The sequence below is a fragment of the Hyaena hyaena genome, unplaced genomic scaffold, assembly GCF_003009895.1.
Source record: "Hyaena hyaena isolate Hyena2069 unplaced genomic scaffold, ASM300989v1 scaffold_101, whole genome shotgun sequence".
Taxonomy (NCBI): domain Eukaryota; kingdom Metazoa; phylum Chordata; class Mammalia; order Carnivora; family Hyaenidae; genus Hyaena; species Hyaena hyaena.
Genome location: NW_024080733.1, coordinates 1,482,074 through 1,697,337, shown reverse-complemented (window position 1 = coordinate 1,697,337; position 215,264 = coordinate 1,482,074). Strand labels below are relative to the sequence as shown.

The 215,264-nt window shown below is 41.4% G+C and overlaps 2 protein-coding genes and 1 long non-coding RNA gene across 4 annotated transcripts; 2 read left to right on the top strand and 1 right to left on the bottom strand.

Moving 5' to 3' along the window:
* Positions 1-16,558: 16,558 nt before the first annotated feature.
* On the bottom strand, positions 16,559-127,905 carry LOC120234048 (zona pellucida binding protein). Of its 2 annotated transcripts, XR_005528970.1 has the most exons (9): positions 127,767-127,893; positions 125,978-126,058; positions 115,152-115,277; positions 109,180-109,329; positions 95,199-95,417; positions 78,680-78,756; positions 53,401-53,578; positions 31,601-31,715; positions 16,651-16,732 (listed from the first exon to the last, which is right to left on the bottom strand). XR_005528970.1 is itself a non-coding variant. In XM_039235668.1 (8 exons), the coding sequence occupies exons 1-8, from the start codon at positions 127,891-127,893 to the stop codon at positions 16,638-16,640; spliced, it is 1,053 nt and encodes a 350-aa protein (XP_039091599.1). In that variant the 5' UTR covers positions 127,894-127,905; the 3' UTR covers positions 16,559-16,637. The 2 variants fall into 2 exon arrangements, 1 of the variants encoding a protein (XP_039091599.1); XM_039235668.1 differs by lacking the exon at positions 31,601-31,715 and having other exon boundaries at positions 16,559-16,732; positions 127,767-127,905.
* Positions 74,557-80,034, top strand: LOC120234049. The gene is made up of 2 exons (XR_005528971.1): positions 74,557-74,637; positions 79,811-80,034. It is a non-coding gene; the product is annotated as an uncharacterized LOC120234049 (long non-coding RNA).
* Positions 127,906-130,755: 2,850 nt separating the features above from the next.
* Positions 130,756-182,624, top strand: SPATA48 (spermatogenesis associated 48). Its single transcript, XM_039235667.1, has 9 exons — positions 130,756-131,369; positions 140,101-140,198; positions 157,669-157,745; positions 162,297-162,435; positions 164,472-164,539; positions 165,963-166,004; positions 167,350-167,457; positions 177,013-177,120; positions 182,390-182,624. Exons 1-9 carry the CDS (start codon positions 130,820-130,822, stop codon positions 182,511-182,513), a joined length of 1,314 nt encoding a protein of 437 aa, XP_039091598.1. The 5' UTR covers positions 130,756-130,819; the 3' UTR covers positions 182,514-182,624.
* Positions 182,625-215,264: the final 32,640 nt, after the last annotated feature.

Genomic DNA, 215,264 nt, shown 5'->3' with positions numbered 1-215,264 from the left:
TCCAGTTGAAAGCTTTCCTTCTATATATGCATGCATTTATACAGATGGATAAAATTACCTTCTGAATTCACCAAGATCTAAAATATAAATATAAGGAGGGTATGTTGGGAATAAAATGAACAAAAGATGAAAGAAGCAATGCATCACTGGCTAGACATTCCTTTTAAGTCAGATATCAAAGAAAGCTGGGTATAAGCAGTAACAGGGGCACCAGAGTAGATGGAGAAAGGCTCTCTTCAGCCGATTTTGTCATTCTAATTTTTCTATGTAGACACAGCTTCATGAAGCCTGTAACTATCTGTACATAGCTATAAATATAAGCACGTGTATATACATATATGTATTTAATAGCGTTATTTACTACTTATAGTTTGAATTTATTTTTTTGAGGAATTTTGAATACTTATTCCATGGCACCAGTATTTGAAAGTGAAAAAAACTAAGACCTTAAAGGGCATCATTTACAAATATATGTGATGCCTCACAAGGTACCAGATATATATGAGATCGTATCTTTGTGTTTTCTGTTTAACAGGCTGTTGTAGGAAAACATATACTAAAACATTACATTTATGAATAACAGACAGTTTTGTATAGACTGAGAACAATGATATATTTTTATAAGTTCTTTCTTGAAAGTGAGTGTGTCAGTAAGTGTTCACGCCCTGGGTATAATGATACCAATTTTATGTGCCAAGTGTACCCATGGAGGGCTCTTCGACCACCGTGTTTTCTGCTTATTGGACATGTCGACGCTATTATGCTCAGTTTGAAAATACCAAGAGGAATTCCGAGTGGGGAAGAAGAGAAGACGTTGATCCAGAGGGCACGCTGCTCTCATGATGCTTTAGGGGACAAAGGCTAGTGTATGCAGGTTGGAGGGGATGGCTCTGCCACCTGCAGCCAATGACAAGAGTTAGAAGGCATATGCAAGTGGTTCCCATCGCTGGGAGGGGCCTTACTCCACGTGTGTAGAATCGCAATGGCTAGAGACCAAGGCCAATACATCCTTTTAACATTTATGTCATAAATATCCTCAATAAAAATATAAATAAATATTTACAATCTCTTTGTTTTATGTGACTTAGCAGTAAAGAGTTTGGCCATTCGATGTCTGATTCTAAGCCCAGCCCTACCACTTACTGACTGTTGATCAGGTACCTGATACCTACCTCTGTACTTCAAATCGCTCTTTAGTGAAGTGAGGATGGTAGTGCCAACCCCTGAGGTCACTAAAGGAGTTAATTACATTTGCAAAACACACAGGCTAGAATAGATACTATTGATCAAGCACAAGTTCTATATGAAAGTGTTTATTACTTAATACACTGGAAATAAGAAAATATTGAAATTAAAACATTTTGAAGATTCTAAATCAGTGCGAGTGAACGTCTCGATTTATGACTCACTTTTTCCTGTGTTTAAATTTAAAACATATAATTTATATGCTATTGTAGCTTTTATCTCATTTATATATAATATGTGCCAGAAAATGTTTTGTAATACCTTAATATTTTGTGGAACTGAACTTAATGATCAGGCCCGATCTGTATATGTTGTTGCATGAGTGTGTATGGTGAACTGGTTTATAAAATATTTATTAAACTGGGTTTTGCACTTGTAGATAGAGTCACATGTAAGAGAATACCTTTGAAATATTTCGGCCTTTAAACTAGATTAAACAAGAATAAAAAGTGTATCGTTAAAATACTCAAAATTTGACATTTATTTTGAGTTATTTAAATATAATCCTTGAAGGTTATTCAAATATATATTCTGACTTCCACTCCTGTTATTTAAGTGAAGGATGGATGCTGCTTTATACTGAAGTAATATCTATCATAGAACTGTGTCCCACAGCATAGCTGTGATGATTTTTAAAATTTTTATTTTGTCATTTCTAAATTTTTTTAATGTTTTATTTATTTATGAGAGAGAGATAGAGACACTGTGAGCAGGGGAGGTTCAGAGAGAGAGAGGGAGATACACCATCCGAAGACAGGCTCCAGCCTCTGAGCTAACTGTCAGCACAGGGCCCGACATGGGGCTTGAACCCATGAACTGTGAGATCATGACCTGAGCTGAAGCCGGATACTTAACTGACTGAGCCACCCAGGCACCCCTATTTTGTTATTTCTAAAAGTAAGTGCAATGCTCCTTAAATTAAATAACTAGAAATATAGACTAACAGTAAATAAATATCTTGACTTCAAGTTCTTCTTAGTTTCCTTTGCTATGGCATGAAGAGAGGCTTCTTTAAAAATAAAAACAAAAAACAAACAAAAAGTCCTTTTAAAGCTAAGAAGTTCACTCACATTCTTGAATTGGAAGATTAGGTAATTTAGAAAAATCTTCCTGCCAAAGTCAATAAAACAAATTGGACAGAAAATGTAATCCCTTTTGAAGTACTTGGTGACCTAAAGACCTAGGAAAAACTATCCGACCAAGAGCTAGAAAAGCCTAAATGCACAGTATAGGCTGGCATTCTGAGCACATTTGCTGAGCAGAACTCCTATTTAGGATAGTGTACTGAGACACTGAGGAGCAATTTTGACATCTGACGGGGTGACTACTTAGGGTAAAATTTGGGGTCTGGTGCACCAAAGATGGGGCTTTGGTAACCTCCCCACACTTTTGTTTGTGATCCCAGTGGGCTGCCTGCAAGGTGCACAGGTGATCTGAGGGTGCTGCTATCTTAACTGCAGCCCACCTCTGAATCATCCGATTACTCCAGAAAGTCACAACTGCTGAAACTGGGCCAAAGTGATCCTAGGTGGCTGCTATCTCTGGTTCCTCTTTGGAAGTATATAACCCTCTGACTCTAAATTATGATTACACATATTTTCAAACACAAAGCATATTGTCAAAGCTAAAGAGGCACACGGGGCTGAGACAACATTAACACAGGGGAGCGGAAATTAAGAACAACAGGTGCAGAATCGCAGGTTCTGCCATGATGCAATGATCAGATCCAGAATATAGAGTAAACGTGCTGCACGCAAGCAGGTACAGGACAAAATTAAAACCTTCAGGAGAGGAGTAAAAACCTAAACTGACCGAGCAAAATTGAAAAAGAAAAGTAAGAATTTTGGAACTGAAAATTGTAAGGATTCAGTTGAATAGGTTTCACAGCATATTAGACACAGTATAAGAGAGCATAATGAACTGGAAGACAGAACAAAAGAAAAGAAGCACAGGTAGGAAACGCATAAGGAAGTATAAGAGAGTGATGGATGCAGTGACTATTTAAAGCTATGGACGGGGAAAGAGAAAAGGATAGAAACACCTATTGTTATGATTGCTTCAATTTTGCTTATTTTAAATTTACTAAGTCTTTACTATCATTTTTAAAGCAGTCACTATTCATTCAGCTATATTGCCATATTTGCCATTTCAGTGGGTTTTATTCCTTCCTTCATCTTTCATTGCAAATACTTTTTCTTCTGTCTGAAAAATACTATTTGGTATTTCTTTTAGTGAATTTCTACTGGTGATAATTTTTTCCAGTTTTCATTTGATTGAAACTGTCTTTATGGCAACTGCATTCTTAAAGGATAAACATATAAAATGGTAAGAGGACCATATAAATATTAGAGCTTGATAAGGATATATAGTATAATCCACAGGGTAATATTGTTATATGTAACTGGTGGAATAAACAGGAGACATAAAAGATACAGAAGACCTGAACAGCAAAATTAATAAAACAGATGTACTAGACATGCACATGATTCTTCCTAAAACATCTGCACAATGCATGTTTTTAAAAATACAAGCAGAAAATTTATACACGATGACTTTAAACTGAGCCATAAAGTCTCAACTTATTGTAATCTGACATCATGCAGATTATAAATCTTGACAACAGTTTAATTAAACTGTAAACCAATAAGAAAAATTAAAACAAAAGCTCTCCATATGTTGTAAATCAAGAAACAGAATTCCAAATATCCCACAGGACAAAGGAGATGTCACAATAGAAATGATAAATCCGATGTGACTGAGCAAAAAGAAAAAGAAGGCATAAATAACCTATTTCAGGAATGGAAAAGGCAAAATCATGACAGATCCTGAGGATACTAAGATAGTGAAATCACATTACAGGAGACGTGTGGTCCTGCCAAAATAAAGCAACCCCATTCCTCCAAGATTCTCCTTCTTACTCCTAAAGTCCTCAACATAACAAGCTTAAGAAACCTCGGAAAGTTGGAAAGGAGGAGGGGGCTGCCTAAAAACTGCATCCCAAGTTTCCTTCCTGCCTCCCACACATTCCAGGACCACCAATAAACACGGAAGGTTGCTCCAGGAAAAGCAAGAGGTTAGGAAAATGACCTAACACCAGAAGACCTTTCCGGCTGTGAATGCACCCTACTCCAGGCAACACAAGAGAACCTGTACCTCCACCCCCAGTTTTGGTGGTCCCATTGGGACTGTCATCTCATCCACTTCCACCCCGCAGAAGAAGATGGCACTCCTGTGCCCCTGCTGGGTGGTGTTGGGCCCACTGCTGCACCTCCTACATCGTGAGGTGGTCCGGACCTTGGCTGGATACTCTTCTGTGCAGGATTCCAAGCCTGGGGGTCAGGGCTTCTGTCAGCCTGGGCAGTGGTGCTGTATATAGAGTGGGTAGATACACATCCTTGCAAGCATGAGCCACTGGGAAGAGCTGGCTGTCACCAGTTTGCTACTACATGGATGGCTGGTGTCCTTGAGGAATAGTGCCCTATTGGTGACTCACTATTGGTCTCTGTTTGGGATAGATTTGACATTCAGAGGTGACATTAGCTAGAAGATCTGGGGAAGTGGGAGTCCATGCTCTCAGGTCCATATATAGCCCCATCACTCTATTCTGGCCATTCCATTTGTGTGTCCATATTGAGTGCTAGTGCAGCTGTTGATGAAATCTGGCAAACATCACCTGGCTGAGACATTTTATCACTTGGTCAATCATTCAGTACCTCTTTTAAAGGGTCACATGCTTTTTGTTGGATGTTAATATGTGTTTAAGAGTCTTCACACCTTGGGGCACCTGGGTGGCTCAGCTGGTTAAATGTCTGACTCTTGATTTCAGCTCAGGTCACCACCTCACAGTGTGAGACTGAGCCTTGTGTTGGGCTCCATGCTGAACATGCAGCCTGCTTAAGATTCTCTCTCTGCCTCTCCTGATCTCTCTCAAAAAAGTCTTCTCCCTTTGTACCTATGTCTGTATGTCCATTCATAGTACTCTGTCCCAGATCTCCTTCTCTCCAATCTTCAGTCTTTTTCTTCTAGGACCCTGATTATAGCCAGACTATTTCCACTGACTAAGAATAGTCTATCGTTTACCCTCTCCAGTCTTGCAGGGGCACCTCTGAAATGGGATAACCACTCTCAAATTCTCGCTTGTAACCACTGAGAGCCAATCCACTCACAAATCAAGCTTGGGATTTCCTTATCCTTGGGATTTTTCCTTATCCTTCAGCTGGCTGAATTGATGTCAGCTTAGAGCAGAGCAACGGTACACTTGCTGTTGGTGATGTGGGGGTCTGGATTATCAGCTAATACAGCTTCCTTGGCCCATCTGGTCTTACCTGGACTCAGTTCTCAATGGACTATTTCCATCCAACGATGGATTGCTGCTGGGTCAGTCCAGACCCAACATAACCATCATAATGGACAGCTGTGGGCTCACAGTCACTTGGTGCCCCACATCCAGGCATTCCTTAAGACTTTATTACTTGTATTTCTGTGACTACTCTCCTCCGACTACAGGAAACCCACCAATGCTCAGACCAGCACATCCCAGATGGCCCCATGAATGGTGTGTCCTTGAACTCTCTTGTGGACCATAATACTGTTGGTTTCTTTTAGCCTCACACAATTTATCAATTCCAGCATTCTTTCCTCTGCCATCTTCTGGGGAAGCTCAGGCATTGCTGCTTTGCTCAGTGTGGTCCACCACTTTTTCCAGACATCTAATAACCCTCCTCACAGTAAGTTTCCCCATGACCGGGGTACTTTGCCAGAGGGCTAAATATCACATCCCTTGAAGTGTCCTTGTCAGTGAATTCTTTCACAGTTGTACATTCCAGTTCCTTTGATCAAACACCCTCAAACTCCAACCCCCTGGTTCCTGCCAGTACAAGTAATAGGGTCTTTCTGTATGCTACCAAAGAGGCCTTTGGCTTTCACACATGGTCTTATACTGCTTGTTAAGGGCCCTCCGTTTCACATTATTTCTTCCCAAAGCATCAATCTGCTAACCTGTTGGCATCACTGTCCCCTTATCTTTCAAGGACCTAAGTCATCACAGCCTGCAAGGATACGCCATTCAGCGGAGCACTCCCTCTGTCCACTGGGTTACCAGCAAACAATTCCTGAAGCCCCATCTCCCTGCCTATATTCTCAGACCAGCTTCTGGCATTACTTGGGTTCATTTGGATCTTCTGGGAAACAGTCACAAAAATAGGAGTAGTTATGTAAGAGATTAATTTGAGAAAAGTGTCTACGAGAGAAAAAGGAGAAGAAGAGAGAAGAGGCAGAGAGAGCCTTCATGTAATGAGGCAGGTAGGATCCCATGAGGAGAGCGGATAGGCAGGTCTTAGGCAGAGTTGTAGACTGTAGTACAGTCTTAAGAAGGAACTGGCTGGGCTGGTGAGCAGGCCTCTACCTCCAGCTGCCCATCAGGAGATTCCCCCAGACCTAGATAATGGGTCTGCGTCATGACCCACTGCTTAATCACTGGTGGCAGCAGTCTGTGGGAATCATGGCATCATGCAAGCAGGGGTGGATTCAGAAGGGCAGCAGTGTGGCCATTGGTTGGTTGTTCCATCCAGTAGAAGACTCACAGCTTTCACACTTGTACCACCACCAGCCCCACCTAGACTTTTACCACAGGACCAGGGAGTACTCAGACATGTGACGGAGAATCTCGCATTCCTTCCTGCTCTATTGTGTTATGGCAACTCAATTCCCCCTTCATGGCTAGGTCAACCCATCCAAACCAGTACCATCACCAACTTTTTACCAGTTGGTTCAAGAGCATGAGGTGGAAGTTCCAGCTCACAATTTAATAGAAGCACTCTTCCCTTAGTAAATGATACCTCTACACTAGCAGAATCCAAAATAGCAGAGACAAGAAGCAAGTGTTTTCGCAGTGGATAGATGGAAGATCCTGAGAAGCCATTCCCATCATCTACCCCAAAACACACACAATTCTGAGCCCCAGGAGTCTTAACTATAGAATGACAGCATGGTATATTAGTGTCATAGGTAGTGACAGTTCTAGGGCCTCCCACCATGCCCATCTTACAATAATCACTGTGACTCCACAGGCACAAAATCAGTGAGGGCAATGTGGCTACTTGCTAGCAGTTGGTGATTGGGAGCATAAATCATCACACCCAGGAAGACATTACTCAAGCCCCAGTGAGTGATGTCACTCGGCTGCCACCATAAAAGTCTTCAGCCTTAGTCCAGATGGCTTCAAGGTGATGGGGAACACAGTAAGGCCAGTGAATTACATGAGCATGAGCTCATGGCCACATTTAAGTTCCTACAAAATGAGTTCCCTGGTAGCAGCAATGCTGTGAGGAATATAATGACAGCAATAAAGGCATTTGGTAAATCCACAGATGGTGGTTTTGGCGGAGATATGGTATGGAGGGAAGGCAAATCTCTACCAGCTCCAGTGTGAGCTAAGGGCTGCACCTTTCATAATGCCCTTGGTCCAATGTAATCAACCTGCTCTTTCGGTGGCTGGCCGTCTCTCAGGGGCCACACTGGGGGCTCATTGTTGGACTCAGGTGCTGGAGGACTAGGCACTCAGAAGTGGCTGTAGCCAGACTGGGCCTTGGTAGCTGGCAGATCCTCTGTCTTGGTCACTGTGGCCACTTTGTTCATGAGCCTCTTGGCAAGGAAGGGAGAAGCTGACCATCCAGTGGGTCATGATGCCCATTGCAGTATTAAGGTTCTCCTCTGCTAAGTTTCTCTCTAGTGTTCATTCCTTCAGCTCTGTGCTCATTTGGAGAGATCATACACGTTGTTTAAACCCTTTGTCTCCAAATTTCCAATCTTGTTCCAAGTCTTTGATCAGTGAGCCAAACTGCTGACCTACTACTGCTTAAAACCTATGTAGACTTGTACCTCTAGTCATCTCTCATTCCCGAGCCCGTGGAAAAATAGGTGCACTGCTCAAAGTTCTACCTACGGAGAAGATTCCCCTTTCCCACTCCCCTTCAGGGCCACCCCTGTGAGTATAATTGGTACACAACTACTTAGGACCCAACCTCTTCTCCCCCAGCAAGTTTGTCATGGAGAATACCACACGGAGGTGACAGGTGGGGGATGAAGTGAGGACGCAGCACTAGGAACCATGAGAGTCTGAGCCAGTCCTTGTGCTCTCAGGGCCTGCCCGAGTCCAGCTCACACACACCTGCACTCCCGTCCCCCTGGCCGGCAGTGCTGCTCTGCATGCCCAACTTCACGGCTCCATGCGTTAGAGTACAACAATTTGCTGGCAGCTCTAGAGCACAGAACCAATCCAGAAGCTGTTTCTCAAAAGGAGAACGGCTAATCTGGAGAGGACAGCCTGGCTCTCTCACAATCCAGATGTTCACACGGTGAGTTACCTCACCTCCACAAACCTCCACAAGATGCCACACTATACCCCACCTGCTGTGACGTTTCCTGTGTGTTTGGATTGCCTGGGTCACCTTGCCCACATGGGGAGCAGCTTGGGCAGTGGCTCCAGTGGATGGAGGGAGATCTCTTGCTCTGAGCCTCAGTCAAAACTGGTGGCCTTTCACGCTGCTTAGTAAATGAGCAGAAACGATGCACTCAGCTGAAATAAATGCGGACTTCAAAACCAAGAGAACTCTCCTCTTAGGCAATGCACATCTTTATCTGTTGAAGAATTAAAATAAATTCGTTCATGATCATGGAAGGATAATGACATACCCCAGATCACAGGATCCCTAGAATTTTTACCAAGGTGGCAGGCTCCTGAATTTTTGTGGGGCTTGTATCCATCTCTCAGACATGCAGAATCTGATAATTCCTGTGTGCCTGAAGCAATCATAGTGGTGCCTTTAATGTAGCAGATGAGCATGGCGCACCACAAAATGGAAAAATGGGCAAATTGCCTGAAGACAAGATTATGACAGAAACTAGAATACAACACAGCCCTGCAGTAGGACAGTGAATTGGGCTTCTGGCTGGCCCGCTGAAAACAAACCGCTTCCGGTGGTCTCTACCTACAAGAATAGAAAGTATTCACCAGGTCCTCAGCTGCATTCCATAAACTGGGGACTATTCTAATTTATTTTAGTAAACAAAATCTGTGAAAGAAGCTGTCACTGGACCCCACCTGATCAGGCTGGATGGTCATTCTCCGAGATCCATCTATCTCCTGCAGAGGCCAAAGGGACAAGATGTATGATGACGTGGAAGGAATCACTCTCTCCATCATTCTGGCTTTTGGAAATGGCATTAATCTCTGCAATCCCTCCAAAAATGCAGTATTGCTTTGGCTTATTGTTGTGCTAGGTAGGGACAGTTCTAGGGGCTTCCACCAGGCCTTTCTTATAATCACAGTTAACACCATAGTTCATGGAACCAGAAAGCGGAAGATGTCCAACTGCTCTTCCAACTATGTATTCTGGAACTTGCAGCGGGCCCGGAGACTCATCTAGCCCACTATGAGATGAGTGTAACCCTAAACTCCTTCATTAGTCTGTACCTGAGCATAGAGGCATTTTGGTTCCCAGGAGGAGCATCAGGTGAGAGGAAAAGGCTAGTAATCTCTAAAATATTTGCTGGTTTTCATGACCCTTTTAGGAAGCCCCCCTATCCAGTGGCCATGGGTCTCTTTAGGGAAGGCCAGAAAGACTTGCAGCATAGATATTTGGCAGAGTAGTGGGTCCTTCCTCAAGAGTCACTGTGGGCTGCCTCTGCCCCACTCTGTCCAAGGTGTAAACACCTCTGGGTCTGAGATTCAGTTCTGACAATGAGCTATGAAGTCATCGCTCAGCTGTTGTGACTCAAGTCAGTCTTCTTTGAAACAGACCTGGAGCTCTGACAAATAAACCTAGATTCTCATACAATGGTGGTCTGAATCGCCATCCATCTCTTTCAGCCTTAGGACACCGTGAACATCAGACCCAGGCCGAAGATCCCAGTGGAACAAATCACTCTTATCACTGCTCCAGCCCTGATGCCCACCTGTCTGCGACCTCCTATTGGCACAGCGACAAGATGCCATCTGTCCGTCATCCTCATTTGTGGAGTCCATTTCAGTGACAGCACTCCAGCTCTCGTTACTGGACCACAGAGAGCCTCCATTACAGAGATGTCAAGAAAGCCAACACTCCATCCACCAACACCTCCTCTAAGCTCTGGTGAAAGGAGTGTCCTCTAGACCTATCAGGGGCTGGAAGTAAGGAAGCGGGTACGCAGATGTTATCCACAAAAAATCCACTTCAGCATTCCAGTCTTCCCAGCCTTCAGACCCCCTTCTTAGCATACCAGGTACTCCCAGTCTCGTCAACTGCATTCAGCATCACCCGCCACTGGGTGCAGGTTGATTCACGGACTCCCAAGTCAGTCAGATGAGCAAACGTTTAGTGCTGTTCTCGGCTGCTCAAGCAATACATTGAATCCAGAATCTCTGATAATTCTATCCATCTCAATAAATTCAGTCCAATCCAACACTCCTTCCATCCTGTGTAAGCTTGGGATCCACTCCCGTATGTATCAGTTATGAGTCGTCTATCGCTGTGTAACAAATTACCACAAAATGTGTGACCTGAAACAACACCCATTTATCATCTCCGTTTCTGTGGCTGGGGGTGAGGGGATCTGAGCATGGCTCGGCTGGGCCCTCTGTGCAGGACTCAGCTTTAGCTAAGGGGTTAGCTGGGCTGGGCTCTTCTGGAGTATGGAGTCCTCCTCTTAGCTCTCGTGGCTGTTGGCAGAGTTGAATCCCTTGTAGGTGTACAGTTGAGGCCCTGATATGTGCTAGCTGACAGCTGGGATCGCTCTTGGTGTCCACGGCCCCCAGCAGGTGCTTGCCTGTTGGCTCTCTCACAGGCCATCAGGATGTAGCAGCTCACTTCTCCAGGGCTGTCTGGAGAATCGCTTGCTCCATTTGGATGATACAAAGTCTCACGTAACATAAGGTAATCATATGAGTGACCATCCCACCTTTGACATCTTCTATCATCTAAAATCAAGTCATGGGTACTTCCCACACTCAACACAGGATTATACAAGATGTAACTCATTGGGGGTAGGGCCCCCAAAGGGTGTGTCTGTCATAGCAACTGTATATCCCAGATCTCTCCAGATAGTAACACTTGATACCAATGGTCTGGGCACTGTCAGGATTCAAGTTTAGGTATAGGTTCTGAAGCAATGAAAAATGATAATGGTTTTGGGAAGGAGGCCAGACAACTATTTTAGGAGAGACAATAGGTTCTTCAGACAAGGGGAAGACTAACCTCCTCTTCGGCAGAAGCAGCCCAGGACAAAGTTGGGTTTAACATGCCCAGCTTCAGTGGGATCTTCCATACCCCCTCATCTCAGTTCTGAAGGTCCTCCTCTCTTTCCCAATCAATGTCTTATCTCTAACATGAGAAACCTTATTAGGTTGTGATTTCAAGATCCCTGGTCATTGAGCCCACCATCTGATTAGAACTTATCAGAAATCTGTGTGGCCGCAGTAAAAAGGGCTATTTTCATGGCAGTTGTACAGGATTTCTGGTTCTCCAAAGCCCTGAACTCATCATTTTCCTTCATCTGGTCTTTATACTTCATGGTCTTCATTAAAAAGTATTATTTCATCCGCTGCTTGGATGCCGAAGCCTTGTCTTCTCCAGGCACTTGACCCTGGGTAGAACAGATGTTACTTTACAGGATACTTGGCTACTGAAAACCATGAGTTACCACGAGTAATAGAGACAATATTATCTCTACATCTGCAAGAAGACAGGTCTGTGGAAAGTGAGGCATCTGGGAAGGTTCCTCCTGCGAACAGCACCGGGCGGCATGCTGAGGTCACCGGGGGCCTGTGGAACAGAGTCCCAAGGCGAGACATGTGCAGAGTGGGGACCAGCTGAGCCACTGAGGCATCTTTGCATCTTCTGTCATTACGCTGGAAAGCGAAGACCCAACCCAACAGAACTCAACACAACGGCCCCTTGGATATCAGAATCTGACCGACGTCAGCCTGTGTGTTCTGGGCCCCTGACTTCTGGGAGACAGTGAACTGAAATCAGAAAGTGGAATGTAATGGAGAGGTTAGAAACAGAATCTAATCAAAAACCTTGTACCAGTTTGATGGTGGGAGGATCTATCTTGTCCACTTGCATGAGTGACTGGGAGGTGTTTCTCTTTTCTCTCTTTTCTGAATGGATATTTTAAAGTAACTACTCACTTCTCTCCCACCCACATTATATTGGGTAGCTTGGAGGCAAACGGTCGACCTAGACCACAGGGGCCCTGGACCTGATGGAAGCTTCTGTGCATCTCCCATAAGTCTGAACGTCCACTTGGATATGGTGACTGGATGAGAGTCTGAGGCTGTACCTCTCGGGGGAAGGCATGAGCATTTCCAGTGCGGAACCATCCCCTGAAGGGAGGGTCCCGATGCAGACTGAAGGGGAGCTCTGTATGACTCACTGACACCCATGCCAAGTACATGCCTTTCATTCCTTTTTCTCTATTACTGAGAATAAAATATGAATGGATCCATTTTCCACTCTTATAGTGTCAGGGCCTTGTGACATTACCTCATTCAATATAACATAGACGTCTGTAGAGGGTTTTCACTTTCCTCTTTCGTGTCTGAACTCAATGCCTAGAAGCATGACTGTGAGGGCAAAACTGCACTAGGGCAGGAGGAGCAAAGAAAAAAAAAAACAAGAGGGCTGAGGGGAGGAGGTGACCGCGGAGCCACTGCACCAGCTCTAAACTGACTTTGTTGGACGTGAGACAGAAAGGAAGCCACCAGACCACGGCTCTGGAACTCACAACAGAAGCAAAAGGAAACTGGCACACATCCTCACACCCACCCGCCGCGTGAACGGGAGAATTATGAACCTGCTGTGACTCCTTTTTCTCATCGATAAAATGAGAAAAATAAGGCACAGAGTTGGGCAAATTAAATGTGAACATCTACATGAAGGAATTCAAACAAAACCTCTTACGTGGTAAGTAGTCGGTAAATAAGCATCGTTAGCAAGAGCAGCGGCCCTGCGAGACGAGAAAAGTACTCACCGGTACTCAGAAAAACCTAGAATATGGGAAACTATTCCATATATCAAAACAATTTAAAAAGTGATGTCAGAGAGGGCGCGGTGAAGTAGGTACTCAGATAGATTACTGGTGGGACTGTAAAATGGCATCTTTCCTTAGGAAAGAAATTGGCAAAAATGGCCCAGAGGCTTAGACAACCCCAGACCCAGTATTCTACTTTCCGGGAATCCTACTCAGCTTAGAGAAGCCTTCAAAATACCACAGAGCAGTAAGAAAGAAGACGTTAGCTGTAACGCTCTATAGAACAGTGAAACTTTGGAAAGCAACAGAAATGTCCACAAAGTATAAATACAGTCACCACAGTAATTTCGCTAAAATTAGTATCGAATATCCTAGTAATTAAAATTACAACAATGAGGGGAATAAAATACTACGGAAAATATACCATGATAGTAAGGGAAATATTGGCATGTACAGAATGAAGAAAAAACTCACACAGAAGTAAGAGATTTGCCACAATGTTAACCACAGTGCCCATAGCTGGGTTATGAAAGCGTAAGTGGTATTTCTCCCCTCCTGTAATGAATACTCTGTCAGTTTGGGTATTTTCAGCTGCAAGGTAACACAAAATCTAACTGGCTTCAACACAAGGCACTTTCTTCTCTCACACAACCGGGCAAGTCCAGGACAGGCTGGGATTCAGAGCCAAAGGCAGTGAGTCAACATGATCATGGACACATCCACCCTCTCCTCAGAGTGGGCTTCATCCTCAGGCTGAAGCAGGGTGTTTTCAACACAGCAGGTGCCAGAAAGAAGCCGTGTGCTGACTGGTTCAAATCAGGATTGTTCCCTGGGCCAAACACACGTGGTGGTGCTCCACTGCAAAGAAGGGCAGAAGTGAAGTGATACCGGAGAAGTGAGCAATAAAGTCTTCTTCCAACTGCTACTACTTCAACTTTTCCAAGTATGTTTACTGCTTCCCAGATTTTGAAAGTAATCTCTCATTGTAGAAAATTTGGAAAACAGAGGACATCTAAAACACCTGTTCACATGATTCCATTACATAAGACAATTTGTAACATTTGGGTTCATTTGTTTGAAAATTCAAAACAATGCAACAGAACATTCTATCCTATGGAACTAGCATAATTTATTCAACCACTTCCCTTGTGTTCACTTATGTTAATTTTATTTTCATTTATATACAGAATGTGGATATTAACACCATTGGGCATAATGTTCCATCTGATTTCTGATTTACTTTCTTAAAATAGTTTCCTTTAACAGTAAAATTACTGGACCCAAGTTGTTAAGGCTCCTTTCACATATTGCCAAACGAATACACAATCACACATTTATAGTAAGAAAAAAATCTGATGAATCAGACACAAAATGGGGATCCCGTTTTCCCTAACGTCACAGGTCGGTGTAAACGTCAGATTGCGTTAATATTAAACAATGTTTTGTTCCAACTGAGGCATGATACAAATGGAAGACATTATTCTGATGTAAACCAAAATAATGAACGCCTGAAATTGCCATAGGACAATCATCTGTCTCAGGGTCTACTTCCTAATTTTTATCGTACACGTTGTCATCACTTAAAACAACTTTCAACCCTCTGATGTTTGTTAATAGATGCAATTGTTTCTGTTAACTACTGACGTATTTATTCTCATAGGATGATTCTGGGACTCATACTCCCTACTCACCTACTGTCTACTTTTGCCCCAGATCACCTTCTCCCCCTGCCTGGATTCTGACTTCCAATAACAAGCACCAGCACTGTAATTATTACTCTGCTCTGCTCCCCCAGGCTGACTAGCTACTGAGCTGGCATCGTTCATCCCCAGGAGAATGTGTCAGAAGTTAAATCCCTCAGCGTTTTTAAATCCTAGGGGGAAAAAATAACCCAGACTTAGGGAGTACAAAAGAAAATGTATTTCAGTTCATCTCACGACACAACTAAAATCTGGAAAGCTTTAGGAGGCTGCGCTGATTTTAGAGACAGGGATTTAGCAGGTCTTTTACAGAGGTACAGAGAACAGGTACTAAAAGATCCATGATGTCCCTCAATAGTATAATGGCAACTATGTGACTTACTATAGGAAAGAAGGCTTAAAAAAAAAAAAAAGAAAACCTCTAAAAACCATATGAAAACAATTATGTCATGATTATGAAAGTTATAAGGAAGTTTTTAAAAAATATCACCATGGCTAAGAAAGAAATGTCACGTGACTACACTTCCCTTTGTACTTCTGTGAGAATTGCAGGGTACTGATTTGTCCAGAGGATGACCGAGCGAGGGAATAACTGATTAACTGGTCAGTTTTACACGGTTAGGGAGAGCCCAGGTGTGAGGGAACTTTTCCCTGTTGATGCGCTGCCTGGCTGTGCCTGGATCGAACCTGTGTGTGTTTGCCATTTATAAGACACACCTCTTGAGAAAGGAGGGATGTCCAAGAGCAAAGAAAGTTTTACAAATATACACGGAACAATAATTTAAGCATTAAAGTATTAATTTCGTACATTACTCATGTAACGTACCGGTACTTCAATCTTTAAATTTTGGGTAATTTTCCAAATTCAAACACAGCACCCCAGAGTGAGAGAGGGTATGTGGGGGTGAGGAGAAGTATCTGTGAAGTCATAACTGTAATAATAAAGGAAACTGAATAATGGTGATGACTGCTTGATACCTTGGCCCGGAAGTGTCCTCAGGGCGGGAACCTAGAGGCTCTTTCCACACTGTGAAAGTTCAAAGGTTAATGTAGGTGTGCATACAATGATGATTTATTCCAATCTAAAATGTCAAAAAGGTAATTTAAAGACGCCTTTATCCTGAGAAGCTGAAGATCACCACACTGAACTATATTAAAAACTCATGGTGTCCTTGGGACCTGGCCTTATGCTGAAGTGGTTAAAGCTTGCAATAATAAGGTGCACAGGCTTTTTAAAAAATGACCTTGAACTATGAAAGATCAAACTAGAAGCAACAACATCTCACAAAATTAAGTCCAAGGAACGAAACAAGCTGGAATCAAATGATTATGGAAGAATATGGAGGCCTGAGATTAGTCAACATACGGTAAGTGCAGAATGGGAGATTTCAAAATAATTCTGCAATAATCTCTTGGGCTAACACCAATAGAGTATATTAGGACTATTTTTAAAAAGCAGTGATCCAAGAAATACTCCGAAGTCGTATGCAGGTCCAGCGTTGAAGAGTAAAGACCAGTGGGCGCCCCATTCATACAGCATTTGATGTACATGTTTCAATTAAAATGACGCCATAATTTTGTAAAATATATTTAATTTTGGCATAATAGTGATTTATTATGTATTAATATTTCAAAAATATACTTTTGTGTTTAATAAGCCACCAAAGAGCTCAGAAGGGTGGCCTACAAGCACACTTTAGCTCCGTACACCAGGCTGCTGTTGCACTGAAGGCAGTGGGTTCCATCGCGGGGATTATAGGATCCAGGGCTGCAGATCACTGTGAATAAAGAATAACTTAGTAGGTAACACTTTCCTCAAATGCCACACAAATTAATTTTACATGGAGGATACATTTTCAAAAAAGATTCTTTTTCCCTTTCTATAATTTTTGTTTCTTTTAAATTGTGGTCAAATGGACATGAGTGACATAAAATCCACCATATTCACCGTTCTTAGGTGTCCACTTCAACAGCATGAATTCTATTCACATTGTTGTACAACTAATTTCCAGAACTGTTTCATCTGGGAAAAACCGCAGGTCTGTATCCCTTAAATACCTTGCCATTCCCCTCCCCACTGATAATCTCCAATAGCAACCATCGACCAGCTGTTTCTATTTAGGCCACTCTAAATAACTGTGATCCTGGCTTAGACCAAGACTACAAGCTCACACAGTCTTACTCATCACATAACGCTGAGTTCAGAAAGCCAACGGGGTTACCCTGTGTATGCTGCACCAGAAGCCAGGAGGCGAAGACGGCCATACTAGTTAACTACACCTTCGATGTGTAAGGATGGCCCTAAACACGGGAAGGATTTGCAGCTTATTTCTAATAATCCCATGACTTCAAGTCCTATTTCTGTCACTTGCTAAATGTTCAATCTGGGAAAAGTTACTAACTTAACACGGTTTGATCACCCCTGACGTAAGGATAACTGTATATAATGAATATGATACCACAGCTGTCTCAGTGCGACAGAAAGTAGAGATGGGCAGAAAGAACCTAGGGGCCTAGACACTCTCTGTCATGGACTGACTTTGGGATTCTGGGTATGCAACCGATTCTTAGTTCTTGTTTCTTCACTTGTAAAACAGGTACAGTGACAACCAAGTCTGTACCATGACGCAAGGACTGAAATCGGAGACTTAGATGAAAAAGCATCCAGAGCACCACAAGCCTTCAATAAATGTTCTGCCTTTTGTGGGGCCGATGCTTCTCCCCACCCTTCCATTTGGGGCAGGGGCGGGAAGGTCATGTGATGTCAAGCCCTCTAGTTGGGCTGGGGTCTTTGACTATACTGTTCCTCCTTCTCTGATTGCAAATGTAGTCAGCCAAGTATTCACATAGATGTTAACTGTACATCTAAGGTGGGCACCTGAGTGGCTCAGTTGGTTGAACGTCTGACTTCTGGCTCAGCTTATGATATCGTGCTTCATGGGTTCAAGCCCCGTGTTGGGCTCTGTGCTGGCAGCTCAGAGCCTGGAGCCTGCTTTGGATTCTGTGTCTCCCCCTCTCTCTCTCTGCCCCCCCCCCATGCTCTGTCTCTCTCCTTCAAAAATAAATAGGGGCGCCTGGGTGGCTTGGTCGGTTGGGCGTCCGACTTTCGCTTGGGTCATGATCTCGCGGTTTGTGGGTTCGAGCCCCGTGTCGGGCTCTGTGCTGGCTGCCAGCTCAGAGCCTGGAGCCTATTTCAGAGTCTGTGTCTCCCTCTCTCTCTGACCCTCCCCTGTTCACGCTGTCTCTCTCTCTCTCCTAGATATAAATAAAAATATTTAGAAAAAAAAAAACAAAAATAAACAAACATTAGAAAAAATTTTTTAAAATTCCATATCGAAGGCATGGCTATTATGGCCATTAGAAAAAGAAGGCTCTTTTTCTAACACCATGATTCAGTAATGCAGGTCACTGTTTTGATATGGGTTATATTATGTTATTTAATTTCCTATCTTTCTTTCAAATAATATTCTTTCAAACTGGGAAATATATTAACGGTTACTCAAAGAAAGTATTTTTCCTTCTAGATTCAACAGATTTCCTCAAGTTTGAATAGATCTTTTATGTGAAAAATACTGGTTAGACCACATGAAATAGATTTTTGCTGTGGTCATAACAACAGTGTTTAAAGTGGTTATGTACAGGGTAAAAGTGTAACGATGTGATGTTTTCCAAAGATGTGTGATCGCAGTACACCTTCTTTCAAAATGCATTATTAACATTTCTTGACGCACAAGTATGGACAGGCTGAGAAAAGGTATCAGTGTTAAGTCATTATACAGGGAGCAGAGAAATGGGAAACTGTGGGAAGCCTTTACACATACACTTTATACACAGGTTCACCAGCAGAGCGGACACTGGGCTGAAACTGTCTAAACCCCAGATTAAATGAATACGATCTTCTAATGAATGTTCTTAGAATGAACAAATCTTCCTAACACAGTATGTGCAATACCTCAGAAAACTTATCCATAGCCTTCTCTCCTACAACATATCCTAAAATATCATGTTCTCTTTTATTTATTTAAAAAAATTTTAATGTTTAATTTTTGAGAGACAAAGAGAGACAGAGCATGAGCAGTGAAGGGGCAGAGAGAGAGGGAGGCACAGCATCCGAAGCAGGTCCCAGGCTCTGAGCTGTCAGCACAGAGCCCGACGTGGGGTTCGAACCCACAGACTGTGAGATCATGACCTGAGCCAAAGTCGGACGCTTAACCGACTGAGCCCCCCAGGCGCCCCTGTCATGGTCTCTTTTATGTGGAATTGAGGAAAACTGCTACAAGGTTACATTTAAAGTAGAAGATTAGTAAAATTATCTTCTACCTTTTAGTCTCACTGAGCAGAGTATTTCTGAGCTATGGGTAGGAGAGTGACCTGATTAAATCCTGAGTATGGCAATAAGAGGAGACAGAAGCATCGGTGACCAGTCAGTACTAACGTACAAAGAAGTGAGAAGTGGAGGAAAACATCCTCACGAATTTTGGACAGGAAATACTTCCAACCACAGGGAAGTAATGAACCCTAATCTAAAATGTATGGCACATGTGGTATTAAAATTAAGAACTTAATTTAATAAATCATAGAAGTAGTGAGTCAAGTAGCAAAACTGGGGCACAGATGTAGAAAAATAACCGATAGAATACTATTCAGAATATACAAATGGGAAAAGGACAGAAAACCAATTTAAAAATAGGAACAAAAGAGGAAATACAAATGTCCGACTAATGTCATTTTTACTGAGCCACCAAAAAAAAAAAAAGCAACTTGGGAAATGTGGGGTGCCTGCCTGGCTCAGTCAGTAGAGCATCGACTCTTGATCTCAGGGTTCTGAGTTCGAGTCCCGTGTTGGGCGTGGAGCCTACTTCAAACAAAAGAAAGAATTTGGGAAATGCAAATAAGCATCAAGCTAACAGACTGAGAGTGGCTCAGGCAGGATGGCAGCCCCAGGCCCCCAGGCTCGCATGGAAATATAAATAAACCACTAGGGAGAGACTGGTGAAAACAACCTTGTAGGTGATCTGGAAAGTGGTCAAAGATCAACAGCAACCAAATGAACGTCCAGTCAAGAAGTCATGCTCAAAATGGTGTCAACTCTGTGGCACTTTGTGCGCCCTTGCCCCAGCTCCTGAGAACCACAAGGTGACTACAGACCCCCAGACACCTGGGGAAAGAGACAGGCGACTGAGGACTGCAGAGAGAACACCCAAGGACCACAGGAGGAGCGGGGTGCAGACTCCAGGGAAATGAAGATGTTTAAGAACAGACGAGTGTAACACAAAATAAAAAAAAATAAAAACAGCTAAGTACACAGAAGAATCAGAAGAAAGCACATAGGACCAAACATACGAAAAAGTGCTCAACCTTTTCAGTAATGATTGGAGAAATGCCAGTCAAAACAACAATATGCTAAAACTTCACATCCATCAGAATGGACACTGTCAAAAAAAAAAAAAGAAAAACAGGGAGGAGGAGGAGGAAGAGAGGGAGGAGAGGGAGGAGGGGAGGAGGAAGAGGAGAGGGAGGAGGCGAAGATGTGAAGAAACCAGAGCCCGTGTACCCTGTCGGTGGGAATGTAAGACGGTGCAGCTGTGAAGGGAAGGGACATTCTATGCCTTTGTTCACTGCAGTATTTACCAGAGCCAAGAGGTGAAAACAATCTAAGTGTCCCTCAGCGGACAGATGGCTAAAGAAAATGAGGCATTTACACACACCAGATTATTATTCAGCTTAAAAGAAAGAAACCTTGCAACGTGCTGCAATATGGATGGACCTTGAAAATATTATGTTAGGTAAGATTAAGCCCGTCACAAAAAGACAGTGCATGATTCCACGTACAAGAAGTATTTTTTTAAGTTTATTTATTTTGAGAGAGAGAAAGAGAGCACAAGCAGGGGAGGGGCCCAGAGAGGGACAGACAGAATCCCCAGCAGGCTCCATGCTGGGAGCACAGAGCCCGACGTGGGGCTCGAACTCACGAACTGTGAGATCATGCCCTGAGCCGAGCTCAAGAGCCACTTAGCCAACTGAGCCACCTAGGTGCTCCAATAAGTATTTGAACAAATCAAACTCCTAGAAACAAAAAGAGCTGTGGTTTCCAGGAGCTGAAGGGAGGAAGAAATGGAAGTTGTTGTTGAAAAGGTATGCACTTTCAGTTGATGGAAACATCCTAGATATCTGTTGCACAATGATGGAAAGTTAAGCCAACTGAACTTAAAAATGGTTCAAGTAGTTGATTTTACGTTATGTGCTTTTTAACCAGAATTGGAAACAAAAAATTACAGTAAAACATAAGAAAACAAAAATCTCCAAACAAATTAGAGGCCCCTCCAATCCCCATGTCTTCACAGGTGAATTCTCCCAAATTCTAACAAAACAAAACAACACAAAACAACAGAATATTAACCTCAATCCTTCTCAAACTCCTCCATAAAACTGAAGAGGAGGGACACCTAGACTGAATCTGTAAGGCCAGAACTGCCCTCTCACTAAAGCCAAAGACAGTACACGAAAACAAATGAAAGGCTACTATGCCTTATGAGTATTGATGGAAAAGTCCTCAACAAAATAACCGAATTTAACAGCATATGAAGAGGATTATATTATATATCATGGTCACTTAGGACTTACTTCTAAAATGTAAAGAGTTCAATATATGGAAACCAATGCAATATATCACACTAACAGACTGAGGGGTGTGGGGGGACTCCATACAGTCATCTCAACTGAGGCACACAAAGCATGTGGCAAAATCCACCATCCTGCTCGGGTGAGAACTCTGCTCTAAGCAAATCTCAGTTAGGTAAGGGAGTGTTATCCCCCATAGTTACTGTGTTATACGTTAGATCCTTAGACTTTATCCATCTTCTAGCTGAAAGTTTGCACCCTAAGAAAGTAGGACTTAAATGTTCTCACCAAAAGTAAATAATAAAATAAAATAAAATAAAATAAAATAAAATAAAATAAAATAAAATAAAATAAAATAAAAATACGACTATGTGAGGTGATGAGGGAAATCCTCTCAAAGGCACACATACAACAGCCCACCACAGAGCACACTGTGAGTATCTGACAAGTTTGTCGACTACACCTCAACAGGTGCCACGGGAACAGACATTAAGGAGCCCAAGGCAAAGCAGCCACACAAACAGGAGTTCCACAGGGAGTCAAATTTGGTTCCAAATTCTCATTTTTCACTTAATATCTTTATGAATGCATGCAAGTGCCCTAAGATTGCCAGCATTCAAGCTGCGTGATTACGAAGTTAGGATACCTCCTACATCAAAGGGATATATGATGCTTAACATTGGCCAAACTTTCAGCAAAGCTTCAGTTATTATCATAAAGAAAGCAGTGAAATGTGTATTTCTGTGACTGGGCCTGAAACACTTGATATAAAGTGGACAGAAGTCAGTCTTGTGCTCTTCTCATCCCTGAGCACTGAGGGCAAACCTGTATCATCCATCTGGCCCTTGTCAGATGGGCAGTCATTGTCACTTATACTTTCGTATGTTCAGATTTATATCCAACTAGATGATATATTCCTTAAAAGCCAAAACTGTGTTGTGTTCTTGATAATTCCCTCTCTTATCATTTAAAACCATGTTTGGTGGTGGATAGTACAATAGATACTTATTTAATGTTAAAAAAAAAAAAGGAATAAAATGGATTTTCTTCAGTCTGATAAAGGGCCTTCATGAAAATCCACAGCCAGTATCATAATTATAAAAGACTGTGAGCTTTTCCTCTAAAATCAGGAAAAGGATAAGAACGACTACTATCTCTGCTTCTTTTAATACAATATTGGAAGTCTTATCCAGAGCAATAAGGCAAAAAACAAAAGTAAATTCAAATTGGAAAGGAGAAGTAATGCTAGCCTGTCCACAAACAGTATGATCTCACATGCAAAAACCCTAAAGAATCCACCAAAAAATCCCCTCATTTACCTAGTAAACAAAATTCAGCCAAGTTATAAGATACAAAATTGACATGTAAAAATCAGTTGTGTTTCTATACACTAACAATGAACAATACAAAAAGGAAATAAAACAGTTCTGTTTGCAATCAAATAAAAAATATAACATTTAGGAATAAACTGAACTGACAAATCATAATGCTTCTACATAGTAAAAATTACTGAAAGAAATCAAAGACGACACAAATAAATGACAAGACATCCCGTGTTCATGGGTTGGAACACTGACCATTGTTAAGCTCTCAATACTACTGCAAACCATTCATGGATTCTATGCAAATTCTATTGAAATCTCAGTGACAATGTTTTCAGGAAAAGAAAAATCCATCCAAAAATTCACTGAAACCTCAAAAGACCAAGAGAAGCCAAAACAATTTTGAAAAAAGAACAAAGTTGGAAATCTCACACTTGCTGATTTTAGTTCTACAATAATAAAAATGGTGTGGTCCTGGCATAAAGATAGAGCGAGAGACAAACAATAAAATAGAGAGCCGAGAAACAAACTTGGACAAGGGTACTGAGATCATTCAAATGAGGAAAGACAGTCATTTCAACAAAGGGCAGCAGGTAAGGCGGATATCCCCATGCAAATGAAGAAGGCTAAACTCTGACATTACATGTTATGTAAAAGTTAGCTCAAAAAGATTAAAGATCTAAACAGAAGAGCTAAAACTGTAAAACTCTTGGAACAAAATGTAGGAAAAAAGCATCATGACATTACATTTTTCAATGATTTGTTTATATAATACCAAAAGCATATGGACAAAAGAAAAACAGATAAATTATTTGGGGCAAAGTATATATCAGACAAGGAGGTTAATATCCCATATAATAATAAAAACGAAGAACTCCTATAACTCAACCACAAAAATTAACCCAATTAAAAAATGGGCGAAAGCTTTGAGTAGCCATCTGTCTGAAACAAGACCTACAAATAACTAATGAACACATGAAGAGATGCTCAACATCACTGACCAGCAAGGAAATGCAAGTTACCAACACAATGACTCGCCACTTCACATATATTAGGAGGGCAAGCTGTTAGGAAAAACAAAAAGGTAAAATAACAAATGTTGGCGGAGATGTAGGGAAACTGTAAGCCTTGTGCTTTGTTGGTGGGAACGTGAAACGGTGCAGTCTCTGTGTAAAACAGGGCAGTTCCTCCAAAAATTAAAAACCAGTGAAGATCCAGTGATTCCACTTCTGGGTGGAGGTATATGGACTGAAGGTGTGTGGTTCTCTGAAATGTATATGTTGAGGTCCCACTCGCAGTGTGGCTGTTTAGAGATGAGGCCTCTGAGGAGGTGATTCAGGTTAAATGAGGTCATGAGCATGGGACCCTGATCTGACAGTGTTGGGGTCCTTACAAGAAGAGCAGCAGAGTGCTTGCTCTCATTCTCCTTCACACGTGAACAGAGACCATCTGAGGATTCAGTGAGAAGGGGGCACGTTATGTCATCTGCAAGCCAGGGAGAAAGCACACGCCAGAAATGGAATCGGCCGAAAGCTAGAAGTCTTGGACTTCTAGGCTCCAGAACTGTGGGGAAAAATATTGCACTGTTTGAGCCATCCAGTCTACAGGATTTCATTATGGAAGCCCAAACTAATACAGTACTCATCCAAAAGACCTCAAAGCAGGATCTCAGAGTTATTTGTATGTCCATGGTTCACTGTAGCATCATTCACAAGAGCCTAGAGGTTGAAACAACCCAAATTTCCATCGACAGAGGAACGGATAAAGGAAATGTGGTTACATACATATGGCTAGAGGTGTGGTATATTTCACGGGAATAAAAGGCAGAGCTGGGAAATACAGTCAATGATACTGGGATGGCTTTGTGAGGGGACAGAGGGCGGCCACACTCGTGGTGAGCACAGCATAATGCATCAACTTGCCAAATCACTATGCTGTACACCTGAAACTAAAGTCACCCTGTGTGTCAACTATACTGAAATTAAAAAATATATATATATAAAAAAAAAAAAAAGAAGAAGATGTGGTACCTAAGTGTTAGGTGAACTAACGTGAACTAATGTGGGAATGTGAAACCATGAAAAGTAACATGGGGGGGGGGAATGGGGCTGTGTTCTGGTCGCCTGTCACACATTTTAGGGGATGGGAATGTGGCCCATCGTACCATGGAATATTGGTCAGTCTTGAAAGGAAAGGAAATTCCGACATACGCTACAACACAGATGCTAAGTGAAATATGCCAGTCACAAAAGGACACATACTTGTATAATTCCATTTATATGAGGGACCCACTGGAGGCAAATTTAGAGACAGAAAGTGGAATGGTGACTGTCAGGGACTAAAGGAAGAAGGGAATGGGAACTTATTTAATAGGTACAGAATTTCAGGTGAAGAAGATTTAAAAAGTTGGAAAGACGGATGGTGCTGATGGTCATACAACAATGTAAATGTGTTTAGTGCCACTGAATTGTACATTTAAATATGCTTAGAATGTTAAATTACCTTATGTAAATTGTACCACACTTTAAAAAATGTGATGTGTGACAGAGGGTCATCAGATCTCAAATATTTAAAATCTGATTATGCCAAGAACTGCACACAGGATTTATCCTGCACTGCTGTTGTGAAAGTGTTAGTTAACACACCAAATTTGGAAAAGACACAGATATATTTTAATGAATTACGTATCTTATTGATCCAGCATTAGGTAAAGACTTTGAAGAATCTTGGATAATAGGATATAGACACAAAGATATTCATAACAGCATTGTTCTTCATGGTAGAAAACCCCAGAAGTATGAACTCATTTTAAACAATAAAAGAGATATACACACCTTTATATATACATATAATAGAATATTATATGGAAATAAAAAAATTTTAAGTGGTATTATAGTCACAAAGTATGAATGAATCTCACAAATACAGTCTACAAAATGTGAATCAGTTAAGATTCTCAGGCTGGATTTTTAAAAATCCAACTTTATGCTATTAAAGCAAAAATGTAAATGTTAACTGAATTAATATATACCAGCAATAACCTAAAAATCTCAACCACAATTTTATTTTACGTAACTTGACAATTTAAAACTGGCAACGTTTAAAAAAAATAAATAAGGTGGCTAGTCCTCTACAAACATCAAGGTGTTTAATAAAGGTTTAGGAATCACTGCAGATCAGTAAAACCGGAGAGAATTCCTTAAAAGACATGTATAAGGCATGTACCCTTATTTTTAGATCTGAGGGCAAAGAAAAAAAATTGACATTAATGAAATAAATTATTAGAAAAAAATTTTATCATGACCGTGACGCAGATAAGACTCTTCTATAAAGAAATCAAGAAAATAAGCAGTAGGACTCATACTACATTAAACAAACAAAAAACAGGTACCAAAAACAATGTCCACAATGTTACAAAACAAGTGGTTACAATTCTAATTCTAGATTGTACTATATTAGCCCATCTGCAGTAAGAGTGATGAAATCTGGAAAAAACAGCACACACTATTTGGCAGCACTGGAGAGGTAGCGAAGATGGGCAGATACTGAAGGCATGCGAACTCCAGAAAGAAGGGAACTGTACTGTGTAAAATTGTTCCCTATTTCCGCAGTGGGCACTCACCAGTCCATGTGGCCCCCGGGTAGATAAATCTGAAGCAGAAGTTCAGTCTTACTGGTTACAAAAAGTAAAAGGACAGACTTTCAGGCCACCAGAAGATATGGAAAGTGATGGGAGAAATTCAGTGAATGGCGTCAGGGGCTCTAAGATCTGTATGTAAACTCCACCCAGATAGTTGGCTACTTTGCAAGCTTAGCAAAAAGCAAGAGTTGGAAGATCTGAACAAACTCCAAAGATGATGCCCATAGAGGGGGAGAGAGTTTAGATTTTGAATCTGACATATAATTTAAACACAAAGCAACAATCTTCAGAAGAAAAATCATGGGGCACCTGGGTGGCTCAGTCGGTTGGGCGTCCGACTTTGGCTCAGGTCATGATCTTTAGGTTCATGAGTTCGAGCCCCACGGTGGCTCTGTGCTGACAGCTCAGAGCCTGGAGCCTGCTTTGGATTCTGTGTCTCCCTCTCTCTCTGCCCCTCCCCCGCTCATGCTCTGTCTCTCATAAATAAATGTTAAAAGGTTTTTTAAAAAAGAAGAAGAAAAATAAATCACAAGACTCTTTACAGCACTATCCATAAAGTTTAGTACATCATATACATTATTAGATTTTTCAAAGACCTGGAAAGCTATGACGCATAGTCAAGTGGAAAAAAATCAACAGAAGCACATCCAAAATGACACAGATGTAGTAATCAGATATAAAGTCTTCAAGGCAGCTAGCACTGCTATTATGTATTATGTATAATATTATGTATTATGTATTCAAGGACATAAAGGAATACATTATCATAATAAGTGAGCAGATTGGAAAACTGCATCAGAGAAATGGAAGCCTTAAAGCATATAAAAGAAAATTCTAGATCCCCAAACTGAAACACTAAAAAAACAAAACAGAAAACTTGGATATGTTTAATAGAAAAAATAATGACAAAAGTAGAATATGTCAGTAAATATGAAGATATACCAACAGGAATTGCCCATTCTATAGAATAATGAGACATGAAAGTTTCAAAAAATGAATACCGTGACGTCAATAAAAACATTGACAGTTCCAAAAGGCTGTCCCAACCAAAAAGACCTGAAAACAAACAAACAAACAAAAACTCTCAGAGTTAACTTTGAAAGAAGTCTGGAAAACAGTCAACATACTGTAAATAGTAATATATATGACAGAACTAAATCTTTCCCTATCAGCAATTACTTTTAATGTAAATGGATTAAATTCTACTATCAGAAGACTGAGATTGACAGAATACATAAATAATACATGATGTAACTATATGCAATCTGGAGAAGACTCACTTTAGATCAAAAGAAACAAATAGGTTGAAGGTAAAAGAATGGAAAAAGATATTCCATGAAAATAGTAACAAGAGAGTGATGGGTGGCTATGCTAGTATCACACTAAATAAAGGAAAAGACATAAAAGGGTCAATTCACCAAGATATAACAATTATAAAAATATATATGGGTATACAGAGCATAACAAAATCATAAGATCTCATTAGCGAATTAAAGAGTCACATGATCCAGGTCAGAATTTATAAATCCACTGCGCCCGCTCTCCGCCTGTGGCCACCACTGAGGGGGCCTCCTTAGCCTCCCTTCCAACTGCCATCGTGTCTACAGCAGAGTCTAAGAGACCAAAGAAAGGGCCGTGAAGCTCATCATTGGAGGTTTGATCCTTGAACCAGCGAAGGGAGTCTGAGGGGCTCCCGAGAGGCCGGGGCACGTTCCTGGATGGTGCGGTGACAAAAGTTCAGACACCAAGTGCTGCAGAGGGATTGTGTGTCATGTCGGCCACCGTGGAGGAGGTGGGTGCAGCCACGAAGGCAAGGCCACACAAGGTTGATGGGAGGTGTGGAGCCCAAGAGGGCTGTCTCAAGATAAGATTCTCAAAGGTCTGGGGCCCACTTAACCGTGAGCAAGAGTTTCGCTGGTGGCATTAGAGAGGACACTGCAGCACACCCTCTGAGAATATTTGGCACAGTAGGGAAAACTGAAGTGACTGAAATCCTGACTGAGGCAGTGGCAAAAAAAGAGGCTTTGCTTTTGTTAACGTCTGATGGCCGTGACTTCAGGAAGACCAGGTGTGGGGCACCTGGGGGGCTCAGTCGGCTCAGGGCATGATCTCGCGGTTCATGAGATCATTCAGCGTGAGTGGCCACAGCTGTGAAGGAAAGTCCCGGCTAAGTACAAGACGCCAGGTCACTGTGGCTCTGGAGCCTTCGGTGGTGGTCACGGAGGAGACCGCGGTAAGCGTGGTGGTGGTCGTGGTGGTGGTGGACATGGAAGCAGTGGCGATGGCTCGGTTGGAGCTGGTGGTGATGACGCGATTCTGAAGGTGAGGGAAGCTATAATGGTCTGTCGGCTACCACACTCCATCTTCTAAATGTGGACCCAGGAAATGAGGGGGTTCGGGAGGCAGAGGCCCTGGGCACTACGGGGGGCAGAGGCCAATATCTGCTGTGGTGGCTGCAGCAGGAACTGCAGCTGTGACAGCGACAGAAGATTTTAGTTTATGTCAGGAAACGAAGCTGAGCAGGAGAGGAGGGCCCGAGAAGTGACAGGGAAGTCACAGGTCACAAGGGATCTGTGGACTCAGCCAGGCGCGGTGATGGCAGGGCCCCGCTGCTACAAGGAAGACAGGTTTGAGACAACAGTCACGTGCCCGGACAAACATCTCGAGGACTGTCACTGCAACTAACTATGCAACAGGTTATTTTAGTTTCTTCAAGAAATTTTTTAAACTTTTATTTATTTATTTTTTTGAGAGTGAGAGAAAGAGAGAGAGAGCATGAGTGGGACAGGGAGACACAGAACCCAAAGCCGGTTCCACACCCTGAGCTGTGAGCACAGAGCCCGATGTGGGGCTTGGACCCAGGAACCATGAAATTGTGACCTGAGCCGAAGTCGGACGCTTAACCGACTGAGCCACCCAGGTGCTCCAATAGTTTCTATTCTATGGAAAGTGCAAAGCATTCCAACAGAGGGTTTTAGTGTAGATTTTTTTTTTGGACCCATGTTGTTTATTGGTCATTGTAACAGTCCGATCACAATGCTGAAGGAATGTGTCTGTTTAAAAATGTGCCGTATAGGGGCGCCTGGGTGGCTTAGTCGGTTAAGCGTCCGACTTTCGCTTAGGTCATGATCTCGCGGTTCGTGGGTTTGAGCCCCGCGTCGGGCTCTGTGCTGACAGCTCAGAGCCTGGAGCCTGTTTCAGTCTGTGACTCCCTCTCTCTGTGACCCTCCCCTGCTCATGCTGTCTCTCCCTCTCCTAGAAATAAATAAAACATTAAAAAAAAAAAAAAAACAACTAAAAATGTGCCGTATAAACGTAGCCTACTCTGAAGCCATTTTGGTAAACTACCCCAACAATGTGCAGTTAGAATCCCTTCAAGGTCATTCCAGGTTGTCTCCCAAATTTATTCCCGACCTGCTTAGGCACAGGAGCCACGGCCTGCAGAACCTCTGGTCCAGTAGAGCTGACGGTCGCTGAGCCTGCAGTGTACTATTAGAAGGATCGCCCGAGTACAGTCATAGAATTCACTTGGCTGTTTCTGGCATACCCTGTGTAATATATCTGAGCTGAATTATGGTATCAGATAAAATTACAAATGGGAATAAAGCTTGTGCATCATATATCACGTGTAATCAATAAATGGCTTAATCTCCTCTTCAAAAAAAATCAACTGCACTCTTATATGCTAACTGGAAAATAAGTCAGTAGAGCAAGAAAACCCCTCAGCATCCTTAAGAATAAATCTAAGAAAAAAACCTGAAAACTGCAAAACATCCTTGAGACAAATTGAAAGGAATTTACACAGATGGAGAATAACCGTGTTTGCTGTCAGGAAGACTGAATATGTTTGAGATGATAATTATTATCAGTTTTGTCTCTAGAATAAATACGATCTATTCAAACTACAGCAGGCTTGTTTGCAGAAATTGGCATGCTAATTCTAAAAGGTACATAGTAATTCAAAACACAGAATAATCAAAGAAATGCTTAAAATGTAGTTTAATAGTTACTACGAAGCTACAGCCATCGACACCTCGGTATTGATGGACTAACAGACATGTGAATGGGCGGGGCGAAATTGAGCCTCTACAAGCATAGTCCACTGAATTCTGACTGAGGTACCAAGGACATTTTAGGACATTTTAATGGAGGAAGACACGTTTTCCACAAATGGTGCTGGATCACCAGGATGGGGTTAATGATCATCAACCCTTCCCTCATACTATATGAACACAAAAATTAACTCAAAATGGACCCCAGGCCTGCACGTACAACCCAGAGTACAAAACAAAAAGCACAGGAGAAAATCTTTGTGGTCTTAGAATACGAAAAGATTTACCAGGACACATGAACCACGCAATAAAAATTAGTAAGCTGGACGTCAACATTTTTCTTTGAGGACGAAAATGGGGGCCAGTCTGGGAGAATTCATTCAGGGCCCATATGAGTTCCCCTGCATCTGAAAGCAGGCCATCCCTATGGAACATTCTGGAATGCTATAAATGATGTCAAGCCAAGAAGCGACTACCACTTCAGAGAATGGAAATCCTCTCTATTTTCTTCAGTTACTGAAAGCAGTTTCTAAGGTAGGTCGTTAATAAAAGCCAAGTGGTGTAAAGTGAAGTCTCAGATAGTGGGGAAAACCTGTATGTTGGAAAATGACTTTGTTCTATGCTGCATTAAGAACTCTTACAACTCAGTAAGACAAAGAACCAGCCTAAAGATGGGAAAGAGCAGACACTGTGCAAACAAAATGCCAATATCCAAAGGGAACTTGAAAATATCTTTTTAAAAGGAATCTGAAAATTAAAACCACAATGAGATACCACTACCACACACACACACACACACACACACACACTCAGACACACACGCGCGCATGCACATGCACACACAATGGAACTGCTAAAATTAAAAGCAGTGGCCATCCATACTCTGCTTTGAAAGGATGTAGAATAACTGGAACTCCCCAACCTTGCTGGCAGAACCTGAAATTGCACAGCCACTTAAGCAAATAATTTGGCTTTTTTTTTTTTTTTTTATAAAGTGAAACATACACTTACCGTATGACCCAGCAATCGCAGTCATAGGTATTTTCCCAGGAGAACTGAAAACATATGTCCACACAAAGACTTGTACAGGAAGGCTCATAGCGGCTTTATTTGTAATGGCCTAAAACTGGAAACAACCCAAATGTCCATCGTCAGGTGAATGGATAAACAAATGTGGTATATCCATACAATGGAATAGTACTCAGAAATAAAGAACAAACCATTAACACGTGCAATAATATTGATGAATCTCAAAATCATTATGCTGAATGAAAGTATTCAGACAAACATTATATACCGCATGACTCCACTTATAGGAAGTTACCCAAAAAATGCAGGCTAATACACAGTGACACAAGGGATATCGGTGTTTGTTTCGGAATGAACGCTAAAGTGGCATCAATTACAAAAAGGCAGAAGCAAAATTCACAGGATTATGGTGAAAACCCTTTTCCTGACTGTAGTGATAGCTTCATGGATGTTTGCATGTCTAAGTTATTACACTGTATGATTTCAAAATGAGAAGTTAATTGTAAGTCAATGTTGAGCCCAAACAAAACAAGTTATAGAGGTTCAGCTAAGTCAATGTGTATTTAGTGAGTATATCATGAAAACCAATAATATCTATCATTATTGACTGCCTCAGTCAATAAAGTGAAAAGTAAAACATCCTGAATTGGGATAAAAAATGCCAAATTCTGGTAACAGATGTATCTAAGCAGAAAGGAAAGACAACGGACTGTGGAGGCCTCGTTTACAGGAGGATTCAGCTGTTTCTTTTTAAAACTGCTTCAAATCTTAGAATAAGCGACAATATAAAACCTGTCCTGAATAGAGACACTTGTTTACTTGTTGCAACGATACATGTGCGTGCTTGCTTACAATATCATTTTATAGGTTTCTAGATGTTTGAAATACACCATTATACCGTTACATATACATAAAAGATCTGTTTCCAAACAGCCATAATAAATCTCTGTCACACCCACACACACCTGCCCCCCAAAAGCAAACCAAATAAGCAAAAATAAACCTCTGGGTACAGATGGCTTCAATGAAGAATTAAACATTTGAAGGGGAAATTATATAAATTTTACAAACTATTTAGACAAAGCAAGAAGAGGGAATGACTGCAACTCATTTTTAAAACCTGCAGTGCCCCTGGGCGCCTGGGTGGCTCAGTTGGCTAAGCACCCGACTTCGGCTCAGGTCATGATCTCATGGCCTAGGAGTTGGAGCCCCGCGTCAGGCTCTGTGCTGACAGCTCAGGACAGTTCAGGTTCTGTGTCTCCCTCTGTCTTTGCCCCTCCCCATCTCACATTCTGCCTCCCTCTCTCAAAAATAAATAAACGTTAAAAAATTAAAAAAAAAAACCCTGCAGTGCCATAATACTAAACTTTTACAAATATTTACAAAACTAGAGATCAAAGTCCCTCATGAATATAGATGCAAATATCTTTAACTGTAAGCATATAAAACCCAGTGATATACAGAAATTATAAATCATACATGATGATCATGGGTAGTTTATATTAGGTAAGCTCATGCAAGGTCAGTTCAACATCTGTGTATCCATGAATCCATCACAAAATATGGCAACAGGTTAAAAACCACGGGATTATCTTGATAGTGTGTAAAAATCATGACAAAATTCAATCACAGTCATCATCAAAAGTCGAAATAAACAGGGAATGGAAGAGAATTCCCTTCGCCCAGCAATGGCACCTCTGAAAAGCCTCTAGCTGGGATCCCACCTAACTGGGAGAGCCTGTGGGCCGTGCCGAGAGGAACAGGAAGAAGACGCCCACTCTCCCCACTTCCGTTAGGCGTTTTTCCGAACACGCCAGCTGGACTAATGGGACAAAATAAACCAAGGGGGTGGGAACTGTGAATAAAAAGTCAAAGTGTCTTTATTCCCGTGTGACACGATCAGGTATGGAAAAAAAAATCCTAAAAATCAAAACTAAACTCTTAGCACAGTAACGGTGTGCAGCAAAGTCAATACTTCTACAAGAAAATAGGAAAAACTCTTCAGGAATCTGGGGTAAGCAGAGATTCCTTGGATGAACACAATTATCCTTGGGCCATCAACAAAAATATTGAGAAAGTTCATTGTGCCAAAATTAAAACTTCTGATGTTTGAAGGACACCACCAAAAAAGTCCAAAGAGAAAACACGTGGACTTTTATTTCCAGAGTATATAAATAAACCTTCATAAGTCAATGTTCAGTAGACAAATAACTTGATAAAAGGACAGAGGAAAATATATGAACGACAATTCACAAAAGAATACGTATGAGTGCTCAAAGAGAACGTAAGACCACAGCTGGTATCGGTGTATGGTAACCGCATATTTGTACTACAAACAGAGAGTATTATACGCTAGTTGAGATGGTTAAGTTTTTAAAAACGGTCCATATCAGGACAGTCAGAATGTGAAACAAGCAGAAATCTCATACATTGCTGGTGGGTGTGAAAATCGTCCAACCAATACCCTTTAAACTTTGGGAGTTTATTAACAGGTTAAACACACCTTACCATATTCCCCTACACTTTAACTCTCACGTAGTCACCCAAGAGAAATGAGAATGTAGCTCCACGCAAAAACTCACGCAGAGGTTTTTTGGCTATTCACAATAGCCAAAACTAGAAACAACCCAAATGCCTGTGAAGAGGTGAATGGATAAATAGTTGTCTTTAATAAGTAGGTGTGAGGGATTACAAAGTGGCATAAGGGAACGATTTGGGGCAGCAGAAATTTCTATATATCTTCAGAGTGGTACTTGCTAAATGGATGAAAACACTGTCAGAAATCACTGAACTGTATGAATAAAATGTTTGCATTTAAAATGAAAATGTGTGCATTTATGACACCTTCATAAAAGTTGATTAAAAAATATTTTCCCACAAATAAAGCTCCTGGCCAAATGGTTTCACTGGTGAATTCTATAAAATATTTAAGGAAAAAATACAATTACTACATATACACACATGAACATATGTGTCATACACATATACATATACGATTTTTCATAATACAGAAGACGAAAGAATATTGTCAACTTGTTTTTTCATGGCTCAAATGTTCATGATGCTAAAACTGAAAAAGAAATTATAATAAAATGCATAATAGAAGTAACACAATTCCTTAAAATATTAGCACCTTAAATACAACAATCTGTAATGGGGATGTGAAGTCTGTCCAAGAAATGTAAGGCTCAATAAATATTTTTAAAGATAAGGTATAATTTTGTTTTATTTTCATAAATGCAGAAAAGCAGTTGACAAAATCCAACTCTCATTCATAATAAAACAGCTCACGAACTAAGAATAAATAGGAATTTCTTGCTCTGATAAAGGATGTATAAAAAACAAATACAGCTAGCATTATACTTCAAGGTGATATGTGGCATGTTTTCCTCCTAAGATTAGCAACAAGATAAGCATGTTCTCATAATTTAAATATTTACTTAAGGCCCCTGCAACAGAGAAGAAGAAATGGGGGCACAAAGATTGAAAGGAATAAGTCATACTTTATTTGCTAACCCATATGATTATTTACATAACGAACCAGAAGGGTCTACAAATTATCTCCTCTAACTAAGTTTCAGAGGTCATGGGAAATAAATCCCACATGTAAACTAAATTAATATTTGTATTTTAACAATCAGCAATGTGAAAAATCAATAAAAAATCCAATTGAAAATAGAGTAAAACATGTGTAAGACACTCTCACTGAAAATGACAGAAGAATACTGATGAGAACACTTCCAGAAGCCTTAAAGAAAGACGGGTACCTCTATACTGGTTTCCATAACAGCTACAGCAGTCTGCATTCCCACCAACAGTGTACAAGCGTTCTCTTTCCTCCACATCCTTCGCCAACACTTGTTCTCTAAGGTCTCTTTGTCTTATTGACAACAACATGATGATATCTCATTGTGGTTTTGATTTTCACATCCTTGGTGATTAGTGATTTTGAGTACCTTTTCATATACCTGTTGGCCATTTGTACGTCTTCTTCTGAGAAATATCAATTCAGGTCATTTGCCTGGTTTTTAACTGGATTATTTGTTTTTACGCTTTTGAGTTGTAGGAGTTCCTTATAGATTTTGGATATTGACCCCTCATCAGATACATGGTTTACAAACAGTCAAAATATGGAAACACCCTAACTGCCCATCGACAAATAAAAGAATAAAGAAAATGTGATTTATATATACAATGGAATATTATTCAGCCTTAAAAAAGAAGGAGATTCTGCCACTTGTGTCAACGTGGATGAACCTGGGAGACATTATGGTACATGAAGTAAACCAGACACAGGAAGACAAATACCGCATGGTTTCTCTCACATGGCAAATCTAAAACAGTCAAACTCAAAGGAGCAGAGAGTCAAATAGAGAGTTGCCAGGGGCTGGTAGGAGGGAGAAATGAGGGGATATTATAGTTTCAGTTATGCAGGATGAATTAAGTTCTAGAGCTCAAAATATAGCACTGTAACTATAATTAATAATATCATATGACATACTTGAAATTTACTAAAGGGGTAGATATTAAGTGATCTCACCACGCACATACACACAAATGGTACCTATATGAGGTATGGGAGGTGATGGATTATCATTGGGAGGTATGGGAGGTTATTTAGCTTAATTGTGGTTATTGTCTCATAATGTGAGCATGTATCAAAACATAAGCTGTACATCTCATACAGAATATTGACATTTATAGCACAACACTGATGAAAAAACTAAAATAGTTCATGAGTACAAAGCCAACATTCTGTCTCAACCATAATTCTATCTGGAACTGACCAGCTGATTCTAAAATGTACATGGAAATACAAAGGACTTTTGCAGGGATAACTAACACAGTATGTCCCGTCCTACACAGTCTTCAATTGTGACTCTGTTGAGCAGTAGTGTCTGTGTTACCTCCTTATGAACATGTGTAGACCTTTGTGAGTATGGCAAAAGTGACACAAGGTGACTTCTGAGGCTAGTCACAAAATACCTAGCTTTTCATTGTTTTCTTAGGACATGAGCTTTTAGATTCTATTGCCATACTATAGTGGAATAGTTCCCAGTGCTCATACTGGGTGGCTTTAGTGCATATTACCATCTTCAGTTAGTATGGAAACCCTCAAGAATGACAGGCATACAGCCTCAGTGTACAGGAAACTCCTGCAATCATAGGGAATAATCAGCCGAGACTGAACTCTGGTTCAGCCTAATAAACCTTAAAAGCAAGATCAGAAATGGTCAAACTGTTTCCCAACAACTTACCTGTGTCAGGACAAAACTCACTAATATAAGAACACAGAAGTACAAAAGCATTCAACAACAAACAACAAAACATGCATAATGTAGAGCAGTCAGTAAAAAATTAACTGGTATGAGAGGCAAGGAAGTATGATTTATAATGAAAAGAAAATAAATGAACTGCAAGCTACTCTGAACACACATGCAAGAACTAGTGAAAGACGTCACTTAAACCATTAATAAAACAATATTCCATAAGTTCAAACCTTGAATCATGGAAGATATAAAAAGTGTTTAAGTTATCTGGAGGTCAAAACCTAAGAATGTGTGAGATGAGGGGCGCCTGGGTGGCTTAGTCGGTTAAGCGTCCGACTTTTGCTCAGGTCATGATCTTGCGGTTCGTGGGTTCGAGCCCCGCGTCAGGCTCTGTGCTGACTGCCAGCTGGGAGCCTGGAGCCTGTTTCGGTCTGTGACTCCCTCTGTCTCTGACCCTCCCCTGCTCACACTGTCTCTCTCCTAGAAATAAATAAAACATTAAAAAAAAAAAAAAAAGAATGTGTGAGATGAAACAATACACGGGGTAGGCTTCACGGTAGATTGGATGTCGCAAAAGAAATAATCAGTAAAATGTGAAGATGAAACAATAGAAACTCCAAAATAAACACACAAAAAGCTGTGAGAAAATGTTAGTTAGGCTCACATGCTTTTAAACGGATTCTCTAAAGGAGAAGGGGTTAAAGTTATTTAAATAAATAAAGCAGAACAATTTTCTGAATTCGAAGAGCACAGTGTCCACAGATCCAATAAACTCAAAGTCCAAGGGCAAGAACCACGCAGAAAAAAACTGCATCGAGGTGAATCACATGTATGTTTTTTACAATCAGTGATAAAGAGAAACTCTTTGAAGGATCCCTGGAAAGAGACACACCTACTATATGAGGGACAAAGACAGAGGTGACAGTGGACTTCCCACTAGAAGCAATTCAAGTTAGAAAACAAGGGGCCACACTGGAAAAGTGGATAAAGAACAGAAAAACCGTCAACCTAGATTTCTATATCCGGTAAACAAAGTAGCTCAAAAATGAAGAAAAAGAGACGTATTTTTCAGAAATTAGAAAGATGAAGTATTTCCAACAGCAGAGTCACACAAGAATAAATAAATAAAATCCTTCAGGCCATTGGAAAACAACTGCGGATGGATGTGAGTCTCCATGAAGCATGAACACTACTGGAAATGGTACTTACATGGGTAAATATGTGAGAAATGCTTATTATTTATGTCCTGCTAAAAGATAATCAGCTAATAAAAATAATAACAAGGTAGTGTGAGATTTGTGATATATACAAAGCTAAAATGGATGCCAAGAATAGCATAAAGGTCAAGAGAGGAGAAATGGAAATATACTATGTGAGGTACTTAGTGCTTATGTGAATGAACAGAATACTACTTAAAGGCAGACTTCAATAAATTAATGATATACACCATAGGCCTAAAGCAACCAGGAAAGTAAAAATACACAGATTTGTACTTAATAAACAGCAAGATTAACAGAATCAGTTATATTCAACTGATTTAGTCAATGTGGAAAAATACATAAAAATGGAACAAAAAAATAAGAGGGAAATAGAAAACAGTGAGATGATACTCTTAAACCTAACAATATGAATTGTCACATTACAATGGGTTTAAAGGTCCCAACTAAAAAGTAGATATTTCCAGATTAGCTTTTTTTTGAAAGCAGAGTCAAATTATACATTGCCAAAATACGTACATCTTAAATTAAAAAAAAAAAAAATTAAAGTAAGGAAATAGTAAACGATGCAGCATAGCATGTGTACTGGTTAGTTTTATGTGTCAGCCTGGCTAAGCACTATTGGCTGGTTACTTGGCCAAGCGCTGAGCTGGGAAGGCATGGCTGCGAAGGCACTGTGTGGATGTGGCTAACACTTACAATCAATGGACTCTATGAAAGGAGAGAATACCCTGGTGGGACTGATGTACTCAGTTACAAGGCCTAAGAGCAGAACTGAGGCTCCCGTGAGTCAGAAGAAATTCTGCCTGTGAACTTCAGCTGTGGCGTGTGGCCATGAGCATTTTGCTAATTTCCCTGAGGTCCTGCCCTATGGACTTTTAAATCAATTAACTAGCTATTAGAATCACCTAAGCCAATTTCTCACAATACATCTCTAAATATCCATATACTTTAATGACTCTATTTCTCTGGTGGAATCCTGACTGATAAACCATATTAACATTAATAAAGAGAAATCTTTGTTACTTATTAGGCAAAGGACAAGCCAGAGGAAAGACAAGGGATAAAGGACCCTTCATAACGACAAGGGTGTTACCATAAACAGAAGGATATGATAACCTTAACCATTTATACAAAAATAGCAGAAGTTCAAAAGAAATGAAAAAAAAACAACACTCATGGAACTAAAAACAGACAACTCAATCACTTTAGTAAGAAAGGTAAATAAACACCTCTAAATCACAGAATAAAATTCAGACAGAAAATCAGGGAAGATGTAGGAGATTCAAACAATATGAACAACCAAACTGACCTGTTTGATATTTACAGAAGAACACTGTACCCAGTGATGGAAAAATACATACTATCTTGAAGTATGAGCGGAACATTTACCAAGATATACCATTTGCTGGGCCATAAAACATTTCGATAGAGTGTTCAAGTTGTGTAAAGTATGTTCTCTGACAAAAACGGAATTAAACTAGGTCTCAATGAAAGAAACATATCTGGAAATCCCCTTAACATTTAAAAATTAAATGCCACACTTCTAAATAACTGACACCTCAAAGGAGAATCAAAAGAGACATGGGCATTGTGAAGTGAATGAAAAGGAAATACAACATGTAAAAATCTGGTAAGCACCATTAGAGCAACGCTAGGGTACTGAAGGATACACATTATCAAAACATTGCCAAGAGAAGAAAATAACCTGAAGAGTCATATGTATTTTAAAAACTGAACCTTTAGCAAAAACCAAAGGACAAAACAAAACAAAAAAAGTTCCCAACAAAGAAAACAAAATAAAAGGTGTACTCTGGCTCTGCCTTGCTGCTCATAGTAAAACGCAGGAGGAAAGAGAGAGATAGAGGACTGCACTGTTAGGCAGAAAGAACCAGATTGTGATCATGAGAAAGGTTCTTGGCCTACTCACATTGCAAGAGATACTGGAATTGGGATATTTGCTAGCTTAAAAGCAAGCTCTGCAGACAATGGTGTGGCCGGATAAACTGTTGCTACTGAAATTAGGTATGTGACTCATAGATCCACTCAACTGTCCTAGAAACCTGGAATTGACAGTTATTCAGGAAAGATCTGTGCCTCCACAGGATTTCTGATTAACGGTGTGAGTATCTAGGGCATACACCAAAAACCTGCAAGGTTTTGTGACTGTTTTATGGCAGAAACACTGCCACCCTGGACTAAAGGGGACAGACAGGATGAAATTAAAGAGTTCCAAATTAGTTCCAGATTTTTACAAGCAGGGAATGGGCCAGTATTCTTACCTGCAAACATGTGCTCTCCTTCGAGGAAAGGGAGGAATGATGGGCAGGAAAGCATCCCCAGGCCCAGTGGCCGACCAAGCCAGAGCCACGGGCCTAGAGCCAATGCACTGGCTCTGTGGACCCAGAAGCCAGTGCCTCTGTGGGTCCCACGGGAAAAGGCCTGAGAGGCAAAGGTCTATTCTGAAGCCCTGATATTTAAAGGACTTTTCCCTCCTGAGTTCCAAACTGGCTGACTCCTTTCTTTCTGCCCATTTCGTATGCGTATCCCGCCATTTTATTCTGGAAGTAGATTAACTTGTTTCCTAAGTTCAAATGTCCATAGACTGAGAGGAGTTTTGCCCCAAGATGGATCACCTGTGGATTCACAACCATACACAGTGTGGAGGACTTTAATAATGGGGATGTGGAACTTCTGAATCTGCATTTAGGTGAGATCTCAGACTTAGAGCTCAAGTTGTGATGGAATGAAATTTTAGAGGATGCTGGGACAGGGAATGTAGTTTGAAAGCGGCACAGTCAAGAATTTTGAGGGGGGCTAAAGGTAGATTTGTAGTATGTTGAATTATGTCCCTCAAAAAGATAGATCAAAGCCTTAACTCCTCTTACCTTTGAAACTAATCAAAACACTATACTTAAATGAGTAAGAGAGCATACTACAGTATCCTTAAATATAAACCATATGTTAAATATAAATGGATTAAAAATCCAATTAAAAGACATCATCAAAATGGAGGAAAACTTGGAAGGTTCAGCTATAATGCTGCTCATAAGAGACACACATTAATTACTTTTAAAAAATGAAAAGGTTAGAAAATATCACGCAAGTAAAAATCTGGAGTGGTTTTGTTAATTTGAAAATTAATTTTAAAAACAATCATATTTGAGAATTTTGACCATTTTTTCTTGGTAAGTGACAAAACCGAACAGAACAAAGAGCCATAGAAGTAGATCAAAAATCCCATTTGAATATAGGATATACTAAACAAACATGCATTATGAAGCACATGAACAAAACTGAGATTTATAGACCAATACACTCAACAACTACAGGATATACACTGTTTCCAATAAAATGACTAAAAACATATGGATTAAATGAACACAGTATTTTCATTCACCACAGTAGATTAAATCACAACTCAATACCAAATTATATTTTGAAAATCACCAAATATTCAAGATGCATTTTTTTCTGAGGAGGAAAAAAATTTTGAAAACAAGGGAAGAGCATCAGCTGGCAGTTTGGTAGTGATGTGGAAAAGGAACAAAGGGGTAAAAATTCAGATCTTTAAAAAAATAAAGAACTACAGCAACAGCTGTCCTTCCTGGGTGACTCTGTCTTCTGAGCGCCTCCCGCACGCCCCGCCTCAACTCTGCCTGCCCCTTTGCGGAGCACCCCAGAACTCCTGGCTCACACCCCACCAGGGCACCCCCTGCACAGAACGCCCCAGGACAGTCACTTTGGTCTCAGCTATCCTCCAGGGTGCCCTTTGTACAGACAGCCCTGCGACCCACTGGCTTCCAAACACTTCAGCTGTCCTCACACGGTACTCTCTCCTTTGAGCACTGGGACCACCTGGTCCACACCAACTTCAACTCTGGTCATCCCACCAAAGCACCCCCTAGCCGTGCTGGCCTCAGCTACAGCCAGCCAGCCAAAGTCACCAGGCACACACTGTCTACAGAGGGAAGGATCATACACAAGACCATTCCTTCAGGTTTACGAGAAGCTATCCAACCCACCTAATTCCCGGAAACACATAAAGTCAATCAAAATGAGACGGGAATATACTTCAAAAAGAAAGAAAAATATAAAACCTCAGAAAAAGAACCAAATGAAACAGAGATAAGCAGTATGCCTGAGAAAAAAAATTTCAAATGATGATTGTAAAGATGCTCACTGAGCTAGAGAGAAGATATGAACTCAACGAAAACTTCAAGAAAGGGAGAGAATATATAATAAAGAACTTGTCAGAACTGACGAATACAACAACTGAAATGGGGGACAGAGGAGAATGAAGCTCTTGATCCTGGTGTCACCTGGGTGTAGAGACAGAGACAGAGACAGAGAGAGAGGGAGAGTGAGAGAAATTAAAAAAAAGAAAAATGAAAAATATACCAGAGGGAATCAACAGATCAGCAGATGCAGACAGATCAGCAATCTGGAAAACAGGGTAGCTGGAAAGCACCCAAGCTGAGCAAGAAAAAAACAAAAAAATTTTAAATGAAGTTAGGCTAAAAGATCAAGCAGACAAAACATTTGCATTATAGAGGTCCCAGGTTGAGAAGATGAAGAGATAAGGGAGAAAAATTATTTGAAGAAAAAAGAGATGAAAACTCCCCTAACCCAGGAAGGACTTAACAAATCCAAGTAGGATAAACTCAGAGACGCACAACAATGCACATTAAAACCTAACTGTTGAAAGGCAACAGTATAGGAAAATATTGAAAGAAGCAAGACATAAGCGATTCATCACATACATGAGATCCTAGGTCAGACTATCACCCAATTTCTCAGCAGAAATCTTCTAGGCCAGAAAGAAGCGGCACTGTATACCTAAACTACTGAAAGAATAAAAGGGTCACCTGAAAATTCTATATCTAGCAATAATGCCCGCCCTCCGAAAACAAGGGAGAAATTAAGGTATTCCCAGATAAAGAAAAGTTGAGGGAGTTCATTACCAAACCACCTGCCCTACAAGAAAAGCTAAAGGGAGTTGTTAAAGAATGCTAGACAGTAACTCAAAGCCAGGTGACTATATAAAGATCTCTGGTAAAAGTAAATGCATGAGGAGTATAAATGTGGGTATTACTATTATTTTAATTTTTAACCACTTTTTTTTATTTTCAAAAGGATTTTCAGACAAACCCATAAAAATAATTATACATCTCGGTTTTGGAGCACACAATATTAAAGATACAATTTAGGACACAAACAAAGGGGGTGTAGAGCTTTTATATTTGAATGAATTAAAGTTGGTATCAGTTAAAATTAGACTATTATAAAGTCAGGTTATTATATGCCATCCCCACTGTATAGCTCTGCTATAAATATAAAGGAAATAAGAAGAGAATCAAAAAGCATCACTATAAAAAAAATCAACTAAACAGAAAAGGACATCAATGGGAGAACTCAGGAACAAAAAAGTTTTAAGAAATACAGAAAAAAATATAAAAAGAAAACCTGAAGCCCCTTCTTTAAGCAATAACTTTAAATGTAAGTGGATGAACTTCTTTAATCAAGGGACAGATACTGGCAGAGCGTATAATAAAAAATGATGCAATTACATGTTATCCAGAAGAGACCCAAACGGGCCTGAGATGCAAACAGGCTATAAGTGGAAAAACAGAAAAACCTTATTTATTACATGAAAATAATAACCAAAGAAAGCTGGAGTGGTATCCTAATATAGACAAAACAGACTTTCAGAGAAAAACTGTTATAAAATAAAAAGATGGATAGTACATACTGATGAGGGACAATTCAGTTCATCATGAAGACACAACAATTATAAACATATATGTGCGCACCTAACAATAGAGTCCTAAAATATATAAAGCAAACTGACAGAACTGAGGGAAAAAGAGTTACACAAAATAGTGACTTGAATACTCCACTTTTAATAATAACAACCAGACAAAAGATCAATACAGGGCTCAAACAAAACTATAAGCCAACAGAACTTAAGAGACATACACAGAAGCCGACATCACATTTTTATCAAGTGCACGTGGGACATTCACCAGGACGGACCATGTGTTGGGTCACAAAAAAAAGAAGTCTTAATCAATTTTAAAAGATTGAAATCAATGAAGTATCCTTTGTGATCCCAACAGAATGAAACTAGAAGTCAGTATAGTAAGAATACTGGAAAATCAACAAATACTTGGAAATCAAACAATATAAACAACCAATGAATCAGGTAATAAACACAAAGAAAATAAATAACATGAGACAAATAAAAATGAGAACGCAATATATCAAAACTTAAGGGATGCAGCAAAACAAATGTTAAGAGTATTATTTATAACTCTAAATACATATGTCAAAAAAGAAGGAAGATCTGACATGAACTTAGCTTAAGGAACTAGGAAAGGTGAAATAAACTCCACACAAAGCCAGCCGAATGAAGGAAGTAATAAAGATTAAGGATGAGGTTAATATGTATATATTTATATACTACATATAATAAATACAATAGAGAAAATCAACAAAGCCCAAATAAAAAAATTGACCATTTCAGCTAGATTAAGTAAGATTAAGAACATTACTGATTTTACACAAACAAAAACATAGGAACATTATTACTGATTTTAAGAATATAAAACTATATAATAATTGTACACCAACCAAACTGAATAACCTAGGTGAAATGGAAAAATTTCTAGAAACACATAATCTATTAAAAACGACCCATAAGGAAGTAAAAAATCCAAATGGGCCTGTAACTGATAAAATAATGAATCAGTAATCAAAAACCTCCCCATAAGGAACAGCCCAGGATTACATGACTTCACGGATGAATTTTACCAAAATTTAAACGAAAGTATCACAAATTCTTTTCTCAAATTCATCCAAAAATTTCCAAATGAGGTAAAACCTCCTAATTCTATTAGGATTTCCCTGATATCAAAGCCAGACAAAGACACTATGAGAAAAATACAGTCCCTTATAAATACTGATGCGAATTCCTCAATAAAATACAAAGAAACCAAATTTAGCAATCAAGTGAGTTTTTATTCCCAAAATGCAAGGATGGTTCATCATATGAAAATTTGATTGATGTAATATACCAGATTAACAGAATAAAGGGAGAGAAATCCAACACATCCTCATCTCAATGAATGCAGGAAAACCATTTTCCCAATGTCAATATTCACTCATGATAAAAATAAACTATGAGTGGAAGAAAACTTTCTAAACATGGTAAAGGCCATATATGAAACACTCATAGCAACAATAAAAGACTAAAGCTTTCCCCCCAAATTAAAATTAACACAGATGTCCACATTTGGCATTTATAGTCATCACAGTGGAAGTTCTAGACAGAGTAATTTGGTAAGAGAAAGAAATAAAAGGAATCCAACCGTAAGTGAAGAAGAAAATTCTTTCTGCTCATGGATGACATGATCTTATGATTTAAGAAAAGCACCCCTATGAATCTAATAAACAAATTCAGTGAAGTTGCACCATATCAAATCAATACACTAAAATAGCTGCATTTCTATAAATTAGCAATGAACAATTCAAGAGAAAAATTTAAAAATTATTCACAATAGCATCAAAAAGAATAAAATTTTTAGAAATAAATTTAAGTGAGGAGGTAGAAGTCCTGTACACTGACAACTACAGCTTTCAACATTGCTGAAAAAAAATAAAGAAGACATAAATAATTGGAAAGACATCTATATTTATGGATTGGAAGGCTTAATATTATTAAGATGAGAACATTAATGCCACACAAGGCAATCTACAGATTCAGTGCAATGCTTATCAAAATCCCAACTGTGTGTGTGTGTGTTTTCAGAAATAAAAAAAGCCACCTTAAAATCCATATGTAAACTCATGTATCTACAAGTAACTAGAAAATCTTAAAAAAGAAAGACGAAATTGGAGGAATCACACTTTCTGATGGAAACAGTGTGGCATGAACACAAACACCCAGACCAGTGGATCAGAACAGAATCCCGGAAACAAACCCTCCCCTACAGGATCCACTGATATCCGACAAGAAAGCCAAGACCATCCCAGGTATGATGGATGGGCTTTTAAACAAAAGATTCTGGAAAACTGAATAGTAAAGTAAATATGCAAGTAAATAACACCGGACCCTGACTTTCCCCCATACACAAAAAACCAATTCCCAAAAGACCCGTCCCCCCCAATACCACGATACTGGGACTTAAAACATATCTCCCTGTACCTATACAGATACTTCAACTGAGCATTTAGTAGAACGTGAACTTTTCAACACACGGGTCTGAGAAACTGGACGCTCAAATTGAAATAAATCACCCTGCAACTTGACATGACAGAAAACCATTTAACTGAGATCTCAGTTATACCACACACTCCCACTTAAAACTTAAGAGCCACACCTTATTCCTCCCGTCCTCCTCATGCTTTCACAATCCACGAATGGTTTTTCTTGCCTGTGCCCCTTCAACGTATGAAATCCATCCACTCTCACTATTGCCATGGCCAGGAATCAGTTACTAAGTACGCCACGCTCAGTCTTACTTTTGTGTTTTTTCTCTCTGCCAGGAAAACTCTGTTCACAGATCTCTGCAGGTCATGCTTCTTCTCATCACACACGGCGCAACTCAGGAGTCACTTTTTGGGTGAAGTCTTCCTCAAAATCCAATTAACGTAGCCCTCCATCCAAACCCTACTTGCTCTCTCTGATGGTCAGTCTCCATTTAAACCACAGCCTGGTGTATTCCCCCCCCCCCTTCTGTGCCCTGTTCTATGCCTCTTGGAGCCAACACTGATAGACTCCTTATCACCCAGGGTCCCTCCCCTTGTGTCTGGCCAGGGGGAGGCTCCCTGAGAGGTCTGCTGGACACGGCATTCCTTTCCCCTGGCCCCCTGCCGGGCATCCGGTGTGACCGCCTCACCACATGCCCACAGCCTGCACCAGCCATCCCGTCTCCCCAGCTCCAGCCTGTCGCCGTCCTCCTTCAAGCCTGCGGATGCTAGATGCTTCAAGGTGCTGTGGTTCTAGATGCTTCAATACACCTTACTGGCCATTCGCCCCGCCCAAACCTCTAACAACGGTACTTTTATGACATGCTACTGAAAATACTAGTGAGCAGGCCTCTGTTTCCTGTTTGAACCCGACTGATACACTAGAGTATATCACATCACCTTGTTTCACGTGTTTTATTGCGCCCTTCACCACGTGCAATCATTTTGTTCACTCCCCTGTTTAAGAGTTGATAAATTTAAACACCAGAGAAGCAACTTTTTCAGGTCGTTCATCAATGTATCCGTAGGGTCTGACGCTGCGAGATAAGCACTGTATTTATCTCTGAATTCTAACAGATGCTTGGATGAATAAAATATAAAACAATGCCACTACGGTGCTCAGGGTATTTATGAGTGGCTGAAAGATAACGAGGAACTGGCTCATAGCGGGTATAGCAAGTTATGCCACGAAGCCAAGGTTTTATTACTGAAGGTTTTAAAGTAAGAAAAAAAAAATGAAGGGATTACATTTGGAATTTAGGGGTGTAAGTGGAAGCTATGCGAGATACGGGCTGAACAGGAGAACTACGGGACACCAGTTAGGAAGGGAATGTGATCATTCCACACGCGTGTACACGCGCGCGCGCACACACACACACACACACGGAACTCAGATTAGATGACTAATAGGGACAGAGAGGAGAAGATAAATTTGGGAGAAAGACCTGAAGGAGAATTTAACTGCAGGTGTGCAGTGAGGGAGAAAGATGGTGCGGAAGAGTTAAGAGGAGGTGACGGGACGCTGTCCAGGGAACAGGCCTTGCGTGACAAGTGTGACATATCTGTAGACTTCAGGGAATTACCCATGCAGCCTGCAGTGAGGGGAGCGACGCGGCCTCACTTTAAATGGCTGTAAAAGTCGGCTTTTTTACTTTTGGAAAAGTGACGCTCACAGTCCATCGAAAGACGTTCCAGAATGTCTATGATTCCACCTCTCTTGTGAGAGGGGTGAAGGCGGTGTGAACGTTTAAAATCGTAATGGAAGAGCAAACCAGAAAATATCCAAAGTGAAAATGCTCATTTTTTAAAATCAATACATTTCTGGAAATGTATACAAGGCAGTAACTCAAAAAATAAAAGCTGATTAAGTGTAATTGTGAATCACCTTTAACATAGTGGTGACAACAGGAAATAATCTACAGTTTAACAGAAAATGCTTAAACATTGCTGGCTGTTGTCGGCTAGCCATTTTAAATAAATAAAACCTGTTTGAGAACAGCAGAGTCATACAGAACGATGCTTCTAACTTAATGGTTAACAGGAAGTCAGTCATAATGACTTCATTATTCCCACTGGGCCATTACTAATAGCTGCTAGGACTGTAAATTTATGAAGACAAAAATCAAGTGAAAACATACAACAGTAAGTTTGAATTATAAGAGGAAAACACCCTTGTAAATTTTTTCTTCACAGCGCCTTTAACAACGGTGGTGAAGCTTTAGGGGAAAATTTAATATTTTTACATCTTATGAAGTATAACACATGAAGAGAAGAAAAAGACATACATGTACAATGTAATGAGCGTTTGCGCAGAACCCTGTCTGGAAACAGTATAGGCTGTAACACAGCATAGTGCCATCACCCTCAAATTTCTCCTGTGCCCCCTCCAATCACTGCCCATTCTGTCCCTCCAGAGGTCAACGCTCTTCTGTTTTGTGGTAGTGATGTCCCTGGGTCGCATGACAGCTTTGGCATTCAGGAATACCTCTCTATACAAGAGTTGAGCTATGCCTACGTTACGTGGATTCTGTGGCATTTAGCCTCTTTCCTGTAAGCGCTGCTAATAAAATGCATCCATGAGTGTGATCCCCACTCATTCACTGTCATTCCTGTCAAGCGCTCCATTGTCTGAACAGATCACCAGTTACTCATACGCTCTACCATCAGTGGACACTTGGGTTGCCTCTAGTTTGGAACTATTAGCAAATACGCTGTGATGAAACTTCCCTGAGCCAAACGCAGGTCACAGAACGTGTGCACCGCACCTTTACTACACCACCGAGCTGTTTTCCAAAGCAGCGTGATCTCCGCTCACTCCAGCAGAGTGTGGCTGCGCCTGGGCCTCCACCCCTTTTTGACACCTACTATGCTCTGTTTACTTCCTGCCAATCTCACAGTTGGGTAGTAAGATCTCATTCTGCCTTTAATGTATCATTTCCTTAATAACAGAACGTTTGAACATATTTTCACGTGCCCATTGATCATCTGGAATTATTCTTGCATTGTACATTTGTTCAAATCGTTTCCCACTTTTGAAAACTGTTTTTTGTCTTTTTGAAAAAGTTTTCTTATAAGTTCTTTAATATGCTCTGGGTACTGGTCCTTTGTCGGTTATATCCACTACAAATAATTTTCCCATCCTGTGAATTACCTTTTCTCTCTGCAGTGTCCTGATAAACAGAAGTACTTAATTTAGCAGAAAAAATTATCAGTCATTTTTTAAAATTAAAGTTGGTGATTTTTGTGTCTTTTTTGGGAATTCATTTTCTGATGCTACTGACATGATGATATTTCTCTACATTGTATTCTAACATATTTACAATTTTTGTTTACACATTTATGTCTATAACATGTCTGGGGGAGATTGTGAGTTTTTTAACTGCGTCCAATTTCATTTCCTTTCTATATGGCTTGGATTCCAGTATTGCTTCTCTGACAATTTTTGTTTTACATACTTAAAACCATGCTATTTATTATGTACTCACAAATTTAACAATATTACATTATTACATCTTCCTGGCAGATTTATTCTTTTATCGTCGTGTGATGCCCCTCTGTGTATCTGGATAGAGATCTTGCGAATTCTGTTTTGTCACTATCAGCTTTTTTTATTATGATTTTTCTTGGTTCTTTGATTTAAAATTAAAACAAAGGTTCAGGGTTGCATATCTGAGCAAGAACAATGTCAGAGTCTAAAAGACCTTATTAAAAGCAACTCTCTTAAATCATTCACTTTTGCTGCATAATTAAAGTACAAAGGCACAGAAGGTAGACTTTATTAATAAAATCATCTCAAGGTATTTAAATACTGTACCTATAACCTAATTATTTCTAACCACTCACTGACACGATATCACTAGCAAAGAGTTCCTTGCTTGAATTTCCCTGGGAGTCCCCAAAGCTTTGAATGAACAGCAGTGAATCTCATGTTCAGAGAAGGCAACAGAAATGAACAATATTACATAAACTATTACTGAGCTATACATTCAATCTGCAACAGTGAAAAATAGTCTGTTTCCCCAGTAGAAGGAAAGTTATCTTATCTGGGTACTGCCTTATCAATGCTACTATTCAAGCATTTAAAAAAGGTATTGCCCCACCAATGCTAATACTCAGGAATCTCAAACTTCCATGTGTATCAGAATCACCTTATCTCAGAAGAAGATGTCTGCTTTCCATACTTGATACATTTTTGAGAAAATCTTTAGGCAATTTTGATACACACCAGTTTGAAAACCGCTGCCATAGTTTAAAGAGGAAGAAAAAGAAGGTGAAGTGGGAAATTATGTCGAAAAATGTTATTTGACATATAGGTGTTTTTTTTTGAGGCAATTAAATAAGAATAAAATGGAGAAAGATAAAAACAAGATACACAGAGTTTTACAGAAATAATATAAACTACAGAAATCATCCAGGAAATCAAATTTCAGAATCTGTGTTTTAAAGAAATTATATTAGGAAACAATAGGATATTCTAGCTGGTCTTTCATTGTTTTACCTTTATAATTTATGAAAATATGTGACATCTAGATTTCACAAATGAAATTAGAATCTTCTCTCTTCAGCATCAAAATAATTGACAAAATCATGACAAAATTAAGCAATGCTAACTGTGAAATGAGGGGAGGGTTTTACAGTGAAAAGTAATTTAAAATGCTAAACAAATTAGAAGTGAGCAAGATAACATAGGTAGAAATGTTAGGTCTGCACCAGTATATAAGTAAGCCATCTTTATCTGTCATCTAGAGGTAAAAGTCGCAGCAGTGAAGTACAGCATCCAAAAAAAGAAGAAAACATCCAGTGTTCCCTTAACCAACTGCTGAGAAAGTAAACACATTTCTCTCACATTCTTGTCCCAATCAATCTTCTTTGTTTAAACATAAACTTGCTGTCTCTTCATTCTGGAAATAAGTTGTTTTACAAAGTACCTCATATGTTTTCATTTGCTTCTCTCTAGCATTCCATTTTATACTCGAATGGATTTAAGTTCATTTAGTATGTTAATTTTTCCTTGTAACCAGTGGTATATTTTATACTGCTTTCCAATTCAAAGAATGATCAAATGTTTTTTGGGCAGCATTTGCTCTCTAAAAATTCTGGAGGGATGGCCTCGTGTAATACAGACAAAAACTACTGTATGTGATGGTCACATTATACTTAATGAGCTCTGTTTTAAAAAGACAGCTCAGTCTTGCTTCACTCGTGTAACAGAAAAGATAACAGCACAAAGGTAATTCTAAATGGAAATATTTATTTACCATATGATGGCATAAAACGAAATTTAGCAAATCACTATAATAAGTATACTGAGCAATGATAAGGATCCCGTAAAACTGGAAAAATAAATTTCATTTCTCTCCTCCAGTCAAAGGTAGGACTCCTGCTGCCACATGAAAGTTGAACCCTTCCACTCTGCTCTCTCCAAGCCCTGCTAAGCCCAGAGCTTTCTTGATAGCAGCCCTCTAGCCCTAGTTATGCAACACACCCCAGCCCTCCAAAACCTGATGCTCCTTCAGGCCCCTTGCCTGGATAGTAACCGTGACCCCTGCATCTTCAAAGTCCTACCTCAAGTCTCACATCAGCCAGAAAACCAACCGTGTCTCAGTCACATCCTCTGAGACCCAGCCTATCTGTAACTCAGTTTCCTTTATATTTCCTTTTCATTCTCTTCCCTAACTGTTCTACGAATGCATTTCCTGTGTCTCTGAACTCTGTGGGCACAGACCACATGTCTGGGAGAACAAAACAATGTTTTAGAGGCGGGAAACATTTCTGAGGCTTGTAAGCTTCATTACATACTTCCCATGGGGTCTGCTGCCAGGAGTAAAGATGCATAACAAACTGTTTTAATTACACGGTAAAGTGAGAGAATCTGACAATTGTAGTATTATCCAAAATTTTACAAGTGCAAAAAAATTTGATGTGCCTCTCAGAGATTCAACCCTATTATTTCACTAGAAAAAGCTATGCTTAACTATTTCAAAATTCTTGAAATTAATGACATGCAAATATTTAAACTTTTTAGTTTATCTTAGGTCTTTACAGAGTGAAAATACACAAGGTTGCTAAACTACCAGGTTCTGGTTTAACTGTTTGGGATTTCCAGGCTTTCTTCACCATTGTCTGTGTTCCAAAGTGATGTACATAATCACAGATTATCCAAATAGTTACAAAGTTGGCACGTGTTTTATTTGTTAAATCTGTGTCATATTTCCTAAAATAATTTTTCAGGTATATTTTGTCAAATTTCATATCCTTAACTAAAAACTAACTCAGGGGGAAAAAAATGAAAAGTAATTTCTAGCCAATTAAATAAAGCAAAGCAAAAAGAAAATTAAGTGCTCTGTTATATGAAAAGGATCTGATTTAACTTAAGATAGAGAGTAGAAAAGAACAATCAGAGAAGACTGAATGAAAATGGTACTAATTTATTGATGTTGATATTAGAAAGCCTTTTAAAACTGAAGATTAATTGCCTCGTTCAACTTTTGAAAACAAAAATTCAAAGACTCTGACTCCATGAATTAACTCATTCTAAACAGCTTGTATAAAACTCTCTTCTTTAATAAGGAGAAGACAGATGAAAGCCAGATAGCTCAGATCCCTCAGAGCTCAGATCAAAAGTCAGAAAAACAACTGGTAAGAAAACAATTCATATACTTATTGCAAAAAAAGAGAAGGTAAAAATACAGCTAGTCTAGACTGTACAAATGTAAGCTCATCAATAACCGATTCTAAAAATACATCATTTGGCTCTTTTTAGAGTAAGTAAATGACTCACCCCTATTATTCGTGAGTCCTCCCAGACAACTGCCTAAGGCCCAGAACCCCTCTTTTCTAGAATGTTAATACGAGGCCCAAGTTAAGCCAGAATTTTTTCTTTTGTATCTTCAAGTTCATGTAGTCTTTTCAAACACACTGCTTAAAAGCAACTAAAGAAATATCTAAAGGATAGTAAAAAGAAATACTAGGCATTCACTTAGGCATCAGGAAAAGAAGGGAGTTTTCGTAAATATAAACCATGAAATTATAGTTCATTACATACCACAGCATTCAGGACATTTTGGATGTTTCAGGGTATTCATTCCATACCCTGGAAAGCAGCGATTAATCCATACCATTTGAAGAGTACCTTCAATATAGTATATCTCAGGCAATGGCTCTGCGCGTCTGCCTAGAACTTCTACTTGCTGATTAAAAAATCTCTCTATAAGATTTTTAGCCTAAAATTGAAATACAATATGAGAAAATTATTATCAGAAATAAGTGGAATTTTTGTACAAATAAGGCTGCTTACGTATTTAGAAGCAGTGAAAACAAATTCTTGAGGTCCTTATTTATTCTCGCATTCATAGGACATAAATAACATATAAAAATTCGAAAATGTCCCCTATAAACATCGAATTTCCAAATAGACTTCAAGTACAGCTGCAAAGAAACCATTTGAATATATAACCAGCATTTTGGTCCCTTTGGATTTCGAATAATATATGGATGGGTATGAGCACAATCAAAACAGCTCTTTGGAATTAAACATACTCTCAGAAATGTAGTCCAACAATTAATGTGCTTAAAAATGTACTTTAAGAATCTTTAAAAAGCATATCCTTTAAAAAGGAATACCCTCCACTCTTTCCACAAAGAAAAATCAAGAGGAAATACGGTAAATATTAAAATTTCCACCTCTGTGCTCCCAAAATTAAATTAACAAAGTAATTAAGACATCATTCTGATCAATAATTAATTACCTTTTTGTCTGTAATAGTTATTCTGGAGTGACTCTTAAAAATAAGAGGCTTTTCGGGGCGCCTGGATGGCTTAGTCGGTTAAGCGTCCGACTTTCGCTTAGGTCATGATCTCGCGGTTCGTGGGTTCGGGCCCCGCGTCGGGCTCTGTGCTGACTGCCAGCTCAGAGCCTGGAGCCTGTTTCAGCCTGTGACTCCCTCTCTCTCTGACCCTCCCCTACTCACGCTGTCTCTCTCTCTCTCCTAAAAATAAATAAAACATTAAAAAAAATTTTTTTTAAAAAAAATAAGAGGCTTTTGTGCTTTCCAGTGTTAAAGCATGAGGTAGGGCCATGAGTTCAAACCCTCTACGAGCCAGTTAGTTCTACTCAATTTTATGCTCTAACTTGTAACATCTAATCTGGTCAGGAGTAAGAATTAAAGGACTCATGCTGATCTCTAACCACTGAAGGTGTACCTTACTGATTTCTTCACATTTCTTGCAAATTGCATTCCTTGCACGAAAATTTATTTTAAATAAATATACCAATGTTTGCAACATTCTGCATTTTAGGCAAATACTCTTATTCTATTAGTCAATTACTTACCAGCTTTCTATAGTTTAAATGGTTTGCTTTTGATTAAGCTTTGGTAAATTTTGTTGGTGACACATATTTGTTTGGTTTATTTGGTGAAACAGAAATTTTGGGTAAGGGAAGTACTTAAGAATTAATTAGATATAAATCTGGTATCTAATTAGCCATATTTAAATGCTAGACCATAATTAAAAGTTACAGGAGCATAGTCATAATCACTCAGCTTCCTAATACCACTTCAAAAAAAAATATCAATGCAACTAAACATGGGAAAATCTGATAGGGACCAAAATGATCAGATAAATTAGATTCCTATTTCCTATTTTCCATCTAAGAAGAATAAGGATAGATCTCTTATTTGATAAAAAATAAAAAGGCAAAAAATGTCTTGAATTATTAATTAAATTTTTTATACTAAGTATGCTGATGGCTGATGTGGGGTTAATTATTTGTATCAAAGGGTGAAACTGACAAATTCTCTGAGTGGGTAAGGATGATGGATTTTAACGTTAAAACTTTTTGGATCAGTGTGGATGATATAAGAAGAAATCATAGTTATAGAAACTCTCTCTAAGTTAATCATCTGGTCTAAGATATAAAGAATTCATCTGACTGAATAAACATCAGACTTCCCAGTCCCTGCTACTCCCCCTTCACCACCCTCAAAGAAACTTTAAAGAATGATTAAGCATATATGGGAGGACCATGTTCTACAATGACTGGTCATTGATTCCAGGAAGGGCTGGACCGAAAGGCCATTACTATCTCAACAATGAGCAGCTTGTAAAGTGTATGAACTTTTACAGAGAGAAGTTGAACAGCTTGTATTAAATACCACAGTTTGCTCACTGACCATGCCAACCAAGTTAGGTTCCTGGAAGGGCTTTAATATTTGCTTCCTACATTAAGCATTACATTAGCCCAGCAAGCCTAGAAGGCAATAACTAGTTAATATCATAGGAGATCTATAATAGGTAACGCATATCATATGTTATACAGGACCAGGGTCCAATTGGAGGTCCAATATCTACTAGGGGAGAACTGACATCTATCAGGTATTAAGATATTACACCTGTAAGTTAAAGTCCTCCCCAAACCCTTGGTTAACACCTATATTTGGAAATCTCTGTGGAAAAACAACTATGGTCATCAGTTGGGGATGGAATTAAGAAACAAACAAGAAGACAGAGCTTAAAGGTATCTTGGATGAAATGGACAGAACTGTGAATTTGCACAAAAAAGATCAGAGATACTGGCGCTGAGGGAGCAGGTGAAAGGATATCCCATCTCCTAAGAGAAGGTCCCAATGGAGAGCTATAAACAATGATTAAACAGAAACACAAAGTCGTCCTCACGGCGGGAACACTGTAACATGGATACCGTGTACACATCAGTGAGTCGGGCACAGAACTTGGCGGGTAAAGCTCAGCCTCAAAGCAAGAGCAAAAGCAAGAGGAGGAAAGTAAAAGGCCATACAACAGTTTGAGATCCATGGACGTTGGAATCCATTCCTGAGAGGCACACTGGATCCCAGCACTTCAGAACAGAGAAGGTTAACTCTGCAAGGTGGAGAGACTTTAACCTTGCTTGCCAAAGACCAAAGAACCTACTCTCCACTCTGCAATGTCACCGAAGTGCTGGCTGTTTGTTCCAAAGGGATTCAACTTGCACCAGAAAACCAGGCTCTTAAGAAGAAAGATTAAAGGCAAACTGAGAATTTAATCAGAGATTTGAATGGTCATATTAAGAATTTTTGAAGTAGTATATTTCTAATTGACATAAGCAAGTTACAGGCGGTGGGAGTACAGAAATGACGTTTCAAGATATAAGAAACTAGGGCACCTGGGTGGTTCAGTGGACTGGGTGTCTGACTTCGGCTCAGGTCATGATCTCATGGTTCCTTAGCTCCCTGCTGTCACACTGTCAGCACAGAGCCCCCTTCAGAACCTTTGTCTCCTCCTCTCTGCCCCTCCCCCACCTGCACTCTCCCCTCCCCCTCCCAAGAGCTACAAGAAACAATTTGCATTTTCAACTATATGGCATACTAGATATCTTGAAAAATCCTCCTGCTAAAAATCACCTAACTGAACATATTTCAACAACGAGAGAAAATTTAAAAAGCAAAGGAAAAGGACAGGAAGAGACAGAGAAGAGGCCAAAAAATGAGGAAAAAAACTACAAACGTAATAGTAGCTAAATTCCTGACTCATTTCATGCCAGTCTGAGTACTCCAAAGCATTTAATTTACCAGCCTAAAGAGATAGGGGGAAAAGCCTTTTAAACCTGTTAAAAACAGAAAAACTCTGTAAAAAAAAAGAGCCAAGAAAAACATTCAATCACAAAAGGGAAATAAGAGGAAAGCTTCTCTCTATCACAGCTGAGGGGGGGAAGGGGACAGGAAGAGGGCTATGGAGGGGAGGGAATGGGGGGGGGGGACAAAAAGTCCCCTGGGAATTCCTACGTAAGGGTTTGCTTTCAAGGGGGTTGGGTTTTTATTGCATTTCCTGTGTGGGCTAAGATCCTGGCGCTAGAAGTTAACATAAAATGTGGCTTTTATTTTTGAGAACACCCCTGGAGAGAGAGGCAGAAGTAACCCCAGAAGTCCTGTAGAAGCTTACCCACCACTTAAACAAAGGGACTGTCTGCTGTAAAGGCTGATAAACACGACTTCATCGACCGGAACTATAAGGAAAAGGATGAAATGAGAAGCAAAGGAAGAAACAGCGAACCACCAAATTAGATCATCAAGAAATTCACGCAACAGAATTTCAGTTACCTAAGACACAAAAGTGATATGCAATATGTTTAAAATAAAGACACAAAAGTGATATGGAAATATGAAAAAGGAAATGTATACCATAAAGAAAGGTAAAGTACATTTGTGAAATGACCTCCTTAAACTACAAATGATAAATGGCTTGCAAAATGGAGTGAAATTAAAAACTCAAAGGGCAGACTGAACATCAGATTAGGCCCGGGGGAGGCAAAATAATGTAATACAATAAATATCTGAGATTACTTAGAATATAGAACATAAAAAAGAAAAAGGTAAGACAGTAGCAGAAATATGGAGAAATCAATGAAATCATCTAAAACATATTAAAAATAGAAGTTCTGGAGAAACAAATGGGGCAAAGGGTAATTTTCAAAGTTAATCCAGCAGAAACCTTTCCAGAACTGATGATGGTAATGAATACTCAGATCTCAGTGGGACAATAAACTCTGGAAGAAAAAAAAATGACATGAGAAGGATGGACTGAGATACAAGGAGGAAAAGTATAGAAATGGATAAAACTGTTGGTATATATAAACAGACATTGCAATTATGAAACAGTATTAATAATAAATGGAAAAAACTTTTAAAACAACTAAAATACTGTTTAAAAAAACATAAAAAATGATCAGGTCATCAGAGGTATAGGTCTTTATGTCTCTTGTACTGTTTTGAAAATAAAATAAAATAAGTAACTTTTGGTTCTGCTATCAAGAATACATTTTAAAATTTGAAGCAAACCCACAAAAAGAGTAAGAAAAGAATAACATCCAAATAACCAAGGAAAGATACAGTTAAAAAAGAAAGTTTAATCAACTCAAAACATATATATAGGGAAGGAAGAAAACCTGAAGAATAGAAAACCAGTGTAAATGATATGTAGTGGAATGACAGAAACCAATCTACATAAAGCAGTAGTTTTATTTGAAAACAATAAAGCAATGGATAAGGCAAATATGAAATAGAATTTTTTTTACAAGACATAAAGCACAGTCAACCAAAAGAAACCGGAATAAAAGGGAAAAGGTTACAAAGAACAGATGGAACACCCCCCCCCCCATCCAAACAGAAGGGTGTTGTATTTAAACCCAAACATAATTAAATTAAATATAGCTGATCTAAATATTCCAATTAAAAGGCAGATATTGTTATCTGGACTTAAAAGATTGTTAACTAGATTGTTAATTTGGACCCCAAAAGAAAGACATCAATAAGATGGCAGAACAGAAGGTCTCAGTTTTCACCCTACACAGAAACACTGTTGGACAGTCACCATGGATGAAAACACTTGGTAAGAATTCTTCAATATAGCAGAAATGTTCCAGCATCCCCAGGGACCACAAAACCCAAGATCAGATACACTGAATATGGTTGGAAGAACAGTCTCACTTTGACTACATTACTGCTCCCCTGGGCCAGCAAAACTCAAAACCCAGAAAGATCCCTCTGGCCCACAACTTACCCCATGGGGGGAGACAGTGCATGTGAAGGTCTGGCTTCCCAGACTGATGGGGCACTGCCCATGAGGCCTTCTCCTGGAGGTCTACTTCTCTGTCTGTACTCAGAACTCAGAGGAAATCAGCAAGGCTGGATCATCAAGGGAAAGCTAAGAATAAGGAAAAGGGATGGAGTTCGTTGGAATGAGCCAAGACACAAAGAACTCCAACAGATGGTACACAGAGCTAAGCAACCAGTGTGAAATTCAGTAACAAGTGTCACTCTGCAAAATTTGGAGAAGGTATACAAACCAGAAATTCTCTTCAGGAAAGAAGGAGACAAATGGCGCTTGTACTCATTGGCCAAGAATGTAAGTGGACTGCCTTAGGGAAAAGAGAAAGGTGACCCTTTGGGCAGTTGGCATGCCTTCACAGGCTACACAGGAGCAAAAAAAAAAAAAAAAAAAAAAAAAAAAAAAAAAAAAAAAAAAAAAAATCTTTAAATATTTTCTTTAGTAGGGTGGGAGAGAAATGGTAACGGTACAAGGCCCTGGCATTTCAGGGCATCACCAGAGGGAAAAGGACTGAGTTGCCCCCAAACACCTGATGTAGTTCTCAGCACCCAGCATGGCTCTGTGGGATTGAGAGAAGGAATACAATTCTAATACATTTCCCGAGAGAGAGAGAGAGAGAGAGAGCGCAAGCGAGCTAGGGGAATTCAGCAGGTGCGTCCACTGAAAGCGTTTGAGAGACTCCCCTCCGCCCTCCCCCCGCAAGATATTTTGTCAGGTCATTCCCTCTCTAAAGCAAGACCATAAAGATTGGAGGAAGTGGCAATTTGTTTAAATGGGCAGACACCAACCAAGGCTACCAAGGCCACAAATCATCAGGGAAACAGGACACCATAAAGGAAGGGCAACAACAACAAATAAAGCTCCAATAGTTGACTGCAAAGATGAAGATCTGTGAACTGCCTCACAGAGTATTCAAAGTACATTTAAAGCAGCTCAGTAAGCTACAAGAAAACACTGAGAGATAACAAGCAAAATCAGGAAAACAAGACATAAACAAATAAAAAGTTCAACAAAGGGACAGAAACCATAAAAAAAAACAAACAAACAGAAACTGGTATGAAGAATATAATGATTGAACTGAAAAATTCAATAGAGAGCTTCAAAGGCAGACTTGATGAAACAGAAGAAACAAACAAACAAAATCAGCAAACTCACAGACAGATCATTTGAAATTATCCAGCCTGAGAAGACAAAAGGAAAACAAAGTGAAGAAAACCCACAAGACTCATTTGACATCATCAACTAAACCAATAAATGCATCATGAAGGTCTCATAAGAGAAACACAAAGAAATTAGAAAGCTAATTTAAAGATATAATACCAAAGAACTTACTAAATCTGGGGATAGAAACAGACATCCAGATTCATGAAGCTTAAAGAATTTCATATGGGTTGTACTCATCAGTACTACTGCAGACACCAAGAAACATTACAACTAAACTGTCAAAGTTCACAAAGACTGAACTATGAAACCAGGCAGAGAAGAGCAACCAGTGAAATAAAGGGTACTCCCCCCCTCAAACACCTAAAGATACCATCAGTGGATTTCTCAACAGAAACCTTACAGGCCAGAAAAGTGCGTAATAATATATGCAAGTGTAGGAAAAAAAAGAAACCGCCAACCAAGAATACCATACCCACCAAAACTGCCCTTTAATAATGAAGGAGAGAGGAGAACATTCAAACAAACTGAAGGACTTCGACACCACCAGAAGCCCCAGCATCTGAGCGAGAGCCTTGCCTTGCAAGAGGTGTTAAAGGGAGTTCATCAAGATGAAGTAAGAGGATGCTAGATCGCAACATAAAAAGAATGAAAAGTGTAAATCTCACTGGTAAATGTAAATACATATGCAAATACAGAATAATGTAATACTGTAAGGGTGACACACAGATCATATTTAAAGCCAGTAAAAAAGTTAAAGACATAAGTATTAACAATAAGTGTAACTACAAAAATTTGTTCATGGATGTACGATACCAAAGATGTAAATTGTGATACTAGCAACAGTGTCTGGGGGGCAATAAAATCATAGAGTTCTCATATGCAATTAAGTTAAAACAGACTGTTATAAATATAAAATTTATATATAAGCTTCATGATAACCACAAAGGAAGTATCTAAATAAAAGAGTCAAAGCATATCAATACAAAAAAAAATTCACCAAATAACAAAGGAAGACAACAACAGAGGAAGACAGTAACGACTACATAGCAGACCAAAAACAATTAACAAACTGGAAATAGTAAACCCTTACCTAACAATAATTACTTTAAATATAAACAGATTAAACCCTCTCATTAAAAAACACAGAGTGGCTTTGTGGATAAAACAAGATCCCACTCTAGGTTGTGTACAAGAAAGTGACTTTATATTTAAGGGAATTCATAGGCTGAAAGTGGAGGATGAAAAGAGATCTGCAGATGAAAACCAGACAGCAAGGATGCTGTACTTAACATCTGGGGAAAAATCCCCTTCGCATAATAAAAAACTATCATAAAAGACAAAGAAGGTCATTATATAATGATTAAAGAGTCAATTCAATGGGAAGATATAATAATTATAAATATATATGCATCAAACACATATGTTTATATAAACATATAAAGCAAATATTGACAGAACTGAAAAAAAAACCATGACATCAATATATAATATTAGAAAACTTCAATACTCATATGTTTGCACCTATAGGAGGATTAGGAGGAACTTGACGGAGGAACAAGGGTGAGAAGAAGGTGGGAAATGGTGGGGGAAAGGGAGAGAGGCAAACCATGAGAGACTCTTGAATGCTGACAAAAACTGAAGACTGATGGATGTGGGGGGGAGGAGGGATGGGCATGGAGGAGGGCACTTGTGGGGATGAGCACTGAGTGTTATGTGGAAACTAATTTGACAATAAACTATTTGTAAAAAAAAAAGAAAACTTCAATACTCAATTTCAATAATGGATAAAATATTTAGACATGCAATCAATAAGGAATCATCAGACTTGAATAACACTATACACCAAGCGTATATATTTAACAGATATATATAAAACATCCTATAAACAATCATGTTTTCAGACACATTATTCACAGAAGCCAAAAAGTGAAAGTAATCTATATGTCTATCAGTGGATGAATGGATAAAATTTGTCATAAACTTAAAATGGAATGTTATTTGGCCTTTAAAAGCAAGAAAATTCTAAGACATAGTAAAATACAGATAAATCCTAAGAACATTATGTTAAGTGAAATAAGCCAATTACAAAAATTACTATACTACTGAACTTATATGCAGTATGTAGAAGATTTAAACTCAAAGGAACAGAAAGTTGAATGGTGGCTGCCAGGACCTGGAGAAGGGGAAATGGGGAGTTAACGCACCCGACCACCAACTAGTGGAAATACTGCACAGAAAACCAGCAAGACTCTAAAAAGACATAAACAGTGTTATCACCCAATATGATATAATCATCATACAAAAGAAGCCACCCAACAAGAACAATACACTCAAAACATAGATCATGTTTTGAACCGTCTAACAAAGCTCAACAAATTTAAAAGAAATTAAATCAGTGACATCCTTTGAGTAAATAACCAGTAGTGCGACTGCTGGATCATAAGGTAGTTCTATTTTTAACTTTTTGAGGAACCTCCACACTGTTTTCCAGAGTCACTGAACAGTTTGCATTCCCACCAACATTGCAAGAGGATTCCCCTTTCTCCACAGTCTTGCCAATATCTGTTGTTTCTTTGTCCATTTTAGCCATTCTGACAGGTATGAGGTGGTATCTCACTGAGTTTTGATTTACATTTCCCTGATGATGAGTGATACTGAGCATCTTTTCAAGTGTCTGTTGGCCATCTGGATGTCTTCTTTGGAAAAATTCTGTTCATGACTTCTACCCATTTTTAATTGGATTATTTGTTGTTTGAGTGTTGAGCTTGATAAGTTCTTTATATATTTTGGATACCAACTCTTTATCAGATATGTCATTTGCAAATATTCTCCCGTTCTGTGGGTTGCCTTTTAGTTTTGTTGATTGCTTCACTGTGCAGTAGCTTTTTATTTTGATGTAGTTCCCAGAGTTTATCTTTGCTCTTGTTTCCCTTGCCTCGGGAGACATAGCTAGTAATAAGCTGCTACAGCCAATGTCAGAGAAGTTACTGATTGTGTTCTCTTTAAGAACTATTATGGCTTCAGGTCTCACATTTAGGTCTTTCATCCATTTGGAATTTACTTTTGTGTATGGTGTAAGAAAGTGATCCAAGTTCATTCTTTTGCATGAGGCTGTCTAGTTTTCCCAATGCCATTTGTTGAAGAGACTGTCTTTTTCCCACTAGATATTCTTTCCTGCTTTGTCAAAGATTAACTGACCATGTAGTTGTGGGTCCATTTCTGTGTTTTCTATTATGTTCCATTGATCTATGTATCTATTTTTGTGACAGTACCATATTGTTTTGATCACTACAGCTTCATAATGTAACCTGAAGCCTGCAATTGTGAAGCCTCCAGCTTTGGTTTTCTTTTTCATGGTTGCTTTTGCTATTCAGGCTCTCTGTGGTTCCAAATTTCAGAATTATTTGCTCTAGCTCTGAGAAAAGTACTTCTGGTATTTTGATAGGGATTGCATTAAATGTGTAGATTGCTTTGGGTAGTATGGACATTTTAACAATGCTTGTTCTTCCAATCCATGAGCATGGAATGTTTTTCCATTTCTTTGTGTCTTCTTGAATTTCTTTCATTGGTGTTTTATAGTTTTCCGACTACAGATCTTTTACCTCTTTGGTTAAGTTTATTTCTAGATACCTTATAGGTTTTTGGTACAATTATAAATGAACTGATTCCTTGACTTCTGTTTCTACTGCTTCGTTATTGGTGTATAAAAATGTAACATATTTTTGGACGTTGATTGTGTACCCAGAAACTTTACTGAATTCGTGTAATCAGTTCTAGCAATTTTGTGGAGGAGTCTTTTGGGTTTCCTATATAGAGCATCGTGCCATCTGCAAATAGTGAAAGGATACAAAAACACTGACTTGAAGGGATACATGCATTCCAATGTTTATAGCACCATTATCTACAATAGCCAAATTATAGGAAGAGGCCAAATGTTCATCAACTGATGAATGGATAAAGACGACGTGGGTATCTATATAGAATGGAATATTACTCAGGCATAAAAAAGAATGAAATATTCCTATTTCCAGTGATGTGGATGGAGCCAGAAAGTATTATGCTAAGCAAAATCAGTTAGAAAGACAAATACCATATGATTTCACTCACTTGCAAGTTTTAAGAACCCAAATGAACATAAGGGGGAAAAACAGAAAGAAAGACAAAGCAGGAAACAGACTATTAACCCTATTAACCACGGAGAATAGGCTCCTGGTCACCAAAGGGGAGGGGGCAGGGAAATGGGGGGAACAGGGCATAGAGATTAAGGAGGGCACTTGTGATGGGCATTGGGTGTTGTACAGAAGTGATGAATCACTGAATTCTACACCTGAAACTGATATCACACTGTATGATAGTTGGAATGTAAATAAAAACCTGGAAAAGTAAAATGCAATCAATGACATATCAAAGTACGTGAGACAGAGCTAAAGCCAAGCTGAGATGGAAATCTACAGCATGAACCTTTCTATGAGACAAGACAGAAGAATATAAGTAACCTGTCTCAAGAAGCCACAAGAATACTAAGACAAGGAAGGAAGGAAACAGAGAAAAGGAAATAATAAGTTGGAAGTCAAATTTAATGAAATTGAAAACAGGGAAACAATAAAGTCAATGACACAAAAAGCTGATTCTTCATAAATATCAATAAAATTAATAAAGGTCTAGCTAGAGTGACAAAAATAATAGAAGACCCAATAGAAATATCATCAATGAAGTGGAGAGTATCACTAAGAGGCATTAAAGGTCACTAACAGAAGAAAATTCCACACAACTCTATGCTCAAGCAAAGGACAACTTAGAAAAGGATTAATCTTCAAACACCAAACTATAAAAATTCAACTATAATAAAAACAATTATCTGAATAGCTCTATAACTATTAAAGAAACTAAACATATAAGACAAAGCTCCCTAAATATTAATATCCAGGTTTCACAAAATGCCATCAAACATTTCAAAAATTAATGCCGAATTTAAATAATTTCTTTCAGAAAATGGAAGGAAAAACTTCTGACTTTATTTTATGAAGCTAGTATTGCCTACATACCAAAACCAGACAGAGCCTGTATTAAAGAAAAACTATGGGGGCGCCTGGGTGGCTCAGATGGTTAAGCATCTGACTTTGGCTCAGGTTATGATCTCACAGTTTGTGAGTTCTAGCCCTGGGTCAGGCTCTATGCTGACAGCTCGGAGCCTGGAGCCTGCTTTTGATTCTGTCTCTCACTCCCTCTCTGCCCTTTCCCCACTGGCAGTCTGACATTCTCTCTCTCTCAAAAATAAATGTTAAAAAATAAATTAAAGAAAAACAAGGGACTAATATGTCTCTCATGAATTTATATGCAAAAATTCTCAATATAATATTAACAAACTAAATCCGTGTATAAAACATATACAGCATGACCGTGTGTGATTGATTTCAGATATACAAGGTTGCCTCAATATTCTAAAACCAATCAATGTAATCCACATATCCACAAGTAAAAGAAGAAAAATCATGTGATCGTAACAATTAACTCAGAAAAGTCTTAGACAACCTCCAATACTTATTGTTAATAAAAATTTTACCAGATTAGGATTACAGGGGAACAGTCTCAAAATCATTTACAAAAAGCATCTACAGATCACCTACAAGAAACATCAAACTTCATCCCGAAAGGATGAATCCCTTTCTCCATAAGCTCAAGAAAAGGAAAGGATGTCTACTCTCACCACTCACATTAAACTCCTAAACCACTCAACACTTTAGCTATGTCAAGAAGTTAAAAATATCAATAAAGAGGCAAACATCCAGCAGGAAAGGAAAAAAATAAAACTGGAGATGATATGATTATCACCAAAGGAAATCTCAAAGAATGCAAAACAGTCCACAATACAAAAGACCTCCTAGAACTAATATGTAAGTTCAACAAGTACCTCAGAAACAAGGCCGACACACTGATAAAATGCATTACTAGGTACGAACAGTGAACATAAAGAAACCAAAATTAAAATGCAGTATTTCTTTTTTTTAAGTTTATTTATTTTGAGAGAGAGAGACAGCAGTCATGTGTGTGCTTGTGCACGGGAGAGGGACAGAGAGAGAGAGGAGAGAGAGCATCCAAAGCAGGCTCTATGCTGCCAGCACAGAGCCTGATGTGGGGCTCAATCCCAAGAACCATGAGATCATGACCTGAGTCAAAATCAAAAGTCAGACACTCGGGGTGCCTGGGTGGCTCAGTCAGTTAAGCATCTGACTTCGGTTCAGGTCATGATCTCATGGTTTGAGCCCCGCGTCGTTCTCTGTGCTGACAGCTCAGATTTTGTGTCTCCCTCTCTCTCTGACCCTCCCCTACTCATGCTGTCGCTCTCTCTCAAAAATAAATAAAAAAAACATAAAAAAAAAAAAAAAGCCTGTCACTCCCCCAGGTGCCCCAAAACACAGGTCATGCTAGCAGGTTACGTTTGCTAAAAATTACAGAAAGACAATTTAAAAAATAACCAAAGACTTAAAAAGATGTTGAGACATACCACATTCATGGATTGGAAGAATGAGCATAGTAAAAGTGCAAGTTATTCCCAAGCTTATACAAAGGCATATCTTGCAGAAAGCGTGGGTTTGGCTCCACGACCACTACAATAAAGTGGGAATCACAATAAAATGAGTCAAATGAAGTTTTTGTTTTTCCTGGGCATACAAAAATTATATTTACACAATATTGTAGTCTATTAAGTATGCAATAGCTTTATGTCTGAAAAACCAATGTACATATCTTAATTAAAAACAACTCTATTGCTAAGAAATGTTAGCCTTCATCTGAGCTATCAGAAGTTGTACTTTCTGCTGGAGGAGGGTCCTGCCTCAATGCTGGCGGCTGCTGACTGATCAGGGTGGCGGCGGGAGGATGGGGTGACCATGGCAATGTCTTAAAATCAGACAACGCACTTTGCTACATCGACTGACTCTTGCTTTCATGAATGGTTTCTCTGCCGTTTGACAGCATGTTACCCACATAATTTCCTTCAAAATTGGAATCAATCCGCTCAAACGCAGCCACTGATGCTTTACCCGCCAAGCTGATGGAATGTTCTAAATCCTTCATTGTCATTCCCACAGTCTTCACAGGAGTGAATTCACCACGAGTAGATTCCATTGCAAGAAACTGCTTTTTTGCTCCTCCCTAAGAAGCAACTCCTTGTCCGTTCAAGGTGTATCACAAGACACGGCCATTCAGTCTTCAGGCTCCGCTTCTGATTCCAGTCCTGGCTGTTTCTACAGTGGCTTCTTCCCTTGAAGTCTGGAACCATCAATTTCTAAAAACATGCAATATCCGTGAAGCGCAATAAAGCAAAACACAATACAACGAGGTGTGCCTGTGCAGGACTGATGAACAGAATTCCTACAAAAATCCCAAAGGTTTTTGTACACATACACAAACATATTCTAAAAAGTACTGAGTGGTGCACAGATACTAATACAGTGAAGACACTCTTGAAGAGTCAGGAATACAAGGTGATGAGTGACTGCCCATCATTAAGGCGACAGTATTGGAGACAGTGAGATTTTGAGGGAGGCATAAACACAAAGAAAGGAAAATAATAAAGAACTCAGAAGCAGAGCCACACAAATATTCTCAACTAGGATTTAACAAAGGTGTACTAAAGTTATTCAGTGGAGAAAAGACAGCATTTTTAACAAATGGTGGAGAAATGTGACACCCAGAGGCAACAACAAAAATAGCTTTCCCCTAAATATCATGCATAAAGCAAAAACTAACTGGAAATGATCACAGATACCAATGGACAATGCAAAATACATTTTAAAAAGGGAGAAAACTCTTCAGAATGTAGGACTATGCAGAGCTCTTATATTTGACCCCAAAAAAAGTACAACTCATAAAAGGAAAAACTGATACACTTGAGCTTATAAAAACAATGCACTTTTTTCCTTAAAAACCCATGTGAAGAAGAGAAGCTAAAATGTAGGAGAAAATATTTACAAACAACATCGGAAAAAGACTGTATCTAGAACAAACGAAGAACCCTCTTCCCTCAACAGTAGAAAAGTAAACAGGTTAGAAAAGGAGCAGCAGATATTTCATCAAGAAGGACATGCACATGGCGAATAAGCATGACAAAAAATGATCAATGTCATTAGCAACTGGAGAAATGCAAATGAGAACCATCATGGGATATTGCTAAATCACTTTCCGGGTGGGGGGAGGGGGGGAGAAAGGAAACCACAGTTATCCACCACCACCTGCGGATCGGACGGAACACGGAGACGCCGGACCGCTCACGCACGGTTGACGGGAACATGAAATTAACTATGTCACCCAGAATTAGTCCTCCAAAACGGTTGATTATTTTCCCATGTAACTTTGTACACAAAGTTTATAAAAGCGTTAATTTTAGCAGTCAAAACATGGGGTCAGTCCAGATGTCCTACAGGAGATTAAAAGCTAAACAAGCTGTGGTCTACGCACCGTGGATTTGCTAACTCAGCAAAATAAAGAACAAGCTACTGACAGATGAACCGCCCTGGATGGAAATGTAGGAACTTCTGCAGACTGAAAAACACCCAACCCCTAAAGGTTACAGTCTCTGTGATTCCTTTGTTGTTGTAACATTTTTAAAATGACGAAACTGTGACACTGTTCTCCACTGGTGTGTTTGCAAGACGCCACCATGGGGAGACACTTGGCAAAGCGAGCAAAGAAATTTTCTCGGTAATATTCTTACAACTCTCTCTTACTTCAAGCTCTCCATATTTTCAAGTAAAATAAAAAGCTGAAGGAGTTCCTCACCGCCAGACTGGCCTTATGAGAAATGAGGAAGGGAGTTCCTTAGGCTAAAACGAAAGCATGCCAATTAGGAAAAGGAAAACATGTGAAAGTGTAAATTTAAAGGAGAAGGCGAAATCCACAGTGGAATTCTGAATAATCTAGTGTTAACAGGTTAATCGCTTATAAATACAGTCTGAGGAACAAAAGCAAAAAGTGGTAAAAAAAAAAAATAACTATAATCATAATAAGTATAGGAATTAGTTAATGCATACACAAGGTAAGGAGATTTAAATAGAGGGGCGCCTGGATGGCTCAGTCGGTTGAGCCTATGACTCTTGATTTCAGCTCAGGTCATGATCTCACAGTTCATGAGTTCAAGCCCCATGACGGGCTCTGCGCTGGTAGTGCGGAGCCTGCTTGAGATTCTCTCTCTCCTTCTCTCTCTCTGCCCCTCTCCTGAGCCCTCCCTATTTCAAAAATAAGTAAACATTAAAAAAAATATTCATTAAGGGGAGTAAAAAATATAGAACTTCAGAATGTACATGGACTTTTTTCAAGTTAAAAAATTTTTTAAGTTTATTTTGAAAGAGACAGAGCATAAGCAGGGCAGGAGCACAGAGAGAGAACAGACAGAATCTCAAGCAAGCTCCGTGCTGTGAGCCCAGAGCCCAATGTGGGGCTCAAGCTCAGAACCACAAGATCACGACCTGAGCCAAAATCAAGAGTCAGATGCTTGGGGCGCCTGGGTGGCTTAGTCGGTTAAGCGTCCGACTTTCGCTTAGGTCATGATCTCACGGTTTGTGGGTTCGAGCCCCGCGTCGGGCTCTATGCTGACTGCCAGCTCAGAGCCTGGAGCCTGTTTCAGTCTGTCACTCCCTCTCTCTCTCTGACCCTCCCCTGCTCACGCTGTCTCTCTCTCTCCTAGAAATAAATAAAAAAGAAACATTAAAAAAAAAAAAAAAAAAAAGAGTCAGATGCTTAACAAACTGAGCCACCCCGGGGACCTCAAAATGCATGTGAACTTAAGTTGTTATCAGCTTAAAACAAGATGTTATAAGATGTTTTATGTAATCATCTGTAAAAACCAAGCAAAAACCTACAGTAAGTACACACAAGAGAAAGAAACCTCCATATACCATTACAGGGGCACCTGGTGGCTCAGTCAGTCTGACTCTTGATTCGGCTCAGATCATGATCTCACTGGTGAGACTGAGTCCTGGGTCAGGATCTGTGCTGGGAATGGAGCTTGCTAAAGATTCTTTTTCTCCCGGTCTCACTGTCCCTCCCCTACTAACGCTCTCACAGTAAATAAATTAATAAACATAACTTTATAGAAAATGTTCAAATCACAAGGAAAGTGAGCAAGAGAAAAAGAAAGGAAAAAAGGAATTACAAAAATCAATAAGGAAACAGACATACTAGACCAGAAAAACTTGACAGATAAAATACATTCCACCAAGTAGCTGCAGAATAATACACTTTCTTCTCAAGTGAACATGACTCATTCTCCAGAACACATCATATGTTAGGTCACAAAAGAAATCTGCATAAATTGAAAAAGACTGAAATCTTACGAGTACTATAATCCTCTTTTCCAACCACGAGGGAATGAACAGGATGCCTATCACAAGAAGAAATCCTGAAAACTAACAAATACAGGAACATTAAACAACATGATACTAAGCAACCAACAGGTCAGAGAAGAAATCAAAAGAAAAATTAAAAACAATCTTAAGCCAAATGGAAATTGAAATATAACATACTAAAACAAGAATGCAGCAAAAGCTGCTCTATGAGGGAAGTTTATAGCGATAAATGCCTAGTGTCAGATATAAGAACTATCTCAAACCAGCTAACTTTATACCTCAAGGAATAGAAAAGAACAAATGAAGCCCAAAGGAAGGAAGAAAGTAGCAGAAAATAATAAAGATCAGAGCAAAATAAATGAAAGACTCCAAAAAGACAATAAAAAAGTGAACAAAGAGCAGTTTAAAACATAAAATAAACAATATGGGCTTTTACCTACACTCATGAAGAAGAGAGCAGATTCCAACATAAAAAATCAGAAATGAAAATGGAGATATTACATATGATACCACAGAAATGCAAAATATCATGAACAATTATACACCAACAAATTGGACAACCCAAAAGAAATGGATAAATATTTAGAGACATACAACCTACCAAGAATGAATCACGAATAAAGAGAAAATATGGACATATCAATTACTCATAAGGGAACTGAATCAACAATCAAAAAACCTCAACAACAAAGTCCAGGGCCAGATGGCTTCACTGGTGAGTTTTACCCAAAATTTAAAGAAAAAAATTAATACCAATTTTTTTTTCAAAGTCTTTAAAAATACATACAAAAGGAGGGAACAAGTTCGAATCCATCTTACGAGGCCAGCATTACCCGCTACCAAAACCAGACAGGGACACTACCAGAAATGAAAACTGAAGCCAATATCCTGGATGAACCAGCAGACAAAGATCCTCTACAAAACATGAGCAAACCAAACTCAACAGTACATTAAAATGATCACACATCATGATCAGGTGACATTTACCCTAAGGCTACAAGGAGGCCTCAACATAAACAAACCCATCAGTATGATACACTGGATTAAGAAAATGAAGAATAGGGGCGCCTGGGTGGCTCTGTCTGTTAAGCGTCCGACTTCGGGTCGGGTCATGATCTCACGATTCGTGGGTTCGAGCCCTGAGTCGGGCTCTGGGCTGACAGCTCGGAGCCTGGAGCCTGCTTCAGATTCTGTGTCTCCCTCTCTCTCTACCCCTATCCTGCTCACACTCTGTCTCTGTCTCTAAAAAATATATAAATGTTAAAAAAATAAAAAATGTTTAAAAAAAGAACATGAAGGATAAACACCATATGACCATCCCAGTAAGTGGTTAAAACTCATCTGACAAGGGGCGCCTGGGTGGCTCAGTCGGTTAAGCATCCGGCTTCGGCTCAGGTCATGATCTCACGATTCGTGGGTTCGAGCCCCAAGTCGGGCTCTGTACTGACAGCTCAGAGCCTGGAGCCTGTTTCAGATTCGGTGTCTCCCCCTCTCTCTGACCCTCCCCTGCTCATGCAGTCTCTCTCTCTTTCTCTCAGAAATAAATAAAACATTAAAAAAAATCATCTGACAAAACTCAGCATTCATTCATGATAAAAATTTTCAATGAAGTGGATTTTGAGGAAATGTACTTCAACATAACAACCCCCCAGCTGACACAGTCAGCAGTGAAACTCTGAAAGTCTTCCTCTGAGATGGGAAAAATAGGAGGACGCCCACTCTCGCCAGCTTGATTCAACACAGAACTGGAAGCACCAGTCAGAGCAAGGAAGAGGTACAACAAAGTCACAGGCATCAAAGGAGCAAAAGGCATTTGAATTGCAAAGGAAGAAGGACTCTATTCGCAAATGGATAATATTATACATAACAACCCTAAAGACTCCAGCAAAATAAAACAAAACAAAATAAAACAAAACCCAAATGAATGCAGAAGAGGTGCAGGTTATAAAATCAACATACAAAATTAGCTTCATTTCTATACTTTAAAAATAAAATATCAGAAAGATAAACTAAAAACAATCCCATACGCAATTACAAATCAGAAAGAATAAAATACCTAAAAATAAATTTAACCAAGGAGGTGAAAAACCTACGTCCTGCCAACTACATGACAGTAATGAAAGAAAGTGAAGAAGCCACAAATAAATGGGAGGACAGTCCATGCTCATGGGTTGGAAGAATTAATATTGTCAAAATGTCCATACTACCCAAAGCAGTCCGCTTATTAAACGTAATCCCTATCAAAATCCCCATGGCATTTTCCATAGAAATAGATCGAATGATCCCAAAATTTGTATGAAACTGCAGAAGACCCCGAATAGGCAAAGCAATCTTGAAAGAAAGACATAAGCTGGATATAGCACACTTCTAGATTTCAAACTATATTACCAATTCATAGTAAATACCAAAAATGTATGGTATCGACAGAAAAACATACACATAGATCAATGGAACCGAATGCACAGACCAGAAATGAACCCACACGTGTACGTTTAATTAATTTACAACAAAAAAGCCAACAGCATACGATGGGGAAAGGAAAGTCTCCTCAATAAATGGTGCTTGACAACAGGCAGCCACATGCAAAACAATGAAACTGTACCCCTCTCTTACGCTGCACACAAAATCAACTGAAAATGGATGAAAGACTTGAATGTAAGACTTGAAGCCATAAAACTCCTGGGAGAAAAGATAGGGGGTAAGTTCCCTGAGATCGGTTCTGACAATGACTGTTTTGGACTTGATACCAAACACCAAAATAAACGAGTGGATCTGCAGCAAACCTAAACGTTTCTGCAGAGCAAAGAAAACCAGCAATAAAAAGGCAACTATGGAATGGAAGGAAACACTTTCAAATCATATATCTGTAAAGGGGTTAATATCCAAAATATATATGTAAGAACTCAGACAAGTCAATAAAAACAATGACAAAAAACACAACATGGGCAGATGTTCTGAACAGACATTTTTCCCAAAAGAGAACTTACAAATGGCCAACCCATACATGAAAAGGTCCTCAGTGTCAGTAATGGTAAGAGAAAGCAAATCAAAACGACGATGAAATATCGCCTCACACCTGTTTAAAAAAAAAAGGCTATTATCAAAAAGACAAGAAATAACAAGCACTGGCAATGACGATGAGAAAAACGAAAACCTTGTGGCTGTTGGTGGGAATGGAAATTGTACAGGGACTACAGAAAAACAATAGAAAAGTTCCTCAAAAAATTGAAAACAGAACTATCAGATAATCCAGCAATTTTACCTCCAGGTATATATCCAGGAAGTCACTATCTCAGAAAGATATGTGCACCCCTATGTCCACTACAGCATTTATTTATATACCCAAGACATGGAAACAACCTAAGTGTCCATCGAAGGAGAAACAGGTAAAGAAAATATGGTGTGTGTGTGCATTTACACACACATATGTATTTATAAACACACACACACTGTGTATATATGTATGTGTATGTGTATATACATCTATGCAACTATAAGTAAACACACACACATACACACATGTAAAATAAAAGGAAATCCTACCATCTGCAACAACATGGATGGCTCTTTGGGACACTGTGCTAAGTAAAATAAGATAGAGAAAGAAATATTGTATGACCTCCTTTATCTGTGCAATCTTAAAATAATGAAACTTGGGCAGCGTATGGGATGTGTCAATAGGTGATAAAATGGCACAAAGCTCCAGTTACACGAGTCCACCCTTACCAGGGAGGGTACATTTCAAGATCCCCAGTGGATGCCTGAACTGTGGATATTACTCAACCCTGCACGTACCATGTTCTGTGCTATACATATATTCCTACGGTAGAGCTGAGTTTATAAATTATATCACTTACTGTGATTAACAACAACTATAAAATAGAACAATTATAATAATGTGCTATTACACAAGTTATGTGAAAGTAGTCTCTTTATCGGTCTCTTACAATATCTTACTGCACTGTCCTTGCCCTCTTCTTTTTCTTGGGATGATGTGAGATGATATAAAAGCCTACGTGAGGAGATGCAGTGAGGTGAACAATGCAGGCACTGTGACACAGCACTGGACCACAACTGACCTACTGACAAGCATGAGAGGGAAGATCATGTTTTGGGGCCATAGTTGACCACCGGTAACTGAAGCCATGGACAGTGAAACCGCAGACATGGTAAGACAACTGTATAAAATAAGTAAGGGGTTACTCTGGTCACAACACCACACCGTAGAGTTGAAAGTTGCTAAGACAGTACATCTTAAAATTCTCATCACACATACACACAAAATTAGCAGCTCTGTGTGGTTATAGGTGTTAATTTAGTGTCATAACAATACTGCAATATACACATACATCAAATAACTTTGTTGCGTACCTAAAACTAACAGCGGTATGGTGTTATATGTCAATTATATCTCAATATAAATAAATAGATAAAATGAAACTCTGAAAATATACTCAACGAATGAAAAAGAAAAAGGGGAATGAAATTACAGAAGTAAGGGGAAATAAGGAAACAATAGTAAAATAATAGGCATAGATCCAACATACATTGGATCAATAATTACATTAAATTTTTCTGGAATCAATTATTCCAATTAAAGATTATTTTATTGAGAAGAAAGGGGTCAATTACATGTTGTCTACAAGACCCATACATTTTAAATATAAAGACAGATAATTGAAAGTAAATGGTTAGAAACATATATCCCTTACAAACAGGAAGCATAAGAAGACTGAATTAATAATGTTAATCTTAGATAAAATTTGACAGCAAGGGTGAAAGGGGAATTTTATAAGGATAAAAGAACAAACTGCAGTTTTTAGTTTAAAGGTGTTGCGTGTCTTCTGCTAAATCTATAATGAAGATATGTGGGTTTTTTCAGTAAAGGCAGAATTAGTATTTAACACAATTGAACTAGAAATGGAAAAGGAGCCTCCTTGATCTGGTAAATGGCATCTATGAAAATTTGGAGCTAACAGCTTAATTAATTAGTGAAAGACTAAATGCTTTCCCCCTGACATCAGGAAAAATAAAAGGATATCTACTCTTACCACAACTACCCAACCTCATACTGCAAATTCCAGCCATTCAAACAGGATCAGTAAAGAAACAAAAGGCATAAAAGTCAGGAAATAGCAAAACAAAACAAAACAAAACAAAACAAAGCAGTCTCCATTTGCATATGACACAGTGGTTTACATAGAAAATCCTAAGTAATCTTTAAAGTAACTACTATAGCATATGAATTTAACAAGGTGGCAAATATGATACGCAAATACAGGACATGCAAACATCTACTGAAAACTGAAACTGACTAATGAGTTTTTTAAATAATCCATTTAAGACAGTACCAAAAAACCCCCTGCACAATACTCAGGAATAAATTTAGCAGAAAACATGCAAGGCATTTAAACCAGAAACTGCCAAAAAAAAAAAAAAAAGTGAATTTTTAAAACCTAAATAAATTAACATGATGAGATATTGGAAAACTTCTTATTATTAAAATTTCACTTCTCACCAACTGACCAGCAGATACATGGCAACTCCAATCAGAATCTGGGGCCTTTTTCACTTGTTTTTAGAAATTTGACTCGTTGATTTAAATTTTTTAGAAATAGGGATGCCTGAGTGGCTCAGCCAGCTGAGCATCCAACTATGGCTCCAGTCATGATCTTGGGGTTTCTGAGCTGGAGCCCCGCATCAGCTCACTGCTGTCAGCGCCGAGCTGCTTCGGATCCTCTGTCCCCCTTTCTCTACATCCTCCCCCCACGGGTGCTGTATCTCGATTGAGTGTCCAACTTTCGCTCAGGTCGTGATCTCACAGACCGTGGGTTCGAGTCCTGCATCGGGCTCTGTGCTAACAGCTAGTTCAGAGCCTGGAACCTGCTTCGGATTCTGTGTCTCCCTCTCTCTCTGACCCTCCCCTGCTCATGCTGTCTCTCTCTCTCTCTCTCTCTCTCTCTCAGAAATAAATAAAACATTAAAAAATTTTTTTAGATAAATAAATAAATAAAACATTAAAAAATAAAATTTTGGGAAATACAAAAGACCTAGAAAATACAGAATGATGTTGAAGAGGAACCAAGATAAAATACTTATACTATCTGACATCAGATTTGCTGTAACAGTACAGTAATGAAGAAAGTAAGGCACTGACCCAGGATTAACAAACACATCAATACAAGAGAACAGTGGAAAAACATAGTGCATCTAAGAAGAAACAGAACATATTTGGATCAAATCTTCAAAGAACTACATAGATAGATAGATCTTCACTGCAGCAAATAGGACCAGATAAGTCTGAATTTACCATAGTCTGGGGAAAATTTCAAGTTACTTAGATCTTGCTAAGTTCAAAGAAGTGTATTTAGTAATAAATTAAGAAGCTAATACAAAATGAAAAGGCCCTAAAATTGAAAACTGAATGAAATGAACACTAAAGCAGATAACATTAAATAATTTTTTAGATCTGTAAACGAAAGGCCCCAGAATGCCTCTTTGGAAATACTCTGGCCTGGAAATTCTGAATTCTTCTTTTTTCTTTTAAGTTTATTTATTTAATTTTTGAGAGAGAAAGAGAGAGAGACAGCATTAGATGGGGAGGGGCAGAGAGAGGGAGATACAGAATTCAAAGCAGACTCCATGCTCCGAGCTTCAGCACAGCACAGCAGGGCTCAAACTCATGGACCATGAGATCATTACCTGAGCTGAAGTTGGACCCTCAATGGACTGAGCCACCAGGTGCCACTGAATTCTTTTTATTACTATGCTGACCATTATAGTGTTACTACACTACCATCAAGCCAGAAAAGCACCAGTCTTCATTCTGACATAATAAGCAAAAGGAGGCATTTTTACATCCAGAAAAGAAAAAAAAGAAGGGCAACAGCAAGGAGGACAGAAGACAAAAAAGGAAGCAAAGAGACAGATGAATAGCAAAAAAAAAAAAAAAAAAGGTATCCAAATGAAAGGAAAAGTCACAGGGCAGAATGTTCCAGGGGCACCTTATTCAACCAAGTAACATTCTAAAGGCACAAAAAGAGTTAATAGGATTGCAGACCTTTCTTACAAGCTTCATGGATTGCAGAATTTGATTTCTTCTGTTTCCATTTAAAAAGTAGAAATAAAATTGACTCAATGTTAAATGACATAAGTAAACTACAAATGGGCACCGCCATGAGGTCACCCTGAAGAAAAATAATAAAATGTGTCCGTTTCCTTCCCTACTCCTAATGTCCAGGCTTGAACACACATTCCCACTCCATCACCAAAGAAATGAAGGTCTATGAGACTATAAAAGTTTGAAGACTGGTAGAAGTCTAAAAGATGTGTTAAAAACTTAATACTCGTTAGCACAGCGCTCATGGTTAAGAAATAAGATTCCAAAAATAAGACTGACTGCTCCCTGTTCCTGGTGCCCATAATTTAACACCTATTTTCAAAAGTAAAGTTAAAAAAAATTTTCCCCTAGGTGAAAGATAACCTCTAAGGAAAAATTTTAAATGGAAACACTTGAAAACGTATAGATCGATGACGTAGCTCTATTATTTCAGGAGGCTTACTGTAGGCACAAATTAAGAAATCATCAATCAATTTCACTGGGCAAAAGTAACAGATATTGACCTGAATATGCAATACCTGTACCTTGAACAGGACATTTTTACAACCATCCTAATGTAAATAATTTTATATCCTAAGTATTCAAAAATATCACCTTTTTACAAAGTGCTTATGATCACTGCAGAGGTAGCCACAGGAAAACACTTTTGTACGTTATTGAGCACGGAGTATGATGTGAAAGAGAAAATACCTGCCTGGAGTTTCAGCATAATTTTTATCCTGAGCACTGAGAGAATTCTACTTGATTAGTAACTATAATTACATACACATACTAATATACATATAAACAGTATATATAACATACTAACATACATATATAGACATATGTACTAATTACATGAACAACAAATAAGGCCAAATAAATGGAAAAATAATCTTTCGTAATATATTCGTAAGATGCTAAATCTTATGCATTTCATAAAAATTATAACTCTATTAAGTTCTTGGCATTTATTATTTGAAGTTTTACTTTTATTGTTGAATTTCCCAAGTGTGAGGTTGGATTTGATATGTTGTATCAACAGCTAAAAGTCTTACTTACACACTGAGCATGTTCATTGTTTTCTCTGTCTCCAGCCTCACATAACATACCTTAGACAGTCTTTTGGAAGATTCACAATTACGATCTGCACATGGCTTAGGTCCTTTTTCAGTGTCTAGAGATGAAACTGAGAAAATATATTATATTTTATCATGGGCCCAAAATACTATCTCACAATATTAAAATTGGCTTTTGAAATATAAAGCATTATTTATCTAATACTTCTCTTCCACTAGTAATTAAGCAATTTTCCTAATGTTAAACTACTCCTTTCAGCTACAAACCTAAGCCAAAGAGTTGTTTAATATAAATCAGGAAAACCTCACTATTATACTGATCCTAAAAATTAATAATAATGATAGTAACAATAATAACCATGCCTTATCATCACAATAAAGATTAGAGCAGAAATGTATGAAATAAAGGACAGAAAAAGCCTCACCCAACTAAGAGTTGCTCCTTTGAAAAGTAAACAAAACTGACAACCCTTTAGGAAAACTAACCAAGGAAAAAAGGAATGTCCCAAACCAACAAAATTATAAATAAAAAAGGAGGCACTATCACCGATAATATGGAAATTTAAAGGATCATTGAGAGACTATGAGTAACTATATATTATTTGACTGTATAACAGGGAAGATATAAAAACTTGCAGACATAAAAGCCAAAGGAGGAATAAGACAAAGAGGCCTTAAAAGGGTTCCTTAAATAATCTTTCTAAATTATCTCATTAACCTAATTACCAGGGTTCTAAAATCCTCAATCACTTTACTATTGACCAAGATACACAAAGTCTGATTTCTACCCCTAGGTCTATCACTAACAAACACAGGCATATTATTTAATGCCTCCTTGAGACTTCTGCTCTCTGCTCTGTAAAACAACAGGCTAATTATGATTTTGCCATTCTTCCTAGTTGTAAAAGTATGATTTAAAATATAAATATGTCAATCTTAATAATCTAAGCTCTTCTGTAAATGAAGCGATCATGACTACTGTACTTTCTTCAAATTATCACATGCTACCCATTAGCCATTCTAGAATGTTTCCCAAATATACTCTGTGTTGTGTATATACATGACTTTACGTTGCTATATTATATGGAATTCTTTCAACACACCAATAGTTTTTCATGGACCTCCTTAACTGTTTATCTCCTAATGACATCTCTACTTTCACAGCAGCCACAGAACACCTGGAATTTCTGCCAGAGTATTTGCTGCACTACTGTTACGTGAACATCATCCTTTAAGTAGAATCTGACCTTCCTGAAGAAAGATCCCTGCTCAATATGACTGACTTTGCCTGATACGTTATGTAAAATATGTTGGATGGATAAGTAGCGATATGAAGATAATAAAATTGACCACAGAAGTATTAATAAATGCAGAATACACTAGTAGAATACTGGGAAATCATTATTTCAGTATTTTTTTAATTTTTATTTTTTTAAGTTTATTTAGTTTAATCATTACAATTAAGAGAGAGCACGCATGCACAGCAGAGGGGTGGAGAGAGAGAATCCCAAGCAGCCTCCATGTTGTCAGGGCTGAGCCCAACGCAGTGCTAGATCTCACAAACTGCAAGATCATGACCTGAGCTGAAATCAAGAGTTAAATATTTATCCGAATGAGCCACCCAGGCATCCCTTCAGTATTCTTTTTTAATATCTCCCCAAACCAGTACACATTATGAACTTTTTCTGTTGCCATCTGAATTAGTATCATAAAGTATTATCAAATATCATAAAAAAGACAAAGCATATCAGCGTGATTGTATAAAATCAAGCAGAATAAGATGTTTAAACTGAAGCAGACCTCCAAACAGGGCTGTAGATTTGGAGGGAAAAAAAAGTATTTTTATGGACTATTTTTACCTTAAATCCTTTTAAAATGACACCATCCTAAAATTGGACCCAGAAAATGTAAAATTTCTAAATTTATATATCAAAAATACACAATGAAATTAAAGAAAGCATTTTCGAAAATATTTAAAATATTATTCACCCAAGGCAATGCTTTTGAAACTACAGCTCATGGAGTAATTCAGAAGATGATAGACCTGAATCTACCAATTTATCATATGATTATGAGATCAGATCATCATGAAGATATATAATTTTATTTTTCTTTATTTAATGTTTATTTATTTTTGAGAGAGAGAGTGAGAGAGAGCGTGTCTGAAGGCTCCAGGCTCTGAGCTGAGCAGTCAGCACAGAGCCCAATGTGGGGCTTGAACTCACAAACTGTGAGATCTTGACCTGAGCCAAAGTCAGATGCTTAACTGACTAAGCCACCCAGGTGCCCCCCACAATTTTATTTTTAATTTAAATCCTGATAAAAGTTTCAGGCAAATTTAAAAAATCCATTAAAATCTATTTATCAAGCTAAAGCAAAATTGTTGGAAATAGTAACACAGAATCAACAGAAATTATCCAGTCTTCAGCATCAGTCAGTACAGACAGTGATTAATCAAGTCACTAACATCTAGAACATTTAAGTTAAAATCCATTACTAAAGATAGTAAGGGCTAACAGGCAGTAGAGTCCCCTCCACCATGTCAGATAAACCATATAACACTCACATTCTCTAGATCAGTTCACTTCATTAATTCTCTGGATCTGAGAGAGCACAATTTCTTCCTGAACTCCTGCCTCCTATGATACACTGCTTTACTTAGGCTGGATGGCTAGCCTCTTGATGTATGAAACTATGCACCCTGTTTTGTTTTTTTAGATTAAACTTTCTATAAAATGAAAAAATGATAAAGACATAAATGGTATCAGTAATATGGTGAATTAGGATACTTCAAGCCATGTCCCACCACAGAAATGCTGACAAAAATAACCCAAAATAGAGTCAAGGTTTCCTGAAACTCTGGAAAATAGCTGCATTTTGACAATGGAAAGAATTCAAATGGTTCTCTGGTTTTTTAATCAATGGTCTCTGAATCACTGATTCAAAAAAGCCCGAATTAACGGAAGCTGACTTAAGCACAGCACTGAAGGAATCTCTCATGAGAACACAAGCTAACATCAAGCTAAATACAGGAGACAAGAGAGACCACACACAACAATGAATACAGTCTTTAGAGAAGTGATTTTAGAGAAGTCACTAAACCAGCAACCACCCCCCACACGAACAATGACAACAGGCACAAAAAGAGGTGGAAGAAGCTGGTTTCATGAGAACTACCTGTAAGAATATTAAAAAGGTACAGTTTTCAAAATAAAAAATTACAAGGAATGAAAGAAAGAGGAGAGTATGAACCATTCAGCAAAACAAACTATCCCTGAGGAAGCACAGACATTTTAATTGCTAGACAGAGACTCTGTAACAACTGGCTTACATCTACTGTAAAAGCTAAAGGAAATAATGAACGACAACAAAAAGGAAAATGATTTCTCAACAAATATATCATATTAATAAAGTAAAAGGTTATATAAAAAGAAACCAAACAGAAATTCTGGAACAATTATAACCAAAATGAAGAACTCATACAGGTTTTCAATTGATCTTGTGAAAGAAAGAACTTGTGAATTTGAGGACTGGTAAACTGAAATTATCCAGTTAGAAAAGCAGGAAGAAGCAGGAAAAGAATAAAGGACTAAGAGACCTGTTGGACATCAGGTATACCAACATAAGCATAATGGGGGCCATGACTGAGGAAAAGAAAAGAAAAGAAAAAGACTGGAAGAACATTTGAAAAAATAATAGCCAAAAATGTCCCAATCTGATAAAAGATATGAATCAACATAGTCAAAAAGATCATGGAATTATTGTAGGATATGTGCAAGAAATTCAACAATGAAAGAGATTATAACCAAACTGTCAAAAATCAAAGAGATAATCTTGAAAGCAGAAGAAAGAGAGAGAGGAAAATAAAAGGAAAAACAAGCAACTTGTCACTTCCTTCAAGTCCATAAAAAGATTAACAGCAGGTTTCTTGTAGAAAACCATGGAGGTCAAAAGGCAGTGAGATAACATATTTAAAGTATTAAAAGAAAAAAAGCTTTCAACCCAGAATCCTGTGTCTCAAAAATGAGCATTCAGAAATGAAAAAGAGTAAAATTTTCCAAACACAGTGTTTGAGACGTTAGATAGTAGCAGGACAACACAGAACAATTTGATGCTATACAAAGAAATAAATAACAGTTGTAAAGTTAACTACCCAGGTAAAAGGCAATATTGCTGTATTTTTATTTTTTAACTCCACTTTTTCCATGTATATGATTAAAAAGAAAATACAGAAGATAATAATCATAAACCTATGTCAATGGAAAACAACATATATAAAAATGCAATCACTGAGAATACCATAGAGAGGAAGGAACAAACTATTCTGGAGTAAAGTTTTGGTACGCTGTTCACACTAGGCTAACATTAATCCAAACTATATAGTTACATATTCAAGATGTTAATTGCAAACCTCAGGGTGGCTACCAAGAAAATAACTAGAATATATTCAGAAAAGGAAATGAGAATAAAATCAAAATGATATAGTCAATTAAACAGAAGACAAATCATTAACAGAAGCACTAAGAAACAAAAAGATCTGAGAGAACTTCTGGTTTACAGTCCACCATGAAAGAAACGTGGATGCTGTCACTCCCATCCTCTTAAGAGGTAAACAAACTGAAACTCACAAACTCTTCTTTGATTCATCAAATCAGTAAGGTCTCTGGGAAGACCGCTCTCCACAAAACTAGAGAAAACAGGGTGGATACAGAGAATGACTGCTTACCCGGAGAAGTCCCCAAGCCAGAGGCTGCCACGGGAGCTAGTACCAGTAAGAAAACTGTAATTTAGAATCTGTTGAAGGCTCACAGTGAGCAAACTCAAGTCTTAGAAACTTTAGGGTAATTCCATCTTACAGAGACCTCCACACGTTCACAATTTTAGCCCTCCATTCATCCCAAGAGGTTCTCGTGTAAAACGTCTTCCTCTTGAAGATGAGGAAAAAAATCAGAGTAGATGTGGATAAAGTAAAAATTCTGTATAAACAAATGGAAATATTGTTGAAGAGACAGGAAACTAAAAAGCAGTTGTGGAGCTGATAAGTGTGAGAACTGAAGTGTATAACTAATTTGAAGGCAGATTTGATCAGGCAAAAGAAACAAATTAGCCAACCTAAAAACAAAACATTAGAAATTATCAAATCTGAGGAAAAGAATAAAACTTAGGGACAGTGATCAGAACCCAAGATAACTTCTGAACAATATCAAATGGACCAAAATGTACACCGTGGGCATCCCAGAAGGAAAAGAAAGTGACAGAGAAATCATTTTAATAAACAGTGGCTTAAAACTTGCCAAATTTGGTGAATCATGAATATAAAATCTAAGAAGTTCAACAAATACCAAGTAAGGTAAACTCAAAAAGACTTACAGATGACACATTATAATGAAGCCTCTCAAAGACAAAGAATCATGAAAGCAGGAAGAGAGAAGCAACCTGTCACATACAAAGGATCATCAATAAGGTGATGAGCAGATTTCCCATAAAAAATGTTAAAGGTCACGGGCTGATGTAATCAAAGTGCTAAAAACTGTTTTTTTAAAATGTCAACCAAGAATCCTACAACACACAAAACTGCCTTTCAAGAGTAAGGAAGGAATTAAGACCTTCCCAGATAAACAAAAGCTGAGGGACTCTGTTACCACTAGTTCTGCCCTCCAGGAAATGCTCAAGAGAGTCCTGCAAGGTGAAAGGGAAGGACATGAGATAGTCATTCAAAGCCATATGAATTAAGATCTCAATAAAGGAAAATATATGAATCATGGTAAAAGCTGCTATTATTGTAAGACTACAGTAACATTTACATGATGTAAGAAGATATTTAAAAACAGCCTAAAGGTAGTATGACTGTAACTTTGGTTTGTAACTTCATATTTACTTTCTATACAATTTGAGAGACTAAATTCACTTAAAGTAATTATTATTAATAGTTTACATTTTGGCTCAATTTATAAAGTCGTAATTTTATGACATCAACAACTGAAAGGGTTGGGAACAGAACTGCTAAAGGAGAGTTTCCAGACGTTACTGAAGTTATGCTGGTATAAATTCAAGTGAGCATTTTGACACTCGGATATTAAACGTTAGCCCCTGTTTTGACAACAAAGAAAATACCTATAGAACATACACAAAAGAAAATAAAGAACGCTTTAAACATTTAAGTACAAAAAGTCAACTACACACAAAAGAAGACTATAATTGGGGCACCTGGGTGGCTCAGTTGGTTGAGCATCTGATTCTTGATCATGGCTCAGGTCATGATCTCTTGGTTTGTGAGACTGAGCCCTGCTTCAGGCTCTGTGCTGACAGCGTGGGATTTTCTCCCTCTCTCTCTGCCCCTACCACACTTGTGCATGTGCTCTCTCTCTCTCTCAAAATAAATAAACTTAAAAAAAATAAAAGACTGTCATGAAGGAAAGGAGGAACAAAACCACTAGAGAGCAAATAGAAAATGAGTAGCAACATGGTAGAAGTAAAGCCTGTACTATTGGTAATCACTTTAAACGTAAATGAATTAAACTCTTAACTCAAAAAACAGGGATTGACGGAATGAATTAAAAAAGCCATAATCCAATTATGTGCTGTCTACAAAAGACTCACTTTAGATACAAAAACACAAGTGCACTGAAAGTGGAAGGACAGAAAATGATATCCCATGCAAACAGTAACAAAAAGAGAGCAGGTGACTATACAAATATGAGACAAAATAAGCTTGAAATAAAAAAGAGCATAAAATAACATGAAATATTATTCAGTCTGAAAAGGGAGGGAAATTCTGACATATGTTACAATGTGAATCAACTGTGAGGACTTCATACCAAATGAAATAAGCCAGTAACAAAAAGGAAATGACTGTATGATTCCACTTATGTGGGATAATTAAAATCACTAGAAAGCAGAATGATGGATGCCTGGGGCTGCGAAGAGAATAGGGGACTTTATTTAATGAGGATAAAGAATCTGTTTTCAATGATGAAAAGGGTTTTGGAGATGGATGGTGACGACTATGACACAAAACCATGAAAGTATTTAATTAATACCACTTACCTGTGTATTTGAAATAGTTAAGGTAAATTCTATGTTATGTGTATTTGGTCACAATAAAAAACAGAAACTACTTGTAAAAAGTATTAAACCAACCTTGCCTTCAGGAACCATGCAAACAAGAGGATAGAGTGAGTAAATCTAAGTACTGAACGAAAAACTGCCACCAAATGAAAAGGCTGAATCCATGCAATTATCCTTCAAAACTGAAGGAGAAAAAAAGACTTTCTCAGATAAACCAAACTTGAGAAAATCTGTCACTAGAAACGCTGCCTTGCAAGAAATGTTAAAAGATGTTCTTCACAGAGAAGGAGAACAACATATGTCCCAAACTTGCATCTAAATACATATCATTAGAAGAAGTAAAATGAAGGTAACCTTCAATCTATTTTTCATTTTCAGTTGATCTAACAGACAATAGCTTGTTCCAAATAATATGAGCACGGTATACTGGATTAAAGCTTAGGGATAATAAGGTACACAACAGTGTTGTTGTAAGGGAAGAGAGAACAAATTTGGGAATTCTGTGATAAAAAAAAAACCTGAATCATCCATATGCTCAATTAAAAGCAGAGAATGCAGGAAAAGTAAACACAAGAAAAGAAACAAAGACAAGGGGACAAAGGGCAGCAAACCCAAAACAGTAAAAAATGTGGTAGATCTCAATCCAACCCCAGCAAAGCCGATTCTAAGAGTCAACAGTCTAAATATACCAATTAAGAGACAGACTGTTGGAATGAATTTCCAAAAAAAAAAAAAACAAAAAAACACACAAAAAACCTAATTATGTCTCAACTTCAAGAAACCCACTTTAAACACAAAGACACTGGGAGATTAAGATTAAAGGGTTAGGGGAAGACATACACACAAACACAAATCAAAAGAAAGCTGGGACAGTAATATTAATTTTCACTGTAAACAAACCAGACATCAGGAAAGGAAAAATGATCAAAAGTAAGGTGATTATATATGATAGATGTATCAATTTTCCAAGAAGGCACACAATCCTTAAGGAGTACAAGCCTAGTAACATAGTGTGTAGATATGTGAGGCCAAACTTAATGAAACCACAAGGTCAATGGAGCAATCCTTTGACGGATGGCCACTTCAAAAATGAAGATGGGCACTTCAACAACTCTCGATCAGTCTCTGACAAATCCAGAAGGTAAAATACCAGTAACAACACAGTGGACCTGAAGAGCAACATCAATCAAATGGATCCAACTGACAATTACAAGGCACCTCATCCGACAGGGGAATGCAAATTCTTCTTGAGCTCACACGGACCATTCACCATGACAGACCGCATTCCGGACCACTGAACACATTTTGAAAAATGTTTTGAAAGAGGAACGACACAATGCACGCTCTCAGGCTGCAACGGAATTAAACGAGAAATACGTGATAGAAAGAGAGCTGGTAGATTCCTGCACATTAAACCACAGACCAATATATACCACATGAATAAACGAAGTCCCAAGATAAATTTTAAAATATCCTCAACCAAATGAAAGTAAATAGACAGACAACTTATCAAAATTTGTAGGATACAGTAAAAGCAATACTTAGAGAAAAATTTATAGTACTAAACTCAAACACCAGAAAAGAGGAACAATTTAAATTAAATAATTAAAGTTTCCATCTTAAGGACACCAAAAAAAGTACAAATTCAATCAGAAGAACAGAAATATAAAAATTGGAATCTGCACTTGTGATGAATACCAGGTGTTGCATGGAATTGTTGAATCACTATATTGTACAACTGAAACTAATACTACACATCATATGTTAACTAACTGGAATTTAAATAAAAACATTTAAAAAATGAAAATTAGAAAAAAATTTTTAAAACACTGAGTCACTGGTATCTATAATAACATTCAGGGGAAATAAAAAAGCAAAAAAAAAAAAAACAAAAAACCCAAAAACCAGAAACCAATAAAATTAAAAACAGAAAACCAGCAGAGAACATCTGTAATCAAAAATAGCAGAAAGAAGGAAACAATACAAAATAGAACAGGTATCAACAAAATAGAGAACAGAAAAACAATAAAATCAAGGAAAATAAAAAAAGTGAGTTCCTTGCAAAGATCTACAATACTCATGAACACCTAAGCAAAGACAAAAAAATTAAAGAAGGGACATTACTACCTATCTACCTTTCATAAATAAAAAGGATAAGAGAGTATTATGTATAACTCTATGCAAAAATATGATAACCTAGACAAAACAAATAGAAATATAAACCACCTAAACCGAGTCACAAAGAAATATAAAATATAAATAAGCATATAATAACAAGAAAACATCAAATGAGTGATTAACAACCTCCCAATAAAGAAAAACCTAGGAATCAATGGCTTCAGTGTGTTTTCTATCAAGCGTAATTAAAAAAAATTCTCAATCTCTCCTGAAAGAATAGAAAAGGGACACTTCCTACTTAATTTCATGAAGCCAACATTACCCTGATACCAAAGCCAGAAAAGGACATCACAAGAAAACTCTGGGCAAATTTATGAATGCGAACATTCTCCACAATATAGTAATGAACAAATCCTAGTAGCATACTAAAGGAATATATACCCTGACCAAGTGGGATGTATCCCAGGAATGCAAAAAGATAGTTCACTATATGGAAATCAAAAATTATAATACATGCATTCATGAAGGGGTTTAAAAAAAAGGATCATCTCATTTGAGAAAGAAGAAACATTTGACAAAATTCGACATGGCTTCATGATAAATACACTCAATAAACTAGGAATTGAAAGGAACTGCTTCAACTTGATGAACTTTCACGAAGAGCCCACGGCTAATATTATACTCAATAGTGTCAGATGTAACCTTTCCCCCCGGGATTACAAGCAATTCAAGGATGTTCACGTGTGCCACATCTAATAAGCAGTGTACTGGATAGTCTAGCAACATCAATTTGGCAAGAAAAAGAGATAAAAGTTGTACAAATTGAAAACCAAGGAGCAAAGGTATTGTTACCCTCATGTAACGTTATCTTCTATACAGAAAAAGCTAAAAATTCCAAGCATAGACAGACACACACACACACACACACACACACACACACACACACACACACACACCAGTTGCTTAGCTAACAAATTAATTCAACCAGGACGCAGGAAACCCACAAAAATTAGTGAATTTCTACATACTAGCAATGAACAATGTAAAAAAAAAGTACAAAATGCACTCACAGTGGCATCAAAAAGAATAAATAAATACATAGTGATAAATCCATCAAGAGGTGCAATACTGGAAATACTGAAGAGTACAAAACACTGCTGAAAGAAATGAAAGAAATCTGCTATGATCTCAATATGTGTATTTTATCCCCCAAGTTCGTATCTTGAAATCCAAATGCCCAATGTGAAGACATTAGGAGGTGGGGGTCTTTGGGAGGTGCTTAGGCCATGAGAGTAGTGCCTTCACGTATGGAGTCACTAGTACTCTTGCAGAAGTCACTCCAGAGAGATCCCGGGCTCCTCCTGCTATATGAGAACAGAATGAGAAGTCTGCAAACCTGAAAAGCTTCCTCCCTGAACACGCTGGCACCCTGATCTCAGAATTCCAGTTTCCAAAAATGTGAGAAATAAATTTCCATTGTTTATAAGCTACCCAGTCCGTGGTACTTTGTTACAGCAGCTCAAGGGTCTAACACAAAGTCCTAAATAAATGGAAAGCTATCCTGTTTTCACAGAATGGAAGACTTAATACTGTTAAGGTGTTAATACTATCTAAAGCTACCTACAGGTTCAGTGCATTCCCTGTCAAAACCCTAATGGCCTTATCTGGCAAAAATGGAAAGCTAGACGCTAAAAGCCATGGAACTGCAACTGACTTCAACTAGACAAAGCAATGTTGAAAGAAGAACGAAAGTGGAGGACTCTCATTTCCAAATTTCAAATCTCACTACAAAGTGCCATCAAAGCCTTGTATCAGAACGGTGTGGGGCCGGGGGCGGGGGGGGCGCCTGGGTGGCTCAGTCAGTTGAACATCCGACTTCGGCTCAGGTCACAATCTCACAGTGCATGAGTTCAAGCCCTGCGTCAGGCTCGCTGCTGTCAGCGCACAGCCCACTTTCGATCCTCTGTCCCCATTCTCTGCCCCTACCACGGTCACTCTCTCTCTCTCAAAAGTAAACATTAAAAACAAAACAAAACAAAAACAGTCTGGTTCCGGTAAAGGACAGACGTACACAACAATGATGTGGAAGAGTCCAGGAGTAAACCCATGTATCTGTGGCTGGCTGGCTTTCAACAAGGGTGCCATAGCAATGCGATGGGGGAGACCAGAGTCTCTTCAAAAAATGGCGCCGGGACAACTGAACATCCACACTTAAGTGAAGACTGGACCCATATTTCACAGTATATAAAAAATATTTACTGAATATGTATCTTCTGCATTTAGCAAAAGGTAAAATTTCAAAATTCTTGAAAGCAAACAAAGGAGTATACATCAACAAAAAGATCAACCAGCAACATAACATTATACTTCAAGGAACAAGAAAAAATGAAAGTAAAAACCTTGTCCTCACGTTAGAAGAAAGGAAATAATAAAAATTAAAAGAGATATCTTCTTTGGAGTAATGTCTAGTCATCCCTTCTGCCCATCTTTTGGATTGAATTATTTTGTTTTGGGTGTTGAATTTTACAAGTTCTTTACAAATTTTGGATACTAACACCTTATCAGATATATCAGATATCAGATGTCATATATCATATATATGGCAAATATATTCTCCCATTCTGTAGGTTGCCTTTTAGTTTTCTGTTGATTGTTTCTTTCACTGAGCAGAAAGTTTATATTTTGATGTAGTCTCAATGGTTCATTTTTGCTTTTGTTTCCCTCGCCTCAGCAGACACATTTTGAAAGAAGTTATTACGATAGTCAATGTCAATAAAGTTACTGCCTATGTTCTCTTTTAGGATTTCTATGGTTTAAGGTCTCACTATTAGGTATTTAATCCATTTTGAATTTATTTTTGTGTATACTGTAAGAAAGTGGTCCTGTTTCATTCTTTTGCCTGTAGCTGTCCAATTTTCCCAACACCATTTGTTGAAGAGACTTTTTCCCATTGGATATTCTTTCCCTCTATATTGACGATTAATTGACCATATTTCCAGATTTTCTATTCTGTCCTAGTGATCTATGTATCTATTTTTGTGCCGATACCAAACTGTTTTGATCCCTAGTGCTTTGTAATGTAACTTGAAGTCTGGAATTGTGATGCCTCCAGCTTTGCCTTTCTTTTTCAAGATTGCTTTGGCTACTCGGGGTCTTTTGTGGTTCCACACAAATTTAAGGATTATATGTTCCAGTTCTATGAAAAATGCTGTTGATATTTTGATAGGGATTGTATTAAAAGTGTAGACTGTTTTGAACAGTATAGACATTTTAATAATATTTGTTCTTCCAATCCAGAGGGGAAGTGGGTGGGGGGATGGGTTAAATAGGTGACTGGGATTAAGGAGTGCGCTTGTCATGATGAGCAGTGGGTGATACACGGAAGTGTTGAATTACTAGATTGTATACCTGAAATTAATATAACACTGTGCGTTAACTACCTGGAATTGAAATAAAAGCTTAAAAGAAATTAAAGCTGAAATAAATGGAATAGGGAACAGGAAAAATAAAACTAGTTATTAACAAAAAAAAGAGCTGGTTCTCTGAATTTTTTTTCATGTGTACTTACTTTTGAGAGAGAGAGAGCGCATGATCAGGGGAGGGACAGAGAGAGAGAGAGGGAGACACAATCCAAAGCAGGCTCCAAGCTCTGTGCTGTCAGCACAGAGCCCAACGTGGGGCTCAAACTCGCAAGCAGTGAGATCATGACCTGAGCCAAAGTCAGACACTTAACTGACTGAGCCACCCAGGTGCCCGAGGTTCTTTGAAAAAATAAAGAAAATGGATAACCTTTAGCTAGATAAGCAAGAAAAAAGACAAGACCCAAATAAATAAAATTATGAATGAGGAGACATTACAACTGATACCAAAGAAATACAAAGATCATTAAAGGTGGCTATGAATAACTATATACCACAAACTGGACAACCTAGAATAAATGGATCCATTCTTAAAAACATATAGCCCACCAGGACTGAATCATGAGGAAACAGCAAATCTGAACAGATCAATAGCAAGTAGAGACTGAATCTGTCACCAAAACGTCCCCAAATAGAGAAATATCAGGACCAGATAGCTTCACTGGTAAATTCTGCCCACTGTTTTTAAAAACCAATGTCAATCCTTCTCAAACTCTTAAAAAACTGAAGAAAAGGTAACATGCCAAACCTCATTTTACATGGCCATTGTTATCCCTGATACCAAAGCCAGATGAAGACACTACAAGAAAAAAAACGATTGACCAATATCCCTGATGAATACAGAAGGAGAGATGCTCAAGAAAACACTGGCAGACCAACTTCAATAGCACATTAAAAACTTCATACCCCATGATCAAGCAGGGGTCATCCCTGGGATGCAAGGATGGTTCAACATATGCAAATTAACAAGTATGATGCATCACATTAATAGAATGAGAAATAAAATCCTATGATTATCCCAACAGATGCAAAAGTATCTGACAAACTTCAATAGCCATTCACAATAAAAACTCCTAACAATTCAGGTATGGAAGGAAAGTGCTCCAACATAGTAAAAGCCTACAGCTAACATCATACTCAATGGTAAAAGGTTGAAAAGTTTTTCTCTAGGATCAGGAACAAGACAAGGATGCCTACGCTCACCCTTCCCACATATAATAACAGTATTACAAGTCCTAACCCAAACAATCAGGCAAGAAAAGGCATCTGAGAAACAAAAGGCATCTGAATCAAAAGGAATGAGTAAAACTGTCTCAGTCTGCAGGTAATGTGATCTTACATATATAAAATGCAAAAGACTCCACCAAAAAAATTGTTAGACCTAATAAATGAATTCAGAAATGCTGCAAAACACAAAATCGACATACAAATATCAGCTGCATTTCTATACAGTAACAACAAATTTCTTTAAAAGAAATAAAGAAAACAATGCCACTCATAATATCAAAGACAACAAGATACTTAGGAGTAAATTTAAACAGTAAGGTAAACAGATCTGTATACTGAAAACAGTAAGATATTGATAAGGAAACTGAGGACTCACAAATAAGTAGAAAGATATCCCAGGTTCAGAATTTAAAAAGAATCTACCTTGTTAAAATGTCCATACAACCCACAGCCATCTATGGGGTCAATACAATCTCTATCAAGGTTCCATGAGCATTTTTCACAGAAATATAAAAATAAATCCTAAATTCTTTTGGGACCACAAAAAAATCCTGAGTAGCTAATGTGTTTCTGAGAAAGAAACAAACTGGAGGCATTACACTTTCTAACTTCAATGTATATTACAAAGGTATAGTAATCAAAAGAGTATGGTACTGACATAAAACCAGACACAGATCTGTGGGACAGAAAATAAACTCATGCATATACAGTCAGAGGAGCCAAGAATACTCAATGGAGAACAGGCACTTTCTACAATAAACTGTACCAGGAAAACCAAACAGTCACACACGAGAGAATTAAACTGGACTCTCACACCAATCACAACAATTAAATTGAACTGGATTAAAGATCGAAATGTAAGACTTAAAGTATAAAATCCCTAGGAGAGAACATACAAAAAAGCTTCTTGACCTTGAACATGCCAGTGACTTTATGAATGTGACAGCCACAGCACAGCAATGAAAACAAACACAAAACGTGTGGACTTACATTAAAAATCGAAAACTTCTTCACAGTAAAGGAAACTATTGTGTGTGTCTAAGTACATATCTACACAGACACGATGGAATAGCATTTATCCATGAAAATGAAAGTAATTCTACCATCTGCAATGAAATGGATGGACCTTGAGGGCACTGTGCTGAGTGAAATTAAGTCAGACGGAGAACGACAAATAACCTTCGTCTCACTTACACGTGAAATCCACAAAAACCACTCATGGGAACAGAGAACTGATTGGTGGTGGATGCTAGGTGAGAGGATAGGGCCTGAAGGACATGGATGAAGGCAGACAAAAGTCACAAACTCCTAGTTAGGAGATGAATAAGCACATGGATAGAATACAGGGCATGGCTGAGTGTAGTTAACAATAATGTACATTGAAAATTGCTAAAAGAGTAGATTTTAAAAGTTCTCACCACAAAAAAAAAAATACCATAAAATAAATCATAACCATGTGAGATGACAGTAATGATTACGATGATTACGATGGTAATCATTTTGTAATGTATGTGTATATCAAGTCCTTATGCTCTACTCCCTAAACTTACATAATGTTATATGTCAATTTATTTCAGTAAAGCTGAAAAGAAAAAAATTGGACGAAGGACTTGAATAAACTTTTCTCCAGAAAAGAATACACACAAATGACCAGCAAGCACATGAAAAGGGGTTCAACATCATTAGTCCTTAGAGAAATGCCTATCCAGCCCACAGGGCCTTGTTTCTATTACCATCTTTTTTCTTTTATGGGTTCAACTACACTCCCAAGGCTTTCTAAAGACTATTAAATGCCTAATAATAGCGCTTATCAAATACCCTGGCTCAAAGACCTCATGACTCATGAATGCTAACAGCAGGTCCTTGAAGAGCTGAAGAAAGCGTCTAATCGTGATACTTTGTCTCAGCAGCTGCAGAGAAACTCTCGCAGTTTCTGGAGGAGAAAAGCAGTGAAGAAGAGACAAGACAGCGACAATGGGGTTGACCTTCTCTTGTTCTTTTCCTGTAAAGCGTCACACCTCTCAACTGTGTCTAAAACTTTAATCCTAGACGTCTGAGAGAGAGAGACAGAGAGAGAGAGAGAGAAAATAAAATGGAGAAATAAATGGGTGTGTACAAACACCGGCAGGAGAGGAATCAAGATCAAGGGCAGAGCAAGGAAGAAAGAAAGGAAAACGACAAGCAGTATCATCTAAGATGGAAAGGGGACGGGGCCCTACTGCCGTGGGGACCCAATAAAATACATGGACACTTATTCCAAAGGGCCCATTCATAAAGAGGACCTTTATAAATATACATGTAGGTATAAAACAATTCCGTTTTCCAGAAAATACCGGGCCTCCACTCTGTGTTACTAGGAAAAGCACTGTAAGCTGTTAGAACCGCCCCTCTGGTCTATAATGTTAACTCATCTTATTGCCTTTAGCTGCTTTTTACAAATTAAATCTTTGTAGTTAAATATCAAGACAGACATTTCCTTATACTAAATTCCATTCCCTAATAAATTACCATAGTGAGGTTTAGTTATCTGAGAGTGCAAAACTTTGAAGTATGTGAATCAGTAGAATTTTATTTGGGGGCCTATCAGAACTCAGTCAAAGTAGAGAACACAAAAAGTATTCAGATCTATATATAACGTTTACATTCTAAAAATGCTGCTGGTAATTCACCTGTCTTTAAAATTTGCTATTCGTTTTCTTTAAAGCACTAGGTTTACTTACCTGAAAATGTAAAGAACAATTCATTTTGCAAACCAGCTCTTTGCATTTTAACACGATGGCATTCAGACTTCAGTAAAGAAACTTCACATGAAAGGTCAAGGACCAGTTTGCTTAAAATCTGAAGAAGTTTCTTCTCAAAAGAAATATTATAGATACTATTGCAGGGGGCTGCATGGTATCGAGCCGTGAACTGGTAATAATAATGAGGCTCACGATAAGCTGTAAAAAATGAAACAGAATAACGTGAAAGTGGTTATTTAAACAATTCAAATGTATTGCAACTACTCAAGAGAAATCATTACTTGGAATAAGTTCATAGTATTTTTATATCCACCCTGGGGAAACTGAGGGATTCAGGGGTTATATGTCACATGCCCAGTGCCTATGGTCTCAAAACTGAGATTCTAACCAAGAAGCTTACCTCAGACCCCACTATATTATTCATCCTCAAACTTAGGAATGAAATTTCTCTTAATATTCATCTTAGAATAAACTATAGTTGTATAATTACCAGCTATGTGCAAAAATTAGTATGTTTCTCATAAATCTACCAGTTTTACTGAGTTCTATTACAGTATCCGAAACTGGGAACATTTTTCCTGTCCATTTCAATATATAACTGAAATGATACAAGAATATAAAGGTGAGAAGAAATCCATAGTAATATATATATTCTGTATCCACATCCTCTGACACACTGAACTCAAAATCAAAATCAACAATTAAAATCCATCAAACACAGCTCGGAGCCTGGGGCCTGCTTTGGATTTTGTGTCTCCCTTTCTCTCTGCCCTTCCCCTGCTCACGCTCTGTCTCTCCCTCTCTCTCAAAAATAAATAAACATTAAAAAAAATTGGGGGGGGGGACGCCTGGGTGGCTCAGTTGGTTGGGCATCCGACTTCGGCTTAGGTCATGATCTCACAGTTCATGGGTTCGAGAGTCACGTCGGGCTCTGTGCTGACAGCATGGAGCCTAGAGCCTGCTTCAGATTCTGTGTCTCCCTCTCTCTGTGCCCCTCCCCCTCTCATTCTCTCTGTCTCTCTCTCAAAAATAAACACTGAAAATTTTTTAAAAATATATTTTTAAATAAAATAAAATCCATCAAACGTCTGAAAACAAAATACTACTAAATAACCGATGGTACAACCATTAAAATTATTATGAAAACAATTATAGAGGGAGGACATGACAGCTGGAGAAACGGTATAAGACTAGGTCCCAGTGAAAAATAATGTAAATTATTTTTAAAACAAAACCATTTATAATCTCTGCAAATGGTCCTAATGCAAGCAGAAAGAGATATGGGCTCCCGGAGAAAGACAGACAGACAAAGCTTCCGGGACGCGTGAAAAGTCCTTCTAGGCCCTGTGGGTTAGGAGAGATCTAACAGCCACCTCCAGGCCGGGACACAGCCTACTGACTGCTGAGGGAGCATCGGGAAAGGGGACACCCGGCAAACACCCCCCACCCGACAAGGTGAGAAATGTGCGACTTTCCTGGGGCGCCCTTGGCTGCCCAAGGACAAAGGAAAGGGAAACACCAATTTAACTGATAACAGACCAGTTATGCAGGACAGGAGTCTCCATCAGTTTACAAATATCTTAGTAAATGACAAGAAAAAAGGCAATCTTATCAGTAGCCCAACTTTCAGAAACCCACAGACTCTGGTTCCTGGGGCCCTGACGTCACCCTCCGCTCCACAGTGATGTGGGAACAAAGACTAGAAGGAAATGCTAAATAAAATTAACTTCTTCATGACCCATTGCCAACTATTTTATATTTGGCAAATGTTATATATATTTGTCAACAGTACAGCCCATTGCCAAATATCTGAGATGGGCAGAGGAAAACATTCCTCCAACCAGCTCCTGAGTATCTTGTCCTAACATTACCGCCTTTCCAGAGGGAAACAGCCTTAGCGCTGGGACAGCGAGGCCTCGGGGATGCTGTGAGCCCTCACATCCCCTCGTCAGCACATCAAGGTCCTTCTGGAGGCCTCCCTCTGCCTTTACCTCCCCCGACTCCACAGTGTACATCCAGTCCCTCCTCCCAAGCCCAGTGCGGCTCTCTCTGCCCGCGGGTCCTGTCCCCGGGCTCTCATAAAATCGCCTTTTTGCACCAAAGACGTCTTCAAGAACTCTTCTCGGCCGTCAGCTCCGAACCCCCATAACTCCAAAACCGCATCAATATCAGGGACAAGAAATCAGTGATAAAACTCCTGGTGCTAGAAAGGTCTGTCAACTATCTCAATTAATTATGAGCGGATGGCACTTGAGCCGCATTTATTCCATCACCACCTTTTAAAAGCATCTGTGCTAAAACGTCAAAGCTGAAAAATAGCTAAGAGATCGAGTCCAAAGCCATTCATTTTGTGGGCCTGTACGCTATTGCGCAGGGAATGCCAAGTGAGTTAAACACACTTTTGGGTGAGAGTAGGGGAGATGAGGCACACCAAAGAGGTGAAATGACATTTGCCTGCCATCACAATCCTAGACCAACCGACGGGCTGGCGGCCGAGGCACAGGCTGGGGAGGAAGAAGCGTGTGTACAAACCAGGTCAGGCTAAGTATTTTGTGGTTCGAAACAGAGTCGGAAAATATTCATAAACTATTATCTACTATTCTTTTCTGATGACAGAAATACTGTTTGTGGAAAGACAAACAAAAAGTTTGTACACAAACCAAAATAAACCCATGAGAACTCCCAGTGTGGACTCAGAAGCGAATTCCGATCTGCTGCACATGCTGGAGCTACCTTTACAGGATCGAAAGGCCCCCAAACTCTCAGATTCTGGACCCACCAGAGCCAGAGAACTGAAGAGGCCGCTGGCCCCAGTGACTTATCCCTTCGCAGGGACTCTGTCACCTTAAGATGACCTCCACCTCGTCCCAAGCTGCGCTCCCATTGTGCAAGCTCTTGGTGACATGTCCTTGCCCTGAGCTCACAGCTTCCCTGGTTCTGGGAGACTCTGCTTAGGGAAAGATCCCCAGTGTTCTCCTTATTGTTGCTGGTAAACTCCTTCCTTTTCCTATTCCTGACTCAGTTGTGCCTTTGGGCTCAACACCCGCCAAGAGGGGAACCGAGTTTTGGGTGACATTAGGGCAAGGAGAAAAGTGAAAAGACATTTATTCCAAACCATCTACTAACAGTCAGTAAGAACAAGGAGAGACGAGGGTGGCAAACCCCGACCTTCTCCCTCCCTCCCCTCTGGGCCCTCGCTGCCCTTGACTGCCCTGGGCCAGTTCACAGTGTGAGGGGGCCACAGCTGGAGCGGCAAACCAAGGGGTCCGGGGCAGGACCGCGAAGCTCCTAGAGCAGGGAGGCACTCACGTGTCCCCACCCCAGCTCCAGACTGCAGGTCGATGTGAGGATTTGCAGGGGGGTGGGGGCGAGGAGCAGGCTGGAGAGCAGAGAGCTCAGAATCTCCTCTCCAAGGAACAGGCATCACCGGAGATGAAGCGCTGGGAAGCTCAGACCTCAGGTAGTCTCAAAACCCCAGGAGGTCTGGAGAAAGATGGTGGGGAGGCGACTCACAGATTCCCCTGAGTGACAGGTGAACTGCAGACTTCCTCGGCCGTTAGGGAGCAGCTCTGGAAAGGTCAGCTGCGAGGCGCAATGCTCAGGTCAGAAAACAATCCCCAAAACTGACCAGGGGAATATCCCCTCAAAGGAAGGCATATATAACTGGATCGGCCTTCAGGGGAATCTATGCCCAGGGCACTGCTGAAAACCAACTGCTGCGCTTCCTAAAACAAACCAGGGGCTGGGGTGAGGGGCTTCACATGATGGTGGGTGAGTGAGGAGCGAATGTCATGGAAATGATCTAGGCACCTGCTACACAAATAAGCATGAACTAATTACCACAAGCCTGGGGAGGGAGAGGTGTGGGTCAGTGTCTAGAGTTCCAAGCTATCTAAAAAGTCCAGGTTCTGAAAAAAATTTCAGTCAAGCAAGGAAACAGGAAAGTATGACTCATGTACTGGAAGAAAGTAGTAAATTGTAACCACTTGTGAGAATGATCAGATGTGGGATTTAAAAGATAAAGATTTCGGAGCATCCATTATGAATATGAAAATAACGAAAGGAAATTATGATTAAAGAAGGAAGCTATAATGAGAATCTCACATCAAATAAAGAATACCTGTAAAGTCTGAAATTATACAAAATGAGCCAAGTGCACATTCTGCAGTTGAAAAATGGAAACACTGAAAGGAAAAATGGACTCAGGGGCTCAAGAGTAGATTGTGATCAGGCAGAAGAAGGAATCCGCTAAAAGCAGTTCTTCAGACTGAAAGAACACGACCATGGTCAGTAACCTGAATCCACACCAAAAACAAAATGCTCTGGTAAAAGTCACTATGTCATTACGAAGACGGCTTACGTGCATATTTCTTCTCCTTTTTTTCCCTTTTACTGACAGAAAAAGCAATTGTGTAAAGGATGTGCATCTATGTCCCACTGGCCCCTATACTGGGACATAGAAATGACCACAGGTGGTAACCTAAATACATGGGAACAAATGAAGAGAACCACAAATGATCAACAAAAAGGCTAATAAGCTATAAACCTACAAACACATACTTGCTCTCCTTTCTATTTTTAGCTTCTCAGAAAAACATAAAACTATACAAAATAATTACTATAGTTAGCTGTATAACATTTATAGATATAACATGTATATATTAGTACCACAAAAAGCAGAGAAAATGAATGTGTGTATGTGTACATATGTAAGAGTAACTTCTCTGCATCTCACTGGAATTTAGTATAAATGTCAAGCTAACTATGATAGGTTAAGATGTATGTGGTGATCCACAGAACAGTCAATAAGGAAATAACTCACAAATATAAAGTGAAAAATTGGTAATTAAATTTCTACATTCAAAATTATTCTCTTAATTCAAAAGAACGTGAAATACCGGAACACACATGAAGCAAAAAATAAAACAGCAGAGTATATCTAGTGATATAAAAATGGCATTAAATGTGAAGGAATGATACTATCTAGTCTTTGGGACACCTGAGGGCTCAGTAGGTTAAGCATCGGACTTCGGCTCAGGTCCACGAGTTCGAGCCCCGCATCAGGCTCTGTGCTGACAGCTCAGAGCCTGGAGCTTGCTTCAGATTCTGTGTCTCCCCCTCTCTCTGTGCTCCTCCCCCACTCATGTTCTGTCTCTCTCAAAAATAAATAAAAACATTGAAAATATTAAAAAAAATAAACGATACTATCTAGTCTCTTCACAGAGACTGTGAAACTGGATTGAATAAGCAGTATCAACTATCTGGTGGCTACATGAGACACATTTTACATAAAAAAAATACAAACAGATTGAAAGTAGTAACGTGAAAGATGATATACCACGCATACAGCAAACACAAGAAAGCAGAAGTGGCTATACAATTATCAGGTAAGAGAGACTTTAAAAGAAACAAACAAAAAAGGAACACTTTACTAAAAGGGACCATCTCTCAGTAAGACAGAACCATGATAAACATAGACACACCTAAGAACAAAGCACCAACATGAAACAAAAACTGACCAAGGAAAAAAAGAAATAGACAACAATTTAGTTGGGGACTTCAACACCCCACTTACAATAATAGATAAAACAACTAGACAGGAGATCAACAAAGAAATGGAAGGCCTGGGTAGTGTCATGAACAAACAGACCTAACAAGTGTCTGCAGATTCCACCCAAAACAGCAGAATACACAATCTTCTCCAGTGCTCATGGCACACACTCAAATACGCAAAGATGTTGCAGATTCTACGCTACACATCTCAATAAACTTAGAAGGACTGAAATATCAAGTATTTTCTCTGACTAAAATGGAATAAAATTAGAATAACAGAGAAAAATTTGAGAAACTTACAACGATACGGAAATTAAACAATAGCATCCTAAACAACCAATATGTCAAATAAGGAAATCAAAAGAGCAATTAGAAAATACTGATATAAATTAAAATAAAGACAAAACCTATGGGATGCAATTAAAGCAGTACTTAGCAGTGTGTGTGTATGTGTGTGTGTTTGTGTGTATACATATAATGTGCCTTTAACACAAAAGAAAGATCTCAAACCAATAATCTAACCTTTAACCTTATGGCACTGGGAAAAAAAGAGAAAACTAAACCTAAAAAAAGCAGAAGGAAGAAAATAATTATTATTAAAATAATAAAATTTATAGCAGAGAAAAATGATATGGCAAATAGAAAAACAATAGAAACAATGAAACAAAATCTAGTTTCTTGAAATCAACAAAACTGATAAACCTTTAGCTACAGTAATCAAGAAAAATAAAGATTTAAATTCTCAAAATCAGAAATGAAAAAATCAGCATTATTGCAGAATTATTCTGACCTTACAAAATAAAAAAGAATTAAAAAAGGGACACTATGAACAACTGTATGCCAATAATTAGCTTAGTCAAAATAGGAAAATCCTAGAAAGACACAAACTATTAAAACTGACTCAATAAAAACACAGAATATCTAAACAGAACTACAAAAAGGGAATTAGTAATCAATATATATACATATACATACATACATACATGAACATACATATATAAAGAAAAACCAAAGTCCAGGTGTCTTTACTCAAGAATTCTAGAAGGTATTTAAAAGAAATGTTAACAATTTTTAATAGACTCCTCCAAAATCAGAAGAGGAAGAAAAACTTCCCAACTCAAACTATGAGGCTACTATTACCATGATAGCAAAACCACACAAAAGAGATATCGCAAGAAAACTACAGACCAATGTCTTATGAATATAAATGCCAAGAACTTTTAACAAAACACTAGCAAACTGAATCCTGCAGCCTAGTGAAAGAATTATACATCATGACCAAGTGGGATTTATCTATCCCAGAAATGCAAGGTTGGTTTAACATTTGAAAAACAATTAACATACTATATCAATAACACACAAAATACAAACCACATAATTATCAGTTAATGCAGAAAAAAAGCATTTGACAAAATCCAACACCCTCTCACACACACTTGCACACATAATCAGCAAACTTGAAATGGAAGGAAACTTCCTCAACTTAATCAAGGGCACCTACATAAAAACCACAGCTAACATCACATGTACAAGCAAGGCAATGATGTCTGCTTTCACTAGTCTTATTCAGCAAAATGTTAGAAGGCCTAGTCACCCCAATAAGAAAAATAAGACATACAAATTGGGAAAAAGAAAAGAAAAGAAAAGAAAAGAAATAAAACTATCCTTGTGTGCTTATGACATGACTGTCTCACAAAGAATCTACAAAATAAAAAGATTCTAGAACTATTAAGTAACCTTAAGTTAAAATGGCAGGTTATTAGATTAAGACACAAGTAATAAATCACATGCTATAAATTAACAATAAACATTTGGAATCCAATACCATTTATAATTGCTCCAAAAGAAATAATATACTTAGGTATGTACTTACACATACATAAAAAATAAAAATAGATAAATAACAGATAAAAGAAATAAAGAATGACTTAAGTAAATGGAGATATACCATGTTCATGGACTGAAATACTCACTATAGCAGAAGCGGCAATTTTCCCCCAAATTTATCTATAGTGTACATGTAATTCCCATAGAAATTCTAGCAAGACGCTTTATAGATACATTCAAGATTATTCTAAAATTTATATGGAAAGGGGCAGGCCCCCAAAACACAAAAACAATCTTCATAAAAATGAATAATGGGAGGCATTAGAATTACTCTACTTTGTGTTGCATATATACTATATATATTTCTATATACTTATATTAATTAATAATGTGGTACTGGCAGAGGGATAGACCTATTGATCAATGGAAGATATTAGAGAACCCAGAAATGGAGTCTCACAAATATTCTCAACTGGTTTTTGACAAAGGTACAAAAACATTTCATAAAAGGAAGAACAGTCTTTGCAAGAAATGAAGCTGGCATAAGTAGCTATCCATCTATAAAAAAAATTAAACCTCATACCTTACACAAAAATCAACTGAACATGCATAACATTAAAAGTGAAACTGTCAGACTTTAGAAACAAATAGGAGGGTATCTCTGCAAAGATAGACAGGCAAAGAATTCTTAGACTTGATACCAAAAGCATGATTAATAACCAAGTCTGATAAACAAGACTTCATGAAATTGAAATGCTTTAGCTCTGCAAAAATACTGCAAATTACAAGCCATGAACAAACTGAAGATGACAAATAAATGGGAATATATTCCATGTACATGGGATTATAATAATTAATATTGCTAAAATGTTCATACTAACCAAATCAATGTGATTCATTAAAATCCCTATCAGAATTACAGTGGTACTTCTTACAGAAAGAGAACAACAATCCTAAAATTTGTATGGAACCACAAAAGACCCCATATAGCCAAAACAATCTCAAGAAAGAAGAACAAAGATGGAGGCATCATTCTCCTTGATTTCAAACTCTATTACAAAGCTACAGTAATGTAAAAAGTACGGTATAGAGATACAGACAATGGAACAGACTAGAGAGTCCGGAAACAAATCCACATATATAGTCAATTAATTTATAAGAAAGGAGCTGAGAATATACAATGATGCAAAGGTTGGTCTCTCAATTAAGAGTGCTAGAAAACTGGACATGCACATAGAAAATGAAGCTGGATCACTATCTTATACTACATGTAATAATTAACTCAAAATGGATTAAAGAACTGAAGGTAAGACCTAAAACCATAAAACTCCTAGAAAAAAAAATAGGTGATAAGTTCCTTTGCCATTTTTCTAATCTGATACCAAAAGCAAAGGTAACAAAAGCAAAAATAAACAAGTGAAACTATATTATACCAGAGAGCTTCTGTAAAGCAAAGGAAATACTCAATAAAATAAAAAAGACAACCTACTGAGTACAAGAAGACTTTTGCAAATCATGTATCAGGTAAGCAGTTACTATCCAAAATCTATAAAGACCTTATATCAATCTACAGCAAAAACACAAACAATCCAATTTAAAATAGGCAAATGATCTAAATAGACATTTTTCCAAAGAAATACAGATGACCAACAGGTACATGAAAAAGTGCTCAACATCATGATCAGGGAAATGGTAACAGAATGACTATGCACTACTTACAATAGCTGAGGTATGGAAACTGTGTCCCAACTGATTGAGTGGCTAAAGAAATTGTAGGCTGTGTATGTGCATGTGTGTGTGCACGTGTGTATGTGTGCATGTGTGTGCATGCACACACATGTGGCAACATATATGGACTTTGAGGGCTTTATGCTAAGTCAAGTAAGTCAGAGAAAGATAATTACTGTATGATTTCTCTTCTAAGTACAATCTAAAAAAGAAAACCTCACAGATATAGAGAACAGATTGGTGGTTACCACAGGCAGGTAGTGAAGAGTAAAGACATGGCTGAGGGGGAGGTACCTGGGTTGATCAGTTGGTTGAGGGCCTGACTTCAGCTCACGTCATGATCTCATGGTTCATGAGTTCAAGTTCCATGTCGGGCTCTGTGCTGACACCTTAGAGGCTGGAGATTCTGTGTCTCCCTCTCCCTCTCCCCCTCCCCACTTGCACTCTGTCTCTCAAAAATAAACATTAAAAATTTAAGAAAAAAAAAAGGACATGAAAACTAAAGGAATGATCCTTGGTATGCGACACCCTTGGTTTTGCCAAGCCAAAGCAGGCTCCAGGCTCTGAGCTGTCAGCACAGAGCCCAACGTGGGGGCTCGAACCCACAAACTGTGAGATCATGACCTGAGCCCAAGTCGGGCTCTGTGCTGACAGCTCAGAGCCTGAGCCTGCTTCACATTCTGAGTCTCCCTCTCTCTCTGCCCTCCCCGTCTTGCATTCTGTCTTTCTCTCTCTCAAAAGTAAATAAATATTAAAAACTTAAAAAAAATTTTTTTAATGTTTTTATTTATTTGTAGGAGAGAGAGAGAGACAGCGTGAGCAGGGAGGGTCAGAGAGAGAGGGAGTCACAGACTCTGAAACAGGCTCCAGGCTCTGAGCTGGCAGTCAGCACAGAGCCCGACGCGGGGCTCGAAGCCACGCACCGTGAGATCATGACCTAAGCAAAAGTCGGACGCTTAACCAACTAAGCCACCCAGGCGCCCCTAAAAACTTTTTAAAAATAAAATTAGAAATTTAAGGAAATTTATATGCCAAATGCATATACCAAGGAACTTTACATACAAAAAGACCAAAAGGGCTCTGATGGGCTTTTGTGCCTGTATAAATTTATTTTAACATTTGGTAAAGTCCACCAAAACGACCAAACTCTATAGACTTAGTAAGAAGGCTCAAAATATGGTTTTACCTGGGGAACCAACTAAACTTAAATATGGTACTGTCTGTAATATAAGAATAATTGCCGGAGGCCCGCCAGAGCCAGGTCTAGGGGTCCCTGATGGATGGACGGTGTCGGCGAGAAAGAGTGAGAGAGCCCCGAGACTCTTTCTGGTCACCAGGCAGGCCTCTCTGCACTGTCTGAGACTCAACTTTATTTTATGATTTAGTGTTTGGGGACGGCACAGAAGTGGCATTCTAATGATAAATTCTTTGATCAGTAAAAACTTTCCAGAACACTGATATGCATAGGTGTATGGGGAACAGCCCAGAAGTGGCATTCTGATGATAAATCCTTTGATCAGTAAAGATTCTCCAGAACACTGACATGCAAAAGATGGGAAACAGCCCAGAGGTGGCATTAGCATAGTAAAGGCAAAAGTCAGTTCTCTGTGAGCAGGGGCCAATAGCCTGTTTATCGCTTAATGGGAGGCATTAAGAAAAACAGGTCTTTCAGGAACGCAATGTTGCTCCCATAACCACAAAAGAAGTTCCTACAGTAAGTTCCTTCGCAAAGTGGACCCAGCATATCAAGGCCAGAATGAGTGACTCCTAATACCGATCAACAAGGTAACTTGGGGGTTGGTGCTCAAGCAGGAACAACTGGGTGGGCATGGATATCGGTTGCCATCTGACAGTAAGAGTCCATGCAACTTACCTTAACCTCACAAGTAGTTCTTTCTCAACTTATGAGTTCACAAACAGCTCCGAACAAATAATAAATATAAAATAGAGAAAAGTAAGTATGGCTCACTTAAATTGTAGCCTTGCCTAAATTTTCTATAGTTCTGGTATTAATACTGTAAGCGTCACTGCCTTAATATTTTACTGCCTTAATATTTTAAGCGTCATATTGAGGAGATGCTCTTAATGGAAGAAAATTAAATTAAATCCTTAGCATTTGTAATTGACTTGATAAAATTGGATCTCATTAACTCTAGGGTAATAATTATATGGACCAATATGTATATATCAGACCATAGTAATACAGTCTAAGGTAAGTTAAAACAGGTCTTCTAGGATTACAACTTATTCTATCAAACCTAATTAATAAAGAGGTGATTATCCCCAGTGTTTCTCCATTTGATAACCTAATTTTGCCTGTTTTTAAATTTGGAAAACATAAAGTGTGCCTCATGGGGGAATGGTACGAATACATACGTACATACGTAAATACACACGTACATGCACACATGCGTACATACATACATGAATACATATGTGCGTGCATGCATGCATGCATACGTAAAATGTGTGGGTTGTGTGTTTACACACAAATAGATGAGAGACAGACAAAAAGACACGCACGCGTGTGTGCGCACGCACACACACACACACAAATCCCGTGGGCAGTAGGGAGAGAGATTTATTTAAATTTTCCGTAATAGGACTGCCTGAAGGAGGGAAATGTGATACAAACCCCATGGCCACCAACTGAGAAGTGCTCAAATCTGGAATACCATGTGGCCATTAGAAAGGTTAAAGTGGATCGTTTTTTTTTTTTTTAAATATAATTTATAGTCAAGTTAGCTAACATACAGTGTGTACAGTGTGCTCCTGGTTTGGGGAGTGGATTCCCATGATCCATCATTTACATACAACATGCAGTGCTCCTCCCAACAAGTGCCCTCCTCCATGCCCATCACCCATTTTCCACTCTCCCCCACCCCCATCAGCCCTCGGTTTGTTCTCTGTATTTAAGAGTCTCTTACGGTTGCCTCCCTCTCTGTTTGTAACTATATTTCCCCTTCCCCTCCCCCATGGTCTTCTGTTAAGTTTCTCAAGTTCCACCTATAAGTGAAAACATGTGATATCTATCTTTCTCTGACTGATTTATTTCACTCAGCATAATACCCTCCAGTTCCATCCCCATTGCTGCAAATGGTGGGATGTCACTCTTTCACATTTCCAAGCAGTATTCCATTGTACATACAAACAACATCTTCTTTATTCATTCATCAGTTGATGGACATTTGGGCTCTTTCCATGATTGAAATGGAACGAACTACATGATTTTGTTTTAAGCACGAAAATAGCAGGTCTACAAAATCAGGGTTTATTAAATGAGGCCTCAGCCTGTGGGCTCTGGGGAACCAACTCCAGAATGAGAATTCCTAGGTTAGAATCTGGACCTCCACCCCATTCGCACTGTGAGGCTCTGAGCAGGTCACTTCACCACCCTGTGCCTTGGTGTGTCTGCACAGGACAGGACACAGCAGTACCCACTGCACAGCTCTGTTGTAGGCTTGAGTGAGTCAAATGCAAACACAGCTCTTTAAGCAATGCCTCGCATACGCACTCTATGTGTTTTCTATTGTTATAATCCCATGGAAACCCGGCACTGCGTGGCACAGAATATAGTAAGTATTAGCTACGCCCATCATTACTACATACTAGCATTCATTTTAGGCACTGTTACACTTGTCAGCCTATGTGAATGTACCCTTATAAGAGACTTCAAAGTAAATTTCTTTTAAACAAGTGAAATAACAAGATGGAAAAAACCACGTAACAAGAAGGAAGAATGACAGATTCAAAAGGTAAACAAATTTTTTTGCCTAAGGAAGTTAATAGAATTTCTCATAAAAAAATTAGGTCTTTCTTTGGATATACGGGATAGTGTTTCATCAGTGACCACAAATTATCGGGAAACCACTAATAATTCTGCTACGCTGTGCAACCCAGCTGTGACAAGGATGGTGCATTAGTTTCCCGCTGCTACTGTGACAAATCATCACAGATGCAGTGGCTTCAAATATTATCAAATATTATCATCTTGCAGTTCTGGAGATGAGAAGTTCCAGTGAATCTTATAAGGTGCCTTCCTTCTGGAAGCTCCAGGCCTCTGCCACCTCCGGCTTCTAGAGGCCTCCTGCTCTCCCCGGCTGTGGCCCCTCCTCCCTCCTCAGGGGAAGCCACCGCGGCCTGTCCTTCCGCCACCACGCCTCCATTATGTGCCGCTGGCCCTGGCACCTCCTGTTCCGAGGACCCTGGCACTGGGCCTGCTCAGCGACTTCAAGATAACCTCCTCTGCTCACAACGGTTAGCTAATCGCTATCTGCAAAGCGCCTTTGGCCACGGGAAGGCAGCATGGGTCCAGGTCCTGGGGATCAGACAGGTGTACCCGGAGGACCCCTACTCTGTCCGCCACCCACAGGTCCCCTGGTGAGAGGGGATGTACGAGCAACCTCTGCCCAGCTGTTCTCCCGGCCACTCAATTATCAAGCCAGCTCTCCCCATCTCAGACTCGCACAGCTCACACTGCTTCTAGGGAAGGATTTACGGTGGCATTTCCTGCCCCCATCCAGGGGATGGTAAGGTGCCACCCAGCGTGAAACTCTGAATTTAACAGCAGTACAGACTATAGTATTATAATAATTTGAAAACATAATTTCCATCCTCCCCCCGCCCCCCATTTTCACACAGTGGCTTAAATTTATCTGTGTTCATGTCAACATTCCCCGGAAGAAAACAAGGTCTGCCCTCACCACTAACACTTACGGAGCACTCTATAAAATAGCAGCAAGCCGTAGTTTTTCTTTAACTAAAAGACGAGAAAATAACAAAGTCCCTTTAAGATATTGAAATATTTGAAAACATTAATTAATGTTAAAATACAACTCAAGGTACCTCTTACCATATATGACATATTTTAGTTGAAGATTTTTCACAATTTCCTCCACGGTAGGTTTATACTCGAGGAAACATGTATAAACTCCACTCATCCCCTCCTCAAAGTTCTGGAATATGAGGCTTCCGGTGGATGTTACCTGTGCAGTGCTGTTTTCTGATAAAGGAACAACATGTGGTAATAAATCACATGACATGGAGACAAACAAAGTATTTTCTAAACAGAGCAAAGCCATCAAAAGTTACCTACAGAATCACCGACATTTGCTGGGGGCATACCTAACTCGTGACTGCTGCTGGTGTGTGCTGACAGCCAACGCCAGGAGGGCCTTCTGAGTGTGTGAGCTGTACTAACCAGGGGTCACCAGGTGTGTGGTCAGAGACTAACAGTTCCAGGAACTTAATGCACTCCTGATCTTCTCCTTGCACTGAATTGGGCTCCATCAGATATTCGCAGATGTATAAAAACAGCACGTATTTACGTACACTATGAAGTAATTATATACACACACATACATGTATACTTATTAATAAGTTATGCCCTCTGTAAGCTTACAAACTATATGTGAAAGGGAGGAAACAATGTACCCAGAACAAAGACTAGTCCAAGATACTAAAAACTAGGTACTTCTAGGTTTTTTTTGTTTTTTGTTTTTTTTATTTCTGAGAGATAGAGACAGCGTGAGCAGGGGAAGGTCACAGACAGAGGGAGATAAAGAATCTGAAACAGGCTCCAGGCTCTAACCATGAACCGTGAGATCATGACCTGAGCCCAAGTTGGACGCTAAACCGACTGAGCCACCCAGGGGCCCACAACTAGGTACTTCTAGTCATTACACAGGATACCGGGCAAAGGCTGAGTGACAACCTGCGGGGTGCAGAAGAAAGGAAATAAGAGACTGGGTCACCTGATCTGCCCAAAATCACACAATCGCACAGCTGCAGTGTTGAGAGTTAGGATTGGATGTGAGAGCCCTTTGTACTTTCATGTGCTTCGTCACTTAAGTATCACATTGGGAGAAAGCTGTGCTGTGTGATGGGAAAGAGGTGTGATGTAGAGGCTTGAGCCATGGGTTTAGGTCTCCCTTTCTTTCTCATAAACTGTGTAACCTCGGGGGTAATCGCTTAATCCCCTTAAGTCCAGCTCCTTCACTTGTAAAACAAAGAATCAAAATATATGATAGCATATCTCACAGGTTTGTTTTCCTGCAACGAATACAAACTTACAGTACTCAAAAGAGCTATCAGTCTTTAAGTAATTCAAGCTGTTATTCTGAAAGTACATAACCGGTTTTGCATCTGATAATTGTTATATTAAAACTCACTCAATAATTTAATATGCCATTCATTAAAATGGAAAGTATTATCCAAGCAAAGAATTATCTCTTTTCTACTTTAAGTAAATAATGTTTGCTTATAAAACTTCAGGTTGAAATTTATCTTAACTAAAATAAATGTATTTCCTTAAAGTATGACAAAACATGAATGTTCTTAGTGATGAAATTTTCACCATTAATTTGCTCAATAAAAATCTGTTCCATTTCAGGGTGCCTGGTTAGCTCAGTTGGTTGAGCGTCCGTCCGACTCTAAATAGATTGCTAAAATAGATTAACGAGTTTTCAAGTGTTTGCTATATATTTCAGGATAAACAAATACTTTATAGTAAATATGATAAAAGCTGACTGTGTAAGTCAATCTGAGAAAAGAGAAACACCACATGATTTCACTCATGTGGAATTTAAGAAACAAAACAAATGAGCATGGGGGGTGGGGAGAGAGAGAGAGAGAGAGAGAGAGAGAGAGGCAAACCAAGAAACATACTCTTTAACAACACAGAACAAACTGACGGCTGTCAGAGAGGAGGTGGGTGGCGGCATGGGTGAACAGTGACCAGGGATGAAGGAGGACATTTGTCGTGACGAGCACCGGGGGGTGTATGGAATCATTACATCGTACGGCTGAAACTAACACTGCACTGCATGTTAACTGAAATTTAAATAAAAACTTAAAATTTTTTTAAAAAATAAAGAAGGGTTAATACCTATTCTTCTCAAATCATAAAATAAAATGCCCACAAATTTTAAATACCAGAAATATCATGTTGTCAATGGGCTATGCAGGCTTGGCAATAATTTGAAATGAAATTTTCCTAAACCAGAAGTATCAACTAATAACTGCATTTATACATACCTGAATGCCTGCTACAATGTTAAGTACTGTGACGGCCAGAAAGTCAAGTAGGGTATATGATCCATAATAAAGCACCCTCTCATCTTCTAATTTTTAAAAAAATTTAAGTGGGAGCGCCTGGGAGGCTCAGTCAGTTAAATGTCCAAATCTTGATTTCAGCTCAGGTCATGATCTCACAGTCCTGAGACTGAACCCCGTGTTGGGGCTGAGCTGAGCATGGGGCCTGTTTGATATTCTCTCTCTCTCTCCCTCTCTCCTTCCCTCACTCATGTACTCCTCCTCCAAATAAATAAATAAATAAATAAATAAATAAATAAAATTAAAGGTAGGACATTTTGAAAAAAATAGAGGACTTTATAGCAGATAGAAATGGTCATGCTATACCACCACTTAACAACTGACTTTTAGGGAACTGTGTTTAAGTGGGAATTTCATGCTGCCCAAGGACATCACTCTAACAACTCATACAATAGCATACAGTCAGGGAATAACGGAACCAAAGTCAATACTTCTTTCTCTACACCTTAACTGGATCGTCTAAAAATTTAGAAGTCCATGACTTACAACTCTAAAAATCACACGGCAAAATTAACGCATGTTTTCATTACGACTTATTATTTTAAAAAAATAAGTTGACGCTTTTGGTTTCTGCTCAGATATGGAAACTGACCGTAAGAATATCGACCCCACTATCACAATAAGGAGAAAGACAAACTGTCAGTTAACAATTTATCTTGAACCCATCAAAAAATTCAGGTGGGAAGATAACCAGTAAACCTGAAATCTGGGAGGGACAGTGACGTATGGATGGAACCAGGGCCTAAGCATTTAAGAAGACTCAGCGACGAGTTTTCAGTGCGTGACCAGAAGCCAAGTGTCAACCAGTGTGGGCAGGTGAGACTTCTGAGCACCACGGATATTGGTCCAGATATTCAGGGGGGTGAGTCGGGGGCATTACACCCTCTTACAGGCTCTACCTTCAGGAACACCTCTGAGTGACCAAACAGGAGGTCCGACTCCCCCTGGACTCTGGCTGGAGGAGGACCCAGCAGCCGGCCGACGTCTGCCCACACCCATTCCCCTACTTCCGGTATGGAGCAACGCTTTAACTCCTGGGAGAGAAGGAGAAGAAGCAGTCACCCAGGTCCCCGTGGGAACTTGTCGCCACTGAGGAAGGAAATGTGAAGGACAAAAAAAAAAGCGTGTCATCCTTGAGGAAGAGTCTGCAAGAAGTACCAGGGCAACACTACAGCCGGAGAAGGAGTTGGGGTGCCTGTGACGGCGGCCCTGCCCCCCCCAGACCCAGGGCACCATTCCTGCCAGAGGCCAGGCTTAACCAAACATCAAAGACAGTCCCTCTCTCCCAATGACCCGTCAGTAAGAGTCGAAATGCAGTGTAATCAAACTGGAAGAGCTGCAAGAAAGAGATTCCAGAGAATTTAACAAGAAAAAAAAAAAGGGGGGAGAAACAAAAGCCAAAGGAGGAAATGACTTCTCCAAAGACACTGGAGAACAAAGCTTCTCATGAACAAGCCAACACCTAAAACGTCTTTAATTTTATCTCAAGCTTTCAATAACCACAGCAACAACCAATATTAAACCAAGATAAATTCTTGACTAGATTAACACAAATTTCTAATACTAAACACAACGCTATTTTTTAAAAGGTAAATGTTTACCTCAAAGCATAAAAATACTTATTACCTACAGTCTTATTTTATTCAAGATGACCAACTCTAATAAAAAACTAGAAGACATACAGAAAAGTGAGACATGACATATTTACAAAATCCCAGGCAATGTATACAGCCAGGCACCTAATGACCTATATGGCAAAAATATCAGACAGGTAATTTAAAATTATAATGACAAATGTATTAAAATACTGAATAGAAAACATACATAATACGCAAGGCCAGATAGGAGATTTTAGCAGAGAGACTAAAACTATAAGAAATGATCAAATGAAAATGCTAGAACTAAAACCAAAACAAAATGAACAGAAACAAAAACAAAAAAGACAGTAATATAGATGATGTATTCCTTCAATGGACTCATGAAAAAAGCGACATGGCTAAGGAATCAATGAGCTTCAATACAGGTCAAAAGAAACAAGTCAATCTGAATCTCAAAGAGAAAAAATAAACCACCACAACCAGGAAGAAAAAAATCCAAGAGCCGTGTAACAATACCAAAGAGTGTTACCCACGTGTGATAGAAATCTCAGAAGGAGAGGGGGATAGCATGGGACAGAATAAATATTTGAAGACATAATGGCAGAGAATTTTCAAAAATTAACGGCAAACACCAAACTACGGGTCCAAGAAGCTGAGAGAACACCAAGCAGAATAAAACAAAAACAAATACAAAAATGAGATATGTAAAATTCAAATCATGGAAAGCCAAAGGTAAAGAAAAAATCTTGAATTCAGTCAGAAAAAGTGGCACACTTTCTACAGAAGGACAGGGATAAGATAATAGCAGACTACTCATTAGGAACTATGCAAGCAAAAAGAATACAGAGGACCATCTTTAGACTGTTGAAAGAAAAAGAAGGCATCAATCCAGAATTCTACAACCAGCAAAAAAGATAAGCAAACTTAACCCAAAGCAAACAGAAGGAAGGAAATAATAAAAATAAAATCAGAAATCAGTGAAAGTTAAAATAAAAAAATAATAGAGAAAAATAAATCAAACCAAAAGCTGGTCCCTTGAGAAGACTGATAAAAACATTTTTTTTAGTGTTTATTTATTGTTGAGAGAGAGAGAGTGCGAGCAGGGGAGGGCCAGCAGGAGAGGGAGACACAGGATCTGAAGCAGCTCCAGGCTCTAAGCTGTCAGCACAGAGCCCGACGCGGGGCTTGAACCCATGAACTGTGAGATCATGACCTGAGCTGTCATCAGACACTTAACCGACTGAACCACCCAGGAGCCCCAGGACTGGTAAAATTTTTAAACCTGGGTACAGAGAGACCAAAATGAAAGAGGAAAGACACAGAGCCAATTATCAGGCATAATGAGGCACATTATACAGATCCTGAATATATTAAAAATATAGTAAGAGGGGCGCCCGGGTGGCTCAGTTTGTTAAGCGTCCAACTTTGGCTCAGGTCATGAACTCACGGTTCGTGCGTTTGAGCCCTGTGTTGGGCTCTGTGCTGACAGCTCAGAGCCTGGAGCCTGCTTCGGATTCTGTGTCTCCCTCGCTCTCTGCCCCTCCCCCACTCACACTCTCTGTCTCAAAAATAAACGTTAAAAAATTTAAAAACAAACAAACAAATATAATCCACATTGGTATGGATTTTAGAAAGAAATGTAAGATCAAAAAAAGTAAAACTCTAACTACTGATAAAGTCTCGAGCTGACCCTACGGGGTGCTATTTAAGACAAAACCATGTTTATAAATCTGTAGCTCAAAGGGTTCATTTGTATTTTCAATAAAAAACAGAATTATATCTGCTTCTTCATACACACTTGACTAACAAAAGTCTGAATGAAGAAACCAAAATGGCTTTAAGAACTTTTAAAAGTTTTAAAACAGTAACATTTTTGTGGAATACAGGTGCTGAGAGAACTCTCCAAGCAGTTCAATCACCAAGTATCTCTCTCTCTCAGATTAAGATCTGTGAAAAATGGTTCTCCCACCTATACTGTTAGACTCTAACTCTGAAGGGAAATCACAGGAAAAACAAGTGAGGAAACAGATACATAAACATGAGATACAACCATTCTGTGTTCCGAGTGTATTCCAGATATATCAACTTAGTTATAACTGAAACAAAAGCTTACCTGAAATAATTTTTCCTCTTGGTCCATGCCACTGGAATGATGGATCTATCATTTCCGAGTTTCGCAGTCTCTGGGTTACACATAACACGTGTGGACTCTTTTGATGAAGCATAACATATACTTTCACTGAAAATACAAAATTAAAATGTTCCAGTAATATTTTGTATCCTTTTATGCTCTAGGATGCCTCACATTTTTGTAGTCTGAGTTGCACGCTTTCATAACTTTTCTTTGGGTTACGGCAATTACTTGGTAAGAGCTAAATTTCACTGCATTATATTATTATATAATAATCCTCAAACATATACACGCGTATTGTATTTGGGGTGCGTATGTGTTTCTCGATCTGAAAATAATGCCCTGGTCTTTTACGCAGAGTTCATTATACTAACTTATTCTATTCTCAGGATATCAGTTTAATCACAAAATATTAAAACAATTCTATACGAGACTTTATCTGTCTTGCAAAGACACCAAACCTGAAAGGAACCAATAAATCTGTTTATATTAGAGGAATAACTATGCACATTGATGTGACACAAAGTAGTGAATTTTAAAGTTATGATGTGATTAAAAAGTCAATAAATACATGCTTTGATTTTAAGTATTAAGCAGTTTTCCCACTTTGCTTTAAGATTCAAAGAATCCTGATCATTAAAAAAGCAAAAAAATATATTCTTTCGGAGACACAAAAGGAACGTGGTAAAGATTCAATTATCTTGAATGTACTAAGTAAGCTTTTAGACAAGGGTTTGACAACTCCTCACGAATTGCATGCCAACATTTTCACTGGCTCACCAAATACAAAGCTTATTGTGATCCAGTAAGATAAAACATTGTATCTGAGAGTCAAAATTCTTCCTAACTTTAAAGAGGCCGTCTCCCAAGTTTCACCATATGGCATGATGGTTAGCTTTCACTCATTCATTCTTTCGTTCACTCATTGATTTTTTAAGTAGGCTTCACAATCACAACCCTTAGATAAAGACCTGAACTGAAATCAAGAGTCCAACCCTTAACCAATGGAACCACTCAGTCACCCCTAAATATAGCTTTTAGACAGATATTCTTCCAGAGGTTAAGAAAGTTCCCCTATATTCTTATTTGTTTTTTGTCATTAATTGCTGTTGAATTTTAAGAAATTTTTCTCTGTATTGAAATGATCATCTTTTTCTTCTTAAATATTTTAATGGAATGTTTGATAATACTATTGCTTTCCTAGAATTGATTTCCTGGAATAATTCTGATTGATCATGCTTTTACTTAAATACTGTTGGATTCCATCGGCACATGTTATTCCTCCAACACTTGTACCTATATTCAGAAATATAACTGTGTATTACTTTCATACTATCCTTTGTCTTTTTTCAATTTCAGTATCAAAATTACTTTGAATTTAGTATTATTAGGGAAGATATATAAAGTTGTACTAGCCACATAAAATGAATTTGGCAGATTTTCTTCTATAAATTTTCTCTAAAATAATATAGAAAATGTTGTTTGTCCTTGGAAAACTATACAGCCTGGGATTTATTTTTTATTTTTTATTTTGGCAACAGGGAAAAGTAGGAAAACAAATTTTTGATTACCAATCAGGAAGAGAATTTAATTGATTATTGGTCTACTACATAACCTAATCAAGTCTGCTTTAGAAATTTATATTTTACTAGAGTTATTTAAAATTAGCATGAACTTCTTCAGAGTATTAAGTTATAATGTTAAATTTCAGCTGATCTTTATTTACCCATAACATTTTCTGTACTTTCCTTACTCTCTCATGAAACGTTTATCAAAAGCTCATCTACTAATTGTTCCAAAGACAGCTTTTGGTTCCCTTCAACTTATTCTTCTTCTCTGGTCTCTTTCATGAATTTCTCCTTTTCTTTCCCACTTGGTCTCAGTTAAACTTCACTTCTTTCTTCTAACTTCTTGGATAAGTGCTCACTGTGTACAACTGTCACTCTTCAGCAATGACTCACTGGCTCTTCTCTGCATGACCTTTTTCTTCAAATTTTTTTTTTTTCTGAGAGAGAGAGACAGCGTGAACAGGGGAGGGTCAGAGAGAGAGGGAGACACAGAATCTGAAACAGGCTCCAGGCTCTGAGCTGTCAGCACAGAGCCCGACGCGGGGCCCGAACCCACGAACCGTGAGATCATGACCCGAGCTGAAGTCGGACGCTTAACTGACTGAGCCACCCAGGCATCCCTTCTCTGCATGACCTTTGACAGTTCATGTTTATTTCTTTATTGAAATATACTTGATAATGTCACATCAGTTTCAGGTGCAGAGCATAGTGATTCGACCGGTCTACACATCACACTGGGCTCACCACAAGTATAGCTCCCGTCCGACACCATACGGCGCTATTACACCACCACTGACCATATTCCCTAAGCTGTACTGTCCTAATATCCGTGTGACTGATTCATTCCATAACTGGAAGCCTGTATCTGTCACTCCCCTTCGCCCATTGTGTGCATCCCCCCTCCCTCCTCTCTGGCACCAGTCAGTTTGTTCTCTGTACATGGGTCTGTTTTCTTTTTGTTGGTTTGTTGTTTTTCTTGTTGGTTTGTTTAGTCATTTGTTCTGTTTGTTAAATTCCATATGTAAGTAAAATTGTATGGGATTTGTCTTTCTCTTTTCTCTGACTTAGCTCACTTAGCATAATACCCTCTAGGTCCATCCATGTTGTCAAAAATAGCAAGACCTCATTCTTTTTTTTTTTTTTTTCTTGGCTGAGTGATATTCCATTGTGTCTACATACCACTTCTTTATCCAATCATCTCTCAGTGAACATTTGGGTTGTTTCAGTATGCTGGCTATTGTAAACAATGCTGTAATAAACATAAGAACATATACATCTTCCTGAATTAGTGTTCTCATTTTCTTTGGGTAAACACTCAGAAGTGGAATTACTGAATCATATGGTATTTCTACTTTTCATTTGGGAAGATATTCCATACTGTTTTCCACAGTGACCGCACCATTTACACTCCCACTAACAGTGAGCAAGGGTTCATTTTTCTCCACATCCTCACCAACACCTGTTACTTCTTGTCTTTTTTATTCTACTCACTCTGACAGGTGTGTTGCGGCTGTGATTTACATTTCCATGAAAAAAGGAAACAATGCTTTGCATTTCTTCTTTAAAAGAACTTTTAAAGACACTCTTGAAAATGAGGTTAGAGGGGTGCCTGGGTGGCTCAGTCGGTTGAGCATCCGACTTCGGCTCAGGTCATGATCTCACAGTTCGTGGGTTCGAGCCCTGCATCGGGCTCTGTGCTGACAGCTCAAAGCCTTGAGCCTGCTTCAGATTCTGTGTCTCCCTCTCTCTCTGACCCTCCCCTGCTCATGCTGTCTCTCTCTCTCTCAGAAATAAATAAAACATTAAAAAAAAAAAAAAAGAAAAGAAAATGAGGTTAGAAAATTAAAGGCTTATGAAAAGCTCAAAATTCCATAAAAGAAAAGCAAAGAGGAGAGACCAGCATTATATACGTTATCAAGATAAATTACAAAGCCACACTGATATATACAAAGACCAACTAAACAAAAAGAATAAGTACAAACTGAACAAATTAAAAAAGATCATGTAAGAGAAAACTGGCTGACATAGATAGATGCCAGGACCTTACAGGATAGAAAAAAAATGAAAAAATTCTAGGCAAGAAAAATGAGGCAGTCAGCATTTTCTGTAGGCACAAGTAGGGGCACTTGTGTGGCTCAGTAGGTTAAGCATCCAACTTCGGCTGAGGTCACGATCTCATGGTTCATGAGTTCCAGTCCCCTGCCAAGCTCTGTGCTGATAGCTTGGAGCCTGGAGCCTGCTTCAGACTCTGTGTGTCTCCTTCTCTCTCTGCCCCTCCCCTGTTCACACTCCATCTCTCTCTCTCTCTCTCAAAATCAAATAAACATTAAAAAAAATATAAGAACAAGTAGTAAAATATTGTAGAACAATCTACTATAAGAAATCCACGCTGAACTGAAATGTCAATCTATTTTTATAACAAATTTAATCAAACCCAATTTCAAAAGCAATAAAAAAGAAATCAGTGATACATAAATATTTCATAATTTAAGTTCGGAAATTTTAGTTTTTAAAACAAAAGTTGTGATATAAGTTGTGATATCCGTGAAAACGGCAGAGGAAGGAACTCTATAAAAATGATCGCCTTCATAAAGGCAATACAAAAACAGGAAGAAACTCTCTGGATCAACATTTTCAGGGCTCTGCAAATTCCTCAAAGACTTGAAGCAAGTCATGAAAAGTTTATTCAAGAGAAACAACTGGATCCTCTGCATGATGGGTTGAATGGTGCCTCTCCCCAGCCTCAGATGTTTAGACCCCAATCTCCAGTATCTCAGAACGTGAACTTATTTGGACATAGTGTCTTCAGAAAAGTAATCAAGTTAACAGGAGGTCATTGGGGTGATCCTCATCCAATGACTGGTGTCTTATAAAAGGGGAAATCTGGACACACGTATAAATACGGAGGGAACATGATGGGAGGAGGCGCAGGAAGAAGATGGCCACGCACAACCATGGAAGGAGAACTGGTACAGGTCCCCTCGCAGCCCTCAAGCAGAGCCAACCCTGCCTCCGTGACTGAGCTTCTCCCCTCCAGAACTGGGAGACAGTAACACTAGGTTGTGTGATCGACCCAGTCTGTGGTGACTTGCTGCAGGAGCCTGGTGCGCTGGTAGCACTGTAAGGTTCCTTATACCCATCTCTCAGTCCCCGGCTCACCCTTAGCTCTGCCAACCACCAAACCAATCACCGTGAGAACTAGCACCCTGGTAGCCACCCAAAGGGCAGATGGGGCTGGAGAGACTTCCATGCCTCCTTCCCAGAGAACGGTCATGACTGGACTTCTCTGGTGGTTTCCTGGAAGATTCCACCCATGAGGCTGTCTTCACTGGATCCAATGCAGAGCACAACCACTGTAAAAAGCCTTTTCCCAAAAGGAAGTTTTAAAAAGGTAACCAGACAGTTTCATTTAACTTTCTAATTGCCTGATGGCAGTGGGTAACCACTGGGTTAAACAGCAGGCCAACCCAAAACTGGACATGACATGTCCACAGGAGCCTGAAAAGTTCTAACATACTCCTAGGAAAACAGGAGACCACATGCATGCATGGGGTGGGGCTCATGCCCAAGTCTGGGCATGCTCAGTCAAGAATGAGAACTTACGTTCCTAACGTCAGGCTGACATTGATGCCCAGGCTAGCTCACATTCAGGGTGGGCCCCAACAAGCATCCTAAGGCTCTTTGCAAAGACTAGGAGACTCACTGGCTCCAGTGTTCATAAAATCTCCATCCAGTGATCAGCGTAAGCTAACTGAGCACAGATGTCAGGGCCTACACATGATGAACAACATAGAATGTAAGGAATGAGTTCAGGCAAGTCGTGAAACCTACAAACAGCTATAGCAAACACTAACAACATCAATATTGGACTTCCAGGCTGCCACATTAAATTACTTAAAAAGCCCAGTTTTCAACCAAAAATAGGAAACATGAAACAAACAAACAAACAAAAACAAACAAACAGGGAAATATAAGCAGGGAAAAAAGAAACCAACTAAAATAATTGTCCCTGAGGAAGCCCAAATTTTGGATGTACTAAACAGTTATTTTAAGCATGATTGAAGAACATTATTTCTGAAGTCCTAAGAAAAGAATGAAAATGACTTCTCTCCAAAGAATATCAATAAAGATATATCTATATTAAGAAGAAGAAGAACCCAAAAGAAATTCTGAATTAAAAAGTATAATGACTAAATTGAAAAATTCACTAATAGAATCAAAAGCAGATATCGGCAGGCAGAATAGCAAGTCGGTAAACCTCAATATAGATTGATTTGAGAGTATACTAGACTGGATTACTTACTGAACAGTAAGCAGAGACCTGTGGGAAATCATCAAGCAGACCAGTATATACATAATAAAAGTCCCGTGGAAGAGTGGAGAGCAAAAGCACACAAAGATATTTGAAGAAATAACGGCAAAATGTCCCCAAACTGATGAAAAACGCGAATCTACACATCTAAGCTCAATGAACTCAAACTAGGATAGATTATAAGAGACCCACACCCAGACACATAATCATCTGTCAAAGTCCCAAAAGAGAGACTCTTGAAAACAGCAAGAGAAGAAACTTGTTATGTACATGTAGTCCTCAAATTAGCTGATTTCTCATCAGAAACCATAAAGAAAAACAAAGTCTGAATAGACCAAACGCAAGGAAAGTGAATGAATTAGTAACCAAAACTCTTCCAACAAAGAAAAGCCCAGCAGTGGATGAGTTCACTGGTGAATTTCACCAAACAAGTAAAGTCGAACTAACAACAATACCTCACACTCTTCCAAAAACTAGAAGAAGGAAACATATCCCAACTCATTCTATAAAGCCATTATTACCCTAAAACCAAAGTCTGACAAGGAAAACTATAGAACTATTTCCCTCATGAATATAGGCATAGAAGGGTCAGATTAAGAGTAGCCACCAATCCCGCAGCATGAAAAAGGACGATGCATCATAATAAACCAGGATTTATCCCAAGAATGCATGGCTAACTCAAAATACAAAAACCAATCAGTGTAAAACCACAGCATATCAATAGAATAAAGGACAAAAACACATGGTCATCTCAATGTACGCAGGCAAAGCGTTTAACGAAAAGCAATACCCTTTCACACTCAATAAACTAGGAACGGAAGGAACTTTCTCAATCTGATAAAAAATAAAAATCTACTAAAAAGTCACAGTTAACATCACACTTCATAGTGAAAGTCTGAAACCTTTCCCTCTCCCTAAGATCAAGACTAAGACACGCATATCTGTTATCATCAATTTGGAACTGAAGGTTCTTGCTGGAGCAACTGGAAAGAAATTAAAAGGCACCCAGATTGGAACGGAAAAAAATAAAACTATCTCTATTTGCAAATCCTAAGAAATGACTTCCCTACCAACGAAAAAAATCGAACTAATAAATGATTCAGCAAGGTGACAGGACACGACATCGATTTGAAAAACTGAATTATATTTCTACATAATAGCAATGAGCAATCCAAAACCTAAATACTGAAAATCATTCCATTTACAACATCAAAAAGAATAAAATATTTAGGAATGAATTTAGGAGAAGTACAAGACTTGTACACTGAAAGCTAGAAGACATCACTGGGGAAACTGAAGCATTTCTAAGTAAATGGAAAGACGCCATATGTTCATGAACTGAAAGAGTTAATGCAACTGTTGGTAGTGCTACCAAAATTGATCTACACTTTGAGTGCAATTCCTACTAAAATCCCAATGGGCTTTTCTACAGAAATGGACAATGCTGATTCTAGCATTAATATGTAATTGCAAGAGACCCAGAATAGCCAAAACAATCTTGAAAAAGACCAAATTTGGAGGGCTCACACTTAATAATTTCAAAATTCACCATAAAGCAACAGTAATCCAGACAGCATAATACTGGCATAAGGACAGACACAGAGATTAGTGACATAGAATTTAGAGTCCAGAAAACATCCGTACATCTATGGCCAACTTCTACTCAACAAGGCATCAAGAAAATGCAACAGGGAAAGAAAAGTCTCTTGAACAAATGGTATTGAAACAACTGGCTGTCCATGTGCAGAAGAATGAAGTTTGACCCCGAGCTCGTATCATATGCAAACATTCATTCAAAACGGATCAAAGACCCAAACCTAAGATCCAAAACTATGAAATTCTTATAAGGAAATACAGGAATAAAATTTTATGACTGTTGATTAGGCAACTGTTTCTGAGATACAACACCAAAAACACTGGTACTAAAGGAAAAAAAAATTAAAAACTAGACTCTATCAGAGTTTAAGATGTGTTCTTTGAAGAACACTATTAAATAAGCGAAAACACGTCTGTTCATTTTTGTTTTTTACATTCCACACACAAGTGAAATCATATGGTATTTGTCTCACTCTGACTGACTTCTCTCACTTGGCATCATTTTCTCTATCTCCATCCACATTGTTGCAAACGGCAAGGTATCACTCTGTTTTATGGCTGAGTAATATTCCGTTGTGTGTCTCCTTTACCTAGTTGTTGCCGGGTGCAACAAGAAAGCAAAGCACATGCTGCCCACTTGCTTCGGAAGTTCCTGGTCCCCAAGGTCAAGGAGCTTGAAGAGCTGCTGACGTGCAACTAATCTTATGTGCAGAGACTGCTCCCAATGTCTCTTCTGAGAACGGCAAAGCCATTGTGGAACGAGCAGCCCAGCTGGCCATCAGAGTCGCCAATCCCAAGGCCAGGCTGCGCAGTGAAGAAGACAAATAGACACACAACTTGTGTGCACTCCATGTTTGTATTAATAAAACCTTAAAACTACACAAAAGAGAGAGAGACAAACCAAAAACAGACTCTTAACTGTAGAGAACGAACTGATGGTCCCCAGAGGGAGGTGACTTGGGGGGATGTGTGAAATAGGTGATAGGGATTAAGGATACACTTATCCTGATAGATTATGAATAATTTATAGAGTTGTTGAATTACTATATTGTACACCTGAAATTAATATAACACTATATGTTAACTATACTGGAATTAAAATTTTAAAACTTAAAAAAATTTTTTTAAGTGAAAACACAATCTACTCACTGGTGCAGCCCCTCTGGAAAACAGTGTGGAGGTTCCTCAAAAAATTAACACTAGAACTCCCCTATGACCCAGCAATAGCACTGCTAGGAATTTATTCAAAGGATACAGGAGTGCTGATGCACAGGGGCACATGTACCCCAATGTGCATAGCAGCACTCTCAACAACAGCCAACACATGGAAAGAGCCTAAGTGTCCATCAACGGACGAATGGATCAAGAAGATGTGGTTTATCTATACAATGGAATACTCGATGGCAATGAGAAAGAGTGAAATCTGGCCACGTGTAGCAACATGGCTGGACCTTGAGGGTATTACGCTGAATGAAATAAGTCAGAGAAACACAGATGCCGTATGTTTTCACTCATATGTGGATCTTGAGAAACTTAACAAAGACCATGGGGGAGGAGAAAGGGGAAAAATAGTTACAGAGAGAGATCCAAACCATAAGAAACTGGTGAATACAGAGAACAAACTGAGGCTTGATGGGGGGTGGGGGTTTGGCAGGGGAAAATGGGTGATGGGCACTTGTTGCGATGAGCACTGGGTGTTGTATGTAAGCAATGAATCACGGGAATCTACACCCAAAACCAGAGTGCACACTGTACACACTGGATGTTAGCTAACTTGACGATAAAATATACTAAAATAAATGAAAACGTACTACTAGGCAAAAAAAATACAATCCATAGAATTGGAGAAAATATTGGTAAATCAAATATCTAATAAGGATTTAGTATCTAGAAGGTAGGAAAAAAAAAACCCTCTTCCAACTCGATAAGAAAGAAAACCATTCAATTAAAAATGGGCAAAGAACTTGGACATTGATGCCAAGCAGAGACCCAAACGTCCATCAAACAGATGAAAAGATCTTAAACGTCATTAGACATTAGGGAAATACAACTCAAAACCACGTGAAAATCCACTTCACACACACCAGGTCAGCTATAATCGAAAAAGATGAACAATAACAAATACTGGCAAGGATGCTATAAAATCTGAATCCTCATACACTGCTGATGCGCAAGTAAAATAATGAAGACTCTGAAAAACAGATTGGTGGTTCTTCAAAGAAACAGGGTTACCGTACGTTCCAGATGTATACTGAGAATTGAAAACATGTGACCACACAGAAACTTCAGGAATGTCTGTAACAGCGTGATTCATAATAATCCAAAAGTGGAAACAATGTAAAAATCCACTATTGATGGATACACAGAAAATGGGAGGTCCAGGGGCACCTGGGTGGCTCGGCTGGTCAAGTGCCCGACTTTAGCTCAAGTCATGATCTTACAGTTCGAGGGTTCGAGCCCCACATCAGACTCTGTGCTCACAGCTCAGAGCCTGGAGCCTGCTTCGGATTCTGTGTCTCCCTCTTTCTCTGCCCCTCCCCCGCTTGTACTCTGTCTCTGTTTCAAAAATAAATACACAGAAAAACATTTTTTTAAAAAAGAAAAGAAAGGAAAATGGTAGGTCCATAAGATAGAATGTTATTCAGCCACAAAGACGAATGAGGTGCGGATACATTCCATAATACGAACGGGCCTCAAAAACATTACAATAAGCGAAAGAAGCCAGATGCAAAGGACCACAGGGTGTATGATTCCACTTATACAAAAGGTTCTGAACAGGCAAATTAATAGGACATTAGTGGCTTCCAGGAGCTAGAGAGTGACTGCTTAATGGGCACAGCATTTCTTTCTGGAGCTATCAAGATATTGTGAAATTACATACCGCTGATGGTTACACAACCTTGTCAATATACCAAAAGCTACTGGAGTGTCCACTTCCAAGGAGGAATTTTAAGGCATGTAAATTTATCTCAGAAAAAAAAAAAAAGTTTTAGTTGCTATAGCAACTACCTCTCATTTTGCATATTTGAACTGCCTACATTTAATGTCATGGCTAATAATTAAACAATAACAAGCAGAAACACTACAGGCAACTTTAATTACATAACTTCTAGAAAGAACTATTTTTTACCCACTTACGCAATTACAGCAAACAGAATCAGGCCTGAATGAATAAAACTATATGGAAACAATTCAAATCCATTTACATTGAAGGATAAGGATCTTAGGAGACGAGGATGTCTGGGGAACAGTAGCCTTTTGGATGAGACTGATAAAACATAAGCAAATGCTAAGTATTTTATTAAAATTACTGGACATCTATTGGTAAATACCTGGAAAATTTGATGATCCCACTATTTTCACGGAATCCTGGGTCAAGCGAAAACCTCTTGGTAATCGAATCAAATATCCAACTATCAAGAACAAAAAGAAGCGATCAGCAATCTGCCTCATTAGAAATTCCAAGATATCCAATGTAGAGTATATTCGATCCCAGTTGAAGAGGTACCAGCAAAATTAACCTACTCACTGCTTCCCCCAACTATATCTCATCCCTGGTTTTCTCTACATCCACTTAGAATCTTTTTTAAAAGTCTCACTGCCTCGCACCTCAAAACCCAAATCCTTCTTCCTTCAAACCTTCTGTCTGTCCTGATCACTTCTTACTGTCCCTTGCTTCAACACCAGCACCTCTTCAATGACATGCACTGTACACTGTATTATAGTTCTTGATGTATGTATGTAATTTTTCCTGTTAGATTATAGACTCCATTAATAGTAGGATCTCTGTTTATGCCAACCTATCAAGAACCAGTACCAAGCATCTTGCACCTGGTACAAATTAAATAATAATAGTTACATATGATATATTCTGATATTCTTCGGTCATCGTTGAATGAACACAGGGACATAAGTGTGCACTGACCAAGTGGTAGGAGTACTATAATAAAATGCAGTAAGGCATATGCCCCAAGAACATTTAACAGAGAGGGAGCAGAGTGCGAAGAAGCAAGTATGGTATTCAAAGTCAGAAAACCCCTCACTGGTCTTAGGGAAGTCACTTTAAACTCTAGGATCTTCAGTTTTCCCATCTGTGAAATGGGACTGAACTGCAGATTTACAGAGTTACTGTCGGGACTGAACGGGAACCTCGTGCAAACTATCAGATGCTATGTAAACATCAGCCTTTAGCATTCAGAGCTTACGTATTATACACATTGCCTGCTTTCTTCTATTTATTCTACCCTCAGGTCTGATCTCATAGGATCAACAGATAGCACACTGATAGTGTAAGACCAGGGTCAAGGTCAAGAAGCTTCCTTCTCCCACAGGGTAATTAACGGTTATCAGCTCTTCCTTACCTATCCTAGACCCTTAAGAGCCCTGACGCCTCCACTTTGGGGATCTCAAAAGGCCCATTCACTCCATTTCTTTCCTTTCTCCTCCCCAGTCCATGCCTTCCTCCACAGTCCCTCTACAATCACATTCTACAACTTCCTGCATTTTAAACAACTCTCTTTTGTGCTTTTTATGATTCGATTCTGGGAGAGACTTTTTTTTTTTTTTTTGAAGTCTAACGTTTGAGCGCTAAACAACGCAGCCACCACCTTTCCAGTTACAGGACACCGGCCCAAACGCCCGCTTCCGTGGTGCGTTGGCCAATAACCGAAATACATTTTGAAAACAGGATGGAACTTCTTGGGACACAGAGAGGGACACAAAGGGCGGCGGGAACATGTCCAGGCTTTGAACATCCCAGTCTTTGCCGCGTTTAACGACTACCACCAGCAGGGGGCGCCCCAGGACCGCGGACGATCACAAAGCTCGGCGACCGCGGGTGGCGCCCAGGGTGGCCGCCGGGGCCGATCGGGGAGCTCGTTCACAGCCCATCTGCCTGCGAACCGGGGAGCCCTGCAGCCGGGACCGTCTGAACCTCCCGAGTCACCGGCGGCCCCGCGCAAGCGCGCGTTCCCCCGCGGGTTTCCACGAAAATAGACTCCCCGACCGCAGCCGGTACCGGCGCTTCTCCGGTTCGGCGGGCGCACGTGACCCGGGGGCGGGGAGCCGGGGGCGCCCCCCGACGGCCCCGCGGATCCCGCCGCCCGGGCGCCGACGCCCCACCTGGCGAGGACGCCCGCGCCACGAAGGCGGAGAGCAGAAGGACGACCGCGGCCCGGGAGAGCGGGGCGCCCGCGGCCCGGGCCCGCCGCCAGCCCCGCCGCGCCCGGCCGGGGGCCGAGGCCTCCATCCACTCGCCGCCGCCGCCGACCGTCGGCGCAGAAGGTCGTTAGGAGGCGCGCGCCCACCGCCCGGACCGGAAGGAAGGCGGGGGCGCCACGTTCCCTGGGGCGCGGGCGGGGCGCGGCCGGTGGGAGCGCTACTTCCCTCGGGGCGGGGCCTGGGCGGGGCCGGGGGGGTGGGGGGTGCCACTTCCCCCTGGGCGGGGCGGGGGCGGGGTCTGGGCGTGGCCGGGGAGCGCCACGTCCCCCGGGGCGGGGCGGGGGCGGGGCCGCGGGATGCCACGTCCCCCGGGGCGGGGCGGGGGCGGGGCCTGGGCGGGGCGGAGCAGGGGGCGGGGCGGCCGGCCGCATGGGCAGTCGCCCTCGACGCCAGCCGCGGGGGCGCGGTGTCGCCAGCCGTGCCAGCCCCGCCTGGGCCCCGGGACCTCGGCGCCGCCCCGGGTGCCCTGCGGAGCGGGAGCGACCTGCGGAAGGTTCTGGAGCGGGAGGCCCAGCCACCGCGCCCTTCCCTTCGAGTGCACGTCGATGGGCCTCGGGAGGCCGTTTCAGGAGGCTCAGCGCCCGGGCCCACGCTGAGCAGTAGGCGGTGGGAAGTGGGTCAGCTGGACTCAGCCCGCCTGCCGGGGACAGCCTGGGGTCTAATGCCAGCCGCCAGGTGCTCTGGGGACGGATGGCATGGATAGGGCGGGAAACGCACGCGCCAGACGCCCGACCACTCAGCCTGGTCGGTAGTGTTCCACCGCCCCAGTTCAGGGGAGCGTGTGGGGCCACCGGGCAGCGTCCACGGCCGCCGCGCGTCTCAGAGCATCGCGCGTCGGCTCTGCTGCGGCCGGAAGGCCTCCCTCCGCGGGAGCAGAGCCACGGCAGAAGGACGGCCTAGGCGGGCGATGCAAACCCGTGCAAGAGGGAAGGTTAAGCCGCTGAAGGCCATGTGGAACAGGGTGCACGGTGTTCCCTTCATAGGAAGGGATGCCTGCTCCCCGGGGGGCTGAAGACAGTCCCTGGATGCGCTGGGTTCCATCGGGGGGGATTTAACATCTCAAAGACGGGATTAATGCCTTGCCGAGTGTTCTGATCGCAGGTATCACCGTCCCCCGCTGAGTTACTGCTGGCCTGATTTACACAAAGTTAGGATTTTGGCTGTTTTGCCACCATGTTAGCTTCGCTCCTAGAATACAGTAGGAATTCAAATAGGTATAAATTAAAAAAAAAAAAAAAAAAAAAGGAGGCGGAGGAGGCAGAAGTGCGGGGAGAAAAAAGCAGAAAGGAAGAAAGTCTGTTTCTGGAGCAGGGCCAGGATGTTCCTTGAGTTTTCTGGCTGTTTTTATGCATGTGTTCATTGTTTGGTAAACCGTACAGTTTATTTCACTGAGTGGATTTACACTTAGAAGCCTTCTCATCTATATCAAGTTTTCAATTAAGTTTACTGTGCGCAGGCATGTTTTAGTATGATTTGGTGCCAGCCAGCGTTTTGGTCAAGATCTTGCAGTTCGAATGAATACGTATCTTAATAGTGCCCCATCACTATGTCTGGGTATAGACCCTGTTAAAACTCTTAATTTTTATAAGCAGGTAAACCTGAACGATATGATTTTTACCAAGTGGACTTGTGACTGCCATTGACTTTCGTTTTCTGCCATTGAGAATTTGTTTCAGGCCGTCATTCCCTCCTCCTTTGCTCTACTGTGTAAATTCCTAATATTCAACCTGAGAGTAGGAGGCAATATTGGAGGTTGTAGTTAGTGTGTCATGTGATTATGAAGATGGAAAGCTGATTGCAAGAAATATGAAAATAGCTTTCTTATTCATATTTGCATATTTTAAATTTTATTCCGGCAGGGATGGTGTGAGGCCCTGAGCCCAAACTGCAATATTTGGAATTCCTATGGTAACAGTTTTCATGCAAGACCAAATTATCTCATTGAAATGAGCTTTTACATGACCAATTTGTTAATGGTGTCCTTTTTCAAATGTGAGCTAATAACTGGTATCTTACTGTAGTTTTCGGAGATGATTTGACAAATTCCATTGGTCCTATTCTGTACACTGGTAGCAAAAAGGTAAAATCATCTAGAGCATTTTAGAGATGAACTGTGGGGCCTCTTGGTGGCTCAGTCAGTTGAGCGGTCGACTTCGGCTCAGGTCATGATCTCGCGGTCGTGAGTTTGAGCCCCGCCTTGTGCTCACTACTGTCAGCCTGGGAGCACAGAGCCTGCTTCAGAATCTCTGTTCCTCTCTCTCTGCCCCTCCCCCACTGGGACTCTCCCAAAAAATAAATATTTTAAAGGTGAACTTGTGCTTTGACTATTAATGACTTATTTTTCTTAAACATTAGGTGCACTGAGTTACTTGTGGCATAATATATGTTCATTGTTGGCACTGCATTTACATTTACATTTGTTTAGGCAGTGAGCTTTATAATTTATTAGATCCATAAGGTAAAATTTTAGTCCGATATATACTTCAAAAATATATTGTCAGTTGATTAGCTGCTTTAAACTCTTTATTGAATATCATTTACCCATAAAATACCAACTTACGGAAAAATTTTAAAATAAGTAACAAATGAGCGCCATTTTCCTGAGCAATGGGGAGGAAACTATCATGAAAATGTTACTAACAAGGCTATGTTTGTCTTTCCTAAGAATTAAATTATGACGTATACACTAACTGGCCCCATGTGTTACAGTTCTAGCTGTTGCCAAGCAACAGGGACTCTCTTTTGTTCTATTATTTTCTGTCCCCATCCCTTACTTCTTTGGGAGAAAAGATATCTACAAAAAAAGCAACCCACTCTATCAATATTTAGAAAACCAAATCAACAACTTTATGTTAGATCAACCAATCCTCAATTATTGGAAATAGTAAGTTTTATAGTTAAATAGAAAGGAGCACTTCATTTACAGACATCCAAAATTCTGAAGAGTGTTGGCTATGGATTCACAGTGCACACCGGGAAAGATAAGTATCTCTGAAAGGTCCATCCTTTCAGGAACAAAGGCCGTTGAGAACATAGATTACCCACACTACTGTAATCTCTTACGAAAAATGAACATGCCTTTTGTGAAAGGAGTTGAGGACAGACATGACTATGGCAGAATTGAAAAGAAATGCAATTCTACTTTTCTGAAGTTTCACCCTTATCCGCCTTCAATCCTGCCAGATTATCATCTACACTATCCTTATCCCCCACCGTATGGGCAAGATTATCCATTATTTCCACTTCGGGATGACGTGCCCTTGGGCGATCCCTGTTCAGGGTTTTTGAGTCCTGGAGGTGATGCTGATTTAAAACCTGGCATTGGCAGAACTATGCCAAGCCTGGTGGATTTCAGTGATGTGAAACCACAACATCGAGTTCCCAGGCCAGACACAGGATTCCAAACAACACTGAAAAGGAAAAAACTTTTATTAGAACTGAAACAAGACAGGAGATGGAATTCCAGGGCAACACCAGATGTTTCCATCAGAGCAAGACTCGGAGGTAAATAAAGTGACATGGGCTTTATAATTTTTTTAATGTTTATTTATTTATTTTGAGAGGCACTACAGGGGAGGGGCAGAGAGAGAGAGAGAGAGAGAGAGAGACGCTCAAGCAAGCTCCCCTGACGTGGGGCTTGAAACCACAAACCAAGAGATCATGACCTGAGCTTAAATCAAGACTTGGATGCTTAACCCACTGAGCCAACCCAGGCATCCCTGGACTTTATAATTTTTAAATACTGAAACAAGAGAAAAGAGGATGGATATAAGATTCAGTATTTTAAACTTAACATAAAATTGTAAAGAGTAAATTCTTACTTTTAAAAATTATACCTGGTAAGAGAAAAGTAGTGAGAATGATAAGCCTTTTATAAACCTATTTGTTAAAAAATGTTTTTTTAATGTTTATTTATATATTTTTGAAAGTGAGCGCACGCATGGGAAGAGAAGAAGCAGAGAGAGGGAGAGAGAATCCCAAGCAGGCTCCATGCAGTTAGCGTGGAGCCTGACACGGGGCTTGATCACACAAACTGTGAGATCATGACCTAAGCTGAAATCAAGAGTTGGATGCTTAACTGACAACGTCACCCAGGTGCCCCTAACAAAATGGTTTTTAGGGGGCACCTAGGTGGCTCATCCTGTTAAGCCTCTGACTTCAGCTCAGGTCATGATCTCATGGTTTGTGAGTTCAAGCCCCACGTCGGGCTCTGTGCTGACAGCTCAGAGCCTGGAGCCTGCTTCAGATTCTGTGTCTCCCTCTCTCTCTGCCCCTCCCCTGTTCATGCTCTGTCTCTGTCTCTCTCAAAAATAAATAAACATTTAAAAAAACGGTTTTTAAAAGTGCCTTAATTAGGATAAGTGGCCAACACAAAGTGTGTAACAGACAATTTATTCTAGACATGTAGATAACCTAATTTTTCCACAAGGGAATGTATGTTTAGTTTGGATAATTGTATAGCATACCTCCTTATCTGTCTCTCTCCCTTGGAAAACATCTGCTGATGGTTATGAAAGAGGTCCCAAGAGCTGAAATGATATGGGAAGGTAGTTGGAAGTAGATTTGGGGGTCTGGTAAGAAACGACCCTTCTGTAGCCCTGGACATAGAATTGACCCGTTACTGATGGCTATACCTTATGATTTTTATGTAAGAACTCCCAGAGGGTATCACAGGCCTGGTGCAGAAATGGTGAGAAACACTTCCAAAGCGAAGGCGTGCGGAGTAAGAGCAACTTGGAGAGATTCAACCATATGCTAAGAGTTAGGCTTTTCACGTGTCCTTCAGCTGTGGATTTGGCAGGTTGGCTTGGGGGAATTCCCTAGTGTGGAATATCCACGTAAAGAATATGAATGAAAAAATAAAGAATGTGAATGGGATTCGACAATCTATTTTAAGAATTCAGTATTTTGGGGCGCCTGGGTGGCTTAGTCGGTTAAGCGTCCGGCTTTCTCTTGGGTCATGATCTCGTGGTTCGTGGGTTCGAGCCCCGCGTTGGGCTCTGTGCTGACTGCCGGCTCAGAGCCTGGAGCCTGTTTCAGTCTGTGACTCCCTCTCTCTCTGACCCTCCCCTGCTCACTCTCTCTCTCTCTCTCTCTCTCTCTCTCCTAGAAATAAATAAAACTTAAAAAAAATTAAAAAAAAAAAAAAAGAATTCAGTATTTTATAATCCACTTGAAATGCCATCTAGACCGAAAGCTCATGTAATTCGCCTTGAACCATTGATGAGTTTGGGTCTGTCTTGCAGACTCAGAACATCTCACTGATTCAGAACCAGGGACTATTTTTCGGCTCTCTCAAGGAAAGAGCTTGATTGAGCTCAATCTTTTGCTACTGCTCCAATGTAAAATAATAGTCACTGTTAAGAAATATGTTTAAAGGAATTGAAGTTGTTGTTTATAATAGTCCTATTTTAGACAAGTATACCACTTTGCTTGTAAGCAGGAAACCCCAGCCTAGTGTAATTTTCAAGAACAATTATTTTTGGTTTGTTTCATAAGTTTTTCTAAGATTGGACTCTCAGAACATTATTCCAACAAATGACAGGTTGAGAAAATAATTTATTAAAGCTAACTGAAAGCTAAAAAAGGGTTAGCCAACTTTGTATCAACAATTCAGAACCAAGTATAGAACTCACCACCCGAATCAGTACAACAGAATTCAGTAGACTGTCTGGGCTTGAATCCTAAGAGAAAGCTTACGTGCACTGTGATCTAGGAAGAGTTGCTAATCTCTTAGTGCCTGTGTATATACTTGTAAATTTACATACTGTAAAATTTCATAAGGTAATAATGAGGGCTATTTAATATAATTCACATGAAGATATCTGACTTGAAGGAATTGGCCAATAAATGTCAGCTATTATAAAGTCCAGAATTTTCAATTCCTTGCAATAAAAGGAGGATTGTTCTCTTCTAAAATGGTTAGGATTAAATGAACTAAGACATGTAAAGCAAGTAACAAAGTTCCTGGAACCTGGTTAAGGCATTCAGTTAATAGTAGCTGTTAATCCTGGCCGTTACAGTTTCAAGGAGTAATACTGGCCATTCGTGATTGGGCTCAGTATAATTTGTCCAAGTTTTCAATGATTTCGTAGATCTCGGAAATAATCATTAATTATAAATAATAAGTACTTTCTGTTTTTAGCAATATACATAAATATACATAATTTCAAGTACATTCTGATAAAGGACATATTTGTAAAATTCATTATATCACACACCAGTATGCTTTTCAGTGGGCGTTCATAAATACCAGAACAATGCCATTAAAGATTATATTACCAATTTCTTGCCCTGTTCCGACTTTGTCGAGACATTTAACTGGGTTCAGTAGTTTTTTGTTCTTAGTTGGCTTTCTTTCTCATACACCAATCAAGGATTCCCAACTTATCCTAATTCTATTCATACCTTCATTGGTCTTTTTGCCTCTATTTCAATACAGCAGATGACACATCTTCCTAATCACAGAGAAAACAGAGGTTGCCTGTTATCACACCCTTGACTGTCCCACATTCAGCTTCCTAATATCACTACTTACAACTCTTGTATGTTTTATTACCTTTTTTCCTTTTTAGCCACTGTCTTATCTCAGTTACTAAAACAAAATACCATAGGATATGTGGCTTAAGCAAGAGGCATTTACTTCTCACAGTGCTGAGGGCTGGGAAGTCCAGGATAGAGGTAGCAGCTAATTTGGTTCGTGGTTAGAACCCTTTTTCTGGCTTGCATAGGACTTGTTTCTTCCTGTCTTCTCGCTTGGCAGACAGAGAGAGAGACAACTCTGGTCTCTCTTCCTCTTTTTATAAGGAGAGTAATCCTTATCATGAGAACCGTACCCTCAAGACCTTGTCTAAACCTGATTACCTCCCAAAGACCCAACCTTCAAATACCATCACACTGGGGGGTAAAATGTCAACCTATGAATTTGGGGCATACGCACACCTTTCCTCTATAACAATCAACCATTTTTAAGTGCATGGCGTATTGGCATTAAGTAGTGAAACCTTCACCACTATTCATCTCCTTTAACACTTTTCTTCTTAAAGATCAGAAACTCTGTACCCATTAAATATTAACTTCTTATCTCCTCTCCTCCTCTCAGCCCCCTGGCAGTCACCATTTTTCTTTCTGTCTCAGAATTTGGCCACTCCAGAAACTCACATAAGTGAAATCATAAAGTATTTGTCTTTTTGTGATGGATTTATTTCACTTAGTATAATGTCCTCATGGACAATGTCCGTGTTGTAGCATGTATCAGAATTTCTCTGCTTTCTAAGTTTGAATGATTTTCCATTTTATGTATATACCACATTTTATTTATCCATCGATGGACACTTGGGTTGCTTCACCTTGATGGCTACTGTGAATAACACTGCTATGAACATGGGAATACAAATATCTTTTCGAAGACCCTGCTTTCAGTTCTTTGGGGCACATACCCAAAAGTGGGATTGTTCCATCACATGGTAATTCCATGTTTAACGTTCTGAGAAACCACCATACTGGTTTCCATAGTGACTGCTCCATTTTACATTGCAAAAACAGTGCCCAAATACAGTTCCTTGCGTTCGAAGAATAAACCCCACTTGGTCATGGTGTATAATACTTTCAATGTGCTCTTAAATTCTGTTTTCTAGTATTTTGAAGATTTTTGCGTCAATATTTATGAGGGACATTGGTCTGTGGTTTTCTTGTAGTGTGTGTGGCTTTGGTATCAAGGTCATGATGCCCTCACAGAATGAGTTTGGAAACAGACTCTTCAAGGTTTCTGGAAGAATTGGGAAGGATTGGTATTAATTCTTTAAGTGTTTTGTAGAACTCACCACTGAAGCCATCTGGTCCTGAGCTTTTCTTTGTTGGAAAGTTTTGGATTATTGATTTAATCTTCTTCTTAGTTAGAGATATGTTCATATTTTCTGTTTCTTCATAATTTGGTCTTGGTAGGTTGTGTGTTTCTAGAAATTTGTCTATTTCATCTAGGTGATATAATTAGTTGGTACACAATTGTTCACTGTGCATTTTTATCCTTTTTATTTCTGCAAAGTTGTTCATTTGTAACCTCAAGAGTTCTCTGGGTGAAAACAATCTTTTTTAATTCAAAAAATTTTTAAAAATAGTTCTTTGGGTGCAATCCAAAACTGGCTTTCTATGTTTGGTAGGAAGAGACCAGAAAAAGGGGCAGGACACTCCAAGAGAACATACATACAAGGCTTGTCTTAAATGGCTACCTGGGTGCTAGAATCCTAAAGGTTTGTGTAAAGACCTTAAAAGGGTTTAGTCATGTTTCCCATCCAGATGGTCTCAACAACACCTTACTTTGGGCTCCGTTCTTGAAATAGCTCTTACCGTGGGAACAGTGGGTAGAAGGTATATGCCAAGGACACGGGGGAAGGTAAAAACCCTCCCATGCCCGAGTTCAGTTCAGAGGTCATCCTCTCGATGACCTCCAACAAAAATCAGTTGTAATGTCCCCTCTCATTTGCGATTTTAGTTTATTTGAGTCTTCACTCATGTTTTTCTGAACCAGTCTAGCTAAGTGTCAATTTTTTTTCTGTTTTCAAAAAACCAACTATCGCTTTCATTGATTCTGTTGTTTGTTTTTTCTCTATCTTGTGTATCTCTATTCTGGTCTTTATTATTTCCCTCTTTCTGCTAGCTTTGGGTTTAGTCTCTTTTTAGTTCCTTAAGTTATAAATGTACATTGTTGACTTGAAATCATTTTTCAGTAGTATAAGTATTTGTATCTATAAACTTTCCCCTTAGCTCTATTTTTGTTGAATCCCCTAACTTTTGAGGTATTGTGTTTTTGTTTTCGTTTTTGTCTCAAGATAATGTCTATTTTTCCATGTGATTTCTTCTTTGGTTGTTTAGGGGTGTGGTGTTTAATTTTCATATATGGATTTCATTCCATTTTATCAATTTCTACTTTGATCCATTGTGATCAGAAAATATACTTTGTATGATTTAAGTCTTTTAAAATTTATGAAGACTTGTTTTGTGGACTGTAATATAATCTGTTGTATAGAATGTTATGTGTACACTTGAGAAAAATGTATGTTCTGCTTGGGTATTCTGTTGCAGGTTTCTATATGTCTTTTGGGTCAAATTGTTATTGTCTGCGTGATCTATTTCCTTATTGATCATTGCTTAGTTGTTCTATCCATTGTTGAAAGTTGAATATTGGAGCTTCCTTCAATTCTGTCAATATTTGCACCATATACGTGGAAGTTCTCATGTGTGATCCATATAAATAAAATGAAGTATAAAGTAGAAAACATAAGACCAGGAAAAATCAACTAAACCTTAAATTGGTTCTTTGAAAATAACAAAACTGATCTACCTTTAGCTATGTTGAGAAAGAAAATTCAGAGAAGACCACTAACAAGGGTATTTTAGATGTTGACGAAACACATCTCTCACCATTAGAGGAGGGGAAGCACATGAGTCAGAAAATACAGAGGGACACCTGGGGGCTCAGTCAGTTGAGTGTCTGACTCTTGGTTTCAGCTCAAATCATGATCTCTCGGTCATGAAATAGAGCCCCACGTTGGACTCCATCCTGAGCATGGAGCCTGCTTGGGATTCTCTCTATTTCTCTCTCTCTCCCCCACTCCCCCTACCACTGGCACACTCTGTCTCTATCTCTCTCTCTCAAAATAACTAAATCAACATTTCCAAAAAAAGAAAAAAAAAGAAAGAAAGATAGATAGAAAATATACATAAAGTAGTCCTTAAATCTTTCTTTCAAGGTTTTCTTTCTTGGGGCACCTGAGTATGTTCAGTCGGTTAAGTAAATGTCCAACTTTGGCTCAGGTCATGATCTCACAGTTTGTGAGTTCAAGCCCCACGTCAAGCTCTGTGCTCACAGCTCAGAGCCTGGAGCCTGCTTTGGATTCTGTGACTCCCTCTCTCTCTGCCCCTTCCCTGCTCATGCTCATGCTCTGTCTCCCAAAATTAAGTAAATATTTTTAAAAATTAAGGTTTTATTTCTTTAAAAGCATCACATTGTAGAAGTATTTTATAATAAAAATAATAGGTCCTATGGAAAAAATGGCATGCATGGTGGACCCCACCAAACTCATACAATTTCATGTATTACACCAAAACGAACTCTCAATCAAAATATCACAGTTGCAAACATGTCACATCTCCAGTAAGTGAAGAAATAGTACAGTATTTTCCTTGACAAAGGACTTGATATTTGTTTGGTGGCATAGAAGTGATGAAATGAGACTGTGCATTATGAAGAAGAGGTGTGTGATCCCTGGTCCTGAAAGTGGCCATTGGCAACTCACCCCTTCTTGTGTGTGCCGCTCCTCCCCCCACCACGACGTGAGGTCTGTTTCCTGCCCACTTCGCCTTTGGGTTCTAGCCTATAAGAAGATATTATTAGCAATCATAATGCAAGTAGAACCTCGTTTCAGGACTTGCACATTGGGATTCGTCCTCTTGGGATTCTTCCTCTGGATTCTCAGTAACCGTTTTGTGAAAAATCCAACCTGGGCCCATAGGGAAAACAAACAAATAAACAAGGCACTGGTCGGTAGGCCTAGCAGAGCTCCCACTTGCCAGCCATGTGAGGGAGATGATTTGGGACCTGGTGAGCTCTCCCAAGCTAGGCCACATGACATACAACACCCTGCCTGGCCTCAGAGTCCTGGGAGATGGTCAATGGTTGTTTTAAGATACTAGGTTTGGGGGTGGTTTCTTTTGCAGCAGTAGAGTGTGACACAAGGTAACAGCAATGCCATTGTCATACTGAGATGTGAGTCTAGTAACCGTGATGTGGGTAGCAGTGATTCATGGTCCTGTTTCCTCTCTCCTACTGTGGCTTAAATATCTAATTTTAGGTTTTGTTGTTTTCCTACTTTCCCCTTTGGTCCAAGTCGCTGCCTCAATGACAGCAAATCAGAAAGACACCACAGAGCGCCATCCTGCTGCTGTGGGCACTACGGTCATCGGAGGGCTTCTTTTGGCCAGTGGTGTCACCTCCAGAAGTATCTTTGTTCTCAAAACAGAAATAGCCGTGGGCTTCAGCACAACCTTTCTCACTTGACCTCTCCTCTATACTTTGTCTTGCTGCGGTCACAAAATGTCACAAACTTCGTGCCTGACACGAAACCCATTTATTTCCTCCCAGTTTTGTGAGAAGTCTGAGCAGGCTCAACTGGGTTTTCTTTCTTTTTAATTTTTCAGTTTATTTATTTTTTTAATGTTTATTTATTTTTGAGACAGAGAGAGACAGCATGAGCGGTGTAGGGGCAAAGAGAGAGGGAGACACAGAATCCGGAGCAGGCTCCAGGCTCTGAGATGCCAGGACAAGCCCAACGTGGGGCTTGAACTCACGAACCACGAGATCATGACCTGAGCTAAAGTCAGATACACAACTGACTGAGCCATCCAGACGCTGCTCAACTGGATTTTCTAACTGCCAAAGCCCACAGTGTCTGGGGAAAATCAACTTCAGGCTCATTCAGTTTGTGCAGAATCCGGGTCCTTGCAATAGAGCCGTCACAGTCAGGGACACTCTATTCCCACGGGCCACCCGTGCTCCTCTGTCTTCCAAGTCAACAGTGGTATGTCCAGGCCCTCTCAGACTCTAATCTTTCTGACTTCCCCTTTGTCAAGGCTAGATCAAAAGCTGTCTTCAGGGAGATAGTCTTAACTCCCCACAGTCTGCCTGGGCCAGTATTCTTCCTCCACACGCCCGCAGGGCTCAGATCTCAACTATCATTACAGTTGCTACATGACACTGCCGTTATCTACTTCCATGACTCTTGTTTACCTGTGTTCATGAGCACCTCAACCACCAGGTACCCTCTCTTCCATCTTTGCATATACATCTACTTCCATTGACAGCGCCGTAAATACTTATTGAAGTCTCTGTGTGTGTTTGCTAGTGTCTTAGCACTTCTGTCATTAGATAAGTCACCTACATGGCAACCAGACTCCTTTGTGTGGTCACCATCCCCAGTACAGCTGCATGCTCATCCACGGGCTCATGGTACCCAACAGGTCTCTTCTAATAATGAGTGATACATGCCAAATAATTCTGCATTATTATAATTATCCTAACAGGGAAATTCAGTTCTCACTGCTAAGAAAAGTTGTTAGATACTCCACTGAAATGTCCATTAACATCATTCAGTTTAGCTCTCGAATGGGAAATATTTCTGGCGGAAGAAAAAATTTCTGTGACATCTTTAACCCAAAGCGCATACATTTTTGTTTTCAGGTTGGACAAGCCCGCTGAAAGTTACTCCTTCACAACCTCGCCACGAAGCGTGCTCGATAAATCACACATATTCATTTAACGAAGAGGCAACATGTGCAGTAAGGTTTTCTTATGGGATGGGATTATACACTGTTTCCAATTGATTTCATCATCTGTGTATTTGATGTTTTGTGCCCTGTTAAAAAATGGCTACCTTTTATAAAGTACTTCTTACATGCCGGGCACCGTGCAGCCCTTCACGATGATCGTGTATCATGTGCTATTTTGTGCCATCCTACAGCAATATCATGGGGGAGGAGTGAGCAGTAAATGCTGACAACGCCCAACCCAGACTCCCTTTCCTGGCAAGGACATCCCCCACCGGTAGTCATGAGTGGTGACCACCAAATGGCTGATGGTCACCAGCCTGGAAGACCGCACCCTCCCACACGGTCCTCTCAGACTTTGGCCAATAGCTGACTGACTTCCTTGAGGAAACACACATGAAACTAAGCTGGGTCGCCATGCTCACTAGCCTCTTGTCCCCTAGAGTGCTCCGACAGTGTGTTACTTGAGCGAAAATCCTGCTTCAGTCTCTGCTTCTGGACAAGGCTATATTGTTTTCCCCGCTCTCCTAGAGAAAGCTAATGCCCAGTGATGTTAAGTAATTGACTTTTTAATTTATTCAAGTTCATTAATATACAGTACAGTCTTGGCTTCAGGAGTAGAACCGAATGATTTCATCTCTTACATATGACACCCAGTGCTCATCCTGAAAAGTGCCCTCCTTTTAATGCCTGTCACCCATTTAAGCCACCCCCCCCACCTCCCCTCCAGCAAACCTCAGTTTGTTGTCTGTATTGAAGAGTCTCTTATTTTAACTGCACACTAAATATGAAACCAAAGTTTAAACCTAGGTATCCTTCTGAAATTAACAATCAACAATCATGTTTTTAATCATTTTTCTCTGTGGATTTTAGAGGCTCTAAACTCTTGCTATTTATATGACTGGAAGACTATCCAAGCAATATACAGATAGCTCAAGGTTTTTTTCTTTTTTAAAAAAATAGCTCGAGGCATCGGGGTGGCTTAGACGGTTAAGCATCCAACGACGGCTCAGGTTGTGATCTTGCAGTTCTTGAGTTTGAACCCCTGTCAGTCTCTGTGCTAACAGCTCAGAGCCTGGAGCCTGTTTCAGATTCTGTGTCTCCCTCTCTCTCTGCCCCTCCCCTGCTCACATTCTGTCGCTGTCTCTGCCTCTCTCAAAAATAAATATTAAGAAAAAACCCAGCTCTATTGAGACATATTTCACACGCCACAAAAGTCATCCATTTAAATTGTTCAGTTTTTAAAAAATTTTTAAATTCAGTTTATTTATTTTGGGGGGAGCGAGAGAAAGTGTGAGTTGAGGAAGCGCAGAGAGAAACGGAAAGAGAAAGAATCCCAAGCAGGCTCTACACTGTCAGCACAGAGCCTGATGTGGGCTCGAACCCTGGAACCATGAGATCATGACCTGAGCTGAACTTCAACATTTAACCGACTGAGCCATCCAGGTGCCCTCAAGCAATCAATGTATTTTTATTTATTTATTTTTTTTTTAAATTTTTTTTTTAATGTTTTATTTATTTCTAGGAGAGAGACAGCATGAGCAGGGGAGGGTCAGAGAGAGAGGGAGTCACAGACTCTGAAACAGGCTCCAGGCTCTGAGCTGGCAGTCAGCACAGANGATGTGGGCTCGAACCCTGGAACCATGAGATCATGACCTGAGCTGAACTTCAACATTTAACCGACTGAGCCATCCAGGTGCCCTCAAGCAATCAATGTATTTTTATTTATTTATTTTTTTTTTAAATTTTTTTTTTAATGTTTTATTTATTTCTAGGAGAGAGACAGCATGAGCAGGGGAGGGTCAGAGAGAGAGGGAGTCACAGACTCTGAAACAGGCTCCAGGCTCTGAGCTGGCAGTCAGCACAGAGCCCGAAGCGGGGCTCGAACCCACGAACCGCGAGATCATGACCTAAGTGAAAGTCGGAAGCTTAACAATCAATGTATTTTTAAAGGTGCTCACGAAATTGAGCAATGTCACCACAATCTAATTCTAGAACATTTTCATCACCCCAGAAAGAACCCCCATAGCCATTGGTAGTAAAATTGTGAATTCTTTGAAGGAATCAGAGGAATCCATGACTCCCATGTGTATTCCTTCCCAGAATCAATCTGCCTGTGGACTGATCTGCATTTGTCACGTGTTAGATTTAGTGCTACTTTTCCCACCTCTTCCTTCATGATTGCACATTTTAGCACAGAAGGGATTGGGCCATACATCCCACAACCATTAGCTGTACTAAGACACAAAAAGCGTCCTTCAAAATCCATGTCATCAATGCCTCCTTTATCTAGATGCCATCCAGCTATGTTGAACTTCCTGCTTTTCCTGGTCTATAGAGTTTTCTTGATAAGAAAATCTTGCCTGTAGAAATGGGAGTAATTTGGCCTGTTTTGAGCCATTCTAAATTCAGATAAAATGCCGAATGTGATTGAAAGGGTAAAGAAAACTTGTACTTACTAGTTTCACTTATTCCATCTCCAGGCTTTTCAAAGAATCCATTGCTCCTGTAGGCAAGTCCTTTGAGAGCAAATCAAAGTCAACATTTAAAGAAATTAAAGGCATTGGTGCCTTTTGTTTTTTCATTGAAGCTGGAAATTCATGGCAAGTCTCTATGCTTTATCTAGTTATCTATTTTAGAGTTAGACTATTGACGTAGGTACTTGTCATGTAAAGGCTTATTAGCATCTTTATTTAAATTCAAAATAAGTTTAGACTTCTTTTCACAGAAAATAAATCTGGATATTTTTTTTCTTGGAAAACAATAGGATTAATATTTCGTTTTTATTAAAATATCAAAAAACTAATAAGGTAGAGAGAAGCGATTGGGTCAGTGAAAGGATAAAAACTCTAAAATTTAAGCCTAGCACTCAGGGCCACTTTGGCCACACAGGAATTTGCCATTCTAGAAGGGAAAGCTAAAACTCTGAGCTGGATCTTTGGTAGTGTCAGAGGTATACACCATCAAAAGCTGGAACTTATCTCTGAAAACAATTCAGTGCTTTGGCGGAATACCCAGAGACTTGCTTCGTAGAACAAAGGATAGATCGATAGTAAAAAGCTCTGAACCAGACTAAAGCCTGGTTTAGTAAGTAAATGAGAAAACTCTAAGTCTTTTTTTAAAAATGTTTTTGTTCATTTGTTTTGTTTTATTTATTTCTGAGAGAGAGAGAGAGAGAGAGAGAGAGACAGCATGAGCAGGGGAGGGTCAGAGAGAGAGAGGGAGACACAGAATCCGAAACGGACTCCAGGCTCTGAGCTGGCTGTCAGCACAGAGCCCGATGCAGGGCTTGAACCCACGAACCGTGAAATCATGACCTGAGCCGAAGTCAGACGCTTAACTGACTGAGCCACCCAGGCACCCCAAGAAAACTCCAAGTCTTGAACTCGTGTTAAGGTGATGTTAGATCATTATCATTCCCAGGATGCAGGCAGACACAAACTGTTATGCCCAGATCGCAATCTCCCCCAAATCCCAAGACCACCAAGGAGTCCGAGTCACATATGCAAAAGCAAAGGGTGTTTATTCGGGCTTAAGCTCAGGCTCCCAGACCTCGCTAACGCAGTGGATCCGTGCTGAGAGCCCTGAGCCAAGGCAGAGTAGGGTTTTTATGGGGTTTGTGACAGGGGAGTTACAGAAGTTGTGGCAGGGGAACAGTGATCCAATCATAATTATTCAACATCATTGACAGCGGGTTTGACCATACACATTGTCTAGAGTATTCGTTACTTTTGGCGGGATCCAATTACAACATTTAGAGTACCTTTAAATTCAACCAATTACAGAGTGACCCTAGAGTCTCGTTCGGTGACTAACAGGTTAACTTTAACATTAGGTAACAGGGTCCTATCTATAGTTTCTATCTCCAGGCCTCTCCCTTAGTAATGTGGAGGGTGGTCGCTGGCCTTTCCTGATTGGGTGTTGCAAGGGTGGTTTCTCCTGCCTTGGGCAATGTGTAACTGCCTGATAGTTTTGGGGAAGCTGGAACTTAGGCCTTCTAGTTTAGAGGAGAAACTTAAAGCCTGTCATGGAGTCAGTTTGGTTTAGACGTTTAGACTTGTGACCTTATAAAACAAAACTTTTTTGGAGAAAGATAGTACATTACTAAGTCTTAAATTATTTCCATTGATAACGTTTAAAACATAATGCCCAGCACACAATCAACAGTAACTAAACATGTAAAGAGAAAGGGCACTGTGAATTAGAGTCAGCAGGAATAAAAGGAAACAGAAAGAAACACACTGATTCTAGACATCGAAAATAGGCAAGGAGAGAAAAGGTGAGTTCAGAATTTTTGTAAAGAATTACCAAATGTAAAATCAGGAAATGGAGGTGCAAGTAGGTCCAGAACTGAAAAATATAATAAACAAAGAACATGTTGGGCCAAGTGGACACAGGAGCTGATCTGATGCAGTTAGAGAGAACTGGAGAACTAACTAATAGGTAAGTGAGGAGAAACCATTTATGCTAAAGCACAAATGCACACACAAAATGGAAAATACGAAGTGAGAGAAGAAACATATAGGAAACAGTGAAAACGAAGAACATGTATTTATTTGAAATCTCAGATGCATAGAAGAACGGGACAGAAGCAATATGTGAATGTGCAGTTACCATATTCACCATGTGCTCCTTTCTGGGGGTTCCTGGAGGGTGTCCTCACATTCCCTGCTGTCCATTGAGAGTTAAGGCCCCACCCGAGCACCAGATCCCACAGCAACAGGTGTCAGTGTTCATCCCAGCACCAAGGCTAATGGCAGCCTGATTTTCAAGAGAGAGAAAGAGCCCAATCATGGAAGACACAAGAATGGAAAGAAATCGGGAATTCCTGAAAATTTGTTCGCATTGTTTATGGTAATTGCATTGCTTGGAGTCTGGACATCAGCAGTCATCTTTTGTTAGCTCTTGTGAAATTTGAAGAAATTCTAGGAAGTTGAAGCACTTATGATGTTGATGGTGATGAAAGACTTTAATGTAAATGAGCGATGCTAAAATATTAGGACATAAAGGAAGATCTCCTTCAATGTCTTGTCATAGAACCTAAAAAACATCTAGCGTTCGTAGAGAAGTTGCCATTGACTCCAAGAATGCTAAAGATGAAGTCAAATAGCAAACTTAGTCCCTTCCTTATGAAATAGGATGCACAAAACATGCAGAGAACAGAGATAGAAAGGAGATACACCAGCAAGAGAATAGCTTTTATAAAGATTCACTTGCGAAAAACCATGTAAACAATAAACTTGAGGATCTGGAAACATGTCATAAGGAAATTAAGGATACATAACATATAGAAATGGCAGCTTATCAGACTAATCAGAGAGTAGAAAAGACAGTGTTTTAGAGAAAAATCCAGATTCCAGTGAAAGACAGTATCATGGTATCAATAATATACCAAAATGATGATGAGTAATAAGACGAACCACCAGAAAATGAGAGACCATAAATTTCAGGTGCTGCGAGGGAAGATTTAGTCGTCTCCCTGATGAGGAACAGTAAGAGTACACAGATATCAAAATCTCTGCGTCTTCAAGGTAAGGACCAATCTCACCCACACATTACTCACCAACCTTATCAGTACGTTACCCACAGGACACAGGTGATTGTGACAGACCTTGTGACTTGCTGGGAAGTTCACAATAAAAGATATTTTAAATGAACCGTGGCCAGTTCTAATTTAGTATACTTCTTAGAAATGAAAAATCGATGTGATTTTGCATTCCTACATGCCTTCTTTTTGACAGTAGATACATTGTTTTTCTTCGCTTGTTTGTTCTGTCTGTAACACAGCTCTTATTTTTACCAAGGTTTACATATGATTTTCAGGAAAGGTATAGAAATTACATCAATGATAGAGCAATAGTTGATGGGCAAAGATTCAATACATATTAGTAAACAACATTAACAATGTTAGGTTGATTTGGGTGACCTCTATGTTAAACATAGATTTTTTTTAAATCTGTAAAGACACTGAAATATCTGTTTGTGACTCTTGCTGATAGGAGTCATTATGAATTGTGTGGAAATTAATAGGAAAACAGGATATTGGAGGATTTAGTACAGACAAACTGCATATAGTAGAATAAGACAGCACAATTAACAAGCTGACCTAATAGATGCACACAAGTATACCTTCTTGCAAGGACCATTCATAAAATTACCATGGACTGTGCCATAAAACAATCTGGAAATTTTCAAATATTTAATTTTTAAATTTTCTGGCTTAGATGTTTACTTTCTTATCTTAATTTCAATATTGTTAACATACAGGGTTGTATTAGTTCAGGTATACAATATAGTGATTCAATAATTCTTTACATGACTCAAATACTTTATTTTATTTTAGTTTTTAAGGTTTATTTATATTTTGTGAGAAAGAGGAGACAGCACGAGAGAGGCAAAGCGAGAGGGAGGCACAGAATCCGAAGCAGGCTCCCGGCTCCCAGCTGTCAGCACAGAGCCCAACACAGGGCTCAAACTCATGAACTGCGAGATCCTGACCTGAGCCTAAGTCAGATGCTTAATCGACTGAGCCACCCAGGTTCCCTTCAAATATTTTAAATCATATAGAAGGTGTTCTTTGAACGTAAGACAATTATAACAGGTCAAAAACCCTAGAAAATCATGTGTTTGGAAATGTAAACAATGTGGTTATGAATGTTACACAAGAGCCAAAGAAAATAACATAAGGAAACTAGAAAATATCTTGAAGTGGATGATAATGGTGATATCATAGGAAAATGTGCAGGAATAAACTCTAATAATGCCTAGAGGAAAATATATCATCTTTGATGGTTATGTTATAACAGAAGAAAACCTGAAAATTCATGAACTAAACAAGCTAGTAAAACATGGCAAAATCCATTTTTTTAAAGCTGAAGGAAGGAAATAATAAAGATAAAATAATAAATTAAGGAGGTGGAAAACAGACATCTTTTAAAAATCATCAATGCCAGAAGTTTGTTGAAAGAAAAATGAATTTCTGCCAATGTTGATCAAGAAGAACAAAAATGTAGCAGTTAAGGAGCCAAATACAGGGGTGCCTGGGGGGCTCAGTTGGTTAAGCGTCCGACTTCGGCTCAGGTCATGATCTCACAGTTGGTGAGTTCAACCCCTGCATCAGGCTCAGCGTTTGGCCCAGGGCCTGCTTGTGTTTCTCTCTCCCCTCTTCTCTATGCCCCTGCCCCGCTCATGCTCTCTCTTTCTCTCAAAAATAAATTTTAAAAACTTAAAAAGAGGAGCCAAATATAATGGCAACTTCATCAAACTACATGCACCCCCATGTAGCCTCGAAAGCAATGCAGAAGGAGAGAAATGTTAGCATACAAAAACCACACCTTCAACATGTCTAGAAGACAGAGAAATACTAAATCTCGAATTACTGCAAGTTAAAAAAGAAAACATAAAATCCTAAGAAGTCATGCTCTTAACAGAAACCTTTTTTCAGTAAATAAGGACAATCTTGAAAAACCCATGGTAGAGAGAAGCCAGCCTCCGATGATCTAACAACAACTGCTAGAAAGGTAAAGCGGATTCATTCTGCAGAGAATGAATTAAAAAGCATACAGGATTTGAGATGGCAGTCTTTGAAAGGCATTCATTGTTTAAAAGAAAAGAGAGTCACCCTTTGGAAGTTGAGTGATGAAAAGAAAACAAAGGAAGGGAAAGAGGGAAGGTTAATATTCTGAAAGACAAAGAATGAATTGAGTGGAGGTTACACAACCCCTTTGGTAACAATCGCCTTCCATAAGGAAACAAATGTATTAGAAAAAGTGCTGTACTTTGCCACACTGACAGAAGAGGGCAGCATTGAGCTAAGAATATCGCGAACCACACCAACTCCATCAAGTGAATGGAAGAAAATAGGATAGATCTATTGGAAGAAACTGTAACAAAATAAGAATCAGAATAAGAACCAAAATACCTTCATAGGAATACAAAATACCAAACCAACTATAAAACAGAGGAAAACAGTGTTGTAACCCTCCAAACTGAGTTACATGTTTCAAACAAGCTTTCGAGGATATGAAAATCTGTCTTCATACAGATATTTAAAATTTAAATACAAATAAAATTGACAGTGAGAAAAAAGAAAGAAATGGAAAGTTCATTCAGAAATTAAGGTTCACACTGTGCCCAAAGGAAAAGATATTCAAATAAAAATTTAAGAAGGGACACTGAGGAAAGGCAGGGAATCACCCAAGAGAAAAGAGGAGATGAAAAATCAGTTTAAAATACCTGACTGAGGGGCGCCTGGGTGGCTCAGTGGTTAAGCGCCCGACTCTTGATTGCAGCTCAGGTTATGGTCTCCCGGTGCATGCGTTCGAGCCCCATGTTGGGGTCTCTGCTGACAGCACAGAGCCTGCTTGAGATTCTCTCTCTCCCCCTCTCTTTGCTCCTCCTCACTCATGTGCACTCTTCTCCCTCGAAATAAATAAATAAGCATCAAAAAAAAGAGAAAACCTTTTCTCCAAAGTTAGAAAATGAACAGCTATGTAAACCAAAAGAAAGCACAAGACATTTTAAAAAATAAAATGAAGTGCAGAGGAAATGGAATATCAGCTGCTCCTTTTACTTTTCTGCCTTAAACATATAGAAAATCAGACACATATGAGAAATAATAGTTTCCAGACATTAGAAAAAAGGCAGTGCAATGTCTAAGGAAGGGAAAATAAGTGAACGCTCCTATGTTACCAGGTTACTCCCTGGAGCCAGCTTCTGAGCGACAGTCATGGGAAGGGAAATCCATACATACCTTTAGATGCTTGCTGAGTCGGGGAGACAGAGATTGGAGCTCTGGGAGACCAAGGTGTCCAAAGTTTGCAAACCAGGGCACGGAGAGGAGGAAGCCGCAGGACAGTGCCCCGGGGAGCTGAGGAAGACAGCATGAAGGTCTCTGAGTACTGATCTGTGCGCTGGCAACAGGAAAGTGCTGGAACTTGGGAAAGACTGCATGATCGTTGTCTGAAGCCTACACAGGGCAGGGGACGCTCCAAGTGCCCACAAAACTGGGATGAAGATACCTCGGAGAACACAGAGCATCGGGCGGGCGCCCCAGAAGGCGATCTTTTGTAGTCAGGCTTCCGTGGCCCTACTCCGAAGGTTCCTGTGGACTTGCCCTGACAGGTTAAATGGCAACCTCCCAACACTCCGCTGATTTCCACTACTTAACTTTGTGCTGGAACATATTCTAGCACTACTTACGAATAAAACAAGTTATGCGACGCCTGGGTGGCTCAGTCGGTTAAGCGTCCAAGTTCAGCTCAGGTCATGATCTCATGGTTCGTGGGTTCGAGCCCCGCGTCAGGTTCTGTGCTGACAGCTCAGAGCCTGGAGCCTGCTTCGGATTCTGCATCTCCTCCTCTCTCTCTCTGCCCCTTCTCCGCTTGTGTATGCTTGCTCTCTCTCTCTCTCTTAAAAATTAAAAAATAAACATTAAAAAAAAGAATAAAACAAGTTTTAACAACCAACAGGCCAAAGTTGAAAATAGATTCTCAAAAGAAATTAATTTTCACGCAAAGAGGTGGGGAAATACTTCCCATAGTCGAGAGGAACGGTAAATCAAGAATACCGGAGCTGGAAGCAGTAGCCAGGAAGGAGCAAGCAGACAAGGCTATGTGCAAACAGAGCTATTACACATACGTCCCATAAATTCAGATGGTAAAGGAAACCACAGCCACAGAGGTGAGGAAAGTGCGTGGTGTAAACAGGACTCAAGAGAACATTTAGACATAAAAACACAATAAAATGACAGATAAATGGACATGGGTTTCAAGGCAGATCAGACACTGCAGGCTGAAAGATCAGTGAAGTTGAAAATACAGCCACAGAAACTATCCAAAGTGAATTAGAAAATGAATAAGTAAAACATCCGTTAAATTTGGGACGATATCAGGCTGTGTAACATGCAGGTAACTGAAGTTGCAGAAAAAATGGAAAGTGGGAAAAATATTTGGGCAAACGATGGCCAGTGTTGTTCCTAATGATTTAAATCTACAGACCCAAGAAACTGAACTAAGTGCCAAGCTGTATAAAGATAAAGGAAACTGCACATAAGTATTTCCATCACTGGAAAGACAGTGATGAAAAGGACATCTGAAACAGCTAGAGGAAAAAAATACATTATACACAGAGGAACACAGGTAAGAATGACTGCAGGCTCTTGTCCGAATCTGGGAAAGCTAGAAGAAAATGGAGACATATTTTTAATATCCAAAAACAAAAGTTAATAAGAGTACATTCATCAGCAACAACAAATTTCAACACGGAAGGCAGAGTAGATATTTTCAGAAAAATAAACCTGAGGGATATACTTCCAACAGACCTGAAAGAATTTCTTCAGACAAAAGAATATAGTGTATGTGGAAATTTGAGTTTGCTCAGTGGAATGCAATTGAGAGGAAGAGAGATGGTATGGGGTGCCTAGGTGGCTCAGTCGGTTGAACGTCCAACTTCGGCTCAGGTCATGATCTCACAGTTGGTGGGTTCGAGCCCCACGTCAGGCTCTGTGCTGACAGCTCAGAGCCTGGAGCCTGCTTCTGATTCTGTGTGTGTCTCTCTCTCTGACCCTCCCCTGTTCATGTTCTCTCTCTCTCTCTCTCAGAAATAAATAAAACATTAAAAAAAGTTGGTAAATGTGTGGGTAAATAGAAAACACTATTTTTCATTTTGAAATACTACAAAATATCACTGAATGGTTTTTTTTTTAAGTTTATTTATTTTGAGAGAGAGAACAAGCAAGGGAGGGGCAGAGGCAGAGGAAGAGAGACAGAATCCCAAGCAGGCTCCGTGCTATCAGCGCAGAGCCCGACGCTGGGCTCAAAGTCACGAACTATGAGATAATGACCTGAGCCAAAACCAAGAGTCGGACACTTAACCAACTGAACCACCCAGGCTCCTTGAAAATATCCTTGAATGTTTAAAGTAGAACAGTAGCAGTGTATTTGGGGCGTACAGCGCATGTAGAAGTCCATTGTATAACAGTAGCAAAGGGAAGTCAGGATGAAAAAGGCAAGTGCCATTGTAACTTTTTACACTGTTCATGAAATGGTGTAATATTATACTTTATATCTTAGAATTAAAGATGTATAGGTCTTAGAGTGACCGTAATAACAGAAGTCAATCAATCAATCATAGGCAGTAAGCTTATAGGGGGAGACAAAATGAAATTTTAAAAAGGAAAAAAACGGGCGCCTGGGTGGCTTAGTCGGTTGAGCGTCCGACTTTCGCTTAGGTCATGATCTTGCAGTTCGTGGGTTCGAGCCCCGCGTCGGGCTCTGTGCTGACTGCCAGCTCAGAGCCTGGAGCCTGTTTCAGTCTGTGACTCCCTCTCTCTCTGACCCTCCCCTGCTCACGCTGTCTCTCTCTCTCTCTCTCCTAGAAATAAATAAAAACCTTAAAAAAAATTAAAAGAAAAAAGAAAAAAAAACCACCACAAATATTACAGAGGAAAGTAACAAAAGGAAAAAGAACAAATGAAACCAACAGTAAATAAAGCTATATTTAAACCAAATTATGTCAAATGTTGTATTAGATATTAGATATAATTTAATATAAGGAAATAGAAAGCCAGACATTTTTATGTTGGATAAAAAAGAAATCAATACCCAACTATAGGCTGACTACAAGAAAACCATGGTAAATAGAAATAGGAGCTTAGGAGGCGAAAATATTTACCATGCGTATTTTCTTACTAAGTTGTTCGTGATTTCAGTGCTATCCAAATCAATATCTTAGCTGTATTCATGTGGAGTTTGCGAAGTGCTGAATAAAATGGGCACAGAAAAGCAAAGGATCAGAAATGACCGAGACCATTATTAACAAAAGGGAAAAAATCAAAACTCATTCATGATCAAAACTCTCAGCAAATTAGACTTGGAAGGTAACTTCCTAAACCTGCTATAAAGCATCTGTGAAAAACCTGAGGCTAAAATAATAATGATGTCAGACCAAATGCTTTTCCCTTAATATCAGGAATAAGACAAAAGTGTGTGCTCTTACCACCATCATTTTCCATTCAGTGGAAGAGAGAGCTATTGCAGAAAAGCAAGAAATAAATAGAAATCATAACTATTCGAAAGGAAGAAGTAAATCCATCTCTGGGTATGACCTGATGGTATTTATAAAAAATATCCTCAGAAATCTTCAAAGGACTGCTGGACGTAATACTTAATTGTATTGGAGGCATAGGCTTATGGTTAATATACAAAAATCAACTGTAATGTTATACATCAGAAGCAAACAACTGGAAAATGAACGTTTAAAAGGTTCCACTGACAATAGTACCAAAAACCACATAGGATTTAATAAAACACGTGCATTTTTTTTCACTGAAAACTACAGTATATTACTGGGTGAAATAAATTAACAAAGACACAAATAAATGGAAAGTAATACAGGTTCATTGGCTGGAAGATTTGTTAATTTATTAAAACTTCCCCAATTGATCTGTAGATTCAATGCAAACTCTATAAAAATCCTAAGAAGATGTTTTGTGGAAATTTATAAATGGATCATAAAATTTCTATGACATGAAAATCCTAAAATAGCTAACATTTTTGAATAAGAATAAAGTTGGAGGATTTGAACTCTCTGATATTAAGTCTGACTGTAAAATTACAATAATCAGCACCGATTGGCAAAGTGATTGACAAACTCATCAATGGAAAATAGCGTCCAGAAACAGAGCCATCTACTACATTGTCATTTGATTTTTAAAGAATGTACTGATGGGTATGAGGGGGAGAGGGAGGGAGTGATGGGCATGGAGGAGGGCACTTGTGGGGATGAGCACTGAGTGTTATATGGAAACCAACTTGACAATAAACTATTTTTTAAAAAAAGGAATGTACCAAAGGAGTGCCTGGGTGGTTCAGTCAGTTAAGCATCTCACTCTTAATCTCAGCTCAGGTCTTAATCTCAGGGCTGTGAATTCAAGCCCCGTATTGGGCTCCACGCTGCGGGGGAAGCCCACTTAAAGAAAATGGTAATATACTAAACATTTCAACTGAAAGGCAGAGATGATCAGAATGGATACAAAAGCAAGACACAACTATATGCTATTTATAAGAGGTCCACTTTCAATTTAAAGATACAGATCAGCTGAAAGTAAATAAATAGAGAGCATATTAGATGCATGTGATATGTTCACCATAATCACATGCTGGAGCATAAAACAAGTCTTTGTATATTTAAATGTATTGAAATAATTCTACTTATGTTCTCAAACCACCATAAGCTGTTGAGGGAAACAGCAAATGCTTTTAAATTAAAAATCACAATTCTAAACTGTCCATGGGTCAAAGAAAAAAATCACAAGAAAAATTGGAAATGTTTTAAACTGAACAATTATGAAAATATACCCTATCACATCTTGCATGATGCAGGAAAAACTCTGCTGAAAAGAAAAAAAATTAGCCTTTTATCCTTATATTGGAAAACAAGGAGGTTCTGAAAATTAGTGATGAATAGTAAAGAAATTAGAGGAATTGTTAAATTAAACAAAAAGAAAGAAGGGTGCTCGGGTGTTTCGGTTGGCTGAATGTCTGACTTCAGCTCAGGTCATTGTCTCGCAGTTTGTGAATTGGAGCCCTGCATTGGGCTCTGTGCTGACAGCTTGGAGCCTGGAGCCTGCTTTGGATTCTGTGTCTCCCTCTCCCTCTGACCCAACCCCACTTGCTCTCTCTCTCTCTCTCTCTCAAAAATAAACATTTTAAAAAATGTGTTTTTTTTTTAAAAGAAAGAGGATTAAAAAGATAAAAGTGGAAATCATTGGAAAAGAGAAAAGCTACAGGAGAGAAAACTTAAAGCCAAAAGCCATTTCTTTAAAGAGATCAAAGAAAGTGATAGACATTTTATTAGTATGATTAAGAAAAAGAGAGAGAACACATCTTACCAACATGGGAAATTAAAATGTGTATTACTACTGATTCTGAAAACACACTAAGAAAATATAAACTATAGTAGTCTGCCAGTCTGTTTAGCATCTTAGATTAAATGAACAAATTTCTTTAAAAATACAACTTACCAAAACTGATATTAAGGAAAATGGGACACACGAATGCCCTCTATTTATCAGAGGAGTTTAATTTTTCTGATCAAAAATCTTCCCACAGTGAAAACCCTAGGATCAGATGATTTCACTGCTGAATTTTGTCAAACATCCTGGGAAGAAATCACATCAGTCTAATAGAAGGTATTTCAGAAAGTAGAAGGGACACTTTCTAACTAGTTTTAGAGGTCCAACTTAACTGATATTCCTGAACCATACAAAGACATTACAAAAATAAAAGAGGAAATTATGGACTTACATTCTTTATGTACAAAGACACAAAAATTATGACAAAGTATTAGCAAATCAAAACCAGTGATGTCTAAGAAGGCCAAATATTATGACATATATTGATCTATTGAGTGAGGTTTATCTCGGGAGTGAAAATACTTCCTTAACGTTCAAACCTCAAACAATATAATTCATCCTACTGGTAACCATCTGTGTATTCTGTGCAGTTACGAGTCTGTTTCTTGGTTTGTCTCTTTTTCCCCCCTTGTTGCTAATTTTTTTTGTTTGTTTCTTAAATTCCACGTATAAGTGAAATCGTGTGGTTGATATCTGGAAGATCTGGGGGATCATGGAAGGGCTATTGTAACTTCACTAGGAGACAGCAGTGTTCACCGAACAGCTTTTAGAACAATTTGATGAAACACCATGGCGGTGTCTTCCAGAGAGCAAGTGGCGGAAAACTCTAGCGAAAACAATGAAGAGCAGCCAAACTCCATCCAGGGAATACATTAGTTGAAGATGGAAGAACTGGCCTTTCTTCTCTGGTGTAAGAATATAGGAGGCTGCCCCCTCCATCCTGGGTATCATCTCCAACGGGCCAATTAGCTTCCCCCAAATCCCTGCCTGTGGATGATTACACAGCCTCCTACCCTGTTCAAGAACAACTACACGGAGACTGTTTTGTGGTACCTGAAGGAGCAAATATGATGGATCGTAAGCGCACTGTGTTTCCAAACTACCTTCCTCATCACAGGCCTGCAGCTGGTACTTTGGGAATGGTGGGAGCTGGTTTGGGGTTTGCCACTGTAGCCTCTAGAGTGGCTGAGATAGAAGCCCAGGGCAGCGCGTCTTCTGCGGAAGGGGACAGTGCATTTTGGTCTTCTGCATGCAGATGGAAACCGTCTGCAGGTGCCACTTGCCCATTGTGCTTTTGGTGGTGATTAGCAGTGGGATTCATCAAAGTTTCGAAGCAGATCCTTGGAACGAAATGTTCAAATTTGGAGACACTACTGGAGTGGCCTCTCCAGTCTGTCTTCTGCCAAACTCACATTATAAGCAGATTATAGCTGTGTTTTTTGGAGGCAACGAGTATCTTGTATAAACACCAGAAGAACTCCAAAAATCAAGCCAGAGCTTGGCAGACACCCCTAAGCCCTCTTTTATCAATGTCACGACTAAGCCGTGAGCCACACAGAAGGCCCAGGATTCTCACTGGCCAACCCACTGTAATGCATAAATAAAGATGCCAGAGAGTGGTCTTGAGGACTTTTCTCTTTCTTCTAAGATGGAATTATATTTTCCACAGCAAAATTGCTAAAATATTAAAATAAATACCATTTAGGGGCGCCTGGGTGGCTCAGTGGGTTAAGCATCCGACTTTGGCTCAGGTCACGATCTTGCGATGTGGGTTCGAGGCCCGCGTTGGGCTCTGTGCTGACAGCTCAGAGCCTGGAGCCTGCTTCAGATTCTGTGTCTCCCTCTCTCTCTGCCCCTTTCCCGCTCCTGCTCTCTCTCTCTCTCTCAAAAATGGATAAACGTTAAAAAAAATTTTTTTAAATAACATTTATAAATGAGACAAAAATGTATAATTCATCTTAGCAACAGAACGATTATGTGATTTCACTAGATGTAGCTTTAATGACATTTTTAAAATATATAACAGGTTTAAACAGAGACTAGAAACAGGGGAAGGAAGAAGCGTTCTGAACAAGAAAGTGGATAGTGGTAGAATGGAAGGTAAAGATGGCAGACAGAATGAGAAAGTCTATTATTTGTCCAATGGGAACTCCAGAAGAAGAGGATAAAGAGAACCTATTGACAATAAAGAAATAATAATGGAGATTTGTCCAAATTGGTGGAAGTTATGCATTCTGAGATTAAAGAATATAACAGGTCTTTAGCCAGATGAAAAAATATACCTTCCTCTAAACAAATGTTCACTGTAGGAAATCAAGACAGGTACCCTGAATGTTACCCGAGGGTGGGGACACGGACACAGAACACCTGCAGACAGTTACACCATGTGTACTTCCAAAGTAATAATAACCATCCAGAAGTCAATGAGATGTATGCGGTTTATCAAAGAATCATCACCATTAAATGAGAATTCCATATTCATCTGGAACAGTATTAAAAAGTGAGGATGAGTGAGTTAAAAAACCGAGTTAGAGGGGCACCTGGGTGGCTCAGTCAGTTACGCGTCCGACTTCAGCTCAGGTCATGATCTCACGGTCTGTGAGTCTGAGCCCCACATCAGCACAGAGCCTGGAGCCTGCTTCGAATTCTGTGTCTCCCCCTCTCTCTTCTCTTCTGCTTATATTCTCTCTCTCTACCAAAAAGAAACAAACATTAAAAAAATTTTTAAAAAATTAAAACACACACACACACAAACAAAAACAGAGCTAGAAGAAGTTTGTATCCTTGAAAGAATTACTGAGAATTGAACTCCAGCCAAAGAGAGTGGAAGCAGGAAAACTGAGCAGAAGAAACAGATCCCAAAAGTAGAAGTGGACAAAGAACCACTGGTAAAATACTGCGGATAATTTAAATAAATAGTAACACTTAAAGGTATTAATGACAATGGTTCTAATAATAATCAAAGAATTTCAACGAAATAAGATGAAAGATAGGAAAGGGGAAATATATCAGAGCTAATGTCCTATTGTTAAAAGACAAGACACAAAAGACTTAAAAAACTTTTTTAGGGTTTATTTTTGAGAGAGAGAGAGATAGCTTAAGTGAGGGGTGTGCAGGGAGAGGGGGGGACAGAATCTGAAGCAGGCTCCTGATTCTGAGCTGTCAGCAGGGCTCGAACTCATGAACTGTGAGATCGTGACCTGAGCTGAAGTCAGATACTGACCTGTGTCAGACAGAGATACCCAGGCGCCCCTAGACATTTTATTTATGTGGTGCTAAAAACATCATTTGCCAGCACTTAAAATTCAAGAGCTTTCTCATAAAATGTGACTTTCCATTAATTTGCATACACATTTTGTAAAATTTAACTTAATCACTAGGAGACCATACACAGAAAGAAAGTTTCTAAGACAATCGAGGAAAGTAGAAAAGCCTTAAGCCTGGTCCATGGAAGGGGTGTTATGAAAGGAGAAAAATGGAGAACAAGAAGAAAAGAAAGCATGGTAATAGAATTAGCAATTCCCATGTGTATCTGATCTCTTTTAACTTGTTATTCACACTTTCTAGGAGGATGGAGAACCGCTTTTACAGCCAAACAGGAACTATAACGCAAAGAACTCATTTTACAAGTCCTCGACACAAAAGTAAGCATTTTTCCCAATAGAATTTTGATTTTGAAATGTATTTCTTTTGGGGCACCTGGGTGGCTCAGTCGGTTGAGCATCCGACTCAATTTTGGCTCAGGTCATCATCCTAGGGTTGTAGGATTGAGTCCGGTGTCGGGCTCTGCACTCAGCACAGAGCCTGCTTGGGATTCTCTTTCTCTTTCTCTCCCTGTGTGCCCCCCCATTCTCTCTCTCTAAAATAAAAAAATTAAAATTAAAAATAATATATTTCTTCCATCCTTTGTGACACATCCCCTTTGTGTCCACAACGTCCTAGATTCTATGAGTAATTCAGAAAACATCAGACAAAGATATTTACTCACTCACATTGATGACTGAAATGAAACAGGTCAAGGGGGAGTCTTAAAGAAAATGTATGTGTAATAGAAGCATAAAACCAAAACATAAAGGAAATGGCCAGAGAGAGGAGGAGATAAGAATACAGGAAAACAAGATCCGAGAAAGCCTTAAGGGGTTTATTTACCCAGTCAGAAACCATATTCACCTCTTGCAATGTGTCTGTGCCTTAGGCTATGAGGTTTGTCAGGGAATAAGGCAGACAAAGGTCTCTGTTCTCAAAGAGCTCTCATTCTAAAGGGAGATGGACAATGAGCACAAAGATAGCACAAAAAGAGCTTGTATCCTAGAAGGCGATGAGTCTGTGGAAACATAGAAGAGAAAAGGTAGAATGGAAAGAGAGCATCTGGAGGGCCCTGTGTATGGGGGGTAGGCTTCTGTAGTGAATGGGATATGGGGGTGGGGGAGCACTCCTTAAGTGATGGGGTTTGAGAGGAGCTCGGAAGGCATAAGGGAGTGACTTGCAGATGTCTGGAATGAGCATTTTCCAGGCAGAGGGAATATACAGCAGTTTGGATAGCCTGTGTCGGAATTATACACAGGGTCAGGGAAGAAGAGAGGGCTAGGGTACCCGGAGCAGAGTAAGGGAGACATCAGGAAGAGAAGATGAGAAAATGCAGCAAGTGCCCAGAAGCAGATGTCCAGGGGCATTTTAATCAACTGTAAATGCCAAGGCTTTTTCTCTGAGGGAGGTGAAGATGTAGCAGGGAAGTGAAGATGTAGCAGAGAAGTAGCAAGATCAGCCTTGCACATGGTGGCCGCTGTGTCCCCAGCCAACTGGGTCAGGGAGAATTGGGAGGCTTCTATAGAGGTCAGGTCAGGGTGGCTTATTGGAAAGGTGGTAGGAAGGTGTCAGCTGTGGTTGGCTCTTGGATATATTTTAAGAGTAGAGCCGACACAGTTTCCACATTGGAGGTCATGAGGGTCAAGGAAATAGGAGTCAAGAACAATTCTAAGGCTTCAGGTAAAGCAGCCAGATGGACTGAGATCGCCCGTTACTTCAACACAGAGCAAGCATGGGAGCGAGTTTGGAGGGAAAGGTCAGAAGTCCATTTTAGACATGATGAGTATAAAGATGTTCATTAGACAGCCAAGTGGCTATGTCAAGTCGGCGATGGGGCATGTGGGACTGGGGTTTGGGAAAGAGGTCCGAGCTAGAGAAATAATGTTGGGTGGTCACAGCTTAGAGACAGGTATGAACTGGCAGGCACGCAAAGGGTGTTGGGGAGGAGGGAGCGAAACTGTGCAAAAGGTCAAGTATGATGAGCCCCGGGAAGGGGTGATTGTAATTGCCCAGTAGGCTCTGAAGTCAGCAGAGCAATAGAGAGTGGAAAAGCAGATAACGATGTGTGCACTTGGCAAAGCTCTCCATTCCCCCCACCTCGAAGTCCCTCCCTCCCTCCCCTGTGCTGAACAGGGCTGAGGGCTGCAGATTTCGGCTTCATGGTTTTCTTTCCTACTGACGGTACACCCATCACCAAACAGTTTCATGAAATATACACATGATCAGATATTTCCCCAGATGCCTCATACAAATATAAAGAATATGTAAGAGACGTGTGATTAAAATCAGAATTGTGCTTTTTCTCGCTCTCTTTCTCTGCAATTCTTTCTGAAGAAAGCAGCATCTGGGTATCGGCTGGTGAAAATGATGCCACTTTGTCAATGAAAATGTCCCCTGGTAGCCCTTTCTCTTCTGTGTTTTGTGCATAAGAAACGTTCTGGGAGATAATCCGGCCATCGTGCAAGCTCGGGTTTCGATCACCTTTACTTAGTTCGCATCAAGTTGGAAATGAAGGGTTTGTACAGAATTTCACTTCAAGCCCGTTTTGCTGCTGAGCTGGGAGAAAGGGGCAGTTCAATTTGAACATACACTTGCAAATTCAAAGGCAAAATCATACTTCTCTTTTTTTTCCTGTGAGCAGTGCCAATTTTTAATTAGGCATGATTTTAGTTCTAACCCATATTTCAGTCTTGCACCGATAATGAGCCAGCGGCATCACGTTGTCAGGCTGACGGTGCCGTGTGGTCGGAAGTTAGCGCCCCTCGGCCTGAATCGCTTGTGTTGACCACCGGTGTTGCTACAAGTCTGTAGGGCAAGTTTGCAACAAGGTGGTGGGCATTGTCTCCGCATTGTGAAATGACTCCAAAAAGTACGGGAACAGTCTTTTCCACACAGTTCTTTTCATTGGTGTGTTGGCCACAGTTTCCTGTTTTCCTTACGAAGCACGTGGCTCCTATATGAGCCTTCGACAACTCCAAGTGGTGGAAATCTTGATCCTGTTAGAATAGGTTGAATCTGGGGCGCCTGGGTGGCTTAGTCGGTTAAGCGTCCGACTTTCGCTTAGGTCATGATCTCGCGGTTCGTGGGTTCGAGCCCCGCGTCGGGCTCTGTGCTGACTGCCAGCTCAGAGCCTGGAGCCTGTTTCAGTCTGTGTCTCCCTCTCTCTCTGACCCTCCCCTGCTCATGCTGTCTCTCTCTCTCTCTCCTAGAAATAAATAAAACATAAAAAAAAAAAATTTAAAAAAGAATAGGTTGAATCTTTTTAGCAACTCAGGAAGAAACAAATGACTGTGCTAATGAAGGGGACTGCGCTAATTTACACGGTTTAAGAGAGCTACTTAAAAAGCCAGATAAACTTCATTTATGTGGGGAAAAAAGAAGAAATACATAATATGGAGCTGGATGTCAGAATCCTGCAGCAAGTTGAGAAAAGAGCTCTGGCAGAGGCATCCACAGCCTGGGGACCTGCGGTGAGACCCCTGATTCTAACCACCCGCTGCGGGCCTTTGGCACCCTCCAGTCTTTTGAGCCCTCAATTTACTTATCTTAAAAATGAAGGATTATAACTAAATGGCCCCTGGTTTCCTCTCTGGCTTTTGATTTCATCCCCTGTTGTATTCTTTTTTTAAAAATTTCTTTAATGTTTATTTTGGAGAGAGAGAGAGACAGAGACAGAGACAGAGCATACTTGGAGGAGGAGCAAAGAGAGAGGCAGACACAGAATCTGAAGCAGGCTCCGGCCTCTGAGCTGTCAGCACTGAGCCCAGCGCAGGACTCAAACCCATGAACTGTGAGACATGACCTGAGCGGAAGTCAGACGCTCCACTGACTGAGCCACCCAGACACCCCAGATGTTGTTTCTTATCCACTCTTTGATCCCAAGCACCTAGCACAGTGCCTGAAGGATAGAAATCTCTGAGGAAATATTTGCTTGGAGTCTATTTCACTGGCTCTGTCATGTATGTCTGTCAAAAAGAGCAGAACTTTCAAAACTTGAAATACCAGGTGGTACCTTTAGATCCAAATGCTATGTACGTAATCCTTGCACTTACTAAGATGACTAGATTCCTTGAACCATTGGTGTGGGACAGTGGGAATCTGGCTTTGTCTTCAGAGGCCAATAATCTGGATTTGCATCCTGGCTTCGACCATCAGTAGCTATGACCTTAAGTAAACAAATTCCATTCTCTAAGCCATAGTTTGTTTATTTGTGAATCAATGATCTTCCTGTCCTGCCTCGAAGGTCAAATGGTTTTTTTCTTTTTTTTTTTGGTCAACTGTAAGATGTATATAAATACGTGCATTGGTTTTCCACTGCTGTGTCACAGATCACCACACATTCATCAGCTTTAAACCACAGGACCATGGTCAGAATGCAAGTGGGCCCCAACTGGGTTCAAGACTCAGGGTTTCTCAGGGTAGAATCGAAGACAGCTGGGGCCGGATCCTTGTTTTCCAGGAGCATTGAGGTTGTTGGCAGAATTCAGTTCATTCAAGCTGCTGGGCTCACCAGATGTTTCTTTAAGGACAGCTGACCAGTGTCTGCTGTGTTCTTGTCTCTTTTGGGGGCTCACCTGTTTAGGTCGGACCTACTTTGGAACACCCACCTTTTGAATCACTCAAATTCACCCAGTTAGGGGCCTTGATCACATGGGCACAATCCCTTTGCCGTATAAAGTTGCCACACAAAGTATCGCAGGAATGACCCCTTGTCATACTCTCTTGATCTGCCCACACCAGACCGGACGCAGTTACCTATGACAGGTACTCCAGGGGGCAGGAATCTTGGGAACATGAGAATTACCTACCTGCCACAGCGTATGACAGCTCTGTGGCTCCTACCAACTGAATATGCGTTTTTCATAAAATATCAATATTTAATTTCATAGAGCTTACGAAGTTGTTCCTTGGGACAAGATGCTACCACCGAAACTCGATCCCGAAGAAACCACGGTAGAAAAAGCTGCTGACCCGATTTCACAGTGCTTTACCCTGAAAAGATATGAAGGGGCACCGGCAATAACCCAGGTCAGTGATCAGGGGCCTTAAGTGCACGTGTATCATTGCTTTTCCCCATATACAAGGTTTGCATTTTTGCAACCATGCATTTGTTTCTAAACTGAAGTCCAAAACTTTAATACTCATTTTATTCAAGAAATAATGCAACAAATGCATAAATATATACACTTATGGAACTGAGTTCTAGATTTTAATATTTTAATATTATCTATATTGGACTTTTCTTTTTTAAGTTTGTTTATTTTGAGAAAGAGAAAGAACGCATGTCTACAAGCAGGGGAGGGGCAGCGAGAGTGGGGGAGGGGGGAGAGAGAGAATCCCAGGAAGGCTCCTCGACAGTGCGGAGCCCAACACGGGGCTCGATCTCACAAACCGTGAGATCATGACCTAAGCCAATATCAAGGACTTGGATGCTCAACCAACTGAGCCAACCCACCACTTGTTATAAAGTGAAAGCCACGCTCCTTGACAGGCCATGTGTCCAGTTCTGTTATTTGCCCCCACTCAGCCTCACTCCCACCCCCACATGGTGTTCTTCTTGCTCCTTAAGCCTCACCTCCACACCAGGCTCTACAGTGTCACTTTCTACACTGAACCTCTGTGAAATCCCCAAGAGCCTTGCTATTCCTCAACACGCCATGTTTTTTGCAAATAAGGTTCCATTGCCTTCAGTATTCCATTTTTTCCAGGCTAAATCCCATGAATCTTTCAGGTCTTATCTTGGACCTCACTTTCACCCTCCCAACCCCGGACTAGATGTCCCTGTTCTGTACCCCGGATTAGAAGCACCTCCTCCTTCCGTTGATTTCTCCTCCTTTGCTTCTGTTCCTCGCCCCACAGAAGTCTGACAAGCACTGGGGTCCCCTCTCATAACAAAGCTCTTTACTGCATAAAATAAATAGCATGAAAGAGGAAAATAATTCTATTGAAATACTGTTCTAACCATGGGCTCCTAAGAGGTTCATGAACCCCAGGGTGGGAAACCCACATTATCTTGAAAAATTTTTTTGACTTTTATAGAGAAAAATGGCAGTGACAGAGGAAAAACATGGCTACAATAATGTAAAATCTCAGCATAGAATTCACACATCGAAATTAAACTCAGTCAAAGGACAAAAAATTGTGCCTGGATTCTTATAGCTGTTTTTTTTTTTCTTCAATTTTTTAAACATTTATTCATTTTAGAGGGGGAGAGCAGCGAGAGGCAGAGAAGGAGGGAGAGACAGAATGTGAGGCAGGCTCCAGGCCCTGAGCTGTCAACACAGAACCTGACGCGATGCTCGAACCTACGAGCGGTGAGATCATGACCTGAGCTGAAGTCAGACGTCAAACTGACAGAGCCACCCAGGCGCCCCTCTTATAGCTGTTTTTAAGGCTCTCTCAACTACTTTAAAATACTTTTACGTCTTTTGAAAACTGGTCACCATTTCCTTCCCAGCAAGGTGAGGTTCAAAGCTCAGGGTCTGGCAGGGTTGTAAAGCCTGAGGCTGCAGAGGGTGGACCGAGGTAGATCCAAGCAAAACATAATTTCTGGATGAAAATGAAAATGAGACCTTTCTGGGGTGCTGGGTGACTCTGTCGGTTTGACGCCTGACTTCAGCTCAGGTCATGATCTCACCACTCGTAGGTTTGAGCGCCGCATCAGGCTCTGTGCTGACAGCTTGGAGGCTGGAGCCTGCTTCAGATTCTGTCTCCCTCTTTCTCTCTCTCTTTCCTCCATTCATGCTCTCTCTCTTTCAAAATAAATAAAAATGTCAAAAAAAGAGACCTTTGTCAGGACTTCAGTCCAAAGGAGTTGGATGATGAGGCAGATTCCGGCTATGGGAAAACAAACCAGGAAACTGGGTCTGAGAACAAAGCAGAGACTAGGAGGGCCTGGGGGCGTCAAGCCCCCGACATGCTAAGGATGCTTGCAGAGTGCTTTCTGTTGGGAGCCTGGGGCTTACCATTGATGCGGTGAGGACAGTTATAAGCTGGAGCTTATATACGAGAAATTACAGTAACTTGTTCATTAAATACGTCATTCATTTTGATGCTGATTTTAGATGGTTGGTGGACTCTGGGACAGATTTCAAACAAGATCTTTCTTGGCACCCATCAAGCCAGTTACTTTGTAAGTTTTATCTCCTCATGTGCTCATCGCTCAATTTTTCACTTTGTCATTAATGTGTCTGGTGCTCCAGCCCATGGGTGAGAGAGGGGCTGAGGGGCGTATCCTCTGGAGAACATTCCAGAGACCTCAGACTTCCATCCCTGGGATGGGAAGGAGAACCCACATCTGCCTCAGTTACTCAGCGATGCCTGCCTTGTCTTAAACCTGTTTAACATTTAGACAATGAAATATACCACAACCGTTTAAAAAGAAATTGTCCTTTAAAAATGAATTTTTATATAAAGCAAAAAAAAAGATGAAATGAAAATGTGCCAAATTATAATCAAGTTGAACTGCTGCATCTAGTGTTACAAATAGTGACAATCTTGAAAAAACGTTGTCTTCTCAGCAAACTTAGATTTTACTGAGGCATATTCTAAAAATAACATGTACATTTTTTGATAAGGATTATTTAAAAGATGTTTTGCCAATGTGGAAAACATCCCAATATAAAAAAATAGATTCCAGTGTATAAATTGGACCGTAATCATTTTTTTTTCAAAAAGCTTTCAACACTCAAAAAATTTAAGACTCTCATAAACACAACAAGCTGATGTTGCTGGTGATTGCATCCAAATATCTTTTAAAGAATAAAGATGGAAGCCGTTGGTGCCAACCCTTACATTATGTGAGCACCAACGAAAACACCTTATTAGCATCTTATCTATACATCATGTGGTGAAATGGCAGATAACACACCCAGATGATACAATTTTCATTCCAGCTTATATGAATCACTGCATTTTTAAAATAAGAAATCAGCCAATGAATGAAAAGCTTTCTGTCTCAGTCAGTAGACTATAGCTCTGAACTTTTCAGAGTACCTCTCATCCTGCAACCTTCCTCTAATGCAAGGGCTGCCCCGAGATCCCGCCTGGATGGGAGTGTTTATGCTGCTGTACTCACAATGCCGAAACCTAGAAACAATGAAGGTATCTTTCAACAGGCCAGTGGAAAAGTATACGCTGGATAACCTACTGGAGAATACCCACGGGTAATGCACGGGAATACAACCAATGTTTTAGTGTTTATTTATTCTTGAGAGAGAGAAATTCATGAGCCAGAGTGTGAGCAGGGGAAGGGCAGAGAGAGAGGCAGACACAGAATCCGAAGCAGGCTCCAGGCTCTGAGCTGTAAGCACAGAGCCTGACGTGGGGCTCGAATTCACACCGTGTGATCATGACCTGAGCCGAAATCCAGAGTCAGATGCTTGACCGACTGAGCCACCCAGGGGCCCCTACATGACAAACTTTTAGAGGTTAATTCCCGTGAGGTATCTCCAAAGACTTTGTTATTCTTTTAATAGGAGAAATACTGTAATCATTGGGTGCTTATTAAGTTAACATCAATAAACTCCATTGTGTGCATTTTCTCTTTCTCTAAGTGTGAGTCCAAGTACCAGAAGCAAATACATCCCTCTTTATACGTAAGTAATAGTGTTTCATAATGTGTTAAAAATTACTAAATTTACATCTAAATTGTAATTGCCTTCAGCTCACTCATGTCTGTAATTCATTGTTTGAGACAACTTACACTTTCGAACCGAGTTCTAATGTTTTGCCAGCCCAGAGCCCACTTAATGTCAGGTCTTTCATCACAGGTTCGTTAAAGAAAGAAAGGGGGAGCGGTATTTTTTTCTGTTTCCCCAAATTGGCTATTTTATGAAGTAAAATGCCCTGGATGCTCCTAATATTGCATGTTGTCAACCGGAAAGACTTTTACACTCGATGAGGAAGATACGACGTGCTCACTAACACTAAAGTGAGGAAATAAAGTACAGGAACATGTATCCCCTTACTTTCCTGAGTTTGGAGCTGGCTCTCCATGGTCAGCAAAGATCTGCCAAAACGTGGGGTCTTCTCTCCTCTGTATCGAAGAGTCGCCTTGTGTTTTCATCTGTGCCAAACAAACAGCCATCTTTTTCTCACAGTTCTGGGGCCTGGAAGCCCGAGATCTGGGTGCCCGCGTAGTGGGCGAGGGCTCCCTTCTGAGTCACAAGACTTCCCACTCTGTCCTCATAGGGTGAAAGGACTGGATGGGCCCCCTAGTCCCTCTCCTGACAGCATCACCCCCATGACCTGAGCTCCTCACGTCTCCTGCTACCATCACCTTTGGGCATTAGGACTTCAACACAGGAATGCGGGAGGAGTGTAAACATTCAGGTCACGGACCTTGGAACGAAGCAGACCTAAGAAAATGGAGGCTTTGGCTGCCGCCATTAGTTACCTCTTCTGCCCTACGGTGGAGGTGACCGGGCTTTCTAAGCAGTGGCCCCAGAAATGCCTCAAGGACGCTCCGCTCTCTGGCTGACAGCACGTTAGCCTTGTCTCAGGGCCCTGAAGGCACACGGCTGGGCCCCCCAGATTCCCGGGCACCTGCCCAGATTCCCATCTCCAACAGGAGCCCGGTCGGCTCTGGCGATGCCAGCCCCTGCCTTGCGCCCCGGGCCAGCCTCGGGTGAACCAGCCTCCCTGGGCTGCACAAACAGCCCCTTTCTCTGCACAGAAACACAACCCACCTGTTTCTCTTCCCTGGCCCAAACTTCAGATCACGAGAGCCCGGCAGCTGTTGCTCTGTAAACGGGGAAATCTCTCGTCTTCGTGTTTTAAGGCAAACTGTTCCATCGTCATGGTTACTACTATTATTGTTGTTTCAATATTTTCATCGATTTCAGCAAATAAGATTGTCTTTGGATATTAGGACACTGTTTATCTCTTCTTCCATCTTTCTTATGTGGAAACACACGTTTTCTTTTCTTGTCACGCAAACAGGGGTTGTGTGCAGGCCACAAGCGCCGATGACGTTGACAACCCCTTTGCAGATGTCATGTCCCTCGCCAAGCCTCGGGCCTCCAGCATTCTTTCTACAAACACAAGTGGGTGAGTTCCACTCGTAATTACTCCCCTTCCAGCGCCGTTCAGGGTGAAACACAGTGATGGGCTTTATCATAAAGAGGGAATAAAAGGTGGCCCATCAGCGAATGGGCTTTAAGAAGAAAGACACCTGCTGCCCCAAAAGAAACGTAGCTCCCTACAAACAGATCATAATTCTCTGTGCTGACTGACCCGGGCGCCTTGATGCACAATAATGTGATGTATCTTATAGTCCATGTTTTACATGCATGTATGAAATACATTCACACAAACTGTAAAGACATTTTATTATATATTATAAAATACATAAGATTGTGTAATATATAAGATTATACAATATATAATATTGTACAATATTATATATTGTGTAAGTATGTTATATATCACATATATTTTATAATAAAGAAATAATAGATACAATAATATATTACATTTTTATATGATATATAATGTATGACGTATAATATATTGTATAGGAAAATATAATATGATATATAATTTTAAAGTGATAACATATAGGGGCATCTGGGTGGCTCAGTCATTAAGCATCTGTCTTGGTTCAGGTCACGATCTCACGGTTCGTGAGTTCGACCTCCACATCAGGCGGTGTGCTGACAGCTCAGAACTTGAAGCCTGCTTCAGATTCTGTGTCTCTTTCTCTCTCTGTTTCTCCCCTGCTCACGGTCTTTCTCTCTCAGGAATAAGTAAACATTAAAAAATTTTTAAAAAGTGATAATATGTAGCTTATAATTTATAATATATATAAGGATATAACATAAAGTTATAATATAAACTTATAATTTATAATATATCATATATAATATATGAAATATATAAGGTTACATATAATTTTATATATAAAATATATAACAAGGGTGCCTGGGTGGTTCAGCATTTAAGCATTTGACTTCGGCTCAGGTCATGATCTCATGGTTCGTGAGTTCAAGCTCCATACTGTGCTTTGTGCTGACGGCATAGAGCCTGGAGCCTGCTTCAGATTCTGTGTCTCCATCTCTCTTTGCCCCTCCTCTGCTCATACTCTGTCTCTCTCTCAAAAATAAATAAACATTAAAAAATTAAAAAATATATAACATATTACATAGTATATTATACATAATGTATCTCTTATATAAAATAAATACAAAATATATTTAATATATAATATGTAAGCTACATTTAACGTATAATATTTTAAGGTACATACATATATAAGTATGTTTATGTATAATATGTAGCTGTTTGCTCTCACCAATGGGAATACTAGGGCTCAGAGGTCGCTTCCCTGGGACTCCCCAACACAGTGGAAGTTGAAATCCTGTACTCTCTTCCTGATGCCCCTGAGTTGCTGAATGTCACGAGTATTATCCCAGCAGTTTCTGCAGGGCCTGACAAAGGCAAATTTCATGCAAAGCCCAAGTGTGAACTATGACAGTATTTTCAATGTTAATTGATTCCTTTTTTTTTTTTTTTTTTTTAACATCAGCTGTGCTCCAGAGCCGAACAAGCTGCATTTCTCATGGGCTATTCTTCGGGGCGTATTCTGTTGCAGGTTAAATTTAAGCAAATCCTGCATCCTGACAATGGTTGTAAATTTCCGTTACCTTTTCTGACTATGTAAATTTTTTGGCCACTTGGCCAAATTACAAAGTGTGCTGCGAATCTAACTTTGGGGTTAAAATATAGTTGTGTGACGTATCTCACTTAAATCTCGAGATAACGCACCCAAAGGAAATGACAAAAGAGCCTGTAAAATGCTAAGAAAGGCGGTAACAAAGATGAGACAGAGACTTGGCCCTCACGTAGCTTAAGAATCTGAAAGGCAGATAAACGCTAAACACAAATAATTACGGTACAAAGCAGTATAAAATAAGTCCCCCCAAAAGTTAGCTTGGTGTTTTCGAAGCTCAGTTGCACGGAGAGGTCGCTTTCTCTCATGAGACACTAAGGATGCTTGTGACATCTGAGCTGAGTCTTGGGAAAGGATCCGTTGGTGTGTTTCTTCCATAAAATCTGAGAGGGAAATACTGCTATTAAACACAGTAATTCTAAAGATATTAAAAGAAGGATATAAGGATGAAGCCAATTTAAAAATATCCTACAGGTCTAAAAATTTAATATGGTTTTTTTCTTTTGAAATATGCCTTTAAATTTTGAAGCATTTTATGAGACATTCTTGCCAAAGAATCCAAACACATTCTTTTGGGTCATTCCTCAAAGAGAATGAAGAGGGGTCTGGCCAGCATTTTAAGAATTTGATGTAAAACATCCCATTTAGCCTGAATAACTCCGGGAGCATACCGCCCTACCTCGGCTTGCTTTAGATTTCTGTTTCTAAGGAAGTGAAAATGTAGGAGTGGCTCCCGGAAAAGAAATTGAAGACGTTGGTTGCACTTGACCGATTTGGCCACTAGAGGGCTACCAAGCTCGCGAAGTTTCTTTTGAATCCGGTTTCCACGTTTAAGGTCCTCTTAACCTTTTAGCACAAAGAAATGTTTTTCGCTTTATTATGGAATATTAATAGATACATAAATATTTAGTGTCATATGTAACATATAAAATGAAATACCAAATAAAGGCCTGTGTGTTCCTGCCTTGCTAAAGAAATAGTATTTTACTAATAATATCTTCTAAGCCACTTGTGGGTGCCTCTCCACCTCATCACCTAGATCCCCTTTCCCAACCCGGAAGCCCTCAATCTTTGTGCTTTTCCTTCACTTACTTTGCTATGTACTTTTACTACATACATGTAGATGTCTAAACAAAATACATATTCTTAAGTTTTATCTATTTATTTTGAGATAGAGAGAAAGAGGGTGCAAGTGAGGGAGGGGCAGAAAGAGGGAGAGAGAGGGAACCCCAAGCAGGCTCTGCTGTGTCAGCACAGATCCCGACGCAGGGCTCAAACTCACGCGAACCCCGAGATCATGACCCGAGCTAAGACCAAGAGTCAGATGCTTAACTGACTGAGCCACCCAGGCGCCCCATAAAATATTTTGTTGTTTTTGCAATACTGCATTGGGCTGAAAGGCAATTCAACATGATGCCTTTTGCATACAATCCAAAACCCAGAAACACGTATACTTACTAACTTCGTGCTAAGCAGAGAATAGAGGAGCGTCGTCCTATTGAGAAGCAAGTATGACTCTTCCTTTGCTTTCTCATCGTAAACTTTCTTAAAGAAAAATGTCCTCCTGATATTATTTTTAAGATTCTCCTTATATCTCATGATACTTAATCATGGTGGAAATAGGAAGCCACACTTCAGACAGTCAAGGTCACTGACTCGTAGTTCAGGTGGCTCCATTGCTGGAATTTCTCTCACTAATTGATTTGGATTTCTGGTTGCCAAGCCATCTGACATCGTTTTAAAAAAAAAAAAAAAAGGCTTAAAATATTATTGTGGAATTGGATCTGATCATTGTAGGAAAAGAAATACAGAAAAGTTAGTAATGATAAAAGACTGGACCATGCAAAAACATAACCGAAGCACGTAGCTGTGGGGCTGATATGGAAAAGCCTGTCTGTACGATGTCAGGATCCAAAATCGTGAAATCCTGCCCTTTCCTGAGGAAATGGAGAGAGTGGCTGGCCCAGCTGTCGGAGCTACGCGGGGTGCTCACATCCCTGGTCTGGCTCCTGTCTTACCAACAAGGAAACTGAGGCACGCGCCCAGGCGGGAGAGCCCACTGAAGACCAGCTGGCCAGGAACCCGTGCCTCCCGTCCCCACACCTGGTGCTTTCTCAACACCCTGGCCTGTTTTCCCAAACCAGCCAGACACGCCCCCCCCCCCCCCCCCCCCCCCCCCCCCCCCCCCCCCCCCCCCCCCCCCAAGCCCGCACTGGGCTGCCCTCCAGCAGGCTGTGGTCCTTCATTTCAGAACTTTACACAGTTTCACATCTACTGTGCCTTCACCTCCGCCATCCCTGAGACGAAGCGTTTGCCAGTCATGAGCACCTGCCCAAAAGGGATCCTCAGGCAGGCGCCGGCCAAGGTCTGAGATGGAAGAGGGCGGGGGGGGGGGGGGGGGGGGGCACGGGGGGGGGGGGGGGGGGGCTTCCTGCCAGTCGCCATGGCGTGTCGCCCCTTTAACAAACAAAAAACCCCAAACAGCCTTACCACAATCCAGGTTAAAGAAGGGGGCTATGAATAGTAGTTCCTTACATTAGCCGACACTTCTGCCTTTTCAGAGAGCTTTCACATCTACTCTCTCATTTGCTTTTCAAACTAGTGTGAGGAGGCCAGAGGTGTGCCGACGGGTTCTCTCCCCATTTTGCAGATGAGGAGGCTGAGGCTGGAATGCATGATGTAAAGATCAGTCATCTGGGGGTGGCCCAGAGCAGCCTCCTCACCCCCAGGGCCAGCTCCAGGCACCTACCCACGTGGACATGCCCTTTGCCTCCGGCAAGGAAGTGGCTCCTGGGGCTCCAGCCCTCTGACAAACAGAGCCTTGGGGCCATTTCTGTGTCCACTTCCATTTGGAGAGATTCTAAGACCAGAGGAAGAACAAGTATAAACACTTGATGAGGATAATAATAAAACTGTAATTCCTGAGCAGATCTCAGGGCCTGAGAAACACGGCCCAATGATCATGATGCTTCTGGTCCCGCGGCCGCCTTCCCTCGGCCCTCCCTGAGCGCCCAGCCTTGTCCCTGCCCAGCCCCTCCTCCCCCTGCACGGTGCCCCGCCTTACAGGGGAGCTACAGGCCTCTGACCACAGCGCCGTGTGGCTCAGAGAGCTTCAGTTCAGTTGTCCAAGGTCACGTGGCTGGTAGGGGCGGCCCCGAGGTTCAGTGCCAGCCTCTCTGACCTCCGACCCCGTGCTTCCTTCTGTCTCCCTCTCACCCGCCCCCCCCCCCCCGCCCCCTTACTTTTCATCGGTGGCCTTTGCCCCAATTCTTCAAACCTTGTTGATGCAAAAGCTGTCAGGAATGGGCCTGGATGAGTTTTCTGCCTGATGCACAATGGCTCTCAACTCAAGATCGTCGGACCGACTTGAACTTGAACCTGCACCCACACCCTGGATAAATGCCGAGGCTCGGAGGTAGCGGAGCTCTCCTGCCTGGGCTGGGGCCTGGGGTGTGAGGGCACAGGGACATCTTCTGCAAATCCGTCTGGGGCTCCTGGGTCCAGCTTGTTCTGCTACCTGCTAAAACACATGACTTTGACTTTCTCTAAAACTTCACTTTCTGCATCCGTACGACAGGCGTGATCTTAGGATTTACAACACAGGGTTCTGCGAGAATTAAGTCTATTCGTCCAAGCGTTTAAAACAGTGGCTGCGACACCATGCACGCTCAGGGGACATTAGTCCTGTCCAGGGAACGGCGCAGAAGCTGTCTGTACACCGAAATCCTGACCCACGTACACGCTACCAGTATTCCACATACAGCATGCTTTCCCCGCATTTTCTTTATTTCCTATTTAGCTTTTAATTACACACCATCTGTGCTTCCTTTTCCAAGAGGCTCACTAAATCCTTTATGTTCTAAAATTATTTAGTTTCTATTTTATTATGCTAGGTTGAGCAAACCAGTTAGTTGCAGACTTAGGCAATAATGTCTTCACGTGTGCCTGCTAATGGACAAAATCCAGGCTTATTCCGGGAATCAGGACACAGAAGAAGGTGTTCACAGGACCAGAAGCTATGGAGAAAGACAAAAAAATGAAGACTTCTCTTATTTTTCTTCTTTTTAAGTTTTTTAATGTTTATTTTTGAGAGACAGAGGGAGACAGAGCACGAGTGGGGGAGGGGAAGAGAGAGAGGGAGACACAGAATCCGAAACAGGCTCCAGGCTCCAAGCTGTCAGCACAGAGCCCGACACGGGGCTCGAACTCATGAACCACGAGATGATGACCTGAGCCGAAGTCAGATGCTTAACGACCTAGCCCCCCGGGGCACCCCTCTACTTCTCTTATTTTTAAATGGGTTCCTGCTTTTCTCTGCTTTCCCTAAGTGGCCGAAGGGGGTCTTTGAACGTGGAACCAATCTGGAAGCCCATTTCAAAGCCTGTTCATGGTAGCACCTTGAATAGATGTCTCCTTCCTCTAGAAATCGTGTCACCTCTCAGCAGCAGGGCTGTGTCCCCCAGAGACTACTCTCTTCTTGACAGAAGGTCAATATGCAACATGCACTTAAGGTGAAAAAAAAGTCCCCTTGTGATGTCCCTGCAAAGAGGTCAGTGGAACAGATTTAGAAGCCGTGTGGGTGAGGGCTTTCATTTTCAAATATTTGCCAGTGTATTACGCAACCGAATTCATTTCTTAAGCCTAAGCAGCTTTAATTTAGCTTACTGGTTCATGGTTTGTTATTATTGGATGTGATGTAATGTAACATAATGTCGTTATTATAATGCAATGTATAACACCACTTAGCATCAATAACCTGTGCGCCGCAAGGCACGTATGGCCCGATGTTTTCTATCAAGCTCTTCTCCCGATCAACAAATCGTTCGCTTCCACCTTTGACTTCTTAACTGCTCTAATGGAAGGCTATGGCTTGAGAGCCATTTTAATTCTGCAGGTGTTTTTAGGGGCAGTGGAAAAAAACATCTCACACAGAGGAAGGGGATTTCCTCTGCAACATGAATGGAAGCTTTAAAGAATGTTTGGGGGAAAGATGTACCCATGAATAATTCTGCCTCGCTTTTTGTTACCTCTCTCTGACATACGGCAACGCTTGAAGAAAATTCCAGGAAATCCTAATGGGCGCCTCCTAGAATTTGGCAACACTGGTGTGATCACCCAGGTCCCCCAACAAGCCTGAAAACGTAGCTCTCAAATAGGGATTTCCAAACCCCCGTGCACAGCTTCTCTAGAATTATCTAGGCAGAGTTCGAAGACCCTGATTCCCAAGTCACCCCCCTCACTCAGAGCGTCTGGGGGCTGGCAGTCAGGCATGGGTACCTTTGAAAAATCCCCTTGAGTTTCCAGCATGTGGGGATGTTCAGAAACCACTGTCTGAACATCAACACACGTGCGTCTGCTAGATAAACTTCACAGTCTCCACTTCCCTGGCTCCTGTTTTACACATTTCTCATTACTTTAAAATCTTGTATGTCAGCTGAAACAACTTGAGCCCCACTATGTGCTGAAGGTTCTCTGGTTGCTTTCAGATCCATGGAATCCCTTGAATCCTGGAGGAGGAGCCTTAAAGAGGTGAATGGTGTCACCTCCCTGCTGCAGGTGGCTGGGCTGAGGCCCAGAGGGCTTCCTCTCACTGGAGGAGACACAGCTGGTTAAGGGGCACGTCAGCCTTGGAAGGGAGCCCTGGGTCCCCATGCCGTGGGCTCCCCTGCTCTTCCATCGTCGCATTTCCCTAGTTTCCTAAGATCCAGCAACATGTGCGATCTCTTCTGCTATTGCCACTAATGCAATACCATCTGCTATTGCCACTAATGCCCCTTCTTCACTCAGTTAGTGTCAGGTGTCCCTACTGTGTAAGCCAGCACATCGTCACCTCTGGTCATAGCTCCATAGACTTGCAGGACACAGATGAGGTTAATAAGTGCAACTCTTGCTTGACACTTCTTTCTCTGCCATTCTAATACCAACACATAGCCATGTGTGGAGGGACACTGAGGGGCTGCGCCACGGGCCATGGGCCACGCACAGGGAGCGAGAGATACCAAGGGGCCACACCATGCCCCACAGCCGGGGGTGTGGGGGACACCGAGGGGCTGCACTGGGATCCACCACCTTCTCCCCACCAAACACGTCCACAGCTGGAGTCATCAACCCCTTTCGTGGCTGAGGCAGTAAGGCTCCCAGAGATCACGTCTGCCATCCAGACCTGCGAGCTGATGAGCCGAGTCCTAGGATTAGAGTCTGAGCCCTGACCCTTGGGCACCACCCGCATCACCGACCCCCTCTCTGCCGTCTGCCCTCTCCCCTGCCAGAATAAGAAACGACATCCCTGAAGCCCCATGTCTTGAAAATTTCTCCCTAGGCAAATGGTTCCTGGACATTTTCTTTGGCTTATTGGGTGTGTGGGAAGGTCCCAGCTGTAAGCAATATGCACAGAGGGACTGTTCCTTTGCCCTGGACAGAGGCTTGGCTACTTCTGCTGCTGCTACATTGCAGTTGATGTGTCCATCCATCCAGAATGAGGGGCCGCGCTGAAGAAATGTCACACTCTCAAAGGAAAGGCCTGGGGATGGGAAAGGTCAGGCGCTGGGGGAGCAGAGTGGGCAGCCTATCGTCTGGCCCTTTCGTGGCTCCCAGCACATCTGCAGTGATGATCTTCCTCCCTCCCTTTCAGCCCTGAAAGGATGCTTGGAGCTCGAGTCCACAAAGATCATGTCCTGTTTGAGGGAGCCCTGCGATTTGCACGCAGTGCGGTCTTGCTCCTTGAAATACAGTTTATGCATTTATTTTTCAAGTTGTTTTATTTATTTTTGAGAGAGAGAATGCAAGTGAAGGAGGGGCAGAGAGAGGAACAGAGGACCTACATAGGCTCTGTGCTGACAGCAGAGAGCCTGACTCTGGGCTCAAACTCATGAACCATGAGACCATGACCTGAGCTGAAGTTGGATGTTTAACCCACTGAGCCACGCAGGTGCCCCCCCTGAAACACAGTTTAAATTCCCTCTTGTCCCTGGATCCTGAGGCCAAGGCCACAGGTCTGAAGCAGCACTGGGTACTAAACCCACGTAGCCCCGGCCTGGCCTCACCTCTCCACCAGCACATAATTTATTTAAAAACACCTGTGTGCTAGGGGCACCTGGGTGGCTCAGCTGGTTAAGCGTCAGACTTCGGCTCAGGTCATGAAGTCAGGATTCATGATTTTAAGCCCCACATCAGGCTCTGTGCTGACAGTGTGGAGCCCACTTGGGATTCTCTCTCTCCCTCTCTCTGCCCCTCCCCTGCTCATTCTCTCTCTCTCTCAAAATAAATAAGTTAATTAATTAAAAAAAAGAAACGACATGAAATTAGGAATGCAGTACAATAATAGTGACAAGAAAATGTTATTTTAAAATCACGATCAGGGGCGCCTGGGTGGCTCAGTCCATTAAGCATCGACTTTGGCTCAGGTCATGATCTCATGGTTCATGAGTTTGAGCTCCACATTGGGCTCTGTGCTGACAGCTCAGAGCCCGGAGCCTGCTTCAAATTCTGTGTCTCCCTCTCTCTCTCTGCCCCTCCCCTGCTCATGCTCTCTCTCTCTCAAAAATAAATAAACACTAAAAAATTTAAAAAATAAATAAAAATGGCCATGTGTCCACTAGTGCTGAGTCAGCATGACAGAGTCACGTGCGGAACACAGGTCTGCTGTCCTGTAAAAAACCCGCCTCTGCCTTCATCAGGAAACAGCTTGGCAGCGAATCACGTATGTAAAACACATGCAAATTCAAAGACTAGGAAAACTCGGGCTGGAAAGAAGTCTCTTCAATCCTAGCGTCGGGCTGCTATCTGTGCATCTCTGAGTCAGCATTTCCTGTTTGCCGGCCTGATTTCCAGCACCTTCCTTTGCATCTTCATACGTGGGCGCTGGTGACCAGGGCTAGTTCACAAGTGCCTATTTTCATGTCCTCTCTCCCCTCTCTCTTCACTCTTTCCTCCAGCTCCGCCAATATCCCGGGATACACCGGTAAGGTTCATTTCACTGCCAGACACCCAGCAAATTCTGATATTCCATCAACGGTCCCATCGCCAGACTCAGGAGTACACTGGTGAGCATGAGTGCCTATTACTAAGAGTGTTCAGATACCTGGGGGCGGGCGGTGGGTGGGGGTGGAGGGGATCCTCATTATGGTTATTCCATTAAAGAACGATTAACTTCAAAGAGTATATTTACATCACTTAAAAAATGGGGTGTTGAGTCCAGAAGAGCTCATTTTCCCACTGTGGTTGCGAGAAGGAGCCTTGTGTGAAGACACAGAAGCCGCTTTTGGTAAACAGCTTGTCCGCCTCTTGCACCCACAGCTTTGCACACACACGTCCCCACTGCATCAGCACCAGAACACACCTGGATGCCTGAAACACACTCCGTGAGACACATATTCACTTCCTGCGAATCGCCGCCTCCTTTTTTCAGAAGAGACAACATTCTGTTGAAAGTCGATATGGAGTTTTAAACACCATTTCACAAATTGAAAGCAGGAGACGTTAGATGGAAGGTTACCGCAGACTCCGTTATTTGGAGCTGCAGGAGAGGAGCCGCGCGCTATTGCTCATTACAGCTCAAATTTGCAAACATTTGATGGAAGATCCTGGCCTTGCAAATAAGAGGACAGAGTCTTGAAAAATGCGAATTCAGAGGTCTTAACCAGGTGCAGTCGCTGGCTCCTGCAAAGAACTGAACTATCCCAGGGGGTCGCTGTGCGTCTTGGAGGGGGAGGGAGGCGACTCCCTCTCCCCCCCTCCCCCAGAGGGTGCTTTTTCTCCTTTTAGGAGAGAATCTGTTCATTTAGCTAACATTTATTGGGCATCCACTCTGGGCCAGGCACTGTTCAAGGCACTGAGCGCACGGGCTGAACAGACACGAGGCGGGCTCTCGGGACCTTACATTCTGGTGTGACCGGCGGAGAGCATGGATGCACACAAGTAATGGAGGAAATAAGAGGGTTTCAGAGGGGGGCATGAAGAAGAAAAGGCAGGGAGATGTGGTAGCCAGTGCCTGGACGGGGTGCTGATTTAGCTCGGCAGTCAGAGAGGGCTTTCTGAGGAGGTGACCTTCAGGTGGGACTCAGAGTGCCCTATCGGATTTCTTTCTTGTTCTGAAAGGCAGCAAGAGTAGAGGGAACTCTCAGGCCATGGTGGGCAATTGGGATGGCTATATGTCAGTGGGACCCTAGGAATTCACAAGAATTAGACCCACTCTGCACGGAGCACACGGTCTAGCAGTGAGCGAGAAACACACCGCTAGAGCAGAGGATGACACACCACAATCACGTCACTGACGTAGGTGAGTGCTTCCTCTGCACCGGGCTACCCAAGGGCTTTGTGCTTACCAACCCATCTCCCCAACCCAGAAAGCCTGTGAGGAAGACGCTCTTGTTTTCCCATTTTACAGATGAGGAAAGGGAGGCAGATGCAAGATTCTAGGGGATGCTCCAAGGGCCACTTCATGGAGGAAGGGGTTCCCTTGGACGAGGGCTCTTGGTCTCATAGATATTTGGGGGCCACACTGAGAGTGGCACCGTTGGGCTGTTCCCAGGATCCCACACACGAAGCCCCCCGCCACATAACGGTGAAACCACAGGAAGGCCTTGTGTGGCCCTGTGTCCGAGGCACCCAGATCACTCCACACCCTGTGAGCATGACCTGGTTCTTTAGGCTGTCACCAAGGGGGCCGGGGACGTGCCTGCTGCCAGAGGGCTTCCTCACCGATCTAAACTCTGAGTGTGCGGATTGCTTAGGCTCATCGGATGAGACACATTTTAAAGGAGGACATCGGCTTTCTAGGCCAGCGTTTGGCATTCAGTCAGTTGTCTCTGGAGACGCGTTTTCAAATGTCACAGGTCCATCCCATTTGCAAAGGCGACGCTGACAGAAATGGAGACAATTAATGTAATTTGGGTTCATTGAAGGACCTAAAGAAGCAATGGCAGAATTAAATGCATCCTGAGGTCTGTCATAAAGACGTAGCATCCAGAAAGCTGGGCCACCACAGGGTGTCTGCGCGGTTACTGACGGAGGACAGACCCGTGACGCCTCCCCGGGCGAACGTCAACATTCCCGATCTCTTGGCTTTTCCCTTCGGGAACCATCTTCTCTCCCCACGTGTCTCCGACCTCATCCCTGACAGCTGCTGACAGCGTGTTCCCGCAGCCACGTGACCTAGCTGCCCAGTGTTCCACTGTATTCCAAAGTAGCCTGTATTTCTGAGTGGAGAACGATCCTCCACTGTTAAGCACGTTACCAGTGCTGCTCTCACTGTTACTAGTGTTACTGCTGCCTCTCCTGGTGTTAGTAGTGTTACCTCGGCTGTTACTCCTGTTACTACTGCTGTTACTCATATTGCTACTGCTGTTGCTACTTAAGAAAAGAACTCGAGCCTTTTGGCCACACCCTCAGGCCCAGATTTAGGCCCCTCGCTGACCCCTGGGGAGCCCCCACACTCACCCCCCCATATACGGCACACACCTCTGACTTCCTGGTGTCTCAGAGTAGGGACTGAGAGCCCTCCGACGCAGCTTCTCTGAGGTTCTTATTCTCGGGGTGCACAGAGGCTCTAGAAAACACTGGCAGCCCCCAAGGGTCCCCCACGAGGAAGTGACCAGCCCCTGTTGGGCCAGGTGCCCAGATCCTGCGCCCAACCCTAACGGCCGCACCTGACAGGCCCTGGGGCTTGGCAGCGAGAAAACACGGTCGGGCATCCCGCTTTTAAAAAGCACTCTCTGGGGTCGCCTGGGTGGCTTAGTCGGTTAAGCGTCCGACTTTCGCTTAGGTCATGATCTCGCGGTTCGTGGGTTCGAGCCCCGCGTCGGGCTCTGTGCTGACTGCCGGCTCAGAGCCTGGAGCCTGTTTCAGTCTGTGACTCCCTCTCTCTCTCTGACCCTCCCCTGCTCACGCTGTCTCTCTCTCTCTCCTAGAAATAAATAAAAAATAAAAAAAATAAAAAAAAAAGCACTCTCTGGGGTTCCTGGGCGGCTCAGTGGGTTAAGCGTCCGACTCTTGATCTCTGCTCAGGTCATGATCTCAGGGTTCATGAGATCGATCCCCGTGTCAGGCTCTCTGCTGACAGTGTGGAGCCGGCTTGCGATTCTCTCTCTCTCTCTCTCTCTCTTACCCCCCCTCAAAATAAATAAGCATTTAAAAAATATAAATAAATAAATCAAAATAAAAAGTATTCTCTAACATGAGGAGGCACTGTGATCAGAGAAAATTGGGCCTTAGACGTTCTCTGTCGTGAAATGCCGCCTCGCAGCTTCTGTGACGCTCTATGTCATGTAACTTTGCTAAAACTTTCTTGTGGAAGTGCGAGTCCAGGTCTCTGATGAGTATCTTGAGAACTGAGTGAGCTAACTTCCTCCTGATGGTGTCTGCCTGATCTGCTGTGTTTTTCCTGTTGCTTCTGAGAGGCTGTGTGCGCACGGGCATGCCCTGGGCACTCCTGACCCCGGGCTCTGGCGTGCACCCTCACGGCTGGTCCAGAACCCACTCTGCTTCTGCCCCGAGGGGAGCATGCACGCAGGCGCCTGCAGCCCATCCCCAGGCGGCCGGTGCCCTGTCCTCTCCCCTGCCCCCACACCGGAATCTTCTCTCCCACCGGGGCCTCTGTTTCCTCCCCACCAAGACAAGTTCTTTCTTCTAAAAGCTCCGTCCTTCCCTCTGAGCACTGGGTCCTCTCTGACCCTGCTCCCCGACTCCTGCTTAGGAAGAAACCCAGACACCCCCCAATCTTATCCCCTCCCCCACCCCAACTACCTCCCCTCCCCCGCATTCCCTCCCCCCACCCCACCCTAGCCACCTCCTTGCTGTAGAAATCAAAAATGTCCCCTCTGAGCAGCCATCCCTTTCTCTGCCCTCCTACCTCTCACTTCTAACCTTCTTTCAGAGGGAAACACCCAGCCTCCCTTTCCTGTCTGCCTCCCCCGCCCTCCCCCGCCCTCTCTGTCAGCCTCCCACAGATATCACCAGTTGAGGGACTGTAGGCTGGTAAGGCCACGGCAGAGGAGGGGCCATGGAGCCCTCGTGGTGCAGCGTTTGCCGTGGATCTCTGTGCCTGGGAGGCTGCAGTGCTGGTTTGGGATTCAGCAAGCTAGGCCTTGAATGTCAATGCCAAGGGGCCGAGGTCCATGTGGTGGGGACTGAAGTGAGGGCAAGGGTGCAGGGGTAGGTGACACGGATGCTGCGACTCCCATTTCAAGAGCAAGGAACGCATGCAGGCCCTCCCCACCTCCGACTGCTTCTTCCATGATGGCCTGCCGTCCCCTGTGGGTTCCCTCTGCCGCAATGCCACCTTCACAGAAGCTGGAGTTTGCACGCCAACAGCCGTTTGCCACGACACAGGAAAACATAACCACGATAATCACAGCGTGTTTAAAAAAGTCACTTTAGGTTGAGTTGCTGTGCGCTCCGTGACTTCTGCCACATAGGAACACCACACTGTGTGTGTGTGTGTGTGTGTGTGTGTGTGTGTGTGTGATTCAAATAGCAGCAAACTCACAGCAAAAGTGCCACCTGACGTAAGCAGTCATTCGAGAGAGTTGCTGCAGCCTGTGCCTACTCTGAGAAGACCACCTCTGGCCATGAACAGGGGTTGGGAAAGCATTATTTGCACAGCGTTCTACATATTTAGTTATTTTCTTTTAATTCTTACAACATAGAGAGTGTTACTCCTGCTGGATAATGAGCCAAAAAAGACCCATGTGAGGTTAATGTCCTGTGAGAGCAGTCAGCCTAACCCTGCTGCCGGGGGAAATTCAGTCTCAGCCCTGCGTGTGGCCTGTCCCACCCCTGCCCTGAGTCTCTCCCCACATCCCCTGTGCCCTCCCACCTGGCTCTCCCTGCACCCCTCCTTCGTCAACCAGCCTGCTTTCATCACGACCCACTTAACTCCTCCCTGACATAGACTCTGGGGGAGGAGGACTTCCTTCCCCAGCCCAGGGAGGTGACTCTACCTCTCTGCTCCGTTGTCCTGGGCTCACCTGCACAGAAGCTTCATGTTGTAACCTTTGAGTACTTCCTTTTGACCACATTTTCTATATTCTTAGCACCTACTGCAATTCTAGGCACAGAGTAGATTTTCAGCCGGTGAAACCGATTGCAATATTACACATGTAATGCAATAAGTGAAACTGAATGCAAATAAAGGAAATAAGTAAAACGATGCACACAGGATTAATCATTCCCAGTTTCCCCTTATGTGCTCTCCCGATCATTCTCCATCCTGAACATGTGTCCCATTAATTGGAAAATAAATGAGGTTATATGGTTTTATGTTTATTGCATGGGTCATTTTTCTTTCTTTTTTTTCCTCTCCGCCTCTCATAGCATCTTACGGAAAGAAATGGCAGTTGACCTCTTCCGTCACCAGGCACCGCTGTCTCGAATGGTCACGACCGTAAAACCCTGCAATCCCTTCAATAAGAAGGAAATGGAAAGTGTAGGCTACTGACAAAGGCCTGCCTTCTGAGCAAGACTTATAATGTTCAGCCTTGGGGAGGAACCATGCACGGTGCGATGGGGAAATAAAAGACCCAGGCGTGTTCCGGGTGTGTCCACAGAGGTCCAGCAAAGTCTGGTGTTCTTGTCTACCTGAGGAGTGTCCTGGACCCCTGTCTCTGTCACTCACCTGACCGGGCCTTTGAAAGCCCACCAATCCATGATAGTAGCCAAGATTTTCTGGAAGCCATCAGAAGCAATGATTCTATTTCTAGAAGATTCCTCTTTAGAGTTGGAATGCCCGGCCTACCTAGAGGCTTCATGTCTTGACCAAGATAATGCAGTGATGGTAACTGTAGAGCATAGATGGTAAATTTTGTGCCCACAGACTACCCAATCAAACTCCCGTATGTTCTGAATGGGAAAACTGAGTGGCTGAGAGAGAACATGGGGATGTTCATTCCACACATGGCTTCACACAGGGCAACATCTATGATAAAGGACAAAGTCATCCCTTGCCTGGCTGTAGTATTTCTCTTTCAGAAAACAAAGCATCCCCTCCCCCCACCCCTCAGGCTCCCTCCATGAGGCCCAGTGACCAGTCACATCCGCTTTAGGGTCAGTGTGCGGACCTTGGCCAGAGAGAGCTCCAGCTTCAGAATCACTCAAGAGTGAATGTGGGCTGTGTGGGATGCCTCTCGCCTCCCAAATGTAGTTTTACTTGTAAACATGTGAAGTTTATTTACACCTGCCTTCGCATGTCCAGATTCTGTCAAGAGTTTGTAAAGTGTTTTCACAAATCTCAGCTCATTTGATCGTCATTTTACAAAGAAGGGAAGTCTTTCTCTCAGGCCACACAATTAATAACGAGGAGGGTTAGAACTAGAACCCGGCTTTTCGAAATCAGAGACTGTGCATCCATTTCTTGGCAGATTGGATAATCCTCATTGAGCTGTTCAGGAACAAAACAAACCAAAACAGAAATAAAAAAGGGGGTATTCTCCCTACGTTCCTAGGCTTTTCAGGGTTTCTTCCTGCTTTCTTCTTCCAAGAGGTTCCAAGAGACAAGGATCCCACCGAACTTCAAGCAAACGTGTGTAAGCTCTGCTTATCCCTTTGAAAAAGGGCAAAATTGGCTGTTTTGGTTTGGGGGCGGGGTGTTGCCTCAGTCGACCTCAGTCGTCCAGAAGATCTGGACATCGGCTCGCCGGACCCTCTGTGTGAGCTGCCTTTCTTCCAGGACAAGAGGAAGGCACGTGTCCATTCCTCCCAGGATGCTGACTTGCCTTCATGGAAAAGGAATGACTTCAACTGAACCCAATCTTGTGGCCTAATTATTCTCCGAACAAGCAATTCTGTTTAAAAAAAATCAGACCAAAACAGAAATCTTCATCTCTGGGAGATTCTCACCCAAACACAAATGGGAAGGATTAGCCCTGTCCAGGAAGTAGATTGATGCAGGTACCAGAGATTACATTTTGTGGTAAACAGCCCTGGAAGGCCACTTTGTCAGGAGGCGTTATCACTCAAAATCTGAGGCACCTGTTGGTTCTTCTGGGCCTTTCTGTGACATTGCAGCAGTGGGACAGATCATGGCATTCTTCGGGCTAAGATACTCATTTCCATCCTCATTTCCATTTTTCCTATCAGAGCACCTTCCAAGCTGCTTCTAGAATGATGTTGGCTTTGTCTACAGCATCCTCAGGCTGCATCCAGCAGATGACACGTGGGAGCTCTTCTGTTTGCATAGACATGAGCTCAGACTGCTTACCATGAAGAGGATTAAAATCCTGTTCACCACAGGTCTAGAACTTCAGGCCAACAGAGAAATACCAGCCCCTACAAACTCCTGGCCTTTGCTTGTGAGGGTAAGTTGTATTATTTGGGTTTCCCTGGTCAGAGTTCAATGGAAACTCATAAAAATCAAGGGAGATAGACTCAGGGTATGCATCTGCTCTTCAAGATCAGAACTCTGGTCTTGGATTATTCTGATGCACTTGGAGCCAACACATCTACACCTCCTGAGATGAGCCACTTGCCTTTGGCTTCTCTGCCCACAGCATAGGATGCCTTACGTTACTCTCTCGGCTTTTCTTTATCCCCAGGGATGGACCCAACACAGGGAACCTTGAAGTTTCCATAAAGCTTAGGTGGAAGATAGTGTTCAAAAATTTTAAAGAGTTCACCCATAACAGAAAATGCATACTAATAAGCTTATTCCAGAAGAAAAGTATATGACAATATAATATTATAAATACATTACTCAAGCTCAATAATATGAAAAGTATGATACTCATGACAGAGAAGAGGAAATCTACAAGCAAATGGATAAAGAAATTACATTAAGCCCTTGAGTACAGGATAGATTTGTTTCAATAGATGATATTGAGACAACTATGTGGAAACAAAACAGAAAAATAGATCAATCCAGGTCTCACCCATAAATCAAAAGTAAGTTGTTCCCAGAATAGAGCTTTAAATGGGAAATTTATAGCCTTCGATTACCTGGAATTTCAGGAGAATTGGTTTATTAGGTGGAGGAAAACTTCTCCAGAGGTCACTGATGCCAGAAATTATGAAGATAAAGAATAACTTAAAAAACAGATCACTAAAATCTTTTTAAGACAAATTTGTTGGCAAAATATGTCAGACAAAAAGTCATATCCTCACTATAAAAACAGTCCATGTTGGGGAAAAAAAAAGAAAAGACGATACCAATAGAAATAAGGCAAAGGATATTAACAAATACATTAAAAACATAAGAACTATAAACGGCAGGGTGCCTGGGACGGGTGGTCAGTCAGTTAAGCATCAGACTCTCAATTTCACCTCAGGTCATGATCTTGTGGTCGACGTCAGGCTCTGTGCTGATAGCTCAGAGCCTGGCACCTGCTTTAGAGTCTGTCTGTCTGTCTGTCTGTCTCTCTCTGCCCCTCCCCCACTCAGGCACTTTCTCTCTCTCAAAAATAAGTAAACATTAGAAAATCATTTTAAAAACAGATTTACAACAATATATAATTATCTCATTTTCATTTTAAATGGCTATACAGAATAATGTGGAGAGATGTAAAACACGTTAGTGGTAATTCTGTATTTTTATACTGTTATAATGACATGTTTTTTTAAAACTGGAAAATTTGAAAAGTTATAAGACTCTATCCCTAAAACTCTTCAAAACTCCTTATAACAGAAACTATCAGAATTTTTCTTTTATGAATTCACCACCAGGAACATATTTGTCCCTCCTAAAGAGCTGGTGTCCGAGTAGGAGAATTATGTAAGCCACCGACCTCAACCTTTTCTACAGTTTGGTGGTTTGTCATCTAGGTAGGTGTGAAATTACATAGTTGCCCTAAATGGAAAATGCTAAAATGGAAAGTGCTTCCATTTTCCCATGTCTGCCAGGAAGCTCAAGGCTGAATTCAATCAGTAGATTAACTCAGAGCTGCTGACAAACTTGAGTCAGGGCTCCACCTTCAAAACTGAGAGCCGAAGGAGCCCCTTGAGTCATTTTGGAACACGCTGTAGCCTGAGAACCATTGACTCTGTACCTGCTTTTTCCCCTTTCCTCAGAGTTTCAGATTTTTCTGTTCCGATTGTAAGATCCTCTTGGTATTAGGAGATGCCTGCCTCTTGAGAGAGATCAATAGGTCACAAATCACATTAGGCATGGTTAATGTGTTTCTCGTTAGTGTTTCCTGCACCAGGTGGAGCGCTGACCCATGGAAGGAAAACCCAAACCTGGGCAGCGTGGTGAAAACTACCCCACTGCCTTCGTGGTCTGTCACCCTTCTGCCCTGATACTGCCAGGAAGAGGTGGTCACCAGGACAGACGCCAGTGACCTGGTCGAGGCATAACCTGACCACCCAGGATTCTGTCCTCATAAATGAAAATTTTCTTTTTAAAAAATTTTTTTAAGTTTATTTATTTATTTTGAGCGAGACAGAGACAGTGCAAGTGGGGAGGGGCAGAGAGAGAGGGAGAGAGAATCCCAAGCAGGCTCCAGGCTGTCAGCACAGAGGAGCCCGATGTGGGGCTCAAACCCACAAAACCAGGAGATCATGACCGGAGCCGAAACCAAGAGTCGGACATGTAACCGACTGAGCCACCCAGGTGACCCTATACAAACATTTTCTAAATGAGATCTACTTGTTCCATTTAGCCTAGGGCAGACTGAATTATTCTCATCTCTGGAAATCACAGAATTCTGCATTATAATCTATACACCGTTAAAGAAGAAAAATGCTAAATAGTTACAATTAACTGGAGCTCCTCGGTGGTGTAGTCGGTTTTAAGCATCAGACTTCAGCTCAGGTCATGATCTCGCAGTTCATGAGGTCTAGCCCCACATCGGGCTCGGAGATGGGAGCCTGGAACCTGCTTTGGATTCTATGTCTCTCTCTCTCCCTCTGCCCCTCTGCCACTCACACTCTTTCTCTCTCTCAATATAAATAGTAAAAAAAAAATTTTTTTTTAAATAGTTACAGTTAACTAAGGGACCAGTATGTTTCTCTGCAAAACATATTTTCAATTTTAATTTTAATTCATTTGTGTTTTAAAGTTTATTTATTTTGAGACAGTGTGTGCGGAAAGGGCAGAGGGGGTGGGGGAAGAAATAGAGGATCCCAAGCAGGCTCTGAGCTGTCAGCACAGAGTCCGAATTGAGACTGGAACTCACGAACCGTGAGATCATGACCTGAGCTGAAATCAAGAGTTGGAAGCTTAATCGACTGAGCCACCCAGGCTCCCCGGGATCAATTTTTTTAATATCTGCTTCGAAGGTGGTGGTTTCTCATTTCCAGTCTCAACAAAAAAGGGTTTCAGAATCAGCCTGACTGAGCTCCAAGTCTTGGCTCCCGTGCTCTCCAGGTGAACTCCTTCCCTGCTCTGAGACACAGCTTCTGAGAAGAAGAGACCAGCGGCCCGGAGGAACTATGGAAATAATGCTGTGATTATAATTATAAACACAGATAATAATGGTAGCCCTGAGAACGCTGAGAATCTCATGACCTGACATAACGGGGGAAGCTGACCCGCACTTTGCGGGCATGCACTCAGTCCTTGAATGACAGCCCTGAGACATAGCAGTGTGTGCGGTGCCTGCGGGGCCCTCGCCAATATTCTGGGGTCCGTATCGGCAAGCCAACACGAGCAGTGGATAAAGTCTTTAAACTCTGATCATGCTAAGGACGCTGCAGAGAATAGCGACATACGTCATCTCTCAGACAAATACACAAATTAAACCCTTAGTGTAGTCAATGGAGCGATTTTTCTTCAAAAAATAATGCTGCACTAAAAACACACACTACATTTTTAGAAATGAAAATATTACCAAGAGAGGTGCACTCCTGTGTACACATATACACACATACATTTACACATATACACACATACATTTACACATACGCATACATGTACACATACACATACATTTACACATACACACACACATTTATGTTCAATGGAACTCACTCTATATCTTTACCATAAAAGACTTTGGTTTAGGGGCACCCGGGTGGCTCAGTCAGTTAAGCGTCTGACTCTTGATTTCAGTTCAGGTTATGATCTCACGGTTGGTGAGTTTGAGCTCTGCTCGGGCTCTGTGCTGACAATAAGGAGACTGCTTGGGATTCCTTATTGTGCAGAGAGAGAGAGAGAGAGAGAGAGAGAGAGAGAGAGAGAGAGAAAGATATCTGCACAATAAGTTCTTGATAAACCTGCATAAAAAGATAAGTGTTCTGATCCAGGGCCCCATGTTTTCAGTGTTTTTTTTTTCCTGACTTTGCATCATGGTAGATCCTTGTGCTTTCCATCCAGATGCTCTACTGCAGTTTTCTTCAAGCACTGCTATGTTTTCATTCTGGCTGGTTTTGAACGTGCTCACAAGTCCTGTCTCCAGAGCACCTCCCATCTCTTAAAGCTAGTTCCTCACGCTTGGGTGAAAACTGACACTGAAAGGTCACACCGCCCTGTTCACCGGACCTGCTGGTCATGATGAACAGGAAGAGGCAGGTTTCCTGTGTGCCGCCCACCCAGAGTGGGTCTCCAGGGCAAACCCCACAGCTTCTACTTTGTAAACTGTACATGAAAACAGCTTTACCTCCTCGCTTTCACACTTGGGACATAAAAGACATAAAGTGTCAGTATAAATCCATTTTTCCAGTGTTGGCAGACCGTTTTCATGTGTCTTTTGTGGCTGGTGTTATGAGATACAACACAGAGGAGGATTGTCAATGTGCTGGGGGGTGCAGAAAAGGCAGGCGCGGGGTCCCCGGGGTCATAGGGTCCTTGGCAGGGAGAGTCCAGAGGATCTGAGGGGAGGATCTCTGCTGGGGGACGTGGTCCAATTCCAAGTGAGCTCTAGGCCTCCAGGTGGGATTGAGAGCTTTCAGGAAGGTCAAAGCAAGGCCAGGGAAAACCCAGTCAGATGGACTGGAAAGATGGGGTCTTGGAACCATGTGGTGTAATTTCTGCAGATCAGGGAGTCCAGATCCAGACTGACATGTTGGGTAAATACCCCCAGCATTTAATGGTTTAGGGCCACTCGAATACACACGATTACTTAAGATGGCAAAGGCAATGGAAATCTTCCCTGAGAGGGTTGCTAAGTGACTGCAGTTTGAGCCAGGTGTCTTGTGGGTCCTTCCTGAAATGGCTGTGAGGCTGCTGTGAGCCATGGCAGATGCCACATTCAGACATTAGAGCAAGACCAAGATGGCAAGATCACAGCTGCTTTAGATGCCAGAGGGGGAGGATGCAAACTGGCTTCTAAGGGAATAATGGACCTTCTGTCCTCTCTGTTCACTATTATTCTGAGTGGTGGGGCCTCCACAAAGGCTCAGCTCTTACAGCCTCTGTCTATATTACACTGGACTCTGTACACAATGTGAACCTGGTGGAAGAAAATGCTGGCACTCAGCGACTTGAGAGATTCACAGTTCCAAAAATCAATCCAGGTTTCAGGAGCAGACTTGGACCTATGAGGGACTGGCCACCATGACCAGCACCAGTGCAAATGGAGGGCATTCAGCCTCATAGCCAGTGACACACTCAGGGCTAGCATGCTCCATGGCAATACAGCTGCCCAGCACTCTGACAGATGGCTTTCTGCTTTCACCTTTATTGTCATCTAGATACACATTAAGTGTATAATCCTTTTAAAAACTCAAGTAAATTACCTAAGGTATAATATAGAACTTAAAGGTATTTAGAGTGCTACAGCATATCAGAATATGGATCCATGTCTGAAAAAATAGGAGTCTATTTATCTATCTATCCAACCATCCATCTGTTTATCTGTCTGTCCATCCATCCGTCCATCCATCCATAAGTGCATCGTCTATCTATGTATCTATATATCTATGTATCTATGTATGTATCTATGTATCTATGTATCTATGTATCTATCTATCTATCTATCTATCTATCTATCTATCTATCTATCTATCCAGCCATCGAGCCATCCATCTGTTTATCTGTCTGTCCATCCATCTGTCCATAAGTGCATCCATCTGCCTATCTATCCATCTATCTGTCTATGTATGCATGTATGTATGTATGTATGTATGTATCTATCTATCTATCTACTGGCTATCTAATCTATCTATCACCTACCCATATATCCATCCCATCCATATATCTATAATCTTTCTACTTGAATTTTACAGGTCCCCTTGACTTTCTCTTTCCTTTAGGAAAAGACTGATCTCTCCTAATTTGCTCATCAAACTAGGGTCAGTGATATGTATTTTAGGTTATTGGTTTTCTGGGTTTTGCTATTTAAAAGGATATGTCTCAACTGCCATCTAGTAAAGGTCATGGAAATATTAATATACTTCTAAAACAAGAGGACCAAAAGGCTCAGCTTTCAACACAAGTTAAAGTGTGGTGTTGCAAATTGCAGAAAACCAGTGGCCTGTATCTCTCCACGAATTATTTCATAATGAATTTACCAGTTGAAAAATAAAAGGACCTCTCTGGAGTCAATCTTATACATGTAGCAGTGAAATACACACAAGAACTGTAGACTTTCAAGGAGCCTTCTGAGAACAAGGGGACAGGTGACTGATGTCCACACACCCTGGGGGGTAAGGGGTGGCCCCAAATGATCTGGATCTTACTCACAACCCAGGGGACACAGCAAACTCATTTCCTGAAGGAGCGTGTGAGAAGGAAGAGCCTGCGGGGTGCATGGTGGGATAGCAGGTGTGGGGTGTGGCCTGCTGCCTATGGTCCTGAGGGGAAGTCTTGTGAAAACACCCCCCACATGTGATTCCTGTCAGCAGACACAGATGGGGCTCCATGTCACCCAGGGAGGTCTGGCTGCTGCCTGTTTGGGTGACTCTGATCTTTAGTGCAGTGAAGTCACCTCATGGCTCTACAGAACTGTGGAGGGGCTCTACAGAACTGTGGAGGAACCCTCCAGCCCCTTCAACTGGAGCCTGGGGTCTATGAAAAGTGTGGGAGGCTCTGCCATGCCCAAGAATGCCAGGATGTCCCTGGAGAAGGCTTCAAGAGTTCAGGAGTAGAGATCATCATATCACAGAGGTGAGAGCTCCCGGTATTTCTCCAAAGCACAGGGATCTTTGCAAAACCCTATGCCTCTTCTGCTTAAAAGTTGACTTCAACTAAGGTGGGGAGTGATGCTGTTCCTGTTGACTGTGGTTTGACCATAGTTCCTTTGAATTCTTTATGGTTTGCTCTTGAGGGTGCCTGGACAGAAAAGAAAGATGGTTCTACTCTTCAGAGAAAACTTCCGCCCCCTTCCTTCCTCACAGGCCTTCCAGAGAGGTGGCCTTTCCGTCAGAAGCACCTCTTGGGAGGAAGTTGCTCCCTTTAACTTCCTGCCTGAGGAGAAAGCAGTGGGTAATGAAGTGAAGGGTTACAGGGCGAGGCAGGACAAGGACTTCACAGGGGTCAACAAAAGAAGCCATTCGTGTGTGGAGGGACCCTGAATTCCCACCACTGCCCTTCCTGGGGTCTGGCCGCTGAATGAGGGACAAGGGTATTTGATTACTCTTGGTCAAAGCTCTCTCCTGATTTGGAATTTTTGTCTTCCCAATTCTCTAACTTTCTAAAGTCACCTGGACGTCCCATGAAGACAATGATCTCTTCCCTTAGAAAGGGGTTGTGTGTTTAGGCCCTACTCTTGCAGCCAACTCATGGGCCCCTGTTGAAGTCAGGGTCCCCTCAAGTACAGGCTGGGAGGTGCACAGGCTCCCGCACTCACTTGGATTTATGGCAAGACATTTATATCCTTGTTGCTCACATTTCATATTAGAAAAATGCTGGGTTGTTGAGGACGTTCAAGGAGAGAACATGCATCGGTACCAGGTGCATTGGAAACATTGAATACATAATAACATCATTATTATTAAAAATAGCTTTCCTCTGAACCAGGTCATGGCTCCCCTTCTGCTCTATATGCTGTCCATGTAATAAGCACCTGTGCTCCATGTTCTATTGTCCCTGACCCTGTTCAGTCACATCATGTGTTCAGTCACAATCAGTGACATCATGACTCACCCATGTGACAAGGCGAGAAGCTGAGAGTCATCCTACTTCCACTTTGGACTCTACTTTGTCTCTCTATGAATATAGCTGTCAAATAGGTCCCCTTATCTCTGTGATTCCTGATATTGCCTTAGTTTGTTTTTTAATGTAAAATAGTATAGCAATTATCTTTTTGTGATGAAAAGATCCATTTATATATTTTCTTTCCTGTTCCTTAAAGTCTAGAACCAATGTTTTATTTATCTTGGTATCAGCCAGGGTTCTGTAAATACCTAAGCACCTATTAGGTGCTACTTAAAAATATCTGTATAATAAACGAATGGAAGGATGGATGATGAATGGATGGATGGATAGGTAGGTAGATAGACAGACAGACACTGGATGGATGGATGGATGGATGGATGGATGGATGGTTGGATGGATGGATAGGTAGATGGATGATGGTTCACCAGGACTCTGAGCAGTCTCCATGTGCACATGTAGTTTTCCATGTGCACATGGATTTTACTGGGACATAGAACATGTCAGGTTCTTCTACTTTAATTGAAGAATCTTGAGTGCCAATAAGACCATATCCCACTAAGGGCTAAATTGTATACTGTAGACTGTACACATTTTAGAGCCTCAGAGAAAATAAACTTGTAGATCAGGGAAGCCGGGGAGAGTGTGTAAGATGAAGATGTATAGTTAATACACACTGAAGATGTGGAGTTTTTCAGAATGAAAATAGAAATGGGTTGGGCTCCCTGGGTGGCTCAGTTGGTTAAGCATCCAACTCTTGATTTCAGCTCAGGTTGTGTTCTCATGGTTTGTGAGTTCGAGCCCTGCATCCAGCTCTGCACTGGCAGCACAGAGCTGCTTGGGTTTTTGTCTCCCTCTCTCTCTGCCCCTTCTTTATTTGCTCTCTGTCTCAAAGAAAGAAAGAAGAAAGAAAGAAAGAAAGAAAGAAAGAAAGAAAGAAAGAAAGAAAGAAAGAAAGGAAGGAAGGAAGGAAGGAAGGAAGGAAGGAAGGAAGGAAGAAGAAGAAGAAGGAAGGAAAGGAAGGAAGGAAAGAAGGAAGGAAAGAAGGAAGGAAGGAAGGAAGAAAAGAAAACAGAAAAGGGTCTCAAAAGTTAATTTCTAAAAATTTTCTTTTTGTGTCCAGTACAATCTCACTAATTTGGGCCCAATTCTCAGGATTCTTGAATCATTTTATTACACTTCCTCTGGATTTGTTAAGTGAAGATACAAACAACATCACAGCCGGACACTGAACCCACTAATTAGAGACTTCAATTTCAATGAGGGGCTAGGCAGACAGAAAGGAAAGGGAGCAAGAAAGCCAAAACCTTTTTAACGTCCCTGCGCGCCAAGTCAAAGTCATATTTCATTTGATCGCTCCAACTACCCTACAGGGTGTGTATTCTTTCGTACGGTTTACAGATGAGGAACTGGAATTCAGACAGGTGTCCAGGGTTGCACACTAATTCACGGAGGCTGAGGACGGTAGCCGAGGTGGGACTTCCTGAGAACTGTTGGCCTCTGTGGTTGGCTACCTCCAACCAGGCCCAGAGAACTGATATTCTGATTGCAAAGTATTACGAACTATATTTAATCAAGTACCACTCATTTTAAACACGACTGAAAAGGAAGAAACCATTTCTTTGAAGGTACCCTACAATTCAGATTTCACCCAAGTCAGGGAGACCTGACAATTCCTTCAAAGCAGCAACCTCTTACCCTGTGAGTGTTCCATCTCAGGAAAAATGACTATTCTCAGCCTGCTTCTCCGGGAGTGAGCTCCTCCAGCCTGAATTTATGAACATCCACCATCTTTGTCTTTACTGCTGTGCGTGACTCAGAGTTTAGCATAGATCTGAGGCCCAGTGCCAAGTGGTCCAGTTGGTTACTCAGCATACCTGCAGGGGGCGGGGGGACTCATTCCAGCGCAGCTGGGTTCCCAGGGGGATGTGACGTGTTCTGGTCACAGAGGTAAACAACATAAGGTGAAACAGGGTTCTAGACACAGAAAGGTATAAGTAAGGACCTGTAGTAGAGGAGAGAGTAGATAGTGCTTCCTGGGACACATGACCTTGAGCTGAGCCCTGAAGAATGCCATGAAGTCCACTAAGGGGAGGGAGTGGATCTGGACTAAGGTCCAGATCGGTAGTCTCAGGACCTCTTGATGCTCTTGAAAATGATTAAGGTTCTCTATTTATTCACATGGGTTATGCCAATGATATTTACTGTATTAGAAATTAAAAATGGGAAATTTAAAAATCTCTATTAATTCATTTTATTTAAAAAAAAATTTTTTTAAAAGAGTGCCTCATACCCAGCATGGAGCCCAAGGTGGGGCCTGAACTCACAACCTTGAGATCAAGACCTGAGCTGAAATCAAGAGTCAGTTGCTTAAGCGACTGAACCACCCAGGCACCCCTAATTCATTTTATTTTATTTTTTAAAGTTTTTATTTTTATTTATTTTGAGAGAGAGATGGGGGAGGGGCAGAGAGAGAGAGACAGAATCCCAAGCAGACTCCTTGCTCTCAGTGCAGAGCCCAATGGGGGGCTCAATGCCACAAACCATGAGATCATGACTTGAGCCAAAATAAAAAATCGGACACTTAACCGACTGAGCTACCCAGGCACCCCTGAATTCATTTTAAAACCATAGAAATAAAGCCATTATACGTGGACACAAACAGCCCACTTTTTATGAAAATAACTATCTCGGGGCGCCTGGGTGGCTCAGTCGGTTGAGCGTCTGCCTTCAGCTCAGGTCATGATCTCACGGTTCGTGGGTTTGAGCCCCATGTTGGGCTTTGTGCTGACAGTCAGCTCAGAGCCTGGCACCTGTTTTGGATTCTGTGTCTCCCTCTCTCTCTGACCCTCCCCTGCTCATGCTGCCTCTCTCCCTCTCTCGAAAATAAATAAAACATTAAAAACTTCTTTTAAAAAAAGAAAAGAACTATCTCTTGCAAAAAACCAAAACATTAAATGAGTTTTATTGTTTTAATTTTTGCATATCTCATTAGTGTCCGGCTTGCTAAAAGACAGCTGGATTCTTGCATCTGCTTCTGCATTGCAAATCTGTGGCAGTAGGTGTCTTTGGTTGAAGCACAGGAAAAATGTGAAGATAGATATTTAGTAAGGAAAGCCTTTTTAGATCATTGTGCTATTTTTCATTGATTTGCTATTAAAAATCCACAAGTGGTAGTTTCTTCAAGATTAGCTGCAGTGTTGTGGTGCCAGGGTGGCTCAGTGGGTTGAGCGTCAGACTCTTGATTTCAGCTCAGGTCATGGTCTCATGGTTTATGGGATCCAGCCTGAGATGGGCTCTGAGCTGACAGCATGGAACTCACTTGGGATTCTTTCTCCCTCTCTCTCTGCCTCCCTGCGTCTCTCTCAGAATAAATAAATAAACATTAAAAAATGTTAGTTGCAGTGTAGAGGTTGAACTACGTTCCACTAAAAATTAATCAGTTCATCTCCTACTTTGCCAACTCCTCTCCTTTAATGTGTCCTCGTGGGATGGGCGATAATGGAAGTTTTCTCCCCAGAGTTGGAGGTGGAAGGGAGGCAACAGCTATTCTGTAGCACTGCCTTGAATGTATTCAAATACGAGTCACTCAAATACTACCTCTGGAGGCCCTCCTGCCCAGCTCTTTCTCAGTCTGTCTGACTCCTGGGCTATGTGTGCGTGGTTACCTGAGTCAGATGCTCTTCCTCCCACAAGACACCCCGCACACCAAGATCAGAGACAGCAAGAACGGACATGGGGGCCTCAGGGAGTCCTTTGAAGTGTCCAACTCCAGCCTTTAGATTCCAGCCTGCTCGTTATCTTCCTTCCTGATGGCCTGCTGTCGGTCTGGGGGCTCCAGCAGCAGCATCAGATGGGGTAAGTTCACTGAAAAATGGGGTGTGTGTGTACATATACATTTACAAGTGTACATATACAAATACATATACATTTACATCTGTACAGATACAGATACATATACATCATGGTTCTGCCTTTCTCAATGAATCCTTCCACGAGATACACACTCCAAATAGATCTTTTATCCATCCATGATTTTACCTCATGCATATCAAAAGAGTATTGGGTACTCCAAGGTCACCCAGACAACTCTTTGAGAACGGCTGGTGGACGGTATCTGTAAGAAATCATAGGAGTCAGCCCAGTGCAAGGTGTTCAAGGATCCTTGAATGTGAACAAAAGGACATTGGACTTTTCCCTGTTTCGCAGATTCAGTGAAGGTTGCAAACAAATATGTGTTAGAAGATTGCCTGGAACTGGGGTACGGGAGGTTTTTTGTTTTTGCTTGTTTGTTTGTTTTTTAATTTCTGAGAGAGAGAGAGAGACAGCGTGAGCAGGGGAGGGGCAGAGAGAGAGGGAGACACAGAATCTGAAGCAGGCTCCAGGCTCTGAGCTGTCAGCACAGAGCCCAACGCGGGGCTTCAACCTACGAACTGTGAGATCATGACTTGAGCCGAAGTCGGATGCTTAACCGACTGAGCCACCCAGGTACCCTCCATTAAAATACTTTTAAGCCAATTAAATAATTACAACTTAGGTAAACAGCACAGAATTATTTAAGCAAAGCATTTGCTATAATAAGCATGCTTTTTTAAAAATATATATAATGGCCTCAGAAATTCATACATCTTGTCAGTTGGCTTATACAAACGACATAGAGAAGATGGCCGGGGCCAGTGACGTCTGTCTTCAGCCAGCTGCATGATTTCAAGCAAGTCACCGGGCACCTCTGGGCCTCAGTTGGCCTCTGCAGATTGAGGATGTGGATTCCAAGGGTTTGCTAAGTTCTTCTCCATCTCTATCCTAAGAACACTGTCAGTAACAAGAGCCATCCTGACCATAACAGCCACTCTGTAAGGAATCACCTGTAAGGATTATAGGGCCCACTTTAGGTGCCTGTCGGGCTTATAGATACATGTGGTCGGTGATTACTTTGATGTCCGTCCTTTTTCTGATCATCCATCTATTTCCCGAAGCAGAATCAGGAAGGAGTTCAGATGCAGCACACTGGCTACAAAGCTGGGCCACAGTTTTGCTAAACTTGGACATGAGTTTCATACAGTCTCAGGGTGTAAGTTATCATCTTAAGGGTGTCCAAGCCCCACCCAATAGGTCACTGAATGGGGATTTGAGGAGTGGGGGCGGGGTGGCAGAGAGAAAAATGACCCCGGCCCGGCGTATGTAGTCAGCTTCAGCTGTGTTTATCTGCCTGTGGTTCTCGAGAACCCATGCCCAGACCTGGAGCCCAGCTTGGTCAGATCTCTGATGCCTGAAGCTATCCCTGCCATCTTTCCCAAGATCCAAGGGCTTGGTGCTCATCAGCTTCCTGCAGAGGGGCCCCCAGGGCCCAGGGGTAATGGGCTCTTCCACGGCCCACATACAACCACTTCACCGGTTATAATGGGCTCCTACTTCTTCACAGCTGTCCACTTTCAGGATCCTACTTCCGGTCTTGCTGCTACACTTTGGACCAGCAACTTACATTAATCCTCTCTGAGTCTGAAGGATCTTGGCTTGGGTTTACTGAATCCGGTCACCCGTTTCAGACTTTCTGGAAAAGGGCACTACCCCCCTCACGCCCCGGTCCCACAAGGTTGACGGGAGTGTTTACCCAGCAGAAACACCTGTTAAGGAGCAGGATTCTGGTCCAAATGCAAGGCATTCAAGCAGAGTAGACTGCATTACAAACACATTGCATGCATTTCTCTTCAGCCCCCTATAGATCTGGACTCAACTTATGAAGATTTGTTTAACTGGGTGTTGGTGGGTACAAATATGGCACGGTGAGACTGTCTTTGTTCCTCAAGACATTCTTCTCGTCTTTAAACTTCCCTCTCCTTTAAGGGGAAGGTGTAAATGAAATCTTGTAAATGAAAAAAAAAAAAAAAGACTACACCTTATTAGCACAGAACTTCCACTATAAGAGAAGTTGGACCCTGACTTTGCATCATATTTAAAAAATTACCATAGATGGATGAACAGCCTAAATATAAAATCTAAAGTAGAAAACTTTTAAAAGAAAACACCTTACGGCATTGGATTTGGCAATAATCCCTTGGATGGAACACTAAAATATAGGCAAAAAAAAGTATTAAAAATGGATAAGTGGACCATAGCAACATAAAAATCTTCTGTGTATCAAAAGACACTATGGACAGAATGAAAAAGGCAAGCTATAGAATTTGCAAATCACATATCTGATAGGGAGCTAATATCCAGGATTTATACATAACTCTTATAGCTCAACAACCACAAAATAAATAACTCAATTTAAAAATGAGTAGGAGTGGGTTCATGGGTTCAAGCCCTGCACTGGGCTCTGCGCTGACAGCTCGCAGCCTGGAGCCTGCTTCAGATTCTGTGTCTCCCTGTCTCTCTCTGTCTTTCCCCTGCTCATGCTCTGTGTGTGTGTCTCCTTCTCTCAAAAATAAATAAACATTTAAAAAATGGGCAAAGGACTTCAACAGATATTTCTGTAAATAAGATACATAAATAGTCAACAAGTACATAAAAACATACTCCACATTACTAACACTTTGGGAAATACAAACCAAAACCACAATAAGATGTTACCACACACTCATTAGGGTGACTACTATACCCTCCTACTCACCCCCACAAAAAAAAAAAAAAAAAAGACAAGTGTTGGTGAGGGTGTGGAGAAATCAGAACCCTTGTGCACTATTGTGGACATGTAAAATGGTACAGCCACTATGGAAAACATTTCCTCAAAAAAATCAGAAATTTGGGCTGCCTGCGTTGCTCAGTCTGTTAAGCATCTGACTTTGGCTCAGGTCATAATCTCATGGTTTGTGAGTTCAAGCCCCGCATCGGGCTCTGTGCTGACAGCTCGGAGCCTGGAGCCTGCTTCAGATCCTCTGTCTCCGTCTCTCTCTGCCCCTCCCCTGATCATGCTGTCTCTCTCAAAAATAAATAAAAAAACATTAAAAAATGTTAGGTTTGATCTGGTAATTCCACTTCTGGGTATATATCCAAAAGAATTGAAAGCAGCTGTCCAAGAGATACTAGTATGCCCATGTTGATGCCAGCATGATGCACAATAACCGAGAAGTGGAAGCAGCCAGAGAGTGTCTCCCAGGATGAATGGATAACAAAATGTTGTACATACATACAACGGAATATGATTCAGCCTTTAAAACCAATCAAATTCTGACCCCTGCTACACCGTGGATGAACTTTGAGAACAGTCCGCTAAGGGAAATAAACCAATCACAAAGCACAAACACCATGTGACTCCATCATATGAGGCACTTAGAGAAGTCAGATTTGTAGAGGAAGAAATAGGAGAGTGGGTGCCAGGAGCTGGGGAGAGTGCGACACGGGAGCTGTTGTTTAATGGGGACAGAGTTTCAGTTATTCAAGATGGCACCGATCTGGAAGTTGCACCACTATGTGAATGGACGTCACATTATTGTACCCCTTTAACATCTTTAATGTGCATTTCTTTTGATAGAGACACTGCAGGCAGGGGAGGAGCAGAGAGAGAGAGAGAATCCCAGTCAGCCCCAACATGGGACTCGAACTCACAAACCCTGAGATCATGTCCTGAGCTGAAATCAAGAGTTGGACGTTTAACCGACTGAGCCACCCACATGCCCCAACATTACTGTGCTCTTGAAAATGTTTAAGATGGGGGCTCCGGGGTGGCTTCGTTGGTTGAGTGACTGACTTCGGCTCATGTCATGATCTCACAGTCTGTGGGTTGGGGCCTTGCATCAGGCTCTGTGCTGTTAGTGCAGAGCCTGTTTGAGATTCTCTCTCTTCGTCTCTCTCTCTCTCTCCGCCCTTCCTCTGCTCATGCTTTCTCAAAAATAAATAAGCTTTAAAAAAAATGGTTATGGGGCACCTGAGTGCTTCAGTTGGTTAAGCATCTGCCTTCAGCTCAGGTCATGATCTCATGGTTCATGGGTTTGAGCCCTGCATCGGGCTCTGTGCTGACAGCTCAGAGCCTGGAGCTGCTTCAGATTCCGTGTCTCCTTCTCTGTCTCTGTCCCTCCTCTGCTCACTCTCTGTCTCTCTTTTTCTGTCTCTCAAAAATAAATAAATGTTAAAAAGTAATTTAAAGTTAAAGAAATGATTAAGATGGTCAATTTTAGGGGCGCCTAGGTGGCTCAGCCGCTTAAGCGTCCAACTTCCTGACTTCGGCTCAGGTCATGATCTCACAGCTCATCGGTTCAAGCCCTGTGTTGGGCTCTGTGCTAACAGCTCAGAGACTGGAGCCTCCTTCCGATTCTGTGTCTCCCTCTCTGTCTCTGCCCTTCTCCCACTTGCAATCTCTCTCTCAAAAATAAACATTAAAAAAAAGATAGTCAATTTTATATGATGTGTATTTTACCACAATAAAAACAGCTTACTCTATGGGAAGTGATCTGTATTCATAGCAGGAAGACAGAGGAGAAGATCAGATAGCAATGGGCAGATGTCCCAGGGACCAGGGTTTAGAGGGAAGGAGGCTTGCTCCATCGGCAGATACGTACATATTTTACACCATCCCTTGGATGCCTAGTATATTCATGGTCACCTGAGAGCATGCTGATTTTCTCTTGGGTGCTGCTTTACACCAGGAAAGGCTTCCAGACCATCTGGGCTTAAATGGAGAAGAGAAAATGCACCCTGTGGCTTTCCCTAGCTACCTGCCTGGGGAGGTGGGTGCAGATCCAATCAGCCGGCTCTATCATTTCGTCACTGCTCTCCTGGGAATGTAAACAAAATTTGGTGAAAGCAGCTCATTTTCCCAAGCAGCCAGGAAAAGCCAGGATGGGGCCTGTTAGCTTCAGAATGAGCGGGGACCTTTCAGATACGGAAACGTGCTAACCACGCAGGCCATGAGTGAGCCACGGAAGGTTGAATAGGACACTCGGTCTGGAGGTGGGCAAGCCACTGCAGGTGATGGTGGGGGCCTGCCTTGGGTGTCATGGGACAGAGCCAGCAGAAGCAGGCAGCCTGGGGCCTGCCTGGGGCCCCTACCACCAGGACTTACCTCCGGAACTGTCCCGTGGGCCCCTAAAAGATAAGGTTTGGGCTCCTGAAATGGTCAAGGGGAATCCGCCTCACACCACGCTGGCCCTGCTTGTTGGAGAACAAATCCATTTCATTATGAGGCATGAGTGAGGCTGACAGCTCTCCTTTGCCCACGCTAGAGGCCTGGGTGTGTAGGTCACCCATGAACTGGTGGGGGTAGTTAATGCCAGACCCTCAAGAAAGGCATACACCAGATTTCCCAGGGCATTCGAAATGCAGGTAAACTGAGGTTTCAGAATGAGAACCTGTTGCCCTTGGCTTTCACTCAAGACAAGAACAATTCCAATTCTCCACTTTGCCATTCAACAACTGTTTTATTTTATTTTTTTTTTTATCATTTTTTAAAAAGTTTACTTAGGAGCATCTGGGTGGCTCAGTTGGTTAAGTGTCCAACTTTGGCTCAGGTCATGATCTCATGGTTTGTGGGTTCGAACCCCACGTCGGGCTCTGTGCTGACAGCTCAGAGCCTGGAGCTGCTTCAGATTCTGTGTCTCCCTCTCTCTGACCCTCCCCTGCTCGCACTGTCTGTCTCTCTCTCTCAGAAATAAATAAAAACGTTAAAAAAAAGTTTATTTATTTATTTTGAGAGAGAGAGCGAGCAGGGAAGGAGCAGAGAGAGAAGTAGAGAGAGGATCCCAAGCAGGCTCTGCACTGTCAGCACAGAGCCCAATGCAAGGCTCAATCCCACAGTCTGTGAGATCATGATGGGAGCTGAAATCAAGAGTTGGAAGCTTAACCGACTGAGCCACCCGGGCGTCCCTCAAAATTCATTTTAAAGCACCTCCCATCTGTCAGTGTTTGTATTTGGTGCTGGGAGCACAATGAAAAACAAAGCACATTCTCTGCTCACGGAGCTCATGGGAGAAAGGGCAGATGACAGGTACAGCCAGATGATGCCCAGGTTTGCCAAGCACCGCACCTGGGGTTGGTACATCCCCTGGCATGCCAAGCCCGGTGCTCCCTTTGTGCCCAAGGGGTTGTGCTGTCATAACAATCCCATTGTACAGAGTGGAAAACTGAGGTCCCTGGGAAGATAGGTAACTCTTAGAAAATCGTCCAAAAGACAGATGTGGAGCAGAGCGGGGACTGAATGGGCAACCTGGCAGTTACAAAGGGAAGAGGGTGTCCTTTGAAATGAACGGGCAGAAGGGCAAGCCCAGACAAAGGCATGACCAGGGCTGGCAGGTAGAGTAATTTGGAAGGTGGGAAGGGGAGGGCAGGGGGCGACGGGATGGTAGCTTCTCCAGGGCCTTGAACACCAAGTCACGCATTCTTTATCATGCCTGGAGATGGGATAGCTTTCCATGGGATTCCATGGGGATTTCACCTTTTCCTTAGCTTGAGAGTTAATTAAACTAATGTGCTGGCCATGATAGCCGAGCAATTACATCCCCCGAGTGCTTTCACACATGGCTGGCTCTCCCACCAGCGGATTAACGACCCGGCGCAGCCCGTGCATCCCGCCCTCCTGCGTCTGCACCAGCTCCTGCGGAAGCCAGACCAGGGGGCCCTGGAGCTGGGGGCACCCAGGAGGTCCACAGGCTCACCAGACCCGGGTGACTTCCAGCCTCTGAACCCCGGAAGCCTCCCCTCCTCAGGGAGCCCCAGAGGCAGCCGCAGACCCCACCAGACCCCACGTGTTGCCACATGTGTCCAACTTTCTGGGACAGGAATCCTGCCCACTACATCCAGCAAGTTCCTCTGCTATCCAGACGCTTCCGTTAGCAACGCGTTTCTGTGTATAATAAATTGCTTCTCTTTGGCGGAAAATCATTTCTCGTGGTTATCTCTGTGATCGGTTACTTCTGCTGTCCTTTAATGGACTTCCCCCGATTATACGGCTAGTCATTAAAAGCTTAGTACCCAGCACAATGGTATCTTACATAGAGTGATCCATGAGAGCTTTATAGAGGCTTACCAGCCGCAGCCTTAATTTTACTCATTCGTCTTAATTTTTTGTAATCATTTTTTGTAAAGAGGGTATAATGTCAGCCTTGCTTCTCTGCCTCTGACAGATCCAATCTAGCAGATAATTACCATAAGGAAATTGATGCTTTAGTGTGCGGGAGAGAATTTAATTTACTCAGACATCCTACAGTACAATGCATTCCAGAAGATATGGGGATTTAAGTTTTTAAGAAATTAAATTTTACTATTTAACATGATTACTTATGTTGAACATCATTAACTAGCTTTTTTAACTGTTCGAAATAATTACAAGCACACTAGCTGTGTCTAAAATCCAGAGTCTGCATTAAATATGGGTTAAGGATCCATGAAATGAAAAGAAAATCCTGTGCTTTTTTTTTTTTTTCCTCCTCTCCTGTCTTCCAAAATCTGCTCTTTAACACCTGCGGACGAGGGCTGAGAAGATGCTCACTTTGAAAGCTGTTAATTTTTTTCTCCATGTGCTCTTGTAATGCAGCCTTTTAATGTAAGTATTTTCTCAACCGGCAGGACCTGGTGCTTTCTTTCAACTGGGGTGGCTCGGAGGAGGCTTTTGGGAGAAAGCACCGGAAAAAGGGAGAAAGCGCTGGGAGACAGAGTGACAGAGGCTACTTGGTGTCCTCTGCAGAGTCAAGGGTGTGCTTGCAGAAAGGGGCCACTTCTGGTATTTCCTGCTTTCTTTTCTTTTTAAGACGTGGGTGGTGGCGGTGGTGGTAGTGGCCGGGGGAAAGACAGTGTCAGATGCAAGGGTAGGATCCCTGCACAGCTGAGGCACAGAGACAAGATGTGAAGCATGGAACCTTCCGGAAGCCAGGCCCTGCCTCCCTTCTGCGCTGGCCTGTGCGAGGCGGTGTGTCCCTGAGGCCCTGGACACAGAGACTTGGGGGCAGAATTTCTTTTCACCACATCTAACCTCGTTAACTAGATTCCCAAAGGTTCCTCAATGCTTTCCTAAACGTGAAGTGAAACACTCAACAGGAAATTTCTGGACAAAGCCAGCCCAGAAGTTCCCTTTATCCAGCATCTCTGCCCTGTCACATTTCCTCCGAGGAGAGGTTTTCAGAGAAGCCCTCGGCATCCTGTGTCCGCGGCAGGCCCTGTGACTGGGTTACAGCCGGGGGATTGCCCAAGGGTCCCGACCGAAAAATCCCCCTCTCCCTTGGCTGCGGAAGCTGGGGGCTGGGTGGCCCTCTGCCGTGGTCCTGCCTTAGAAGGTCCTGGAATTCCACGTTGCAGCCTTGGCTTCATCCTTCCACGTTCGGGGTGGACGCTGGGGCTGCGTGTGCGCGGACCTCTCCCAAAATTGGGATGTTTCGCCCCGACTGTGCAGGCCCCCGGGATGGGGGGCCGCCCCACAAACTGGGAAAATGAATGCCGCAAATGTTAACACTGTGATTATTCGACGGGAGAACGGTGCGTCCGGCCCTTGCTAGGCAGCCACCTCTCTCTGGGAGTTGCTCTGTTACTTGAAGTCTTAAACATAATGTTATTTGAAGACACACTTGCACCCGTGTGTATTTATTTTTAAGCTGCCAAGGGACAAAAAGGAAGCAAAAATGCAGGCAACATGAAGCGGCAACGAGGCAGTCTCTGTCTGGAATAGTCCAGTGACATGGGTGAAGGGAGACTTTGTGCGACATCCCGTGGGCCACAGTATTTCGTGTATTTCTTGCAGCCCTGTTGTGAGGCGGATATGAAGATACAGAGGCAGATGAGAAAAATGGGGCTTAGGTTACATAAGCGTCCAAATACAGCTACTGTTACAACTCATACTGAAAGCTGATACCTCAGAGACGTTACTCTGAGCCAACATGGTTCTAAGCATCTCACATATACCGATTGCTTTCATACACCTGCTCGCTCACGTGTGTGCATGCCCACACATGAGCGCGCACACACACACGCGGTACTGTTATTACCCCATTTCACGGCTGGGAAAACCCAAGGACAGAGGGCCCACAGTTAAAAAGTGGCAGAGCTGGGATTTGAACCCAAGATAGAGGGTACCAGCGTCGTGAGCCGCTAGGCTGTGCTGAAGAGAGGGCCGGGCCACCGCCACGCCTAGATCCCTCTGCTGTGTCCCAAAGCCAGCTGTGACAGCTGCTATTGCTTTGTTTAGATACTATTGTAGTCAGGGTTCTATGATTTACTGGATCATTCCACCAGCCAGACAGGTGTTTAATTCACAAACGGCTCCCAACATCTGCTGTGGGTCAGACGTGAGGCATGGAGGATGCTACAGACCAAAAAAAAAAAAAAAAAAAAAAAAAAAATCATCCAATAGAGCACTCTTCATGCATTACCTGCAGGGGACACATGCATCGAGTGGACCTGCAGTAAAACGTCTAAACCTCTCCAATCACTTCGTTTTTCACGGAAATTATCACTGACTCCCACATGTCCTGGCCGCTCCTTTCCCAGCTGTCCATGCCCCCCTCCCTCCCCCTGACCACACAGGCACAAGGCACGGTTTCCTCTTTCCACTGGGGCAGACTCTTCCAGAGCGTGGCTCCTGACTCCTGCTCCCACAGAAATGCATATGGCTCCCGGTTAACCGTCTCATTGCTGGATTCAGTCCGGAGTCCGGTTTGCTACCATCGCGTTTCCTGATGGTGAGAAGGCTCAGTTCTCTGCTCTAGATCAGCATCCCGTTCAGAGCACGTAGACTGCCGTTGCTCACTGGGATTCCAAAATTGCATGTGGAGAAACGGTGAGCTGGAAAGAGAGCCCCAGTTAAGACCCAGGTTTTCTGGCCCCTGCTCGTGTCTTCTGAAATGCCCAATAATGACCTGTGAGAGCTGAAGATTGTTGTATTCCTTTGCAACCGAAGTGACCTGGGGTGTCAGACGCACATTGAACCCATCCCTAAGTCCAGAATTGACAACAAGAAATGTTTAGGAATTTAGGACCTAAGGAGATTCCAGGAAGTTGATGATAGCCAGGAGCCTTCCTAGGCCCACCTGACAGCATTTCCTTCTCTGATTGGGCTTATTTACTGACAACTACTCCTGAGGCATTAACTTCTGCGAGGGATTGGGTCCTGTCTGATCCATCACTGGGGTCCTAGCAACCAGAACAGACCCTGGTCCATAGTCGGTGCTTGGAAAACAGGAGTGAATGAATGAGTGAATGAATGAGTGTCGAGAGATGGTTGCTTTTGGGTTTTCCTATCCATCAGTTCTCAATCCTTGTTCTCATCCCATGACCTATGCAACTTTATAAGGAGGTGACGTACTGAAACAGATGGCCAAGGAGGTGGGGTCTGGGACAGAAATATCTGCTGACATTTCTGACGACGTTGGTGCTCAAACTTAAGTAGTTTTGCCCAAAAGCACACAGTTAGGAAGAGTCAGGGCTGGTGTAAGACCCCAGGCTCACCCACTTTGCCCACATCCCATTCATTGCACATGACTGTCCGCAGTCGGCCACTCTCCCGGTCATCTGATTCTTGCAGTTACTGGGTGCAGGACACTCCACCGGCGCCGTCCAGAGAGCTGACACCCCAGTCCCCGAAAGAGCCACAATACACACTCAACAACACTGAGAACTTCTTCCATGGATCAACTTCCCTTTAAATTGTGTGTGTGGGGGCAGGAGGGGGCAGTAATTCTAGAGATTGGTTTGGATTTTACAGGCAGAGGTAATATTCACGTGCTCTAAATCTTAAATCTCTTTTCATGCATTGGAAAGTAGGCTGTTTCTCTTGCTTTAAGCTCCTCTTGCTTTTTCCTAGAAGGAATGGCTGAATCCCAGTTCTGGAAGACCTGCGGCGGGACTCCGTCAAATCCTCTGCCAAGTCTGATTTGACGCTGGTCTCTCCTTGCCCTCCTTCCTTCCCACACACGTGTCCATCCCTTCTGACGGCATATGGTGCTGCAAGACTTTGCTCACGTTTGGAACCAACAAGAGTCCAGATGGAATGGAGCTTCACGCCCGGTTCAGTCATTAGCATGACCAGAAAGTCATCTCCCATCCTCTGCCTCACGCCCCCAAGGGCTCCAGCTGCTCGAGCCATTCCCCACTTTGAGATGGGGATTTCAACTCTATCTATGTGAGCTGTGCTCACCCAGCAGCCTGACAACTACTTCTGAGGCATTAACTTCCGCGAGGGATTGGGTCCCTTTCAGGCCCTTTCAGGTTTGAGTTAGTCAGTTTCTGCTGCTTGTCATTAGAGCATGACACCTTAGAGCATGACATCCCCCTCGACACAGGCACATCCACTCATTCACCGAGTACTGATCATTCAACTGGTAAAATCAGTCTGAAAAACCAATCGTCTTCTCTCTGGGTGACCTTCCTAACATGCACATTTGATCACCCCACTTCCGAGTTCCCGCCTTCTTCAAGGGCTTCCGTAGTGAGCAGGATCAAACCTCCAGGCTTTGCAGAGCCCACAGGGCCCTCTGTGACCTGACCCCTCATCAGCGCTGCCACTCACTTCCCCTTCTCTCCCTGTCTTGCTGCTCCACCCCTTACCAGGAAGTTCACTTGGGTAACACCACATGAGGTTCCCAAAACATGAGATGACCTTGACCTTCAGGCTCTAGTGCATACTTATTTCTTCAGCTGGGAATTTTCATGTCTTCTTATTCACTTTGTGAGTTCGTACTCATGCCTTAAGGTTTCAATCAAATGCTGCCTCCTCCATGCAGCCTCCTCTGATTTTTCCCTTTGTATTTGCCCTCTGTCCCCCATCCATCCTGGAGCCATTAAAGGATCATGCTTTGCAGGCAGATTAAGGAGATATACATCCAGACCCTATCACCCAATGGCCAAATGATGCAGAGGAAGTCAGTTCACCCATCTAGACCTCAGTTTCCCCACATTTAAGATGGTACAGTAATAGCACCCACTTTGCAGTGTTCACTGTGAAGACTTATTCAAGTCATGCATTCCATACCTACCACATGGTGCTCAACAAAGACTAAATATTGTTATCATGATAATTCGCTTATAGCATCGGATTGTTTACACCTGCACTTCTGTTCTCCACTGTAGTCATCTCCATATCAGAGGCTGAATCTTTCCATGAACATGTGCCCAGAGCTGGGGGCCGTGATAAATAACATGCTCTTGAGAAATGGGGGTTCAGTGGTTAGTTGAAGCCAGGCTTGGCTAGCCTACACTAGGGGGCATTGAATGCCACCTCCATCAGCCAGCTTGAGAAGACACCAGCAAGTGAGGGTCAGATACCCATGCATTGTGGCCCTTGCTGTCAGAAGACACTTTCAAAAGCGCTATCTAGAAAGATAAACCCTTTCATTTGAGTCCTCAGGAATATTTCACAACTTGGCCCATGAGAGTTGATGGCAGACATGGAACCTTCCAGGACCTTGATGACAGGGAGGAAGCGGTGGGGAGTCAGTTCAGGGAAATGGTCACAGTTGGTGGGCTTTGGGCCCCTGGGGTGGGGGAGGCCTGGGGCAAAGGGAAGTGAGAAGGCCGTGGTCATCCGACAGAGAGCAAGCCTGGATGAATTCACTTTTCTCTTGTGAAAACCCTGGCATCTATGTACTTTGACCAGCGGCAGAAATTGGTCCACCCACTGTCCCCGGAAATCCTTCTAGGTGCCTGATAGTGTTATTGTCAAGAACGCGGGCCACGGTGTCAGATGAAATTTCAGCCCTGCCACTTAATAGGCACCTCGTGTGAATTTGGGGACTTTTTAACGTCTTCGAACCTCAGGGTCAAAGTACAGCATAGAGAATGTTGTCAACGCTACTGTAGTAACTCGGTACGGTGACAGGTGGTAACTAAACTTAGCATGATGAGCATTTCTGTATGTACAGAGTTGTCGAATCACTATGTTGTACACCTGACACTGTGTAACACTGTGCATCAGCTATACTTCGATAAAAAATAAAAAGAACTTCTCAGTGTCCTCATATGTCAAATGGCATAATGGAACTCACTCCATAGCGTTGTAGGGAGGAAAAAATGCTCTTTTGGGTAAGAAAGATTTGCAGGTGCTTGTCACATACAGGAAATTCAATAGTTTGTGACAATTGCAATTAATATGGATTCTAAGACACTCTGTGTAGCTTAATATATGTATTCTAGATCCAGTGGGAATCGCTAAGAAAGAGGCTCCAGAAAAGTAAATAAATATAACTTTTGGAGAAGAGCACTAAAAACCACACTCTACTTGAGAAGCAGAAGCTATATATTGAATACTTTTTGTGTTCCAGGCATGATGCTAGGCGCTTTCCGTGTTTTCTGGTTTATTTCTTCAGCATCCAAGGGTTAGATGCCTAAATATTTGGATGGCTCCTTCTCCTTCCAGAAATTCTCAGGATTGGAGGTACTAGGCTGTGCATCCAATCGCACTGGACGTCCGTGTTTGAACGTCTCCATGCATTGATCAGCAATAACGGAGTTAACGATGCTCTTATTCAAAGAGTCTTAAATTATGTTTCAACATTAACACCCATTAAGATGAATGACAATGCATTATAAGTAGCGTTTCAATTTGAAATTGAAATTGTATCAATTAGCCTTTAAACTAGCCTAAATAAATTCCGTTTGGTAGCTCAAAAATTATTCAAATGCCATGATTTTGAATAAGAGGTTTTTAGAAAGTTTTTCATCCTCCCGATTCATACTAATACTAATCACACCTGCGTCTATAATCTCTTGTCTTAAGAGGGAAAAAGAACAGGGACCATCAGCTGGCAAAGCCTCACAGCCTGATTGGGTGTGTGTAGCATTTATAAGAATGAAGATTTCCCTTCCAATGGTTGCGGAGAAAGAGAGTTATTAAAATCTGGGAAGAATGGGGTCTAAATGTGCAATGGGTCTACAATGCCCAAAGACCTTCACAGGCCCCCTCGCTAAGATCTTCAGGGGGTCCTCCGCTCCCAGCCATCAGCTGGTGTGGCCATGGCTCAGAAGCTAGAAAGCCATTTCTCAGTTCCTCCCTCGCCCTGCTGTCCCACCCACTCCCCTGTCGTTGATGCACACGCCTACCTCCTATTGGAGAGAAGGAGCCAGGGATGACCTTGCTCATCTCTCTAGACCCTCAGTCTCCCATTATCCAGTAGACTGCTTGTGACAACGCTATTTGCCTATCCAAATACTCTATCCTTTCAGACAACGCGCCAGCTCACTGACACGTCAGACCCGCACGGACACACACTCGGGTGTCTTCATCTTAGTGAAACTCCAGAGGAGGAAGTTTCGCAGACCAGACCCTCCGCATCTGCACTCATTCCCTGAGGTAGACATTGGCCAAACACAGCTAACATCCAGGGTTGCCATAGGACAGTCGTGAGATTCAGGCGCAGTGAGGGGTCCACACAACACCACATGCAGGGAGCCACAGCAAGAAAATGCTCAGGAGACACTAGCCCCCACCTCCTAAATGCTACAAGTGTGTGGTGTTTGTGGGCTTCTGTAGTCAGTGGGAATTCAGCTTCTACCGCCGGCCCCAGCGCAGCTGAGACCAAGTGCCCATGGCTCAGTACAGGCCCTCCTGACAAACCCAACACCAGCCGACTGATGTTATCAACACAACAGGGGTGGAGAGGCACCCATTTGTCCCCACTGGACCCTGAGAACAGTGATCCGTCAGAACAAAACTTCAATCCAACAAAACATCACCCACTTCTTTTTTTAAAAAAAAATGTTTTATTTATTTTTGAGAGAGAGCAGGGGAAGGGCAGAGAGAGAAGGAGAGAGAGAATCCCAAGCAGCCTCCAGGTTGTCAGTGCAGAGCCCGATGCGGGGCTCGAACCCATGAACCGTGAGATATATCATGACCTGAGCCAAAATCAAGAGATGGATACTTAACTGACTGAGCCACCCAGGTGCCCCTTGAGTATGTTTTTTAATCCTTGAAAGTCTTGGTTTCCTGGTCCATGAAATGGGAGCAATCATGACACCCATCTTGGGAAATAAAGAACATGACTTGCACAATGGTGTGTTTATAAATATATATATTTATATTTATTGAAATATAAGCTAATACTTCATGGCAATGGTGGCTTAATCTTTGTCCCATTGCCACGTGGCTGTGGCCCAGAGACAACGCAGTAGAACACCAGGGTAGAGGCAGAGAACCGTGTCCTGGCACAGAGATACCATTCACACCACAGGAGCAAATAACTTCCTCCCAAAGAGTGAGGGGTAACTTCTCCCAGAGGTCTTCCATTCCTTCTCTCTCCAAAGGTAAGGTGGGACCAGCACTCGCTGTAGCCCCTGGGCCAGCTGGCTGTTGGCCACAGGCACCTGGGGAACACTCAACTTCTCTGCATTCAGGCTTATTTATAAAGTGGGGACACCGCCCCCCATGCCGTAAGGGCTGCTATGGAGCTAAGTACACTCTCGGGCACACGTGTCTGGCGTGTACCAGGTGCTCAGGAAAGAGATGCGATACATGAGTCAGGATGGTACACAAAATCAGCCATGACATCTGTGAACCATCTTCACGACTCTGTTTTGTGCTGGCGTTAACACAGCACCGTTTGGTCAGGATGCAAAGTGACAACAAAGAACAATGAGCGCCTTCTCCTGGGGGAGGACCTGAGCCATGGCCGTCTCTCTTTCCAACCCCCCACCCACCACATCTCAGAGCACACTGCTCACTCAGTAGACTCCATGCTGGGCAACTGGGGATGAATTTTATTTGCAAATGAGTCTCACTAAGGTCTGGAAAAGCACATGCACGAGATGGCAAATGGTACAAGGGGTTAGTAAAGAAGAACTATGGAATTGTACTCCCTCACTTAACAGTGGGGTAGCCTTCAGTGGGGAGGGAAGCTCAGTTTTCTCCTTGGTAATGACTTACAGAATTCCATGAGGGCGGGACGACATAGTGGGCATGAAAGCACTTTATAAACTATATAGCCCTAGGCAAATGTGATCAAGAGTGATTGGTCCAGGCTGGAAAAGACTTGGAAATTTCCCAAGCAATGCTAACTAGTTGCCCTTGATGTTCCTATAGCTGGGAGGGTGTCACCATCTTGCAGAAGAGAATTCCCTAATTGCACATGAATCCCCCTAATGGGTAATGCGTAGCTCTGTTTCCTCCTAGACTGGTGACAGGGGTGTCCACACCTGTTATGTCCTAGCTCCAACCCCCCCCCCCCATAAGCCACCTGCCTGTTCCTCTGGCCACTGCCAGCAGCCAGCTTCCCCCGGGGCTGCTGACGGTACCTGCCTCTGCCTACCTCTCTCTGTGTGCTACTGGAAAAGCAGGCTACTTCTCTAGAACAGCGGGCTCTCTCCAAAGACAATCTGGCCACCCCTCTTCATGCCATTACTGGAATCCCATGAGCTGAACAGCCCCAGGGCTCCGTAGAGTTCCCAAATGCCTTGCTGAGAAGGCAGACCCAGGCAGGAGCAGCGTTTGGGCCAAAATGTTTCCCTTCTTGCCCTCCACTTGGGAGATGCTGGCCCGCTGGAAACAGCAGAGCATAGGAGCTGGAAGCTGGAAGCTCAACAACTCATCAGGGACTTCTGGGCAAATCTGTGCAGATTACTTAAACAACCCAGCCCCACTGTCACCACCTGTGAAATTGGGACGCTAACACCGGCTTTGCAGCACACGCAGCGAGAGTCACGCTAAATGACTGGCCTCCGAGTTTGCTTTCTTCACATACTGATGGAGTGACTTTCTCTCCGTGCCCTGCTTTCTCTTGATATTTTAAATTGGTAATAAAAAAACTCTGATTCCTTTTAACATTCTTTCCGATTTTTTCCCTCCTCTCTTCCCTGGAGGCTTAATTGACCCTTTATTATTCTCTTGCTCCCTCGTTTTCCATTTCCAATATAGTTCCAGGCGGGTAACTCTAAAGGCACTGCGCAAACCTGTCTAACCATAAATACAATTTGACAAACTATTTCCAAGCAGGCCGTAATGTGAGAAGGGATACGGTCCTCACTTCTCGTCTCATTGAGCCTCACGCGTCCCCTCAAAGTAAACAGCAGAGCCCAGTGAAAGGAATCATTTCGTGTAGATTTCAGACAATAAAGACCGTGATCATCAACCCGGGAACGGATTTTCAGGCTGGCCTCTCTGTTGATAGCAAAGCTGTGGCCATTCCAACGACAATGGTGCAGGCGCGGGACAAAGGGCCCTAGAATCCATGCCTCTTGTGAGCAGCGCACCACAGAGTGAAGGGGCCTGAAGGTCAGGGCTGGGCTTCAAGCCACCGGGCGAGCGGGGGAGGGGCGTCATCGGGGAGAGACAGGCAGCACTAAGCCAGCTCAGAGTTCAGTCCTTACTTCGTTTTTTGCAATACCCACAGAGGATTCCTTCAGACAATAGAGAACATTTAAGAACACCTACTTTCTGGGGTTTCCTGGGTGGCTCAGTCCGTTAAGTGATCAACTCAGCTTAGAGCACGATCTCACCGTTTGTGAGATGGAGCCTTGCGTCGGGCTCTGCGCTGGCAGCATGGAGCCTGCGTGGGATTCTTTCTCTTTCTCTCTGCCCTTCCCCTGATCACTCTCTGTCTCTCTCTGAAAATAAGTATATAAATGTTAAAAATATTATACTCACTTTCCTCTACTCTTTCCACAGGTCATGAGTGACCATGGTCCGTTAGCTGCCTATTAAGAAGCAAAGCTATTTGTACATATTGGGGTAGAAAACAGTGTTTGTGGTTTCTGTTTTTCTTTGTTTGCTATCTGCATGTGACCTGCTTTATCAGCGTGGGGTACAAATTATGTCACTTTCTTATTAATTGCTTGAGCTCTGCAACTGCTCTTTTTAGCCAGAAGGTCTGTTGTGTCCCCTCTGAGGCTGATGTGGCCCAAGGGGCCAGTGTCATGTCCATGTTCCAAGCAGGGGACTGGAGACTGGGATACTTGTCCAGTCCTCCCCATGTCACACCCCCGGCTAGGTACCAGTTCTGCCCGGGGATGAGGACTTCATTAAGGCCCCAGTTAGAGACCCCTGGGGTCTTCATCCCTTCCTCCCAAAGCTCCTTAAGCCCTTTACGTAAATCGGTCCATGCTCTCTCTCATGGGCGTGGAACCCACATGGAGGGGACTGGGTTTGAAGTCAAATGAAAAGTCACACCATATCCTCCTGCATTTTAACAGATTTTGCTCACATGACTTTGTTTCATGCAGATCTTTTCCAAGGTGGATTCCTGCCTCTGTCACAGAAAGTAGTAGAGGAAGTAATCAAATAAATAAAGTTTAAAAACCAGTTGGCCATTGTGTTAAACACTAGTGCCTCCTTATATGGGAGGGAAAAATAAGTGTCAGTGAGTATCCTCTGGGCCTCCGCAGCCCTCTCCAAGCCCAGCCCGTCTAAGGTCATATCCCGTCCTCCCTGTGAGATTCCCCGGCATTGGCCTGGTTAGATTCCCGTGAACTTCACCTGAGCTGGGACGGCAGCTCCTTACCTGGTCCGCTCACCCTGATTCTCGCACCATCCATTCTGCTGCCGAGTCCATCTTCTGAAGCATAGCACCAGCCCACCTTCCCCCAACCTGGAACCTTCTGTGAGGGCAACTTCCCTGTCAGCTTGGCAATCCCTGCAATGCCCTCCATAGCAGCACCTGAAGCAAGAACTTTTGATAGCTTTTTGTGGTAGCCAGTGGATGTAATATATTTTATGTGGTCTTCAGGGAGAAACCCTAAATATTACTCTTGTCACTTGTTTACTGGAAGTCACACAACACATCTGGCTGTGAGGTGGGGGACGGGGCCAGACTAGGTTAAGGCACAGTGTTGAAGAGGAAGCCAGATAACAAGGTGAGATGCGATATGGGGAAGGTGTCAGGGATAGAGTCACAGCAAGAACCCACATGTCCTCACTGTGGACACTGTCGGCATGGCAGTCATGGTGACCACACCTTTCTGGAGGCAACCTCCAAATTCAGGTGACAGGATACCATTAGAGGGTCCAGCGCTTTATCCAGACTGTCAGAGCCAAACCCTGTGGAAGGGCGAACTGTTTCTCACTCTCCTCCCTCCTCCAGAAACGCCCTTCGCTTTCATCCTCAGCTACTGAAATGTACTCCAGCCTTCCAACACCCACTCAGAAGCCCTGGAAAAATCCTCCATTGGTGCCCTCGACCGGGTTTTATAGGATCTGATCCTAACTACTGTCAGGATGGATGCATTTAGTTTACAAGATTGGAAGTTACTTCGGAGCAAGGATTGTGCCTTAGCCGTCTCTTTTCTCCAGAGTACCAGCAGAATGACTCGCTCAGAGTAGGCATTCAGGAGACATTGCCGGATGGGTCACGATTTTCTGCGCATGACTATATCCCCAACTTGGGCAGC

Coding starts and splice junctions, on each gene's coding strand:
- LOC120234048 (XM_039235668.1), bottom strand. CDS start 127,893: ATGGAGGCCTCGGCCCCCGGCCGGGCGCGGCGGGGCTGGCGGCGGGCC. Junction 78,757..95,198: donor ATTGTTCTTTACATTTTCAG/GTAAGTAAACCT, acceptor ATATTTTCTCAG/TTTCATCTCTAGACACTGAA. Junction 16,733..53,400: donor AAAATGTCCTGAATGCTGTG/GTATGTAATGAA, acceptor CTTTATTCACAG/TGATCTGCAGCCCTGGATCC.
- SPATA48 (XM_039235667.1), top strand. CDS start 130,820: ATGGATTCACAGTGCACACCGGGAAAGATAAGTATCTCTGAAAGGTCC. Junction 131,370..140,100: donor CATCAGAGCAAGACTCGGAG/GTAAATAAAGTG, acceptor TTTTGTTTTCAG/GTTGGACAAGCCCGCTGAAA. Junction 167,458..177,012: donor CTTTCTACAAACACAAGTGG/GTGAGTTCCACT, acceptor TCTTTCCTCCAG/CTCCGCCAATATCCCGGGAT.